At 43.8% G+C, this 277,105-nt stretch overlaps 4 protein-coding genes and 1 long non-coding RNA gene across 22 annotated transcripts; 2 read left to right on the top strand and 3 right to left on the bottom strand.

Moving 5' to 3' along the window:
• Positions 1-133,473: 133,473 nt before the first annotated feature.
• Positions 133,474-198,003, bottom strand: brf1a (BRF1 general transcription factor IIIB subunit a). The gene is made up of 19 exons (XM_029713339.1): positions 197,732-198,003; positions 196,868-197,077; positions 191,298-191,378; positions 185,313-185,486; positions 181,435-181,466; positions 180,207-180,279; positions 174,966-175,115; positions 174,001-174,094; positions 173,757-173,883; positions 173,585-173,624; positions 173,374-173,466; positions 172,365-172,628; positions 161,098-161,159; positions 160,869-160,950; positions 156,085-156,140; positions 154,876-155,144; positions 140,288-140,339; positions 134,006-134,156; positions 133,474-133,832 (listed from the first exon to the last, which is right to left on the bottom strand). Exons 2-19 carry the CDS (start codon positions 197,049-197,051, stop codon positions 133,801-133,803), a joined length of 2,016 nt encoding a protein of 671 aa, XP_029569199.1. The 5' UTR covers positions 197,052-197,077; positions 197,732-198,003; the 3' UTR covers positions 133,474-133,800.
• LOC115162229 (uncharacterized) lies at positions 137,667-138,383 on the top strand. Its single transcript, XR_003869503.1, has 2 exons — positions 137,667-137,803; positions 138,326-138,383. It is a non-coding gene; the product is annotated as an uncharacterized LOC115162229 (long non-coding RNA).
• On the top strand, positions 176,559-179,916 carry LOC115162228 (BTB/POZ domain-containing protein 6-B-like). Of its 3 annotated transcripts, none has more exons than XM_029713343.1 (5): positions 176,560-177,089; positions 177,337-177,610; positions 177,791-177,881; positions 177,975-178,093; positions 178,522-179,916. In XM_029713343.1, the coding sequence occupies exons 2-5, from the start codon at positions 177,426-177,428 to the stop codon at positions 179,552-179,554; spliced, it is 1,428 nt and encodes a 475-aa protein (XP_029569203.1). In that variant the 5' UTR covers positions 176,560-177,089; positions 177,337-177,425; the 3' UTR covers positions 179,555-179,916. The 3 variants fall into 3 exon arrangements, with proteins under 3 accessions (XP_029569201.1, XP_029569203.1, XP_029569202.1); XM_029713342.1 differs by having other exon boundaries at positions 176,560-177,116; XM_029713341.1 differs by having other exon boundaries at positions 176,559-177,610.
• A 6,603-nt stretch (positions 198,004-204,606) lies between the features above and the next one.
• Positions 204,607-213,473, bottom strand: LOC115162225 (zinc finger FYVE domain-containing protein 21). 3 transcript variants are annotated; one of them, XM_029713336.1, is made up of 8 exons: positions 213,278-213,471; positions 209,409-209,459; positions 207,901-208,066; positions 207,196-207,271; positions 206,900-206,991; positions 206,463-206,516; positions 205,208-205,338; positions 204,607-205,031 (listed from the first exon to the last, which is right to left on the bottom strand). In XM_029713336.1, the coding sequence occupies exons 1-8, from the start codon at positions 213,443-213,445 to the stop codon at positions 204,996-204,998; spliced, it is 774 nt and encodes a 257-aa protein (XP_029569196.1). In that variant the 5' UTR covers positions 213,446-213,471; the 3' UTR covers positions 204,607-204,995. The 3 variants fall into 3 exon arrangements, with proteins under 3 accessions (XP_029569196.1, XP_029569197.1, XP_029569198.1); XM_029713337.1 differs by lacking the exon at positions 209,409-209,459 and having other exon boundaries at positions 213,278-213,473; XM_029713338.1 differs by lacking the exon at positions 206,463-206,516 and having other exon boundaries at positions 213,278-213,469.
• Positions 213,474-225,010: 11,537 nt separating this feature from the next.
• Positions 225,011-264,252, bottom strand: LOC115162224 (kinesin light chain 1). 14 transcript variants are annotated; one of them, XM_029713329.1, is made up of 17 exons: positions 263,768-264,196; positions 250,866-251,133; positions 250,375-250,605; positions 250,163-250,241; positions 246,919-247,147; positions 246,675-246,762; positions 246,074-246,175; positions 239,602-239,775; positions 239,368-239,467; positions 238,668-238,720; positions 238,334-238,401; positions 238,139-238,247; positions 237,654-237,818; positions 233,630-233,760; positions 232,089-232,155; positions 231,457-231,551; positions 227,796-227,883 (listed from the first exon to the last, which is right to left on the bottom strand). In XM_029713329.1, the coding sequence occupies exons 2-16, from the start codon at positions 251,130-251,132 to the stop codon at positions 231,459-231,461; spliced, it is 1,956 nt and encodes a 651-aa protein (XP_029569189.1). In that variant the 5' UTR covers position 251,133; positions 263,768-264,196; the 3' UTR covers positions 227,796-227,883; positions 231,457-231,458. The 14 variants fall into 14 exon arrangements, 12 of the variants coding, with proteins under 12 accessions (XP_029569190.1, XP_029569191.1, XP_029569192.1 ...); XM_029713328.1 differs by having other exon boundaries at positions 227,817-227,883; positions 231,433-231,551; XM_029713330.1 differs by lacking the exon at positions 231,457-231,551 and having other exon boundaries at positions 225,011-227,883.
• Between the last annotated feature and the right edge of the window lie 12,853 nt (positions 264,253-277,105).

Genomic DNA, 277,105 nt, shown 5'->3' with positions numbered 1-277,105 from the left:
CAGCCACGACTCGGTGAAACATAAGATCCCCCACAGTTTTTAATGTCCCGATGGTAGGAAAGTCTTGAACGGAGCTCATCCAGTTTATTCTCCAATGATTGCAGTTTGGCCAATAGGATGGATGGTAGAAGCGGGTTACCCACTCGCCGATGAATTCTCACAAGGTACCTGGACCAGCGTCCCCTGTATCAACGTCTTCTCTTCATGCAAATGACGGGGATTTGGGCCTGGTCTGGTATCTGGAGTAAATCCTTCGCCTCCAACTTGTTAAAGAAAAATCTTTGTCCAGTTCGAAGTGAGTAATCGCTGTTCTGATATCCAGAAGCTCTTTTGGTCATAAGAGATGGTGGTAGAAACATTATGTCCAAAATAAGTTACAAACAATGCGAAAAAACACACAAAATAGCACAATTGGTTGGGCGCCCGTAAAATGGCAACCATCTCCTCCAGCACCATGCTTTATGTTTCCTCCCTTCCGGCCAGGGAAGCAGGTGCAGACAGCTGTCTTGTGTCTCCTCTCTTCTTCCCACACCCCTATACTCTCCCCATACCCCTCTCCTCTCCCTACACCCCTCTCCTCCCCTTGGCTCTCCCATGTTCAGCCCTTTATAATGGCTCTTATCACACATGATAAAGAACCATGGGAAACACTGGTGGTCCTGATAAACTGGGTAAAGGAATGAGGTCCATTTGTTTGACAAAGTTACACAACTTTACTCCTCTTGTAGGATTTGTGGGTTATGGTAAATTACAACTTTAAGTAACACTTATGGTATGCACAACTACAGCTATCCTGACAATCCATGTGCAGTGCTTTTTGTTATACAGACAAGTATCTGTCTTAGTTGCTAAAGAAACCTGGGGAGAGTGTCCTCAAAACCTACCCTTCATGACCAACTGTTGAAATCTTGTTTTGTGGAGCTGAATGTCTGAGGGATCAAGAAATATAGAACAATATAAAGTCCCCTTTACATTTCTGGCCTGCTCTAATGCGGAACAAAGACAAAACAACATATATATCTGTCCACTGAAGTCTGCACAGATAGGCCCAGTAATGTGCTGCTCTTTCAGTGTTAAAGATCTGAGATGTTGTGCAATGCAGACACAATACTATCTATTTGTTCAAGCAGTGAAATAGTACTAATTTGTCATCAATGTGAAACACTTTGTGTTTACTGCATTGCTCAAGGGTGAGTGGCCGTCTCTGACCACTTTGGTCAGTTTTGCAAATCCCTAAATCAGATATCTGAGTATACACTGCTACACACACCTGGCGTGTATGTACCTGCACAGGAGGAGTCACCTTTCTCCTTCTCTCTCTCCCTCCCTCTTTTCTTTTTTCTATTGCCATGTTGATTTCTTCATGCATCCGGTCATTAAAGGTCCAATGTAAAAAAAAAAATGATGTCAATATCAAGTCATTTCTGGGTAACAATTAACTATCTTACTGTGATTGTTTTAAATTAAAATGGCAAAAAAGAAACAAAAATAGCTTCTTAGCAAAGTTTAATTTCTCAAGCAAGAATTTTGTTAGGACTGTCTGGGTGGTCTGAGTGGGGAGTGGAAAACTGAAAACTAGCTGTTATCTCTTTCTTATTGGTCTATTGATGTCACCAGGCAGGTCAAAACTCAATCCCATCAAAATGCATTATTTTCAAACAGCTCTTACACTTAAAGGACATTATCATAATTTTCACAATTTCACAGTATTATTCCAACCTCATACTGTGGAAATATAAGGCACAGGAAAATCACATTTTTTGACTGCACGTGCCTGTATCACACCTGTTTTCTTATGATCTACCCTTTCACTGGTGTTTTGTGTCCCTCTCCCTGTGTGTTCATATCTTGCATAGCCTTACAGATGTAGGATCTTAATTTCCTTACTCTTTTGTTGTGTTTTTGAGGTTTAAAAAGGCTTCTAAAGTTTAATTTCCACTTTGATTTGCCATACCAAAAAATGTATAAACCCCTACAAAAATGTATGTTCATTATTATCAACATAATCATTTATATTTCCTGTTGCTGCAGGATTATTTTTCCTGCATTAGCAAACTAGCTCAAATTAAGATCCTACATCTGTATAGTGGCTTGAAGAAAATTAGAAAAAAAGAGTGCCTGCAAATATACAGTACTGTACACAGTCACCTTTAACGTATGCACACCATACAGCACATGGACACACACATAGAGTGGTGCCATATGAACATTTACAAATCCTACAGACATATGATCTTTATTTGATCAGGAGAACTTTACTGCAATGCAGGAAATGTAAAACTTGTATTGTATTTTATGTTTAAAAAAGCTTCTGAAGTTTCCACTTTGAAATTTCAGACTTCATTTTCCCTTATGAAAAATGTATCAACCCCTACAAAAATGTAAATTAATAATAATTCACCTTTCCTGTTGGTGCACAATTATTTTCCTGCTGTAGGAAACTGGCTTAAATCCTGAAGAATACAAGCCAAGGTCTCATCTTTAATAAATAGTAAACTTTAGTCAGTCTTGTTATGGCTTGCCTTTGTTGTCTTTCCTACAGGTGGTGTGGAGATCATATAAAGTAGCCATCCATAAAAACAGTGACTGGAGCCTGACAATAACAGACCATTCCCCCATGGGTCAGAGGAGAGGAGAAGGAGGAGAGAGGGAGCATTTTTCTCACTGGCATCTTTATCTCACCTCTGCTCAAGAGGGCAGAAGCCTTTGGAGGACCTGAGTGTTTGATCACCTGACAGCCCGCTGACCAAACTGAGCCATGCCACCTAAACTACCTGACCTCAACCTCACCCCACACGTCTGATAAATAGGAGCACTCAAAACACTTTACACACAAACACACACCCACGCACACACACACATACACACAGCAGGTGATCAGTGGCTGGCAGACCACCGGCAGTCCTACAGGTTCAGTGTGTGAACAGCAGCAGGTGCACCTGCACAAAGGTGTGTGAAATAGCCCATTATGGCTTTATATCCGTTATAGCCCCACAACATAGTTTAGGACTGATAAGAGCAGCGTTTGCACCTGTCTCTCTTGCTATGCTGGAATCTATCTTTCTCTAGTCTACTGGAATCTGGGCTGAACCTAATCTGCGACACTGAGGATGATTATTATCATGGTGATTGTTGTATTAATGTTTGTTTGGACTGGTATGTAAATGTAGTGTGACCATCAAAGACTTCCAGGACTCCAATATGCACTGCTCTCATTCAAACCTACTTTTTCTTTTGAAACTTCCATCATGTAATCCATAGAATACATACTCATAATGGTGACATTTGGTGAACTGGAGTGAAACAGAGTTCCACCATCTAGGATGGAAAAGACAGATAATTTTATAAATATGTACAACAAATTCAAAGGCGACCCAAAGGGATCAGTTACCCCATACATTTCAATATATTTAACGCCACGTAAAATGTATTTTAAATACATGAATGTAGATAGATTTGCATCTTTGCTCAAATGCATGTAATACCTGACAATATTCCAGAAATGCATGGCTATGTCATCTACTCTAGTGTGACCAAAGTGGTTCCTAATTTGACATAAATTACTCTTTACGCATTGATCAATGTAGAAAAATGTTTTGTCTACCAAGCCAAATCTTTGGCAGTGACATCATTTAAATTTTGATGGTGAGTAAAAATATTGACCACATTTTTTGTCATAAAGAGTACATGTTCAACTTTATGAAAAACATGTTTTCCCATTTCAATACTTTTATTTTGCATAATAAGTGCCTCTCTTCAGCTAAATTAAATAATGAAACAAATAAAGTGTCCGAGATCAGTTTAAACAAAAACTGTACATCGTACAACGCTCCACAACTATGTCAAAGTGAAGGTCTAGGTCTTGTGTATTAACCAAGTGCGAAGTGGGAAAAATTCACTTGGAACGGCCCTCCAACTGGTAATTAGTATTTAAATCAGCCATGAATCCCAGGGGAAATTCAAGCTTTTTGTGTTTAACAGGGAGGGGCAATTGAATGCAAGATTTACAAAAAATATATAATTGTTAAAAGATTTCTAGCCTGTCTATCTATGGGTAATAGTTTTTCACCACAAAACACCAGAAAATTGCTAAAAAGAGTAGAATCAGCTCACCTGCTTTTACACTATGATTTGACTATTAGATGTTCAATGTTTCTTTTGAGATAAATGTTTTAAAATGAATAGTTTCATCATATTAAAACAAGAGTTAAGTTCACGTAACAGGGTTGACCTTAAAATGAGGGACAGGCATAAATGAATCACTAATCACATGAAATAAATAATAATCTTCAGGAATAACTTTGTCAAAGCAACTAAATAACTAGGGCTTTTCAATGATGGTGAAAACTTGGTGTCACGAATCCCACCGAAGGTGGCTCCCCTGCCTGCTCGGGCGGCGCTCAGCGGTCGTCGTCACCGGCCTACTAGCCACCGCTGATCCCTTTTTCCTTTTCGTTTGGTATGTCTTATTGTTTGCACCTGTTCCTCATTTGGGTCTTTTGATTTTGGTTATTTAAGCCTGGTTAGCCCGCCCAGGTTTGTGCGGGATTATTTAGCGTCAGGTTGTGTTTTGATGTGCTGGCGATCTACGACTGTTATATTTTATGCATGCTGTGCACCTGTTCTGGGCACTTTGCATTTTTTCCACGCCGGTTGTGTTGGCGTCGATCGTGTTGTGTTTTATTTAATAAACACAACGTTCCTTACCTCTGCTCTCTGCGCCTGACTCCTACCACCACTCCTAGCAACTACTGACAGAATCCCGCACCACTATGGAGTCAGCAGGAGCAGCCTCCCCTCCTCTCCCATCGATGGAGGAACGGGTCCTCCACCATACCGCCATCCTCCACCGAATCGGCTCAGCGATGGAGCAGGTGATGGAGAGGATGGACCGATGGGAGAGGAGTGGCCTCCCTACCACATCCCCAGCACCTATTCCCCCTCCACCATCTACCCCTCCACCGACGTCCGGACCCGGAGCCCTACGCCTGGCTCTCCCCAGGGAGTACGATGGAGCGGCGGCTGGGTGCCAGGGGTTCCTGCTACAGTTGGAGTTGTACCTGGCTACCGTTCGTCCGAGTCCCTCGGGAGAGGAGAGCGTAAGCGTCCTCGTCTCCTGCTTAACGGGACGTGCCCTGGAGTGGGCCAACGCAGTGTGGTATGGCCCAGACTCGGCAAGGGATCACTACCCCGAGTTCACCCGCCGTTTCCGGGCCGTGTTCGACCACCCAGCAGAAGGGCCATGTTCTTTACCCGTTTCCGGTTCACGATCTCTTATCGGCCAGGTTCACTGAACACGAAGGCCGACGCACTGTCCCGCCTATATGACACCGAGGAGAGGGCCATCGATCCGGCTCCCATTCTTCCAGCGTCGTGCTTGGTAGCTCCGGTGGTATGGGAGTTGGACGCGGAGATCGAGCGGGCGTTACAGTCGGAACCTGCACCATCGCAGTGTCCGGCAGGTGTTCAGTACGTACCGCTTGGTCTCCGTGATCGATTGATTCGATGGGCCCATAATCTCCCCTCCTCGGGTCACCCTGGGATCGAGAGGACAGTGCGGAACCTGAGGGGGAAGTACTGGTGGCCCACCTTGGGTAAGGACGTGCGTTTTTATGTTTCCTCCTGCTCGGTGTGCGCTCAGAGCAAGGCTCCTCGACACCTGCCTAGAGGGAAATTACACCCCCTCCCCGTTCCACAGCGGCCGTGGTCACACTTGTCAGTGGACTTCCTCACTGACCTTCCCGTATCTCAGGGGAACACCACTATCCTGGTCGTTGTGGATCGGTTCTCGAAGTCCTGTCGTCTCATCCCGTTGCCCGGTCTCCCTACGGCTCTGCAGACTGCGGAGGCCCTGTTTACCCATGTCTTCCGGCACTACGGGGTGCCCGAGGACATCGTTTCTGATCGGGGTCCCCAGTTCACGTCCAGAGTTTGGAGGGCGTTCATGGAACGTTTGGGGGTCTCGGTCAGCCTGACCTCGGGTTTCCACCCCGAGAGTAATGGGCAGGTGGAGAGGGTGAACCAAGAGGTGGGTAGGTTTCTAAGGACGTATTGCCAGGACCGGCCCAGGGAATGGGCGAGATACGTGCCATGGGCAGAAATAGCCCAAAATTCTCTACGTCACTCATCAACCAACATGTCACCATTCCAGTGCGTTGGGCTACCAGCCGGTCCTGGCTCCATGGCACCAGAGCCAGACCGAGGCTCCTGCGGTGGAGGATTGGGTGCAGCGCTCGAAGGACACTTGGAGAGCCGTCCAAGACGCACTCACAAAGGCGAGTGGACGGCAGAAGAAGAGCGCTGACCAGCACCGCAGTGAGACCCCTGTGTTTGCACCAGGGGATCGAGTCTGGCTCTCGGCTAGAAATCTGCCCCTCCGCTTGCCCTGCCGGAAGCTGGGCCCGCAGTGTGTAGGGCCGTTTAAAGTCCTGAGGAGGATAAACGAGGTGTGTTACCGGTTACAACTTCCATCTTACTACCGTATTAACACCTCGTTTCATGTGTCTCTCCTCAGGCCGGTGGTGGCTGGTCCCATGCAGGAAGGTGAGGTGCCGGAGGTTCCCCCCCCCCGCTGGACATTGGGGGGTCCCCGGCGTATAAGATACGTGCCATTCTGGACTCCAGACTTCGGGGGGGGGGGGGGCCTACAGTACCTCGTCGACTGGGAGGGGTACGGCGCGGAGGAGAGGTGCTGGGTACCCAGGAAGGACATTTTGGACCCCCCACTACTGAGGGAGTTCCACCGCCTTCATGGGGATCGCCCTGCGCCTCGTCCTCCGGGTCGCCCTCGAGTTCGGTGGCGGCGCGCTGCGGGAGCCGCGCATCAGGAGGGGGGTACTGTCACAAATCCCACCGAAGGTGGCTCCCCTGCCTGCTCGGGCGGCGCTCGGCGGTCGTCGTCACCGGCCTAGTAGCCGCCGCTGATCCCTTTTTCCTTTTCGTTTGGTATGTCTTATTGTTTGCACCTGTTCCTCATTTGGGTCTTTTGATTTTGGTTATTTAAGCCTGGTTAGCCCGCCCAGGTTTGTGCGGGATTATTTAGCGTCAGGTTGTGTTTTGATGTGCTGGCGATCTACGACTGTTATATTTTATGCATGCTGTGCACCTGTTCTGGGCACTTTGCATTTTTTCCACGCCGGTTGTGTTGGCGTCGATCGTGTTGTGTTTTATTTAATAAACACAACGTTCCTTACGTCTGCTCTCTGCGCCTGACTCCTACCACCACTCCTAGCGACTACTGACACTTGGAGTATTTTTGGGGGGGTTAGTGGGTAAAAATCTTCCTAGAAGTCACAGAGGGTGCACCAAGGGACATGTCGAAATGCTGAATTTCTGCACTTTAGCAAGACTTTATTCATATTGAAAATCAGATTAATTTAATTCTCCATGTGGTCTATATTAAAGGGCACTCGATTCCATATAACAGGCTTTTAAATAATAAGCATAATTTCTACTTAACATATCAAAGGGACGCAAAATACCCAGTACATGTTAAGTTCTACACGTTGGACGTTGGTTGCAATGCTCTTGTCAAGTTTATTTGTTTATTTGTTATATTCCCATGAAACTGTATCACCGTAATGTATCATGTTTGCAGTCATTTTAGTAGTCATTTAAATGCATTTAAATACATGTTAGTGCTTTTGGTATGCTTTTGGTATGTGTTAAGTACAATAAAATGCATTCTGACAAAATATATCGTAGCAGCAGGAGCCGATAAAAAGACTTGGATAAATGGCTTATTGGGGGCGTGGCTTTGTCTCAGTTAGTGCTTTTTGGCCTCCCATGAGATTGATTATCATGCCAGTTGTGTTATATTGTGTTCTATAATTTAAAGATTAAACTTCTACACTGCCAGTTCTGCAGTCTTAAAAGACACTGACAAAACTGCATGTGATATTGAAGTGTACTAAAGTTTTATTGATTAGACAGTTACCATTTTGTTACAATTTGTTTTGTCCAATTTGTTTTGGACAAAACACATTTAAATGCATGTTGAAATATATTTTATGAAGCGTTTCCAAATACTTAAAAAAATACCAAATACATTGATAAGTCAATGTGACAATATATTCTAAAATACATTATTTTCCCATGTATTTAACATATATTGTAATATACATTTTACATGCATTACGTAATATCAAATCAAATGTTATTAGTCACATACAAGTGTTTAGCAGATGTTATTGCGGGTGTAACAAAATGCTTGTGTTTCTTGCTCTAACAGTACAGTAATATCTAACAGTAATATCTAACAATTTCACAACAATACACACAAATCTAAGTAAAGGAATGGAATTAAGAATATATAAATATTTGGGCGAGCAATGTCAGAGCTGCATAGACAAAGAGACAGTAGAATAGGATAGAATACAGTATATACATATGAGATGAGTAATGCAAAATATGTAAACATTATTAAAGTGACTAGTGTTCCATTATTAAAGTGGCCAGTGATTCCAAGTCAATGTATATAAGGCAGCATTCTCTAATGTGCTAGTGATGACTATTTAACAGAATTTAACAGTCTGGTGGCCCTGAGATAGAAGCTGTATTTCAGTCTCTCGGTCCCAGCTTTGATGCATCTGCACTCACCTCGCTTTCGGGATGATAGACGTTGTTGTCCTTGATGATCTATTTGGCCTTCCTATGACATCGGGTGCTGTAGGTGTCCTGGAGGGCAGGTAGTTTGCCCCCTGTGATGCGTTGGGCAGACTGCACCACCCTCTGGAGAGCCCTGCAGTTGCGGCCGGTGCATTTTCCGTACCAGGTGGTGATACAGCCTGACAAGATGCTCTCAATTGTGCATCTATAAAGATTTGTGAGGGTTTTAGGTGCCAAGCCACATTTCTTCAGCCTCCTGAGGTTGAATAGGCGCTGTTGCACCTTCTTCACCACACTGTCTGTGTGGGTGGACCATTTCAGTTTGTCAGTGATGTGTACGATGAGGAACTTGAAGCTTTCCACCTTCTCCACTGCGGTCCAGTTGATGTGGATAGGGGGTGCTCCCTCTGCTGTTTCCTGAAGTCCACGATCAGCTCCGTTGTTTTGTTGACATTGGGTTAGAGGTTATTTTCCTGGCACCACACTCCCAGGGCCCTCGCCTCCTCCCTGTAGACTGTCTCGTCATTGTTGGTAATCAGGCCTACTACTGTTGTGTCATCTGCAAACTTGATTAGTGAGTTGAGAAGTGCGTGGCCACGCAGTCATGGGTGAACAGGGAGTACAGGAGGGGGCTGAGCATGCATCCTTGTGTAGCCCCAGTGTTGAGTATCAGCGAAGTGGAGGTGTTTTTTCCTACCTTCACCACCTGGGGGTGGCCCGTCAGGAAGTCCAGGACACAGTTGCACAGGGCAGGGTTCAGACCCAGGGCCTCAAGCTTAATGATGAGCTTGGAGGGTACGATGGTGTTGAATGCTGAGCTATAGTCAATGAACAGCATTCTTACATAGGTATTCCTCTTGTCCAGATGGGATAGGGCAGTGTGCAGTGTGATGGCGATTGCAACATCTGTGGACCTATTGGGGCGTAATGCAAATTGCAGTGGGTCTACGGTGACAGGTAAGGTGGAGGTGATATGACCCTTGACCATTCTCTCAAAGCACTTCATGATGACAGAAGTGAGTGCTACAGGGTGATAGTCATTCAGTTCAGTTACCTTTGCTTTCTTGGGTACAGTAACAATGGTGGCCATCTTGAAGCATGTGGGGACAGCAGACTGGGATAAGGAGAGATTGAATATGGGCAAGGGATGGTTCTCTGTGATGTGGTGTATGCTAGCGCACTGATTGCTTCAAACCTGGCATTGGGAACAAACAAATACAATAGCCTACTCCCGAGACCAATCCTACTTAGCTAGCTAGCTAGTTTGTAGCTGTCTATTGCCTGACAAAAGTAGAGCAGCAACATGGTTAATCCTCACAATCAATGACATCCCCACAGCAGACAAACATTGCAACATGAGCATCTGAAATGACTCGAGCAAGGTTCAAACAACTAGTGAATATTCGCAAAGAAAATTCTTAGCAGAAACATCAAGCATAGCGAGTAACAGCTAGTTACAGCAGCAACACAGCAAGAAACACCAGCGCATGCATGTGCTTGAAATCCGGCATTGAGGAAGCATGTGTAGAACTGGTCAGTTGCACAGGGCGGGATTCAGACCCAGGGCCTCAAGCTTAATGATGTGCTTGGAGGGTACGATGGTGTTGAATGCTGAGCTATAGTCAATGAACAGCATTCTTACATAGGTATTCCTCTTGTCCAGATGGGATAGGGCAGTGTGCAGTGCGGTGGCGATTGCATCGTCTGTGGATCTATTGGGGTGGTAAGCAAATTGAAGTGTGTCTAGGGTGTCAGGTAAGGTGGAGGTGATATAGAGCTCAGTTTTTATGAAATGGTCTGAATATCCATGTGAGAGTTGCAGACTCGGTCTCGACCTTTAAGTCTTTATTGAAGAGTCATCACTTCAGTAGGTCCTATGATTGAGTGTAGTCTGGCCCAAGGGTGTGAAGGTGAACGGAAAGGTACTGGAGCGAAAACCCGCCCTTGCTGTCACTGCCTGACCGGTTCCCCTCTTTCCACCGGGATTCTCTGCCTCTAACCCTATTCCGGGGGCTGAATCACTGACTTACTTGTGCTCTTCCATCCCATCCCTAGGAGGGGTGCGTCACTTTAGTGGGTTGAGTAACTGACGTGATCTTCCTGTATGGGTTTGTGCCGTGGGGGAGATCTTTGTGGGCTATACTCAGCCTTGTCTCAGGGTATTATGTTGGTGGTTGAAGATATCCCTCTAGTGGTGTGGGCCTGTGCTTTGGCGTAGTGGGTGGGGTTATATCCTGCCTGGTTGGCCCTGTCCGGGGCTATCGTCGGACAGGGCCACAGTGTCTCCTGACACCTTCTGTCTCAGCCTCCAGTATTTATGCTGCAATAGTTTATATGTCGGGGGGCTAGGGTCAGTCTATTATATCTAGAGTTTTCTCCTGTCTTATCCGGTGTCCTGTTTGAATTTAAATATGCTCCCTCTAATTCTCTCTCTCTCCCTCTCCCTCCCCTCCCGGAGGACCTGAGCCCTGGGACCATGCCTCAGGACTTCCTGCCCTGATGACTCCTTGCTGTCCCCAGTCCACCTGGTTGTGCTGCTGCAGTTTCAACTGTTCTGCCTGCGGCTATGAAACCCTGACCTGTTCACCGGACGTGCTACCTTGTCCCGGACCTGCTTTTTTCGACTCTCTCTCTCTAGGTTTCTTCCTTCTTTCTTCTTTCTTTCTATGGAGTTTTTCCTAGTCACCGTACTTCTACATCTGCATTGCTTGCGGTTTGGGGTTTTAGTCTGGGTTTATGTATAGCACTTTGTGACATCGGTTGATGTAAAAAGGGCTTTTTAAATACATTTGATTGATTGATGATCCTTGACTAGTCTCTCAAAGCACTTCATGATGACAGAAGTGACTGCTATGGGCGATAGTCATTTAGTTCAGTTACCTTTGCTTTCTTACCTTTGCTTTCCAACTCACGTCGGCCATGGAGAAAGAGAGCCCACAGTCCTTGGTAGCGGGCCTCGTCGGTGGCACTGTGTTATCCTCAAAGCATTTCCCCTATTTTCCCTTTGTAGACCCTGCCACATACGTCTTGTGTCTGAGCCGTTGAATTGCGACTCCACTTTGTCTCTATACTGACGTTTTGCCTGTTTGATTGCCTTATGGAGGGAATAACTACACTGTTTGTATTCGTCCATATTCCCAGTCACCTTGCCATGGTTGAATGCAATGGTTCGCACTTTCAGTTTTGTGCGGATGCTGCCATCTATCAACAGTTTCTAGGTAAGGTAGGTTTTAATAGTCACAGTGGGTACAACATCTCCTATACACTTCCTGATAAACTCAGTCACTGTATCAGTGTATTTGTCGATATTATTCTCAGAGGCTACCAGGAACATATCCCAGTCCGTGTGATTAAAACAATCTTGAAGCATGGATTGGTCAGACCAGTGTTTAATAGTGCTTAGCATGGGTACGTCCTGTTTGAGTTTCTGCCTATAGGAAGGGAGGAGCCAAATGGAGTCATGATCAGATTTGCAGAAAGGAGGGCGTGGGAGAGCCTTGTAGGCATCCCGGAAGTTGGAGTAGCAGTGGTCGAGTGTTTTAGCAGCGCAAGTACTACAGTCAATGTGTTGATAAAACTTTGGCAGCCTTTTTCTCAAATTTGCTTTGTTAAAATCCCCAGCTAGAATAAATGCAGCCTCAGGATATGTGGTTTCCAGTTTGCATAAAGTCCAGTGAAGTTCTTTGAGGGCTGTCGTGGTGTTAGCTTGTGGGGGGATATACACGGCTGTTACTATAACCAAAGAGAATTGTCTTGGGAGATAATACGGTCGGCATTTGATTGTGAGGTATTCTAGGTTGGGTGAACAAAAGGACTTGAGTTCCTGTATGTTATCCCAATCACACCATGAGTCGTTAATCATGAAACATACACCCCCGCCCTTCTTCTCCCAGAGAAATACACTGCTCAAAAAAATAAAGGGAAAACTTAAACAACACAATGTAACTCCAAGTCAATCACACTTCTGTGAAATCAAACTGTCCACTTAGGAAGCAACACTGTGTAACGCCCTGGCCATAGAGAGGGGTTCTATGCTCATTTTCTATGTTGTCTGTTTCATTGATTTTGGCCGTGTGGCTTCCAATCAGGCACAGCTGTTGTTGGTTGTTGCTGATTGGGAGTCACACATAAGGGCCTGTTTTTCCGTTGGGGTTTTGTGGGTAATTGTTTCTGTTAGATTATTTCCTAACAGGACTGTTTTGCTGTCGTGTTTTTGTTCAGTTTTGTATAGTGTTCTTACGTTAATTAAAATCAAGATGAACACTAACTCCGCTGCACCTTGGTCTACTCTCTCTCCCGACAGCCGTTACACACTGATTGACAATAAATTTCACATGCTGTTGTGCAAATGGAATAGACAACAGGTGGAAATTATAGGCAATTAGCAAGACACCCCCAATAAAGGAGTGGTTCTGCAGGTGGGGACCACAGACCACTTCTCAGTTCCTATGCTTCCTGGCTGATGTTTTGGTCACTTTGAATGCTGGCGGTGCTTTCACTCTAGTGGTAGCATGAGACGGAGTCTACAACCCACACAAGTGGCTCAGGTAGTGCAGCTCATCCAGGATGGCACATCAATGCGAGCTGTGGCAAGAAGGTTTGCTGTGTCTGTCAGCGTAGTGTCCAGAGCATGGAGGCGCTACCAGGAGACAGGCCAGTACATCAGGAGACGTGGAGGAGGCCGTAGGAGGGCAACAACCCAGCAGCAGGACCGCTACCTCCGCCTTTGTGCAAGGAGGAGCACTGCCAGAGCCCTGCAAAATGACCTCCAGCAGGCCACAAATGTATATGTGTCTGCTCAAACGGTCAGAAACAGACTCCATGAGGGTGGTATGAGGGCCCAACGTCCACAGGTGGGGGTTGTGCTTACAGCCCAACACTGTGCAGGACGTTTGGCATATGCCAGAGAACACCAAGATTGGCAAATTCGCCACTGGCGCCCTGTGCTCTTCACAGATGAAAGCAGGTTCACACTGAGCACATGTGACAGACGTGACAGAGTCTGGAGACGCCGTGGAGTACGTTCTGCCGACTGCAACATCCTCCAGCATGACCGGTTTGGCGTTGGGTCAGTCATGGTGTGGGGTGGCATTTCTTTGGGGGGCCGCACAGCCCTCCATGTGCTCGCCAGAGGTAGCCTGACTGCCATTAGGTACCGAGATGAGATCCTCAGACCCCTTGTGAGACCATATGCTGGTGCGGTTGGCCCTGGGTTCCTCCTAATGCAAGACAATGCAAGACCTCATGTGGCTGGAGTGTGTCAGCAGTTCCTGCAAGAGGAAGGCATTGATGCTATGGACTGGCCCGCCCGTTCCCCAGACCTGAATCCAATTGAGCACATCTGGGACATCATGTCTCGCTCCATCCACCAACGCCACGTTGCACCACAGACTGTCCAGGAGTTGGCGGATGCTTTAGTCCAGGTCTGGGAGGAGATCCCTCAGGAGACCATCCGCCACCTCATCAGGAGCATGCCCAGGCATTGTAGGGAGGTCATACAGGCACGTGGAGGCCAGACACACTACTGAGCCTCATTTTGACTTGTTTTAAAGACATTACATCAAAGTTGGATCAGCCTGTAGTATGGTTTTCCACTTTAATTTTGAGTGTGACTCCAAATCCAGACCTCCATGGGCTGATAAATTGGATTTCCATTGATTATTTTTGTGTGATTTTGTTGTCAGCACATTCAACTATGTAAAGAAAAAAGTATTTAATAAGATTATTTATTTCATTCAGATCTAGGATGTGTTGTTTAAGTGTTCCCTTTATTTTTTTGAGCAGTATATTTATTCCTGTCTGCGCGATGAACTGAGAACCCAACTGGCTGGTGTCGTGTCTTTGGCTATGCCGGATTAAGTGATGTGACATGCTATTCTATAAAATCATTAATATTACCTGATTGAGCTAATCATGTAAATGTCATTAACTAGAAAGTCGGGGCACCACGAAAGAGTGTTTATAGAGCTGTTATCTTCCGAATAAACTCTGAAAGACCTAGTAATATTTTACATCAATAGCAATCAATATTAATCGTCACCTTATTTCAGTCTCATCTGAAAGTTGTAAATTCTTGGTTATCTTCACAAACCCTGGCTAACAAGTTTAATCAGCAATACAAAATTGGGTTTAATTATTTATTTACTAAGTACCTAACTAATCACACAGAATTACATATACACAGAATGCAAATTATGTCATACAGAAACGTCCCTGGTGGACGGAACTTGTATGATGGCTTGTTACACAAAGAGAGGGGGTTGGGCTTGAATGAAAGAGCGGGAAGACTGAGGAACAAAGGGAGAAGCTGTGCTATCGTAAATACAGTATCTTATGCATTCTAAATTACCGCCCATTTGGAAAAGGAAAATGCAATAAATATTTACTCTGAGGTGCGCTTCCGTAGGTTGGTCGTAGATGCTGGCCGTGTTAGCCAACAGAGATCTTCCTGTCCTCGGAAGAATGTCTCTGGTGGTAAATTGGATACGTTGTAGTATCTTCGTTGTGTGTTAGACTGGATACGTCGTCCGTCCTTTCCTAGCCCACGATTATAGCTGCTGTTGCTAACTCAACGGCTAGGAGGTCTCACTTCTTCAGTGAATAAGAGTTCAAAGTTCATACCATTCACAACCAAAGCTCACGCTGAGGTTGGCTTAGTTCTGTAGTTGACATGTTAGTCCTTTTTAACGTATGGACTGTCATCCTATCGTCCTCGGAACAGGAGGTTACATTTTCGTCAAGGGCTTATATAGTGGAGGGAAAGAAGGGTGTGTTTCATAGTTTATAACCCATGTCTCTTCACAGGGGCGGGCCACTGATTGAGCAGGGCTCTAAACTTATGAAAACCCAATTCTCTCATTTGGAAGCTAAAATTACATTTCATCTTTTCACAAATAGTGTCAAATTTAAACATTTAAATTACACAACAGTTCCATGTGAATCTGATAACTAGAATGTGTAGACTTTCCCAGATACAGTTTATGTCGTCCTGTCATCAGTCATAATGTCTCAGATGACAACCGAACAGACATCATATTCATTAAGTACCAACGCATATTTTCAACTGGTTCTATTACCGAAATATGGTTCCTTTCCCCCCACTTGTTTGATGTTCCCAGACTCTATGTTTAACAAAGGCTATTCAAGAGTCCTTCAGTAGAGTCAGAGAGAGAGGGAAGGGAGAAAGGTATTTATGGGGGGGGGGTCACAAACCTTACCCACAGGCCAACATCATGACACTGGACAGACTCAGACAGTATAGAGAGCCATGTTTCCGTGAAACAGAGTATGGAAAGAAATCCTCGCCCTGAGCTCATTAACTTTATTATCCAGAGACTGAACATTAGTGAGTAATATACTCAGAAGCTGTGGGTGGTGTGCGCGCCTCCTAAGTCGGACCAGAAGACCACTCCGAGTATTTCACCTCTGCCGGCGGTGTTTTGGGTTGGCCTCTGGAATAAGTTAAATTGCCCTGGGGGGTGTGAACAAAGGAACCGATTCGGGAAAGTCGTATTCCTGGTCATAATGCTGGTAGTGCTGGTGAGTTACCACCGCTCTGATATCCAATGGTTCTTCCCGGCTGTATGTAATAACACAAAAACAATTCTGGGCAAATAATGTAAGAAATAATACAGAAAAAAACGAAATACTGCTAAGTTTCCTAAGAGCTAGAAGCACGGCAGCCCTCTCTGTAGGTGCCATTATTTCCGTAATTTAGGTTGGAATGTATTTCAAATGTATGAAATATTTTTTTATACATTATTTTACTTTTTTTATTTTATATGTATCCTAAAATATGCAGCAAAACATTTATTTTAAATGAACTACAAAATCCCAATTTAATCCACAGAATACACAATGAATACTAAAAACATTTTTAGACCACAATAAGTCTACATAAAACAATTCTTGAAATTAGGTGTGGCTGAACCCAAAACAAATGAAACATTTACATTTACATTTAAATCATTTAGCAGACGCTCTTATCCATGAAACCACCAACAACGTTGAATACCATTGTTTTATATGAAAGGCAGAAGGTCATACATAGGGGGTCCAAAAAGGCAACAATACAGACAGGGAAAAGGCTAGTAATGTAGTCCAGGAGATCAGGCAAGGAAATCCAATAGGCAAAAGTACAGGCAGTGAATAGGCAAAAAGGCATCGTTAGTAATGGCCAAAACTATGATACACATGAGGACTAATACGGGAAAAACAGAGCTCCGAATAGAAATCTGTATCAAAACAAACAATACCTCACATTGATGGGGTGCAAAGAACTAAACTAAATAGTGTGTGTAAATGACATACAGGTGTGTGAACAGGTGATCAGAATTCAGGAGGTTGGGATCTGGAGAGTGAGCTGCCTTTCAGGGGATCTACATGTTTGAGAGTGTGAGTTGGAAGCAGACGTTACAACTTTAGCATGGTGAATCCTAGGAGAGGGGAGAATAAGAGTATATGGAAGCTCCAGGGCTATGATGAGTACAGAAAAGGTGGCTTTCTAACTAGTTCTAAAGAGTGTCACCAGTACGGACGGAAGGCTTTGATTTGACTCCTCAAACCCCTTAACACAAAGCCAGTCCCTGTCATCTAACGCTGGAGCATATGGGCCCCGTTCCCACACCCTACTCTATGTAAACATCTCATGAAGCACTGGGGTGGAGAGGCTACGCTGTCATAAAACACAGCCAGGAACAAAACAGCAGCATCCCCCCACAGACAGACAGTGTCAATTAAGCTTCAGGCAGTGATTGCTGCCAAGCAGCTGCTGCTCCACCACAGAGGCCCTGCGAAGGTAAAGTAAGGTAATCACCTCAAATTAATACCCACACAGCACACAAAGGCTCAGGGGCTTCTTGTACACCATGAAAAGCTTTTAAAGATAAGACCAAAGTTCTTGCTGCGTCTCCAGCACATACTGTGCCTTCGGAAAGTATTCAGACCCCTTGACTTTTTCCACATTTTGTTACTTTACAGCCTTATTCTAAAATTGATTATATAAAAATAAATCCTCAGCAATCTACACACAATACCCCATAATGACAAAACGATAACAGGTTTGTAGAAATTTTACATAAGTATTCAGACCCTTTGCTATGAGACTCGAAATTGAGCTCAGGTGCATCCTGTTTCCACTGAAAATCCTTGAGATGTTTCTACAACTTGATTGGAGTCCAACTGTGGTAAATTCAATTAATTGGACATGATTTGGAAAGGCACACACCTGTCTATATAAGGTCCCACAGTTGACAGTGCCAAGCCATGCCATGAGGTCGAAGGAATTGTCCATAGAGCTCCGAGACAGGATTGTGTCGAGGCACATATCTGGGGAAGGGTACCAAAAAATGTCTGCAACATTGAAGGTCCCCAAGAACACAGTGGCCTCCATCATTCTTAAATGGAAGATGTTTGGAACCACCAAGACTCTTCCTAAAGCTGGATACCTGGCCAAACTGAGCAATCAGGGGAGAAGGGCCTTGATCAGGGAGGTGACAGAGCTCTAGAGTTCCTTTGTGGAGATGGGAGAACCTTCCAGAAGAACAGCCATCTCTGCAGCACTCCACCAATCAGGCCTTTATGGTAGAGTGGCCAGACGGAAGCTACTCCTCTGTAAAAGGCACATGACAGCCGGCTTGGAGATTACCAAAAGTCACTTAAAGACTCTCAGACCATGAGAAACAAGATTCTCTGGTCTGATGAAACCAAGATTTAACTCTTTGGCCTGAATGCCAAGTGTCACATCTGGAGGAAACCTGTTACAATCCCTACTGTGAAGTATGGTTGTGGCAGCATCATGCTGTGGGGATGTTTTTCAGTGGCAGGGACTGAGAGACTAGTCAGGATCAAGGCAAAGATGAACGGAGCATAGTACAGAGAGATCCTTGATGAAAACCTGCTCAGGACCTCAGACTGGGGTGAAGGTTCACCTTCCAACAGGACAACGACCCTAAGCACACAGCCAACAGGTTTTGTCATCATGGGGTATTGTGTGTAGATTGATGAGGAAAAAAACTATTTAACCTGTTGAGGATCTTATCCCGATCTTATCCCGGTATTGGGATTTATTGTCATGTGACCATGGCGGGGAATTCAAAACTGCAAGAGTAATCATTTCAAAAAATCAAATAATCAACTATTTTCCTCCATTTGAAAGATATATCTCCTAAATCTAACCACGCTGTCCGATTTTCAGAGGCATTACGGAGAATGCATAAAGTTAGGTTATGTGAGGAGAGTACATTGACAATAGCTGCGTGTAATGTTTAGCCAATTCAAAGAAGGGCATCAACAGACAGAAAACTAGCTAGAATTATGCACTTACCTTTGACAATCTGCATCAGATGACACTCATAGGACATTATGTTATACAATACATGCATTTTTAGTTCCATCAAGTTCATATTTATATCCAAAAACAGCATTTACAGTCGCGGTGAAATTCAGAATTTTTTTCGGCTCGAATGCACCCAGTGAATCCAGCATTACAAATCACGGAATTACTATTCGAAAACATTGGTATTATAATATTGTCATTCAAAGAATAATATATTATCATCTCGTAATTGCTACCGAAGGGCCAGATCTCAAAATAACTTTACTGGGAAATCACATTTTGTATAAACTGGGTACTATGCTAACAACAATAAGCTATATGCTAAGCTAAGCTAAGCTATACCGTTAGCATTAGCATCATCTAATATCGATAATAACATTCTAAATATCCCCTTACCTTTGATTATCTCCATCAGAAGGCGCTGCCAGAGATCCCAGGTCCAGAACAAATGTGGTTTCTTTTGACAAAGTTCATAATTTATGTCCAAATAGTTAGCGTTCAGTAGGCTCCCACAAAATGAGGTGGGCAGTGTAAAGTCACGTCGAAAAACTAAAGAAAACCTAGTAAATAATCTATTTACGTTTGTTTAAACATGTCAACGTTGTTTAGCACTAATCTTTTGTTCCATTTTTAACGTGAAACATCAGTAAACATCAGTAATATTTTCACACAACCTATCAAGTGTCTAGAATAAACGATAATGACAAAGGCACTCTTCTCAGATTCATGCGCAGGCGCAAAAAATGAAGTGATGACGTGTCAACTTGTAAGCTTTCTAATTCGGTGTGTATTTATCACAGATGCTTCAAACAACTTTCTAAAGATCGTTGACATCTAGTGGAAGCAGTAGGAGTTGCGAACTGAATCCTTTCTCACTGTGGTATCTTTAAAACAATGACACTAAATAGTACAGTCACAAAATTCTCTTTTTTTTAATCTATTTTTCACAGGTTTTTGCCTGCAATATGAGTTTTGTTATACTTACAGACACCATTCAAACTGTTTTAGAAAATTCAGAGTGTTTTCTATCCGAATGTGTTAATAATATGCATATCCTAGCTTCTGAGTTGGTGTAGGAGGCAGTTAAAAATGGGCACATATTTCTTTCAAAATTCTCAATACTGCCCCCGTGGCCCGTAGAGGTTAATACATTTTAGAATAACGCTAAAATTTGAAAAAAACGTAACAAAATGTGGAAGAAGTCAAGGGGTCTGAACACTTTCCTAAGGCACTGTACGTGCACGCACACATCCACCCACACACCGCCATACACAACCTCAACTCTTTGAAAGACAGGTTTGCAGTGCAGCACTGTTGATAATTGGTGGTTGGGAGTTGTCACAGGGGCAACATAGGGGGTTGCCAGATTACTTTCTCCAGCCTTTGTGACTGTGCACCAAAGAGTCTCACTATGATGGGATTCCAGTGGGGAGAGGACACTGGACACAATGACCAAGAGGGAAGTAAAGGATGCATGAGTTTGGAGGGGCTTTAAGCGCCAGCTAGCATTGTGCTAAGTGGGTCAAAGGCATTGGAGGTGACCACTCCACTCAACAACCTCTCCCAGCTGGTTTATTCCCTCTAGAAGAGAGAGCTCCTAAACTATCCCACCACTAACCCAAACCCCAGAGCAAGAGCCCTGGCCTGAACCCTGACCTCATCCAAGGTCCTACCTATGAGAGCCCAGTTTCACTGGTGTGCTGCCCACAACACTACCCTGCCTGATCACATACTTCAGTTTTAAGGGAACACCCCAAAGGGTGCTGGGGGATCCAAAGGTCTGGAGCCACAAAGAGCTGCAGTCACGTGATCCAAACAAATGCAGGTCTAAAGGATCCAGGAGCTCCTCCTGGTGTATTGTGTTAGCAGGTGGTAGATGAGGGGGTGGCAGATAAGAGGATCAATGGGACACAGCCTTGGTCTGGGTGATGATGTGTCTACAGCCAAAGAATGCACTACAATGAACCTATTAAACAATGTAATTACCCTCCAGTAGCCAACGTTCACATGTCCCCTCCATCCATCCCCTCTTTTCTGTTCCTTTGTCATGCATTTTATGTCATTCAGAGCAGACTATTCTGTCTGAACTCTCTCACATACTAGCTAGGAGCCAGCTAGTATGGCTCCTAGCCATACTAGGAGCCATACTAGCTGGCTCCTAGCTAGTATGTGAGGGATTTGGATAGTTTGGTGTCTTTAAGCATTACTCTGCTATTCCCACTTCAATAGAGAGGATAACGACTTCATTCTACATTAAATGATGAATCAATTGTCAAAACAATGGATCAATCAATGTTATAAAGTGTAGCCAATTCAGAATGGAAACGTCCATAAATATGGCTGAATTCAGATACGGCCTAATTGTTTTAGCACCATCCACTAAGTTTGTAAACTATGGCGCGCAATATACTTCAATGTGCCAATAGATCAGCGTAATCTACTTTTTTATTTATTTCATTGCCGGCATCTAGAAGCTAAAATTGGGATCATGCATACTGTGATAATGACCATGCAAAAAAGAGTAAAGGAGAGCAATGTACAATAGAGCGAACTTAGCTAAACAAAGAATTTATGGTAAGTGCATGGGAGCTGCCATCTTTATGCACCGCTTGTATTGGATTTACACTCTATATACATGCGGTCTATTTACGTTTACCAGTTCTACACATGATTCCTCAATGCCAGATTTCAAGCACATGCATGCGCTGGTGTTTCTTGCTGTGTTGCTGCTGTTACTAGCTGTTACTTGCTATGCTTGCTGTTTCTGCTAAGAACTTTCTTTGCGAATATTCACTAGTTGTTTGAACCTCGCTCGAGTCATTTGAGATGCTCATGTTGCAATGTTTGTCTGCTGTGGGGATGTCATTGATTGTGAGGATTAACCATGTTGCTGCTCTACTTTTGTCAGGCAATAGCTGGCTACAAACTAGATAGCTAGCTAAGTAGAATTGGTCTCGGGAGTAGGCTGTTTGTTCCCAATGCCAGGTTTGAGGCAATCTGTGCGTTAGCATACACCCCATCACAGAGAACCATCCCTTGCCCATATTCAATCTCTCCTTATCCCAGTCTGCTGTCCCCACATGCTTCAAGATGGTCACCATTGTTACTGTACCCAAGAAAGCAAAGGTAACTGAACTGAATGACTATCACCCTGTAGCACTCACTTCTGTCATCATGAAGTGCTTTGAGAGAATGGTCAAGGGTCATATCACCTCCACCTTACCTGTCACCGTAGACGCACTGCAATTTGCATTACGCCCCAATAGGTCCACAGATGTTGCAATCGCCATCACACTGCCCTATCCCATTTGGACAAGAGGAATACCTATGTAAGAATGCTGTTCATTGACTATAGCTCAGCATTCAACACCATCGTACCCTCTAAGCTCATCATTAAGCTTGAGGCCCTGGGTCTGAACCCTGCCCTGTGCGATTGTGGTGAAGGTAGGAAACAACATCTCCACTTCGCTGATCCTCAACACTTGGGTCCCACAAGGATGCATGCTCAGCCCCCTCCTGTACTCCCTGTTCACCCATGACTGTGTGGCCATGCACGCCTCCAACTCGATCAAGTTTGCAGATGAAACAACAGTTGTAGGCCTGATCACCAACAACTACGAGACACCCTATAGATAGGAGGTGAGGGCCCTCGGAGTGTGGTGTCAGGAAAACAACCTCTCACTCAACGTCAACAAAACAAAGGAGATTATCGTGGACTTCAGGAAACCGCAAACGGAGCCCCCCCCTATCCACATCAACGGGACAGCAGTGGAGAAGGTGGAAAGTTTTAAGTTCCTCATCGTACACATCACGGACAAACTAAAATGGTCCACCCACACAGACAGTGTGGTGAGGAAGGCGCAATAACGGCTCTTCAACCTCAGGAGGCTGAAGGAATGTGTTTTGTCGCCTAAAACCCTCACAAACCTTTACAGATGCACAATTGAGAGCATCCTGTCGGGCTGTAACACCGTCTGGTACGGCAACTGCACCGCCCACAACCACAGGGCTCTCCAGAGGGTGGTACGGTCTGCACAATGCATCACCGGGGGCAAACTACCTGCTCTCCAGGACACCAACAGCACAGGAAGGCCAAATAGATCATTAAAGACAACAACCACCCAAGCCACTGCCTGTCTACCCCCTACCATCCAGAAGGTGAGGTCAGTTCAGGTGCATCAAAGCTGGGGCCGAGAGACTGAAAAATAGCTTCTATCTCAAGGCCATCAGACTGTTAAACAGCCATCACTAACACAAAGAGGCTGCTGCCTACATACGGACTTGAAATCATTAATGGCACTTTAATAATTATGTTTTACATATCTTGCATTACTCATCCCATATGTATATACCGTATTTTATACCATCTATTGCATCTTGCCTATGCCGCTCGGTCATTGCTCATCCATATATTTATATGTACATATTCTTATTCCATCCATTTACTTAGATTTGTGTATATTAGGTAGTTGTTGTGGAACTGTTAGATTACTTGTTGATATTGCTGTACTGTGGTCCAAGCACACCAAGACAGTTGTGAAGAGGGCACGACAAAACCTATTCCCCCTCAGGAGACTGAAAAGATTTGGCATGGGTCCTCAGATCCTCAAAATGTTTTACAGCTGCACCAAGACTCCTGAACATCTAATCAATTGGCTACCCAGACCATTTGCATTACCCCCCCTCTTCTACGCTGCTGCTACTCTCTGTTATTTTCTATGCATGTTCACTTTAACAACTCTACCTACATGTACATATAACCTCAATTATCACGACACCGGTGCCCCCACACATTGACTCTGTACCGGTACCTCCTGTAGATAACCCCGCTATTGTTATTTTACTGCAGCTCTTTTATTATTTGTTATTTTTATCTCTTACTTTTTTTAGGTATTTTCTTAAAACTGCATTGTTGGTTAAGGGCTTGTAAGTAACCAATTCACTGTAAGGTTGTATTCGGCGCATGTGACAAATACAATTTGATTTGAACTAGAAGCACAAGCATTTCGCTATAAGCAATAGCATCTGCTTACCATGTGTATGTGAGCAATACATTTGATTTGACAAGGAGGAAGTAGCCTAGCGATACAGTAGCTTAGAAGGCTAGCGATACAGGTCTATGTTTTCTTAATGACATGAGCAGGTAGATGGTGCTTATCATGGTGAATCGATAGTATTTCAGTCTCTATGCAGCAATCTTTATCAATAGTAGCTGTCACTGTGTGTTGCGCAGCTCACGAGACCGCTGCAAGGCACACTATCAGTGATAGAGTTTATGGTTTCATCTCAGTCACATTAGTGAATGTGACTTATGCTGGCAGTTACACTTTACATTTTGCACAATTATCTGATTTATGTTCATTATCTTCAAACCCTATTCCCTTACACAGTTTAAGCTAGAACGCATTCAACGTACAGACTGGTCTGGATTAGTGTACCAGAGGATTTACAAGCTCATTAGTATATACTGTTGCAATGAGTCACACTATTACATACATTAAGGTATAATTTCAATCAATGTAGTTAGATTACTTAATTGTTATCTGCAGCAGTAAATTTAGGCTGATTTGTGACTCATTTCAGGAAGCTAGGCATATGTCGCACGTCACTACTTTACAGAGTCATTTGAACTTTTTTTTTTATCAAAATGTGTTTTTGGGCAGAAATGCCTTCTAGAACATGTGAACTTTCATGTGCCTGCTATCGCTCAATACAAATTAAATTGTTAAATTACGAACCTAGTTGGTTTAGCCAGGGAAAAACTCAGGAACCTTCCCGTTATCCATGATTGGCTGAGATAATGGATTGGCTGAGATAATGGATGGGCTGGACATGCCGAGAGATGAGTTTGAAATGGTCTGCCATGTAGCATGCTTCTGTCTATAACATGAGCTGCTCAGTATGTGTTGATAATCCTTGCTATGGTGGCTTTTTGAAAGATATAACGTTAGCCATGTGGAACTACAAAAGTGTTGCTACTGCTCTCAACAAAATTGCTGCCCTGAATGTAACAGGCGGTATCGACAAAGATCATTGGGAAAAAGTTTTGATGATCTACTTTCTGCACACGGTCAGTGTGAACCGGAGAGACTTGACACAATGTGGGTGTAACATGTACGCTGGGAGTCGGGAAGGAGTGAATTTAATAATAAATTAAACAAAACAAGAAACACAAGTCATGTACAGACACGAAACAAAGAAACAGAGTCAATAAAGCCTGGAAAAGAACCAAAGGGGAGGTAATCAGGAAGGTGATGGAGTCCAGGTGAGTCTCATGAAGCGCAGGTGCGCATAACGATGGTGGCAGGTGTGCGTAATAATGAATAAACTGGTGACGTCGCGTGCCGGAGAGGGGGAGCGGGAGTAGACGTGACGGCGGGCCAAACAAGCTGTACAAACAAAACGGCGTTAAACCTCTGTGAGCGGACCAAGTAATTTGGTGTCACTCTAAAGCGGAAAGGTGGAATAAACGAGTCAAGAGTAGAATTTCTTGATTGAACACAGTTCTCTATTGAGAGACTTCTGACAATACAAACACTCCGACACAGTCAATGAGAATCTCCAAAGGAACAACATACATCTTCTTTAGATGACACAGGATCACATTACTATTATCTTCAAACTATAACAACAATCACATATTCGTCACCGTCTTAATGGATCTTCTTGGATAGCACCTCTCTCCTGTAGCCATTCTCCAGAGATAGTTTATCTTCCCCCCTTCTTGCTGGTTCCATCCTCCCTCTTGTAGGGGAAAGAGAATATCTCATTAGTACCGTCAGCTGTGCTTAATTGCCTCTGGTTACCTTGTCTCACATGCCTTGTTGGGCTACTATCTGTGAGCCCAGCCTGCCCTCTGGTGGTCCTTCCACACCTCTTAAATGTAAAGTCCCCATATTTGGGGACCCTATTGTATTTGTTTTATTAAATTGAATCTGGTATAAGAACGGTAGCCCTTATCTGCAAAAGCAGGGTGTTTGCAGAAAGCTGAGTATCTTGGCTATCGATCAGTGCTTTCAAATCTTTGGTGTGACTTACGAATTTATAAGGGCAGGCCGAGCCGATGACATCATTTCAAGATGGCTGCTACCTACATTCCGGCTAGCGAGGACCAAGGACCAGGAGCGGGACGGTCACTTCTGCTGAGGCGGGAGCCTGAGAGCCGGGCAGAGGCGCGGGAGCCTGTAGAGCCGGGTAGAGGCGCAGGAGCCTGACGAGCCGACTGAGGCGCGGGAGCCTTGATGTGAGCCATGACCAGCCTTTCAAAGCACTCCATGACTACAGACATAAGTGGTATGGGTCGGTAGTCATTTAGGCAGGTTACCTTAGTGTTCTTGGGCACAGGGACTATGGTGGTCTGCTTGAAACATGTTGGTATTATAATCTCAGATAGGGAGAGGTTGAAAATGTCAGTGAAGACACTTGCCAGTTGGTCAGCGCATGCTCGGTGTACACGTCCTGGTAATCCGTCTGGCCCTGCGGCCTTGTGAATGTTGACTTGTTTAAAGGTCTTACTCACATCGGCTGCGGAGAGCGTGATCACACAGTCATCCGGAAAAGCTGATGCTCTCATGCATGTTTCAGTGCTACTTGCCTCGAAGCGAGCATAGAAGTAATTTAGCTTGTCTGGTAAGCTCGTGTCACGGGGCAGTTCTCGCCTTCCCTTTGTAGTCTATAATATTTTGCAAGCCCTGTCACATCCGAAACGCTTTGCCTGTTTGATGGTTTGTTGGAGGCTATAGTGGGATATTTTATAAACTTCCGGGTTAGAGTCCTGCTCCTTGAAAGCGACAGCTCTACCCTTTAGCTCAGTGCGGATGTTGCCTGTAATCCATGGCTTCTGGTTGGGGTATGTACGTACGGTCACTGTGGGGATGACGTCATCGATACACTTACTGATGAAGCCAATGACTGATGTGGTGTATTCCTCAATGCCATAGGATGAATCCCGGAACATATTCCAATCTGTGCTAGCAAAACAGTCCTGTAGCTTAGCATCTGCTTCATCTGACCGCTTTTATATTGACCGAGTCACTGGTGCTTCCTGCTTGAATTTTTGCTTGTAAGCAGGAATCAGGAGGATAGAATTATGGTCTGATTTGCTAAATGGAGGACGAGGGAGAGCTTTGTACGCATCTCTGTGTATACCGCCATAAAGGGGTTCTAGAGTTTTTTTCCCTCTGGTTGCACATTTAACATGCTGGTGGAAATCTGGTCAAATGGATTTAAGTTTCCCTTTATTAAAGTCCACAGCCACTAGGAGCGTCGCCTCTGGATGAGTGTTTTCCTGTTTGCTTTTGGCGGTATACAGTTCATTGAGTGTGGTCTACAGCTTATCATGAGGTACTCTACCTCAGGCGAGCAAAACCTCAAGACTTCCTTAGATATCGTGCACCAGCTGTTTACAAATATACACAGACCGCCACACCTTGTCTTACCAGAGACTGCTGTTCTATCCTGCCGATACAGTGTAAAACCCGGCAGCTGTATATTGTTCACGTCGTCGTTCAGCCACGACTCTGTGGAACATAAGATATTAACATTTTTAATGTCCCATTGGTAGTTTAATCTTCCTCATCAATTTTATTTTCCAATTATTGCACGTTGGCCAGTGTTCTGCCATGGCCTAGCGAAGAGCCCGGATCTCAATCCCATTGAGCACGTCTTGGACCTGTTGGATCGGAGGGTGAGGGCTAGGGCCATTCCCCCCACAAATGTCTGGGAACTTGCAGGTGCCTTGGTGGAAGAGTGGGGTAACATCTCACAGCAAGTACTGGCAAATCTGGTGCAGTCTATGAGGAGGAGATTCACTGCAGTACTTAATGCAGCTGGTGGGCACACCAGATAATGAATGTTACTTTTGATTTTGACCCCCCATTTGTTCAGGGACACATTATTCAATTTCTGTTAGTCACATGTCTGTGGAACTTGTTCAGTTTATGTCTCAGTTGTTGAATCTTGTTATGTTCATACAAATATTTACACATGTTAAGTTACCTGAAAATAAACACAGTTGACAGTGAAAGGACGTTTATTTTTTTCCTGAGTTTACATCCAAGGGCCAGCCGTTGTTCTGATCCAATTGCAATTGCAAAGTCCCTTTTTGTGGCACCTGACCACACGACTGAACAGTAGTCCACGTTCGAAAAAACTAAAGCCTGTAGGACCTGTCTTGTTGATAGTGCTGTTAACAAGGTAGAGAAGCAACAAATATGGACAGACTTCTCACCATCTTTGCAGCTGTTGTGTCAATATGTTTTGACCATGACAGGTTTAGGGTTTAGTGAATGATTTAACCCAAATACAAAACTTTTATTCCTAACTTAATCCTTGCCACCCATTCTGAAACTAACTGCAACTCTTTGTTAAGTGTTGCAGTCATTTCAGTCGCTGTAGTAGCTGACGTGTATAGTATTGAGACATCCGCATACATAGACACACTGGCTTTACTCATTAGTAAAGATTTAAAAGTTGAAAAAAGTAAGGGGCCTAGACAGCTCCCCCGGGGAATTTCTGATTCTATCTGGATTATGGTGGAGAGGCTTCCATTAAAGAACACTCTCTGTGTTCTGTTAGACAGGTTACTCTTTATCCACAATATACAATTGAAGTCGGAAGTTTACATACACTTAGGTTGGAGTCATTAAAACTCGTTTTTCAACCACTCCAAAAAATGTATTGTTAACAAACTATAGTTTTGGCAAGTCGGTTAGGACATGTACTTTGTGCATGACACAAGTCATTTTTCCAACAATTGTTTACAGACAGATTATTTCACTTATAATTTACTGTATCACAATTCCAGTGGGTCAAAAGTTTACATACACTAAGTTGACTGTGCCTTTAAACAGCTTGGAAAATTCCAGAAAATTATGTCACGGCTTTAGAAGCTTCTGACAGGCTAATTTACATCATTTTAGTCAATTGGAGGTGTACCTGTGGATGTATTTCAAGGCCTGCCTTCAAACTCAGTGCCTCTTTGCTTGACATCATGGGGAAATCAAAAGAAATCAGCCAAGACCTCAGAAAAAAAGTGTAGACCTCCACAAGTCTGGTTCATCCTTGGGAGCAATTTCCAAACGCCTGAAGGTACCACATTCATCTGTACAAACAATAGTAGGCAAGTATAAGCACCATGAGACCACGCAGCCGTTCAGGAAGGAGACGCATTCTGTTTCCTGGAGATGAACGTACTTTGGTGCGAAAAGTGCAAATCAATCCCAGAACAAAATACTGGAGGAAACAGGTACAAAAGTATCTATATCCACAGTAAAACGAGTCCTATACCAACTTAACCTGAAAGGCCGCTCAGCAAGGAAGAAGCCACTGCTCCAAAACCGCCAGAAAAAAAACAGACTACGGTTTGCAACTGCACATGGGAACAAAGATCATACTTTTTGGAGAAATGTCCTCTGGTCTGATGAAACAAAAATAGAACTGTTTGGCCATAATGACCATCATTATGTTTGGAGGAAAAAGGGGGTGCTTGCAAGCTGAAGAACACCATCCCAACCGTGAAGCACATGGGTGGCAGCATCATGTTGTGGGGGTGCTTTGCTGCAGGAGGGACTGTTGCACTTCACAAAATAGATGGCATCATGAGGTAAGAAAATTATGTGGCTATATTGAAGCAACATCTCAAGACATCAGTCAGGAAGTTAAAACGTGTTCCTGAGGTAGTCACCTGGAATGCATTTCAATTAACAGGTGTGCCTTGTTAAAAGTTCATTTCTGTCATTTCTTTCCTTCTTAATGCGTTTGAGCCAATCAGTTGTGTTGTGATAAGCTAGAGTTAGCATGCAGAAGATGGCCATATTTGGTAAAAGAACAAATCCATATTATGGCAAGAACAGCTCAAATAAGCAAAGAAAATGACAGTCCATCATTACTTTAAGACATGAAGGTCAATCAATCCGGAACATTTCAAGAGCTTTGAAAGTTTCTTCAAGTGCAGTCGCAAAAACCATCAAGCGCTATGATGAAACTGCCTCTCATGAGGACCGCCACAGGAAAGTAAGACCCAGAGTTACCTCTGCTGCAGAGGATAAGTTCATTAGAGTTAACTGCACCTCAGATTGCAGGCCAAATAAATGCTTCACAGAGTTCAAATAACAGACACATCTCAATGTCAACTGTTTAGAGGAGACTGCGTGAATCAGGCCTTCATGGTCGAATTGCTGCAAAGAAACCACTTCTAAAGGACACCAATAAGAAGAAGAGACTTGCTTGGAGCAGTGCACATTAGACTGGTGGAAATCTGTCCTTTGGTCTGATGAGTCCAAATTTGAGATTTTTGGTTCCAACCGCCGTGTAGGTGAATGGATGATCTCCTCATCTGTTGTTCCCACCATGAAGCATGGAGGAGAAGGTGGGATGGCGTGGGGGTGCTTTGCTGGTGACACTGTCTGTGATTTATTTCGAATTCAAGGCACACTTAACCAGCATGGCTACCATAGCATTCTGCAGCGATATGCCATCCCATTTCAACAGGACAATGACCCAACACACCTCCAGGCAGTGTAAGGGCTATTTGACCAAGAAGGAGAGTTCTAGAATGCTGCATCAGTTGACCTGGCCTCCATAATCACCCATCCTCAACCCAAATGAGATGGTTTGGGATAAGTTGGACTGCAGAGTGAAGAAAAAGCAGCCAACATGTCACCCTGTCCTGTCTCTAGTGGTCCATGTCACTGCAACGCCCCAGCCCAACACGCCCCACTCAGCTTTAGGATCGTAGTGAAACATTCCTTATTGGTTTCAGGTGTGTTAGGCTAAGGCCAGAGTGACACCAACAGTATGGCAGACCCCCAGGGCCAGGACTGAGCAGCCCAGCATCTAGGGATTGCCTAAATAGGTATCTCCCCTGACATGGGCATGTTTGCAATACAGACGCCTTCTGTCATAGAATATTCCATATAAGGCGTCCAGACCATATGAAAGTTGCACAGTATACCATTCATCTTGTAATAAATCAAATCTAGTGATACATAACTTGACATTTCTTCCATCCATTGTGGGATGATAACCAACCTTCCAATTAAAGGCAATGCATTTCTTATCCGCTATAAATGCTAGGTTACACAGTTTTTTCTGATAACAGTCTCCAGTATCAACATTTACAAGCAAACAAAAACAAGGAGAAGGGAGAATCTGTAGACATCCTGAGATAAAAGAACATACTGTTTGCCAGAATTCAGCCAGCCTTCACAAGACCATAACATATGCAAGTATGTCCCCTTTTGGGTTTTACACCTCCAGCAGAAAAATTACATTTCTGAGTGCATTATACACTGCTCAAAAAAATAAAGGGAACACTAAAATAACACATCCTAGATCTGAAAGAATGAAATAATCTTATTAAATACTTTTTTCTTTACATAGTTGAATGTGCTGACTACAAAATCACACAAAAATAATCAATGGAAACCCAATTTATCAACCCATGGAGGTCTGGATTTGGAGTCACACTCAAAATTATAGTGGAAAACCACACTACAGGCTGATCCAACTTTGTCCTTAAAACAAGTCAAAATGAGGCTCAGTAGTGTGTGTGGCCTCCAGGTGCCTGTATGACCTCCCTACAACGCCTGGGCATGCTCCTGATGAGATGGGTCTCCCGAGGGATCTCCTCCCAGACCTGGACTAAAGCATCCGCCAACTCCTGGACAGTCTGTGGTGCAACGTGGCGTTGGTGGATGGAGCGAGACATGATGTCCCAGATGTGCTCAATTGGATTCAGGTCTGGGGAACGGGCGGGCCAGTCCATAGCATCAATGCCTTCCTCTTGCAGGAACTGCTGACACACTCCAGCCACATGAGGTCTTGCATTGTCTTGCATTAGGAGGAACCCAGGGCCAACTGCACCAGCATAGGGTCTCACAAGGGGTCTGAGAATCTCATCTCGGTACCTAATGGCAGTCAGGCTACCTCTGGCGAGCACATGGAGGGCTGTGCGGCCCCCCAAAGAAATGCCACCCCACACCATGACTGACCCAACGCCAAACCGGTCATGCTGGAGGATGTTGCAGGCAGCAGAACGTTCTCCACGGCGTCTCCAGACTGTCACGTCTGTCATATGTGCTCAGTGTGAACCTGCTTTCATCTGTGAAGAGCACAGGGCGCCAGTGGCGAATTTGCCAATCTTGGTGTTCTCTGGCAAATGCCAAACGTCCTGCACGGTGTTGGGCTGTAAGCACAACCCCCACCTGTGGACGTCGGGCCCTCATACCACCCTCATGGAGTCTGTTTCTGACCGTTTGAGCAGACACATGCACATTTGTGGCCTGCTGGAGGTCGTTTTGCAGGGCTCTGGCAGTGCTCCTCCTGCTCCTCCTTGCACAAAGGCGGAGGTAGCGGTCCTGCTGCTGGGTTGTTGCCCTCCTACAGCCTCCTCCACGTCTCCTGATGTACTGGCCTGTCTCCTGGTAGCGCCTCCATGCTCTGGACACTACGCTGACAGACACAGCAAACCTTCTTGCCACAGCTCGCATTGATGTGCCATCCTGGATGTGCCATCCTGGATGAGCTGCACTACCTGAGCCACTTGTGTGGGTTGTAGACTCCGTCTCATGCTACCACTAGAGTGAAAGCACCGCCAGCATTCAAAAGTGACCAAAACATCAGCCAGGAAGCATTGGAACTGAGAAGGGGTCTGTGGTCCCCACCTGCAGAACCACTCCTTTATTGGGGGTGTCTTGCTAATTGCCTATAATTTCCACCTGTTGTCTATTCCATTTGCACAACAGCATGTGAAATGTATTGTCAATCAGTGTTGCTTCCTAAGTGGACAGTTTGATTTCACAGAAGTGTGATTGACTTGGAGTTACATTGTGTTGTTTAAGTGTTCCCTTTATTTTTTTGAGCAGTGTATTTAGTTTCACTGGCATATAGTATGTTCTATGGATGGTCTTAACCTGCAGTAATTTATGTCTGAGATTATATGAACTTGACTGGGCATTCTAACATCTGTATCCATTCATGATCATCAATAGCATCTCTCTGGTCTTCTTCACATTTTTTTGACATGTTTTGTGTCATCAACCCTTGGTACAGTTTGGAAATCAACTTTAGGGGTTTGTCAGACTGCCTTAAAATAGTTTCAATCTTTGAAGCTTCTTGCTTGTCCAGTGCAATTGCCGGCTAACGGAAACCCTAACGTACTGTACACGTGGTGTTTCCTTTCTGAAATAAAGTGGAGCCAGTTCAAAAGGGAACCCCCGAGTAGGGTGGCATCAGCTGATCGCATCAGCGGATATTGCACCAATTCGATTTACACTCTACTTACATGCAGTGTATTTAAGTTGACCAGTTAAACACATGCTTCCTTAATGCCGGATGTCACACACGCATGCGCTGGTGTCTCTTGCTGCATTTCTTCTATAACTAGCTGTTACTCACTATGCTTGCTGTTTCTGATATCCCACATCCACCCCAGCATTGACCTGTCTGGGTTCTGTGTTTCTTCCTTGAGGGGATTTGATATAGCATATTGTGCTCATTGCCTGTAGTTATATTATCATATTCATATGATGCTTCGGTCTGGCAGTGAGCTACCCTGAAGAAGCAGTGCCCTAATGCCAAACTGCATTGTAATATTTTCTAATAAATGGTTAAACATACAAGTGGTGTTTCCTTTCTGATTACATTTACATTTAATTAAGACCATAAAGTAATCATTGCCATTTCATTGCTTCTCTTGTTACCTACACAGGGACTGTTAAGATGTACATGTGAGTATGTTTAATGTGTTAAGAAATGGTGGGAGGACAGCCAGCACTATACCTCTGTTTTGCCCATTCCAATGGTTTTTAGTGTTGGTGGGAAATACATAACATTCTGTTTAAAGGGGGAGGGGGTTACTGCGAGAGCAACAAGTGTGTGCTTGACTGCATAGTTGTGGAGGTGGGTATGTTTGTGTTGGCAGGAGGGAGCAGCTAAGGTAGTGTAGCCTAGCGTAGGTAGGTGTTGCTTCAGAGGATTGGGTTCTCTACAGAATACCCTTTGTGACTATGACACATTTCTACCAAAGAACAAAAAAATAGCTTTTTCAAGTACTAATCGTCAGGAGGACAATCTGATGTTGGGAAATGTTATCTGCCAAAACTAGATTTTTTCCCCCCACATACTGTACTTGATGAAATACTTGGCAGAGTGAGTTAAGGTAGCTGCAATCAAAAACTTAAACCCACGTCTTAATCGATACTATCTAGATGTAAGTCATTGCAAATTGTGACCCACAACCTGGATTCGGTCCTATGTAGCTAAATTTTAAATTCAGTTTTTTTACATTGGATAAAAGTAGAGACTCAAGAGTTAGAAATTGGTATATTATACACTGCAGTTGAGGAACAATGGGAAAGTAATTCTGCTTTGAAAGTTCATCAACTTGTAACCCCACCTTTAAGAAAATGTTCCTTAAATGTTTTGGTAAACCTACTGGAGAGCTATTCTTTGTCTACACCCATTCAGAATTGTTCACGCTCTCTTACGCCGTAGCCCCACCCTTCGCTTTAAGGATTCACATGAGGCCATGTGTTAAACAGAGTGAGTACTGTAGTAAACAACCAAAGAATTCAAGACTAAAAGTGGTGAATGTAGTAGCCTACAATAAGGAAAAACTCCATGTAAAAATACACTTTATCTAGTACTTGATCTACAGTACCAGCCAAACGTTTGGACACACATACTCATTCAAGGGTTTTTCTTTATTTTTACTATTTTCTACATTGTAGAGTAATAGAGAAGACATCACAAGTATGAAATAACACATATGGAATCATGTAGTAACCAAAAAAGTGTTAAACAAATCAAAATAATTCAAATTTGTAAGGACTGACATCGGGGATGAGAAGCAGGTACGGGGAGTCAAATATTTAAACGTGAACAGACATGAAACAAGACAGGAACAGCGTCAGCACACAGGTAAACAGGGACATAAGACAATCAATGCTGAAGCAAGGAACAGAGCAGGGAACCAGACATATATAGTGAAGGTAATGATAGAGGTGACTGAGTCCAGGTGAGTCCAATAATCGCTGAAGCGCATGATGGGGGAAGGCAGGTGTGCGTAATGATGGTGGCAGGGGTGCACAATGCTGGGGAGCCTGGCGCCCTCGAGCGCCGGGGGGGAAGAGAGGGAGCAGACGTGACAATATTTGAGATTCTTCAAAGTAGCCACCCTTTGCCTTGAAGACAGCTTTGCACACTCTTGTTATTCTCTCAACCTGTTTCATGATGTAGTCACCTGGAATGCAAATTAACAGGTGTGCCCTGTTAAAAGTTAATTTGTGGAATTTCTTTCCTTCTTAATGCGTTTGAGCCAATCAGTTGTGTTGTGACAAGGTAGTGGTGGTATACAGAAGATAGCTCTATTTGGTAAAAGGAAAGTCCACATTATGGCAACAGCTCAAATTAGCGAAGAGAAATGACAGTATATCAATACTTTAAGACACAAAGGTTAGTCAATTTGGAACATTTCAAGAACTTTGAAAGCTTCTTCAAGTGCAGTCGCAAAAAACATCAAGAGCTATGATGAAACTAGCTCTCATAAGGACCGCCACAGGAAAGGAAGACCCAGCGTTACCTCTGCTGCAGAGGATAAGTTCATTAGAGTTACCAGCCTCAAATTGCAGCCCAAATAAATGCTTCAGAGTTCAAGTAACAGACACATCTCAACATAAACTGTTCAGAGGAGACTGTGTGAATCAGGCCTTCATGATCGAATTGCTGAAAAGAAACCACTTCTAAAGGACACCAATAATAAGAAGAGACTTGCTTGGGCCAAGAAACACGAGCAATGGACATTAGACCGGTGGAAATCTGTACTTTGGTCTGATGAGTCTAAATTTGAGATTTTTTCTCCATCTGTCCTGTCTTTGTGAGACGCAGAGTAGGTGAACGGATGATCTCCGCATGTGTGGTTCCCACCGTGAAGCATGGAGGGGGAGGTGTGATGGTGCTTTGCTGGTGACACTGTCTATGATTTATTTAGAATTCAAACCACACTTAGCCAGCATGGCTACTACAGCATTCTGCAGCAATACGCTATCCCATCTTGTTTGCGCTTTGTGGGACTATCATTTGTTTTTCAACAGGACAATGACCCAACACACTTCCATGCTTGTGTAAGGGCTATTTGACCAATAAGGAGAGTGATGGAATACTGCATCAGTTTGACCTGGCCTCCACAATCACCTGACCTAAACTCAGTTGAGATGGTTTGGGATGAGTTGGACCGCAGAGTGAAGGAAAAGCAACCAACAATTGCTCAGCATATGTGGGAACTCCTTCAAGACTGTTGGAAAAGCATTCCAGGTGAAGCTGGTTGAGATTGTGCAAAGCTGTCATCAAGGCAAAGGGTGGCTACTTTGTATGATCTAAACTATAAAATATATTTTGATTTGTTTAACACTTTTTTGGTTACTACATGATTCCATATGTGTTATTTCATAGTTTTGATGTCTTCACTATTATTCTACAATGTAGAAAATAGTACAATAAAGAAAAACCCTTGAATGAGTAGGTGTGTCCAAACTTTTGACTGGTACTGTATATCCTAATATCACTTTGGCGCAGGTCATGTTGTTCTTCACATTACCATCTCTGGTAAACACACACTATATAAAGTGTTGAACATGTGTACATGTCAAATAAAATCTAAGTTATTTGTCACATGCACAGGATTCAGAAGGTGTAGGAGTGCACAATGCTGGGGATGGTTACTTGCATACAGTATTCGCATGGTAGCAATATCAAAAACAGATATTGTCCAGGTAAAAAATATTTTCTAAATAAATATTTTATAATTATTAGATTACGCTTAACCAGACACACTTGTCTAAATTGATGGGTCATGTGAAAGAAATGATATAACCACCCCCCAGTGTCACAGCTGTTCAAAGGATCAAACCAAAATGCAGCGTGTGTTTCGTTCCACAAATTTATTAGACCGTGAAACTAAATGCAATACACTAAATACTTGAAACACAAAAAACAACAAATCGTAACGCAGAGAGGAAAACACTACACAAAAGATAATCACCCACAAAAACAGGTGGGACAAACATCAACATAAATATGACCTCCAATTAGAGGTAACGAGGATCAGCTGCCTCCAATTGGAGATCAACCCAAACAACCCCAACATAGAAAGACAAACTAGAACTAAAACATAGATATAGACAACATAGAAAAACCACCCAAAACACCCCCTGTCACGCCCTGACCACTCTACTATAGAAAATTACCTCTTACAAGGGTCAGGACATGACAGTACCCCCCCAAATGTGCAGACCCCGACTGCACACAAACAAAACCCAACAAGACAACCACAAAAGACAAAGGGAGGGTAGGGAGGGTGACAAAAGTCTATGGCGGCTCTAGTGCTACACCCAGAACCCTCCTCTCCCTCCGATCCTCCAGCAACGGATGTGGCTCCGGCTCAGGGCGTAACCCCCGTTCTGCCCGCAGATCCCTCCACTTCTGTAACACCGGCCTGTGGATCATTATCAGAGGAATCGGACTGTAGATCATTACCGGAAGCTCTGTGCTGCAGGCCGTCGCTGGAGACTCCGGGCTGCAGGCCGTCGCTGGAGGCTCCGGACTGAGGAGCGTCGCTGGAGGCTCCGGACTGAGGAGCGTCGCTGGAGGCTCCGGACTGAGGAGCGTCGCTGGAGGCTCCGGACTGAGGAGCGTCGCTGGAGGCTCCAGACTGAGGAGCGTCGCTGGAGGCTCCGGACTGAGGAGCGTCGCTGGAGGCTCCGGACTGAGGAGCGTCGCTGGAGGCTCCGGACTGAGGAGCGTCGCTGGAGGCTCCGGACTGGTGAGCGTCGCTGGAGGCTCCGGACTGGTGAGCGTCGCTGGAGGCTCCGGACTGGTGAGCGTCGCTGGAGGCTCCGGACTGGTGAGAGTCGCTGGAGGCTCCGGACTGGTGAGAGTCGCTGGAGGCTCCGGACTGGTGAGCGTCGCTGGAGGCTCCGTACTGGTGAGTGTCGCTGGAGGCTCTGGACTGAGGATGCGCACTGGGGGCCTGATGCGTGGGGCTGGCATAGGAGGCGCCAGACTAGTAATACGCACCTCAGGGCGAGTGCGGGGAGCAGGAACAGGACACCCCGGACTGGGCAGGCGCACTGGAGCTTCCAGCCTGCCTCCAGGGTCCTTTCCCATCCAAAATCTCCTCCCAAGTCCATTCCTCCAGTTGCTCCTTACCACGCTGCTTGGTCCTTTTTGGTGGGTGATTCTGTCACGGCTGTTCAAAGGATCGGACCAAAGTGCAGCGTGTGTTTCGTTCCACATATTTATTAGACTGTGAAACTAAATGCAATACACTAAATATTTTAAACACAAAAAACAACAAACCGTAACGCAGAGAGGAAAACACACTACACAAAAGATAATCACCCACAAAAACAGGTGGGACAAACATCAACATAAATATGACCTCCAATTAGAGGTAACGAGGATCAGCTGCCTCCAATTGGAGATCAACCCAAACAACCCCAACATAGAAATAGACAAACTAGAACTAAAACATAGATATAGACAACATAGAAAAACCACCCAAAACACCCCCTGTCACGCCCTGACCACTCTACTATAGAAAATTACCTCTTACAAGGGTCAGGAAGTGACACCCAGCCACATCTAGCTAAGTGGATGGGTCACTATTGTCTAGACATGTACACATGTTCATGAATTACAATAGATGGCCATAATCACCCCCAGACACACCTAGCTAACTTGATGGGTCATGTAATCATCTGGCGAAATGGAGTCATTTGTTTAGACCGGCATAATCCCAACTCATACTACTGCCACCAATACAAACTGATTGTCATAGCAGTAGTATGAATCTGCAGCCAGCTAAAGCTAACCAATTAGGTTCTAGCTAGCTAACATTAGGCTATAACTAGCAATGCAAATGGATTTCTGATTCGAATAATATTACTACACAGATCATACACGTAACTTTAGTTAGTGAGCCAGCAAGCTAATGTTCGCTAGCAAGGGAACAGTATGCTCTAACTTGCAATGAAAACTAAAATGTAAAGCGTACAATATCTGAAAATGTAGCTAGACTCTTACCTGTGCACATGCATGAACGCATCATGTTTTGTTTGCAGCTACATCTTGTTTGGCCTGCATTGCGTAAAATCATGCTGGTTCACACTTACCGTGGCGTGTGCAGAAAGTAGCCCATCACAACTTTTCCATCTGATCTGTCAATAGCTCCTGCTAAATTAAGAGCATCAATGTTGTTGAGAAAAGGTAGCAAAACTTTTGTCGTTTTTGATCGCTAACAATATATCTTTCAAAAAGGCCACAATAGAAAGGATTATCAACGCATACTGAGCAGCTCACATTATAGACAGAAGCATGTTACATGGTAGACCAATCCAAATTCATCTACCGGCATGTCCAGCCCAACCATTATCTCAGCCAAACATGGCTAGTGGGAAGAATCCTGTCTTTTTACGTCGCTAAACCAACTAGGCTCGTAATTTATCAATTTTATTTGTATTCACAGAAGGAATGCACATTTCTTACTAAGGCACATGAAAGTTCACATGTTCCAGAAGGCATTCTTGCCAAAAAACGCATTTTGATAAAAAAGCTATTACAAAAAGTTGAAATGCCTCTCCAGTGAAGTAGTGACATGCGACATAGGCTTAGCTTCCTGAAACAGGTCACAATTATGACTACTAATTGTTCGGTAACATCCAAATCTATATATATTACATATATACACTATGATTAATTTTTTATGATTGTTGTATGAGCTGCATTGAAATGATAACAGTGGGAAAAGTACTTTTTGTATCAGAACAGCTGTATACTTCTGGTTTATAGCATAGTGAGTGATTGAAGTGTCCTTTCAAGGCGAAACACACAATTGTTCCCCTAACAATCCACAATCTCACTAAGGAAGTGATACACAGGACACAAATACAATGCCCAACGTGGCTGCCCAACCCAGACAACCTAACTGTGGCTCCACAAGCAGTGGGACATTTTTATTATGTGCTCTGAAACACCCAGTGTGCTCTGAAACTCCCCCACCGCAGTCCCCATGACCACACACACATACACCTCATGTACGCACACACATACAAACACACACTTCAAAATGTCTGTTACTACTGTGGTGGAAAGTAACACAGGCCCAATTAAAGAAGTATTAACCCATAACCGTCATATGAAGACAACGGTTAAAGGGAAGATGATCTAAGGCTCCACAGACAATGGCTAAAACCAGGCACCTTTACAGATCTAAGGCAGGGATGGTAATTCGACTACGATGATTATAAATGTAGTTCTAAATGACTTTTTCCACATTTTGTTACGGTAAAGCCTTATTCTAAATGTATTAATTCATTTTTTCCCCTCATCAATCTACACACAATAATGACATAAAGAAGTTTTTAGACACTTTTGCTAATTTATAAAAAATGTAAAAAATTAAATACCACATAAGCATTTACATAAGCATTCAGACCCTTTACTCAGTACTTTGTTGAAGCACCTTAGGAAACAATTACAGCCTCAAGTCTTCTTGGGTATGACACTGCAAGCTTGGCACACCTGTATTTTGGGAGTTTCTCCCATTCGTCTCTGCAGATACTCTCAAGCTTTGTCAGGTTGGATGGGGGGCGTCGCTGCACAGCTATTTTCAGCTCTCCAGAGATGTTCGATCGGGTTCAAGTTCTGGCTCTGGCTGGGCCACTCAAGGACATTCAGAGACTTGTCCCGAAGCCACTCCTGCGTTGTCTTGGCTGTCTGCTTATGGTTGTTGTCCTGTTGGAAGGTGAACCTTCGCCCCCAGTCTGAGATCCTGTGCGCTCTGAAGCAGGTTTTCATTAAGGATCTCGCAGTACTTTGCTCCATTCATCTTTCCCTCAATCCTGACAAGTCTTCCAGTCCCTGCCGCTGAAAAACATCCCCACAGCATGATGCTGCCACCAACATCCTTCACCATAGGGATGGTATTGGCCAGGTGATGAGCGGTGCCTGGTTTCCTCCAGACGTGACGCTTGAATACTTACGTAAATAAGGTAAAAACTTCTAAAAACCTGTGTTCGCTTTGTCATTATGGGGTATTGTGTGTAGCTTGATGAGAGAAAAAAATATTTAATACATTTTCAAATAAGGCTGTAACGTAACAAAATGTGGAAAAAGTCAAGGGGTCTGAATACTTTCTGAATGCGCTTTGTATACACAGTACCAGTCAAAAGTTTGGACACACGTACTCATTCCAGGGTTTTTCTTTATTTTTACTATTTTCCACATTGTATAATAATACTGAAGACATCAAAACTATGAAACAACACATATGGAATCATGTAGTAACCAAAAAAAGTGTTAAACAAATCAAAATATATTTTATATTTGAGATTCTTCTTTGCCTTGATGATGGCTTTGCACACTCTTGGCATTCTCTCAACCAGCTTCACGAGGAATGCTTTTCCAACAGTCTTGAAGGAGTTCCCACATATGCTGAGCACTTGTTGGCTGCTTTTCCTTCACACTGCGGTCCAACTCATCCCAAACCATCTCAATTGTGTTGAGGTCAGGTGATTGTGGAGGCGAGGTCATCTGATGCAGCACTCCATCACTCTCCTTGGTCAAATAGCCCTTACACAGCCTGGAGGGGTGTTGGGTCATTGTCCTGTTGAAAAACATATGATAGTCTTACTAAGCGCAAAGCAGATGGGATGGCTGATACTGTACATATATATACACCAGTATACAAAATACTAAGAACACCTCTACTTTCAATGACATAGACTGACCAGGTAAATCCAAGTGAAAGCCATGATCGCTTATTAATGTCACTTGATAAATCCACTTCAATCATTGTAGATGCAGGGGAGATGACAGGCTAAATGTTTTTTAAGCCTTGAGACATGGATTGTTTATGTGTGCCATTCAGAGGGTGAATGGGGAAGACAAGATTTAAGTGCCTTTGAACGGGGTATGGTAGTAGGTGCCAGGCACACCAGTTTGTGTCAAGAACAGCAACGCTGCTGGGTTTTTCACACTCAACAGTTTCCCGTGTGTATCAAAAATGGTCCACCACCCAAAGGACATCCAGCCAACTTGACACAACTGTGGGAAGCATTGGAGTCAAAATGGCTCAGCACCCCTGTGGAATGCTTTCGACACCTTGTAGAGCTCCTGGAGCTCCTTAGCTGTTCCACTCTGCTCTCTCAGTTTTCTGTAACTATAAACACAGATAAGAGGCATTTTAGCCCACATCGGTTTATTTGTCTTTTTTTTCTTTGTCAATAAGATCACGAGGAGCACTACTTTTTGGCACTTTTCTGAGATTCTTTCCTCAACGTGCTGAAACCAAATCCATCAGGTCCCCTCGCTCTTCATTATGGCTTTTCTTCAGGAGAGGCAAAAAGGGAAAGTGTTCATTGTTGAGAGTGAAAGAATATAAAAATGAATTGCAGGACTATTTTTACAAGTTGCCGAAGGCTCTGAGATTGTGTTTCTCTGGGGACTCTTCCTATAGAACATCAGCTGTTCCTCTGAACAGTAAACACATAGAGAAATTAAAAGCTTTACAACTGGTAATGTAAACATGGCGGTGAGGAGTACAATCACTTGACTCCATGGCACTGAACTTTTCCTACACTGATTACTAATAGTCAAACTCGGAAGACAATCGGAATGCTACAGGAATTCCCCGGAATTCCCCTCCTCCTGTCGTGGTCCGGTCTTCTCTCTTATGATTCCATGTGGAGCTAACATTGAGCACAATGGACAGGCGGCTATTTACCCTATCAAAGCAAGGAAACATTACCTCGGCACAAAAATGTCAAGACCATAGGGAGAGGCCCTGGAAACAATTGCTACGGAAAATAAAGCAGGTGCCACCCTCCAGAGAAAATATCATAGTGCACATGCAGCGGGTGTGTTGCTGTTGACAGCAGGGGTACACAAAACAGTAAAAGTTAGAATAATAAAGCAATAAAATAATGACACAAACTACAGTATACAGAATAGTAGGCCTTATCTGTAATCCAATGAAACTCTACTGTATACAGTTACATTGTAAAATGAATGTGTCAGATATCGAACTTGATCCTGGGCATGTTGATTAATGATTGTTTGCATTTTATGGCTAGGCCTGACTACAAAGCACTAATACTATACTTTATTTTACATTACAGTTTCTTTTTTCACTTTCTCTCTAACCTACATTACTGGAGATGTTCTGATCAGCATTGGTGCGTGGGTAAAAAAGCCATATTAAACCTATGTGTTGTGATGATTGTGTTGTTTGCTCTATAACCTGTTATGCCTTGACACCGTGATATATAGGCCTAAGGCAGAGACAATAAGAAGACACAATGGCAGAATAAATTCAGCCGCACATTTGTTTCATTACAAAACCAGAGAGCAACATCTGTCCAGTAAAGTCCACTTAACATGTTGCATGTAACATACAGTTACATGACCTACAGCATGGTAAAACAATGTTTACAACACTTTCGGACTACTAAACTAAACAACTATTGATTTAGATCCACGGAGAGTTACTGCAAGTCATAAAGAAAACAGGATCTGCCTCCACTATTCCAGCACCATTTCAACTTCAACATTTCAACATCATCTAATCACCTATGCTTAGTTTAATACAGTGGGACATGAAAGATACCAAAAAATGATTTAGTCCAATCAACGTAAGCTAAATATGATGTGGCTGTCCGTGATTTCTGTGTGTGTGTGTGTGTGTGTGTGTGTGTGTGTGTGTGTGTGTGTGTGTGTGTGTGTGTGTGTGTGTGCACGTGTGTGCAAGTACAAAAAACATGTTGACTTACCCTACTTGTAGAGAAATGCCAATACCATCCGCCTCTTTCATGTTTCCTAAACGGTCTATGGCTCTGTCATACAGTACACGCTTTTAGTCTTTGCTGTCCTAGGCTACCTTGTTAAAATACTTGCTCGCTAGCCTAACTTCCTTTCATGTTAACATTCACATACTACATCTAGCAACATGTTGAACTTCCATCCTCTCAGGCCAGGGGCACAATGAATGAATTTATGCTTGGATCAGAATCGCCGTTATAATAATTGGTGAGTATAGAGAATTAAGTAAAACCACAAGTAATAGACAGGTGAACAACAGATGACTGTGTTATATCAGTAGACGACACAGCACAGCTTCCATACATCAGTCAGTCAGGTTTTACCCCAGACTTTGCTATAGAGGGCATAATGACTGTGGGTCCCATGGGGGGCAGTGGGGATCAGAAATCCCTGCCCTCCTAAAGCATGTCTTTAATGTCTTTGTGTGGAAGGATTTGATACCCCTCAAGCCTTTAAATTAGACTACATTACATCCATTAGTCACATGAACCAGAAATATCTCCACAATGGGAGAGGGTATCCAGACACTGGTCAATTCTACTGATGACATATGAACTCACTGCCACCCAGTATCCTCCCAACAAACCGTACAGTATAGCAAACACTTAATAGGATATGGGAATACTTTCTGAGGCCTGAAGGTCAAAAAGGCAAGGCCCAGTGTTATCGTGTTTTGAGATCTCATCAGAAATAGCATTGTTAATACATGGACATTTATGTTGCATTGAGTGATGGGGTAGAAATGTACACTGTGAACTAGGAGGTGGTGGTAGAGGCTGAAGTGGCTTAAGGAAATGACACTTTCTATTGCAGATCTCAATCTGACAGAACACTGCCAGACATAACAATGTGGTGTTGAAACGAACCGGGACCGGTGCTGGGCTGGGTAGGTTCTCCTCCTGGGGCTGGTTCTGAGTAAAGGAGTGGTCTGGAGGCTCTGATAAGCACCTGCCATGATGCAGCACAGGAGGGACCACAACATAACCATTGTTCTGGGTAACACCCAGCCACCCACCCTGGATGATATCACTGAAGCCTATATCCTCCAGGGAGTCAGGGACTGTACTGGAGGTGCTGAAACACTCATTGGATTACTGTTCAAATCTAAAAAAGATAGTTAAGATGGAAAGAGTATGAGTCACCGTCAGTGGTGGACCACTCTCTTCAAGGCCACTGTGTAAGACCTGGCTACAGTACCCACCCAGGATGCAGATATGAGAGGTGGGAGGGTGGGGGACGGGGGCAGAGGGGAGTTGCTACCTATGAGCTATATGGAGGTCCAGCACCACGGTCATTACCCTTACAGATACAAATTGCAGAGGCCACCTGTTGGACAACACACACAAACAGAGATGGGACAGCAACATGCCTGGACAGGACACTAGCATGAGACAGGGAGTACTCCACTGTCCTTCATACACACGTATGCACACACGCACATGCACAAACACCAATTTTGAGACCAATCTTGTTGCTTAGAAGAATGTTGTTATTGTAGTGCATACACTATATATACAGTTGAAGTCGGAAGTTTACATACACTTAGGTTGGAGTCATTAAAACTCGTTTTTCAACCACTCCTAAAATGTCTTGTAAACAAACTATAGTTTTGGCAAGTCGGTTAGGACATCTACTTTGTGCATGACACAAGTCATTTTTCCAACAATTGTTTACAGACAGATTATTTCACTTATAATTGACTGTATCACAATTCCAGTTGGTCAGAAGTTTACATATACTAAGTTGACTGTGCCTTTAAACAGCTTGGAAAATTCCAGAAAATGATGTCATGGCTTTAGAAGCTTCTGATAGGCTAATTTACATCATTTGAGTCAATTGGAGGTGTACATGTGGATGTATTTCAAGGCCTACCTTTAAACTCAGCTTGACATCGTGGGAAAATCAAAAGAAATCAGCCAAGACCTTAGGAAAACAATTGTAGACCTCCACAAGTCTGGTTCATCCTTAGAAACAATTTCCAAATGCCTGAAGGTACCACGTTCATCTGTACAAACAATAGTACGCAAGTATAAACACCATGGGACCACGCAGCCATCATACTGCTCAGGAAGGAGATGCGTTCTGTCTCCTAGAGATGAACGTACTTTGGTGCGAAAAGTGCAAATCAATCCCAGAACAACAGCAAAGGACCTTGTGAAGATGCTGGAGGAAACAGGTACAAAAGTATCTATATCCACAGTAAAACGAGTCCTATATCAACATAACCTGAAAGGCCGCTCAGCAAGGAAGAAGCCACTGCTCCAAAACCGCCATAAAAAAGCCATACTACGGTTTGCAACTGCACATGGGGACAAAGATCATACTTTTTGGAGAAATGTCCTCTGGTCTGATGAAACTGATGAAAAATAGAACTGTTTGGCCATAATGACCATCGTTATGTTTGGAGGAAAAAGGGGGGGGCTTGCAAGCTGAAGAACACCATCCCAACCGTGAAGCACAAGGGTGGCAGCATCATGTTGTGGGGGTGCTTTGCTGCAGGAGGGACTGGTACACTTCACATATATTGAAGCAACATCTCAAGACATCAGTCAGGAAGTTAAAGCTTGGTCACAAATGGGTCTTCCAAATGGACAATGACCCCAAGCATACTTCCAAAGTTGTGGCAAAATGGCTTATGGACAACAAAGTCAAGATATTGGAGTGGCCATCACAAAGCCCTGACCTCAATCCTATAGAACATTTTTGGACAGAACTGAAAAAGCGTGTGCGAACACGGAGGCCTACAAACCTGACTCAGTTATACCAGCTTTGTCAGGAGGAATGGGCCAAAATTCACCCAACTTATTGTGGGATGCTTGTGGAATGCTACCCGACACGTTTGACTCAAGTTAAACAATTTAAAGGCAATGATACCAAATACTAATTGAGCGTATGGAAATTTCTGACCCACTGGGAATGTGATGAAAGAAATAAATGCTGAAATAAATCATTCTCTCTACTATTATTCTGACATTTCCCATTCTTAAAATTAAGCTGTGATCCTAACTGACCTAATTTTTACAAGGATTAAATGTCAGGAATTGTGAAAAACTGAGTTTAAATGTATTTGGCTAAGGTGTATGTAAACTTCCGACTTCAACTGTATATACTATTAGTGCATTCAGCTATTTCAGCCACACCCGTTGCTGACAGGTGTATAAAATCGAGCTCACAGCTATGCAATCTCCATAGACAAACATAGGCAGTAGAATGGCTGAACTGAGGAGCTCAGTGACTTTCACCGTGGCACCATCATAGGATGTCACCTTTCCAACAAGTCAGTTTGTCAAATTTTTACCCTGCTAGAGCTGCCCGGTCAACGGTAAGTGCTGTTGTTGTGAAGTGGAAATGTCTAGGAGCAACAATGGCTCAGCCGCGAAGAGGTAGGCCACACAAGCTCACAGAATGGGAATGCTGAGTTCTGAAACGCATAGCTTGTAAAAACTGCCTGTCCTCGGTTGCAACACTCACTACTGAGTTCCAAACTGCCTCTGGAAGCAACTTCAACACAATAACTATTTGTCAGGAGCTTCATGAAATGGGTTTGCATGGCCGAGCAGCCGCACACAAGCCTAAATTCCCCATGCACAATGCCAAGCATTGGCTGGAGTGGTGTACAGCTTGCCGCCATTGGACTCTGGAGCAGTAGAAACGCTTCACCATCTGGCAGTCCGATGGACAAATCTGGGTTTGGCAGATGCCAGGAGAACGCTAATTGCCCGAATGCATAGTGCCAACTGTAAAGTTTGGTCTAGGGCTGTTTTTCATGGTTCGGGCTAGGCCCCTTAGTTCCAGTGAACTAAGTGGCTGAATGGAAGCAAGTCCCTGCAACAATGTTCCAACATCTAGTGGAAAGCCTTCCCAGAAGAGTGGAGGCTGTTATAGCAGCAAATGAATGCCCATGGTTTTGGAATGAGATGTTCGACGAGCAGGTTTCCACATACTTTTGGTCATGTTGCGTATCTGCCTAAGGAATCTGCCTAAGGAATGGTGTGTGTGTGTTTCATGCTGCATACTGCTGGGATGGGTCGAACAGGCACTTCAAACCCCTCCTGCCATCTCTACCGTGTGGCCTGTGAATAATGGGAACCTAATCAGAGAGGGGGGATGTGGTCGTCTTTTGTGAGTGCTCTTCAAAGCGCTGGCCCTCCTATTTGTCCAAAGGAGCTCTTTGTAATGGAATCCTCAACTGTCATTTTGCCCCTTTTATTTTTAGGCAGGGCTATTGCTCTCATAACCCTCACATACCCCTAGGCTTTGTGTGTATAGACAGGGTCATTCTGAAACCCCCTGTCCCCCTCCTACACATGCTGTGGTATAAAGTGATGTCTCACGCACAGACTCATGGCTAATTTCAGGCCTCACGGGGTCTGAACACTGCTTGGGCCCCCTTTACTTCAGATGGATTCTCAACTTCTGCTGCATGCTGTTAATCCAATGGAATGGCCATGGTAGCTCTTGTGGTGCCTATGAGATACAACAGGGAGGCACAGATTCATATTATGTTATGTTAAACAAGTATTTAAGGCAGGTTAGACTATGTGAGTGAGAAAGCTGTGACAAGTGCACCGCCAAGGATAAAGTCACTCCCTGATCTTATGTAACCATTTTGTGTGTGTGCGTACATGCCTGTCTTCGTGCTTATGCGTGTGTGCATGGACACGCATGCTTGTGTCGAGTGAACACTTACTGACCCCAGTGCAGTCATGCGTAAGGTCACCCCACCCCACCCTGTGTCTCTGTTATATTTGACATGAGTAGATGAATTATAGATCAGACGCTTTAGCAGGTCTGTAACTCAATCTGTGGTACAGGAGGCAGGGCCAGGGGTACCAGCCAGAGGATCACGTGACCAAGAGGGAGAATAGCCATTGAGACAGCAGGACCCCTGAGGAGTGAAGACCAAAGACATATACATAACCTCAATCTAAGAAACAACTGATGACATGGTGTGTAATAATCAAGCATTTATATCTAAAAATTTGATATTTTGATCTAATCCAAAGCACTGCTCAATGCCTCAAAGGCAGGAGCAGACATGTACTGAGGGGTTGTTGAACAAATATACTAGGACATGATTGGATTTGACTGAATACACAACCTACATTAAGCCTTCATTTCCTGTATAGGTCACAGAGAGTACTAAACTGGGATTAACAAGTTAACTAGAGAGATACCTGACAGGGTCTGTGAAAGTACATCAAATATTTTCACATTTCTCATACAGACACATGGCTTTGGAGCTTGGAGTTTGCACTTTTGGAATTATTCCAATGGTTCCATTGTACCGATCAAGTTAAACCAAACACAACTAAATTTGACAGTATTCAATCCATGTATTTGTCCCAGGTCGGATATTTGCATTCACTGCTATATGATAAATCATCTTAACACCTCTGAGAGACAGGAGGAGCAGCAGTAATGAATAATCTGAAAAGATGTGTCAAACTACCGCTGAAGAGGTAACATTCATTATCACTTTCCCCTTCTCAGAGACCGTGTGGTGGAGGGACTCAATGACTTGAAAGCCAGGGCTGTATAGGAGCAGCTAATCAACGGTGTATCTGATTTGCACCTGCCATAGAATCATATACATGCATGCATTCACACATAAGAAACACACACAGAGAAACACATACCATTTGTCTCCTAAGAGGATCTAGTCACCCTGGCTCTGTGACCAGTAGCTAATTAAACATTAAGCTGAACAGGTTCCCTACAGGAGTACAGCCCCCCTTCCCCCCTCTACTACTCTCTCCTCTACCTCCTCCCCTTCTCTTCAGTTCCCTCCTTTTCTCTTCTATTCCCTCCTTTCCTTTAATTTCCATTTAGCTGTGCAGGTAGTATATTAAAAACTCAAATTAAGAAAGTTAGAGCCTATAATCGGGTCAGTGCAGCACTCCATTTGATCACTATCGCAGACAGGAAGTAAAATCCAGGACTATATAGTATTTACCCAGAGAAGCTCTGAGATGAATGGCTGCTGTGTTGTGACAGACTGAACTGGATCTCTGATGACATGGATGCAGAGTGCCTGGTGGTCCAGCCTGGTCTCATAGACTAGACGGAACAAAGTAAATGTAAATTCTAAACTTTCAAATTAGTATGTTATGTTACGTTTGGGATGGTTAACCTGTTATGGATAGGGGGCAGTATTTTCACGGCCGGATAAAAAACGTACCGATTTAATCTGATTATTACTCCTGCCCAGAAATGATTTGGATAGAAAACACCCTAAAGTTTCTAAAACTGTTTGAATGGTGTCTGTGAGTATAACAGAACTCATTTGGCAGGCCAAAACCTGAGAAGATTCCTTACAGGAAGTGCCGTCTCTGACCATTTCTTGGCCTTCTACACTCTCTTTATTGAAAACTGAGGATCTCTGCTGTAACGTGACACTTCCTACGGCTCCCATAGGCTCTCAGAAGGCGGCAAAACGCTGAATGATGTCTTTGCAGGCCCTGGCTGAAAAACAGTAGCGCATTTGGATAGTGGTTGATCAGAGAACAGAGACTGGAGGCGCGTGCACGAGAAGACACCATGTTTTTATTCTTTCGTCTTTGAATGAAAACAACAACTCCCGGTCGGAATATTATCGCTTTTTTACGAGAAAAATCGCATAAAAATTTATTTTAAACAGCGGTTGACATGCTTCGAAGTACGGTAATGGAATATTTAGAATTTTTTTGTCATGAAACGCGTCGGGCGCGTAACCCTTCGTCACCCTTCGGATAGTGTCTTGAACGCACGAACAAAACGCCGCTATTTGGATATAACTATGGATTATTTTGAACCTAACCAACATTTGTTATTGAAGTAGAAGTGGGAGTGCATTCTGACGAAGAACAGCAAAGGTAATCCAATTTTTCTTATAGTAAATCTGAGTTTGGTGAGGGTCAAACTTGGTGGGTGTCAAAATAGCTAGCCTGTGATGGCGAGCTATCTACTCAGAATATTGCAAAATGTGCTTTCACCGAAAAGCTATTTTAAAATCGGACACCTCGATTGCATAAAGGAGTTCTGTATCTATAATTCTTAAAATAATTGTTATGTTTTTTGTGAACGTTTATCGTGAGTAATTTAGTAAATTCACCGGAAGCGTTCGGTGGGAATGCTAGTTCTGAACGTCACATGCTAATGTAAAAAGCTGGTTTTTGATATAAATATGAACTTCATTGAACAAAACATGCATGTGTTGTATAACATAATGTCCTAGGCGTGTCATCTGATGAAGATCATCAAAGGTTAGTGCTGCATTTAGCTGTGGTTTTGTTTTTTGTGACATTATATGCTAGCTTGAAAAATGGGTGTCTGATTCTTTCTGGCTGGGTACTCTGCTGACATAATCTAATGTTTTGCTTTTGCTGTAAAGCCTTTTTGAAATCAGACAGTGTGGTTAGATAAAGGAGAGTCTTGTCTTTAAAATGGTGTAAAATAGTCATATGTTTGAAAAATTGAAGTTTTTGGATTTTTGAGGAATTTGTAATTCGCGCCACGCTTATCATTGGATATTGGAGCAGGTGTTCCACTAGCGGAACGTCTAGATGTAAGAGGTTAAATAGGACAGATGGTTACTTTTAACTTCTTTGGGATAAGGAGTGGTATTTTGACGTCCGGATGAAAAGCGTGCCCAAAGTAAACTGTCTGCTACTCAGGCCCAGAAGATAGGATATGCATATAATTGGAGATTTGGATGGAAAACACTCTAAAGTTTCTAAAACTGTTACAATAAAGTCTGTGAGTATAACAGAACTGAAATGGCAGGCGAAACCCCGAGGACAAACCATCCCCCCACAAAAGAAATTCCTCCTATCACTGATTTCAATGGCTGGCACTTTTATAATAGGGAGAAATCCTTGCAGTTCCTAGGGCTTCTACTAGATGTCAACAGTCTTTAGAAAGAGTTTCAGGCTGGTTTTTGGAAAAATGAGGGAGAAGTTGTAGTGTTTCCAAGCGCGTGAATGAGAACGCGTTCTTTGGTATTTTTTCTCCGGTAAAGACAATAACGATTCTCCGTCATAAATATTATCGTTTATTTGCATATTAGGGTGCCTAACGTTTGATTATAAACATTGATTGACTTGTTTGGATAAGTTTATTGGTAACGTTTGGGATTCATTTTGTATGCATTTTGAAGGAGGGAAACCGAGTGGATTATTGACTGAAGCGCGCCAGCTAAACTGAGTTTTTATGGATATAAAGAAGGACTTTATCGAACAAAAGGACCATTTGTAATGTAACTGGGACCTTTTGGAGAGCCAACAGAAGAAGATCTTCAAAGGTAAGGCATATATTATATCGCTATTTCTGACTTGCGTGTCGCAACTCCCTGGTTCAAAATTATTTGTTATGCATTTGTGGGCTGGGCTCTGTCCTCAGATAATCGCATGGTTTGCTTTCGCAGTAAAGCCTTTTTGAAATCTGACACGGCGGCTGGATTAACAACAAGTTAAGCTTTATTTTGATGTATTGCACTTGTGATTTCATGAAAGTTTAATATTTATAGTAATTTAATTTGAATTTGGCGCACTGCCATTTCACCGGATGTTGTCGAGGTGTCCCGCTAGTGGCACGCCTATCCCAAACAGGTTTTTTAAGGTAAAAACGAAAGTAAGGTGGTTGGGTAGGCGTATAATGCGAATGTCTAGCAATCCAAAGGTTGCAAGTTTGAATCTCATCACGGACAGCTTTAGAATTCTAACTAATTAGCAACTTTTCAACTACTTACTACTTTCTACCCCTTCAAGTACTTAGCATGTTAGCTAACCCATCCCCTAACCTTAACCCTTTTAGCTAACCCTTCCCCTAACCCTTTAACCTAACTCCTAAACTTAACCCTAACCCCTAATCCAAAGTCCTAGCCTAACTAACGTTAGCCACCTAGCCACCTAGCTAGAAATCGTAAGATATCATATGTTTAGCAAATCGTAACATATTGTACGTTTTGGAAATTCGTAACACATAATACGAATTGTAATTCATAACATATCATACGAAATGGGTGATGGACATCCACAAATGAATACATAACTTACAAAACGTTGCCGATAAATGCACTGTCACCGATTTACGTACAGAATAATACCAAATGCTCCGAGACCAGGTTGGGTGGTCTGACTTGGGAACGAATGAATGGTGGTGGATAAAAACATTGACTTTGGTCAATGTGGTACCACAGTACCACCTGATGGAGATATTGCAAAAGAGAGAAAAGAATAACAAATGGATAACATTGTGACAATGTGTAAAAGTAGAAGTCTGCACCTAGATGAAGTGCTGACTACATGCTTTGGTTCAGTAAACCATCATCAGTGCTCCCACTGTGAACATACGATATCACCCGACATAGAATGAATGTACCCACTCCTCTCCATATCCCGGTAAAAATCTGTCATTCTGCCCCTGAGCAAGGCAGTTAACCCGCTGTTCCCCGGGCGCAGAAGACTTGGATGTCGATTAAGGCAGCCCCCTACACCTCTCTGATTCAGAGGGGTTGGGTTAAATGCGAAAGACACATTTCAGTTGAATACATTCAGTTGGACAACTGACTAGGTATCCTCCTTTCCCTTTCCCTTTCCTGTAGAATCTTAAGGCACCACACTCATAATCTCCTATAATCTCATTCATTGACAGCTCTAATTGTGGAAGACCCCTCGTTTGCTTTGAGGCAGCAGCATGTGACTCTGATCTCCTCCCTATGTATGTGCTCTCTTCATCTCCTTCCTGGAACTCCTGTCTTCTTCTTCTATCAGGTCTGTGAAGGTCATGTCAATCCCTCGTGTCCCGTCCCGTCACAGAGCCTCCCCTTCATCCTCACAACCCCAGTCAGGAGGCCCATTAGCAGCCTGCAGACAGCAAGACAGTAGTCTGGCAGACACTTTACTGATCAGATTATGGCTAAAATTGCATTAGTCTGGGTAGGAGTGTTGCGAGTGTTTACTGACCACCATACTTCCCCAGAATCTTCATCTGCAGAGGGGAGGTATTGATTGAATATCTACAATAAAGAAGGGAAAAGTAAGCTATTAATTTCTCAGCTCAGTACCACTTTTTACCACTGGAAGGGATAGATAACTTGTTTTGATTATACAAATAACCGAATTCTTCACATTATGAGGTTAGCAGAGGACATCGAGCAAAACATTGTTGTTTTTTTTCAGAGTTTCCTGGGTGTCTCTGCCTGGCATGAGCTCCCTGGCATGGCAAGGTTCCCTGAATCAACTGAACCGGTGTAGGTGTGACTAATCGGATAAAGCCTAGATTACATCCTAGATCAGATGGGCCCTGTTGGTTGTTGTTCTGGGCAGCATTGTACACAGAGAAACACTGGAGACACTGGAGTTGGGGAGTGGACAGGATACGGATGTGTGTGGTTTGCCCATCCTCTTCACCTCTTCATAGTGACCTCAGTCAAACCAATATGGTTAGAAGGAGGGCCTACTGTACAGGCTTGGCATTGGGATCCCTTCTTTGGCACCGTGACTTCCTGCTGGGGAGGAGTGTAAAGCTACAATGTTTTCAGTGTCAATTGTCATGAATTCAAAAGGAGATTTCACAAGAAAAATGTAGCTGCTGGCTCAGAAAGAACACTCTTGCACTCACACATAAACCCATTTACTGTAACTGTTCAGTATGGCAGGCAGTGAAATACAACGCCATTACATTAGAGGTACACTATATATACAAAGTATGTGGGCACTCCTTCAAATTAGTGGATTCGGCTATTCAGACCCCTTGACTTTTTTCACATTTTGTTACGTCACAACCTTATTCTAAAATGGATTCAATTGTTTTTTCCCCCTCGTCAATCTACACACAATACCACATGACAAAGCAAAACTGTTTAAAAAAAACCTGAAATACCACATTTACATAAGTATTCAGACCCTTTACTCAGTACTTTACTCAGCACCTTTGGCAGCGATTAGAGCCTCGAGTCTCCTAGGGTATGACGTTACAAGCTTGGCACACCTGTATTTGGGGAGTTTCTCCCATTCTTCTCTGCAAATCCACTCAAACTCTGTCAGGTTGGATGGAGAGCGTCGCTCACCACTATTTTCAGATCTCTCCAGAGATGTTCGATCAGGTTCAAGTCCGGGCTCTGGCTAGGAAACTCGAAGACATTCAGTGACTTATCCCGAAGCCACTACTGCGTTGTCTTGGCTGTGTGCTTAGCGTCATTGTCTTGTTGGAAGGTGAACCTTCGCCACCAGTCTGAGGTCCTGAGCGCTCTGGAGCAGTTTTTCATCAAGGATCTCTCTCTACTTTGCTCCGTTCATCTTTCCCTCGATCCTGACTAGTCTCCCAGTCCCTGATGCTGAAAAACATCCCCACAGCATGACGCCACCACCATACTTCACCGTAGGGATGGTGCCAGGTTTCCTTCAGACGTGATGCTTGGCATTCAGGCCAGAGTTCAATCTTGGTTTCATCAGACCAGAGAATCTTGTTTCTAATGGTCTGAGAGTCCTTTAGGGTCCTTTTGGAAAACTCCAAGCAGACTGTCATGTACCTTTTACTGAGGAGTAGCTTCCTTCTGGCCACTCAACCATAAAGGCCTGATTGGTGGAGGGCTGCAGAGATGGTTGTCTTTCAGGAAGGTTCTCCCATCTCCACAGAGGAACTATGGAGCTCTGTCAGAGTGACCATCAGGTTCTTGGTCACCTCCCTGACCAAGGCCCTTCTCCCTCGATTGCTCAGTTTGGCTGGGCGGCCATCTCTAGGAAGAGTCTTGGTGGTTCGAAACTTCTTCCATTTAAGAATGATGGAGGCCACTGTGTTCTTGGGGACCTTCAATGTTGCAGAAATGTTTTGATACCCTTCCCCAGATCTATGCCTCGACACAATCCTGACTCGGTGCTCTACGGACAATTAATTATACCTCATGGCTTGTGTTTTACTCTGACATGCACTGTCAACTGTGGGACCTTATATAGACAGGTCTTACCAAATCATGTCCAATCAATTTAATTTACCACAGGTGGACTCCAATCAAGTTGTAGAAACATCTCAAGGATGATCAATGGAAACAGGATGCACCTGAGATCAATTTCAAGTCTTATAGCAAAGGGTCTGAATACGTATGGGGTATTGTGTGTAGAATGATAAGGATTTTTTTTAAATCCATTTTAGAATAAGGCTGTAACGTAACAAAATGTGGAAAAAGTCAAGGGGTTTGAATACTTTCCGAATGCACTGTATAAAATCAAGCACACAGCCATGCAATCTTCATTGACAAACATTGGCAGTAGAATGGCCTGACTAAAGAGCTAAGTGACTTTCAACGTGGTACAGTCATAGGATGCCACATTTCCAACAAGTCAGTTGATCAAATTCCTGCCCTGCTAGAGCTGCCCCGGTCAACTGTACGGGCTGTTATTGTGAAGTGGAAACATCTAGGAGCAACAAAAGGCCCTGCCACGAAGTGGTAGGCCACACAAGCTCACAGAATGGGACCGCCGAGTGCTAAAGTGCATAGCATCTGTCCTCAGTTGCAACACTCACTACCAGGTTCCAAACTGCCTCTGGAAGCAACGTCAGCAAAAAAACTGTTTGTCGGGAGGTTCATGAAATGGGTTTCCATGACCAAGCAGCCGCACACAAGTCTAAAATCACCATGCGCAACGCCAAGCTTTGGCTGGAGTGGTGTTAAGCTCACCGCTATTGGACTCTGGAGCAGTGTTAAATGAATAGTGCCAACTGTAAAGTTTGGTGGAGGAGGAATAATGGTCTGGGGTTGTTTTTCATGGTTCAGGCTAGGCCCCTTGTTTCCAGTGAAGGGAAAACTACAGCATACAATTGACTTCTTGACGATTCTGTGCTTCCAACTTTGTGGCAACAGTTTGGGGAAGGCCCTTTCCTGTTTCAGCATGACGATGCCCCACCCCGCCCCATGCACGAAGCAAAGTGCATACTGAAATGTTTTGTCGAGATCGTTGTGGAAGAACTTGACTGGCCTGCACAAAGCTCTGACCTCAACCCCATTAAACATTTTTGGGAGGAATTGGAACGCAGACTGCAAACCAGGCCTAATCGCCCAACATCAGTACCCGACCTCACTAACGCTCTTGTGGCTGAATGGAACCAAGTCCCTGCATCAGTGTTCCAACATCTAGTGGAAAGCCTTCCCAGAAGAGTGGAGGCTAATATAGCAGCAAAGAATGCCCATGATTTTGGAATGAGATTTTCAACGAGCAGGTGTCCACATACATTTGTAGTGTGTGACTATAGAGGAAGTTCAACCAGACACTCAGGGAGGGATGCAGTGATCATTTGCAAGCCCTGTAAAGAGCATCTGTTTCCACCAGCTCTCTGAAACAGAGATCTAACATACTGTCCTCTATTTTCATCAGGCTGATTGCTCATGGTGATTTTCAGGCAGAGCTCTATGAGGGCATGGGTAATACAATAACACCATCTTTTAACTACAGTCAGTAAAGCATTTCAAATTGGATGAGGGTGTCTGCTTGGAATATTCTAGCAGAATCTGCATATAGAGATAAAGGAGGAGAAATCTAAAGGTTTAGAGATGGGGGAAAGGCAGCAACAGAAAATTAGGAACACACTGGGAAGAAACATCTGCATGAATATGAAGTTTAATGACAATGAAGTTACACAAAAGAAAGGTAAGGAAAAACAAAATCCATTGAAGACTTAATATGGAGATGAAAACAGTGATAAATGGAGTATCTGGTGGGGGAAACTCAGCACTGTCAATCTACCCAGCATGCACTCTGAGAGAGACAGCGCTGGGAGTGCTCAAAAAACACGTTTTCTAAACTCTATGTAAACTCCTCAAGTCCCTTCATCCCCCAGCCCAGCCTGCACCACATTGCTGGAGTTGGAGGTTAACCTGTCTGGGCTAGGGGGCAGTATTTTCACGGCCAGATGAAAAACGTACCCAATTTAAACAGGTTACTACTCTAGCCCAGAAACTAGAATATGCATAGTATTAGTATATTTGGATAGAAAACACTCTGAAGTTTCTAAAACTGTTTGAATGGTGTCTGTGAGTATAACAGAACTCATATGGCAGGCAAAAACCTGAGAAAAAGTAAACCAGGAAGTGGAGGATCTGAGAATTGTAGTTCTTCTTTCTAGTCCCTTTCGAAACTAGAGTATCTCTGGGGTTACGTTGCACTTCCTAAGGCTTCCATTGGCTATCAAAAGCCTTCAGAAAGATGTTTCAGCCTTCTCCTGTTACTGGGCAGATAATAGGAGCTCAGTTACTGCGTGGACTGCCTGTGGACAAAGGGATTGGATATGCGCGGTCACGCGAGCGCGCCGTTCCTTCTTTTTCTCCTTGAATGAATATGCTATTGTCCGGTTGGACTATTATCAAAATTTTACGTTAAAAATACCATAAAGATTGATTTTAAACAGCGTTTGACATGCTTCTAAGTCCGGTAATGGAACATTTTGACTTTTCGTCTCTGGTACCGCACTCGCGCATTATGCCTTTGGATAGTGCTCTGAACGCACGAACAAAACGGAGGTATTTGAACATAAATATGTATTATTTCAAACAAAAACCACCTTTCTTGTGGAAGTAGCAGTCCTGGGAGTGCATTCTGACGAAGATCAGCAAAGGTAAGAGAATATTTCTAATACTAATTCTGAGTTTAGGTTGCCCCGAACTTGGCGGGTGTCTGTATAGCTCGCTGTGATGGCTGAGCTATGTACTCAGAATATTGAAAAATGTGCTTTCTCCGTAAAGCTATTTTAAAATCTGACAAAGCGGTTACATCCAGGAGTAGTCTATCTATAATTCTTTAAATAATTGTTATATATTTTGTCAATGTTTATGATGAGTATTTTTGTAAATTGATGTGCACATTCACCGGACGTTTTGGTGGGAATACATTTTCTGAACATCATGCGCTAATGTAAAATGCTGTTTTTGGATATAAATATGAACTTTATCGAACAAAACATACATGTATTGTGTAACATAATGTCCTAGGAGTGTCATCTGATGAAGATCGTCAAAGGTTAGTGCTTCATTTAGCTGTGTTTTGGGTTTTATTGACACATGTCCTTGCTTGGAAAATGGCTGTGTGATTATTTTTGTCTATGTACTCTCCTAACATAATCTAATGTTTTGCTTTCGCTGTAAAGCCTTTTTGAAATCGGACAATGTGGTTACATCAAGGAAAAGTGTATCTTTAAAATGGTGTAAAATAGTTGTATGTTTGAGAAAGCTGAATTATGACATTTTGTTGTTTTTGAATTTGCCGCCCCACGTAGCCCATAGAAGTTAAGGAAGTAAAATGCTACTTCTCTGAAAATTGTACAAACAAACATGCATAATGCAACCTTACGGGTTTACCACAGCACCATGTGAAATCCTGTATATTCAAACAGAACTGACCCATACTGTTTATACAGTGGCAGGTTCACCAACTGCTACCTGAGGAAACAGGGAGGACTCAATAACCCTTATAATGGCCCTCCTCTCTCTCCGAGAGCTCCCCAGAGCCTAGTCAACCGTCTCTTAATAAGCACCACCAATAGAGTGATCCCGTCCTCACCTGACTAACGATCTAATGGACCACGTTTCTTTATGCATGAGCTCTCCACCCAGCTTTCAGGAGCTGAGACAAATATTGTCTATTATACTGACAAGATAGACGTGACCACTCTAACGATAGAAATACATGTCCTCAAAGATGGAAGGCAGGTGGGAGGAGGCGAGATCAGGTGGGGCCATTCTAGCCAATGAGAGGACAGATATCTGCGTGAACAACACGTCATAGAGATAGATAGAGGACTCATATTTGTATCAAATCAAATTTTATTGGTCACGTACACATATTTAGCAGACGTTATTGCGGGTGTAGCGAAATGCTTGTCTGTGCCATTATAGCATCTGTGACAGTGTTGGCAACACCATTGAGGCTATCTCAATTTTAAAGTAGTCCATTTTCTTCTTCTTTATGGGCTGATTGCTCCCAACTCATAGGGCCCCCACCTAGTTGACTATTTTAAAATGATGGAAGCCCTCAATGGCAATGTCCATGCTAAAACAAGTTATATCCATGATGAGTCCTCTATCTCTCTCTATGACAATAGGCACAACTTCAATATCAAGTAGTTTTTTTTCAGTTGCCGAAATGCCACATGCGTCCACTTATAGCAAGCAGTACATTGGTAACAACCTAACCATTACGAAACTTCTATTAGATCAAATTAGCCTCATGTAGCAAATTAGCAATTACATTTTATGTTGACCAAATTGAACACTCTCATTGACCTCCATACAAACATTCCTCACTTCGTGGGCTTATTAAAGTGAACAACTTTTGGCCTAAGTAAAACCTCTCGCTTCGCCTCTTGCTCTCTGGCTGAGAGTTGGGACTTTCTTCCCCAACTTGTTGGTGTTTTTAATGAATTTTTAGCTTTTTCATTGTACTGTGCTTTGGTTGTAGCCCGCAGTGCTCCTAATGAATTCATGAACAAATTGAATGGTGGGGCTGGATGGTAACGGGTCAGGAAAGTCAAGTAGTGAAGAAAGCATTTTAGATTAGAACACTATCACTCACTTCTCAGGATGAGAGAGAAAGAAAAAAGAGAGAAAGAAATGGACAAAGAGAAAAAAATTATTGGTAGAGAAAGAAAGTGAAATTATGTCCAGCAGGTGTCACTACTTGACTACTACTGTAACCGTTTGCCCTAAACTATGCTCAGTTGTTGTCCTGCCCTGCTCACACCCACGGTACCACCACCACCTCATTAACAATATGTTAATCAGATGTTATTTGTTAACTATTATGTGTCATTTTGGTATACCTACAGTAAAACTCTTTAAATATGTGAAGATTATTCTATATCTCTAGGATGTCACCAACACCGCTCCCTTTATGCAGCCATGTTATCTCGTTTACACACTCAGACCACATGTGATCAACCACCACCACAGCATCAACATGGGCATGAATCAAACATGAGTAGAGTTCAGTCTGCTACCATGTACATGTATCTATGTAACTGACGACTAAGGACCCGTTGCTGTCTATCGGGCTGCCCTGTGAAGTGCCAGATGAAATATTAATCGTTCTTTATTTATAATGGAGATGGTGCTGCTGCTTCACTAACTCAGTCTGACTGTATAACCAAGGTACTGTACAATTATATCACCTCTCCTTTCTGCAGGTGTTCATCTCTGTTGGACCCTGACCCCTGCTTCTACCCCCCTCTCTACGTCCCTGGTGCTCAAAACAGCTGACTCTCACAGCCCCCCACAGACACACCCCTCTGGGGCACTGCTAGGAGGCGGGTCACTCAACATTTATTTGCTTGGTATCACTGACACATTAATCACCCATTCATGATATATTGTATATACAGGACACTGGCGTGGCACTGAACATCTATTCATCCAGAAAATCATTTTTGCTTGTTCATTTTCTCTTTATTCCCTAAGCTGTCATTTTGTGTTGCCTGATAGCATGGAAGAGATAGATTTGAATTTGTCCTCGTAGTACAGGCTTCGGTTTCTGCCAGGCAGCCAGAGACAACTAGTAGTGGCATTAATGGATTCAACGTGGCATTTCTGTGGCCTGGGGGGCTCTTGTCTTACTAGAGATAACCCACTCATAAGACTCCTGAACAGCTAACCAAAGGGCTAGCCAGACCCCTCTTTTACATTGCTGCTACTCTCTGTTTATTATCTATGCATGGTCACTTTATCTCTACTTACATGTACACATTACCTCAATTACCTTCACTAACCTGTACCCCCCGCACGTTGACTCAGGACCGGTGCCCCCTGTATATAGCTTCGTTATTGTTATTTTATTATTACTCTTCTTTTTTTTACTTTAGTTTATTCAGTAAATATTTTCTTAACTCTTTTTGTTCTTAAAACTGCATTGTTGGTTAATTAAGGGCTTATAAGTAAGCATTTCACAGTAAGGTTGTATCCGCATGTGACAAATAAAATTTGATTTGACACACACACACACACACACACACACACACACACACACACACACTGCAATGGGGAATGCCTGAATAACATATTGTGCATTATAACTATTGCAGTGTCATGTTTACCAACAGTCAAAGTACATATTGTAAAAATGTAGAGCTCAGTACCAGTTTGGCTTCCTTTGGACTTTGCTATACAGTATGAGCCTATTGAGACAATGTTGCAGCTCCAGCTTTTCTACATGGGAGAGTTGATTGCTTTATGGAGAAATGAGGCCCATTTATCCAGCCAAAGAGAGCAGATGGAAACAAAATAATTCCATGTCCATTCCGTTGATGCCAATGTGGTCATACCAATGGGGGAATAAGGGGGAAGGAGGGAGCCCCAGAGGCATGTGGGGTGCTGGGAGGTGACAAAAGGACAGACTGTCCACCCACTGGGGGCTCATTGGAACCCCGGACACGCTTGTTACCAGTGGAGCCCTGGATGGGCCAGCAGGGGGATGAGGAGGGAGAGGAGCAGGATGGGGGACCGTTGATGTCCCCTCGCTGGCCCCCTTTCAGGAGTCTGAGCAAAACACACACATGCAAATACAAACACACAAAAATGCATATGTATACACAATCACACTAGCAAACAGAGACACACACACTCACACAAACAAACACAGCTCACAGAGGGAGGAGGTGTTAGACAACAGCTGTCTCCTTTGAGAGAGGCTACAATAGGAGAACCCTGCAGGAGGGGGGCAGCACCTGCCTCTCCCTCCCTCTTTCCCTCCCTCACCCCTGACATATTCCCCGTCAACAGGACAAGGTGGGGCGGGGGTTGGGATTGGGGGTGTAAAGTGTGGACGGAGGTACGCCCAGCTCCTTCCGAGTATAATATGATCCTCTGATCTGCATGTGTATAATGTTTGACTAACTCGTTCTAATTTCAGAGCCTGTCCCTTTAAAGACGGATGGATGTAAACAATGTCTCCTTTCATCTTAAGGAGGATTAGAAGATGGTGGATGTTAGATCATTAACCCCCAGAAGGGCTACTTCAACAAAGAGTACCACAATGGTCCTCTCGAACGTATAACAACTACAACCACAATCAATCAAGAACGCGTAACAACCACAACCACTCTGTACTCTGTGCACAGAACAGGTACAGAAATCCCGTAGCCACATTATCAAACGCTCCCTGTTCTCCTGCTGTAGTGTAGTCAGTGTATATGAGGATATATGCCCTCACAACAATGTGAGCGGTTAGCACATCTGCCTCACACATCACCGTCTATGCTGTAATCCATGCGTATTCCCCGCGGCAGTGTGTGTGCACTTTGTGTAAGTGCATATTTTTGTGGAACACTTAAATGTGTGTTTTCTAATGTACTATTCGTGTGTGTGTGTGTGTGTGCGCGCGCGTGTGTGTGTTGTGGCTACGCGAGGCTACACAGGTGAGTCATAAAGATTACAATACCAATAGCCATCAGCAGTTCTGTGTGCATAGAAGATGACAGTAGAAAATAAATAGTCACATGGAGAATATAAACAGTGCAAGAGAGAGGCTGCAGGTACAGTACATATAGGGTACAACACATCACTAGTACTAAGACTAGAATATTAGGTAAAGCAGAACAGAACAGAAATAATAATCATAATCCCACCAAAATCAAAAAGCCAGAGCTAAACGGTAAAAGGAGCAGCTTGCCCACAGAATTATCCCTGAAAAGAAATGTGCATAAAGCATTCCTTGCAGTTTTGTGTGCGTGTCAGTGGGGTGAGGAGGTTATGCCTAGCTAAGTGTGTGTTTGCGGGATGTGTGTATGTGAGGGGGGGGGGGGCCTCATCCCAGATTGCTCCTTCAAAGGCAGGAACCTCCTCCTCCAGATATCTGCAGCCTGGTCCCCTCTCCCGTCATCTGGTGGGCCCCCTGCACAAAGTGTGTGTGGGTGCGTGCGTGTGTGTGCAGTGTGTCCACAGATGCAAGGGGGATGGGGGGGCTTTGGGTCCTGAATTTATAGCTCATTGTGAGAGGAACAGGGTGCTCTTAAACCCCTTTCCCACACACACCCACACAGTAGTCTATCAGATCCTGCTGTTTCCATGTTCCCCTTCACTGTGTATGTGCAGAAGGCTGATAGAGCAGGGCTATGCAGTGATGATGGCAGGCAGGCTGGTCCAGACTAAAGCCACACCCTGTGGAGAGGTAGCTATAGTCCCTGTGATTTACGCCTGCCTGCCTGTCTGGCTCCCATAGAGAAGCCCCACTCACACAGGCCTCACACTGGGCCCAAACACACTAACAATTTTCTCAGGAGCAGTCAACCGCCCAGCATCTATACCCCTGGAAAACTCTATATTCTACGATCGAGGTCAACTATACAGAGTGAAACTGTAGTTCTTTAGATCAATTTTGAAGCTGCTTTCAGAGTTTCTAATCTGTCCCAGAATAAAGGGAGAGATGTGATTGTGTCTTCTGCTCAGCCGTTACTGTGTGTCAGCATGAATTTCTCCATTGTCACACTCAGTTCTTCGGATAAGGAGATAGAGGAGAAGAAAGCAAAGTACTACCAATTCATTCCACCTTCTGCGTAGATCTGAATAGGAGACTAAATGAACATTGGCCAAATAATTTTTTGAAATGTTTAATATAATTTATTCAGTGCCCCCCATCTCTGCAGGTATAGTGCCAGCACTGAGCTGATTAAATGTTTTAGACAATAAGATGTGAGAAATGCGTCAGAGAATGACTCAGCAGCAGAATCCCTGTTCAGAGTTCATCACTAGTTACCACAGGCACAAAGTCAATTATGGCTAAACCCTGCCTATTTCTACAATTTATCCTTTTAAAATCTGATTTTAAACCTAAATTTAACCCTAACCTTAACCACACTTCTAACCGTATGCCTAACCTTAAATTAAAACCCCCAAAAAACTCCCCAAAATTATGAACGTTTACAATATAGCCAATTTCGACTTTGTGGATGTGGTAACTAGTAACAACCCTGTTCAGAACTACTGCTGCCTGCAACTATGTTTCACACTCCACTCAAACTTTCAAGGGCTCCTGCATTTTAATGCTCAGCACGTAACTCCCCTGCTACAGCAGCTAATGTACTCACAGTCAAAAAAAGGATACGTCGTCGCATTTACTCACAGTCACTCACTCACACAAACATGCTGGCATAAAACTTGCACTCAAAACCACACACGTAAAAGCCACAGTGAGTGTGTGTGTGTGTGCCGGAATGCTACGGAAAGTGTGTGTGGACACAATGGTTAGGCACGTCCCTGGGGCCTAGTTGTGCAAGGTGCCTTTTGTTAGTCTTTGATAATGCCTGCAGAAGGGGAGAGGGGGGCACAGTCGAGAGGCAGGGGGCATTTTTTGGGGGGGGACAGACTGAATAGGTTTAATTGCTTTACTTGGCTGGCGAGGAAGGGACTGATTGACTTATGGAGGTATGAAAGGGAGTGGCCTGCTGCCATGGGAGTGTGAGGGTGTGTGTCTGTTGGGGGGCAACAGGACTCTATAGGAGCATCTGTTGAGGCACGAGTCAGATGGAGGGTGTGTGGAGGCACGAGCTCCATTCCCTCTCTCTTTCTCTCCCTCGTTCTCTCAATCATACCTCATACCTTCTGCTCCAATAGAGAGGCTCCAAAGCCCTGACCCTATGTGTCACTACAACACTGAACCCCGTGGAGGGAACAAAGGAGGAGAGACCATTCAGTCCAACTGACCAGGCCTGCTCAACCCCTGACCAAACACAACCCAGTCAGACAGGTAACTGCCAAATAAAATAAACATTTGGGTAAATGACGGATACAAAGTATATTGAAAGCAGGTGCTTCCATACAGGTCTGGTTCCTGAGTTAATTAAGCAATTAATATCCTATCATGCTTAGGGTCATGTATAAAAATGCCAGTTGCCCATTATTTTGGTTACCATGGCTAGAAGAGATCTCAGTCTTTGAAAGAGGGTCTCAAAGGAGCACGTGTGTGTGTGTGTGTGTGTGTGTGTGTGTGTGTGTGTGTGTGTGTGTGTCAGTCACCAGATCTCAACCCAATTGAACACTTATGGGAGATTCTGGAGCAGCTCCTAAGACAGCGTTTTCCACCACTAAAACACTAAAACACCAAATTATCGAATTTCTCGTGGAAGAATCTTGTCATATCCCTCCAATAGAGTTCCAGACACTTGTAGAATCTATGACATGGTGCATTGAAGCTGTTCTGACAGCTCGTAGTGTCCCAATGCCCTATTAAGACACTTTGTTTCCTTTATTTTGGCAGTTACCTATACATAGAGTCCGAATGACACATACTAACACCCCCTCCTAGAGCCCCACTGACACTGCTTTGCCCTACAATGACATTGTAATGGAGGCTGGTTGGTATAGAGTAGACTAACTGATAACATGAAATTACGTCAGGTTGGTTTTGTACTCATGATCTCTCCCTCCGACTCACCCTCTAGAGCACATCTGTGTGTAGGTGGAAGAGAGCTTGTACGCATCACATGGTGTGTGCTGTGTAACTTCTGTTTACCATAAACACTGGAGACAGACGCACTGAGCTCTCTCCGTGTTGTGGGCGGCGCGTGAGTTTCAAGTTTAGGGAAGCAAATTTTCACCATAAACATACACCTTTATAATAAAGCATTCCATGCATCATCGCATTTGCAGATTAATGTAAGAGCCTATATTCAGAATGTGATGAGTAGATTGGATAGTCATAATTTAGGCTAATAATATAACTCAATCACTGTTAGCAAAAAAGACCGTTCAATGCATGGCTGAGCATATATAGCGTAGAGTAGGTGTCACGTCCTGACCAGTAAAGGGGTTATTTGTTATTGTAGTTTGGTCAGGACGTGGCAGGGGGGTGTTTGTTTTATGTGGTTCGGGGTTTGTTCGGATTTGTGTTTATGTAGAGGGGTGTTTGTTTAGAGTATTCCGGGGTTTTTGGTTATGTTCTATGTTTTGTATTTCTGTGCTCTGTCTATGTTGTGTATTTCTTTGTGTTGGCCTGGTATGGCTCTCAATCAGGAACAGCTGTACATCGTTGTTGCTGATTGGGAGTCATACTTAGGTAGCCCTGTTTTCACCTGTCATTTGTGGGAAGTTGTTTTTGCACTGCTAGGGTTAGCCTGCATTACTGTTCGTTTGTTGTCTTGTTTTGTTTCATTAAGTGTTCTAATAAAAGTTAACATGAGCACTCAACCCGCTGCGCCTTGGTTCACTATATACGACAACCGTTACAGAACTTCCCACCAACAATGGACCAAGCAGCGGGGTAAGGAGCTGGAGCAAAGCTATCGGGAGTCGTGGACCTGGGAGGAGATTTTAGCTGGGGCTGGACCATGGAGGAAGGCTGGAATGGACCGGGACTGTTATATTGGTACACGGTTGGCATTTAAGCCTGAGAGGCAGCCCCAATAAAAACATTTGGGGGGTCACACGGGTAGTTTGGCTGGGCCAGGGTTAAGCCCCAAGCCAACTCCCCGTGCTTACCGGAGGCAGCATGTTACTGGTCAGGCCCCGTGCTATGGGGTGATGCGCACGGCGTCGAGGCCGAGCATTCACAGGCCGGTGTGCGCGGTGCCAGAGTCCCGCATTTGCCTGGGGGAATCGGGCATCCAGCCAGTAAGGGTGGTGCCAGTTCTGCGCTCGAGACCGCCAGTGCGCCTTCACGGCCCAGTGTATCCTGTTCCCGCTCCTCGCACTAGCCCTGAGGTGCGTGTATCCAGTCTCCAAAGCCAGCACCACGCACCAGGCCTTCAGTGCGTCAGCCCAGTCCAGTTCGTCCTACTCCTGCTCCTCACACTAGCCTTGGGGTGCGTGTCTCCAGTCTGGTACCTCCACTACCAGCCCCACGCACCAGGCCTCCAGTGCTTCAGCCCATTCCAACTCGTCCTGTTCCTGCTCCTCGCACTAGCCTTGGGGTGCATGTCTCCAGTCTGGTGCCTCCACTACCAGTCCCATGCATCAGGCTTTCAGTGCGCAGTCCCCGTCCAGAGCTTCCGACGACAGTACCCCATCCAGAGCGTCCGGCAACAGTGCCCCGTCCAGAGCGTCCGGCAACAGTGCCCCGTCCAGAGTGTCCGGCGACAGTGCCCCGTCCAGACTGTCCGGCGACAGTGCCCCGTCTAGAGATGGCCCACAGTCCGGAACCGAGAGAGACGGCCCACAGTCCGGAACCGAGTGAGACGGCCCACAGTCCGGAAAAGAGAGAGTCGCCCTACAGTCCGGAGCTCCCAGGGTAGGTTTTAATAGTCACAGTGGGTACAACATCTCCAATGCACTTCTTTATAAACGCACTCACCAAGTCAGTGTATAGGTCAATGTTGTTCTCTGAGGCTGACCGGAACATATTCCAGTCCGCATGATCAAAACAATCTTGAGTGGCTTCTGATTGGTCAGACCCGTGTTGAATGGTTCTCGTCACTGGTACATCCTGTTTGAGTTTCTGCCTATAAGATGGAATGAGCAAGATGGTGTCGTGGTCGGATTTGCCAAAGGGAGGGCGGGGGAGGGCTTTGTATGCATCGCGGAAGTTAGTAGCAGTGGTCGAGAATATTAGCCCTGCGTGTTGTGCAATCAATATGCTGATAGAATTTATGTAGCCTTGTTCTCAAATTTGCTTTGTTAAAATCCCCAGCTACAATAAATGCAGCCTCTGGATATATAGTTTCCAGTTTACATAGAGTCCAGTGAAATGTACACAGCTGTGACTATAACTGACAAGAATTCTCTTGGTAGGTAAAATGGCCGGCATTTGATTGTAAGGAATTCTACGTCGGGTGAGCAGAAGGACTTCAGTTCCTGTATGTCAAATCAAATCAAATTGTATTGGTCACATACACATGGTTAGCAGATGTTAATGCGAGTGTAGCAAAATGCTTGTACTTCTAGTACCTTATACACACACAAATACACACAAATGTAAAGGGATGAATAAGAATATGTACATATAAATATATGGATGAGCGATGGCGTGCGACATAGGCAAGATGCAGTAGATGGTGTAGAATACAGTATATACATATGAGATAAGTAATGTAGGATATGTAAACATTTTTAAAGTGGCATTACTTAAAGTGACTAGTGATACCTTTATTAAGTCTGTTTATTTAAGTGGCCAGAGATTTGAGTCTGTATGTTGGCCTCTCTATGTTAGTGATGGCTGTTTAACAGTTTGATGGCCTTGAGATAGAAGCTGTTTTTCAGTCTCTCGGTCCCAGCTTTGATGCACCTGTACTGACCTCGCCTTCTGGATGATGGCGGGGTGAACAGGCAGTGACTCGGGTGGTTGTTGTCCTTGATTTTCTTTTTGGCCTTCCTGTGACATCGGGCGCTGCAGACCGCACTACCCTCTGGAGAGCCTTGCAGTTGAGGGCGGTGAAATTACCATACCAGGCGGTGATACATCCGACAGGATGCTCTCGATTGTGCATCTGTAAAAGTTTGAGTGTTTTAGATGACAAGCCACATTTCTTCAGCCTCCTGAGGTTGAAGAGGCGTTGTTGTGCCTTCTTCCCCACGCTGTCTGTGTGGGTGGACCATTTCAGTTAGTCCGTGATGTGTACGCCGAGTAACTTAAAACTTTCCACCTTCTCCACTACTGTCCCGTCGATGGGGATGGGGGAGTGCTCCCTCTGCTGTTTCCGGAAGTCCATGATCATCTCCTTTGTTTTGCTGACGTTCAGTGAGAGAATTTTCCTGACACCACACTCCGAGGGCCCTCACCTCCTCCCTGTAGGCCGTCTCGTCATTGTTGGTAATCAGGCCTACCACTGTAGTGTCGTCTGCAAACTTGATGATTGAGTTGGAAGCGTGCATGGCCACGCAGTCTTTGGTGAACAGGGAGTACAGGAGAGGTTTGAGAACGCACCCTTGTGGGGCCCCAGTGTTGAGGATCAGCGGGGTGGAGAGATTGTTTCCTACCTTCACCACGTGGGGGCTGCCCGTCAGAAAGTCCAGGACCCAGTTGCACAAGGTGGGGTCGAGACCCAGGGTCTCGAGCTTAATGACGAGTTTGGAGGGCACTATGGTGTTAAATGCTGAGTTGTAGTCAATGAACAGCACCCCCACATAGGTATTCCTCCCGTCCAGATGGGATATGGCAGTGTGCAGTGCGACAGCGATTGCATCGTCAGTGGACCTATTTGGGCGGTAAGCAAACTGGAGTGGGTCTAGGGCATCAGGTGGAGGTGATATGGTCCTTGACCAGTCTCTCAAAGCACCTCATGATGACAGAAGTGAGTGCAATGGTGCGATAGTCATTTAGTTCAGTTACCTTAGCATTCTTGTGAACAGGAACAATGGTGGCCAACTTGAAGCATGTGGAGACAACAGACTGGGATAGGGATTGGTTGAATATGTCCGTAAACACTCCAGTCAGCTGGTCTGAGCATGTTCTGAGGACGCGGCTAGGGATGCCGTCTGGACCGGCAGCCTTGCGAGGGTTAACACGTTTAAATGTTTTACTCAAGTTGGCCACGGAGAAGGAGAGCCCACAGGTTTTGGTAGCGGGGTGTGTCAGTTGCACTGTATTGTCCTCAAAGCGAGCAAAGAAGTGGTTTAATTTGTCTGGGAGCAAGACGTTGGTGTCCCCGACAGGGCTGGTTTTCTTTTTGTAATCTGTGATTGACTGTAGACCCTGACACATACGTCTCTTGTTTGAGCCGTTGAATTGAGACTCTACTTTGTCTCTATCTCTATGTTGTTATGATTACACCATGAGTCGTTAATCAATCATAAAGCATACACCACCTACCTTCCTCTTCCCAGAGAGGTGTTTATCTCTGTCGGTGCGATGCATGGAGAAGCCCGGTGGCTGAACCGATTCTGACAACATATCCCAAGAGAGCCATGTTTCCGTGAAACAGAGAATGTTACAATCTCTGATGTCTCTCTGGAAGGCAACCCCTGTCGAATTTCATCTACCTTGTTGTCAAGAGACTGGACATTGGCGAGTTGTATACTCGGGAGTGGTGAGCGATGTGCACATCTACGGAGCCTGACCAGGAGGCCGTTTGGTCTGCCCTTTCTGCGGCACCATTGTTTTGGGTCGGCTACTGGGATTAGATCCATTGTCCTGGGTGGTGGTCCGAACAGAGGATTCGCTTCGGGAAAGTCGTATTCCTGGTCATAATGTTGGTAAGTTGACGTTGCTCTTATATCCAATAGATCTTCCTGGCTGTATGTAATTAGACTTAAGATTTCCTGGGGTAACAATGTAAGAAATAACACAGAAAAAATACAAAATACTGCATAGTTTCCTAAGAACTCGAAGCGAGGACACCATCTCTGTCGGTGCCATTTTGAGCTAGAAAAGATTACGCCATCTCTCAAGCATGGTAGAGGCAATGTGATGGTCTGGGGGTTATTTGGTGGTGGTAAAGTGGGAGATTTGTACAGGGTAAAAGGAATCTTGAAGAAGGAAGGCTATCACTCCATTTTGCAATGCCATGCCATACCCTGTGGACAGCGCTTAATTGGAGCCAATTTCCTCCTACAACAGGACAATGACCCAAAGCACAGCTCCAAACTATGCAATAACTATTTAGGGAACAAGCAGTCAGCTGGTATTCTGTCTATAATGGAGTGGCCAGCACAGTCACCGGATCTCAACCCTATTGAGCTGTTGTGGGAGCAGCTTGACTGTATGGTATGTAAGAAGTGCCCATCAAGCCAATCCAACTTGTGGGAGGTGCTTCAGGAAGCATGGGGTGAAATCTCTTCAGATTACCTCAACAAATTGACAACTAGAATGCCAAAGGTCTGCAAGGCTGTAATTGCTGCAAATGGAGGATTCTGTGATGAAAGCAAAGTTTGAAGGACACAATTATTATTTCAATAAAAAAATAATTATTTATAACCTTGTCAACGTCTTGACTATATTTCCTATTTATTTTGCAACTCATTTAATGTATGTTTTCATGGAAAACAAGGACATTTCTAAGTGACCCCAAACTTTTGAACGGTAGTGTATATAAGTACAGTAGCTAGAAAAACAGTTTCAATTATTTACTCCTATTCAACAATATGTACTATATTTAACAAAAGACAAATACATGGTAAAGAAAGTGTTCTCTTTCCAGTCTTTTCGGTCCTCTGAAACAGCAGGTAGTCAGCAGGTTGTCACCGTCAAAAACACAGTCCTTGGAGAGCAATTCTGAGGTAATAAGTTTGTGCGGACTGAGTGAGAGTTTATGCGGTGAAATAGAACTAGAACAGAACAAGTTCACAAATAAAAGACACAAAAATGGGGAGATATGCGGTAAAGAGGTCAATGGAATGCAGACCGTGGAGGATAGGTATTTGGTATTTTATTAGGATCCCCATTAGCTGTTGCAAATACAGCTGCTGCTCTTCCTGGGTCCACACAAAACATGAAACATAATACAGAATGACATAATACAGAACATCAATAGACAAGAACAGCTTTAGGACAGAACTACATAAAAACATTTAAAGGCACATGTAGCCTACATATCAATGCATACACACAAACTATCTAGGTCAAATAGGGGAGAGGCGTTGTGTCGTGAGGTGTTGCTTTATCTGTTTTTTGAAACCAGGTGTGCTGTTTATTTGAGCAATATGAGATGGAAGGAAGTTCCATGCAATAAGGGCTCTATAAAATACTGTACGCTTTCTTGAATTTGTTCTGGATTTGGGGACTGCGAAAAGACCCCTGGTGGCATGTCTGGTGGGATAAGTGTGTGTGTCAGAGCTGTGTGTAAGTTGACTATGAAAACAATTTGGGATTTTCAACACAATGTTTCTTATGAAAATAAGTGATGCAGTCAGTCTCTCCTCAACTTTTAGCCAAGAGAGATTGGCATGCATAGTATTTATATCAGCACTCTGATTACAATGAAGAGCAAAACGTGCCGCTCTGTTCTGGGCCAGCTGCAGCTGGGTCTTTCCTTGCAGCACTGGACCACACGCCTGGACAATAATCAAGATTAGACTAAACTAGAGCCTGCAAAACTTGCTTTTTGGAGTGTGGTGTCAAAAAAGCAGAGCATCTCTTTATTACGGCCAGACCTCTCCCCATCTTTACAATCATTGAATCTATATGTTTTGACCATGATAGTTTACAATCCAAGGTAACGCCAAGTAAGTTAGTCTCCTCAACTTGTTCAACAGCCACACCATTCATTACCAGTTTCAGCTGAGGTCTAGAACTTAAGGAATGATTTGTACCAAATACAATGCTCTTAGTTTTAGAGATGTCCAGGACCAGTTTATTACTGGCTACCCTTTCCAAAACAAACTGCAAATCTTTGTTAAGTGTTTCAGTGACGCTGGATTGGCACACATTCAACCATTTAAAAAAAAAAAATTCACCTCAACACAGTGTGAAATACACAAATAAACAATAGCCTTAATGGAGGCAAATTTAGCTGGCATGTGGGAAAATGGTGCAGCCTTTTTACTTCATGCTATCTTGGCTGAGCTCCTATGTCAAGCACCAGGAAATGGACTCCAACATCTCAGAAGAGGTATGGTCTTTTCGTTTAGCCAGTTGCTTGTAATCAGCTGGATGGCTATAGTAATTAGCCTTGAATCACTACAAGTGGTGTGGTGCAGACCAATTTATTGGATGCATATGACAGCTTCCCGAAGCACAAGAAGTATGATTGCTCTGACTTCTGAGGAGGCTGAATTACAGTAAATGCAGTACGGGCCACTGCAGATGTCGGATTGACCACGCAGAGGCTTTTACTCAATGCAGATGTCAGTGGGTGCATGGCATGGAGGAGCAGGCAGGGTTTGGGGGTTATGGAGTTTGCGGGGTTAGGGAGGCCCAGCAGCTAACAGCAGCTCCACTTATCCAGAGCACTGTGTATTTTATGAGGCATGGCCTTGTCATTATCAGGCAGGTTTCCATTGCATATACTTAATGTTGGGGGTTCCACTCCAGAGGGAAGCTTTCATGGTTAAGTAGCAGTCCCTCCCTCCCGCTCAGTCTGCATGATGAGGCAGGCCTCGCCCCTGGAGGAGAAATTAAAGGCACTGGTTTTTATTGTTTTTATAAGGTGAGTGATTGGTTTTCATCTAGAGAGGATTACATGCTGTCACCAAACTGGCCTCATAAGTATTTCAGTAGCTGTAAGAATAGTACTGCTAATACAGTATTTATTCAGTTGACATTGAGCTTCAACCACATCATACATCCCAATAACAGAGTTATGGTGAATGGTTTTATACCATTAGTCATTTCACTAGATGTCTCTAGTTAGTCTGTCTCTCGTTGGAGATTTCAGGCGTAGTTGAAACTCTTCAGTGCATTACTTCGACTCACAAAACAATTATTTCAGAACTTCCCTGGATATAGGACCGTCCACAAAATGTATGTCAGAGGTGTGTTTTCGAGACTACCTTCTCTCCTTAAAGCAATTATATCACAATTTGATTATGATGTGAGAATAAAATGGGACAGGGGAATCTACAGCACACGCCCTTTCACTGCTCACACAGCTCATTTTGGTTCCAGAACTGTCTGAACAGAGCAATGTTACATGCATCCCTCGCCTGTTAACCGTGAATCTCATTGGGGCCTATAGAGACGTAGTGAAGATTTACCATCTCAGACAGGGGAGTGGGTGGAGGAGAAGGCAGCCGTGTGCCAGGTCTCTGTGTGCTGTCACGAGCCATCCATGTCAGTACATGCCCCCTCGCCTCCCTCACACACCCTCCACACACACAACTCCTCTCCAAACACAGTGCCAGGCGAGTCACACACTTCAAACACAGCCCAAAAACAGGACAGGACAGGAGCCTTCTCAGTCACGCTCAAATAGTCTTAGTCCAGGACAGACTACATTCACCACAATATGACATCTCTACTGCTTTGCCTAGGCGCTAGAGGAACAAAGTGTTGTTGAATTTAAATTGAATCCGTCTCTCTCTCTTCCCCTCTTCACTGATGAAGCACTGTTTATCAAATCAGGATGTCCTCATTCTCAACTGGTAAATCAAATCAGGATATACACTCCTCAGGAAAACTGAAACAATGAAGGTGGAACAGCATCTAGTCTAATGCTGAACACTTTAGTGTGTGATGTAGAATGTGGAGTAATGTAGAAACTATGGTAGAGTATGTTCATGAACGATGGATCACTACTTTGGAGAGAGAGTATTCATAGGGGAGAGCCATGTCATTCGAGATCCAATGCGATATTCAACGTTTGTCCAGGTCGAAAAGACGTCGGGAGATGACTTCAAAAACACCACACTATATATACAAAGGTATGTGGACAACCCTTCAGATTAGTGGATTCAGCTATTTCAGCCACACCCGTTGCTGACAGGTGTATACAATTGAGCACACCGCCATGCAATCTCCATAGACAAACATTGACAGTAGAATGGCCTTACTAAAGAGCACAGTGACTTTCAACGTGTCACCGTCATGGGATGCCACCTTTCCAACAAGCCAGTTAATCAAATGTCTGCCCCGGTCAACTGTAAGTGATGTTATTGTGAAGTGGAAACATTTAGGAGCAACAACAGCTCAGCCGCGAAGTGGTAGGCTACACAAGCTCACAGAGCAGGACCGCCGAGTGCTGAAGCGCATAGCACGTAAAAATCATCTGTCCTCGGTTGTAACACTCACCACAGAGTTCCATACTGCCTCTGGAAGCAACGTCAGCACAAGAACTGTTCGTCGGGAGCTTCATGAAATGGGTTTCCATGGCCAAGCAGCCACACACAAGCCTAAGATCACCATGTGCAATGCCAAGCGTCGGCTGGAGTGGTGTAAAGCTCGCCACCATCTGGAGTGATGAATTACACTTCAGCATCTGGCAGTCCAACGGACCAATCTGGCTTTGACGGATGCCAGGAGAGTGCTACCTGCCCCAATGCGTAGTGCCAACTGTAAAGTTTGGTGGAGGAAGAATAATGGTCTGCGGCTGATTTTCATGGTTCGGGCTAGGCCCTTCAGTTCCATTGAAGGAAAAACGCTACAGCGTACAACGACATTATAGACGATTCTGTGCTTCCAACTTTGTGGCAACAGTTTGAGGAAGGCCCTATCCTGTATTAGCATGACAATGCCCCCGTGCACAAAGTGAGGTCTGTACAGAAATGGTTTGTCGAGATCAGTGTGGAAAAACTTGACTGGCCTGCACAGAGCCCTGACTTCAACCCCATCGAACACCTTTGGGATGAATTGGAACACCGACTGTGAGCCAGGCCAAAAAAAAAAAAGTAGGATCAGAAAACCAGTCAATATCTGGTGTGACCACCATTTGCCTCATGCAGTTCGACACATTTCCTTCGCATAGAATTGATCAGGCTGTCGATGTGGCCTGTGGAATGTTGTCCCACTCCTCTTAAATGGTTGTGTGAAGTTGCTGGATATTGGCGGGAGCTGGAACACGCTGTTGTACACGTTGATCCACAGCATCCCAAACATGCTCAATTGGTCTGGTGAGTATGCAGGCCATGGAAAAACTGGGACATTTTCAGCTTCAAGGAATTGTGTACAGATCCTTGCGACATGGGGCCATGCATTATCATGCTGAAACATGAGGTGATGGCGGCGGATGAATAGCACGACAGTGCTAGGATCTTGTCACGGTATCTCTGTGCACTCAAATTGCCATCGATAAAATGCAATTGTGTTCATTGTCCATAGCTTATGCTTGCCCATACCATAACACCACCGCCACAATGTGGCACTCTGTTCACAACGTTGACATCAGCAAACCACTCACCCACACGACGCCATACACATGGTCTGCAGTTGAGGCCGGTTGGATGTACTGCCAAATTCTCTAAAACAAAGTTGGAGTCGGCTTATGGTAGAGAAATCAACATTAAATTATCTGGCAATAGCTCTTGTGGACATTCCTGTAGGCAGCATGCCAATTGCACGCTCCCTCAAAACTTCCGACATATGTGGCATTGTGTTGTGTGACAAAACGGCACATTTTAGAATGGCCTTTTATTGTCCCCAGCACAAGGTACACCTGTGTAATGAGCATGCCGTTTCATCAGCTTCTTGATATGCCACACCTGTCAGGTGGATTGATTGTCTTGGCAAAGGAGAAACACTAACAATCAGGGATGTAAACAAATTTGGGCAAAAATTTGGGAGAAATAAGCTTTTGTGCATATGGAACATTTCTGGGATCTATTATTTCACCCCATGAAACATAGGACTAACACTTCACATGTTGCATTTATATTTTTGTTCAGTATACAGTATAAGAATACCATTGCTAATGCCTTCAACAATCACTTAATTGCAGCAGGCAATCTTTTTGAGAAAATGTTGACCACAAATGAAGGAAGAAAAGATACATATGAAGGGATTATGCATGAGAATGCTGATGGTCAGGGTTTCTCACAAAGCCTCTTCACAGAGGAGAAAGTTATTGATGCCTTGCTCGGCATAGACACTAAGAAAGCAACAGAGGCTGACAAACTTGACCCAGGGTTGCTGGCTAGAGCTGTACCACTTATCTCTGGTATTATTAATATTTTTAACCTCACGTTGACCTCTGGGGTCATACCTAAGATTTGGATAACTGCCTATGTGCTGCCTCTGCACAAAGGTGGGGATACTAGTGACCTTGATAATTATCGACCAATCTCTGAGATGTCTTGTCTTGCAAAAATGTACAGCTGCGCTCTTGTCTGACAACTGCATACTGAACAAATTTCAGTCCGGTTTTAGACCGGAGCACAGTACTATCACAGCCACCACACTCGTTGTAAATGATATTGTAAGAGCCTTGGATAAGAAGTTGAACTGTGTTGGTTTGTTTGTTAACCTGTAAGGCTTTCGATGCAGTTGACCATTCTCTTCTGCTGAAGAGACCTCATTGGGGTTGGCCTCAGATACATGTTCGTGGTTTCAGAATTATCTCAGTGATAGATCTCAGGCTATTATTGCAGATGGGGTAAAATCTGATTATGTCACTGTTCACAAAGGAGTTCCACAAGGTTCGATTTTAGGTCCTTTATTATTCACTATATACATAAATGATATCTGTAACTCAGTGAAAAAATGCAACATTCATTTTAGTGCTGATGACAGTACTATATGCCACAGCCCCATCACTCGCTCAAGCATTTACGTTCCTGCAGTTTGACTTTCAATTGAGTCAAGATGCACTTGTAGATCTAAGGCTGGTGCTTAATTCAAGTAAAACTAAGTATATGGTATTTTCACAATTGAAAAGTATACAATTTGAAAATCTGAACATTGCTACCCATGATGGCGCTCTTTTGGAACGTGTTCCCACCAATAATACCTTGGCCAACTTCAAAATACTCTCCTGCAACCCGCCTCACCCAATGTGGTGTGGATCTGTTTTTTCTAAAGTATTTTTATTTACCTCGGAACCGGAATCCCCCAACAGAAGCTAGCCAGCTCACTAGCTACTAGCTAGTAGTCAGCTAACCACTGCTAGCAGTCATCAGCTAACCTTTAGCTCGGAAAGCTCTCGCCAGTTTGTACAACGCGATTCAAACCAGAGCATACCGGACATATTTTCTCTCCATATCCCCAGATTCCTACCGCAAGCTCTGAACCTTTTCACCTGGATCATCGCAGCTAGCTAGCTGAAATCCGAGTGACTACTCCTGGCTAACGTCTGTCCCGAAGCTATCACCAATTAGCCTGGAGCTAGCCCATGCTAGGCCCACCTCCCGGCTAGCTGAAGAGGCCCATCAGCCACTCCTGGGCTACAATACCCGGATCCCTTCTACTGCCACTACGGGGCACGGACTCCCGCCGATCCTTCACGACTGGATTACCGAAGTAATCTGCTCGAGGGGGTACACAACTGACCCCTACGTTGCGACGTCCCCTGAATGCCCATCTGCTAGCCGCGGCCCGCTAGCTGTCTAGAGAATATCGGACTGTTAGCTAATTGGCCCATCGGCCAATTTCTTGGGACACTATACCTATTTTTCCAATTGGCCTGGGCCCCTTTCACTCAACGAAGCCCTGCTTATCCATCCCAACTGGACTACCGACGTAATCTGCCCAAGGGTTTTTTTCCCAACAGACCCCTCCGTCGCAACGTCCCCTGAATGCCCATCTGCTAGCCGCGGCCCGCTAGCTGTCTAGAGCATATTGGACTGTTAGCTGAATAGATCCATCGGCCAATTTCTTGGGCCACTATACCTATTTTGCCAATTGGACTTGGACCCCTCTGCTACTCGGAACCCTACTAATCCATCACGACTGGTCTATCGACGTCACCGCACGAGGAGGCTAAAACAGACTTTCTTCCGTCACGACGTCCCTCTAAGGCCCTTCTGCTAGCTTGCTAGCCCCGGCCTGCTAGCTGTCTGAATCGCCGTGTCTCCAGCCAGCCCAACCACTCACTGGACCCCTATGATCACTCGGCTATACATGCCTCTACCTAATATCAATATGCCTTGTCCATTACTGTCCTGGTTAGTGATTATTGTCTTATTTCACTGTAGAGCCTCTAGCCCTGATCAATATACATTAACCAACCATTTAGTTCCACCTCCCACATATGCGGTGACATCACCTGGTTTAAACGTCTCTAGAAACAATATCTCTCTCATCATTACTCAATGCCTAGGTTTACCTCCAATGTACTCAGATCCTACCATACCTTTGTCTGTACATTATGCCGTGAATCTATTCTATCGTGCCCAGAAACCTGCTCCTTTTACTCTCGTTAATGGTACTAGCCGACCAGTTCTGATAGCCTTTAGCCGCACCCTTATCCTACTCCTCCTCTGTTCCTCTGGTGATGTAAAGGTTAATCCAGGCCCTGCAGTGCCTAGCTCCACTCCAACTCCCCAGGTGCTCTCATTTGTTGACTTCTGTAACCGTAAAAGCCTTGGTTTCATGCATGTTAACATTAGAAACCTCCTCCCTAAGTTTGTTTTACTCACTGCTTTAGCACACTCTGCCAACCCAGATGTCCCAGTCGTGTCTGAATCCTGGCTTAGGAAGATCACCAAAAACCTTGAAATTTCCATCCCTAACTATAACATTTTCCGACAAGAGAGAACTGCCAAAGGGGGACGGTGTTGCAATCTACTGCAGAGATAGCCTGCAGAGTTCTGTCTTACTATCCAGGTCTGTACCCAAACAATTTGAGCTTCTATTTTTAAAAATCCACTTTTCCAGAAACAAGTCTCTCACCATTGCCGCTTGCTATAGACCACCCTCTGCCCCCAGCTGTGCCCTGGACACCATATGTGAATTGATTGCCCCATCTATCTTCAGAGCTCGTGCTACTAAGTGACCTAAACTGGGACATACTTAACACCCCTGCCATCCTACAATCTAAGCTTGATGCCCTCAATCTCACACAAATTATCAATGAACCCACCAGGTACAACCCCAAATCCATAAACACGGGCACCCTCATAGATATCATCCTAACCAACTTGCCCTCCAAATACACCGTAATGGGTCTGCGGTCAAACGACCAACCCTAATCACTGTCAAACGCTCCCTAAAACACTTCAGCGAGCAGGCCTTTCTAATTGACCTGGCCTGGGTATCCTGGGAGGATATTGACCTCATCTGGTCAGTAGAGGATGCCTGGTTGTTCTTTAAAAGTGTCTTCCTCACCATCTTAAATAAGCATGCCCCGTTCAAAAAATTTAGAACCAGGTTCTTTCCAGACCTGACTGCCCTTGACCAGCACAAAAACATCCTGTGGCGTTCTGCATTAGCAACAAATAGCACCCGTGATAAGCAACTTTTCAGGGAAGTTAGGAACCAATATACACAGGCAGTTAGGAAAGCGAAGGCTAGCTTTTTCAAGCTGAAATTGTTGCAACCCCTATTACTAGCCTGTTCAACCTCTCTTTCGTATCGTCTGAGATTCCCAAAGTTTGGAAAGCTGCGGCAGTCATCCCCCTCTTCAAAGGGGGAGACACTCTAGACCCAAACTGCTACAGACCTATATCTATCCTACCCTGCCTTTCTAAGGTCTTCGAAAGCCAAGTTAACAAACAGATTACCAACCATTTCGAATCCCACCGTACCTTCTCCGCTATGCAATCTGGTTTCAGAGCTGGTCATGGGTGCACCTCAGCTACGCTCAAGGTCCTAAAAGATATCATAACCGCCATCGATAAGAGACATTACTGTGCAGCCGTATTCATCGACCTGGCCAAGGCTTTCGAATCTGTCAATCACCACATTCTTATCGGCAGACTCAACAGCCTTGGTTTCTCAAATGATTGCCTCGCCTGGTTCACCAACTACTTCTCTGATAGAGTTCAGTGTGTCAAATCGAAGGGCCTGTTGTCCGGACTTCTGGCAGTCTCTATGGGGGTGCCACAGGGTTCAATTCTCGGGCCGACTCTCTTCTCTGTATACATCAATGATGTCGCTCATGCTGCTGGTGATTCTCTGATCCACCTCTACGCAGACGACACCATTCTGTATACCTCTGGCCCTTCTTTGGATACTGTGCTAACTAACCTCCAGACGAGCTTCAATGCCATACAACTCTCCTTCCGTGGCCTCCAACTGCTCTTAAATGCAAGTAAAACGAAATGCATGCTCTTCAATCGATCACTGCCCGCACCTGCCCGCCTGCCCAGCATCACTACTCTGGACGGTTCTGACTTAGAGTATGTGGACAACTACAAATACCTAGGTGTTTGGTTAGACTGTAAACGCTCCTTCCAGACTCACATTAAGCATCTCCAATCCAAAATTAAATCTAGAATCGGCTTCCTATTTCGCAACAAAGCATCCTTCACTCATGCTGCCAAACATACCCTCGTAAAACTGACCATCCTACCGATCCTCAACGACATCATTTACAAAATAGCCTACAACACTCTACTCAACATATTGGATGCAGTCTATCACAGTGCCATCCGTTTTGTCACCAAAGCCCCATATACTACCCACCACTGCGACCTGTACGCTCTCGTTGCCTGGCCATCGCGTCATACTCGTCGCCAAACCCACTGGCTCCAGGTCATCTACAAGTCTCTGCTAGGTAAAGCTCAGCCTTATCTCAGCTCACTGGTCACCATAGCAGCACCCACCTATAGCACGCTCCCCAGCAGGTATATCTCACTGGTCACCCCCAAAGCCAATTCTTCCTTTGGCTGCCTTTCCTTCCAGTTCTCTGCTGCCAATGACTGGAACGAACTGCAAAAATCACTGAAGCTGGAGACTCATATCTCCCTCACTAGCTTTAAGCACCAGCTGTCAGAGCAGCTCACAGATCACTGCACCTGTACATAGCCCATCTGTAAATAGCCCATCCAACTACCTTATCCCCATACTATATTTATTTATTTATATTGCTCCTTTGCACCCCAGTATCTCTACTTGCTCATTCATATTCTGCACATCTACCATTCCAGTGTTTAATTTCTATATTGTAATTACTTCGCCACCATGGCCTATTTATTGCCTTACCTCCCTTATCCTACCTCATTTGCACACACTGTATATAGACTTTTCTACTGTATTATTGACTGTATGTTTGCTTATTCCATGTGTAACTCTGCGTTGTTGTATGTGTCGAACTGCTTTGCTTTATCTTGGCCAGGTCGCAGTTGTAAATGAGAGCTTGTTCTCAACTAGCCTACCTGGTTAAATAAAGGTGAAATAAATAAAATAAATACAATTTTGTACACTTCAGTTGGCTGGGACTCCCTGACTTTTACAATTGTTTTTATTTTTTTTATTTAACCATTATTTAGAAGGGCCCGACACTGGTTGATATTTGTTTATAAAGCTGTCTTACAGAAACTTCCTAATTATCTTAACTCAAAAATCCAGTGGTCAAACAGTATTTATCGGACTCGGTCACAGGACATGCTAGTGCTAGAGATACCCCGGATAGGCAAAACGGCATTTGAATATCATGCTCCACACTCATGGAATGAATTGCAGAGAGAACCCCAGTTAGATGTTTTGGTGCCTGTAAGACAGTTTAATGTACATTACATTAACTTTTTATTATAAACTGATTGCTTTTTGTAATGTGTGTTTTTCTTATAGAAGTTCATTTATTTTAATATTTTTTTATCTCCGCCTTGTACTTTTTACATGTTTTAATTTTGTTTGGTTTAAAATTCTTATTCATTGTTGTGTTGTTTTTATTGTTGTATCACAGGACACAACTGTAAAAGAGACTCTCAGCTTGTTTCCCCTGTTTAAATAAAGGTTAATAAATAAATCTACACTATCGTTCAAAAGTTCGGGGTCACTTAGAAATTTCCTTTTTTGTTTTTTAGAAAAGCACATTTTTTGTCAATTAAAATAATATCAAATTGATCATTAACAGTGTAGACATTGTTAATGTTGTAAATTACTATTGTAGCTGGAAAAGGCTGATTCTTTTTTAAATTGCTTTTTTTTCAAATACAAGGACATTTCTAAGTGGCCCCAAACTTTTGAACGGTAGTGTGTATATATAGATACCTTCCTAATAATGAGTTGTTTTAACCCATAAACGTATTAATGAATGCCTAAACTTAACCGTTGAAATTTGACATTTATCCCCCATATTAAAAGGAGGTGTGTGCAAAGCTGTTGGGAATGTTTGAGAAGACTTAAAAGGGGCGGGGAGTAGATTCATATCGGTACGGTTTGGGGGATACTAACTTGTCTAGTAATGCAACATTAAAAATGTTCATCTATTAAGAAACATTTAGATAAATGAGGTCCAGGGTGATATGTCAAATCATGGGGGTAAATAAAAGTTATGTATGAGTTTTAGTGACTTTAATTGAGTTTATTATTAGCTTTCTTGGTTTAGCCACAGAGTTTCTAATCCCAGATGCGCAACATCGCGAGACTTCCGGGAACGCTTGCAAAGCACACCAAGCAGACCAGGCCGGTGTTTGGAGTTTGAGAGGTCAATGAGAGAAGTGAGAAATTATTTTGTAGTTGTTAATTTTCTTAATCTAAAGGCACAGCCTAGATTCAAGCCAATGTCTTAAATAGTTAAACATATTATTACTCCAAACTTGTAAAAGTGACAAACTGACACATTTAAATCTTCGTCAAAAACTGCTTTATATTGAAGGAGAACATTTTAAGTTGACGGCCTGCACATGTGCAGTTCGGCGTGAGACGGCCGTTAGACCCGATGACTTATTTCTGGGGATGAGGTTAGCTAGCCAACATCGCCATTGATATCGCCTACAAGTGTGATCGGGGATTTCTATTGGAGAAGCAGTTTCTGTCTATCTTCATACTGTACTGCCTTTGGTTTAACGTTGTCTGTGTGTGTGACGAGATTGAAGCCCAGGCGATTCTGATGCACAATTTCCCACAAAGCACCTGTTTTTCCTCAGAAAATTCAATTTTCCGCTTCCTCAGTAGACCATGATGTTCTCAAATGTGCCCGCTGTTCCGTTTGTGACAAAGCTGTGCCATTTTCGCCGTTCCCATGGCAAGACTGAGGCCCAGGGTGTATTGCAGGCTCAGCGAAACAGACAGAGAGATAAAGAGGAAGAGAAACAAATTAAGAGGGAGGATTCAATTAGACAGAGGTGACTTTTCTCCAGAGGCAGGAGTGAATCATGCTGCCAGACCACTGGCCTCTGTGGGCCAGCTCAGAGTCTCAGACACCAAGGATCTATTTGTTTGGGGGATTATATGGTTATAAACTGGTTGACCTTATTTCATCAAATCACACTTGGTCAAGTCAACTCTGATACAAAAGTGAACTTGTCCAGCAGGACCCTGACTTCAAATTGCCCATCATGCATGTTGCCCAGCTTTTTGCCTGTTCCCTGCACTGCACTATACATTTCACATTATACACATTGAGATAACAGCACGGTAGCTTAGCCTACGTAGAACTTGCAACATATATTAGGCACGTGATATTGAGCATAAATGGAATCGTCTAAGTGTTTATGCAAAAATAAATCAAAAACAGACGGGAAAACACGTGCATTATCATGATTATGATTATTCTAAGTGTAAATAGTGTGACTGAGACAGATGACTCTAATCTCAACCACTCAATTACCCTCTTACCCCTTAACGGGGATTTTATACACTCTAACAACCACTTCTATTATCCCCTTTTAGTATTAGCACACAGAGAGAGAGAAATAGAGAGAGAAATAGAGAGAGAAATAGAGAGAGAAATAGAGAGATAATTAGAGAGAGAAAGCACAGGAGGTTTGTTTTAATGTTGGCCATTAAACCAAATGAGTCCTGTGAAAAGGGATCAGAAAACAAACAGGATGCTCTAGAGTGGTCCCAACATCAACACAGGGAATTACCATTATCATTATTATCATCATTATGTTTACCAGACCTCTCACTCTCACTTATTGCCTCAGTATGAGACTGCACATTTCTCTGTCAAGTTGCCATTTGGAAATTCATTTAAAAAGCCACATTTTAGATTGAGGGCAACTCGCTGCAACTCCACAACGGGCTCGGGAGAGGTGAAGGTGGAGTCATGCGTCCTCCGAAACATGACCCGTCTAACCACTTCCTCCTTATCACCCGCCAGCCAGCCGCACCAATGTGTCAGATGAAACATTGTTCAACAGGGGGAAAAGGGTCGCTAGAGTGCAATGAACCAAGTAAAGCCCCCCACGGCCAAACCCTCCCCTAACCCGGACGACGCTGGGCCAATGGACCCCAGGCCACGGCCAGTTGTGGCACAGCCCAGGAATGAACCCGGGTCTGTAGTAATGCCTCTAGCACTGCAATGCAGAGCCTTAGACTGCTGCGCCAATCGGAAGGCCCACAGCTTTGACCTTTCTGAAGGAGAAAATATTTTAATAAAGGTAATTAACTAATTAAGGAGAATAAACGACGTCAAGAGTCTCCATTGTACCCCAGGAACAGCTGCAGGTACACACACTCAGTTGCTATGGATACCTTATTTTGATAAGGTATCCATAGCAGGGATAACCCCCTCTATTCCCTCTGTGTGTAAGATGGATCTACTTTCATGTGTTGCTCTGATGTTACAAATTAGGTTCTTTACCCGCTGCCCCTAACAGACTAGCTGCATTGTCCCTTTATAAATACATACATTGAGCTGATTGTATTTAGATTATGTATGGGCAGGCTGAAATACATTGTGCTGTCAGTTTGTTCAGTCTTAATTACTTAATTAACCTTTCTCAACAGACCAATTAGAACAATCCTGGGACCCACCTTAGCCACCCCCTCCCCTACTCTTCACCCCTCCTCCTTTTCTAGAGAGGTCTGTACAGTTGAGTTGCTGGTAATCACTCACAGTCTGTTTCTACATAACTAATAGGCTCATTACTGGTGAAGAACAGGCATATGGTACCAGAGCAGACACAGTCATGATTTCCAATGTTTGCTCTTTGTCAGGGAGGGAGAGCGGGAGGGGTAACCCCTTTTCTGTCTGGTAACCCCTTTTCATTTCTTGCATCTCTCAATTCCAATAACAGATTGTAATTGCTGTCCTACTCCTACAAGTGTAAGTCACCCCCCACAAATATGTGTGTGCGTGTGTTAGTGCCCATACATGCATGTGTGTATGTATGTCTGTATTAACACAAGCTGCCTCTCCTCAGCCTCAGAGGGGGCTAGGCTGAGCAGCATGGCGGTCTAAACACTTCCGCATGCATCACATCACTGACTGCACAAACAGGTTACATAACACTCACTCTAGGGAACAACCCTCTCCTCTCCCTCCACACCTCTCGCCTCATCCTGACCCCAGTGCACGGAAGCAGGCAGGGTGATGACCAGGCTCTGCCACAGGGGTTAAAGCTCTCATCCCACTCCCCACTAGGGGAGAAACCTCTGCTTAGAGGCTAACCCCAGCTCAGCTATCACTGTCAGTACTGATCACAGCTATGGTGGGGTGAGAGGGGGAGAGGGAGAGAGGATACTGCCCTAAAAAAAGGGGAGAAAGAGAGGGGGAGAGAGAGAAGCTCAGTCATATTTATGTCAGTGATTTCTGTTGCAGTGCACAGAGGGATAGATATGGATATCCAGAGGGGGAATAGAGAGCTCAATGAGGCCAAACTGAGGCCAAGCGTCGCCAATATTTTTTCCATATGTATCTGTTTTACATTTGCACATCCCCTTTGCAGCAATGCTGTCCATGGAGGACTGCAGTCTTTTCCAAATGCATGTAGACTCAAGTCTACAGAGAAGGTGGCCAGGTTTGTTTCCCAGCACAGTGTCCCACATAAACCCAGCAAATAAACCTCAATTACTGAATAATTTATTCAGCCTTTAAAAGCAGACTGTTATCAATGGGAACCGAAGATAAAGAGGATGGGCTGGATGGAGGCAGATCAGAGCAGAGCAGATGGGAGGATTTCAACATAACTGTGTGTGATGCACTCACAAGTCACTAATGATCTGGGGACATGAAATGTTACCTGCAGCGATGTTGTTGTCTGTGTTGTTGTTGTAGTCGATGTTGTTCTCTCTGTGTGTGTGTTTGTGTGTTTACGCATCTGTGTTTGTCTGTCTGTATCTGTGTCTGTGGGAGACATTAGGAAGTTTTGAAAAAGTGTGGGCTAGAGATTGACATGGGAACAGGACTCCTGCCAGAGTGATTAATATTGGGATAGGACAGGAAAGTTGTCAGGGTTATAGAACTGTTGCGGGATTGGGACAGTACACAAAAAAAATTAACAGGACAAGACAGGACAGGAATTAATTCATTTTTACTCACGTGTCAACCTCTTGTGTGGGCTGTGGACATGGACCAGGACAATACAGAATGCTGTTACAGTTACAACTCTTCCATCTCACCCCACAACACAACACCTCTCCCCAGCCTAACCCAAACATAGACAACAACATGACCAAGCCCTCACCTCTGGATGCAGAATGCTAATTTAGAGGAGAAGAAAGGAGAAGAGGAGTTGCCCGAAGGAGATAAGAGAAGGGTTACATGGGGAGGAAGTGTCCTTCTCCTCCAGGCTGAGATAGCCACTCTGGGATGTTGGGGCGGGGGTTTCCAGCGTGGTTCTGCAGATAACAACAGTCTGGTCATTACTGAAGGTGTCAGGTGAAGAGTGGGTGAGGAGGAACATGGTGTGTCAGACACATTTCCCTGTGTGGATCTGCTCGTTAATCTTCACACGACCTTCATGGATGGGAGGATGAGAGAGAGAGAAAAAGAAAGAGGTGTAATATCAGGATGTGCTGATGAGTGTTTTTGTGGACAGGTTTGAAGGATGAGGGTGTTGTATGGAGATTACATTTCCTCCCTGTTGACAGTGATGGGAGACAGCTGTTTCATAGCGCCAGCAGCATTCAACACTGCATCCCACTGCTGGCTTGCTTCTGATGCTAAACAGGGTCGGTCCTGGTCAGTCCCTGGATGGGAAACCAGATTCTGCTGGAAGTGCTGCTGGAGGGGGCATTCTTCCCTCTGGTCTAAGGAGATCCCAATGCCCCAGGGCAGTGAAGGGGACATTGCCCTGTGTATGGTGCTGTCTTGCGGATGGACGTTAAACAGTTGGCCTAACTCTCTGTGATCATTAAAAAACCCATGGCACTTCTTGTAAGAGTAGGGGTGTTAACCCCGGTGTCATGGCTAAATTCCCAACCTGGCCCCATTCCATCATGGCCACCTAATCATCCCCCTAATTGTGTGGTGAGTGTTATGGCACAATATTGGGTGACGTGCATCACCTTGGGGTGGCAGGTAGCCTAGTGGTTAGAGCGTTGGGCCAGTAACCGAAAGGTTGCTGGATCTAATTCCTGAGCTGACAAGGTAAAATCTGTTGTTCTGCTGAACAAGGTAGTTAACTCACTGTTCCCTGGTAGGCCGTCATTGTAAATAAGAATTTGTTCTTAACTGACTTGCCTAGTTAAATAAAGGTTAAATAAAAAAATGAAAATAAAAAACAACCTGGTGGGTGCTACACATTGGTGGTGGATGAGGTGGGTTTCCCCCTGTCACGTCCTGGCCAGTATAAGGGTTAATTGGTATTGTAGTTTGGTCAGGACGTGGCAGAGGGTATTTGTTTTATGTGGTCCGGGTTGGTGTTTTGGTAAAAGGGTGTTTGATTTAGTATTTCCGGGTTTTTGGTTTATGGTCTATGTTTATGTATTTCTATGTGTAGTCTAGTAAGTGTGTTTCTATGTAGAATTAATTGGGATGGACTTCCAATTGAAGGCAGTTGTGTGGTGTTGCCTTTGATTGGAAGTCCTATATTCGTTGGGTGTGTTTGTCTGTGTGTTTGTGGGAGATTGTTCTGAGTTTAGCCTTGTGCCTTGCCAGACTGTCTGTAGTTCGTTTCGTTTTGTTGTTTTGGAGTGTTCGTTTTGATTTAATAAATGTTCAAAATGAACAACCGCATGCCTGCTGCGTTTTGGTCCTCCTTCACCGACGACAACCGTGACAGAACCACCCACCTCACCAGGACCAAGCAGCAGAGGAACGAGGAGGAAGGATGGACGTGGGCAGAGCTAAGGAGGAGCGTTTCCAGGGCGATGGAAGAGTTGAGGAAACTCGAGAGGCCGCCCCAATAATTTTTTTGGGGGGGACAAGAATGGAGCCCCAGGCCAGCTTCCCGCACTAGTATGGAGGTACGTGTTACCAGTCTGGTACGTCCAGTACCAGCACCACGCATCAGGAGTCTAGTGTGTCAGCCCAGCCTCGCCAGTCAACAGTCACCAGAGCTGCCCGCCAGTCAACAGTCACCAGAGCTGCCCGCCAGTCAACAGTCACCAGAGCTGCCCGCCAGTCAACAGTCACCAGAGCCGCCCGCCAGTGAGGAATCGCCAGAGCCGCCCGCCAGTGAGGAATCGCCAGAGCCGCCCGTCAGTGAAGAGTCGCCAGAGCCACCCACTAGTCAGGAGCTGCCAGAGTGGCCAGACTGCCCCGAGCTGCCAGAGTGGCCAGACTGCCCCGAGCTGCCAGAGTGGCCAGACTGCCCCGAGCTGCCAGACTACCCCGAGCTGCCAGACTGCCCCGAGCTGCCAGACTGCCCCGAGCTGCCAGAGTGGCCAGACTTCCCCGAGCTGCCAGAGTGGCCAGACTGCCCCGAGCTGCCAGACTGCCCCGACTGCCCCGAGCTGCCAGTGGCCAGACTGCCCCGACTGCCCCGAGCTGCCAGAGCTGCCAGACTGCCCCGAGCTGCCAGACTGCCCCGAGCTGTCAGACTGCCCCGAGCTGCCAGACTGCCCAGACTGCCCCGAGCTGCCAGACTGCCCCGACTGCCTGGAACGGCCAGAGCCGGAGCCACCTCCAGATATAGGTGGGTTGGGGAGGGGGGGTGTAGCACAGTGCCGTCGTTGACGGCAGCCACCCTCCCTTCCCTCTCTTTAGTAGGGGGGAAATTTTATTTTGTTGTTGTTTGGGGTTATTTTTGTTAAGGTGCTTCTGGGGTTAGCACCTTTTAAGGGGGGGGGGGGGGGGGGTACTGTCACGTCCTGGCCAGTATAAGGGTTAATTGGTATTGTAGTTTGGTCAGGACGTGGCAGAGGGTATTTGTTTTATGTGGTCCGGGGTGGTGTTTTGGTAAAAGGGTGTTTGATTTAGTATTTCTGGGTTTTTGGTTTATGGTCTATGTGTAGTCTAGTAAGTGTGTTTCTATGTAGAGTTAATTGGGGTGGACTTCGTATTGAAGGCAGCTGTGTGGTGTTGCCATTGATTGGAAGTCCTATATTAGTTGGGTGTGTTTGTCTGTGTGTTTGTGGGAGATTGTTCTGAGTTTAGCCTTGTGCCTTGCCAGACTGTCTGTAGTTCGTTTTGTTGTTTTGGAGTGTTCGTTTTGATTTAATAAATGTTCAAAATGAACAACCGCATGCCTGCTGCGTTTTGGTCCTCCTTCACTGACGACAACCGTGACACCCCCATACTATGTAAAGCGCTTTGAGTACCTCAGTTGGTAGAAAAGCGCTACATATACCGAACAAAAATATAAAACGCAACACCATTATCCTCATGGAGAGCGAAACATCTCCTTTGCATAGAGTTGATCAGGCTGTTGATTGTGACCTGTGGAATGTTGTCCCACTCCTCTTCAATGGCTGTACAAAGTTTCTGGATATTGGCAAGAACTGGAACACGCCGTCGTACACATTGATCCAGAGCATCCCAAATGGTCTGGTGAGTATGCAGGCCATGGAAGAACTGGGACCATTTCAGCTTGGGGCCGTGTATTTATCATGCTGAAACATGAGGTGATGGCAATGGATGAATGGCACGATGTAACGGATCTTCTTAGAGAAGTGGAGGAGTCAGGCGCAGGACACAGGGATGAAGGTAAACCAAAACGTGTTTACTAAAATTATTAAATCCATCTTCTCTTAAAAATACATAGTCTGGAGAAAACACCTCCAACTACACTAAACGGACAAACAATCACCGACAAGACAAACAGGAAATGTAGAGGTTTAAATAATGAACATAATTAGGGAAACTCAAAACAGGTGTACACAATAAAGACAAAACCAAACGAACAGTGAAACATCGATCGGTGGCAACTAGTAAGCCGGTGACGTCGACCGCCGAACACCGGGAGTCGTGACAGTACCCCCCTGATGCGCGGCTGCAGCAGCGCGCCGACACCGGCCTCGCGGACGACCCGGAGGACGGGGAGCAGGGCGATCCGGACGGAGGCGATGAAAATCCTGGATTAGCGATGGATCCAGGATGTCTTCCGCCGGTACCCAGCTTCGCTCCTCCGGGCCATACCCCTCCCACTCCACGAGGTACTGAAGGCCTCTCGCCCGACGTCTGGAGTCCATAATGGCTCGTACGGTATATGCCGGGGCCCCCTCGATGTCCAGAGGGGGCAGAGGAACCTCCCGTACCTCCGACTGCTGGAGCGGACCAGTTACCACCGGCCTGAGGAGACACATGGAACGAGGGGTTAATATGATAATCAGGGGGAAGTTGTAACCTATAACAAACCTCGTTCAATCTCCTCAGGACTTTAAATGGCCCCACAAACCGCGGACCCAGCTTCCGGCAGGGCAGGTGAAGGGGCAGGTTTCGGGTCGAGAGCCAGACCCGATCCCCCGGTGCATAAACCGGGGCCTCACTGCGGTGGCTGTCGGCACTCGCCTTTTGCCGCCTGATGGCTCGTTGCAGATGTACATGGGCAGTGTTCCATGTCTCCTCCGAGTGCCGAAACCATTCATCCACCGCAGGAGCCTCGATCTGGCTCTGATGCCATGGTGCCAGGACCGGCTGATACCCTAGCACACACTGAAAAGGAGTAAGGTTAGTGGAAGAGTGGCGTAAGGAATTTTGGGCCATCTCCGCCCAAGGGATAAATGATGCCCACTCTCCCGGCCGGTCCTGGCAATAGGACCGCAGAAACCTACCCACCTCTTGGTTGACTCTTTCCACCTGCCCATTACTCTCGGGGTGGAACCCTGAGGTAAGACTGACCGAGACCCCCAGGCGTTCCATAAACGCCCTCCAGACTCTAGACGTAAATTGGGGACCCCGATCAGAGAGTATATCCTCAGGCACCCCGTAGTGCCGGAATACATGGGTAAATAGGGCCTCCGCAGTCTGTAGGGCCGTAGGGAGACCGGGCAAAGGAAGGAGACGGCAGGACTTAGAAAACCGATCCACAACGACCAGGATCGTGGTGTTCCCCCGTGATGGGGGAAGATCCGTCACGAAATCCACCGATAGGTGTGACCACGGTCGTTGCGGAACGGGAAGGGGGTGTAATTTCCCTCTGGGCAGATGTCTAGGTGCCTTGCACTGTGCGCATACCGAACAGGAGGAGACATAAACCCTCACGTCCTTGGCTAACGTGGGCCACCAGTACTTCCCCCAGGCAGCGCACCGTCCGACTTATACCAGGATGACCAGAGGAGGGTGATGTGTGGGCCCAACAGATCAAACGATCGCGAACATCAAACGGCACGTACACGCGCCCAACGGGACACTGGGAGGGAGTGGGTTCTGCACGTGACGCCCGTTCGATGTCCGCGTCCACCTCCCATACCACCGGTGCCACCAGGCATGAGGCTGGAATTATGGGAGTGGGCTCTGTGGACCGCTCCTCTGTATCATACAGCTGGGACAGTGCGTCTGCCTTGACGTTCTGGGAACCTGGTTTATAAGAAAGAGTGAAAGAAAAGCGTGTGAAAAACATAGCCCACCTAGCCTGGCGAGGGTTCAGTCTCCTCGCTGCCCGAATATACTCCAGATTTCGGTGGTCAGTCCAAATGAGGAAAGGGTGTCTAGCCCCCTCAAGCCAATGTCTCCACGCTTTCAGAGCCCCGACAACAGCTAACAACTCCCTATCCCCCACGTCATAGTTTCGCTCCGCCGGGCTGAGCTTCTTCGAAAAGAAAGCACAGGGGCGGAGTTTTGGTGGGTTACCCGAGCGCTGAGATAGCACAGCCCCTATTCCAGCCTCGGATGCATCCACCTCAACTATGAACGCTAAGGAGGGATCAGGATGCGCCAGCACTGGAGCCGTGGTAAACAGAGCCTTCAGGTTACCAAAAGCTCTGTCCGCCTCAGCCGACCACCGCAACCGCACCGGTCCCCCCTTCAGTAAGGAGGTAATGGGAGCCGCCACCTGGCCAAAGCCCCGGATAAACCTCCGGTAGTAGTTGGCAAACCCTAAAAACCGCTGCACCTCCTTTACCGTGGTTGGAGTCGGCCAATTACGCATGGCTGAAATGCGGTCAGTCTCCATCTCCACCCCTGACGCGGACAAACGGTACCCAAGGAAGGAGACGGACTGTTGAAAGAACAGACATTTCTCCGCCTTGACGTAAAGGTCATGCTCCAACAGTCGACCAAGCACCGTATGCACAAGGGACACATGCTCAGCGCGGGTGGTGGAGTATATGAGAATATCATCTATATACACCACTACACCCCGCCCGTGCAGGTCCCTGAAAATCTCATCCACAAATGATTGGAAGACGGATGGAGCATTCATTAACCCATACGGCATGACGAGGTACTCATAGGGCCCAGATGTAGTGCTAAATGCCGTCTTCCACTCATCCCCTCCCCTGATACGCACCAGATTGTACGCACTCCTGAGGTCCAATTTTGTGAAGAAGCGCGCGCCGAGCAATGACTCTGTCATACTGGCGATCAGAGGTAGCGGGTAACTGTATTTCACAGTAATCTGGTTCAAACCTCGATAGTCAATGCACGGGCGTAAACCTCCATCCTTCTTCTTCACAAAAAAGAAGCTTGAGGAGACAGGTGAAATGGAGGGCCGAATGTATCCCTGTCCCAGAGATTCAGCGACATATGTTTCCATAGCCGCCGTCTCCTCCTGTGACAGAGGATACACGTGACTCCTGGGAAGTGCAGCACCCTCCAGGAAATTTATCGCACAATCCCCTGGTCAATGGGGTGGTAATTGAGTCGCCTTCCTTTTACAGAAAGCGATTGCCAAATCGGCATATTCGGGGGGAATGTGCATGGTGGAAACCTGGTTTGGACTTTCCACCGTAGTGGCACCTAAGGAAACACCTAAACACCTCCCTGAACACTGACAGGACCATCCCTTGAGAACCCTCTGTTGCCACGAAATAATAGGATCATGAGAAGCCAACCAGGGTAGCCCCAATACAACGGGAAACGCAGGAGCGTCAATCAGAAAGAGACTAATACTCTCTTCATGACTCTCCTGCGTCACCATAGCAATGGGAACTGTGACCTCCCTAATCAGCCCAGACCCCAAAGGACGACTATCTAGGGCATGTATAGGGAAGGGAACATCAACGGGAACAATAGGAATCCCTAATCTATTGGCCAAAGACCGATCTATAAAGTTCCCAGCTGCGCCTGAATATACTAGCGCCTTATGCTGGGAATGCGGGGAAAACCCCGGAAATCTTATAGACAACCACATGTGAGCAACAGGGGGGTCTGGGTGAGTCGTGTGCCTACTCACCTGAGATGAACCAGCAGTGTTCCGCCTACGACCTGGAAAACCTCCCCAGCACCGACCAGCAGTGTGTCCTCTGCGGTCACCTCTGGTGCATGGAACGGTTTCCCCTCCGATCTCCCTAGTACCAGCCCCGCCCAACTCCATTGGTGTTGGGTCTAAGGGACTGGAGGATGGAACCAACGGACCCCGATCCGGACGTCCGCGGGAGGCCAGCAGGTTATCCAGCTGGATAGATAAGTCCATCAGCTGGTCCAGGTGGAGGGTGGTGTCCCTGCAGGCTAGCTCCCTACGAACGTCCTCTCGCAAACCCCACCTGTAGTGATCGATCAGGGCCCGCTCATTCCATCCTGCACCAGTCGCTAGAGTTCTAAAATCCAGTGCGAACTCCCGAGCGCTCCTCATCTCCTGCTTTAAATGGAACAAGCGCTCTCCAGCCGCTTTTCCTTCTGGTGGATGATCAAACACTGCCCGAAAGCGGCGGGAGAAATCTTCGTAGTTTTCCCGAGTCGGGTCTTCCACCTCACAGATGGCGTTGGCCCACTCTAGGGCTTTACCAGTCAAACAGGAGATGAGGGCGCTCACTCTCTCGCGTCCCGAGGGTGGCGGCCGTCCGGTAGAGCTCTAGCTGGAGTAGGAACCCCTGACACCCGGCAGCTGCTCCGTCATACGCTCCCAGGAGCGAGAGCCGAATCCCACCGGATCCAGACGGCGGTTGGATAGGATCCAGAGGTGTTCCGGGCGGTGGTGTGGCTGGGTCGACGGGACATCCTTTCCTCTCCAATCTCTCCATGGTCAGCAGCACACCCTCCATGGCCGTCAGTAGATCCTGGATCATTTTAGCCTGCTGCTGAACGTGCTCCTCTAGCTGATTAGGAGAACTGGCTGCTCCTGCTGACTCCATTTCTGGTCGGTGATTCTGTAACGGATCTTCTTAGAGAAGTGGAGGAGTCAGGTGCAGGACACAGGGATGAAGGTAAACCAAAACGTGTTTACTAAAATTATTAAATCCATCTTCTCTTAAAAATACATAGTCTGGAGAAAACACCTCCAACTACACTAAACGGACAAACAATCACCGACAAGACAAACAGGAAATGTAGAGGTTTAAATAATGAACATAATTAGGGAAACTCAAAACAGGTGTACACAATAAAGACAAAACCAAACGAACAGTGAAACATCGATCGGTGGCAACTAGTAAGCCGGTGACGTTGACCGCCGAACACCGCCCGAACAAGGAGAGGGGTCGACTTCGGCGGGAGTCGTGACACACGACAATGGGCCTCAGGATCTCATCACAGTATCTTTTTGCATTCAAATTGCCATCGATAAAATGCAATTGTGTTCGTTGTCCATTTTTTTTTTTTTTTACTTTTTTTTCATAGCTTTTGCCTGCCGATACCATAAGTCAACCGCCACCATGGGGCACTCTGTTCACAACGTTGACAGATAATTGCTCGCCCACACAACGCCATACGCCATCGAAGGTGAGCATTTGCCCACTGAAGTCGGTTACGAAGACCCTGGTGAGGACGACAAGCATACACATGGGCTTCCCCGAGACTAATTCTGACAGTTTGTGCAGAAATGTTCCTACTGTGCAAACCCACAGTTTCATCAGCTGTCCAGGTGGCTGGTCTCAGACGTAAAGAAGCCGGATGTGGAGGTCCTGGGCTGGCATGGTAACACGTGGTCTGCAGTTTTGAGGCCGGTAAGACATACTGCAAAATTCTCTTAAATGACGTTGGAGGCAGCTTATGGTAGAGAATTGATTGTTAATTTCTCTACCATAAGCCGCAAATTTGGTAACAGCTCTGGTGGACATTCCTACAGTTAGCATGCCAATTACACGTTCCCTCAACTTGAAACATCTGTGGCAGTGTGTTGTGTGACAAAACTGTACATTTTAGAGTGCCCTTTTATTGTCCCCAGCACAAGGTGCATGGATTATCTTGGCAAAGGAGAAATTCTCACTAATAGGGATGTAACATTTCTGGGATCTTTTATTTCAGCTCATGAAACATGGGACCAACACTTTTACATCTTCCATTTATATTTTTGTTTATTTAGTATGATATGAATTACAATTCGTAAGATATTATGACCAGGCTGGGTATTTTGGTTTGGGGGTTAGGGATTAGTATGGGGGCTGTTGGAAGGGGGGTAGAATATTTATGATATGGGCATGTGCAATCAAAAGAAGGGTGAAATTCCCACTAAACTTCTGATTTAACTGAGTGGGATGTTCCACTGTCAAAATTAGATTTCAACCTTCCAAATCCTAAACCCACACTAGCCCAGACACTCACTTTGGGATTTAGTCATCCGATTAGAGATAATTGTCTGAAGCAACATCATAACGCTCTTGCATGCATATTTGCAATGCTCAACACCTACTCATTTAATATCAGACATGTCTGATCATCCGACCTTTGGCCCACCAGTTCTGTGGTGTGTGTCCTAAAACACAGGATTGTGTATGAGTGGGCTATAGACAGTGTCTCTGTGTTTTATCTAACCTCTATTTAGTCAGGTAGATCATTGAGAACACAATTTACAATGACAATAACGTGTAATATACAGTAGGCCTACACTCATCCAGCCTGATCACCTGTACTCTCCACACCCATTGAATTATTTATCCAGCCTAGTGAAGTAACACACATTAATAATTAATTCCGTCTCTCTTGCATGATATCACCCACCCTGTAGCACATTTAGTGTAGAACCTGACAGGGGCGTGTATTTGCTTGCTGCCCGTCTACTGTATCTGTCTTGTTTCTGTACAGGAAACATTTGCACACAGAATAAGAATGAAAACATTTTCAGAGTTCTCAATTTCCCCAGTGCCAATGTCTTAATTATTTGGGGCAAATATTGTTTGTTTCTGAAAGGGGAGACCGTCATTGAGAGAGTGTATGCTGTATCACAACCGGCCATGATTGGGTGTCCCATAGGGCGGCGCACAATTGGCTCAGCATCGTCCGGGTTTGGCCGGTGTAGGCCATCATTGTAAATAAAAATGTGTTCTTAATTGACTTGCCTAGTTAAATAAAAAAATATCTATTTTTAAAAAGCATTACAAAAAAAATAATTGTTAGCTATTAGGCAGTAGTGTCACTTCTCTGATCTACAGGAGCATACTGCACTGATCCAAGGCAAGTACAGGGAGGATGCCCAGCTCTCATCGGCCGGAAGCACTGCACTGAAAGACTTCAACACACACATTCCGTAACATGGGTTATTTTATCCAATTTCAATGTGTTATTCAGCAGCAATATCACATCTCAGAATAATGCTGCAACCCCCATGAGAGCAGACAACCTCAGATCACATTAACATTAGAATTGCTTCTATGACAGCCATGGGACAGAAACAGGTTGTGTTATTATAGAGAAATCAATCAAACACAATGACTGTGTCCCAGGTGGCTGTGAAATCTGTGACCTATATCCCCCCTGTATTCATCATGGTTCTCCTGGAGACTTCCTCACTTCCTGTAACTGGGATGAGGGGGAAACAAGCATGATGATGGAGAAGACATCAACACAGTGTTGGCACAACATCAGATAGTCCAATGTGCCATCCCCTGGGGGAGCGAGACAATGCAGATATATGTGCAGCAGTTTACCTAGTGTGTCTCCAGAGACATCACTCCCTCTCACAGAGACACTGGACCCACAGGAAGTCGCTCAATGTGTTTTTCAGAGTGGTTGTTGTTGTTTGTGTGAGTCATGACATCCACAGGAAGTTTTGTATGCAACTTCCTGTAGTGAACCAGCATGAGGGCACCTCCAATTTAGTGGAAAGTTTACAATGCGGAAAGAGGGAGAAATTAACATCCGCCATCCTTAATTGTTCACACATTCTGAGTGTGAACTTTTGGATCGTTGTGCACTGTCTGCAGACATGCTGCAGCTGCATCATCACACAGAGACTCAGAACCTCAGGGCACTACTGCACACAGGGAATGGGGCGTACTGAGTCCTCCTCGGGTGTGAGAGTGAGCGGGCCAAGACAAATGAACATGTCAGAAACATCATCCTGAAACTGTTTTGCAGCATAACTCAGACGTTTGCTACATTGCAACATGGGCCCGGATTGGTAGTTTGTCACCCATAACAGACAGGAAAAAGACAAGATGGATATTGAATCCCATCAAGGTATTCATGAAAACAGCACACAGGGGAGAGTCTGAATCTGCTTGGCAATTGGCAAAATTCAGCAGGAACCTTTACTGAATATATTCTTTGTCTTATGTGAACCGGGGGAGGGGGGGGGTGGAGGAGAACTTTGGAGTTAAGCAGTCTGGTTTGGGTGGTTAAATTAGCTTTTTGCCAGCGATCTTCCCAAACAGACAATGTTCTCACTCTCCTGCTGTGGGATAGATTTTGGTATTTTATTAAGATCCCCATTAGCTGTTGCGAAAGCAGCAGCTTATCATGACACTAGGCGAGACCCAAATGCAGACACAGGATGCAGATGGTTGGAGTTTAAGATGTTTAATAAATCCAAAGGGAATAGGCAAGAGAATGGTCGTGGACAGGCAAAAGGTCATAACCAGATCAGAGTCCAGGAGGTACAGAGTGGCAGGCAGGCTCGAGGTCAGGCAGGCGGGTACAGAGTCCAGAACAGGCAAGGGTCAAAACTGGGAGGACTAGAAAAAGGAGAAAAGGCAAAGCAGGAAAAATGGGAAAAACCGCTGGTAGGCTTGGACATACAAGACGAACTGGCACAGAGAGACAGGAAACACAGGGATAAATACACTGGGGAAAACAAGCAACACCTGAAGGGGGTGGAGACAATAACGAGGACAGGTGAAACAGATCAGGGTGTGACACAGCTACTCTTCCTGGGGTCCACAAAAAACATGACATAATACAGAACATTAATAGACAAGAACAGCTCAAGGATAGAACAACATACATTTAAAAAAGGCACACGTAGCCTACATAATACATACACACAAACGATCTAGGTCAAATACGGGAGAAGCGTTGTGCCATAAGGTGTTGCTTTATCTGTTTTTTGAAACCAGCTTTGCTATTCATTTCAGCATATCAGATGGAAAGGAGTTCCATGCAATAATGGCTCTTTATAATACTGTATGCTTTCTTGAATTTGGGGACTGTGAAAATACCCCTTGTGGAATGTCTGGTGGGATAAGTGTGTGTGTCAGAGCCGTGTGTAAGTTGACTACGTAAACAATTTGGAATTTTCAACACAATGTTTCTTATAAAAAGAACAAGTGATACAGTCTGTCTCTCCTCAAGTAGTATTTATATCAGCCCTCTGATTACAATGAAGAGCAAGACGTGCCAATCTGTTCTGGGCCAGCTGCAGCTTAACTAGGTCTTTCTTTACAACACTTGACCACACGACTGGACAATAATTAAGATAAAAAACAAAACTAGAGCTTCCAGGATTTGCTTTTTGGAGTGTGGTGTCAAAAAAGTAGAGCATCTCTTTATTACGGCCAGACCTCTCCCCATCTTTACAACCATTGCATCTATATGTTTTGACCATAACAGTTAACAATCTAAGGTAACACCAAGTCATTTTATCTCCTCAACTTGTTCAACAGCCACACCATTCATTACCAGATTCAGCTGAGATCTAGAACTTAGGGAATGATTTGTACCAAAAACAATGCTCTTAGTTTTAGAGATGTTCAGGACCAGTGTATTACTGGCCACCAATTCCAAAACAGACCGCAACTCTTTGTTAAGGGTTTCAGTGACTTCATTTGCTGTAGCATGTTTTGTTGAATCATCAGCATACATTTACATTTTAGTCATTTAGCAAATGCTCTTATCCAGAGCGACTTACAGTAGTGAATGCATACATTTCATTTCATGCATTATTTATTTATTTATTTTTCTTATTTTGTACTGGCCCCCCATGGGAATCGAACCCACAACCCTGGCGTTGCAAACACCATGCTCTACCAACTGAGCCACAGGGAAGAACCAATACATGGACACACATGCTTTGTTTAATGCCAGTGGTAGGTCATTGATTAAAATAGAAAAGAGTAGAGGGCCTAGAGAGCTGCCCTGCAGTACACCACACTTTGCGTTTGACATTAGAGAAGCTTCTGTTAAAGAAAACCCTCTGAGTTCTATTAGATAGATAACTCTGAATCCACGTTATGGCATAGGTTGAAAAGCCCTAACACATACAGTAAATTCTTAACAACAGGTCATGGTCAATAATATCAAAGGCTGCACTGGGATAAGTTATTTCCTCTTCTGGTGCATATCTTCAGGATAGTCTTCATTAAAGAAAATATACGTTCCTCTCAAGTTCTTGGCTCGTTCCAGAAGAGCTAACTTGTCCTTGAACCTCAGGAACTTGACCACTATTGGCCTGGGCCTGTCACCTGGGCCGGAGGTGCGTTTTCCAGTTCTGTGGGCGCACTCAACCTCATCTTCCTGTGGTCCATCTTCAGTTTCTCCGAGAATATTTCACTCACTTTTTCCTCAGTCTCATGTGGAGATTCTGCAATTCCATCCACAACCATCTTGTTCTGCCTTGTCTGCCTTCCGGATCTCCGGTGGAAGGTGGCCGAGCTACAGCGGTGTTTGTCAGACCATGAGACATCCTGAAAATCGGTCTTCTTACAAAAACTTCTGTAGCGTCCGAACGGTTTGACCAACAAACTAATATGAGCACTGTATAGAAAGTTTTGCTCGCCCCAACAGCTTAGACTTCTAGAGGTTATGTAACCTCTGTCTTATGTAACCATACCAAACATATACAAATTTGAGTGGGCGGATTAATGTTAACCTCTTACATCTAGATGTTCCGCTAGCGGAACGTCTGCTCCAATATCCAATGATGGGCGTGGCGCGAAATACAAACTCCTCTAAAATCCGAAAACTTCCATTTTTCAAACATATGACTATTTTACAGCTATTTAAAGACAAGACTCTCGTTAATCTAACCACACTGTCCGATTTCAAAAAGGCTTTACAGCGAAAGCAAAACATTAGATTATGTCAGCAGAGTACCCAGCCAGAAATAATCAGACACCCATTTTTCAAGCTAGCATATAATGTCACAAAAAACAAAACCACAGCTAAATGCAGCACTAACCTTTGATTATCTTCATCAGATGACACACCTAGGACATTATGTTATACAATACATGCATGTCTGTTCAATCAAGTTCATATTTATATCAAAAACCAGCTTTTTACATTAGCATGTGACGTTCAGAACTAGCATACCCCCGCAAACTTCCGGGGAATTTACTAACAATTTACTAAATTACTCACGATAAACGTTCACAAAAAGCATAACAATTATTTTAAGAATTATAGATACAGAACTCCTCTATGCACTCGATATGTCCGATTTTAAAATAGCTTTTCGGATGAAGCACATTTTGCAATATTCTAAGTACATAGCCCAGCCATCACGGGCTAGCTATTTAGACACCCACCCAGTTTAGCCTTCACCAAAATCACATTTCCTATAAGAAAAATGGTCTTACCTTTCCTATTCTTCGTCAGAATGCACTCCCAGGACTTCTACTTCAATAACAAATGTTGGTTTGGTCCCAAATAATCCATCGTTATATCCAAACAGCGGCATTTTGTTCGTGCGTTCTAGACACTATCAGAATGGTAAATCACGGTCGTGCGCATGGCGTAGAACGTGACAAAAAAATTCTAAATATTCCATTACCATACTTCGAAGCATGTCAACCGCTGTTTAAAATAAATTTTTATGCAATTTATTTCGTAGAAAAGCGATAATATTCCGACCGGGAATCTACATGTCTGTAAACTGAGGGAAAAACAGAAAGACGGGGGCGGGGCAGGTCACGAGCCTTTCTCCTCTGATAGACCACTCAGCAAAAGCGCTCGTGTGTTTCAGCCAGGGCTTTGAATTACGTCATTCCTGTTTTTCCCGGGCTCTGAGAGCCCATTAGAGACGTGGGAAGTGTCACGTAACAGCAGAGATCCCTTGTAATAGATAGAGAATCAACAAGGGCAAGAAATGTTCAGACAGGGTACTTCCTGAACAGAACCTTCTCAGGTTTTTGCCTGCCATAGGAGTTCTGTTATACTCACAGACACCATTCAAACAGTTTTAGAAACTGTGGAGTGTTTTCTATCCAAAGCTAATAATTATATGCATATTCTAGTTTCTGGGCAGGACTAATAATCAGATAAATAGGGTACGTTTTTTATCCAGCCGTGAAAATACTGCCCCCTAGCCATAAGAGGTTAACTATGTTACGTATAGTCTATGAGACCAGGTTACTGTGGTATTTTGTATTTGTATTTTGTATTTATTATGGATTCCCATTAGCTGCTGCCAAAACAGCACCTACTCTTCCTGGGGTCCAGCAAAATAAAGGCAGTTTAAACAATTTAAAAAAACCATTACAATACATTCACAGATTTTGCAACACACTGTCTGTCCTCAGGCCCCTACTCCACCACTACCACATATCTACATGTAATACCCTTGTTTGAACCAGGTATTGAGTTTATTTGTTATAATTAATTGGTTATATATTTAAAAGATAATTGAATTGCTCCTAACCTGTAATGTTGTTAATGCATTATGCTTTTGAAGAAATATTTATTTAATGTATAAGTGAATAGTTTGTTTTACTTTGAATTGTAAGTTTTGACCAATAAGGTCGCTCGTTAAGTTGTGGCCAATGGGAGTTGACCTGGTTAACGGGAGGCCTGGGAAAAAAAAAGACGTTGATGAAAAGGATGGACGTTTTTACCTTAGGACGGTTGGTAAATTAATTATAAAAGAAGACGACAGAACTAGAACAAAACCCATACCTACTAGGATATGAAGGGAAATACATGTTTTATTTTATAAAAGAGTTGTTATAATTTTGTTAAAACTCAGTAAAGACTGAAGCTACCGTCTCGTCGTGGAGGTATTTGTCAGCATTGAGGTTAGCCTAGCATCGTGTGACACTGGGAGATAATTGCTTGGGAAGCTTAACGAGTTCGTGTTCCCATGGGATATCGGTTACGGCTAAGGAGTACTGTCTGCATGGGTAGCTGTGCTTGCCTTGGACTTTGTGAGGAAACCTGCATGGAATTGCCATACTTCGCTGAGGGAATATCTACCAAGCAGTGAGTAACCACCACGTGAGGTGCTTCAGGATATTTTTGGGTGTCATCATTTTTTGAGCTCCAACGCGCGCCAACGGTTTATTTAAGCGAACTTGAAATAATTTGGACTCATTGGGGTTTATTATTTTCTATTTCTTTTGTTGTGTCTGAAAATGTATTTGTGTTTGACAATGTTCTAATACACATATGGAACGTTATGTATATTGAGTTGGTGGAGTCATTGATTGTCTCAATTTAATTTAATGCATGGGATGGTCTATCCTGATTCAATAACAAAAACCTATAATCATTTATTCTGAAGTTAATACCCTATTGTCATAACCCTAGATAGTTTACAATAGGAATTCTTATTGGAGATGTCCTTCTCACCTAACATCCCATGCTGCTGAGATACTCTGCATAAGTTAATATTGTGAGAGTCATATTCGAGCCTGGTGAGAGGGTTACATACAGTACTAGATCCATGTGTATGTATAGTGCGTATGTTATCGTGCATGTGTCTGTGCCAATGTTTGTGTTGCTTCACAGTCCCCGCTGTTCCATAAGGTGTTTTGTTATCTTTTTTTTAAATCTAATTTTACTGCTTGCGTCAGATACTTGATATGGAATAGAGTTCCATGTAGTCATGGCTCTATGTAGTACTGTGTGCCTCCCATAGTCTGTTCTGGACTTGGGGACTGTGAAGAGGCCTCTTGTGGGGTATGCATGGGTGTCCGAGCAGTGTGTCAGTAGTTTAGACAGACAGCTCGGTGCATTCAACATTTCAATACCTCTCACAAATAAAAGTAGTGATGAAGTCAATCTCTCCTCCACTTTCAGCTAGGAGAGACTGACATGCATATTATTAATATTAGCTCTCTGTGTACATCCAAGGGCCAGCCATGCATCTTAAATTGAAGATGTGGCAAATAGGAGTGGCAATATCGCCTGCTATTATCCTTTTTGTGGCACCTGACCACACGAGTGAACAGTAGTCAAGGTGCGACAAAACTAGGGCCTGTAGGACCTGCCTTGTTGATAGTGTTGTTAAGAAGGCAGAGCATCGCTTTATTATAGACAGACTTCTCCCCATCTTAGCTACTACTGCATCAATATGTTTTGACCATGACAGTTTACAATCTAGGGTTACTCCATGCAGTTTAGTCATCTCAACTTGCTCAATTTCCACATTATTTATTACAAGATGTAGTTCAGGTTTAGGGTTTAGTGAGTGTTTTTTTCCAAATACAATGCTTTTAGTTTTAGAAATATTTAGGGCTAACTTATTCCTTGCCACCCACTCTGAAACTAACTTCAGCTCTTTGTTGAGTGTTGCAGTCATTTCAGTCACTGTAGTAGCTGACATGTATAGTGTTGAGTCATCCACATACACTCTGGCTTTACTCAAAGTCAGTGGCATGTCGTTAGTAAAAATAGAAAAAAGCAAGGGGCCTAAACAGCTACCCTGGGGAGTTCCTGATTCTAACTGGATTATATTGAGAGGCTTCCATTAAAGAACACCCTCTGTGTTCTGTTAGACAAGTAACTCTTTATCCACATTATAGCAGGGGGTGTAAAGCCATAACAAATACGTGTTTCCAGCAGCAAACTATGATCGACAATGTCAAACGCTGCACTGAAGTCTAACAAGACAGCCCCCACAATCATTTTATCATCAATTTCTCTCAGCCAATCAGTCATTTGTGTAAGTGCTGTGCTTGTTGAGTATCCTTCCCTATAAGGATGCTGAAATTCTGTTGTCAATTTGTTTACTGTGAAATAGCATTGTATCTGGTCAAACCCAATTTTTCCAGAAGTTTACTAAGGGTTGGTAACAGGCTGATTGGTCAGCTATTTGAGCCAGTAAAGGGGGCTTTACTATTCTTGGGTAGCAGAATGACTTTAGCTTCCATCCAGGCCTGAGAGCACACGCTCTCTAGTAGGCTTACATTGAAGATGTGGCAAATAGGAGTGGCAATATCGGCTGCTATTATCCTCAGTAATTTTCCATCCAGATTGCCCTGTTCTGAGCCAATTGCAATTTTCCTAAGTCCTTTTTTGTGGCACCTGACCACACGAGTGAACAGTAGTCAAGGTGCGACCTTGGCTTGTCATGGTTGATAGACAACTGTCACGATTGTCGTTGGGTAGAGACGACCAAAACGCAGCAGGAATGTGGATGCTCATCTTGATTATTTATTAAATAAAGTGAACACCAAAAACAACAAAAACGAAGAATGACAGAAGACAGTTTAACAGGCTAAAGTAACAGCAGTGCTAAAGATAACTACCCACAAAACCCCCAGGTGAAAACAAGCATCTAATATATGACTCCCAATCAGGAACAACGACGTACAGCTGTTCCTGATCGGGAGCCACACAAACCACACAGAAATAGACAGACTAGAAAACCATAGAAAACCAACACTAGAACATAAACTCAAACCCCAGACTACATAAACCAAACACCCCTTTAATAACACACACTACCCCAACCATGCAAAACAAATACCCTTCTGCCACGTCCTGACCAAATTTTAATACAATTACTCCCTCTGCTGGTCAGGACGTGACAACAACAATTTTTTCACCTCTTCCACAATGACTTTATGGAATTCAAAAGTAAAATTCTTGTCTTTCATAATTTGGTCCGATATACTTGGCTGTGTAGTGTCAGCGTTTGTTGCTGGCATGTCTTCCCTAAGTTTGCTTATCTTACCAATGAAAAAGTAATTAAAGTAGTTTGCAATATCAGTGGGCTTTGTGATGACTGAGCCATCTGATTCAATGAATGAAGGAGCCGAGTTGGCTTTTCTGAGCAAAATTTTATTTAAGGTGCCCCAAAGATTTTTACTATAATTTTTTATGTAATGTATCTTTGTTTCATAGAGTAGTTTATTTTTATTTAGTTTAGTCACATGATTTCTTAATTTGCAGTACATTTGCCAATCAGTTGGGCTGCCAGACTTAATTGCCATACCTTTTGCCTCATCCCCCTCAACCATACAATTTTTCAATTCCTCATCAATCCAAGGGGATTTAACAGTTCTTACAGTAATTTTCTTAATGTGTGCGTGCTTATTAGTAACTTGAATAAGTAGTTTCATAAATACATCAAGTGCAGCTTCTGGTTGCTCCTCATTACACACCACAGACCAGCAAATGGTCATTGATCCAAGACGGCGTAGCAGTCAAACGTCTTTGTCCTTCGTCTTGCCGTGTCCCATGTATATATCTTTTTATATATTTTTCTTCGCATACCTTTTTTATATTTTTCTAAACCTCAACTTCAAAATCCTCTCCTGCAACCTGCCTCACCCAATGTGGTGTGGATCTGTTTTTTCTATAGTATTTTTATTTACCTCGGAACCGGAATCCCCCAACAGAAGCTAGCCAGCTCACTAGCTACTAGCTAGTAGTCAGCTAACCACTGCTAGCGGTCATCAGCTAACCTTTAGCTCGGAAAGCTCTCACCAGTTTATACAACACAACTCAAACCAGAGCATACCGGACCTATTTTCTCTCCATATCCCCGGATTCCTACCACAAGCTCTGAACCTTTTCACCGGATCATCGCAGCTAGCTAGCTGCAACTCGAGTGACTACTCCTGGCAAACGTCTGTCCCGAAGCAAGCACCAATTAGCCAGGAGCTAGCCCATGCTAGGCCCATTTTCCCGGGTAGCTGAAGAGGCCCATCAGCCACTCCTAGGCTACAATACCCGGACCCCTTCTACTGCCGGTACGGGGAACGGAACCCCACCAATCATTCACGACTGGACTACCGACGTAACCTGCTCGAGGGGGTACTGAACTGGCCTCTACGCCGCGGCCCGCTAGCAGCGGACCGCTAGCTGTCTAGAGCATATTGGACTGTTAGCTGAATAGATCCATCGGCCAATTTCTATTTTGCCAATTGGACTTGGACCCCTCTGCTACTCGGAACCCTACTAATCCATCACGACTGGACTATCGACGTCACCGCACGCGGAGTCTAAAACAGACTTTCTTCCGTCGCGACGTCCCTTCTGCTAGCTTGCTAGCCCCAGCCTGCTAGCTTACATTACATTTTAGTCATTTAGCAGACGCTCTTATCCAGAGCGACTTACAGTAGTGAATGCATACATTTCATTTCATGCATTTTTTATTTTTTTTATACTGGCCCCCCGTGGGAATCGAACCCACAACCCTGGCGTTACACACACCATGCTGGCGTTGCAAACACCATGCTCTACCAACTGAGCCACAGGGAAGGCCGTAGCTGTCTGAATTGCCGTGTCTCCAGCCAGCTCAACCACTCACTGGACCCCTATGATCACTCGGCTACGCATGCCTCTCCCTAATATCAATATGCCTTGTCCATTACTGTCCTGGTTAGTGATTCTTGTTTTATTTCACTGTAGAGCCTCTAGCCCTGATCAATATGCCTTAACCAACCATTTAGTTCCACCTCCCACATATGCGGTGACATCACCTGGTTTAAACATCTCTAGAGACAATAGCTCTCTCATCATTACTCAATGCCTAGGCTTACCTCCAATGTACTCACATTCTACCATATCCTTATCTGTACATTATGCCTTGAACCTATTCAATTGCACCCAGAAACCTGCTACTTTTACTCTTTCTAATCGACCTGGCCTGGGTATCCTGGGAGGATATTGACCACATCCCATCAGTAGAGGATGCCTGGTTAATCTTTAAAAGTGCCTTCCTCGCCATCTTAAATAAGCATGCCCCATTCAAAAAATTTTGATCCAGGAACAAATATAGCCCTTGGTTCTCTCCAGACCTGACTGCCCTTGACCAGCACAAAAACATCCTGTGGTGTTCTGCATTAGCATCGAATAGCCCCCGTGATATGCAACCTTTCAGGGAAGTTGGGAACCAATACACACAGGCAGTTAGGAAAGCTAAGTCTAGCTTTTTCAAGCAGAAATTTGCATCCTGTAGCACAAACTCAAAAAAGTTCTGGGACACTGTAAAGTCCATGGAGAATAAGAGCACCTCCTCCCAGCTGCCCACTTCACTGAGGATAGGAAACACTGTCACCACCGATAAATCCACTATAATTGAGAATTTCAATAAGCATTTTTCTATGGCTGGCCATGTTTTCCACCTGGCTACCCCTACCCCGATCAACAGCCCTGCACCCCCCACAGCAACTCGCCCAAGCCTCCTCCATTTCTCCTTCACCCAAATCCAGATAGCTGATGTTCTGAAAGAGCTGCAATATCTGGACCCCTACAAATTAGCCGGGCTAGACAATCTCGACCCTCTCTTTCTAAAATGATTTGCCAAAATTGTTGCAACCCCTATTACTAGCCTGTTCAACCTCTCATATCGTCTGAGATTCCCAAAGATTGGAAAGGTGCCACGGTCATCCCCCTCTTCAAAGGGGGAGACACTCTAGACCCAAACTGCTACAGACCTATATCTATCCTACCCTGCCTTTCTAAGGTCTTCGAAAGCCAAGTTAACAAACAGATTTCTGACCATTTCGAATCCCACCGTACCTTCTCCGCTATGTAATCTGGTTTCAGAGCTGGTCATGGGTGCACCTCAGCCACGCTCAAGGTCCTAAAAGATATCATAACTGCCATCGATAAGAGACATTACTGTGCAGCCGTATTCATCGACCTGGCCAAGGCTTTCGAATCTGTCAATCACCACATTCTTATCGGCAGACTCAACAGTCTTGGTTTCTCAAATGATTGCCTCGCCTGGTTCACCAACTACTTCTCTGATGGAGTTCAGTGTGTCAAATCGGAGGGCCGTTGTCCGGACCTCTGGCAGTTTCTATGGGGGTGCCACAGGGTTCAATTCTTGGGCCGACTCTCTTCTCTGTATACATCAATGATGTCGCTCTTGCTGCTGGTGATTCTCTGATCCACCTCTACGCAGACAACACCATTCTGTATACTTCTGGCCCTTCTTTGGACACTGTGTTAACTAACCTCCAGACGAGCTTCAATGCCATACAACTCTCCTTCCATGGCCTCCAACTGCTCTTAAATGCAAGTGAAACTAAATGCATGCTATTCAGCCGATCGCTGCCCGCACCTGCCCGCCCATCCAGCATCACTACTCTGGACGGTTCTGACTCAGAATATGTGGACAGCTACAAATACCTAGGTGTCTGGTTAGACTTTAAACTCTCCTTCCAGACTCATATTAAGCATCTCCAATCCAAAATGAAATCTAGAATCGGCTTCCTATTTCGCAACAAAGCATCCTTCACTCATGCTACCAACCAAACATGCCCTCGTAAAACTGACCATATTACCAATCCTCGACTTGGCGATGTCATTTACAAAATAGCCTCCAACACTCTACTCAACAAATTGGATGCAGTCTATCACAGTGCCATCCGATTTGTCATCAAAGCCCCATATACTACCCACCACTGCGACCTGTACGCTCTCTTTGGCTGGCTCTTACTTCATACTCGCCGCCAAACCCACTGGCTCCAGGTCATCTACAACTCTCTGCTATGTAATGCCCCGCTTTATCTCAAGTCACTGATCACCATAGCAGCACCCACCTATAGCACGCGCTCCAGCAGGTATATCTCACTGGTCACCCTCAAAGCCAATTCTTCCTTCAGGCGCCTTTCCTTCCAGTTCTCTGCTGCCAATGACTGGAACGAACTGCAAAAATCACTGAAGCTGGAGACTCATATCTCCCTCACTAGCTTTAAGCACCAGCTGTCAGAGCAGCTCACAGATCACTGCACCTGTACATATCCCATCTGTAAATAGCCCATCCAACTACCTCATCCCCATACTGTATTTATTTATTTATTTATTTATTTATCTTGCTCCTTTGCACCCCAGTATCTCTACTTGCACATTCATCTTCAGCACATCTACCATTCCAGTGTTTAATTGCTATATTGTAATTACTTCGCCACCATGGCCTATTTATTGCCTTACCTCCCTTATCCTACCTCATTTGCACACACTGTATATAGACTTTTTCTACTGTATTATTGACTGTATGTTTGCTTATTGTTGTATGTGTCGAACTGCTTTGCTTTATATTTGCCAGGTCGCAGTTGTAAATGAGAACTTGTTCTCAACTAGCCTACCTGGTTAAATAAAGGTGAAATAAATAAAAAAATTAATTCTTTACATCATCAAAATATGAATCACTACAAAATTTCTTGTATGACCGCTTATACACTATATTAGGCCCAGCCTTTAGAACTTTGGTTTTCCTAGATATGGCTATTATATTGTGATCACTACATGGTAGATAGTCATCTAGTTGAAAGAGCTGTCCTAAATGTCTACATTAAGTAAAATCCTCACATAAATCGCTTACAGAGTCTTAAAACATTTATGCGTACGCACAGCAGTGTTCTAGAATATCGGACCGTTGGCTTTCAATTTCTCCAACTGTCAAGTACAGTCAAATGAAAAGAGGTCGGTACGAGGAGACGCATTGGTTGGGAATTTTGGTGAAGTACACATTCAGGCTGTGCTTCCCCCTCAGATGGTGGTCTCAGAGCAGCATAGCTTAGTCACAATGGGACACCGGACTATCGTGTCGCTGCATCTGTGGACTGAATTACGCCTAATACTTAACACACTGAATTCACTTTTTGTCACTTATTATATTTCACTCTCTGTTCTATAAGAGATCAGAGGTCATGGGCATTAGAGGTGGGTGGATTTAACATATCGTCTTGTGTTCATGGGAAAGCTTGTGAGCCTATGCATGCAGCCCCATGGCTGGTATGGCATGCCAACACTGATCATAGTACTGGAGGAAAGTGTGACTGTGACACAGATGCTTTTGAAGACGCCATTTAACAGCTGACAACACTGACAGCCTGCGCCAGGTAATATCAAGTGATCACTTTCCCACACATCCACACAGGCTGACACATTGATCCACCTGTTGAGAAAGTAACAAGCTTCATTTAGCAGCGCTGTAACTGGCAATTTGGCCACCAGAGAATACCTCCACATGCTATTAACATGGATAACAATGGCATTCTATTGTAGGTGGCTGAGTAGCACCACAAAAGCATCCCTCTCACCGAAGCCTGGCTGTGTGTATTCACAGTCAACCTGCTCCTGTCTGCTCTGATAGCAGCTTAGACTACAGAGCTAGAACACTGTAGGAATCATGGCTAATTAGTACAAAGGTAAATCCCCCGCAGAAACAGCTAAAATCAATTAGCCCACACTCTGGATGGGTGAGCTCAAGCCACGCCACCTTTCTCACGATCCCTGGGAGCTCTGGGAAGCCGGGCTGATCGGTATGGAGCGCAGCCCCACTCCCAGATGTCCCCCTGAGGCTGGATCACCCCCCCTTACACCCCTCCCTTACATCCCTCTCTCCAAACTGTACCAGACAGACTGGCCATCACATTACTGTTACAGAGGCAACTTCCATCATGCTCCCTGCCTGCGAGTACAAACCATTCATCCAACCAAACATAACTGAAGAGAATACCACCTATCCTACATTATACAGTTAAATGTGAGGGTAGGAACCAGTGGAGGCTCCTCAGAGGAGGAAGGGGAGGACCATCCTCAGTGAATTTTCATAAAAATTAAAATAATGAAACATGAAAAAAGTTAGCCTTTTTAGATAAAACTGTATTAAATATATTCATATGTCACCAAATAATTGATTAAAATATACTGTTTTGCAATGAAGGTCTACAGTAACTTCAAAAGCACTGTCTGGGGTAGCACCATGGTAAAGCCGGAGAACAGCTAGCTTCCGTCCTCCTCTGGACACATTGACTTCAATACAAAACCTACATGGTAATTATGACCACTTCCGGAGGACGTCCTCCAACCAATCAAAACGTTTGCAGTATGAACTGACATGTTGTCCATCCAATCATAGAATTAGGATCAGAAAATGAACCTAGTGATTTGTATTGTGATTGTGCCACAGAACATTGTGAGGGTTCTATGTGTTGAGAAGCTTGGTGACATTGTTGGATAGAGATTAAGAGTGAAAAGTGATAGTTGAGCATTTTTTTTTATAATAGTCAATTCAAATGAGTTATTTCAATTAACAGGAGACAGAGGAAGTATATCATAAATAGTTTTCTTGGTTGTAGAACTTTATTTTTGTGTCCAGTTAGTGCAATGTATTTACATTTGCCTTGCTAACTTCAGTAGCTAGCTACCAGCGCGAGTGTGCAGTTTTCTCCACCAGAATGGTAGAATGGCCAACGCTGCCGAAAACGTTGTGGATTTTTTGTTGAAGAACCCCTTTCATTCTCTGGAGTACATGGTGTGAATTAAAAGTGAGGGTCGACCTCTGCCTGAGATCAGCTTCATGAAGAAGGACGAAAAGGTGAGGGCGTTCAATACCAACTGGTATCAAAAGTATAGATGGTTAACAGGAGCCTTTCATCAAGCCGCCTGTATTGCTGGCCTTGCCTGCTTTTTGGAAAGTCTGAGCCTTGGTCGAAAGGTGGGTACAGTGACTCGAAGAACATCGATCGTTCAGCAGGCAGCATATAATCTAGTCTAAATATAATTAATATGAACAAGTATAAGGTAGCTGCAGTTTGACAGGGTTTTCATCCCCCCCAGGGTCAGGAGTTTTTTTCATTTTTTAAAAACCATGTGACCTGATTAGGAAAAACTGGTCCCATCATAGCCCCTATAAAACCTTTTTACAACTGATTAATTGTCACGGTTGTCGTCTGGAATGGAGGACCAAAACACAGCAGGAATGTGGATGCTCATCTTGATTTATTTATAAAATAAAGTCAACACCAAAATAATAAACAACGAAGAACTCACGAACAACAAACAGTCTTGTAAGGCTCACACAGGCAAAACAATAAACAATCTCCCACAACACTACACCAAACAATTACCCATATATAGGACTCTCAATCAGAGGCAACGAGAAAGCACCTGCCTCCAATTGAGAGTCCAACCCCCCATCAAACTAAACATAGAAGTACAACTAACTGGAAAGAACATAGAAATACCAACATAGAACATTAACCCAAAAACCCAGAAATAATACATCAAACACCCTACAAAAATCACCACCCCAAACCACATAAACAAAATACCCTCTGCCACGTCCTGACCAAACTACAATAACAAATAACCCTTTTACTGGTCAGGACGTGACATTAATCACTGTCATACCTTATAGGGTCCAGAGTTTTCATGGGTAGGTTAACAGATAAGGAAAAACTCTGGGCCCCAGGGGGTAAAAATTGCCCCCCGCTCTGGGACCTATGGTGTCACCAGTCTGCTTGCAGTTGTCAGTTATCATCAGGAATGTGGATGATCAGGGCGTTATTCAAGAATGTTTCTTGGACTGCTTTGTCCAAGAAAGATGTGAACTCTGTGTTTAACTTGACGGAGAAATTTGTTCAAACCTACAATGGCGCAGCTGTAATGGAATGTATCTGCTATTTGTATTTCCAGCTAAGTCCCCTCCTGTTCCCTCTTAAGGATCGAACGCTTTTTTAAATTTTCGCCTAAAATGACATACCCAAATCTAACTGCCTGTAGCTCAGGCCCTTTAGCAAGGATATGCATTTTCTTGGTACCATTTGAAAGGAAACACTTTGAAGTTTGTAGAAATGTGAAAGGAATATAGCACATTAGATCTGGTAAAAGATAAAACAAAGAAAAAAATAAGTATTTTTTTTGTACCATCATCTTTGAAATGCAAGAGAAAGGCCATAATGTATTATTCCAGCCCAGGTGCAATTTAGATTGTGGCCACTAGATGGCAGCAGTGTATGTGCAAAGTGTAGGACTGATCCAATGAACCACTGCATTTCTGTTCAAAATTGTGTATAAAGACTATCCAAATGTGCCTAATTTGTTTATTAATAACTTTTCATGTTCAAAAATGTGCACTCTCCTCAAACAATAGAATGGTATTTTTACACTGTAATAGCTACTGTAAATTGGACAGTGCAGTTAGATTAACAAGAATATGAGCTTTCTGCCCATATCAGATGTCGTCCTGGGAAATATTCTTGTTACTTACATCCTCATGCTATTCGCATTAGCCTACGTTAGCTCAACCGTCCCGAAAGGGACCCACCGATACTAAAGAAGTTTTTAAGAGGTGATGACCAGTCCACTCTACTACCATTGTCAACTCTGTCCTGACATGAACTGAAGCCACGTCTCATGTGCCCGCTCATCCACTGGCACATTGAATGTTTCCTCTCCAAGCACAATGAGTACCCCTATCAATTTTATCTCATTACTCTATGTAGAATCAATCACATACACAATTACATTATTACACATCAATGATTTTACTCCTTGCTTGGACTAACTCATTCTTAGCTCTTTGATCTAACTGTGTAGTGTGTTGTGTTACGTTTTTTTTGTCTTCCCAGACAAATCCTGTCCTGCACTGAAGACAAGCCTCTGAACACCTCAACTCATGCCCTCATTCAATAACTGCTGTGATCCCTTCCAAACACTGTAAGTAATCCTCTCATTCCCCATAATATTGTACTTTAGGTTAAAATAATGACTATTTTGACGATTTTTGAAACATCTCCCATCCTCCACAATTTTTAAAGTCACCAGCCTCCACTGGTAGGAACCAATGTTCCAACCAGCAATAAATATTGTCAAATTTGAATAAACAAACCTTGATACAGTGAAACAAACATACCTTCTGAACAGATTTGACCACACCCCAAACAATTGCTCAAGACAGCTTGTTCCCTATAATGGTTGTCTTCAAACAAACACGAGTGCACAGAAAAATCTCTACACGTACAAAGCTCTCACCTGAAGAGAATTGAGGGGTGCTTAATACCAGAAATACTCTTTGTAATGACAGGTATTGTCTCCGCACTAACAATGGGAGTCATTGTCATAAAGGCAGGCAGGAGGAAACGAGATCAGGTGGGAACATTCAGCCAATGAGAGGGCAGATACGCACATGAATGACAGACACAACTCCGATATGAAATGGCAACATCGAGAAAAACTAAGATGCAACGAGCTTTCACTTATATCAATATATTCATAACAACCTAAACATTACGGAACTTATTTTAGATCAAATAAGCCTATATTAGCAAATTAGCAATAATAGAGTGTTGACCAAATTCAACACTCTCTCATAGACCTCCATACAAAAAATACCCACTTGGTCTGCTTGGACAGATTTTGACAGGAGTGGAGCCTTTGCCTCTTTCTCTCTGTTTATACTTTCTACATGTCCGACTATTTAGGGTTCCCTGGGAAACACTGATCAAAACATTGGATCCTACCTTGTCACATAAACATAACTGAAGAGAATACATCCTACCTGCCTTATAACCGTGTAATACAATGAGATAATGACCAGTAAGGTACAGTAAGATACTGTGTCCAGGGCATAACTGATTGTTGACCCTAATGGAGCTGTACCGTTAGTTAGCTGGGAAAACACTTAGTAGAGGGAATGTTGATGAAAGTAGCTTCCAGCTGAATTTAATCCACATTAAGGAAACAAACATATTTCCAGCCGTCCCCAGCTCCCAGGATGCTGTGTGTGAGGATGAAGGATGTTGAGATTCCCTGAACAGTCATAGAAGCTGACTATAAAGAGTAGTTGGAGGGGAGGATTTCACTTGGAAATAGAACAAGACAACGATCTCTTTCCAAAACAGCAAAGCAGAGATACTGTATCACATTTGGTGAGGCTTGTGTAAGGTTTTCATTCTGCTGTGACATACATAAGTGGTTGTGAGGTGTTGGGTTGACTGGTACTGAAGATGTGAGCCTGACAGAGACCCGACCAAGCAGACAGATTCAGAAATCAGACGTTCTATCTCAGAGGAGTAGCGTGTGCAGACACCCACCCTCCCAGTTCCAGCAGCTGTGCACACAGAGAATAACATTTACCCAGCCAAATGTTCTAATTAATTACTGCCTCTTCCAATGAAGAGAAAAAAAGAGTACCTGAGTATTTACAAGAGGAGACTCTTAGAGCAGCTGGTTGTGCATGCCCCTCCCGTGGTAAAACATGGTGCTGCAGGCTACTGTGGATTCACTGAGGAGAACTACAGCTGGGGCTGGGACTACTGAGTTTGATCCAACCACAGAGAGACCATGATTCAGCTCAGACTCACATCCTCACATGCCAGCGCATGGCTAGACCGAACAAATTAACAATCACATAAGCAAGTATGCAGACAGACAGACAGATTATATAAACAGACAACTACTAGGTAATATACAGCCCTGGCAGACATTGTGTTGGACAGGCTCTGTGTGTCTCGCCCAGTTCCCATTATTCTCTCCCGTCTCGGTCTTTCCTCTTTTTGTTTATCTATCCCTCTGCTTTCTGTCTTCCTCTTTCTCTCTTACTTTCTCTCTGCAATGTTATGTATGCCAGCTCCCATGCAGATCTGAGCTTGGACAGATGGTCACAAGCAAATGTGTTTACTTCCACACGGTTCCCAACAAAATTAACAGATGCCTGCATGTCTGTCTCCACAATAATGGTGTTAATAATGAAACAGAGCTGAGCTGATGGGAGAACAGCAGAAAGTGGATGGCAGTGAAGTTAAGACAGTATTGACCCTTACCTAATCCCTCACTGCAGAGATTGAACAGGCTTTCCCACAAGCATACCCACACACCATACACACACCCTTCTCACAGGCCTACAGTGCCTTCAGAAAGTATTCACACCCCTTGACTTTTTCCACATTTTGTTGTGTTACCAAGTGGGATTAAAATTGATTTCTTTTATTTTTATTTGATCTACACAAAATACTCTGCAATGTCATAGTTTTATTAATTAAAGCTGTCTTTCTAAAAGCCTCTCTAAAAGTCTCTAAAAGCTATGCACACCTGGATTGTACAGTGTTATTCTTAAAAAAATTATTCAAGCTCTGTGAAGTTGGTTGTTGATCATTGCTGGACTGCCATTTTCAAGTCTTGCCATACATTTTCAAACTGATTTAAGTCAAAACTATAACTAGGCCACTCTGGAACATTCAATGTTGTCTTGGTGTGCAACTCCAGTGTATATTTGGCCTTGTGTTTTAGATAATTGTCCTGCTGAAAGGTGAATTTATCTCCCAGTGTCTGTTGGAAAGCAGACTGAACCAAGTTTTCCTCTAGGATTTGGCCTGTGCTTAGCTTTATTCCGTTTCTTTTTATCCCCAAAGTCCTTACAGAGCATACCCATAACATGATGCAGCCACCACCATGCTTGAAAATATGAAGGGGAGACCTAGTCAGTTGTACAACTGCATGCATTAAAGTGAAATGTGTCTTCTCGCATTTAACCCAACCCTTCTGAATCAGAGAGGTGCGGAGGGCTGTCTTAATCGACATCCACGTCTTCAGCGCCCGGGGAACAGTGGGTTAACTGCAGATTTTTACCTTGTCAGCTCAGGGATTCGATTCAACAACCTTTCGGTTACTGGCCCAACGCTCCTACCCTGCCGCCTCTAAGAGTGGTACTTAGTGATGTGGTGTGCTTGATTTGCCCCAAACATAACGTTTGTATTCAGGACAAAAAGTACATTTTTTGGTCACATTTTGCATTATTACTTCTGTGCCTTATTGCAAACAGGAATATGGAATATTTGTATTCTGTACGAGCTTCCTTCTTTTCACTGTGTCATTTATGTTAGTATTGTGGAGTAACTACAATGTTGTTGATCCATCCTCAGTCATCTATCACAGCCATTAAACTCTGTTTTAAAAATCACTGTTGGTTTCATGTTTTTCTACCCATCTACCAATAGGTGCCCTTCTTTGCGAGGCATTTGAAAACCTCCCTGGTCTTTGTTGTTGAATCTGTGCTTGAAATTCACTGCTCGACTGTGGGACCTTACAGATAATTGTAAACACAGCAACAAACAAAAAAACTTCCCATTTTCAGGACCCTGTCTTTCAAAGATAATTCGTAAAAATCCAAATAACTTCACAGATCTTCATTGTAAAGGGTTTAAATAATGTTTTCCATGCTTGTTCAATGAGCCATAAACAATTAATGAACATGCTCCTGTGGAACGATTGTTAAGACACTAACAGCTTGAAGACGGTAGAGAATTAAGGTCACAGTAATGAAAACTTAGGACACTAAAGAGGCCTTTCTACTGACTCTGAAAAACACCAAAAGAAAGATGCCCAGGGTACCTGCTCATCTGCGTGAACGTGCCTTAGGCATGCTGCAAGGAGGCATGAGGACTGCAGATGTGGCCAGGGCAATAATTTGCAATGTCCGTACTGTGAGACGCCTAAGACAGCGCTACAGTGAGACACGACGGACAGCTGATCGTCCTCGCAATGGCAGACCACGTGTAACAACACCTGCACAGGATCGGTACATCCGAACATCACACCTGCGGGACAGGTACAGGATGGCAACAACAACTGCCCGAGTTACACCAGGAATGCACAATCCCCCCATCAGTGCTCAAACTGTCCGCAATAGGCTGAGAGAGGCTGGACTGAGGGCTTGTAGGCCTGTTGTAAGGCAGGTCCTCACCAGACATCACCGGCAACAATGTCGCCTATGGGCACAAACCCACCGCCGCTGGACCAGACAGGACTGGCAAAATTGCTATTCTTTGACGAGTCGCGGTTTTGTCTCACCAGGGGTGATGGTCGGATTCATGTGTATCGTTGAAGGAATGAGTGTTACACTGGGGTCTGTACTCTGGAGCGGGATCGATTTGGAGGTGGAGGGTTCGTCATGGTCTGGGGCGGTGTGTCACAGCATCAACGGACTGAGCCTGTTGTCATTGTAGGCAAACTCAAGGCTGTGCGCTACAGGGAAGACATCCTCCTCCCTCATGTGGTACCCTTCCTGCAGGCTCATCCTGACACGACCCTCCAGAATGACAATGCCACCAGCCATACTGCTCGTTCTGTGCGTGATTTCCTGCAAGACAGGAATGTCAGTGTTCTGCCATGGCCAGCAAAGAGCCCGGATCTCAATCCCATTGAGCACGTCTGGGACCTGTTGGATCTGAGTGTGAGGGCTAGGGCTATTCCCCCCATAAATGTCCGGGAACTTGCAGGTGCCTTGGTGGAAGAGTGGGGTAAACTGGCAAATCTGGTGCAGTCCATGAGGAGATGCACTGCCGTACTTAATGCAGCTGGTGGCCACACCAGATACAGACTGTTACTTTTGATTTTGACCCCCCCTTTGTTTAGGGACACATTATTCAATTTCTGTTAGTCACCTTGTCTGTGGAACTTGTTCAGTTTATCTCAGTTGTTGAATCTTATGTTCATACAAATATATACACATGTTAAGTTTGCTGAAAATAAACGCAGTTGACAGTGAGATGGCATTTCTTTTTTTGCTGAGTTTATGTGTGGGGTACAGAGATGAGGTAGTAATTAGAAAATCATGTAAATTACTATTATTACACACAGAGTGAGTCCATGCAACTCATGTGCCATTTTTTCTCCTGAACTTATTTAGGTTTGCCAAAAAAAAGGGTTGAATACATATTGACTCAAGACATTTCTAAAAACATAATTACACTTTGACATTATGGGGTACTGTGTGTAGATCAGTGACACAAAATCTAAATTGAATCCATTTAAATGCAGGCTGTAACACAAAATGTGGAAAAAGTCAAGTGGTGTGAATACTTTCTGAAGGCACTGTAAACATATCCACACTTAGATGATTTGAACCCATTTGATTGGCCCCTACTAAAGAGCTTGATTAATGGTATGAAATGCAATAAGCGACACTGTGACTGCGTATACAGTATGCAAACATTCAAATAGGGCGTGTGGTATTATCCCTAATAAGTCTTATTTAAATATTACCATCATTCTAGCAGTGTGTGGGACCAACTTGGGGTACCTGCTAATTAGATGCTATAAATAGAGATCATTATTTATTATGGCTGATATGGATTAATGTGATGTTGAGCTGAGTGTGGGTTTATGAGCACGTCCTTGAGGAAAAGCCCATCCTACAAGAAGATGAAAATGATTACTGTAGCCTTTCAAACTAACTGGATTCCAGTAGACACCAATAGCAGAGGAATGATTGGTTTATCTGATTTTAATTGAACCTTTATTTAACTAGGCAAGTCAGTTAAGAACAAATTCTTATTTTACAATGACGACCTACCCTGGCGAAACCCTCCCCTAACCCGGACGACGCTGGGCCAATTGTGCGCCGCCCTATGGGACTTCCGATCACGGCTGGTTGTGATACAGCCCAGGATCGAACCATGGTCTGTAGTGACGCCTCTAGCACTGAGATGCAGTGCCTTAGACCGCTGCGCCACTCAGGTGCCTCTGCTACAGTATTTCCAGGCTGTCAATATTGAAATATTCAGAATCTGGATCACTGACTAGAAAAAAGTTATTTAGGCAGTTTTGCAACCAGAGTGAACAGGATGATTTGGAATAACAATAGAGAACAGTATATCATTATATTAGTCCTTCAGAATCAGCACAGCGTGTTGATTTAGCTGATATTCAGTCTCCCTGAGAAACACTTCATGGTGTTCTGATTACCTTGCGTTCTTTAAATTTCAAAGCAGAACATGGAGGATTTAGAAGATTGTCTTACATGCTACATTCCTCTGAAGGAGGTTTCTATTGTTATCTTGGCTGGTCTTGTTGTGAGTGTATAGATGAGTGTGTGAGTAGGAAATATCTGTGCAGGGAATGGGAATTCATTTAGAGTGTCTTGCTGTGGTGTTTTTTCACTGAAAGGTGCCATAATCAACAAAGTGCTGTCTGTAGGTCTGTAAAGTCTGTAGGTGGAAGATATAAAAACACCAGTGCAATGCTATATCGTTCTCCATGGCTAATCAGTACACTCCCTGGATGGATATCATTATCATGTCAACTGGAGCATGGGTGTTCTTCTGGTTCATTCTGGGCCCTTAGTGTCTCCAGTGAAAGTCCTTTTCTCATTGTTTCACAGATGACTCATCTTCCCTGATTGCCACTTAGAGGTGTGTTTTGGGGGGGGTGAGGTTTTGTGGAAGGCTAATCGTTACTCTCTCCTCTGACTCCTCTCTTCTTCTGTACTGGCTATTACAGCATAAGTCCATCCCAGTGCCTGCCCGTCTGTAGGATAACACTTAATAAACCCACACCCAAATAGGCAATTAGAGTAAAGTCCACAGGCACAAACGTCCTCCTACAACCATCTCATCTCCTCTTCCTCCCTCCTCTCAGGGACATGCCGTGACAAGGCAGGGGCGTATGGAGCAGAGAATCAGAGGGCTGAATAGGCACCTGATCTCCACTGCAGGGTAGCAAAACAACAACAGAGAGCTACACTAAACACACCACTATAAACCCATAGATACATTACATATAGTAAGTCCACAGTAGCACTGAGGAATGTGAGGACCAATTCAGTGAGCGAGATTTAGAACAAAGAAGACGAAATGGTGTGTCGAGTTATGGAGTTAGGGCATCTACTCTTACACACACACCCCCCCCCACTCTTACACACACACACACACACACACACACACACACACACACACACACACCCCCCCCCCCGAGCCTGCTGAGAGAGATGACACTCCAGCATGGACACCCCAGGGTGCCATGGACACCCCAGGGTTTTCACAGTGGTTCCTCAGCTTGGGTCACTGGAGCAGGGTATCAGTGTGCTTGGTAAAGCTCTGTTGCTCTCCCAGTCAGGCAGTGGCTGTCAGAGCTCATATAGCAGCCAGCCTGTTCATCTCTACTTCAGCTCCCATCTTGGAATAGCCAGGCTGTGGAGCCATCACCATGCACCATGTCACTCCAGGATGGAGCACAGTGGTGGGTGATCCTAGGAGAGGACTGGAGACTGGTGGGAGAGGTGGTTAGATGGTGGATGGAGATGAGGCTGGTTAGACACAGACACAGGACACTGGGCAGGAGGTACACTGGCCAGAGAGACCAGCCAAGGCAGAGCAGAGCTGGCTGAGAGACAAGACCACAGCTGGTTGGCTAATGTCCACTTTCTCACTGTGCGCCTGTAGGCACCATGCCAGAGGACAAATCCCAGTACTTCACATAACAGGTGGCCCAGATGACAAGATATTATCCAGGGAACTGAGATCCTCGTTGGATGTCAAAGTAACAGAACATCAGGTATCATCATAGCAATAGACATGCAGTGACATGATGTTATCCATGTAGCCATTCAGACTGAAAAAACTAAATGCTCCACAAAAGACAGGAAAAATAAGATAATATGGATACATTCATACATAGTCAGTGAATGTGTATGTAATATAATGCTTTGTGTGAACAGTCATACAAATTATAGATTGTTGTTGTTCACTGCCTGGTCTGGGATAAATTATGAATCTGCTGTGGATGTCGGGGATGGGCAGGCACGTGTCTGATGCAGCTGTGATGAGAACCTGTGGTCTGGCAGGGACCAGGGCTCTCAGCTCCTATCCTCTTCCGAGGTCTCAGGGCCTGTCTGTCTGGGTGGCTCTCAGCCCAGATCCACCAGACAATGTGTGTGTGCGCTTGTATTAGAGTGTGTGGACACGCAGCTGTGTGAGGCTGGATGTTTCCTGGCTTGGTTCCCAAGGGCACCCTGATGAAGCCTGGTCTGGCCTGGATGGAGGGAGGAGAGGAGAAGGGAGGAGAGGGTGGGCTGGAGTCTGGCAGCTGTACAGAGGTCGGTCTATCTCTAGCCTTCACACTGCAGTCTCATGAGCCAAACCCTGCTGAATGATCCACAGTCAACACCTGCCCATGTACCAGTGTCCGGGACACTGCACACAAATAAATGAGGATGCTCTGTAGACAAGAGGCGACACTACCTCTGGAAATAACTGGGTTATATAGACCCCTCCGCGCCCACGAGCGGGCGAGAGAGAGATTGATGAAACTCCTACTGAGAGAGGACAGAGCCCACATGGTCTGTTTAATCAGAATCATCCCTCTCGCTCTCCCTCCCTCTGTTCCAACCCGCTAATCAAGAGCCAGGTGTTCAACATGCGCTAGTCAGTTCCCTCGCCCTCTCTCTGTCTACCCCTCTGTCTCTTTCAATCTGTCTCAGCATCTTTTTTTCTCTCCTCCTCCCCCCATCCCTCCCTCTCACAGGTGGGTTTGTGCATGGCTCTAACCCTGTAATTAAACAGTATCATCCACCTGCGCCATCGAATAATGATCTCAAGTCAGATCTGATAAGGCTGCTAGGCTAGCTGCAACACAACAGAACAGAGGAGCACAGGGGAGTCAAGGCCAAGGGCACCAGGCTCTGACCCCACAGTGAGACCCTGTTGTGTGGGTGCACTCAGGGGGAGGTGGAGAGGGCAGAGGAGGCATTAGTGGGCTCACAGATCAGAGGGAGCTGTATGTTGGAACAGACAGGTACACACACTCATACAGTATATGCACGTACACACACAGCTGGAGGTCTGGGGAGAGAGTTAGATCTAATTTCTCTCTGTGATGGGGGGTTTCTGACAGAGGGAGTTTGGTGTGTGTGTGTGTGTGTGTGATAGCGAGGGGCTGCCATGGGAGTGGTCTCCACAGATGGGGTTCAGTAATCCCTTAATGAATTAAATTACAGAGATGGGACCATAAATCAAAACTGAGCCTAGAGCTGAAGGCAAACTCATCTGTTGCCACAGAGAAACAATTTAGCCCTCCTCCTCCAGCTCCACATGTTGTTTACAGAGATGAGGCCAAAGGATTTATGTCTGTGAATTAGAAGCGCTTGCTGTAGCTGTTCCTTGGACTCTGCTATACCTCCCAAAACTAAGTTAGGCTGAATGCCTCGAGAGCCAAGCAGCAGTTCTCTACTCCCTTAACTATGCCACTGGTATTACAGAAGTGAAACAAGACATGTAACTGTGTTATGTAAATATAAAACATAACTTGGTGTTAAACTCCTTACATAATGTAAGGCTACTCTTAACACTTTCCTGTCCTTCAAAGGTCACTCCCATTCAATGTCAGTCATACCTGTATGAAGATGTCAGCAAAAATCGGACAAAAGATGACAGCATCTGTCTATGACAATCTTTATCTTCTCAGATGATAATGCCTATAATAGGTATTCAGAGCAACAGAATACACCCACATCTATATTCCACAGTGGACAGCATAGCCTACAGCAGGGAGGTTGGTGTACAATGAGATTACAAAGAGAGAGGGTAAAGGAATTCCTTTAAGCTAAGGTCCTAGGAAATAATTGGGGTGAGGGAGCCAGGAGGGAGAATCAAAGTGCTGATGCAGAGAAAGGCAGAGTGAAGTGGAGGGAGTTCAAGGCAGGTGGGATTATTAGGGAAATTATTCTGGCAGAGCAGCAGCAGAGTCTGAGCAGGCAGGCAGGGGAGGGATGGGGAGGGCCGAGCCCAGCAAGGTGCCTTTGAGCTGGCTGCCATTGGGTAAAGTTAGCGCTGCCGCTAAACTGCAGCTGTCAGTGAGGGAACCAACCAGTAAGGAGGAGAGGGGGTCATGCTGCGGCTGCCTTCATGTACTGTATGTTCATCTGCCTGGGCTATGAGTGTGGAAAGCAGGAAACAAGGGGGTAAAGGGGGAGGAAAGGAGGAGTGGGCTTTCTCTCTTCACCTCTCTGAATCTACCATCAATGCCAGAGGTCCTCTCCAAAAGTCTCATCGGCATTAGGAAAATTGCAGTTTAGTCAACTAGCATAAAAACATGCTGAAGAATGAATCCACCCGGCCTTCTTGTCTGTTAGCACTGTGAAAGCGCATTAAGGTCACATAATACCACAAAACTACACAACCAACACATTTTTCCTTCAACAGATATTAAAGGTGACTGGTGTTACCAGACTGAAAGAATGAACTTCTCTACAGTAACATACAGAAAAATACTAATGTCAAACTTTTGTGTAGAAGATGAAGATTTAGATGACATGAGAAAATGTACGACGGCCCTAAGGGGCAAATTAGCTTGGTAAATTGGTTAAAAAAAACAGCAACATATTTAAAAGGCCATCAACAAAAATACTTGAAAGGCCTGCAGATATGTCAAAGACCTGCAAAATATTTCAGGTTACAAAGTTAGTTAAAAAGCGAATAAATATTTTTGCCTTCGAAGTTTGGTAAAATGCTATGTCGTTAGCAGCCCAAGCTAGCTAAGTCATTAGCAGCGATAACATGTTAGCTACGATGTTACCATTGCTAGCTACATCATTATCAGCGCTATCTAGTTAGCAATGACAACAAGTTCGCTATGATGTTATTAACGGTAGCTAGTTAGCTACATCATTAGCAATGCTAGCTAACAACGCTAGCTAGTTAGCTTCATCGTTAGCAGTGCTAACAAGTTAGTGCTGCTAACATCGTAGCTATCTAGTTAGCTAGGTAATTAGCAATGCTAGCTAGTTACGGCGTTAGCGAGTTTGGTACAGCATTACTAACTGCTAACAAAATTGGGGGGCAAATGTGTTAATGTCATATACATTATGAAGAAGGAATAATTGCAAACTTGTGGAGCACAATCGTTAGCGCGCTGGACTTTGGGCTAGAAGGCCGAGGGTTCGAGACCTGCTCCCTGCCTGTTTCATTACACTGGTGTCAGAAGTGATTGGACCTTGCGTCCACAAACGTGCGTTGCTCTACGTTGAGTCGTAAGCTAGCGCGAGGATGCGCGAGGATGCGCTCTTTGAAAGGATGGAGTTGTAACGACCCTGGTTCTATAACGAGGAGCTCCATAGGGGAGCTATGCTCCTAGTGGTTTACCACGCTGCCTAGGCAGCGAACAGCCTGAGAGAAATTTATGCACACACCTGCAGCCAATAGATTACAGGTGTCCCTATATAAGGGGATCCTTCCCCACAATCAGCCTCCAATTAGAAGCCTAGAAGAGAAAAGACTGAACCCGCTGTCGATATCCTGGTCTCGACGTTGTCCTTCATGGGCATTCCTTTTCCACCCCCAAAAGCGGGCTATATTCACCCTACTTCCTAGTGCCAAAAAAGACTGGGGGGAACGAGGGCAAACGGCCCTTTCTAATGCTTACGACAAAACATCTGTTGGACGTATCCACAACAAAGACTTTTGTATAAGCATAGACCTAAAGGACGCATACTTTTATGTGCCGGTGCATTCGCGTCACAGGAAGTTTCTGCGTTTCGCCTTCCAAGGGGTGGCGTACGAGTATGCAAGGATGTCATTAGAGGTACGCCCCGGAACCTCACACCTTTTCCAAATGCATGGAGGCGGCATTGGAACCGTTGCGTCGTCAAGGGATAAGGCTACTAGCCTACCTTGATGACCTACTGGTTCTCGCCCCGTCAGCCGAGCTGGCGATCGCACACACGACACAGACAGTGATTCATCTCACACGTCTGGGGTTCGCTGTGAATTGGAAAAGGAGCATGCCTTGGCCCAGTCATCAGATTGTCTACCTGGGATTACAGCTAGACACTGACTATGAAGGGTCAAATTTCAGATCCTCTACGGGATGTCTTGTTGCAAGCCCTACGAAGGTTTTATCCGAATCACATGGTGACGGCGCATTCCGTCATGATACTCTTGGGTCTCATGTCGTCTGCCCACTCCGTGGTTCCGCTGGGACTTCTGCACATGCTCAGAGCACAGCGATGGTTTGCCCAACTACGACTGGACCCAGTGAAGCACTTTCATCGTGCGTCCTGACGCAAGGGGTCCTAATAGGCAGTGTCCTCCTACATTCCAGTGTTTACAGAAGCTTGTCTGACTGGATGGGGAGGGACATGTCAGGCTCGGGCGCTCAGGAGGTGTGGCCTCATTCGGGATGCCACATCAACCTCCTGGAGTTGGAGACAGTTTTACTGGTTCTGACCCACTTCGTGTCTACCCTATGGGGTCACGACATGCTGGTCTGGTCGGACAATCGAAACACAGTAGCCTACATAAATCGCTGAGGAGTCAGGTCTCCTGCACTAAACCGGCTGGCAGAGGAATTGTGGCTGTGGGCTCACGAGTACCTTCATTCGTTGACAGCAGCACACATTCAGAACGTCGGAGCAGACCTTATGTCTTGAGGGAGTCCCCGAGACGGCGAGTGACAGCTGCGCCCCGACATTGTTCTCCAAATATGGGAACGGCTCGGGAGAGCCGAGGTGAACCTGTTCGCGTCACGTGTGAACGCGCAGTGTCCCCTATGGTTTTCCCTATGAGCCCAGGACGAACCGCCACTAAGGATAGACGCTTTTGTGCACCAACCATGGCCAGATGTTCTCCTGTACGCATTTCCACCGCTGTCCTGCATTCTCCCACTGCTAGCCCGCGTGAGAACAGCAGGGCTGTCAATCCTATTGATAGCTCTCGATCGCCCAGGAGCTCCGTGGTACGCGGAGATGACTCAAATGTTGATTGCGCCGTCATAGCCAATTCCACAGAGAGGACGCATGATAAATCGGCCAACCACTGAGGCTCTGGCCCCTGAGAGAGACAGGTTAGAGCGCCGTGGGTTATCTGATTCAGTAATCAGAACCATACAGGGCTCAGATGCCAGTTCCACATCCAGGATGTATGCCAGCAGATGGAACGCGTTTTCACAATGGTGTGCCACAGAGAATGTAGACCCCGTGTGCTGTCAGGTCGAGAGCGTGTTCTCTTTCCTACAGTTCATGTTTGACAAGCAGCGCTCACCACCACCATTAAGGTGTTCATGCCAGCGATTTCAGCTTGTCATGAGGGGTTTGGCAGAGACAGTCTTCAGCCACCCTCTAGCGAAACGGTTTCTATTGGGAACGCGGCGGCTTAGGCCAGCGGCTAGAGCCACGCTGCCCCAGTGGGATTTAATTTTGGTACTCCACGAGATGCCGTTCGAGCCATTGAATCAAATCCCCCTCATGATGTTGTCTCTGAAGACGGCACTGTTGCTTGCCTTGACTACAGCCAAGGGTGTCAGGGATTTGTGTGCTCTTTTGACGAGACCAGACTGCCTTGCCATCAATGGCGACTTGAGCAGAGCGGTGTCACATCCTAACCCGGCATTTATGCTGAAGGTTATTAAGAGCCCATATAGGTCACAGACCGTTGAGTTATGGGCCTTCTCCCCCCCTCCCCATGCGGAGCAGAGAGAGGAGAGGCTTCATCGCCTGTGCCCGGTGCGCGCCTTCGCGTGCTAAGTGCAGCGCACAGCGATAATTAGGTCATCGCCTCAGCTGTTTGTGTCACGGTGCTAGTACACTTGGTAGACCACTTTCTAAACAGTGGTTGTCTCATTGGCTTTGCGACGGCATTGAGGTGGCTTATGAGGCGACAGGGCAGCCACTGCCTCAGGGCGTCCAAGCCCACTCCACTCATGGAGTGGCCCTTTTCAGTGGCCCTTTTCACTACGGCCCTTTTCAGAGGAACAGCGGTAGAGGGTATTTGAGCAGTGGCGTCGGGGTCGTCACCGTCTCCTTTTATCTAACTTTACCGGTTAGACGTCATTTAGCTTTCTAGCTCTTTCTGTACTCAGCATGGCTGAAGGGAGAACTTGAGTTAAGAAAAGATGCAGGACGATTGGGCAGGGTTCCCATTAGATCCGCTCTTTTTTGTTAGGGAGTGAGACATGTGCGACATGACCTTTGTCTGACACTGTCAGTACAGCAGGGAATGTTTAGACTGCCCACCAATGTATCACTGTGTAGGGGCGGAGTGATGAGGGAAATAGTGCTGTAACTAGTATTACTTCACTATTAGACTGGTCACTGAAACGTATGGAATATCGAGGTATCATCTATCTGCTGAGGCAGAGTAGTTGGCCCATATTCTATTATCGGCCCACAAATCATTGGCTTTGCCTATGGATTGAGTGTGGCGGGTTACACTGAGAAATCAGTGAGTAGGTCTTCTAAATTGGTTCAGCCTGTACTCATCTTTTCTGATGGGAAGGCTAGAACTAAGGTGGGAAACGTAGGATCAATGGACAGGGTTTCCATCAGGTCTGCTTTCTCTTATTAGAATGACTACATGACATGACTCCTGGCTGGGGGTTCATGTGTTGTATCTTTACCCACAAGTCTATGACTGTGTTTGGGCGGAAGGATTAGGGATATAGTTTCTGTAACTGGTGTTACAGTACTATTAGACCAATCTTTAATACGGACAGTTTGAGTTTATCGATCTGCTTGTACAGATTAGTATAGCTCATATTCTGTTTTATCTGCCCACTAGTCATTGGCGGTGTCTCTGGACTGAGTAGGGTGGATTAGACCTATTCGTTCTATGAGTGGAGCGGAGCCCCATAGGTCTTAAGGCCCCGCCAACCCCCATTCTCACTGAAGATAATTTTTCGGGAGGCTGTTTGTGGGGAAGCATCCCCTTATATAGGGACACCTGTACTCCTATTGGCTGCAGGTGTGTGCATCATTTCTCAGGCTGTTCGCTGCCTAGGCAGCGGGGGAATCCAATAGGAGAGCTCCCCTATGGGGCTCCGCTCCACTCATAGAACTGGAGCTACAACACTGGTAACTATCGGTTTATAAGTGCGGATATCTACTCTGCCTCTTGAGCATGCTGTTGGGGCACAGTCGATAGCACTCTGGACTTCGGGCTAGAAGGCCGAGGGTTCGAGACCTGCTCCCTGCCTGTTTTCAGCAAAGTGTTTGCGTGAAACTTTATCAAATAGGGGGAAAAAAACAACCATATCAATTTAAAAAACAATGACCTGAACTTGGGCTAATTCAGACCAAACTTCAGACCCTGACATATTTTGAAGCCTTTTACCAAACTTCGCAGCCTATTATTTTGAAAGCTGGTTTGCCCCTTAGGGCCACTGTAAGAAGGGGAGTGGGTGATATTAATCCTAAACCTGTTTCACAAATATTATTTGACAGGGTGGCCATTTTACATATCATAAAACAGTATATCAGATAAGGTCATAAAATTTTACTGAAAAAAGCTGAAAAATAGCCTACGCTCCAGGCTTTGATGGCTCTGGAGGAGTAAAATGTGATATCTACATACAATGGTGCTGTAAAGCCCCCATCTGAGTGGGAGGTTGGGTTCAGCTGGCAATGAAGAGAGAAGAGGATGACGTGCCTCTGAGGTGAAGTTCTAACATGTCAGCCCAGCCAGACCCTCTCAGTGACAGGGTTTGATGTGCGGGGGCGAGGAGACCCAGACCTCTCCATAAAGTTAACTCTACACCTCTGCCAAGGGTGATATCTGATAGCCTTGAAAACCAACACCACTATAAAAGCACAGAAAAAAAATGTAATATGACACCTTACCTTCTCTAAACCTTGCTTTATCCAATTGGAGATGATAGGTTGAGGATGCCTTTCAGCCAGCAGGCAAGTTACTGTAACATTTAACTCTGTTGATGTGACCATTCTCCTCTAATTGTGACTAAACCCTGTTGTTTCATGTATGCATATCAAAAGCAGTTCTAACACTTATCAAGACACGACGAAAAGATGATAGTAGACAAATTAGAAAAGAGAATAAGAACAAAAGTTTCCTGTTGGTAGGAGCTTTACTTAGATGCAAAACAAGTAACCTTCAACACAGATGGGTTAGTTGACGTCACAAATGATGCACACACTTCAAAATGGGGCAGAAGTCTGTGTGTTGTGATTCTGGATGGCCAGATAGCTAGCAACAATGACAAGAAACTGCCATGTGGGGAAATGTCGGTGGCTTGTTCAGCTAGTTTTATTTCGTTCTTGATACCATGTCTTGTTTTTAGGTGTTTTCACTGATATCATGTCTATGCTAATATGGTCAAACGTGCTAGCTAGCTAACCAACAACTGTAACGATGTAGTTCTCATTGTGCAAATGTATTTATGTTTTTAATAACACTAAACAAAATATAGTTTGTCAACAATCTAAGCCAACCTTGTTTTTCCCCATAGTTTTGCACGCGTCGGTTTTGTTGCTAATCAACCAATCCGTCTATATACAGTAGCAGCAAAGTGGAAGGAGAGGCTGTGAACATTAGCCACATCCTAACATCTCCTTAAATACAGTTGTTTCAACACAGTGAACAAACCACCAGTAATCCTCCCAGTCAACAATTTCCAAATAAAATCATAAAAGCTCATTTACAAAATAAATCCATAACGCAATGTCATTCATTTGGAATGGATAACATTGCATAGTTCATCATCAACAATTAATATATTTGCCAGCTTTATGTACAATTAATTAAAGCTGAGATGTGCGGTAGGCGCAACAAGCAATCCTGCATCATGGTAAAAAAATGTATAAATCGTAGTACATACTATGCTGTTCTATCGCACGTGCAATGATTTACGAGAAGAAAAAAAAAATGTTGTTTGACGTAATGTCGTTGTTGTAATACCCCAAACGGACGTGGCAGTATCACCGCTACGGATTCCAGCTTTAACACTTTAGTGAATATCCAGTCCAAAATAGTTTGCAGAATTCTTCTCCATAAAACAAACAATGAGAAATCATACCACATTAAATAAATAGCAGCTGTTGAAAAAGAAACCCAAAACCAAATCAAAACGCTACCAGTTCAAATTTACCTAATCCGATAATACAGGTTTCAAGACTTAATGTCATTGGCTGAACTTCATCACCTCGATTAACATGAGCATTTCAACTGAAACATACTCCATATGATTTTATATATTCAAGGCATGAATATAGCAATACTTCGACTTCAGACGCAAGCTCGCATACAGTTGCTTTCATACTTTGTTCATGTGTAGCCATGATTTTTGAAATACTGATTGGACTAATACCTGTCTGTTATGACTGTTCCCAACACATTCGGTAGTGTACTTCACTTTCATGTAATTATAGACATACTTAGCCATGATTGGGGGGGGGGGGTAATAAGCTAAGGCAAAGACAACATACACTACCGTTCAAAAGTTTGGGGCCACTAAGAAATATCCTTGTTTTTGAAAAGGAAAGCACATTTTTCGTCCATTAAAGTATCAAATTAATCAGAAATATAGTGTAGACATTGTTAATGTTATGAATGACTATTGTAGCTGGAAACGGCAGATTTTTTATGGAATATCTACATAGGCGTACAGAGGCCCATTACCAGCAACCATCCCTCCTGTGTTCCAATGGCACGTTGTGTTAGCTAATCCAAGTTTATCATTTTAAAAAGGCTAATTGATCATTAGAAAACGATTTTGCAATTATGTTAGCACAGCTGAAAACTGTCGTTCTGATTAAAGAAGCAATAAAACTGGCCTTCTTTAGACTAGTTGAGTATCTGAAGCATCAGCATTTGTGGGTTCGATTACAGGCTCAAAATGGCCAGAAACAAATAACTTTCTTCTCAAACTCAGTCTACTCTTGTTCTGAGAAATGAAGGCTATTCCATGCGAGACATTGCCAAGAAACTGAAGATCTCGTACAACGCTGTGTACTACTCCCTTCACAGAACAGCGCAAACTGGCACTAACCAGAATAGAAAGAGGAGTGGGAGGTCCCGATGCACAACTGAGCAAGAGGACAAGTACATTAGAGTGTGTAGTTGGAGAAACAGACGCCTCACAAGTCCTCAACTGGCAGCTTCATTAAATAGTACCCGCAAAACACCAGTCTCAACGTCAACAGTGAAGAGGCGACGCCGGGATGCTTGCCATTTTGAGCCTGTAATCGAACCCACAAATGCTGATGCTCCAGATACTCAACTAGTCTAAAGGAGGCCAGTTTTATTGCTTCTTTAATCAGAACTAAAGTTTTTAGCTGTGCTAACAATTGCAAAAGGGTTTTCTAATGATCGATTAGCCTTTTAAAATGATAAACTTGGATTAGCTAACAACGTGCCATTGGAACACAGGAGTGATGGTTGCTGATAATGGGCCTCTGTACCCATACGTAGATATTCCATAAAAAAAAAGATCTGCCGTTTCCAGCTACAATAGTAATTTACAACAATAATGTCTACACTATATTTCTGATCAATTTGATGTTATTTTAATGGGGGGCGGGGGGGGGGGGAAAATCACTTTTCTTTCAAAAACAAGGACATTTCGAAGTGACCCCAAACTTTTGAATGGTAGTGTATACTTGAGTGACGTGAAATGTACGATATGAGACATTACGGTTGGTCTCTTTGTTCGATCCAGCTCAATACTACCCATAACCTCTTTCCTAGATAAAGGAGATATCCTGAGAAGAAATGGATCCTGTCTTCATCTCCATCCTCTTCACCATTCTGCAAGCATGAAAGCTGTCTCCGCCATCTCAATCAATGAGTCAATCTCCAAATGGGACAGGGGGTTGGAGTAGCACAATGGTCCAGACAAACAGGCCAAACCCAGTAGTGCTAGAAACCATCATCATCATCACATCCATACTCTGGAGTAAAACAAGACAGAATGATTACTCAACTGCTCTCAAAATACATGTTTTCAAACATATGTAGACACCCTGATAGCCAGACAACATGGCAAGACAACCAATGCAAGAGGAGTTGGATAATGCCGATCAAGAGATCTGGCTACCAAGCTAGTTTGAAGTATCTTACTGACCGTTGCCTCCCAGCAGCTCCATGGCGCTGACGCAGGGCTCCTCCTCATCCTCCTCTTCCTCATCTGCCACATCATCATAGACCACAGGCCCACTCTCGACCAGCACAGAGTGGGGCGACACTTCAGAGGCCACTGGCAGGGGGCTGGCTATCTAAGAAAACAATAAGGAAAAATCCACGAAATCAGTCGAAATCAGTGGTAATCTGATTCTGCACACTATCTGCAACCTGAGCCTGAAAGCCTGAACACATGTTCAATACAGAGGTTATAGCTAGCCTGATCCCCCATCCGAGTCCTACTGCATGTGGGTATGGGCAAGGCAGGTGGGGGGATCCACAGTGTGATGAGACCCATTTCAGCTCCCTCTGCAGCAGCATGTTAAAGCGCCTGCTGGGCTCTCTCTTCCCTCCCTCTCTCCATGGACACCCTGCTGGGCCCAGCCTCTCAGTACAGAAAATGTCTCATAATATGAGCTGGAAGTCTCATTAATTATCATCAAAAGGAGGGAGAAAAAAATTATATTAATTATTCTCCAGACTAATTAGTGGGTGGGTGGCCACTGTGGTGAGGAAGGGTCTGAGCAGGGGCGAAAATCTGATATCAACTTTGGAGGGGACAATTAAATGAAATTTTCTCAAGAGCAATTCCTGAGGGGGACACCAAAAGTAGTGCTGTAACACATAGCCTACATTGTAATATGGTAAATGTATACTGCTCAAAAAAATAAAGGGAACACTTAAACAACACAATGTAACTCCAAGTCAATCACACTTCTGTGAAATCAAACTGTCCACTTAGGAAGCAACACTGATTGAAAATAAATGTCACATGCTGTTGTGCAAATGGAATAGACAACAGGTGGAAATTATAGGCAATAAGCAAGACACCCCCAATAAAAGAGTGGTTCAGCAGGTGGTGACCACAGACCACTTCTCAGTACTTATGCTTCCTGGCTGATGTTTTGGTCACTTTTGAATGCTGGCGGTGCTTTCACTCTAGTGGTAGCATGAGACAGAGTCTACAACCCACACAAGTGGCTCAGGTAGTGCAGCTCATCCAGGATGGCACATCAATGCGAGCTGTGGCAAGAAGGTTTGCTGTGTCTGTCAGCGTAGTGTCCAGAGCATGGAGGCGCTACCAGGAGACAGGCCAGTACATCAGGAGACGTGGAGGAGGCCGTAGGAGGGCAACAACCCAGCAGCAGGACCGCTACCTCCGCCTTTGTGCAAGGAGGAGCAGGAGGAGCACTGCCAGAGCCCTGCAAAATGACCTCCAGCAGGCCACAAATGTGCATGTGTCTGCTCAAACGGTCAGAAACAGACTCCATGAGGGTGGTATGAGGGCCCGACGTCCACAGGTGGGGGCTGTGCTTACAGCCCAACACCATGCAGGACGTTTGGCATTTTCCAGAGAACACCAAGATTGGCAAATTCGCCACTGGCGCCCTGTGCTCTTCACAGATGAAAGCAGGTTCACACTGAGCACGTGACAGACGTGACAGAGTCTGGAGACGCTGTGGAGAACGTTCTGCTGCCTGCAACATCCTCCAGCATGTCCGGTTTGGCGGTGGGTCAGTCATGGTGAGGGGTGACATTTCTTTGGGGGGCCACACAGCCCTCCATGTGCTCGCCAGAGGTAGCCTGACTGCCATTAGGTACTGAGATGAGATCCTCAGACCCCTTGTGAGACCATATGCTGGTGCGGTTGGCCCTGGGTTCCTCCTAATGCAAGACAATGCTAGACCTCATGTGGCTGGAGTGTGTCAGCAGTTCCTGCAAGAGGAAGGCATTGATGCTACGGACTGACCCGCCCGTTCCCCAGACCTGAATCCAATTGAGCACATCTGGGACATCATGTCTTGCTCCATCCACCAACGCCACGTTGCACCACAGACTGTCCAGGAGTTGGCGGATGCTTTAGTCCAGGTCTGGGAGGAGATCCCTCAGGAGACCATCCGCCACCTCATCAGGAGCATGCCCAGGCGTTGTAGGGAGGTCATACAGGCACGTGGAGGCCACACACACTACTGAGCCTCATTTTGACTTGTTTTAAGGACATTACATCAAAGTTGGATCAGCCTGTAGTGTGGTTTTCCACTTTAATTTTGAGTGTGACTCCAAATCCAGACCTCCATGATTTGATAAATTGGATTTCCATTGATTATTTTTGTGTGATTTTGTTGTCAGCACATTCCACTATGTAAAGAAGAAAGTATTTAATAAGATTACTTCTTTCATTCAGATCTAGGATGTGTTGTTTAAGTGTTCCCTTTATTTTTTTGAGCAGTGTATATTGAGGAACCAAAGAAATAAGGTGTTTGCCGTACTCCTAACTACCGGTACCCAAAACTACACAACTAATCACAACAGCAATACCATTGCCTTTAACAAATCTTAGTTCAGTCACCAGTTTAAGTTGAGAGTGGTGGTATCCATGGCATTTTCCAATTATGTTTCTATTTTACAAGTCAAAACATTTTAGAACCTTTCATAATGTTGCCAAACAAAGACTCAACAAACTTACCTGAGACTCCCTGTCTCTGCCAGTCTGTCCCTGCATATCTGTCCCCAACTCTGCTGTCTGTGTGCCATCTGTTGCCTGCTCTGCCTAATGACATCATTGTGAAACATTTCCATTAGCATTTCACTTCTTTCTTATGAACATTTTATCAACTAGTCTTTGAGATATTAGGCTACTAGGGTTCTTACTTTGCATTTTGGAGTATTGAAAAATACTCTGATGTCCGTCTTTTATTTTTCTGCCATTTTTCTACCTGGCTGGCTGGCTACACACACAGTGTGTAGGTTATTTACAGTAGGAGATGGGCTTCTATCATCTTCAATCATTCTATTTGGGCTTCGATCTAAAAGGTAGCTAGCAAATGTGAAACGGATTAAAATGACAAGAGTTGACAGCTGTATGAGTTCACCATTTACACAACATATGCTGCAACCTTTTGTAATTTTAATAGTTTGTTTCATATTGGCTGGCTTCCAACAATAGCTGAATTTGCAAAGCTAGCAAGCACCAATTCAGTTTCAGTGGTGTTTGCTATAATCTTTGCTACCCGGGTTAAATAAAGGTTAAATAAAATAAATAAATAAAAGTTCACTTGCGACAATTTAGCTTTTGCAACGAGACCATTAAATATATTTAAGACAATGGTAGAAGAGAGTGTAGTTCTGTTCAGTTTGGATTTCAGTTTATCGCTAACCTTATCACAGGGACTTTGAAGCACTAACTTACATCATCTGCATGCTGATTCCATCTTTGACCACGCCACATAAATGGAATAGGTACTAGCTAGCTTAATAGTTAATATTTGCGCGCTAGCTCTGCATATTCAGCTAGTGTGTGTGCGCGATTGACTGGATTAACCTCACGTCAGTTACGTGCATTGAGTGCCTTTCAGACAGTAGATACAACCTCTCTGTTACCTAGCAAGCTAAGGAACTGGCAGTGGATCAAACCATTGTGAGGCAAAGGGTGGGGGGGTTGCAATCTTTTGAAACTTAAAAACGTGCTATTAAGTGTCTATAATCAGCACAATTGCTTTCATTGCGAATTATTAATATTATTTACATTACATAGTTATGTTTCAGTGATATATTGGGGGGACAAATCATATTTTTCCCAGGATGGGGGGGGTCATGTCCCCCCCGGCCCCCCGGGATTTCCGCCCCTGGGTCTGAGTCCTGGGAAGGATCGATGGGAGAGGCAGGGAGTGTTGAAAGACCCTTTCAGAGGGAATGAGAAGACATACTGATTCAACAATCTTGACCCCGGACAATTTTAAAGGTGAGAGAACTGGGTGACCTTGGTGGAATCAGGTCAGTCATAACAGTGTGATGAGTCAGTGGTTCTCTGCCATAGCTTACACTGGGGGAAGAGCTGGATGAACTTGAATAGTCTCTCAGCTTTAAAGCCTGGAACAGTGAAATTAGGCTAGTCTCTATTCTATTGCAGAGGTTTATCACAGGAGCCTGCCAGTTTCTCTGAGCTTGACGTTTAAACAGACATTTATTGCGAAGACTGTCAGGCAGAAGCACTGCACTGGGTAACTCAAAGTGCCATTTACTCCTAGAACATTTCTTTTGGAAATACAAAGAGAACCAGAAAAACTGCCAGGCAACAGCAAAGCACACATCTCCTTTCTCTCTCCTGTGCTCCTTTTCCTTTCCTTACATAACATGAATTCCAAGCAAACCCGGCCCCAACCAATCAGAGAAGCCATTTGATGCCAGTTCCCAGGGGTTGCTTAGTAACAAGCTTTGTTGACCCGGCCCCTCGTGGCAAATGTTTTCTTCCTGGTTGCTGTAGCCTGCACTGGGAGATTCTATTCATGGCTGCCAACACCACATGAGTGAGAGAGAGCGAGCAAAAGAAGGGAATGGAGCGAGACACAGCAGCAGAGGGATGAAGAGTGGGTGCAGGAGAAAGTGAGGCTCCCTCCTGTACGTTCCAGCCCACACCGCTTGAGTGCATGTGAACAACTCAGCAGGACATGGCCGCAGTCCTCTCCCATTAGTGAGCCTGCTGCTGAAGAAACACTCTCCCCCATCTGGTCCATAGGAGACTAAAGGGTTGGTTAAAGAAAAGACTCACCCAATTTGAATATTATATCGTATTTGGGCATCTCTGAGTGATGTTCTATCGATTCCCGGGGTCATTTCATGTTTTCATGTGTATCTGAGCCATCATCGTGCAAGCAGGCAGAAATATAGCCCGTATGATGAGTTTTGCATCTTATGAGGATATAACATTCAAAATGGGTGAAAACCATTGGTAGAGACAAAGAATCATGATTCCTTTTTTTCTTATTTTCTCAAGATATAGTGTTATCGATAGTAGGCTTGGGCGGTATACCGTATATACCCTATACTGGGGTATTTTGAAAAAGCCACGGGATGGTTTTTCAGTAAAGCCAAAACTATTTATTTTTATACAATTGAATATTTGTAGCTTCTTTTTAAGTGAATACCTGCAGTCAACTAGTGCAATACGTTAGGAGATAAAGAACATTGCGTTCTTCACTTCACTTGTCACATTATGTAGCTTACGGTAGTCCCCAGTCACGTGGGGTTTGTTTACAAGCACACGATGAGAGACCGGAGCCTTGTGAGTCAGTCACTGTCGTGCAACATGCGCCAGGTGATAAGTATGGAATTCACAACTAAATGTTTGCCAGCTAGATATCTTATAACTATTAAGTTGTCTAAAATGTGCTAAATGCTCTGCAGTTGTGCATTTGGTTTGCTAACTTAGTAGATTGTTGGCATTTAGCTAAGTGGTTAGCTTCTTCCAAAATCAAGCATCCACTTGGTAACAGCAGAGAATCCCCTCCTGGATCAAGAGCTTTGCTGGCTAATAATAATTTTGTGTGTGCAACAAACTGAGTAGCATTTGAGTTACTTGTATAGTTTTGGTCAGAAACCGTACAAAATGTTCATAATTCACTTGTAAGCATTTAGTTAGCATTCTCTATGAGGATCACTTAGTACTTGTTAGCATTCTGGTAAGTGACGTTTTTGGGCTTTGAATATTAGTACTTAAGTCAAATTGAGCACTAGGTAATAGATAAAGCAGATTGTGTTCATCATTCAGCCCATTAGATCATTTTTCCATTATGAAGCTTACCAGTACTAGTTTCCCAAAAAAGCATTTTGAGCCAGTCACGTTTGTTTACAAAAAAGCACAATGAGCAAAATGGGAGCTTCGCAAGGTGAGTCACTCCTGCAACACAATTTAAGTGAGGTGATCAAGTTACACTTGTATTAAATTCACTAATATTTGTCAGCTATATAACTTATAAAATAAGTGATCTAAGATGTGTCAAATAAATGATCTCTAGCTGGGTTTTGCTAACTTGCTAATGTTGCTAACTTGCTAAAGCTTGCAAGATCAAGCTTCTTGGTAACAGCAGCAGAGGCAATCCCCTCCTGGATTAAGATCCCTGCTGCCTAATATTTGTTTTGTGTGTGCTGCGTTTTGAGAAACTTGCATAACTTTATGAGCTGGGTTGTCTGTCCTAGTAGTAAATGTTTGCAAGCGTTCGTTACCATTTACCTAGCATCTGCTATGAGAATTTCTTAGTACTTCTTAGCATTCTGGTAAGTGACTTTTTTACGTTTATATATTTTTCAAAAGCGCCCCTTGTGTGCACTACCGGTAATACCGCATATCCCGGGATGGCACAGGCACGGTATGAAGGTATGGAAATCTGTATACCTTTAGCGATAGTAAAAGTGTGTGTAAGAGACAAAAGCATGTGTAACATCTTACCTGGTCTAGAGCCAGCTTCTTAGAGGGGTGTGCTGATATGAAGGGCCGTAACCTGAGAGAAAAAAAAAAACTTTGAAGAATAGACCACGTGGCTGCAATGAATGGCAGAGATGACCGTTGAGAAAAAGGACAAAGGCTGGAGCGACAGACAGACACAGAGGGAAAGAGATATTCTAACAGACAGAACACAGAGAGAGATGCAGCTGAAGTCGGAAGTTTACATACACTTAGGTTGGAGTCATTAAAACTTGTTTTTCAACCACTCCACAAATTTCTTGTTAAACTATAGTTTTGGCAAGTCGGTTAGGACATCTACTTTGTGCATGACAAATAATTTTTCCAACAAATGTTTACAGAGAGATTATTTCACTGTATCAAAATCCCATTGGGTCAGAAGTTTACATGCACTAAGTTGACTGTGCCTTTAAACAGGTTGGGAAAATCCAGAAAAAGATGTCATGGCTTTAGAAGCTTCTGATAGGCTATTTGACATCATTTGAGTCAATTGGAGGTGTACCTGTGGATGTATTTCAAGGCCTACCTTCAAACTCAGTGCCTCTTTGCTTGACATCATGAGACAATCAAAAGAAAAATCAGCCAAGACCGCAGAAAAAAAAAAAAAAAATTGTGGACCTACACAAGTCTGGTTCATCCTTGGGAGCAATTTCCAAACGCCTGAAGGTACCACGTTCATCTGTGCAAACAATAGTACGCAAGTATAAACACTATGGGACCACGCAGCCGTCATACCGCTCAGGAAGGAGACGCGTCCTGTTGCCTAGAGATTAACGTACTTTGGTGCGAAAAGTGCAAATCCATCCCAGAACAGCAAAGGACCTTGTGAAGATGCTGGAGGAAACAGGTACAAAAGTAGGGGCGGCAGGTAGCCTAGTGGTTAGAGCGTTGGACTTGTAACGGAAAGGTTGCAAGATCGAGTCCCCGAGCTGACAAGGTAAACAAATCTGTCGTTCTGCCCCTGAACAAGGCAGTTAACCCACTGTTCCTAGGCCGTCATTGAAAATAAGAATTTGTTCTTAACCGACTTGCCTAGTTAAATCAAGGTAAAATATCTACATCCACAGTAAAACAAGTCCTATATCGACATAACCTGAAGGAAGCCACTGCTCCAAAACCGCCATAAAAGCCAGACAACGGTTTGCAACTGCACATGGGGACAAAGGTGGCAGCATCATGTTGTGGGGGTGCTTTGCTGCAGGAGGGACTGGTGCACTTCACAAAATAGATTGCATCATGACGAAGGAAAATTATGTGAATATATTGAAGCAACATCAAGACATCAGTCAGGAAGTTAAAGCTTGATCGCAAATGGGTCTTCCAAATGGACAATGACCCCAAGCATACTTCCAAAGTTGTGGCAAAATGGCTTAAGGACAACAAAGTCAAGATATTGTAGCGGCCATCACAAAGCCCTGACCGCAATCCTATAGAAAATTGGTGGGCAGAACTGAAAAAGCGTGTGCGAGCACAAACCTGACTCAGTTACACCAGCTCTGTCAGGAGGAATGGGCCAAAATTCACCCAACTTATTGTGGGAAGCTTGTGGATGGCTACCTGAAACATTTGACCCAAGTTAAACAATTTAAAGGCAATGCTACCAAATACTAATTGAGTGTATATGAATGCTGAAATAAATCATTCTATTATTCTGACATTTCACATTCTTAAAATAAAGTGGTGATCCTAACTGACCTAAAACAGGGAATTTTTACTAGGATTAAATGTCAGGAATTGTGAAAAACTGAGTTTAAATGTATTTGGCTAAGGTGTATGTAAACTTCAACTGTATATTCTAACAGACAGGCAGACACACAGAGAAAAAAATATATAATTACTTAACACATTGGAAAGAATGTTTTTTGTTCAGAGAAAATTAGAATGCTATTTGGCCCTAAACCGAGAGTACAGAGGCAGAATACCTGACCACCGTGACAAACCCAAAATTAAGGAAAGCTTTGACTATGTACAGACTCCGTGACCATAGCCTTGCTATTAAGAGAGGCCACCGTAGGCAGACCTGGCTCTCAAGACAGGCTATGTGCACACCGCCCACAAAATTTGGTGGAAACTGAGCTGCACTTCGTACACATTTCCCTATGAATTGACTTGAATTCTAAGAGCGCAAGAGCGCAAGAGACTAACAGACAGAAGGGTGCCAACAGCAGCAGTAATTCCTGGGGAAGAATATCTCCAGTGGATGAAATTAGAATCTCTCCTGGAGGCTCTCTGCCCCCCCTGCCCGCCCGCCCACCCTTGTGAGACATACTCCCCTGGGGGCTTACTGTAAGTGCCTTACTCACACTGATAAGAGTGGAGAGAGAGCACTTTTAATTAATCTGCTTTACAAGGAGAAGGGTGGAGGAGAGGGTGTGTGTGTGTGTTCACTGTTCAGCAAGCATGGCATCTTCACTCCCTTTGTCAGAGCTTATTAGAAAAGCATCCAGCAGCACCAGCCTATTCTGGGCTTAGTGGGGCTAGCCCACAGACCTTGTACTAGACAGGACTGGGTGAGCAGGGTTCCCCAATGGGTCCCTTTCACTTTAGTTTCCAATCACAAACACAGGATCTTAGAGGCACCAGCACATACACATAAGGTAATCTATTCACTGTTGTGAGATGGAAAATGCATTAGTTAAATTAGTAGTATGAGGAAGCTATGGTATAAATATATGGACTATGATAATAAATCAGGGCTTCAAACTACATTTTCCAGGCTGGGCCTGAAGTCTGAGGCAAAGTTCCTCCCTCCTCACAATCAAACTATGCATAAAGAAACTGCCCACAAAAAACTGTGGTGCCCACTCGCTCTTTTCCAGTATACACACACTTATTCTCCCAGATACTACTTTGGCAGGGCTGGCTGAGCGCGGTCCATTCACCCTAAAGTGGATTCTGGGACAGACAGAGCAGAGCTTGGCAGCATGAGACACTGATAGGGCCAAAAGAAGCTCCACATGGCACTGACACCATTCATACTCTACTATAGCATCTCACTACAACACACTCAAACAGAAACATCTCCCACACACCAAAATACCTGCTTGAATAAGAACAAACTCATACAGTGTATGAAGGTCCAAAGTTTATGATTGTTTAGGCTAGAGGACCAGCCTTGTTTGTTACAAAACAGACATGGCATTTATGAAAGGGAGATCATGCTGCGTGGCCCTGGGGAATTCTGACCTCTAAAGAGGATGTTTGAGACATATTGGGTCATATGTGGCCTTTTTTTTAAGTCATGTGTGGCCTGTGATTGGCTCTGCATTCCCATGTGCATCTGGGTCTGGGCTAGATACACATACATCAGAGGGATGGGGTCGGGGCTCAGGATGGTGGCATTAGCCGGTAGAGGGACAGCATCTGTCTGACCATGCCCACCAGGGGGAGGATCACAGGCTGATCACACAGACAGGATCAAACTGCTACTACAGGTTCACTACTACCATCCTGGCTTGGAGTATGACAGGCTCAGTATGATCACAGACAGCCTGGGAGGATCAGACACACACACACACACACACACACACACACACACTACTACCGCATTAATATCATACTAACAACACACTACAGGGACGCTACTACCACCCTGACAAGGAGGATCACAAACACAGACAATGCGGTCAAAAAAGATGAGCAGACTCACACCAAAAGGCAGGCAGAGACAATCTCAGAAATACCAAACAGTCCATGCTCTCATTACTAGTGACGAAGGGTATACCGAAACGTCGGTACTTTTTAAATACTACAACATAAAAAACGATTTGATACTAGAATTTTTGTTGCTTTCGGTACATCAAATGTGTCCCACGGATCAAAAGTCTGTATCAGTGAAGGTGATGTCCCCCGAATAATGCCAGCCCACTACTCCACTTAGCCGGCACTGGGAGTCTGGGCTGCATCATGTTAGCGCCCCACGGCATGTAGAAATGTTGAAACCATTACTGTTGCAAAACAATGTCCATACAAGCTAGAACACTTTACAACGCAAGAAGATACCGGTAGCTTCAAGCTTTATAGGCAAACTTTCCTTGCTAGATTACAGCTAAAGCTGACATCAGTTCACCTCCCTAGTACTTCGTTTGTGATAATGTGCCAACCATAACATAATGCTGATTTTATAGATAATTGCCACCAAAACTTAATTAATTCACTTTATTGGCCTCTCACGTTTTTACCCAAAAATTATTTATTGACTCAAACAAATAGGGTCTATCTGCAGACCGTGATTACTACATGCCTCGGCACTACACTACAATTAAATTGATTGGACATGATATATTAGGTTTCACAGTTGCCAGTGGATGTCAGAGTGAAAAACAAGCCATGAGGTCAAAGGAATTGTCCGTAGAGCTCCGAGACAGAATTGTGTCGAGGCACAGATCTGGGGAAGGCTAATACAATTTCTGCAGCATTGAAGGTCCCCAAGAACACAGTGGCCTCCATGATTCTTCAATGGAAGAAGTTAGGAAGCACCATGACTCTTTCTAGAGCTGGCCGCCTGGCCAAACTGAGCAATCTGGGGAGAAGGGCCTTGGTCAGGGAGGTGACCAAGAGCCCGATGGTCACTAACAGAGCTCCAGAGTTCCTGTGGAGATAGGAGAAACTTCCAGAAGAACAACCATCTCTGCAGCACTCCACCAATCAGGCATTTATGGCAGAGGGGCCAGACGGAAGCCACTCAGTAAGTTGCACGACAGTCCACTTGGAGTTTGCCAAAAGGCACAAAGACTCTCAGACCATGAGAAACAAGATTCTCTGGTCTAATAAAACCAAGATCGAACTCTTTGGCCTGAATGCCAAACGTCATGTCTGGAGGAAACGGGAGAGATTAATGGAGCAAAGTACAGAGATCCTTGATGAAAACCTGCTCCAGAGTGCTCAGGACCTCAGACTGGGGCAAAGGTTCACCTTCCAACAGGACAATTTAACCTTTTATTTAACTAGGCAAGTCAGTTATGAACAAATTCTTATTTACAATGACGGCCTAGGAACAATGGGTTAACTGCCTTGTTCAGGGGCAGAACGACAGATTCTTACCTCGTCAGCTCGGGGATTCGATCTAGCAATCTTTTCGGTTACTAGTCCAATGCTCTAACCAACTGGCTACCTGCCCAATGATCCTAAGCACACAGACAAGACAACGCAGGAGTGGCTTCGGGACAAGTCGATGAATGTCCTCGACTAGCCCAGCCACAGCCCGGACTTGAACCCGATCTAACATTTCTGGAGAGACCTGAAAATACCTGTGCAGCAACGCTCCCCATCCAACCTGACAGAGCTTGAGAGGATCTGCAGAGAAGAACAGGAGAAACACCCCAAATACAGGTGTGCTAAGCTTGTAGCATCATACCCAAGAAGAATCAAGGCTGTAATCACTGCCAAAGGTGCTTCAACAAAGTACTGAGTAAAGGGTCTGAATACTTATAGTACCAGTCAAAAGTTCAGACCCACCAACTCATTCCAAGATTGTTCTTTATTTTTACCATTTTCTACATTGTAGAATATAGTGGAGACATCAAAACTATGAAAAAACATATGGTATCGTGTAGTAACCAACAACAACAAAAAGGGTTAAACAAACCTAAATATATTTTGACAGCTTTGCACTCTTGGCATTCTCTCAACTAGCTTCATGAGGTAGTCACCTGGAATGCATTTCAATTAACAGGTGAGCCTTGTTTAAAGTTAATTTGTGGAATTTCTTTCCTTCTTAATGCATTTGAGCCAATCAGTTGTGTTGTGACAAGGTAGGGGTGGTATACAGAAGATGGCCTTTTACCAAATAGGGCTAAGTCCATACTATGGCAAGAACAGCTCAAATAAGCAAAGAGAAATGACAGTCCATCATTACTTTAAGACATGAAGGTCAGTCAATCTGGAAAATGTCAAGAACTTTGAAAGTTTCTTCAAATGCAGTCACAAACATCAAGCGCTATGATGAAACTGGCTCTCATAAAGGACCGCCACAGGAAAGGAAGACCCAGAGTTACCTCTGCTGCAGAGGATAAGTTCATTAGAGTTACCAGCCTCAGAAATTGGAGCCCAAATAAATGCTTCAGACTTCAAGTAACAGACACATCTCAACTGTTCAGAGGAGACTGCGTGAATCAGGCCTTCATGGTTGAATTGCTGCAAAGAAACCACTACTAAAGGACACCAATAAGAAGAAGAGACTTGCTTGGGCCAAGAAACACAAGCAAAAGACAGTCCAAATTTGAGATTTTTGGTTCCAACCGCGTGTCTTTGTGACGCAGAGTAGACGAACGGATGATCTCCGCATGTGTGGTTCCCACCGTAAAGCATGGAGGATGAGGTGTGATGGTGCGTTGCTGGTGACACTGTCAGTGATTTATTTAGAATTCAAGGCACACTTAACCAGCATGGCTACCACAGCATTCTGCAGCGATATGCCATCCCATCTGGTTTGTGCTTAGTGGGACTATCATTTGTTTTTCAACAGGACAATGACCCAACACACCTCCAGGCTGTGTAAGGGCTATTTGACCAAGAAGGAGAGTGATGGAGTGCTGCATCAGATGACCTGGCCACCACAATCACCTGACCTCAACCCAATTGAAATGGTTTGGGATGATTTGGACCGCGGAGTGAAGAAAAAGCAGCCAACAAGTGTTCAGCATATGTGGGAACTCCTTCAAGACTGTTGGAAAAGCATTCCAGGCGAAGCTGGTTGAGAGAATTCCAAGAATGTGCAAAGCTGTCAAAGGTTGGCTTCTTTGAACCTAAAATATATTTTGATTTGTTTAACACCTTTTTGGTTACTACATGATTCCATATGTGTTAGTTCATATTTTGATGTCTTCACTATTATTCTACAACGTAGAAAATACTAAAAATAAAGAAAAATCTTTGAATGAGTAGGTGTCCCAACTTTTGACTGGTACTGTGTGTAAGTGATATTTCAGTTACATTTTTTATAGATTTGCTAAAATTTAGAAAAACCTGTTTTTGCATTGTCATTATGGGGTATTGTGTGTAGATCGATGAGGAAAAATAAATGTAATCAATTTTAGAATAAGGCTAACCTAACAAAATGTGGAAAAAGTCAAGGGGTCTGAATACTATCCGAATGCACTGCAAGTCCCAAATATAAGGGAAACAGATTTTCATGGGGATACAGATGACATCAGCCAAATAAGCTCAATAACTCAACACATGCACACTGTTGAATATACATCAACCTGTATTGTGAATAGACCTTGGCTACATCTAGATTTACCATTCAAATGTAGTTAGATTGTTTTTACCAAAGTCAAATTGATTGTATAATTGATTAATTAATGTATACATGTTTGTCGCTGAAAATGTTTGAGGTAAAACAATTATAATGTAATAATATTGAACTCAAAAGATGCCCAACGATTGAACAGAGCAGTAGCTGAGTCTCTCTGTCTGGATCAAGAGCCATTCTGTGACTATGGCTAATATGCCATTTTTTTGCCGTGGGATTGTTTTGTTATTGAGTATCATCATTCTGGTATCGTGACAACACTACTCATTATTGCGACACCACTTCACCTAGAACAGTGAATGTGTTCTAAAAATCTACTTCTCCCTCAGAGAAAAGAAAACATGTCTGACGTCTCCTCTCTAATGAGGGCAGGGGTGGTGTAGGTGTGACAGGAGTGACAGAGATGCCTGCCCAGACCCGCTCCATCCTTCCTCCCATGGCATGTCCCCTCTCACACCTCATCCCCCATGAGCTCACACCTTGGACTGGAGTAAGCGTGGACACAGCTCAGCTCATTATTGGGGAGACACACAGTAACACTGCTCATTCATTAGGGAGCTGTAACACACCACCACCACACACCTCCATACTGTCAGCTGTCACAGTGACAAACTATACATAGCCTTTGAGAAAGCCCAGAGGACATCAACATTAGTCGTGGCTTCTAAACCTCCCAGAAAAATACATCTGTCTGGCTAAAATCTAAGGCTACAGATGTTCCATAAAAGCTTACATCCAAAGACAAACTACTTATCAACTTGTTGGTCCCCAGTGTGTCAATATTTCCATAGAAACAGTCTGTAGTTATTCTACATCCCAAATAAAGCAGCTTCATTCTGGTTAAGCAGTGATCACTTTTAAGCCTTACTAACCCAAAATATGCAAGCACTATCCTAGATCCTAGCTACTCGTCCTGCAAGGGGACAGATCTTGCCTTAAGTTCAGAGGTCAAACTGGTGTTCAAAATTGAGCTGGCTGCCAATGACGACAGCCTCCTAGGGAGCCCTTTCCCTCTGAACATTGATATCAGCAGTGGGGAGTGGCTCCTTGGACAGAGGAGATGTGACATGTATAAATCACCTCTCCAAAGACAATGGGACATATGAAGCACTCCTCTATTGGCGTGACGCCCCCCTCCACCTCTCTAAAAGGTCAGACAGGAGACACTTGGGGAGACCCAACACTCTCCCACTTTCACTCCCCCTCTTTCTTACTGCCTCAGTCTTTCCCCCACCACTGCTGTCCATCTCCGACTCTCTCTCTGCTAGACTATTAGTCTCTGCTGGGCTTAACACATTTCTAATCAGCTTACTGCCAATGAGACTAAGCCGGAGTTGAAAAGGCGATTGACGGAGAGCGTTTAGCCAGTGGCTGGCAACTGGTTAGAGCTGGGGGATGGCAACTACACTGCTCAAAAAAATAAAGGGAACACTTAAACAACACAATGTAACTCCAAGTCAATCACACTTTTGTGAAATCAAACTGTCCACTTAGGAAGCAACACTGATTGACAATAAGTTTCACATGCTGTTGTGCAAATGGAATAGACAACAGGTGGAAATTATAGGCAATTAGCAAGACACCCCCAAATAAGGAGTGGTTCGGCAGGTGGTGACCATAGACCACTTCTCAGTTCTTATGCTTCCTGGCTGAGGTTTTGGTCACTTTTGAATGCTGGCGGTGCTTTCACTCTAGTGGTAGCATGAGACGGAGTCTACAACCCACACAAGTGGCTCAGGTAGTGCAGCTCATCCAGGATGGCACATCAATGCGAGCTGTGGCAAGAAGATTTGCTGTGTCTGTCAGCGTAGTGTCCAGAGCATGGAGGCGCTACCAGGAGATAGGCCAGTACATCAGGAGATGTGGAGGAGGCCGTAGGAGGGCAACAACCCAGCAGCAGGACCGCTACCTCCGCCTTTCTGCAAGGAGGAGCAGGAGGAGCACTGCCAGAGCCCTGCAAAATGACCTCCAGCAGGCCACAAATGTGCATTTGTCTGCTCAAACGGTCAGAAACAGACTCCATGAGGGTGGTATGAGGGCCCGACGTCCACAGGTGGGGGTTGTGCTTACAGCCCAAGACCGTGCAGGACGTTTGGCATTTCCCACAGAACACCAAGATTGGCAAATTCGCCACTGGCGCCCTGTGCTCTTCACAGATGAAAGCAGGTTCACACTGAGCACATGTGACAGACGTGACAGAGTCTGGAGACGCCGTGGAGAACGTTCTGCTGCCTGCAACATCCTCCAGCATGACCGGTTTGGTGGTGGGTCAGTCATGGTGTGGGGTGGCATTTCTTTGGGGGGCCACACAGCCCTCCATGTGCTCGCCAGAGGTTGCCTGACTGCCATTAGGTACCGAGATGAGATCCTCAGACCCCTTGTGAGACCATATGCTGGTGCGGTTGGCCCTGGGTTCCTCCTAATGCAAGACAATGCTAGACCTCATGTGGCTGGAGTGTGTCAGCAGTTCCTGCAAGAGGAAGGCATTGATGCTATGGACTGGCCCGCCCGTTCCCCAGACCTGAATCCAATTGAGCACATCTGGGACATCATGTCTCGCTCCATCCACCAACGCCACGTTGCACCACAGACTGTCCAGGAGTTGGCGGATGCTTTAGTCCAGGTCTGGCAGGAGATCCCTCAGGAGACCATCCACCACCTCATCAGGAGCATGCCCAGGCGTTGTAGGGAGGTCATACAGGCACGTGGAGGCCACACATACTACTGAGCCTCATTTTGACTTGTTTTAAGGACATTACATCAAAGTTGGATCAGCCTGTAGTGTGGTTTTCCACTTTAATTTTGAGTGTGACTCCAAATCCAGACCTCCATGGGTTGATAAATTGGATTTCCATTGATTATTTTTGTTTGATTTTGTTGTCAGCACATTCAACTATGTAAAGAAAAAAGTATTAAATAAGATTATTTCATTCATTCAGATCTAGGATGTGTTATTTAAGTGTTTCCTTTATTTTTTTGAGCAGTATATATAATTAGAAGAAAATCGTTAAAGCCAAGAATGAGAGGAGCGAGACTAAAAGAGATGGAACCCTTGAGGATAATGTTAAGGTTACATTAAATCAGTAATATAACAAATTAAAATGGGGAAATGATTGCAGTGAATGAGAAACAAAGAGAAAGCATTTACCCTACATATGAAAGTATAATCTGAGATTTTTGTGTACGGCCCAGTACATCATTGGGGCCAAGCTTCCTGCCATCCAGGACCTCAATACCAGGCGGTTTCAAAGTGATTTTCAACTTTCCCTTACGGTACTTGTCGACTATTGGTCTTGTGCCGGTATTTAGCCTTAGATGGAGTTTACCACGCCCTTTGGGCTGCATTCCCAAACAACAAAGACTCCAGCCACCCTAGTCATAGACTGTTCTCTCTGCTACTGCACAGCAAGCGGTACCGGAGTGCCAAGTCTAGGTCCAAAAGGCTTCTGAACAGCTTCTACCCCCCCACCGTTTATTTTTTTTAACACTGTTGCTACTTGCCGTTTATCTATGCATAGTCACTTTACCCCTACCTACATGTACATATTTCCTCAATTACCTTGACTAACCTGTACCCCCGCACATTGACTCAGGACCGGTACCACCTGTATATAGCCTTGTTATTTTATTGTTGCCCTTTTTTTCTTCTTCTTAGCACTGCATTGTTGGTTAAGGGTTTGTAAGTAAGCATTTCACGTTAAGGTCTACGCCGGTTGTATTCGGCGCATGTGACAAATAACATTTGATTACGTCACTATGTGATGATGAGCACTTCACACTGGCAGAGGGTGAGAAACCAGCAGTAGTGAGAAAAGGATTTAGCTGGTGCCAACAGTCAGTCCTTCTCCTCTGGGATCTCCAGACAGACCACTCTGGTTCAGACACTTTCACTGTGTAGTATGCCCCTGGGCTCACAGAACTGAAAGAATAATTGTCTGAGTGCTTTGATACAAGATGGCTCCCTTTGTCACCAAGGCAGGTGCTAATACATGAGTGGTGAGTATAAAACAATGTATAGTGAGAAAGGCACTAAGTGCATCCGCCAGTCCATGTGTTACTACTCAAGAGAGACTATTTGACTGGTTCAGGCTGTGGAACAATGAACTATGACCGTAATATCAACTCTGCCCATCTCAACAGTCACCGTGGTGCTTCTTGGGCTGTGGATGGATATACTGCCCACTTTGGAGCTCTAGTACGAAAAATTCCAACTTTCATTGGACCATTAGTTGTGGTAAAGCGTTAGTAGAACAAAGGTTTGGCTGTAGACAACTGTTTGAAAATCGAGAAGAGAGAAAGCTGCTGCTAGCGGAGCCGGATGTCCAACAGAGAAAAATATGCAGTTTCCCAGCAGTCTATAGTCCTCCTGTCCAGCCCAACATATGCCTCACATAGGATGGGATGCCCTCTGGTCTGTAGCATTGTAACGGATGGAGCCTGCCTGGCAGTGGCACCCAAAGAGTTGGTTCCTGTGAGAAGCAAATCCAGAGGCGTCCCATGGAAATACTTAGTGGTCTCAGTCAGTCAGGTGTTGCAGGGCAGTGGGGGAGATCAGAGAGAGGCCAGGGAAGGGCTGGAAACCAGAGGGAGATTATACTCTCCCAATACAGCTGCTACTATTAGTAGAAAAACACTTCTTTAGAGTGGACTGAAAATAAAGTGTGATGCATATTGGTCCATGTGGGGATGATCTGATGTCACTACTCTGCTGATGACACCTGTTCTGAGAGGCTGAATAGAAATGCAGAGAAAGTTGTTAATTCTTCACAGGCAGCAGAAAGAAAATCGATGGTCAAAAACTCTTGCCACAACCCTCTCCATTAGACCAGACTGTGGATCAGAGCTTCCACTAGACCTTTAGGGTTAGATTTACACTTCTGAGACACAGACCGAAACCATACAACCCCCCTCCCCTTGGTGAAATATGCAGTCAAGTATTCCTCCCAAAAAGGTTGAATGGGGAAAAGGGCTTTAAAAAGAGAGAAGAAAGAAAAACAGCTTTGAATGGGAACAGATTAAGGAGGGAGAAGAGGGAAGAAAAAAAGCACTGGAGGGAAATTATCTGGGCTATTTCTGGAAGAGTGCTTTTCCATCCTCCAGTCGGAATGAAGGGGACAGGGAGGCCCTGTTTGGCAGCTAGCTGGAGAGGCGTGGAGCAATATGGAGGGAGAGGGATGGCGGGTGGGAGTCCTGTAAAGTACAGGCCTGTGACCGGGTGAAGGGCTGGGGAAAGGGGGAGCTCAGAGGCCTTCCCTAGAGGCCAGGCTGGCCATGACCGAGGATGGGAGACCCTGTATAAAGCAGGCTTGAGACTGTGCAGAACCAGATCCTACAGGGGAGAGCCTTTAAAAGTGGAGTGGAGTGTGGGGGAGCCAAGCAGTGGTTGGAGGAAAGTGAGAAGGAGCACAATGCTTCAGTGTAGCAGTCAGTAAGTTCTGGAAGCAGGCAGCACAATGGACTTACTGTCAGCCACCGCTCTCCTCCACTTTTCTAGTTCTCCCTGACTTGCCTTTTAAATAACCACACAGCAACCCTTTCAGAGCTCCAGTAATGGTGTACTCGTCAAACAACCAGTGAAGGGACTCTTTCTGCAGTCAATGGGCAAGTCATGTTTTCATTTGAATGTCACTATTTCTGGAGGTACAATGTCAGCAAAGATGCCAAATGATCAACATAGTGATATAGAAAAAGTAACTGTTTGGATAAACCATGGTGTGATCCCGTCCTGTGGTTAAAACTATTTTTGTTGAGCAAGCAGAACTAAAGTGCAAAGTTCAGATTTTTCTCAGCAAGTGGATGTGAGTCTTAAAAGCTACCTGCTAGCAAAAGCACTGTTCCATTCAGGAAAAACAAGTGTTGAAAGTGTACAATGAATGATTCAATAACCATAATGTAGATGAATCATTTATTGACATGAATGCATTTTTTTTTTTAAATGTACGGGTGGACAGTTGGAGGGAAAATTGTAATTCTTAAAGGGGGAAAAGGTTCATCCATGAAGCCCTCTTCAACAGCAGAAAAAAAACACGTAACTGGAGATGTCTTGAGTGTGTAGGCCTACAGTAAACGTCAGCTTTCTAAAGAAGTGCTAGGCTACTCTGACTGGCGCAACTACACTGAACAAAAATATAAAAACGCAACATGCTATATTTCAACGATTCTACTGAGTTACAGTTCATAAAGGCCCACCCACTGAGGAGCCAGGCCCAGCCAATCAGAATGTGTTTTCCCCCACAAAAGGGCTTTATTACAGACAGAAATACAAATCAGCTGTCCGGGTTGCTGGTCTCAGATGATTCCGCAGGTGAAGAAGCAAGATGTGGATGTCCTGGACTGGTGTGGTTACATGTGATCTGCGGTTGTGAGACCGGTTGGACGGACTGACAAATTCTCAAAAATGATGGAGGTGGCTTATGGTAGAGAAATGAAGATTAAATTCTCTGGAAACAGCTCTTGACACAGGAGAATTATTCACTAACAGGGATGTAAACACATTTGTGCACAACTTTTGAGAAATAAGCTTTTTGTGTGTATGGAATATTTCTACAATCTTTTATTTCAGCTCATGAAAAATGGGTTGAGAGGGTTGGGGCTGGTCAGATGGAGGGAGGAGCTGCAACCAGATGACCCCAGTAACACTTACTGCACTAGGAAGGGGGGGGGCTCCCCTGGATGTCACTAAAAGGCTGGCTCTAGGCTGAGCTGGGTCTAAGACTTGTACACCTGCAAGACGGTTCCACACAAATTTGATTTGAGGTTTTTTTAAACAACAAACAACTCAAAACTGAAGAAACTGATTAACTTCAGAAGAAAGCCTCACAGTGGATCATAACATACTGAATGTGTGTGTTGAGAAAGCGGGAGAGAAAGAGAGAATGAGATCAAGCAAATCCTGGCAGAGAGAGAAGGTAAATCTCAGGGAAGCACATGGGAGTGAGTGGCGGGCTGAGTGAGTCCACAGCCTTCCAGAAAAGAAAAAAAAAAGGAACGCGAGCATCTGTTTGGTTGTCACTGGTGATTATTCCAGGCTAGAGGAAAAGTGCAGCCTCATCATTATTGAGAAGAGCAGCAACATCGCTTCAACAGGCTGGGAAGTGGGCATGTTGCCCCTAGTGACAGACAGGAGGCTCGGAGAAGGACAAAAATACTGTTGCATCACTCACATTTCCATTCATCTCCAATTTATTCAACACTGCTGCCGTCAGTCAGTCTTGAAGCTTAAATCAGCCAATATTGAATATATTGAACAATATATGACAGTGAACAGCAGTGGTATTATTAGATAGACTGAGTCACACTGTGGTTCTGCTTCACCCACCTCTTGCCCAGGCTGCTGAGTGGTGTGCCCAGGCTCAGAGGGACATTGGTGGGTTTGCGGTATCGTCCAGTCAGCCTCTGGGCTCCAGGGGTGGCTCCTTTCGGAGACTCTGCTGTCTGGCGGGCTGGACTGGCACATGGCTTGACATTCAGCTCCTTCAGGATATCGTAGTTGATCTTAGTGGAGATCTTCTTCTGCTCCAGCATCTTCTCTATGGCCTCGTCGGCTGTGCTGGCATGGATCGGAGCCCGCTTCTTGGAGCTCTTGGGCTGCAGGGCACATAGTGGGGTTTCAAATCATTCTATATCCAGTCAAATGCAATTAGTTATGCAAATTGGTGCTTTAGCTTAATGTACATTTGTAACTATACTTTGCACAACAAAGGGATGCTCTAGCTATGCGGTAGTATTACGGGAGGGGGCTGATTGTGAAGTTGGACAACATGGCATAAGGTGGTTGGATCAGTGCTGTCAAAGACTCCACACCTCATTAAGTATCTATTGCGCTGCAGTTAATCCAGCTAGTTAAAACCAGAGAGCAGATGTTGGACCTAACAAGGAGCCTGGGCCTTGCCAAATACTGACATGAAATGAGAAACCCACTAGAGTGGAAAACATGCACACACATTGACACACCACAGCTTAGCATATATCCAGGCCACCCCAAGCTCACTGCTTCTTTATACCAGTGGTTCTCAACTGGTTTAGTCTCGGGACCCAAATTGAACCAGGTTGTCTGTCGCGATCCAATAATCGTGTCACGATTTTTTGTTGTTGCCAAAATGCAATCTGGAAAATGTTTAATGATATATTGATAGTAAATGCACCAATTATATGACAAAGGAACAACAGTCCCACCTTTTTCCATTGTCAATAATTCCACTTTGCCCATATTCTTGATGAAGAATGTAAACTCACTGGTGTGACACCAAAAAAAATATTAAAATATCTACCAAATCCACTAAAGGCTCCGCTAATAATTCTAAATTGAAAACTGATTGAAGAAAAAAATTGGTTCATTATCATTTATACACACTTTCTACCTGATTTTAGTAGTTTAAGTTCAGACTGGTGTATTTTGACAAAAAAAATAAAGAAGCATTTATTTGTATTATTCAGACACTCGCAACACATTCAAAACCTCCCAAGACCCAAATTTGGTTTGCAACCCACCAGTTGAGAATCGCTGCTTTAGATTGTCAGGATTTACCTTCTTGTCCTTGTAAATCCCCAGCTCCTTCTCTTTGGCTATCCGCGCTTCCTTTTCTGAAAGTATAAATGGATTGGGGGGAATTCAATTGGAAATATAGTTATTTGTAGAGTCAACTTGGGGGGGGGGTTAGTCTCTAAATAAATGCTAATTTAACCATTCTTCTATTTGTTTAAAATGCAGTGGTAAATATGAAAATAAAAGCTGAAATGAACATCCCCACCTCTCTGTCATGGTTTATTTTTATGTGGCGGCGCTGTCCACTCAGTTGTGCTGAAATTTGACCTCAGCTGAGCTCCTTCATGCATAGATTTTTCTTTGCATTTCCTCATTTTCACCATGCGTTTGTGATTAAAATATGCATTGGAATAAAGGTTTTCATTTATCATTGTTTGCTTTTGTCAGTCAGCTGTTCAGAGCGCACATTGCTTTGTTTTTCAGGTGCGTGCAGATACTGATGTTCTCCGTACCAGCCGGGGCCAGAAGTAGTACATTTATTTCACTTAATTATTGTCTATCAATATTTGTTTTCTTTCCTGGATCAGCTGACGGTCGACAATATCACTAGCCTAGAGCTAGACACCAATGTGCATCCAATAAGTATACGTTAATGACACTATGCCTATAGTTTCAATAGAAGCATTCGATTTTGCAATGACATAAGATTACATTGTCTGGGATTTCTGTGCCCATGAGAACTGTTTTCACGGCGAAACAAATCCAATCTTATTGGTCACATACATGTGTTTAGCAGATGTTATTGCGGGCGTGCTTCTAGTTCTGACAGTGCAGCAATATCTAACAAGTAATAAATAAACAATTTCACAACAAATACCTAATACACATCAAAGTAACTTAATAAAATCAAGAATATATAAATATATGGATGAGCCATGTCAGAGCGGCATAGACTAAGAAACAGTAGATAGTGTAAAATACAGTATATACATTTGAAGTCAGAAGTTTACATACACCTTGGCCAAATACATTTAAACTCAGTTTCACAATTCCTGACATTTAATCCTAGTAAAAATTCCCTGTCAGTTAGGTTCACCACTATATTTTAAGAATGTGAAATGTCAGAATAATAGTAGAGAGAATTATTTATTTCATCACATTCCCAGTGGGTCAGAAGTTTACATACACTCAATTAGTATTTGGTAGCGTTGCCTTTAAATTGTTTAACTTGAGTCAAACATGTCAGGTAGCCTTCCACAAGCTTCCCACAATAAATTGGGTGAATTTTGGCCCATTCCTCCTGACAGAGCTGGTGTAACTAAGTCAGGTTTGTAGGCCTCCTTGCTCGCACACGCTTTTTGAGTTCTGCCCACCAATTTTCTATAGGATTGAGGTCAGGGCTTTGTGATGGCCACTCCAATACCTTGACTTTGTTGTCCTTAAGCCATTTTGCCACAACTTTGGAAGTATGCTTGGGGTCATTGTCCATTTGGAAGACCCATTTGCGACCAAGCTTTAACTTCCTGACTGACGTCTTGAGATGTTGCTTCAATATATCCATGTCATTTTCACCACAAAGTGCAAAAGTCCCTCCTGCAGCAAAGGACCCCCACAACATGATGCTGCCACCCCCATGCGTCATGGTTGGGATGTGTTCTTCGGCTTGCAAGCGTCCCCGTTTTTCCTCCAAACATAATGGTCATCACGGCCAAACAGTTATATTTTTGTATCATCAGACCAGAGGACATTTCTCCAAAAAGTACGATCTTTGTCCCCATGTACAGTTGCAAACCATAGTCTGGCTTTTTTATGGCGGTTTTGGCGCAGTGGCTTCTTCCTTACTGAGCGGCCTTTCAGGTTGTGTCGTTATAGGACTCGTTTTACTGTGGATACTTTTGTACCTGTTTCCTCCAGCATCTTCACAAGGTACTTTACTGTTCTGGGATGGATTTGCACTTTTCGCACCAAAGTACGTTAATCTCTAGGCAACGGGACGCGTCTCCTTCCTGAGTGGTATGACGGCTGTGTGGTCCCATAGTGTTTATACTTGCGTACTATTGTTTGCACAGATGAACGTGGTACCTTCAGGAATTTGGAAATTGCTCCCAAGGATGAACCAGACTTGTGTAGGTCCACAATTCTTTTTTTTCCTGAGGTCTTGGCTGATTTTCTTTTGATTTTCCCATGTCGTCAAGCAAAGAGGCACTGAGTTTGAAGGTAGGCCTTGAAATACATCCACAGGTACACCTCCAATTGACTCAAATGATGTCAATTAGCCTATCAGAAGCTTCTAAAGCCATGACATTTTCTGGAATTTTCCAAGCTGTTTAAAGGCACTTAGTGTATGTATGTAAACTTCTGACACACTGGAATTGTGATACAGTGAATTATAAGTGAAATAATCTGTCTGTAAACAATTGTTGGAAAAATTACTTGTGTCATTCACAAAGTAGATGTCCTAACCGACTTGCTAAAACTACAGTTTGTTATCAAGAAATTTGTGGAGTGGTTGAAAAACAAGTTAATGACTCCAACCTAAGTGTATGTAAACTTCCAACTTCAACTGTACATATGAGATGAGTAATTCAAGATACGTAAACATTATTAAAGTGACTAGTGTTCCATTTATTAAAGTGGCCAATGATTTCAAGTCTGTGTGTAGGCAGGAGCCTCTCTGTGCTAGTGATGGCCATTTAACAGTCTGATGGCCCTGAGATAGAGACTGAAAAACAGCTTCTCGGTCCCAGCTTTGATGCACCTGTACTGACCTCGCCGTCTTGATGATAGCAGGGTGAACAGGCAGTGGCTCGGGTGGTTGTTGTCCTTGATGATCTTTTTGGCCTTCCTGTGACATCGGGTGGTGTAGGTGTCCTGGAGGGCAGGTAGTTTGCCCCCAGTGACGCGTTGTGTAGACCGCACCACCCTCTGGAGAGCCCTGCGGTTGTAGGCGGTGCAGTTGCCGTACCAGGCGGTGATACAGCCCGACAGGATACTCTCAATTGTGCATCGGTAAAAGTTTGAGGGTTTTAGGTGACAAGCCAAATTTCTTCAGCCTCCTGAGGTTGAAGAGGCGCTGTTGTGCCTTCACCACACTGTGTGGCTGGACCATTTCATTTTGTCAGTATTATGTACCAGAGGAACTTAAAACTTTCTACCTTCTCCACTGCTGTCCTGTTGATGTGGATAGGGGGGTGCTCTCTCTGGTGTTTCCTGAAGTCCACGATCATGTCCTTTGTTTTGTTGACCTTGAGAGAGGTTATTTTCCTGACACCAGACTCCCAGAGCTCTCACCTCCTCATGTAGGCTGTCTCGTCGTTGTTGGTAATCAAGCCTACTACTGTGTCGTCTGCAAACTTGATGAGTGAGTTGGAGGCGTGAATGGCCACGCAGTCATGGGTGAACAGGGAGTACAGGAGGGGGCTGAGCACACACACACACCTTTGTGGGGTCCCAGTGATAAGGATCAGGGAAGTGGAGATGTTTCCTACCTTCACCACCTTGGGGCGGCCCTTCAGGAAGTCCACGACTCAGTGGCACAGAGCAGGGTTCAGAAACAGAGCCCAGAGCTTAATGATGAGCTTGGAGGGTGCTATGGTGTTGAATGCTAAGTTATAGTCAATGAACAGCATTCTTACATAGGTATTGCTCTTGTCCAGATGGGATTGGGCAGTGTGATGGCGATTGCATCGTATGTGGACCTATTGGGGTGGTAAGCAAATTGAAGTGGGTCTACGGTGACAGGTAAGTTGGAGGTAATATGACCCTTGACTAGTCTCTCAAAGCACTTCATGATGACAGAAGCGAATACTATGGGGAAATAGTCATTTAGTTCAGTGACCTTTGGATTCTTGGGTACAGGAACAATGGTGGCCATCAATTTCACATAATGAAAAATTACGTCGACAGTTACACTTACAGCGCATTTTCCAAGATCAATGATTTCTACAGGGTTTAAGTTCATTGTTCAAATTCAATTGTTAAATGCTTAATAATGACAAATAACTCATGTCATTGATGTAAGAATAGGTCGTGTTATGTCACACGATCTGTGAAGACTCCAAGCATTAACTCATGAATTATGGACAACTCACAAACTAGGGTGTAAAACATTTTTTCATTCAGCTCATGTATTATATTGAATGTAATATTATATTGAATGCTACCTATTCTGCGCGTGTTCATGAGTTTAAAATTGCCTTGACAGAGGGTAGGCTACCGGCAGTAGTGTAGGCCTAGTGGAGGGTAAACTCCAGTAAATGCTGTTTACCCACCTTTTTTCAGAAAAATGCATTGAAAGTACCGGGAGCGTTCCTTTTTTCACCGTTTACGACCTATATTTTTTACTACTACACACTGGCTACCGGTAAGGCCTATTTGAAATGTATGGTAATACACATTGTAGCCTAGTCTAGTAAGTTGACCGTGGGTGACGGTTCCATTTTTCCCGGGACAGTTTCAGCCCCATTTCAGCTGTCCCGAAATTTCAGGCTACAAAAAAGGTCAATTTGTCAGCAAGACACATCAATTAATTTAGGCCTAATCAATGGCAATCGCTGAATGTCATTAGGCACACATTTTGGTGTTTTGTAACAGATGTTTATTTCCATTAATCAAATAGTGTGAGTAGGCTGTACATGCAGTTTGGATGCTGGAATTATTTGAGTGGGCGAACAAGCACAGGTAGCCTACTTTTTGAAGTGATTTGTTTGACAGATGAAAATATGATGACTGGTTGTATTCCTGCCACATTAAAAGGTAATGTACATGACGTCTATTATTAGGCACATGAATTTTACAATACAGAGACCCACTGGGTGTGGCTATACCTTTCTGCTCTTTCAAGTAGTCTTCATTCTGTTTCAGCCAAAGCTCAGTCTTGATTTTCACCTCTCTGTCATTCAGGAGATACTGCAGAGAAGGGTACATAAATTACATAAAGTACATAAATTACCTTAGTTATGCATTCACAGGCTTTATTTGCTGGCAATCCTGTAAAGTCAGAATTAATAGATGGTTCAATATTAGGTGCAACGTAAATTAAAATACAGTACATACCAGCTCAATCTCATCATCATCAATACCACTCAAGTCCAGCTCTCCATTTTCAGCATCCTCATCTGAAAAATAAATTGGAACATTATTATTATAAATGTTAAGTATTGTAGGTTCTCAGGTACCCCAACTCACTCTGGGAGAAAGATATCAATTCCACAGCAGATAACACTTTACAAAATTCATCCAGTGTGTTTCTGCAAAAACAATTGTGCCTGGAGTTTATCAGTAAATAATAAGCACCACAAATTCTAAAAACAAGAAATAATAGGTTTAAGCCATATTTAAGCAGATCTGCCTGTACAGATTGTCTTTTCAATTACAATACGCTTTCAAGATTGTGGTATGCTTTATTTTCATGGAGTTGCTGAAACGTCAATTTGCATTTTGATACGAGACAATGGATTCCTGAGCCTCATTTCCATTTTTACCCTCCTTCCTCTGGTGATTGCTCAGGTTGTCAAGAGAAGAAACAACAGCCACCTTTATGCCGAGACAAGACAGGAGTGTTCTCAAATCCCAGGGAACTCAACACTTCAATGATGGACTGGGAAAAAAACGTTCCTCACAAAAGGAAAAGTCTGATTACCTTTGATAACAGAGACAAAAGGATTGTGGGATTGACTTCGGCAAAAAATAAAGAAATAGAACAGCTTTCACACACAGATGAATCTCCTTGATAAGCCATTTTCTAATAAAGTGAGACTCCTTCGCCTGCCTACACACAGACACAGTCTCAGTCAAAGGGAAGAGGAGAGTCACGTCTTAAGAGGCAACATGTGACAGGTTTATGGGAGTCGTTTAACTTCTGTCACCTCTCTGTCTGACATGTTCAGAGAGCCGTGCTTCCCTAGGTTAACACACTCACCACAGAAGCACACTTCAAAGCCGTGCCACACACATCCAGACAGGCTTCCCAGTTAATTAAGGAGAGACGGGTGCACAGGACACACCACACACAATATTCCAGAAGGTGCAATCCAGTCAGTCGTGTTCAGTAGGTCCCAATCGGTCTGGCCCAGCCCTCTCAAAACTTCCCTTCAGTGAAGTGTGAGGGGAATTTTTTTATTTAACTCGGCAAGTCAGTTAAGAACAAATTCTTATTTACAATGACGGCCTACACCGGCCAAACCCGGACAACGCTGGGCCAATTATGAGCCACCCTATGGGACTTCCAATCACAGCTGGTTGTGATACAGCCTGGATTCGAACCATGGTGTCTGTAGTGACACCTCAAGCACTGAGATGCAGTGCCTTAGACCGCTGCGCCACAGACAGGAGACGGACAGAGAACACACTATTCATCCAGAGGAGCAAGGAGGAGCAGGAGAACAGGGGTGGTGACAAGTTCAATTCATTTCCTTAAACTATGAGAATTACATTGCTTTTATCAAAACAAATTATTCAAGTAAATAATGATACTGTATGTGATGTGGAAAAAACTAAGAGAATAATAATGTACCGAGTATAAAAAAAAAAAGGCAGTAAATCGAGACTAGCTGCAAATTAATTAAAGTGTTGATTGCAGCAGGATAAAAGGCAGTGCAATTTACATTCTATTCTCCTTTGATAAAACCCTCTTAAAATGACATCATGGTGGGAGATGGGCTTCTACAGTTTTTGTTCACACACGCTTACACAGCACACCCTACGCATCAATGCCATGAGCCCCAGGATTCCTTAGGGCTTTCCTTTCCCAATGAACATTTCTTTACCAGTAGATCCCCCCCTCCCCCTGGAGCACTCTAGAACACACTCCAAATCCGCCACGGAGGGGAGGAATGAAGGGTAGACCACTGTCAGATCATCAACTGTGGGGGCTGTCCACAAGCTAAAAACGCCCAATTCTGATGTGATGTTGTCAGAGATTAGATACTACACCGCAGAGCTTCACTTTTGTGTGTGTGTGTGTGTGTGTGTGTGTGTGTGTGTGTGAGAGAGAGTGAGAGAGTGAGTGAGTGAGTGAGTGAGTGAGTGAGTGAGTGAGTGAGTGAGTGAGTGAGTGAGTGAGTGAGAGCAGCTGATCTCCTTGAGCCCATATTTCAGAGAGAGAAAAAGACAGGGGAGAAAGAAAAAAAGTATGGTCCAGCAAATTAGAAGGGAGCATCGGTGCTTCGAACCTGCGTGGTCCTCCCCTCTCCGCTCTCTTCCCAGAAAACACTCTCCAGAGTTCATGATCGTCAGGATGAATCAGCTAGTGGCATGGTGCTGCTCACGGTGGATCACTATTACCTAAACTTCAAGACTCCCTTGAGGTCCCCAACAACACCGCTGCTCCAAACAAGGCTTTCCCTTAACCTGAGAACATGACAAGTCTCATCATCATGCAAAACCAGCCCAGTGGTCAAGTCAAGCAGACTACATGGCAGCTCCGTGCTGAAAACAACCAAACAGAGCAGAGGAAAAAAATAATGTGTAATATTCTCAGACTGAGATGGGCAGGCCAGGCCAGGCTGAGGCAAGAAGAGCCCATTAAAATATGACCTCCCTAACGTTGACTGAGCCCAGACAGACACTACTCCCACTCAGCCACCTGCCTGGGCCCCTGCCCTGAGCCAGAGGGAGGGAAGGAAAGCGAGAAAGAGAGAGATGGATAGAACGAGAGTGAGCAAGCGAGAGATTGATGGTTAAAGATTTCATAATGCTGCTGGTGGCAGAGCTGTGTGCTGGTTCACCATGTTGAGCACATCTCTAGCACTAACCTTGGGACAGGGACCCACCAGGCATTACAGCCCACTTCATTATCTGTTCCAACCCTTTAACATAACCACATACATCAAACAGCATTCAGATATGTTATCATAGTGCCTTGACAGTCCTTATGACATAATCCTGTGTTTGTGCTCCCTGGTTTCCACCATGCTAAATCAATAAACAGGTTTTAGCCCTGATGCACGCAGTGAGTTAAAACCCTGTGTGTGTGAGAGAGAGAGGGAGAAGTAACAGCCTGAGGCACAGGACTTTCTGCTCCTCCGTGGTAAACGGCAGCTGTCATCTCCACTCAGGCTGGGAGCTACAGACAGAGCATCTCCTTTTCCTCCCCAGTCCACGGAGACGGATCATGTCCAGTCACGACTCGCTCATATGATATGTGTCACAGACTATGATGCAGCATCTCACCAAGCCTAGGAGACACTACTGCAGCTCTTGAGAAACACATAATCAGCCTGGTTTTACATTCGAAATCACAAAGGGGCTTTGTGAGACTTCCTGACAAAGTGTAATAGGCCGGTAGAGATGGGCTTAAAATACATACTAGAATGTTTTTATCCTAATCTTCCCGCTTTTGGCATATGCATATTAGAGGTCGACCGATTATGATTTTTCAACGCCGATACGAGGACCAAAAAAGGCTGATGCCGATTAATCGGCCGATTTTTAGCTTTTTTTTTTATTTGTAATAATGACAATTACAATAATACTGAATGAACACTTATTTTAACTTAATATAATACATCAATAAAATCAATTTAGCCTCAAATAAATAATGAAACATGTTCAATTTGGTTTAAATAATGCAAAAACAAAGTGTTGGAGAAGAAAGTAAAAGGGCATTATGTGCCATGGTAGAAAGCTAACGTTTAAGTTCCTTGCTCAGAACATGAGAACATATGAAAGCTGGTGGTTCCTTTTAAAACATGAGTCTTCAATATTCCCAGGTAAGAAGTTTTAGGTTGTAGTTTTTATAGGAATTATAGGACTATTTCTCTCTATACGATTTGTATTTCATATACCTTTGACTATTGGATGTTCTTATAGGCACTTTAGTATTGCCAGTGTAACAGTATAGCTTCCGTCCCTCTCCTCGCTCCTACCTGGGCTCAAACCAGGAACACATCGACAACAGCCACCCTCGAAGCAGCGTTACCCATGTAGAGCAAGGGAAACAACTACTCCAAGTCTCAGAGCGAGTGACGTTTGAAACGCTATTAGCGCGCACCCGCTAACTAGCTAGCCATTTCACATCGGTTACACCAACCTAATCTTGGAAGTTGACATGCTTGAAGTCATAAACAGCGCAATGCATTGGGAAAGGCTGCTGGCAAAACGCACGAAAGTGCTGTTTTGAATGAATGCTTACGAGCCTGCTGGTGCCTACCACCGCTCAGTCAGACTGCTCTATCAAATCATAGACTTAATTATAACATAATAAACACACAGAAACACGAGCCTTAGGTCATTAATATGGTCGAATCCAGAAACTATCACGTTTATTCTTTCAGTGAAATATGGAACCGTTCCGTATTTTATCTAACGGGTGGCATCCATAAGTCTAAATATTCCTGTTACATTACACAACCTTCAATGTTATGTCATAATTACGTAAAATTCTGGCAAATTAGTTCGCAACGAGCCAGGAGGCCCAAACTGTTGCATATACCCTGACTCTGCGTGCAATGAACGGAAGAGAAGTGACAATTTCACCTGGTTAATATTGCCTGCTAACCTGGATTTCTTGTAGCTAAATATGCAGGTTTAAAAATATATACTTCTGTGTATTGATTTTAAGAAAGGCGTTGATGTTTATGGTTAGGTACAGTCGTGCAACGATTGTGCTTTTTTTCGCAAATGCGCTTTTGTTAAATCATCCCCCATTTGGCGAAGTCAGCTGTCTTTGTTAGGAAGAAAGTCTTCACAGTTCGCAACGAGCCAGGCGGCCCAAACTGCTGCATATACCCTGACTCTGTTGCAGAGGTGACACATTTTCCCTAGTTAAAAGAAATTCATGTTAGCAGGCAATATTAACTAAATATGCAGGTTTAAAAATATATACTTGTGTATAGATTTTAAGAAAGACATTGATGTTTATGATTAGGTACAAGTTGGAGCAACGACCGTCCTTTTTCGCGAATGGGCACCGCATCGATTATATGCAATGCAGAACAGGCTAGATAAACTAGTAATATCAACCATGTGTAGTTAACTAGTGATTATGATTGATTGTTTTTTATAAGATAAGTTTAAATGCTAGCTAGCAACTTACCTTGGCTTCTTACTGCATTCGCGTAACAGGCAGGCTCCTCGTGGAGTGCAATGTAAAGCAGGTGGTTAGAGCGCTGGACTAGTTAACCGTAAGGTTGCAAGATTGAATCCCCGAGCTGACAAGGTAAAAATCGGTCGTTCTGCCCCTGAACAAGGCAGTTAACCCACCGTTCCTAGGCCGTCATTGAAAATAAGAATGTGTTCTTAACTGACTTGCCTAGTTAAAAAATATTGATATAAAAATAATAATAATAATAATAATTAAAAATACATTTTAAAAAAATTGCCGGCCAAAATACTGATTGTTATGAAAACTTGAAAAATCGGCCCTAATTTCAATCGGTCGACCTCTAATGCATATCTCTATGATGTCAACAGTAGTCACCTTACCCCACCTTCCTCCGAGGGGCTGGCCATCCGGCCATCTGTCATGCTGGCCCTGGCCCTACAGACTGTACTGCCCCTAGGCATTGTAAAACACCCCACATCTCCGCCTTCTCACTGTGGAACTGAGGCATCTCCAGATGTCAGGCAGAGAATGTAAATGACAGAGCGGAGGACCTTTGTGTGTGTGTAGCTTCATCTGACCTCTCTATGATTGCCTTTTTGTTAAATGGGAAGGAAAATAAACACCACAGTTTTTCTAATAGCTTACATTTTTAAAGGCTAGCCCAGGTAGGTAGGTCGTGGTGCTGCTGCTGCTGACACAGTGAAGATTTGATTCTATTCCACCTTGAATAGCTTCTAAATAGACCTTTTAACAGCCCAAAATTAGCAACTAGAGATCTTCTCACTTCACTTGGATCTGCCTTAAGATATTCACACACCAGAGGTCGTTCCGCTCTCTGAATTATATTGTTATGTTTAGCTGTAAGTTACAGAGTAGTAACTGTAGTCTTAGAATTGGAGAGTCAGGAGCCCTGCTTAGGTAAGCAGGAGTCTACTTATTTACCAATGGCTTTAAGCACTGGCAGTGGACAACTCCAGTCCTTGAGCGCTTCGTTGTCCAATGATTGATTGACTTTCAAATCAAAACCTGGTATGTGGGGGAAAATGAGGCACAAGTTTGTTTTCTGCGCAAACATCTGAAATGGTTCAGGGAAGTGCCAAGATTCACCTAAATCCAGAGGCCCAACACCTTTAAATGGCCCTTGCGGAGTGCTGACATTATCAGCCCATAAAAGCAGAGCCGTTTAAAAAGTGCCAGAGGCTGACTGTGCTCAGTGATGCTGTTAAGGTCAGGCCCAAAGTCATTGATTGGACTAAGTACCTGGATGAAAACACAGGCCTTCAATCAATGCCTGCTCTAATGGTAAAGGACAGTGCTCCCTGAAGACAAAACTATATAGACTTTTTGCGACAGAGTTATCATGTGGTTGCCGAGTCGCAAAGCTTTGCCAAGACTGGTTGCTCTCTCCCTGACTCAAGTGTAAATGAATATGCCATTACTCAGAGACTAAAGCATCTAAACTTCAGCACACCTATTGTAACAATCACTAGTCATGCCTCTGGTTTCCACCCTTCAATTAGAGGTCATCTGTACCAGAGACCGGAACTGGGACCAGAGCGGGTCCCGATCGAGAATTCTAAATAACACCACGGGTCTGGGTCGGATCCGATATGATTGTCACGGGTCTCAGGTATGTGCAATTTTAACTGACTTGTCCGGAAGGGTCCATACAGATCCAAACGCAACTGCTGCAGTATAGCGAAAGAGACATTTTATCATTTATGCTGCTGCTCTTGCTTTTCATGAGTGGAGCAGGGCACATGTAGCTTGTTAGCCAATCATGAATCAAAGTGGCACAAGGCGACAGGTATAAAACCTGTGTGTGTGGCAAAAGTTAGGAGATATTTAATCAATGGAAGATGGAATAAAAATGACAGAATTAAAAAGTTAAAAGGAGAAGGATTGGATACAATGACCAAGAACCACAACAGGTAGGCTGCTACTTAATATTCTGAATGGAGGTAACTGTAGGATGAGAAGGCATATTCACTGCGGCCTCAATTAGCCTAGCTAGTTAACTCCCGGTTTGATGCAGTCAAGACAGGTACTACATAATCATATTGGATGATAAATAACTTAACTATGGCAACTATTAGTCTACTAAAGCGCGAGTCTGCTTGTTTGGTTGCGGTCTCGTCTCTCCGTGTCATCTGCTCACAGTATGGCCCCTCCCTGCCTGCTAGAGCAGCACCCCGCCCTCCCTTTATCAGCTCCAGTTAATAAAGTACCATAAATTACTTTCCCCACACTCTAGTTGTTCTCAGGTCCATTCGGAACAGGTCTCTATGTTTTAAGAATGAATTTATGCATATCAGGTCCGGGTGGGAAAGCCCCAGGTCCATTTCGAAACGGGTCCAACATTTTGGACTCATGAAGACCTCTACCTTCAATACAGGCGTTAGGGATGGATGACAGATTGGTTTAGTCTACTCAATTCCATCTTTAGTGTCTTAAACACATGAACAGACTCTCAAAAGGACCCCTCCTCCCCTTCCTCTTAAGCCGTGCCCAAACCAACAGTGCACGGAAACATAACTGATCACACACACACACACACACACACACACACACACACACACACAGATGAAAGACACCGTACTAATGACAAGGTCCTACTCTGTCCACTTAATGCTTCAAACGTTGAGCTGGGGACCCTTGAACTTCCGCCCCTCCCAAACCCAACATAATTAGCCAGTTTTGGGGAAGCTACTCTGAAAATATAGTTTACCAAGCTACCAATTACTTCACACTGGAAGAAGTTAAGCTACCCTTACGAAAAATATAGTTTACTTAAGTAAAGTTAGAAAAATAGTTCACCACTTCCAAACTACATTGTGAATTTTTTTAATCTAAATCTGAAATGTCAGACTTCAAAGAACCATCGCTCTGTAGTCAGATGTCAACAGAATGTGTGATTTAGCCAATTAAAACACAAAGCGAGAATTAGGTTTCAAGTGTGAATTGGGCAGGTCTGATGCCAAAAAAGGGAATTATTGCCTATGTCACACATTTTTTTTTCTTCTTTTTTTTTGTTGATAAAAATAAAAGGTGATTGTAGTTTTATTTAATTTAACCTTTAACTAGGCAAGTCAGTTAAGAACAAATTCTTGTTTACAATGACGGCCTACACCGGCCAAACCCGGACAACGCTGGGCCAATTGTGCGCCGCCCTATGGGACTCCCAATCACGGCCGGATGTGATACAGCCTGGATACGAACAAGGGACTGCAGTGACGCCTCTTGCACTGAGATGCAGTGCCTTAGACCGCTGCGCCACTCGGCAGCCCAAACACCACTGTGGCATTAAATAAATGATTAACTACTGAAAAAACTACCAAGATTTGAATTAATTTCAACTACCACCAAGATACTGCAATATGTAATTCAATTATTAGTTGAACTACAGGTAGTTCACTACTCCAACACTGCAATTAGCCAGGCCTGAGACACCACTGGCAGACTGCATCCATGACACAACCATTGCAGACACACAGATCCATGAAAGCAGCCCCAAGAGGTACACACAACAACACCGACTTGCTTAAATCATCCTCTCTCACTAGATCAGCCACATATTAAAAAGTATTCTATTAGAATGAGTCAAAAGGTCAGCCAATGTACAGTACCAGTCAAAAGTTGACATACCTACACAATTCAAGGGTTCACTATTATTTCTACATTGTAGAATAATATTGAAGACAAAAACTAACATGTAATCATACAGTAACCAAAAAAAGTGTTAAACAAATCAAAATATATTTTATATTTGAGATTTTCAAAGTAGGCACCCTTTGACTTTATGACAACTTTGCACACTATAGGTATTCTCTCAACCAGCTTCACCAGGAATGCTTTTCCAACAGTCTTGAAGGAGTTCCCACATATGCTGAGCACTTGTTGGCTGCTTTTCCTTCACTCTGCGGTCCAACTCATCCCAAACCATCTCAGTTGGGTTGAGGTTGGGTGATTGTGGAGGACAGGTCATATGATGCAGCACTCCATCGCTCTCCTTCTTGGTCAAATAGCCATTACACAGCAATGACAGTGTTGGGTCATTGTCATGAAGAAAAATAAATGTCAGTGGGACTAAGCGCAACCCAGATAGGATGGCATATCGCTGCAGAATGCTGTGGTAGCCATGCTGGTTAAGTGTGCCTTGAATTCTAAATAAAAGTCACCTTCAGTGTCACCAGCAAAGCACCATCACACCTCCTCCAAGATTCATGGTGAGAACCACACATTCGAAGATCATCCGTTCACCAACTCTGCGTCTCACAAAGACAAAGCGGTTGGAACAAAAAATCTCAAATTCAGACTCATCAGATCAAAGGACAGATTTCCACCGGTCCATTGCTCATGTTTCTTGGCCCAAGCAAGTCTCTTCTCTTATTGGTGGTTTATTTGCTTATTTGAGCTGTTCTTGCCATAATATGGACTTGGTCTTTTACCAAATAGGGCTATCTTCTATATACCACCCCTACCTTGTCACAACACAACTGATTGTCTCAAACGCAAAAAGGAAAGAAATTCCACAAATTAACTTTTAACAAGGCACACCTGTTAATTGAAATGCATTCCAGGTGACTACCTCATGAAGCTGGTTGAGAGAATGCCAAGAGTGTGCAAAGCTGTCAAAGGCAAAGGGTGGCTACTTTGAAGAATCTAAAATATATATTCATTCAACACTTTTTTGGTTACTAGATGATTCTATATGTGTTATTTCATAGTTTTGATGTCTTCACTAATATTCTACAACGTAGGAAATAGCAAAAATAAAGAAAAACCCTTGAATGAGTAGGCGTGTCCTAACTTTTGAATGGTACTCTATTTTCCCCTTTCACGGACATGGAGGATGAGATCCACATGACAAATGTACATAGAGATAACTCAAACTCACGTCAGTCAATAAAAACTTTTGATACATTATTTTGAGAAGCATTATAAACTCAGCAAAAAAAGAAACGGCCCTTTTTCAGGACCCATCTTTCAAAGATAATTCGTAAAAATCTAAATAACTTCACAGATCTTCATTGTAAAGGGTTTAAACACCGTTTCCCATGTTTGTTCAATGAACCATAAACAATTAATGAACATGGAACGGTCGTTAAGACACTAACAGCTTACAGACGTTAGGCAATTAAGGTCACAGTTATGAAAACTTAGGACACTAAAGAGGCCTTTCTACGGACTCTGAAAAACACCAGAAGAAAGATGCCCAGGGTCCCTGCTCATCTGCGTGAATGTGCCTTAGGCATGCTGCAAGGAGGCATGAGGACTGCAGATGTGGCCAGGGCAATAAATTGCAATGTCCGTACTGTGAGACGCCTAAGACGGCACTACAGGACGGACAGCTGATCGTCCTCGCAGTGGCAGACCACGTGTAATAACACCTGCACAGGATCGGTACATCCGAACATTTTTGTATTTATTTTTATTTCACCTTTATTTAACCAGGTAGGCTAGTTGAGAACAAGTTATCATTTGCAACTGCTACCTGGCCAAGATAAAGCAAAGCAGTTCGACACATGGAATAAACAAACATACAATCAATAATACAGTAGAAAAATCTATATACAGCATGTGCAAATGAGGTAGGATAAGAGAGGTAAGGCAATAAATAGGCCATGGTGGCGAAGTAATTACTGACTGTTACTTTTGATTTTAACCCCCCCGCCTTTGTTCAGGGACACATTATTCCATTTCTGTTAGTCACATGTCTGTGGAACTTGTTCAGTTTGTCTCAGTTGTTGAATCTTGTTATGTTCATACAAATATTTACACGTTAAGTTTGCTGAAAATAAACGCAGTTGACAGTGAGAGGACATTTCTTTTTTTGCTGAGTTTATGATTCAAGCCGATGACTCATTTTAAATCACAGAATGGTGGGTCTTTTAAAACCAAACCCATCTAACAATATATTCTTCTGACAATAGATTATGTTTTGTCCTTAGTGGCTACAGTGATCCTTCCATAGAGATTGACTCTGTTTGTTTTGAAACTCATTCCCTTCTATGACTAGATTTTGGTCACCTTCTCTCTACACTCCCCAGATGCCCACTACCATGAAAACCAAATCTGCTTCACCACATCAGGACAGACAGTCAACATCCTCCTACACCTTTGAAATCCCCCACACCTTGACATTTCTAGATATGGATTAGAGGGAGAAGTGAGAGACAGTGGAATATCAAAATTAGGAAGGAGCAGTAAGGAATATTTCCGATGCAACTAACAGCAGGGGAAAAAAGCATCTAGAGCAAGCAAAAGGTTTGCCAACCGTTCTCCTTCTCCTCTCCGATGCACTTGCTGATAGACTCTGGGAGGCCAAGGCTGGCTGCGGTGGGCATGGGCCCCAGGAGGGAGGCCAGTGATGGGCCTCTGCGTGGAGGTCTCTCCTCCTGCCCCTCTCCATCCTCCTCTCCAGAGATCACCTGGTCACACAGCTCCTTATTGAGGTGCTGGGCCACCGCCTTTAGCTCCTCGTCCTCCCTCTCCTCCCCATCAGGAAGAGATATTTCATCATCCTCTTCCTCCTGGGGGCCTAGGAGGTGGAGAGAAAGAGCAAGACATCCAAATAAAATCCTATAAATCCTACATGCAATTACATTTCCTAATTAAACTTATAAAAACTAAATGATGCAGAGAACAAGTAGAGAGACTGACATTGCATTTCAAGGCAGATTGATTTAGTCGTCGTTGTGGCTGATTATGAGAATAATTCAAACTGTATGACATCTGTGTTTTCAATCAAGTCAAGAGTCCTTCATGTAGTTATGGGTGAATCTATCAACCCGGCTAATGAGACAAGGTACCTTATAAAAGAAGCACCTGGTTTAATTCTACGGTACCATCAAGCTGTCAAAGTATCATGATGACAGCCCTCTTAGTGTTGATAAAAGCCCAGTGTGTGTGTTATAATTGTGCTTCCCAGCCCAGGCAGAAGAGCAACAGGCCTACATCACGCTGCCAGCCAGTGGCCCCGCTACAGAGGCCGTGCAGAGATTAAGAATGAAATGCAACACAACCAGCTAGGGGGGCACAGATGGTTGGAGGGGGTTTAGCTCATCACAGTTAAATGGCAAATGTGCGTCATCATAACATTCTCATTTGCACTGAGTGAACAATTGTTTTGTTTTTTCTGAGTATTTAGATAAATGGAAGTATCAGGCTCTAGCGACAGACTGGTAGCATAGTGAGATACAAACACCCCCCCACCCCACCCCAGGGGGTCCTAACTAGAGAACTTGCATGGCTGCTGAGCGCAGCAGGACCCCTCAGTGTCGTACCGGCTTTTGCACAGGAGGCGTACATCCCTCTCAACTTGGGCCGGCTCTGCTCCAGCTCCATCTCAATCTCATCTTGGTACTCATGGATTTCACCTGTTGAGATAAAACCCAGACAACGCTGTAAAGTCAGAGTGGAGTCGGCAATCTTTGTATATTTATTTTTTAAGAATTGTTTGGTTGGCATTTGACTAGACATTTTTCATAACCGTACCTTGAACATCGTCAATCTTCTTCTCCAATTCTTCTTCAAGCTAGAAGGAAAAAACACAAGATCGGGGTGTGAATGTAAAAACAGCAGTGCCATATTGAGACAAAACACCAGTTAAAACATAGGACAAGATAAATAAGGGTGGTACGGTTGTATCCTTCCTGCAGTTCCTCACCAGCTTCATTCTTTTCTTTCTCTGGCCGGCGATGAAAGAGGGCGGGTCACACTCCTGGTCAAGATCCACTTTCATGAATTCCTCAATGGTCAGCTGGCTGGTGGGCGTGTCCTCAAACTCATTCAATCTGAACCATGAGAAGGAAAAGCGTCAGCATACTCTTCATAGAGATGACTGAGAACATGCAAGGCTAATCCTACTTCATTTGGAAGATGCTGTAATGTGCTTTTCAAGCAGCGCTCACCTCTTTCTTAGTGTGGCCTCGCACACCTTCACTACACTAATGATTTCTTTGATGGTACGGCGGAACTCGTGCATGCGAGCAGCGACCAACAGGGCTGAGAACAAAAACACACACAGGTGAAATACTCCATCACAGAAACAAACCTTGCCGACAACTTTAATATCCACATATATTTTCCAATTTACCCACCAATTGTTGTAATATTCACGTTCTAATAATCTATTAATGTTGGTAGAACATGTAGCGCTTGCAATGCAAGCTCTGGATACGAGTGTCTTCTAAATGACTAAAATGTAAATAATCTAAGCCATTAGATAAATCATCAACTCAGTAGTACAGTAACCCAGGCTACTGTCAGTTACATAAAACAAGGTCTGTTTAAAGATGGATGAAAGGTTCTGTTCTTACGCGAGTAGTTTGAATCGTCTTTGTTGTTCTAGTAGCCTGCTTTTAGAAATCCCATGGTCTATCGCACACATTCACTTCATATTGAGTAACAAGCTCTTCTAAACTTCTATTTCCTCTATGTAAGTGAATCCTCTACATGATTAATGATAAGCAATTCATTAATCTGATATTGCAGCTGAGGAAAAGTGAGAAAGGCAGAAAAGTGGAACCAGGAGCATAAATGTCCACATGCCTGGAGAAGTTGGTTCTTCAGTTTCAGGATGTCTTGCCAGTAATACATCTAAGCAGGGAGTGTTCTGTTCAGGTCCAGTAAGTAGGGAACAGACTGTAGTACATTGTCACTGATTGGAGCCTCTGTGGTTACTTATGAGTGTTACCTGTGATTAGGGGTCACCTATGATCGAAGGTCGCATGATCTGAGCTATGATTACAGATCCCTGTGGTGAGCGATACCAGTGGACATGGTTACCCTGTCGTTTCTGTTATTCATGAAAGGACTAGCCTACCTGTGATTGTGGTGGTAACCTGTGGTGTGGTTTACCTGAGCTCATTGTTACCTGCGCCACACAGTCCTGAGGGTCTCCGTCCCGTGTGCATCCAGTCCCTTTTCATCCTCTGCAGCAGTCGCAGTGCTGTCATGGACACCTCGTGGTTCTTCTCTCCAAACTCCAGCATGTGGGCAAAGCGAGGGATGTACAGGCAGGGGTCTGGAATGGGAGATTGAGAAACTGAGATCCAACCCAGATAAGCAACATTATTATGCTAATATATGAATTGCAGATGTCTCAATGGTGTACAGCAGGGTACTGTTTACAACTCTGTAGACATTGATCAGAAAGTGTTATGTCTTCTTTAATGAAAAAGTCAATAATATTGGATATATTCATATTATTCCCAGTGGAACACATTGTGACCAATAAGGACGAATACTTCTACACTGCATTTTCAATCCAAACTACCTTAACTCCTGCCTTTCCATCATCCAAAGCAAACTAGTGACATTCAATCTCCATCATGTCAATTTAAATGTGTTGTTTGTCTCCTTTTTATGCGCTTTGTGATTATTTTCTGTAATGAAAAGCACTATACAAGTTAAGATTACTATTAAGTTATGACTGTAGAATCAAATGACCCATTTGGCAGTGGCAGAGCCTTCTGTTGGAAAGCTGGAAAACATTCAGTTGCCAAACGTTGCATATAAAAATGCCATGAATAGAGCTGACATGATTCCTTATTCTACATGTCAGAGGGATAAGCCTGTTTCTTTGTAGAAAAAAATATATGAACGTTCCAAAACGTTGCATCCTGCTGAATGCACCCCAGGTAGAGCAGGCTGCTGGTAGTAGGATATGGTAGGAGCCCAACCCCCATCTCCAAATCTAACATGTCTCCTGGGCTGGCTCTAGTCAAGTCTCTACAAAGCAAACTTCAGGAACAGTCCCCTCTGTAATCTGACGCGCCAACATTCAGCGGAGGGAAACAGAAGTGCGGTCTTCTGCTGTCAACGCTTTTGCGAGTGGCTTGCATCCTGTGGAAATAAAGTGGCGCGGCTGATGTTACTTAAACAATGCAAAACAGGATCAAACAAAGCTCAAATAATTCTGCATCAAACTTTCTCATTTCTGACGAGTGGAGATATTACACAAGTAAACCAATCGGACATTAAATTATGAATGGTTTAAATCCAAATGAAGCCGTGATTACGCATAGGCTATAATCGGTCATTTAAATACATGTATCATTTACATAAGAAACAAGGACGTGGATATATATTTTTTGAGTTGGAAATGGAAACAATATTTTCACTAAGAGTTTGTGCGATCTCAGTCCGATGCCTAATGTCCATATTTGGACGTCACATTGAATTAATGCGGCATTCGTAACCAAGTAGGAATTGACCAAATATGACATGGAAAATTTCACTAGAAAGATCGACCAACTGGTAATTACTAGTTGGGAACTGGTCTATCATCCTGAGCTCCCACTTTTCCTACATGCTAACATCACCTACTAAGGAAATTAGCTTGATAACAGCATTTTCGGCAGTTAAATACAACAATTATAAAAAGCAATCTATTAATATGGTATTTTAACTCTAATTTGTTTACAAACATGATAGGTGTACTTTTAGTTCATGGTTTATATTGCTTGTTGGCCATTAGCCAATTGGTACGTGAATGCATCCCAACTGGTATTTACGACTTCACAACTGGTAAATTACCACCTCCCACTTAGATACAAACGCAGCATTAGCGAGAGCTGGTCAGAGGCTTGGAGGAGGCGCTTCTGACGTTGACAGTATGGGTAAATCTGATTTGTTGTTGGCAGCGAGCTGGGCGTCCGAGAGGATTATATCAAATAAAAAATATTTTAAAAAAATCACTGCAACTAAAACGCCAGACCCGACAAATTACAATTCACATCGTATCCACACATCAGCTAAGGAGGAACCCGCGCCTTTTCCTCGTTGATCAGTAGCTTTTCGAGAAAAACATCTGCCAGGATTTGCGCAGGAAAACAGCGGACTCCAAGCGAGCAACGATTATCTGTATTTACCATCCGCACAAAAAAGGGAAACACAATACGTTTCGGGGAGAGCTCAGTGGCAAGAGAGGATGACATGAGAAAGGAGTATTCTGCTTGAACTTGTTATACAACCTCAATCACAGGACGGATATTTTGTATGTTTCTCTTACAATTGATTCGGGGTTCGTAGACTTCTTAATCGCTGAATTTATGCAACACTTGCATCTAAAGGTCACGATTTGTGTATCAATTGTCAACGCAGATTAATAGTAGATCCTGGAGTTCGTGGTTTATTTTTAGGGAAAGGGCCAACGCTTTGTGTGCCGATGCCAACGGCAGATTGCAGGTTGCTCCAACATGGTCGGATCATGAAGTGTCTGACTTTTTTACTCTTACTTCCAGAAACACTGAAAAAGTCTAAAACGACTGGGAAACACACAAGCAGGTTACCAGTATGCTATGATATTCTAACCCTGTCCTTGAAGAAGAAGATGGCTGCAGAACTGTACCCTGCGACCAACAACGGTACTACGGTGACCGGCACTGACAAGAAAAGCAATGTGCAGGTCACCCAGTCAACAACCACTGCAACAACACCGACCACCCAGCAAAACATAAACAACAACAACGTCGAACCTCCGAGCTGGCAGTCCTCTCACCCCACGCTACGGGAGAGGTAGTCTCAGCTTCTTACTTATATTATTTCGATTTAGTTCAAAGATGGCTATTGTAAACCAAGTCAATGTCCATAATAGGATTCACAATTTATAATGCTCCATTGTGTAGGGCAGGCTATAATATAGTCTTGCAAAAGCCCAAGTTGTCATATCTAATTGACAAATTTCCTCCCTTCTAGGAACGCGGTGATGTTCAACAATGAACTCATGGCCGATATCCATTTCATTGTTGGTCCCTTCGGTGAATCTAAGAAAGTGCCAGCGCACAAGGTAAGCTCCCTCTCCATTTGGAGAAGTTGACTTTTCTGAACCATCACGCCTATGATGAGTGACTAATCATGTGTCCGTTTTATTTCCCTCCAGTATGTGCTGGCAGTGGGTAGCTCGGTCTTCTGTGCCATGTTTTACGGGGATCTTGCAGAGGAGTCGTCCGAAATCCATATCCCAGATGTCGAACCTGCTGCTTTTCTAATTCTGCTGAAGTAAGCCACTCACTCATATTAAACATGACCAGCACAATGTCACTTCAAAATAAATTACACATCCAAAGCAAGACAAGTGCCAAAATGCTTGCTCAAAGGGCACGGGGAGCACTGTAGAGAACTGTAATTGCTGGTTTCTTTGCTCTTTGTTCATCTTGAAACATTTCTCATTCAAAGCCAATGATTTACCCAGAGGGAATAAGCAGTCTAGAGGATAATGACTTTGTTGATACTATAACAATTCGTCATACAACGCCAATGCAATGAAACGTTGCTGCTTTTTATCCACTTGGGAGAATAGTGGAAGCTGTGCCAAGTCCACATCTTAATTTCCTAGAAGGAATAGCCATCATGAATTCTCCACGTGCTGATCTGCCTTCTTTACTAAACTAGAATCTCATTCTATTCCTCCATTTTGTCCCCTTCAGGTACATGTACAGTGATGCGATAGACCTGGAGGCCGACACCGTGCTGGCCACCCTGTACGCTGCCAAGAAGTACATTGTACCCGCCCTGGCCAAGGCCTGCGTCACCTTCCTGGAGACCAGCCTGGAGGCCAAGAACGCCTGTGTGCTGCTGTCCCAGAGCCGTCTGTTTGAGGAGCCTGAGCTGACACGGCGCTGCTGGGAGGTGATTGATGCGCAGGCCGAGCTGGCCCTGGGTGCAGAGGGCTTCTGTGAGATTGACCTGCAGACCCTGGAGATCATCCTGCAGAGAGAGACCCTCAACACCAAGGAGGTGGTGGTCTTTGATGCTGTCATGAGTTGGGCCACAGCAGAGTGTAAGAGGCAAGGACTGGGAGAAACCACCCGCAACAAGAGATCTGTCCTGGGCAAGGCACTCTACCTGGTGCGCATACCCACTATGACCCTGGAAGAGTTCGCTGATGGGGCAGCCCAGTCAGACATCCTGACACTGGAGGAGACGCATGACGTCTTCCTGTGGTACACAGCGGCCACTAAGCCCAATCTGGACTTCCCACTGGCACAGAGGCAGGGCCTGGCACCCCAGAAGTGCCACCGCTTCCAGTCGTCAGCCTACCGGAGCAACCAGTGGCGCTACAGGGGCCGCTGTGACAGCATCCAGTTTGCAGTGGACAAGCGGATCTTTATTGCTGGACTGGGCCTGTACGGGTCAAGTGGTGGGAAGGCAGAGTACAGCGTCAAGATTGAACTGAAGCGTCAACGGGTGACCCTAGCACAGAACCTGACCAAGTTTGTATCGGACGGATCAAGCAGTACATTTTCTGTATGGTTTGAAAACCCGGTTCAGGTGGAGCAGGATGTCTTCTATACGGTGAGTGCCGTGCTGGACGGGAATGAGCTGAGCTATTTCGGCCAGGAGGGCATGACAGAGGTACAGTGTGGAAAAGTGACATTTCAGTTCCAGTGCTCCTCGGACAGTACCAACGGGACTGGGGTGCAGGGGGGACAGATCCCAGAGCTGGTATTCTATGCATAAACTGGTCATAACGGACAAGTAGAGGACATATGGACTGTACATCCATATGTTTAAGCCTTCTAAATAATGTAGCATTAAGACACTACGGTATGTCACTAAACAAAATACTATTTTTAAGTGAAGGAATGCTGTTATTTATTTTAAACTTATTTGAATTATTAACTGCAAAAAGCAGTCCCTTGTAAAAAGTCGTATTGCACTTGTGGACAGCCTTTGCAATGTTTTTTTTTGTACATAAAGTACGGTTATATGGTTTGTGGCTTGATGCTGATCAATCCTGATCTGTGCGAGAGCTTATGAACCTGCAGAAAATCATAAAAGTTATGCGAGATAAGCCACAGATGTTGCTGCTCATCATTATATAACTCGCTTGCATGTGTGAAATTTGTTTGAGGGATTATTTTGTTGTTAGAGCACCCTCTAGGTACACAGATGAGTCCTACAGGCAGGTTGGTAGAAGTGATGTGGTCAAACCTTCATGACGCCTTTGTTGGCGCAAAGTCACTAATTTGACCACTTTTAATAAGTGGTAAATAGGTTTGGTTCTCAGTAGCAAGACAAAACTTAAACCAACAGCATTTCTCCAAAAAAGACATTCAACAGTATGGTTCGTTTACAATAACACAGAGTATTGCAGGGAGACGGTAGGTACCTATGGCGGGGGCATTGATGCAGAGCTCTCTGGCCAGGATCAGGAAGGTTCTACCCAGGACGTAAACATTTACCTGAGGGAGGGAAAAGAGAATTAAGAGCAGAAATACAGGAGGGTAGTGCAACTTCCACTGAAACCCACCCTGTCAAGTCCACAATGTCCTCATAGCATGATCCAGAGTTACTTAACAATTGAGTAGCTTGTGATCAAATCTGTTCTAGTAAGTAACTCAATGCTAAACTGGTGTACTATCTAGAAAGCCCATCGATTCTCCAGAACAGGGGCAGACTAAAGCTCTAGTTTCTAGCCCCTGATCTCCGACCATCTCATTCTTTCCGGCTAACGCTCCAGACCTTAGGGCAGCGTTTCCCAAACAAGTCCCGGGGCCCACCCTGGGTGCATGTTTTGGTTCTTAACCCTAGCACTACATTGCTGATTCAAAGCTTGATGGGAGGTGGGTCACAATGCCTTCCCATTCCCATGGGAGAGGAGGGCAGTGATCACTGGCCTGGGTGGGGCACCACAAACTGGGGATTTGTGGAATATCTACTCATAGCACACTGATCCTTGACTGGATAGCACACTCCTACCCTTCAAATACCAGGGGGTAGGGTCAGCTCTTCCAAGGACAGCTGAGAGCATAAAAATACAACTGACCAGCTGTGTCTGAGAAATGTCCCTCCACCCTAACACTGACTTTATACGTAGAACAAAAATGTGGGCGTATATTTATACAGTCCTTGGCTTTAGTTAAAGCTCAACATACTGCATAAGCCAACTTCCATCTTGTTGGATGTTATAGCTAACCACTAGGCAGCGTAGCCTAGTGGTTAGAGCGTTGGACTAGTAACCGAAAGGTTGGTTGCAAGTTCAAATCCCCGAGCTGACAAGGTACAAATCTGTCGTTCTGCCCCTGAACAAGGCAGTTAACCTACTGTTCCTAGGCCTTCATTGAAAATAAGAATTTGTTCTTAACTGACTTGCCTAGTTAAATGAAGGTTAAAAAAAATAATATAATGGTCAGTGTGGGAATGGGATCATTTATACTTAAAATATAGAAAGAAGCATCCTTGATGTATCTGACTGTTCAATTATATTTCAGAAGAGGTTTTTATTTCTCAAAAAATAAAAATAAAGGGCTAAATGTCAATGTCGAAGTGCAAACACTCGATCAGAGTTGAAGAAAGATGGAGAAACATTTATGTAGGCCTACTCATTGGAAACTCACCTGCAGGAGGTCACTGAGGTCAAGAAGCATGTCTGTAAAGGGGTGGGTTAAATCAATAAAACCACAAGATAATACACTACACAATTACATCAATTGGGTTTCCATTCTTTGCAAATGGTACAGCCAAGTATGTTTGTTATTTTAAATAAAAAGTATTTCACACTTCCTAACCAGCATTCATTAATACAATATTACAGATGTTAGAATATGAAATACATTTTCAGGATAATTTCTGGTGCAGCCAACAGTGTACATTAATTGAAAGTGTCACCTCAGGCCAGCAGCATTTCTATATATACTGAGCAACAGCTTCTGGAGAATCCTCTCCCCCCCCCCTCCCCAATCAGCCTCTGGAGACACTCGTCTCCTGGTGACCAACACAGCCCCTGCATCAGTCTCTGTGGTGACAGGTGCACGTGTCCAGGGGCGGACAAAGTGGTTTAGTGACAAACCTTTTTAAAAAGCCTCACAATGGGATTATGGTCACCACTGAAATGGAAAAGATAATCATACAGTCTCGATATGAGATTACAGACAAGTCATTATAATAATGAAAACAAGTCCCTCTGTGCAGCTGATTTTCTCAGATAACAGTTGCTACAAGCATCCTGTTTTACCATTTCAGTAGTATGGGGAAGGAGGGAGGGAGCTTACTTCCAAGCCCTGCCTATAAAACATGTGGAGGTTTCATTTTGACGTGAATACTTGGCTGTCATTCATCAAGGTCATGAATGTGACCATAACCTGGCCCTTCCCAACAACACAGCACCTGTGGGAATGATCCCATTAAATGTATTAACTAGCATTAAATTGAGGGCCCACTGAGCAATCATTGCAAATATCCAGATGTCCCTTCACTGAGCGCCATGCCATTTCAGCTGCTAGACACTGAACAATGTTTGCCTCTTGATTCCTTGTTCTCTACTCATCATTCCAGTCCTCTGTCAAAGTTCTACAGATTGTTTTCCCCAACTGTGGAAAAGTGCATTTTTACTTTATCCAACCCTCACCCACGTAAACAATGTAATGGGAAAGGCTTTGCTCTGCTCCCTCCATCCTCTTGTTCTAGCAGATAAAACTGTCCCCTGCCCTTCCTGTGAAACCACTGGCTGTTACATAACCATATCATACTCAGTCAATGACAGGAAACGATAAACCAACAGCCGTATAATGGGATATAAAAGCTGATCTGCTTAATATTAGGACAGTACAGAAATGGGTACTGAGTGAAACACATTACCACAAGTCATGTCCCCGACAAAAAAAAAAATCTTGGTCGACCAAGAGTCATCTGTTCTTTCAACCAATTGATTGGTTGACATTTTTAAATGTGTATTTTTCCATATATTGACACATCCTATGTGTTTTAATCAAATCAACTGTATTCACTGAGTTTGTCTGATGCTTTAAGCACACGGTTTGATTAATTGATTTGATTGTGCTGGGCCGGGCTCAGACTTGCTGCGTTGTTTAATAATTTTTTTTTAATTAAGTGACTGACTAGCGTCCGTTGTCTCGCTCTCCTCCCTGCTGCAGCGACCACCAAAGACCAAAGTGTTTATCGCTCTGTCCATGTTTCTGAAGACGCAATATTATAACAGCCATTTCTGACTAAAAAGTTCTGTTACCGAAATACCTAATTTGTTTAGGAAAAACTATATTCTCTCAACCCTTGCTCTCTTTATGTGACAGTATGCATCACATGCACGTGTCCAAAGACCTGTTCACACAGGACTAGTATTACTAGAACGTTGGTTATGTCATTATTACTCAAACATGTCAGTTATTCCAGAGGATGATTCGGATGGGATTTGTTTTCTCTCAAACTGCCCCCTGTAATTATTATCTTCCCAATAAATTGACAGTTATGCCTGGAGGTTTTTATTCTAGGCGTGAAGATACAATATTTCAACATGTCAAGGTGATAGGGCCGCATTGATAACTCAAGCTTGGTTCCCAAGTTTCTAAATCATCTCCTCATTCTGCAGCTGCCTCCGGCATTGTTCTCAACACCAATATGCTGGTTAACTTTGCTATTACGCACAAAGCAACATGGTCTAGGCGCCAACAGTGCACTGATATGTTTCAGAACCACTGACAGCGGCCTCTATCCAACGAAAGGAAAACGCATGTTATAAAATATTATTTTTATGAGTGTTGCGCCATTGTTCTTATGTAATATAACCATATACAATTTCAGTAGCCCGTCTTAGACTGGACTGTTCCATTCCCACGACCTCCACAATGGATCAGTCCACAACGCGAATCAGACATATCTTGTACACCATGAGAGAATATATATTTATTTTTGCTCCTGGGGTCAGCCCTAGTGCATTCAGACCCCTTCCCTTTTTCCACATTTTGTTACGTTACAGCCTGATTCTAAAATGGATGCAATTGTTTTTCCCCCCTCAATCTACACACAACACCCCATAATGACAAAGCAAAAACAGGTTAATTTATTAAAATAAAAACCTATTTTAGAATAAGGCTGTAACGTAACAAAACTGTGGAAAAAGGGAAGTGGTCTGAATACTTTTCAAATGCACTGTAGATACACAAAAGTATGTGGACACCCCTTCAAATAAGTGGATTTGGCTATTTCAGCCACACCATTTGCTGACAGGTGTATAAAATTGAGCAAACAGCCATGCAATCTCCAAAGACAAACATTGGCAGTAGAATGGCCTCACTGAAGAGCTCAGTGACTTTCAACGTGGCACTGTCATAGGTTGCCCCTTATCCAACAAGTCAGTTCGTCAAATTTCTGCCCCGGTCAACTGTAAGTGCTGTTATTGTGAAGTGGAAACATCTAGGAGCAACGGCACAGCCGCTAAGTGGTAGGCCACACAAGCTCACAAAACTGGACCGCTGAGTGCTGAAACACGTATCGCGTAAAAATTGTCTGTCCTCGGTTGCAACACTCACCACCGAGTTCCAAACAGCCTCTGGAAGCAACGTCAGCAAAATAACTCTTCGTCGGGAGCTTAATGAAATGGATTTCCATGACTGAGAAGCTGCACACAAGCCTAAGATCACCATGCGCAATGCCAAGCGTTGGCTGGAGTAGTGTAAAGCTCGACGACATTGGAGCAGTGGAAACGCGTTCTCTGGAGTGATGAATCACGCTTAACTATCTGGCAGTCCGACGGATGATTCTGGGTTTGGCGGATGCCAGGAGAACGCTACCTGCTCGAATGCATAGTGACAACTGTAAAGGTTGGTGGAGGAGGAATAGTAGTCTGGGGCTGTTTTTCATGGTTCGAGCTAAGCCCCTTAGTTCCAGTGAAGGGAAATCTTAATGCTACAGCATACAATGACATTCTAGACAACTCTGTGCTTCCAACTTTGTGGCAACAGTTTGGGAACGGCCCTTTCCTGTATCATCATGATGATGCCCCGCCCCATGCACAAAGCAAGGTGCATACAGAAATGGTTTGTCGAGATTGGTGTGGAAGAACTTGACTGGCCTGCACAGAGCCCTGACCTCAACCCCATCGAACACCTTTGGGATGAATTGGAACGCCAACTGCGAGCCAGGCCTAATCAACAAACATCAGTGCCCGACCTCACTAATTGTCTTGTGGCTGAATGGAAGCAAGTCTCCACAGCACTGTTCCAACATCTAGTGGAAAGCCCTCCAAGAAGAGTGGAAGCTGTTATACCAGCAAAGGGGGGACCAACTCCATATTAATGCCCATGAGTTTGGAATGAGATGTTCGACGAGCAGGTGTCCACATACTTTTGGTCGTGTAGTGTATAATGGTAGCAACTATTTGGTTGTAGCATAAACCTTTTCCATTCCCCTTTTTTCAAATCAACCCCTTCCCTCCTTCCTCTGTTACTCCCCCACCCCTCTCTGCAGTGTGTAAGGATACGAGGTGTCCCTTCCGTCCTGCAGACCAGGTAGAGGCATGCGGCCACCACGTGGGCCACCCTTCGGCCCCGTGTCAGGCGTTTACACACGGCCATCTTGTAGAAGTTGAAGGCCGTGTCCAGGCAGTGCTGGTTCAGCTGCAGCTGGTGACCCAGCGTGTTGATCTGACGTCTCCCTGGAGACAAACACAGACATGTTATGACACACAGTTTGAAGTCGTACACTCAGACGCACCCTCATATGCACTTAAGGCATATAATAAACAGAGTAGACAAAGATCCACACACGACAGGGATTGTAATTACCCTGACGTTCAGTTCAGGTGTTTCGAAATCAGTGTGCCCTTCGCTCTCCTGATTAACTTTTCATGAAAACACTCAGACATTATACACAATCAGATGTCCCAGTGAATACACACAGGTACTCGTGAGATGGGTGTGGCAAACTACTGCTGCTGAGGTAATGCAACATCTTACAGTGATTAAATATTCCCCCTGCTTTGCTTCAGATTATAGGGCATCCGCACATCACCAGCATGACTCATACCTAGGGTTGCACATTTTGGGGAATTTTCAGAGGTTTATTTTTATTTATTTTTATTTTATTTATTTCACCTTTATTTAACCAGGTAGGCAAGTTGAGAACAAGTTCTCATTTACAATTGCGACCTGGCCAAGATAAAGCAAAGCAGTTCGACAACATACAACAACACAGAGTTACACATGGAGTAAACAACATACAGTCAATAATACAGTAGAAAAAAATAAGACTATATACAATGTGAGCAAATGATGTGAGATAAGGGAGGTAAAGGCAAAAAAATGCCATGGTGGCAAAGTAAATAAAGTATAGCAAGAAAAACACTGGAATGGTAGATTTGTAGTTTGAAGAAAGTTCAAAGTTCAAATCTAAATAATATGGTGCAAAGGAGCAAAATAAATAAAATAAATAAATACAGTAGGGGAAGAGGTAGTAGTTTGGGCTAAATTATAGATGGGCTATGTACAGGTGCAGTGATCTGTGAGCTGCTCTGACAGCTGGTGTTTAAAGCTAGTGAGGGAGATAAGTGTTTCCAGTTTCAGAGATTTTTGTAGTTCGTTCCAGTCATTGGCAGCAGAGAACTGGAAGGAGAGACGACCAAAGTAGGAGTTGGCTTTAGGGGTGACCAGAGAGATAAACCTGCTGGAGCGCGTGCTACAGGTGGGTGCTGCTATGGTGACCAGTGAGCGGAGATAAGGGGGGACTTTACCTAGCAGGGTCTTGTAGATGACCTGGAGCCAATGTGTTTGGCGACGATTATGAAGTGAAGGCCAGCCAACGAGAGCATACAGGTCGCAGTGGTGGGTTGTATATGGGGCTTTGGTGACAAAACGGATGGCACTGTGATAGACTGCATCCAGCTTGTTGAGTAGGGTATTGGAGGCTAATTTGTAAATGACAATCGCCGAAGTCGAGGATTGGTAGGATGGTCAGTTTTACGAGGGTATGTTTGGCAGCATGAGTGAAGGATGCTTTGTTGCGAAATAGGAAGCCAATTCTAGATTTCACTTTGGATTGTAGATGATTGATGTGAGTCTGGAAGGAGAGTTTACAGAGGTGGAAACTTTCTGTAGGAATATATGCAAATTAATATTACTACCATTTAAAATGTAATGTTTTTTTTGCATTGGAGACAGAAACAAACCTTTTACCTAATAAGTAGACAAAATTGCAAATTATTAAATCCTGCCAATAGAAATAAAAAACTATTTAGTTAAGAATTGAACTTAAATTAAATGAGTTGACTTCACATGGGATGATTTCACTGAACAACAAAAGGGAATATTGAATGATCCCCAATGACCCATCGCATCTCCCAAAAACCTTTTCAACATACAATGATAATCTAGAAACTAAAGCTTTGGTTGTCTTCCTCTCAGGCTTCCATGTCTTCTCCCTGGACCTCCTCAATGTCCACCTCTTGAACATCTGAGGCCTCATCTTCACTGTCACTTTCCAACCTTGAGGATGGCTCGTTGTCAGGCTCAAAAAGCCTCGAATTTGCCTGGATGGCCACCAATTGTTCAACCCTTGTATTGGTCAGCCTGTTGCTTGCTTTGGTGTCCGTGTTCCCAAACAAGGACCAGTTGCGCTCTGAGGGGGTGGGATTTTGAGGATGATGGAGGAAACAACGGAAAGAGCCTCAGATGCACAAAGTCCCTTCCACCAGGTGGCTGATGAGATATGTTGGCACGACTGTCATCTTGCATCTCCATCCCAAAGCCCTTGCTTGGAAGTGTACTTCGCCAGACTGCCAAGAACCTTGCCCTTATCCAGGCCAAGGTGGCGAGACATGGTAGTGATGACACAATAGGCCTTGTTGATCGCTGCACCAGACAGGATGCATACTTGGGGTCCAACATGTACGCTGCGGCGTGTATGGGCTTCAAGCAGAAGTCTTCACGCTTTTTGATGCATTTCAGAACTGCAGTTTCCTCTGCTTGGAGCAACAGTGAAGTGGGCAGGGCAGTAAAGATCTCCTCTCTTACATCTGCAAGCAGAGTCTGAACATCAGACAGGATGGCATTGTCTCCCTCAATCTGTGCAATGGCTACTGCTATAGGTTTCAGGAGTTTCAGACTGCTTACTACCACTCTCTCCCAAAATACATCATCCAGGAGGATCCTCTTGATGGGGTTGTCCATATCGGCAGACTGTGATATGACCATTTCTTGGAGAGACTCCTTCCCCTCCAGGAGACTGTCAAACATGATGACAACACCACCCCAACGGGTGTTGATGGGCAGCTTCAATGTGGTGCTCTTATTCTTCTCACTTTGCTTGGTGAGGTAGATTGCTGCTATAACTTGATGACTCTTCACATACCTAACCATTTCCTTGGCTCTCTTGTAGAGTGTATCCACTGTTTTCAATGCCCTGATGTCCTTGAAGAACAGATTCAATGCATGAGCAGCACAGCCAATGGGTGTGATGTGAGGGTAGGACTCCACTTTAGACCAAGCAGCCTTCATGTTCGCAGCATTGTCTGTCACCAGTGCAAATACCTTCTGTGATCCAAGGTCATTGACTGCCTTCAGCTCATCTGCAATGTAGAGACCAGTGTGTCTGTTGTCCCTTGCGTCTGTGCTCTTGTAGAATACTGGTTGAAGGGTGGAGATGTAGTTAATTATTCCTTGCCCACGAACATTCGACCACCCATCAGAGATGATTGCAATTCAGTCTGCTTTCTCTATGATTTGCTTGACCTTCACTTGAACTCTGTTGAACTCAGCATCCAGCAAATGAGTAGATCAAGCATGTCTGGTTGGAGGGGTGTATGCTGGGTGAATAATATTCAGAAATCTCTTCCAATACACATTGCCTGTGAGCATCAGAGGTGAACAAGTTGCATACACAGCTCGAGCAAGACATTCATCAGCATTTCTCTGACTTCGTTCCTCCATTGAGTAAAAAAAACTCGGATTCCAGGAGGACCATGAGCTGTTGCTATGGATAAGGTGTCTGATTCATCATTTTCACCTCGAATAGAAGTAGGGGGACTTTTGTCAGAGGTTGCTTGTTGTGAGCGCTGAGGGAACTTTATGCACTTGGCCAGATGATTCTGCATCTTTGTTGCATTCTTCACATATGATTTGGCACAGTATTTGCAAATGTACACAGCTTTTCCTTCTACATTAGCTGCAGTGAAATGTATCCACACATCAGATAGTGCCTGTGGCATTTTCCTGTAAAGACTAGGGGGAAAGTAAAAAAAAAAAAAAAAAAATCCATGTACAGATAAATAGTTAAGCAGTTAGATTAAACAACTCCTTTGTAAGATAAATGTTTTAAAATGAAACATGTATGGAAACAGGTGAATTAACACTCAGTTAGCAGGCTCAAGCAAGCTAAAACCCACATGGTAGTAAAAACTAACTAGCAGAAATAGTTAAGTTAGAAATGATTTAAACACACTTTGCTGTAGGCTACTATTTACTAGTTAACAAAAAATAACGTATGTCATAAAATATATTCACCCCACACAGTATTGTAATCAAAACTTACCAGAAAGCATGTAGTCCTTGGCTCAGACAGTGTAATAGTGTGGGCTCAATAACATCTCATTTGTGTGCAAGATCTTGAGAATCAGCTGTACATGTGATGGAAGAATGCACTGTACATGCAAAGGGTTGGAATTCCATTGAATTAGGGATAGTTTAACCAAAATATGCCACAAGACCTAGAATTGCCTCGTGTATCCCACAAAGGTTCACTGTTATAAGCTATCTTTTTTGATGAATTTAAGCAAAATTCCCCAAATTCCAGGGCTTAACTTCCCATGGCAAATTTCCAGAAAAATTCCAGAAATTTACCGGAAAGTTACCGACCCTTTGCAACCCTACTCATACCACTCCCTCCTCATTCCCCTCAAGTTGTGACAAACTCTAAAATTCCTGATTTCTATACAGCTTTGTCTATCCATTTTCCAAACCCCAACCAGCATCATCCGGTACATTTATTGTGACAGCTGGATAAAACTGGAAAGCCCCACACTAGCGATATATTGAGGTAGTTTGGGTCAAACGCAGGACATATGAGATGTTCTCCAGTAATGGGAAAAGGAACCTGTTGGTCATTGTGAGGAGACGTGATGAGTTAGGGCGGGGGGAGGCGGGAGCCGTGCCAGTGGGGAAGATGATTGCATTAATCAGAGTGTGGGTGGGTGGGTGGGAGAGCAGAGGGTGGCCTGGCCAGACACTTGGGATGTTTATGGAGGAGAGCATTCCCTCACAGCACCACAGACACTATAAATCTCCCCGCAGCATGACAGACCTATTACCCCATACAAACTCATACCCGGCTGTAACTATATGTCTCTCTGCTCCTCTCACACACACATATATTAGTCATCGTCCACAAAATCTGACTAACGTCTGTCTCATGCCTACAGACACACTGACAGTGCTATGTTTGCAAACCCCCCCCACACACACACACACACACTCTCTCTCTCTCTTGCTTAGCAGTTAGCCAGCACTATATTGATCATCAGTACCATGGGAGCAGCAGGAGCCGCAGACGACTACTCACATTAGGTTACTGGGAGATAACTGACATTTTATGGCCGAGTAAAAGTAACTTCCAAATAAACGTGACTAAACAAACAGGAAATCATCAAAACTAGGCAACACAGACTGACTGAATGTGTCCGACCAGACAAAGGAAACGTATGACATCAGCCCTTTCCTGAGGCATTCAAGCATGCGATGGATGTTTGCTTGTGCCAACCAAGCTCTGCTGTAGACACACCCTGTTAATCTGTCATTGGACATTAAAAGGAAATGGGTTGTCCCTACCAAGTTTGTTGTGCTTCTGAAATAAGGTGCCTATACAGATGCCACTTTAAGAGGGGAAGAGGACCATGTAAAGCAGATGGCATCAGTTTAGTCTGTCTAGTATAAGACAAAATGCTTTATTTTCAAGACATCATGAAAGACAGCATTAAAAACAAAGGTTAATATCCTAGTGCACCCACATTTGAGGATTAGGCCTGCTGTAAGTGTAATGAGTTACGACGATGCATGCTGTAAGTGTAATGAGTTACGACGATGCATGCTGTAAGTGTAATGAGTTACGACGATGCATGCTGTAAGTGTAATGAGTTACGACGATGCATGCTGTAAGTGTAATGAGTTACGACGATGCATGCTGTAAGTGTAATGAGTTACGACGATGCATGCTGTAAGTGTATTGAGTTACGACGATGCATGCTGTAAGTGTAATGAGTTACGACGATGCATGCTGTAAGTGTAATGAGTTACGACGATGCATGCTGTAAGTGTAATGAGTTACGACGATGCATGCTGTAAGTGTAATGAGCTCTTATGATGCATGCTGTAAGTGTAATGAGCTCTTATGATGCATGCTGTAAGTGTAATGAGTTACTATGATGCATGCACACCAATGCTTTAGGAATGCAAGTGGTGACCCCTAATTGTTAACTCACCGTTCTGCAGGGTCTGGGCCCGGGACTCCCTTCCAACGCCCGTATAGAGCCCTTCCCCAAAAGTGGGGTTCCTTCCAGAGGCTATAAATAGGAGAAAGAGAGAAGCGTTACATCACGACACCCCAAGAGCGCAATCTTTAACATTTACAAAACAGTAGGGCTGTGACGATACTTCCAACCTTTTCTCCTTAACAAAAATGAAAACACAAAGCAGACTAAACTCTTTGGTCCTTTAAAAACCTGCTGTATGTGAGATATTGTGTGCTATAGCTTGGAAAACAAATACATATGAGACTGGATGATAACAATGACATTAGGGCTGTTTTCCTGAGTAAAGTTAAATCTGCTTCATGTTTTGTTTCTTTTCCACAGTACTAGCGAGTATCACGATACTGGTATCACACAATTTAGCAGATGTTATAGCGGGTCCAGCAAAATGCTTACAGTGCCTTCAGAAAGTATTCACAACCCTTTACCTTTTCCACATTTTGTTGTGTTACAAAGTGGGATTAAAATGGATAAGTCATTTTTTTGTCATCGATTTATAGAAAACAAAATCTAACATTTGTTAAAAATGTATGAAAAAAGAAACACTAATATCTTGATTAGATAACTATTCAACCCTCTGAGTCAATACATGTTAGAATCACCTTTTGCAGCGATTACAGCTGTGTCTTTCTGGGTAAATCTCGAAGAGCTCTTCACTCCTGGATTGTGCAACATTTGCCCATTATTCTATTCAACATTTTTCAAGCTCTGTCAAATTGGTTGTTGATCCTTGCTAAACAACTACTTTCAGGTCTTGCCATAGATTTTCAACCAGATTTAAGTCAAAATTGTCACTCGGCCACTCAGGAACATTCACTGTCTTCTTGGTAAGCTTCTCCAGTGTAGATTTGGCCTTGTATTTTAGGTTATTGTCCTGCTGAAAGCTGAATTTCCTCTCCCAATGACTGGTGGAAAGCAGACAACCAGTCATTCCTCTAGGATTTTGCCAGTGCTTAGCTCCATTCAGTTTCTTTCTTATCATGAAAAACTCCCCAATAGTCAACAATTACAAGCACACCAATAACATGATGCAGCCACCACAATGCTTGAAAATATGGAGAATGGTACTCAGTAATGTGTTGTATTGGATTTGCCCCAAACATAACACATTGTATTCAGGACAAAAAGTTAATTGCTTTGCCACAATTTTTGCAGTATTACTTTTGTGCCTTGTTGCAAACAAGATGCAGGTTTTTGAATATCTTCCTTCTGTACAGGCTTCCTTCTGTTAATTGGGTTAGTATTGTGGAGTAACTATAATGCTGTTGACCCATACTCAGTTCTCTATCGAAGCCATTAAAACGCTGTTTTAAAGTCACCATTGGCCTCATGGTGAAATTCCTGAGCAGTTTCCTTCCTCTCCGGCAACTGAGTAAGGAAGTACGCCTGCATCTATGTAGTGACTGGGTGTACTGATACACCATCCAAAGTGTAATTAATAACCTCATTATTTATATTTATTTAACTAGGCAAGTCAGTTAAGAACAAATTCTTATTTACAAGAACGGCCTAAAATACTCAAAGGGATATTCAATGACTGCTTTTTATTTTTATTATCCCCCCAATCTACCAATAGGTGCCTTCTTCGTGAAACATTTGAAAACCTCCCTGGTCTTTGTGGTTGAATCTGTGCTTGAAATTCACTGAGGGACCTTACAAATAAGGGGACCTTACAGATAATTGTGTGTGTGAGGTACAGAGATGAGGTGGTCATTAAAAAAATAATAATCACATTAAACACTATTATTGCACACAGAGCGAGTCCATGGAACTTGTGACTCAAGCACATATTTACTCCTGAACTTTTAGGTTTACCATAACAAAGGGGTTGAATACTTATTGACTAAAGACATTAAATCTTTTCATTTTTAATTAATAAAAAAAGAAATGCAAACCATAATTCCACTTTGACATTATGGGGTAGTAAGTAGACTTGCACGAGCCTTGGCTTGCGAAAGCCAGAACAGCTCATAGGGCAGGATGCCTGTTTCTGTAGTGCGAGGCAGATTGATGTACAAGTACACCACCTGGAGAGGACGCTAGTCTATCGCAGGGCCTTACCACCAATCTAACTAAAAAATACAAAATAAAAAATCTATTTAACTTTTTTAGGATAGGGGGCAGCATTCGGAATTTTGGATGAAAAGCGTGCCCAAAGTAAACTGCCTGCTACTCAGGCCCAGAAGCTAGGATATGCATATAATTGGTAGATTTGGATAGAAACCACTCTAAAGTTTCTAAAACTGTTAAAATAATGTCTGTGAGTATAACAGAATTTATTTGGCAGGCGAAACCCCGAGGACAAACCAGCCAGGATTTTTGTTGTTGTTGAGGTGACAGTGTTTTCAAATGGGTTTTCTATGTGGATCTAGATTTCTAAGGCACTTGCTTGCAGTTCCTATCGCTTCCACTGGATGTCAACAATCTTTAGAAACTGGTTGATGTTTTTCTTTTGAGTAATGAAGAAGTACGGCTGTTCAGAGCGAGGGTCGAGTAGTGTACTGTTGTGGTTGGGGCGAGCGACCTAAAAGCTCGCTCCACTTTGTTTTCGCCGGTATTGAACACAGTTTATCCCGTCTTAAATTTTAGCGATTATTTACGTTAAAAAATACCTAAAGTTGTTTGAAATGTTTGGATCAACATTACAGGTAACTTTTTACGGTGTTTTGCGGAATCAAACGTGCCAAATAAATGGACATTCTGGAGATATAACGACAGAATTTATCGAACAAAAGGACCATTTATGATGTTTATGGGACATATTGGAGTGCCAACAGAAGAAGATCTTCAAAGGTAAGGCATGAATTATATCGTTATTTCTGAGTTTTGTGTCGCGCCTGGCGGGTTGAATTATGATTGTCATGTGTTTGTTTGATGGGGTGCTGTCCTCAGATAATCGCATGGTTTGCTTTCGCCGTAAAGCCTTTTTGACACGGTGGCTAGATTAAGAAGAAGTTAAGCTTTAATTTGGTGTATTGCACTTGTGAATGTATGAAAGTAAAAAAAAAAAGATATATATATATATATATATATATATATATTTCACACTCTGCCATTTCACCGGATGTTGTCGAAACATTCCGCTAGCGGAACCCCTAGCCGTAAAAGGTTAATCCATTTTAAATTCAGGCTGTAACAATAAAATGTGGAAAAAGTCAAGTCATGGATGGAGATTGGACTTCTGGTTTTTACTTAATTCTCTGTACAGGCCAATGATTATGACAACGATTCTGATCTAACCATAAATTCATATATTGCGGCACTGGCCTGAGAAGATTGAAGTTCAATATCTAGCCTAGAATTAGTCTAGTAGGCTCACGTTAACAATACTGAACAAAAATATAAATCTAACGCGCAACAATTTCAAAGATTTTTCTGAGTTACAGTTCATGGAAGGAAATCAGTCAATTGAAATAAATTAGGCCCTAATTTATGGATTTCACATGACTGGGCAGGGGCACTGCCATGGGTAGGTCTGGGAGGGCAAGCCCACCCACTGGGGAGGCAGGCCCAGCCAATCAGAATGAGTTTTTCCCCACAAAAATGGCTTTATTACAGACAGAAATAAACCCCCCTCCACCTCAGACAATCCCGCAGGTGAAGAATGCCAGATGTGCAGGTCCCGGGCTGGCGTGGTCACATGTGGTCTGGGGTTGTGAGGCCGGTTGGACGTACTGCCAAATTCTCTAAAAGGACATTGGAGGCAGCTTATGGGAGAGAAATGAACATTCAATTCTCTGGCAAAAGCTCTGTTAGACATTCCTGCAGTCAGCATGTCAATTGCACGCTCCTTCAAAACTTGAGACAACTTTGGCATTGTTTTGTGTGACAAAACTGCACAATTTAGAGTGGCTTTATATTGTCCCAGCACAAGATGCACCTGTAATATCAGCTTCTTGATATGCTACACCTGTCAGGTGGATGGATTATCTTGGCAAATAAGAATTGCTCACTAACAGGGATGTAGACACATTTGTACACTAAATTTGAGAGAAATAATCTGTGTATGGAACATTTCTGGGATCTTTTATTTCAGCTCATGAGACCAACATGACATGTTTCGTTTATGTTTTTGTTCAGTATAGCTAGCTAACTCAGCTGGTCCATTGTTGCCCATGCGAGGAAGTAAGGCTAGAAAGCATTTTAGTGTATTGTATGAGAGCCATAGACCGTTTAGCCAACATGAAAGAGGAGGATGGCATTGGCGTAGGGTGAGTCCAAAAAAATTTTTTACTTGCGCACGCACACAGAAATAAGTACCATGGACAGCCACATGATATTTAGCTAAATTGATTGGAATAAATAGTTTTTGGTAATTGGCATCTTTAAGTTTGTTTTCAGTGTATTAAACTAAGTATATATAGCCTTGTTTTCATGATGTTTAAATGTTTAAGTTGAAATGGTGGTGGAATAGCGGCTGCAGTGCTCCTGTTGTCTTTGTGCCGACTTGCGGTAGCCAACTCAGTGGTTCTAAATCAGTAGTTGTTTAGTAAACTGTCAAAAACATTAACTTGCTTGAACATGCTGCAGGTCATATAACTGTTTGTAACATGCAATATTTGCTTTGTGGACTTCACATGACAGATGTCGCTATTCGGTTTTGTGATGAAACAAACATGTAGTTGAATTTATTCCACCATGTGACTGTCTTTTTGTCATCACATCCGTATTGTATATCACGGTGGCGTATGAACGTATGGGTTAGAGAGCAAACAATGCAAATATCACAACAACGGTTGTAATATGGCTTTCTTACTGGCTTAGCTTCCTCAGAAATATCACCCATGCACAGCTACTGGAAAGACTAGCCAGGGCCATGCACTCTGCAAAAATACCATTCTGCAATCCAAGTGACTAACTTAATGTCATGAAAAACTGCAGGAATAAAGGGATATAAATGTTTTTTATACTTCTAATAAGTAATGTCTCTTAGCTCTCGAAATCCCTTCTCTCCATAAGGTTCCACGGCTGGCTCTGTGTGAACTACAATTCCAACGCTGTGTTTTAACGTTTAGAAACTTCAATAATCAGTGCTTGCTAAACACTTTGAAACATAACCCTTCTTTCATATCAGCAAGAAATAATATTTAAAATAAAAAAAAGACATGCTTACTGTATCTGATTTGCACAGATCCATACGCTGTGTGTGCTTCCAGTTGACAAACTACACTTCCTCTAGAGTTAAGCTAACACACAGGGTTTCAGAGCATTAGCACAGGTGGTCACTGGCTGTTTTCTGTAAACAAGTGCTGTAACATGGAGATCTGGCCATGTGGGAACCCAAACCCTATAAAAGGTGTGTAGTCATTTTTGTGTGCTGATTTGAAAGACATGTTCCTTATGTTTCCAAAACGTACCGCGAGCGATGCGTGTTAACGTTTAGAGCAAGCATCAGGGCTCTTAAAAAAGAAGATACCGTCATCAGTAGGCACTAAAAGGTAGTTGTCATCTATGAATGGGCTACCTCTCAGAATAATGTAGCTCTTGTCATTATAACCGAACTACAATCCATCTGCACATACCATCTCCAGCTACAAACTGTCCCACAGCAGAGGCACCGCCCCCTCCTGTCTCCATGAACTGGACCTCTGACACGATAATGTTGTCCTCCAGGACCGAGCCACAGCCCACGCACACTGCATCGCCTCTGGCCTGGTCCACATCGATGTCTGTGCCCCCACAGTTCTTACACACTCTTGAACTCATGGTGAAGTCTGCTCACACTGCTCAGCCTGGGGAACAGAAGAAATTGGACACATTTTTGTGAAAATCCCATTTTGTAACAGTTGCATTTATTGGCTACATAAAAATCTACACAGCATGTCATGTATTCTTCCAGCCAAAAGGTGGTGGCCTAGCAATCATAACCTTCTGCCACAACAATTAAATAAACTGAAACGGCATGAGTGACTGCATATCACGTTTGGAAATAATTACTATCACAATAATATGATACCGGTGAAGCTAGCCTAACGAACACTTTCATAAATCTTCTGTAACCTGACCCTGGACGCTTGCGGTATAAATGCGCCACTACACCCCTAGCTAACGTTACGTGGCAAAGCCTGGTGATCATTTATCTGACTAGTTTGCTGTACATTTAAGTGTAATTTCTGTCAAATGCGCTTGTAATGGTCCAATGAGCTTGACATTTCCGTCAATGATTGTTCCGCATGTTTAATCTCGTACCTAGATGCTGAATGAAATTACGACCCCGTCTTAAATCTTCACTAGCCGTGAGGGTTGGAACCACTGACCCCAAACCTTCTACAATCCACTAGGTTAGGTTTTGGTATTCAAAATATTTCTGTGTAGCCTAATGGGTAACATGGTTTCCAAAAGGTGGTGATGAATTGTTGAGAAAATACTTGATAATGAATACGCACCAGCCAATTCAAAGGCGATGCTGCTGACAGCGATGTGGCTAGCAAACTTTAGCTGATAGCAAGTCTCCGTGTAGATTTCCAAGCCAGCACGTCAGCTAAATCTATTTAAATGTGTTGTAGTGACTAGACAATGTATATAGCTTACATGTACTGTTATTTGGATTCTAAACCACACATTATTTACTGTAATGAGGTAACAAGCTAAAGACTACCATGCATGCAATCCTTCTTGTAACCTCATTGCCAAGCCCACATGTGCGTTTTCATGCTTGGGAAATGGATTGGTCCAAACTGATTTTCGAGGGTGATTCGCCCAGTAGTGATTATTCTCTATCCCTTTCTTACATAAATGTGTCACCAGAGAATGTTCCTGCCTTGTACGTGACTTGTAATGATATTTGTTGATCCAGTATATGAAGAAAAAAAGACTCAAACCTAAAAAATATCAAACTGCTACTACAAACACCCCCTTTAGCGCCACATGATAGCGACCCATGTACACAGTTATATCACTGAACGCTATGGACTGACATTTTTAAAGAGACACTACCCTAAATCCTTGTCTTTTCAGTGGCATCATAACCTCATTCTAAACATAAGATATACTTTTTAGACACCACACTCCACAAATCAAGTCTTGCAGGCTCCAGCTTTATATATTTTTTATTGATTATTATCCAGTCATAGGGACAAGTGCTGCAAAGAAAGATCTAGTATTTAAATTAATAAAAAATGTAACCTTTCTTTAATTAGGCAAGTCAGTTAAAAACAAATTCTTATTTAGAATTCCGCCCACCCTGGTCAAACCCGGACAACGCTGGGCCAATTGTGCGCCTCCCTATGGGACTCCCAATAACAGCCGGTTGTGATACAGCCTGGATTCGAAACAAGTTGTCTGACGCCTCTAGCACTGAGATGCAGTGCCTTAGACCCCTTCGCCACTCGGGAGCCCAGAACTGCAGCTGGCCCATAGCAGAGCAACAAGTCTTGCTCTTCATTGTAATCAGAGGGCTAATTTTAATACTATGCATGCGAGTCTGTCTTTGCTAAGAGCTGAGGAAAGACTGACTGCGTCACTTCTTGTTTTAATAAGAAACATTCATGTGTTGGAAATTCCAAATTGTTTGCAGTCAACTTGCACACAGCACTGACACACACACACTTACCCCACCAGACATGCCACCAGGGGTCTTTTCACAGTCCCCAGGTCCAGAACAAATTCAAGGAAACGTACAGTATTATACAGAGCCATGAGTGCATGGAACTCCCATCTTATAACACAAGTGAACAGCAAACCTAGTTTCAAAAAACAAATAAAGCAACACCTCACGACACAACGCCTCTCCCCCATGTGACCTACTTGTGTGTATGTACTGACATGTATGTGTAACTGATAGATGCACACTCACTACATGTTCATGTTTTTAAATGTATGTCAATTGTAAAGTCTTTTGTCTGTAGTCTTTTTCATTATGTGTCGACCCCAGTACGACTTGCTGTCGGCATTGGCTAATGGGATCCCAAAAAATCAAATATGTATTTGAGGGTAGTTTACATTTCTCTATTGCTCTGACCTTTCAACCTGTAGTCCAAATTACCTGTGGGCTGTTTAAATTGGTGTTTTAACCCTAGGATGCATATGCTGTATTGCCCCCCCCCCCCCCAAAAAAAATGTCATCATCTAATATTCCAGGAATTCCTTAAATAACGTGTCTTTAATGTTCTAACATCCTAGTTTTGTTTTTTAATGTATTATTTTTGAAGTAATTTTTTTTTTGCATCATTACCCCAAGTTTTCATATGTGGGCCAAATATGACCCGTATGAATTTCCTATGGAATTCACTCCATTGCAATCGTCAAACTGACCTTTCTTTTTGCAAGTAGACTGGGTAACCATTTGATTTGATGTTCAGTAGTCTTATGGCTTGGGGGTAGAAGCTTGGGGGTAGAAGCCTCTTGGACCTAGACTTGGCGCTCCGGTACCGCTTGCCTTGCGGTAGCAGAGAGAACAATCTATGACGAGGGTGACTGGAGCCTCTGACAATTTTTAGGACCTTCCTCTGACACCACCTGGTATAGAGGTCCTAGATGGCAGGAAGCTTGGCCCCAGTGATGTACTAGTGGAAGTGGGTCTAGGGTTTCTGGGATAATGGTGTTGATGTGAGCTATGACCAGCCTTTCAAAGCACTTCATGGCTACAGACGTGAGTGCTACGGGTCGGTAGGCAGGTTACTTTAGTGTTCTTGGGCACAGGGACTATGGTGGTCTGCTTGAAACATGATGGTATTACAGACTCAGACAGGGAGAGGTTGAAAATGTCAGTGAAGCCACTTGCCAGTTGGTCAGCACAAGCTCAGAGTACACGTCCTGGTAATCCGTCTGGCCCTGCGGCCTTGTGAATGTTGGCCTGTTTAAAAGGTCTTACTCGCATCAGCTGCGGAGAGCGTGAATACACAGTCGCCCGGAACAGCTGGTGCTCTCATGCATGTTTCAGTGTTACTTGCCTCGAAGCGAGCATAGAAGTAATTTAGCTCGTCTGGTAGGCTCATGTCAGTGGGCAGCTCTCGGCTGTGCTTCCCTTTGCAGTCTATAATAGTTTGCAAGCCCTGCCACATCCGACGAGCATCGGCGCCGGTGTAGTACGATTTGATCTTAGTTCTATATTGATGCTTTGCCTGTTTGATGGTTCGTTGGAGGGCATAGCGGGATTTCTTATAAGCTTCCGGGTTAGAGTCCCACTCCTTGAAAGCGGCAGCTCTACCCTTTAGCTCAGTGTGGATGTTCAAATAAAATCAAAGCACTTATTGATGAAGCCAGTGACTAATGTGGTGTATTCCTCAATGCCATCGGAAGAATCGCGGAACATATTCCTTGTCTGTGCTAGCATAACAGTCCTGTAGCTTAGCATCTGCTTCATCTGACCACTTTATTGACACTGGTGCTTCCTGCTTTAGTTTTTGCTTGTAAGCAGGAATCAGAAGGATCAAATTAGTCAGATTTGCCAAAAAAGGGGGAAGGGAGAGCTTTGTACGCATATGTGTGTGGAGTAAAGTTGGTCTCAAGTTTTTTTTCCCTCTGGTTGCACATTTAACATACTGATAGAAATTAGGTAAAACAGATTGAAGTTTCCCTGCATTAAAGTCCCGGCCACTAGGAGAGCTGTCTCTGAACAAGCGTTTTCCCGTTTGCTTATGGTGGTATACAGCTCATTGAATGCAGTCTTAGTGCCATGTCGTGGTATGTAGACAGCTATGAAAAATACAGATGAAAACTCTCTAGATAGAGTATCTCTCTTGATGACAAGAGGACCAGTGTTCAGAAAGGCAACAGACCACCTGGCAGCCTTCCGGTATTTGTGGGACCTTTTCCTAGCAAACTGTAGAGGAAGGTTCACCCCCAGCGACTGTGTCACAGTGGATGAGCAGCTTTCCTACAGACGTGACGCTTGGCATTCAGACCAAGGAGTTCAATCTTGGTTTCATCAGACCAGAAAATCTTGTTTCTCATGGTCTGAGTCCTTTAGGTACGTTTTGGCAAACTCCAAGAGGGCTGTCATGTGCCTTTTACTGAGGAGTGGCTTCCGTCTGGCCAATCTACCATAAAGGCCTGATTGTTGGGAGTGCTGCAGAGATGGGACAACCTTCCAGAAGGACAACCATCTCCACAGAAGAACTGAGGCAATGGAAAGATGTGAGGTGACAAGAGAGCCATGCCACCACCACTCAGAGCAGCCAGGGCCAGAAGAGGTGCCAGCTTGCGCAAAGGATAAGAAAGTCAGCTGCTGGTGTTCTCAGTGCAATACATCTGTCTGCAAAGAGCACAGTCATATGCTTGTGGTTTGTAACAAATGCATGGACTAAGAAAGCATAAGTAAGCATCACACACACAGTTCCTGTTAGTGTTCATGTTTTCTAAATTCACAATTGTTAGCGTTGTCATTTATATTGATGAACTTTGGATTTTCAAAAATGTTTTTAAATATTATAAAACATGCTTAAGGTGGTTATATTTTGTTCTTCACACAAAGGTTTAATGTGAAACTCTGTAAAATTGATTGTAAGAAAAATGCTATTATTTTCAATAGCCGTTATGAATTTATGTTATCATTCGTGCGAGTGTAGTATTTCACTACACTCGTATTAACATCTGCTAACCATGTATATGTAACCAATAAATTTGATCGAAATGTGTATCAAACCCTTGAGCGACTAAAAACATTTCAAACAAAATTATTATTGAAAAGGTCCAAATCACTCAAAATAATGTCTCACAAAATGTATAATATTTTAGACCCATATAAATAAAATAGATCTTACAGTAGCGGGTCATTTTGACCCAGCCTATGCATTATTGGGGCGCCATGTTTACTATGCATCCTAGGGTTAAAATTATTGACCTTTCATTTAATAATGCAACAATCATTGTCATGATTTGTAAATACAATTTATGAGAAGAGTTACAATTTAATTTTAGTTAAAATAATGGACATTTCTTGACACATACTATTAGAGATTGTAATAGGATTACTATTAGGAGTGACTGTAAAAAGGGAGACCATAAAGAGCAGTGATACTTACCATAACTGCTAAATGTGTCAATGCCATCTAGTGCCAAACTACCAATTTCAACTTGAGTGAACACTGAATGTAGATAACAGAAATAATTGAGGCTGGCCATCTCAAATACTGCTGCATCATGCAGAAAACAGTTTATATGGCATTAAAATAAGCCTGAACCGTAGGGCAAGGATAAATACAAAATTGAGTGAATTCAGATAGTAATACGCCTCATGTCCACTGAGTTCCGGCAGAAGTAAATATTTTCAACTCGTTCGTTCGTACAGTGCGGTGGTACAAACAGAAGTACAACTAGATAAAAGCTAGCTAGTTGGGAGTCTGTGAAAAGCAAAGTACATGTGTGTCTAGTATGGTAAATGCAAGCTAGACTTCCGGAAAAACAAAACGCATATGCATTTGGTGGACATCGGGCATTAGACAACAAACATTCTTGTGAACTAAGCAAGGACTATCAAAGGACCTCAAAGTGAATAGCCATAGCATGTTTTTTTTTTTTTACACAATGCATCATACAAACACATCCAGCAAACACCATGTCAACATGCCTGTTACCATATTAATACAATTGATTAGAGTGCAGCCTACTTGGGAGCAGTCCTGATAAAAAACGTTTTAAAAACAATGAATATCAGCAACCTTCAAGATTCCGGCTAAATGTCCACAATTCTCTGGTTTGATAATACAAATAATATTTGGTCAAAAATGAAAACCTGTCTTAAGTATTTTATTTGGTATGTGAAGCATAATACGTTGGATATAAGCCAACAAAACAGAAGAGTAAAAGTGTTACATTAAACAGCATATTGTACCCTTAGATTAAGGGTTAGATTGTTGGTGTTGTGGCTGTGTAATTAATGTATAAAAAGTAAAGCAACCCAACATGAAAACAAAATGTTTAAGTCATCTTGTAGTGTAGGAATACACTTTTTTTTTTATATACAAGTGCTACAAAAACTATACTAAATATTTTAGCTGTAAAAAGTACATACACCGCATTTTGTGATAAAATAGGAATATTTAACAAAATAGTTTATACAAAATGTCTATGTATGGGACTACATTTAAAGAATTTAATAAACTCTGTGTGTGTATACACACACACACACACACACACACACACACGTATTTGGAAACCTGCTCGTCGAACATCTCATTCCAAAATCAGGCATTAATATGGAGTTGGTCCCCCCTTTGCTTCTATAACAGCCTCTAATCTTCTGGGAGGGCTTTCCACTAGATGTTGGAACAGTGCTGTGGAGACTTGCTTCCATTCAGCCACAAGCATTAGTGATGTCAGGCACTGATGTTTGGCGATTAGACCTGGCTCGCAGTCGGCGTTCCAATTCATCCCAAAGGTGTTCGATGGGGTTGAGGTCAGGGCTCTCTGCAGGTCAGTCAAGTTCTTCCACACCAATCTCAACAAACCATTTCTGTATGGACCTCACTTTGTGCATGAGGGCATTGTCATGCTGAAACAGGAAAGGACCTTCCCCCAAACTGTTGCCACAAAGTCAGAAGCACAGAATAGTCTAGAATGTCATTGTATGCTGTAGTGTTAAGATTTCCCTTCACTGGAACTAAGGGGCCCGAACCATGAAAAACAGCCCCAGACCATTATTCCTCCTCAACCAAACTTCACAGCTGGCACTATGCATTGGGGAAGGTAGAGTTCTCCTGGCATTTGCCGAACCCAGATTCGTCCAACGGACTGCCAGATGGTAAAGCGTGATTCATCATTCCAGACAACACTTTCCACTGCTCCAGAGTTCAATGTCAGCAAGCTTTACACCACTCCAGCCGACGCTTGGCATTGCGCATGGTGATCTGTACGGAAACCCATTTCATGAAGCTCCCGGTGAACAGTTCTTGTTCTGACGTTGCTTCCAGAGGCAGTTTGGAACTCGATAGTGAGTGTTGCAACTGAGGACAGATGATTTTTATGCGCTTCAGCACTCAGCGGTCCAGTTCTGTGAGCTTGTGTGGCCTACCACTTTGCGGCTGAGCCGTTGTTGCTCCTAGACGTTTCACAACAGCACTTACAGTTGACTAGGGCCGCTCTAGCAGGACAGAAATTTGACGAACTGACTTGTTGGAAAGGTGGCAATCCTATGACAGTGCCACGTTGAAAGTCACTGGGCTCTTTAGTAAGGCCATTCTACTGCCAATGTTTGTCTATGGAGATTGTATGGCTGTGCGCTCGATTTTATACACCTGTCAGCAATGGGTGTGGATGTAATAGCCGAATCCACTTATTTGAAGGGGTGTCCACATACGTGTGTGTGTGTGTGTGTGTGTGTGTGTGTGTGTGTGTGTGTGTGTATATATATACACCACTAGAATCAGTGAATAATCTGTGGATCCCTAAGGAAGGGATAAGGATCCAAATCTGCCAGCACTGAAAGTAGAGTATAGACAGCATGTACAAAGAAACTTAACTTGAACTATGTCACAGATCACATAACAAATGACCTTAAAAGCGTTACGTGAAGGGAAATGGTTATGCCAAATGGCTTATGTCTATGATAGCATTAAGAATAGCAGCATTAGATGGGTGGTTGGCCAAATAGTTCAATGGATTGTGACTGAAATGCACTGTCAGCATCTAGAGAATGTGAGACGGAAGGGTAGGAAAGAAAACACTTGGTCTGTGCCATCACTCTCAGGCTCTGGGCATCTTAGCAATGAGTCACCGGTCCCGAGCTTCATACAGCAGTTTGGCAGCCTGTCAGGGAACAGAGACATAGTACAGGCAGAACTATTCAAAATAACTATTCAACCACATACACACACACAGTACGTAATGGCAGGTCTGAAGTTTGGATATCACAACATAAATTCCAGTAGTATCAAATATAATCTTCCTTTTAAAACACAAGCCAGCCTGTTAATGTGGTGTACCTTGTGCATAGCAGCCAGCCATGAGGAGGCAGCCTTCTTGTCGTCTGCTGCCTCCATGCGTGACTGCTGGGGGTCCTGAGAGCCAGTGGGTTTGTAGTGGAGCAACATGCCACTGGCCCTGGAGTTTCCCCCTGGACACAACACACAGTTAAGCACAGCCTGGTCTCAGACCAGACGTAACATAGTACATGTAAATATGTTACATAAGACAGATGGTTACTTAGGGTGGTTGGTCAGGGTGGGTGAATATATAACAGAAACATCTACCAACCCAAATCTCATCACGTACAACTTTAGCAACTTTAAATACTTTTTAGCTACTTAGCATGTTGGCTAACCCTTTAACCTATCTCCTAAACTTAACCCCAACCCCAAGCTAACATTTGCCACCTAGCTAGAATTCGTAACATATTGTACATTTTGCAACTTCGTAAGATATTTCACGTTTTGCAAATTTGTAAAATATAATACAAATTATAATTCAGAACATATCATACGAAATGGGTCTCGGATTTTCGTACAGAATAATACAAAATGCTATAAGACCAGGTTGTTAAGTAAGGTACAGTAACAACACTCACTATCTTGGGATGTACTCTAAAAGCTTCAGCTCAGACTTTGTAAACCAAAACTGCTACCTGGCTGGTGTTCAAACTAATGACCTTGGTGAGAAAAAAAAAGTAACCTTACAACATATCTCAAAAGGACACAATAACAAACATTGATTAGACAAAACATGCAAGCTCTTATTTGTTAAAAGACCGGCATGTGCAATAAATCCCTAAGAAATCTATAGACTTGAGAAAATAAACAACATATCAGACGTTCACAGAAGAAGTTGATAGGAATGAGGGAATATGTTTGGATGTCTTGAGCTGTGAACTGGGTTGTGTTCAGTAGGCACAAAGCGGAAGAAAACAGCCCAAACAGAGTGAAATAGGAAGGTGCCACATGGAAACTGTCAAATAAAGTATTTTGATATGGTGTTGCCTAATGAACACCAGCCTGGTCACAGTTAGAGGGGCAATGAGACTCATTCTGGGTGTTTAGTTACACACAATCCCCCCCATGGAAGCATGCACGGGACATGGATTTTAAGGACGTCGCCTTTGTTCTACCACTGATATAAAATGCATGTACAATGATAACAAAGGCATCCTTATCAAAAGCAGGGCCACAAACTCTGGGGGCATGTGAACTTAAGATGGGGAGGAATAAGGGCGAGTGGGGGACGAGGGAGTATAACAGCGCTAACCTTCAGAGATATACTGACTGTCCAGCAGACTTGTGTAAGTGTGAATGTCATTCTCTAAGGTCATAAGGAGAAAGGCCAGGCCGCCCAGAGGGAGAGAGGGAGAGAGTGTTTTAAAATTAAAGCAGAGGAAACAGTCAGGCACAACCACCACCTCAGTATACTTACCATGCTGTTAGATCAGTTAAGGGGTTTCAAATCAATACAATGAAAATACACAGTCAACAGAATTTTACTGTGGATTTATGATTATACATCCGGTCATAAAGAGGAGATGGAGCTAGTTCCTCCACCCACAGGAATCCATGTCTCTTAAATCAATAAGCATTCAACGAGCTACATAGTATCGCTGCTGTACTGTCATCATACTGCCCTCTGTACTGAGAGCAATCAAGCCAGGCTGAGCAAACAACCAGAGAACATCTGATCCAGAGCTTTACCTTCAGGAGTGGACTCCTCCGTCAACACCTGCATACTGGAGATCCGAGACAGTTCCACCTCAAAATGGCTCTCCCCATCAAAGAAAAGATACCTGAGTGGAGAGGGAGATAAATAAAAAAGAGAGCAAGAGAGGTGAGACAGTGATGTACTGAAAGTCTTTCAACTGGAAAATGTACATTTTCTAAAGTGGTTCTATCAAAGCACAGATACAGTATATGTCCTTCCAGGATTAACCTAAATAACTCCAGTCTAGATACTTTCTCTTTGTGTAAAATGTAAAAAACACTCACGATACCTGTGGTTGTTGGAGAGACGACACATCATGGTCTCAGACGTCTTTGAGGTGCCCAAAGTGACAATAAAAGAACCACCTGAGTATGACAGACGAGTCATTATCAGTGAGTCAAATTAAAAAAGCATGCCAATCAAAAATCCCTCTATAAGAATCCATCCAACTGTAGATATCTCCCAGTCCACTGGTGATGTTGTACTAATGATAATCTTGGTTAACCCAGAACTAAAATCTATCTTAATTTGATTGTTTACATAGTATAATCTCTCGTGGACAGACAAAGGATACAGCATTATTTGACCATGCTATCTGGCTAACATGACCCCATTAGTCCAAAATGCTACAAGGCTTTCTCTCCAGGTCCCTGCCACTGCAGCAGGCCCTTGCCCTAGAGCTCACCATGCTGCAAATGGATATTTAATTACAGGCCTGGCTGAGTGAAGCAGAGTGGAAGGGGCCTATTTATAACCACACTGGTCTGCACCAACACTTCACTAGCCAGGAGGGGGTAGAGCAGGGCAGCATCACCTCAGACCTAGCCCTGCTCACTAACAGAGATATATATACACACACACACACACACACACACACACATATAATATATATATATATATACACACCCACACACACACACACACACACACACACACACATCCCTGTGAGTTTGGGTGTCCTCCTTACACAATTGATTCATTCCTTTGAACTCACCTCCCATAAGGACTTTGAGCTGTTTGTCGTAGAACTCCATTTCCTTCTGGGAGACCAGGCTGCACTCGCCACACTGCCGGACTGGGTCGACGAAGCACATCCTGGGCAGAGCCACCTTACTGCAGCACTTATCACAGAAACACCGGCCACACCGCCGACAGTGGTGCTGAACATCAACAGAACAAGAGGAAGGGAAGCAGAGGTCATAACAGGCAAAACTACGTATCCTATTGGCAAAAGCAACAGTTTAGCTCAAAGTCAGGTTAAACATTTAAATACAGTTATATGATACACTGCATGACCAAAAGTATGTGGACACCTGCTCGTCGAACATCTCATTCCGAAATTACGAGCATTAATATGGAGTTGGTCCCCCTTTGCTTCTATAACAGCCTCCACTCTTCTGTGAAGACTTTCAACTAGATGTTGGAAGATTGGAAGCAAGTCCCTGCAGCATTCAGCCACAACGGCATTAATGAGGTGGGGCACTGATGTTGGGCGATTAGGCCTGGCTCGCAGTCAGTGTTCAAATTAATCCCAAAGGTGTTCGATGGGGTTGAGGTCAGGGCTCTGTGCAGGCCAGTCAAGTTCTTCCACACCAATCTCAGAAAACCATTTCTGTATGTACCTCGCTTTGTGCACAAGGGCATTGTCATGCTGAAACAGGAAAGGGCCTTTACCAAACTGTTGCCACAAAGTTGGAAGCACATAGTTGTCTAGAATGTCATTGTATGCTGTAGCGTTAAGATTTCCCTTTACTGGAACTAAGGGGCCTAGACCGAACCACGAAAAACAGCCCTATAGCATTATTCCTCCTCCACCAAACTTTACAGTTGGCACTATACAGTCGGGCAGGTAGCGTTCTCCTGGTATCCACCAAACCCATATTTGTTCGTCGGACTTGATTCATCACTCCAGAGAATGCTTTCCACTGCTCCAGAGTCCAGTGGCGGCAAGCTTTACACCACTCCAGCCGACGCTTGGCATTGTGACCTTAGGCTTGTTTGCGGCTGCTTGGCAAACCCATTTCATGACGCTCCCGATGAACAGTTATTGCGCTAACGTTGCTTCAAGAGGCAGTTTAGAACTCCGTAGTGAGTGTTGCAACAGAGGACAGACTATTTTTATGCGCTACGCGCTTCAGCACTCGATGGTCCCATTCTGTGAACTTGTGTGGCCTACCACTTCACGACTGAGCCGTTGTTGCTCCTAGACGTTCCTCTTCACAATAACAGCACTTACAGTTGAACGGGGCAGCTCTAGCAGGCCAGAAATTTCACAAACTGACTTGTTGGAAAGGTGGCAATCCTATGACCGTGCCACTTTGAAAGTCACTGAGCTCTTCAGTAAGGCCATATTACTGCCAATGTTTGTCTATGGAGTTTGCATGGCTGTGTGCTCGATTTTATACACCTGTCAGCAACAGGTGTGTCTGAACTAGCCGAATACACTAATTTGAAGGAGTGTCCACATACTTATGTATATTACGGGATCATAGTAAATCAAACCTTTCTTGTAAGGAAGTCATATTTTTTGTCACACTGCATACAGCTTGGGCACTGAAAGAGGAGAAGGACATACTTTTGGTTCACTCAAGTTCAAACATGGACACAACAATTTGATAAACAGTTTAGATGGATTACCAAAAGACCTCGCCTTTACACTAAGATGATCACAAACCTAAGGCTTACAGTAACATACCCAGACTTTATTTATTTAACTAGGAAAGTCAGTTAAGAACAAATTCTTATTTACAATGACGGCCTACCAGAAGGCAAAAGACCACTTGCGGGGACAGGGACTGGGATTAAAAATAAAACAAAAAATATAGGACAGCACAAGAGAGACAATACATAAAGAGAGACCTAAGTAAAAGTTAGCCGAACACTGACTGTTTTAATGCAACCACGTCACAGCATCTTAAAGATCAGTGTACCATTCAAACACATGGGTGAAGAGGCAGTGAGGTGTGACAAGCTGCTAGACAGGTTTACTATAAGGTTCACACACAGCTATGACTCATGGCCATCCCCCACTCAAGTGTTTTCCAAAGTGGACCCATGTCATAATCATGATTAGCCGCTAGTGGGCTTTATGGATCTCCACTATCATCTGGGCTTGATGTGCACAGCAGGTAATATCCTGTCCCCAGCGACAGGTTTGTACATAAAACATTCTCCATTTAGGCAGCAAAGGCTTTGATTACCTCAACTTGATTTAAATGGGGAGAATGTGGGTTAGGAAACAAACAAAAAAAAGTGTACTTTCTTTATGAAACACATTTTTCCACCACCATACCAGAGTGGCTATTTAATAACTGGAATTCTAGGAATGATACTTTCTGATGTTGCATTAACTAGGCAAGTCAGGTTGCATCAGACCAGTGGAGGCTGCTTGGGGGAGGACAGCTCATAATAAATGGCTGGAGTGGAGCATTTCATTAATTCCGCTCCAGCCATTACCATGAGCCCTTCCTCCCCTATTAAGGTGCCATCAGTCTGTTGTTTACCCCTGGCTGAATGCGGGGCGCAACATCAAGAAGTAGAATTCGTACGCATTAGACACTAGCATGGTAGTAGATAATCAAATCCCCCCCCAAAAATGTATTGGTCACATACACATATTTCTCAAGTGTGACAAAATGCTTATGTTCCTAGCTCCAAAAGTGCAGTAATACCTAACAATACACGCAAATCCCAAATATTAAAAGGAAATATGTACACCGAACAAAAATAGTAACATCTTTGAAAATGTTGCATTTCATGGAGTTAAATACAGTTCATATAAGGAAAATCTATGGATTTCATGACTCAGAATATAGATATACATCTGTTGGTCACAGATAACTTAAAAAAGAAAGGTAGGGGTGTGGATAAGAAAACCAGTCAGTATCTGGTGTGACTACTATTTGCCTAACGCAGCACAACATCTCCTTCGCATAGAGTTGATCAGGCTGTTGATTGTGGCCTGTGGAGGTCCTGGGCTGGCATGGTTACACCTGGTCTGTGGTGGTGAGGCCGGTTGGAAGTACTGACAAATTCTCTAAAATTACATAGGAGGCAGCTTATGATAGCAAAATTAACATTTAATTATCTGGAAACAGCTATTTAGGACATTCCTGCAGTCAGCATGCCAATTGCATGCTCTTTCAAAACTTGACACATCTGTGGCATTGTGTTGTGTGAAAAAAAACCGACACATTTTAGTGACCTTTTATTGTCCCCTGCACAAGCTGCACTTGTGTAATATCAGCTTGATGATATGCCACACATGTCAGGTGGATGGATTATCTTGGAAATGGAGACATGCTCACTAACAGAGTTGTAAACAAATGTGTGCACAACATTTTAGAGAATAAGCTCTTTGTGCGTTTGGAACATTTCTGGGATCTTTTATTTCAGCTCATGAAACCAACACTTTACATATTGCGTTTACATTTTTTGTTCAGTGTATATCGCATGTATAAACATTATGGATATTATATGAATAGAAACATTTGTATACTATATAGAAAATAAGTAGTTATATAGGATGAGCCTTGACAATAATACAATATATACATATGAAGTGGGTAAAACAGTATTGCTCAGGTGGCGGAGGTCCTTTTTAGTTATTTATTTTTAAATTTTATTTCACTTTTATTTAACCAGGCAGGCTAGTTGAGAACAAGTTCTCATTTGCAACTGCGACCTGGCCAAGATAACAAAAAGCAGTTCGACACATACAACAACAGAGTTACACATGGAATAAACAATCAATAATACAGTAGAAAAATCTATATACAGCATGTGCAAATGAGGTAGGATAAGGGAGGTAAGGCAATCGGCGATCGGTTGAAGAGAATCCATTTAGTTTCACTTGCATTTAAGAGCAGTTGGAGGCCAAGGATGGAGAGTTGTATGGCATTGAAGCTCATCTGGAGGTTAGTTAACACAGTGTCCAAAGAAGGGCCAGAGGTATACAAAATGGTGTCGTCCTTGATGATATTCTTGGCCTTCCTGTGACACCGGGTGCTGTAGATGTCCTGGAGGACAGGCAGTCAGCCCCCGGTGATGTGTTGGGCTGACCGCACCACCCTCTAGAGAGCCCTGTGGTTGCGGACGGTGCAGTTGCCGTACCAGGCGGTGATACAGCCCGACAGAATGCTCTCAATGGTGCATCCGTAGAAGTTTGTGAGGGTCTTAGGGGCCAAGCCAAATTTCTTCAGCCTCCTGAAGTTGAAGAGGCGATGATTGACGGTGTGGATGGACCATTTCACATTGTCAGTGATGTGCGTGCCAAGGAACTTTTCCCCTTCTCCACTACGGCCCCTTCAATGTGGATGGGGGGTGCTCCCTCTGCTGTCTCCTGAAGTCCACGATCAGCTCCTTCGTTTTGTTTACATTGAGGGAGAGGTTATTTTCCTGGCACCACTCCGCCAGGGCCCTCACCTCCTCCCTGTTTGCAGTCTTGTCAGTAACTGTTGTCAGTAACAGACACTGTTGTGTCATCTGCAAACTTCATGATTGAGTAGGAGATGTGCATAATCACACAGTCATGGGTGAACGTCAATAAAGTGTGCATATTTTCCCCTTCTCTTCATTAAATCTAGTTAAGGAGGAAATCGAAGCCTTTGGAGCCTGATTTTTTTTTATTTTTATGTATGAACCGGATGCCGGTGGGAACAAGTGTTTCATCCGGCTGTACACATCGAGCCCAATGGTGGCTGCCCAGGCTAGATCATGATGCATGTGGACATCTCGTAGAGACGGCGAGAAAAAAAACTTCTAATTAACTTGCAGTCTTATGAATTGCAATGACTTGCTGAGGCATCTTTGGTTCTGTATTTTGGTGGCACCTGATGCAAAGCAGCTAGCTAATTGACAACGTAGCTAACTAACTACTGTAGTGACGGCTCCATGTTGTCTAACTTACGAGCTAGCTAGAACACTACAGGCAGCTCTTTGGTATTTATAGCTGAACACGCCACTTCGATACAACTACGACCCGAAGGGATTTTTTGGTAACATGTTAGGAGAATTAACCTAGTACGTTAGCAAAAGGGTTAGTGAAAATGCTCTCCTAACCTAGTTAACTTACCTACGAAAAGTCACTTCGCGACGTAGTTGTATCGAAGGAAGAGGCGTGTTTTTAGGGCATCACATTTACAGCTAGCAAACTGCTTAACATTGTTAAAAACCAACACATGCCAAATGAAGTAGCTAGGCAGTTATAATTTTTTTTTTAAAAACACGTATATTTTTTAATAATAATAATCATTCGCCTTTTGGCATTCAATCGTGGGATAAGTAACGTTAGCTGGCTACTGTCCCGTACAGACAGTGTCAAGTCCGAGCGGCGTTGCTATCTTGTTATTTCCTCTCCAATAGTCTCTTACCTCTTTGTCTGGGACCCACTGGGGTTCATCTAAGTAAAAAGGGCTGTTAAACGCTCCATTCTCCGGGACCATTCGTAGTCCACCTGGGCTTCGGACCAATTTCTTGCAATCAGGCACTGTAGACATTTTTCCAGAACCTCTTTTTAGATCATACTGAAAAACACTCATCGTATTTGATGGACAGAGCCGTTGTCCAATATAAATGCGTGGAGTATATTCACTGGTGTCATGTGATGAACCAGAGCAAACGAAAAGCAATGTTGTTTTGGTTTTCTGATCCCACCCACATTTTTTCATTACATTTTAGGAAAAACATCTACACAAACTCGAGCTGTGTTCGAATACCCATACGAACATACTGTATAGTACATACTTAATGAGTGTATACTACATACTATTAGTTCAGCCGTGCGAGAGAGGCAGGTTGAGGTTTCCAGGGTTAGAGTAGTGCAGAAGATGTCATATGCTGAGGCAGTGAAGAAAGTAGAGGAAGATGGGTTATTTTGTTTATTTTTATTTCACCTTTATTTAACCAGGTAGGCTAGTTGAGAACAAGTTCTCATTTGCAACTGCGACCTGGCCAAGATAAAGCATAGCAATTCGACACATACAACAACACAGAGTTACACATGGAATAAACAAAACATACAGTCAATAATACAGTAGAACAAAACAAAACAAAAAGTCTATATACAGTGAGTGCAAATGAGGTAAGTTAAGGCAATAAATAGGCCATGGTAGCGAAGTAATTACAATATAGCAATTAAACACTGGAATGGTAGATGTGCAGAAGATGAATGTGCAAGTAGAGATACTGGGGTGCAAAGGAGCAAGATAAATAAATAAATACAGTATGGGGATGAGGTAGGTAGATAGATGGGCTGTTTAGAGATGGGCTATGTACAGGTGCAGTGATCTGTGAGCTGCTCTGACAGCTGGTGCTTAAAGCTAGTGAGGGAGATATGAGTCTCCAGCTTCAGTGATTTTTGCAGTTCGTTCCAGTCATTGGCAGCAGAGAACTGGAAGGAAAGATGACCAAAGGAGGAATTGGCTTTGGGGGTGACTGGAGAGATATACCTGCTGGAGCGCGTGCTACGAGTGGGTGCTGCTATGGTGACCAGTGAGCTGAGATAAGGCGGGGCTTTACCTAGCAGAGACTTCAAATCAAATCAAATTTATTTATATAGCCCTTCGTACATCAGCTGAAATCTCAAAGTGCTGTACAGAAACCCAGCCTAAAACCCCAAACAGCAAGCAATGCATGTGAAAGAAGCACGGTGGCTGGGAAAAACTCCCTAGGAAAAACTCCTGAGAAAGGCCAAAAACCTAGGAAGAAACCTAGAGAGGAACCAGGCTATGAGGGGTGGCCAGTCCTCTTCTGGCTGTGCCGGGTGGATAATTATAACAGAACATGGTCAAGATGTTAAAATGTTCGTAAATGACCAGCATGGTCAAATAATAATAATCATAGTAGTTGTCGAGGGTGCAACAAGCACGCCCGGTGAACAGGTCAGGGTTCCGTAGCCGCAGGCAGAACAGTTGAAACTGGAGCAGCAGCATGGCCAGGTGGACTGGGGACAGCAAGGAGTCATCATGCCAGGTAGTCCTGAGGCATGGTCCTAGGGCTCAGGTCCTCCGAGAGAAAGAAAGAAAGAGAGAATTAGAGAGAGCATATTTACATTCACACAGGACACCGGATAAGACAAGAGAATACTCCAGATGTAACAGACTGACCCTAGCCCCCCGACACATAAACTACTGCAGCATAAATACTGGAGGCTGAGACAGGAGGGATCAGAAGACACTGTGGCCCCATCCGATGATACCCCCGGACAGGGCCAAACAGGCAGGATATAACCCCACCCACTTTGCCAAAGCACAGCCCCCACACCACTAGAGGGATATCTACAACCACCAACTTACCGTCCGAAGACAAGGCCGAGTATAGCCCACAAAGATCTCCGCCACGGCACAACCCAAGGGGGGGGCGCCAACCCAGACAGGAAGACCACGTCAGTGGCTCAACCTACTCAAGTGACGCACCCCTCCCATGGACGGCATGGAAGAACACCAGTAAGTCAGTGACTCAGCCCCTGTAAAAGGGTTAGAGGCAGAGAATCCCAGTGGGAAGAGGGGAACCGACAAGGCAGAGACAGCAAGGGCGGTTCGTTGCTCCAGCCTTTCCGTTCACCTTCACACTCCTGGGCCAGACTATACTTAATCATAGGACCTACTGAAGAGATAAGTCTTCAGTAAAGACTTAAAGGTTGAGACTGAGTCTGCGTCTCTCACATGGGTAGGCAGACCATTCCATAAAAATGGAGCTCTATAGGAGAAAGCCCTACCTCCAGCCGTTTGCTTAGAAATTCTAGGGACAATTAGGAGGCCTGCGTCTTGTGACCGTAGCGTACGTGTAGGTATGTACGGCAGGACCAAATCGGAAAGATAGGTAAGAGCAAGCCCATGTAATGCTTTGTAGGTTAGCAGTAAAACCTTGAAATCAGCCCTTGCCTTAACAGGAAGCCAGTGTAGGGAGGCTAACACTGGAGTAATATGATCACATTTTTTGGTTCTAGTCAGGATTCTAGCAGCCGTATTTAGCACTAACTGAAGTTTGTTTAGTGCTTTATCCGGGTAGCCGGAAAGTAGAGCATTGCAGTAGTCGAGCCTAGAAGTAACAAAAGCATGGATTAATTTTTCTGCATCATTTTTGGACAGAAAGTTTCTGATTTGTAGATAACCTGTAGCCAGTGGGTTTGGCGACGAGTATGAAGCGAGGGCCAACCAACGAGAGCGTACAGGTCGCAATGTTGGGTAGTGTATGGGGCTTTGGTGACAAAACGGATGGCACTGTGATAGACTGCATCCAATTTGTTGAGTAGAGTGTTGGAGGCTATTTTATAGATGACATCGCCGAAGTCGAGGATCGGTAGGATGGTCAGTTTTACGAAGGTATGTTTGGCAGCATGAGTGAAGGATGCTTTGTTGCGATATAGGAAGCCGATTCTAGATTTAATTTTGGATTGGAGATGCTTAAAGTGAGTCTGGAAGGAGAGTTTACAGTCTAACCAGACACCCAGGTATTTGTAGCTGTCCACGTATTCTAAGTCAGAGCCGTCCAGAGTAGTGATGCTGGACGGGCGAGCAGGTGCAGGCAGTGATCGTTTGAAGAGCATGCATTTAGTTTTACTTGCGTTTAAGAGCAGTTGGAGGCCACGGAAGGAAAGTTGTATGACATTGAAGCTCGTCTGGAGGTTAGTTATCACAGTGTCCAAAGAGGGACCAGAAGTATACAGAATGGTGTCACCTGCGTAGAGGTGGATCAGAGAATCACCAGCAGCAAGAGCAACATCATTGATGTATACAGAGAAGAGAGTCGGCCTGAGAATTGAACCCTGTGGCACACCCATAGAGACTGCCAGAGGTCCGGACAACAGGCCCTCCGATTTGACACAATGAAGTCAGAGAAGTAATTGGTAAACCGGGCGAGGCAATCATTTGAGAATCCAAGGCTGTCGAGTCTGCCAATAAGAATGTGGTGATTGACAGAGTCGAAAGCCTTGGCCAGGTCGATATATACGTTTGCACAGTAATGTTTCTTATCGATGGCGGTTATGATGTCGTTTAGGACCTTGAGCGTGGCTGAGGTGCACCCATGACCAGCTCTGAAACCAGATTGCATAGCGGAGAAGGTACGGTGGGATTTGAAATGGTCGGTAATCTGTTTGTTAACTTGGCTTTCGAAGACCTTAGAAAGACAGGGTAGGATAGATATAGGTCTGTAGCAGTTTGGGTCTAGAGTGTCACCCCCTTTGAAGAGGGGGATGACCGCGGCAGCTTTCCAATCTTTGGGAATCTCAGACGATACGAAAGAGGTTGAACAGGCTAGTAATAGGGGTTGCAACAATTTCGGCAGATAATTTTAGAAAGAGAGGGTCCAGATTGTCTAGCCCGGCTGATTTGTATGGGTCCAGATTTTGCAGCTCTTTCAGAACATCAGCTATCTGGATTTGGGTGAGGGAGACATGGTGGGGGCTTTCGTGGGTTGCTGTGGAGGGTGCTGGGCAGTTGACCGGGGTAGGGGTAGGAGTGGTGAGAGTAGTAGAGATATACCCGTACAGAAGGATAGGCCAAAAAGTAATATGTTTCAGTAAAATTGGATTTTTAGCATTCATAGCAGTGGTTATCAGCTGTAATGCAGGGATGAGACGGAAGTCGCAGAAAATTGAGGTTGTGGTGGCAGCTGCAGAGAGGTATTTGGGTGTGCGAGACTTGACATCAGAAGTTAAAGTGTGTGTTAAGTGGTGATGTCCCATCCTTTCAGGATGATGGCATGAGGTAGAAATAAATACATTTAATTAGTGGAGTAGGGTTGTGTTAATTTTATATAGTTTTGAAATTAGCGAGTGTAGTGTTAGACGGTAGGGTATTTATTTAGTACATTTTTATTTTTCAAGCAAAGTATAAGGGAGTTGTACTCCAGTCTAGTAGGTGGCGGTAATGCAACAATTTGGATGCCAACCGCCATTAAACCTCATAGAAGAAGAAGACTATTAGTTCATTTTAGTATACTGTAAACGAATCAGTGATGCCAACTTAGCAATTTTGTTGCTAGATTTAGCAACTTTTCAGACTACCTGGCAATTTTTTTTCAAACAGCAGCTAGCAACAAATTTAGCTACTTTTAAACATCGATTTTGAACTTTTAGCAACTTTTGAAAAGTGACTCAAATGCATGCATTTTCCCTCTAAATGACACAAAAACGATTTTCTCTGTCACAACACAAGTGCCTGGCTGCAAAAGTGCATTGTGAGTGACGTCAGCAGCAGGCGCTCAGCTCGTGCACAGGCAGCAGCAGGCCTGCAGCAATTTCAGCAAATTGCAAATCATTGTTGGCTGACTGCAGCAGCAGTAGTACGGGTTCGACGAGCCAAACCCAATGAATATAGTTGGTCACGCATGTTTGATCTTGAACAGAACTTACAACATCAATCAACATGTCTCAATCAAAATTGTACAGCCAGAAGAACAGAAAAGAGTGGGAGTCTGTACCTAAACAAATGTCATATCATATTTTTCGCTGTATTGGCCAGTCAATTTGAGTTACGTTATTGTGTATTCTACGTAATAACGCAGTTTTACGTTATCACGCAATGACATCACAACGTCATTTAGCAACTTTTAGCAACAAATTGTCATGACGTTGCCCTCTCTCTGGGTACAGAGAACACAGTTGAACCCCCTCCCTCTGCACCAGGCTTTTTCTATGCACCATTCCCCTACCTACCTCCCCCTACCCAGGCTGCTGTGGTGAGAGGGGTCGTAAAAATTCCAAAGGAGAATGTCCTGCCTCATGGCCCAGTTTTGAGACAGAGAGTGGTTTCATAGAAGAGACCAAAGGATTCTTCCACCTCACAGGACGGGGTAACCAAACTATATTTATGTTCTGGAGAAGGTATAAATGATCGGTGAAGAATCCAGCTACGAACTGGTCCGTTGGGTACAATTTTATGAAACTCACGAGAGACAATATTGCCATATTACCATACTAAGGTTTATATACTAGCCTCAGCGATGAGACTTACATCTAATGGTTGTATAAAATGTATGAATAAGGATAAAGCTATTTGGAATATGTTGATGCTATGTACTGATGTTAATGTGATAGAATTGTATTTCTGTTCAAAGCTTAACTCAGTCATCGGCACGCCCCCAGGGACACAGACAGGACAAGGCGTCATGTGACAACTTTGCTATTTCCAGTATAAAACCCCCACCCAGAATTTCTATCAGGAGACCAGGCCTCCACTCCATTACGAGTTGGCCAATAGGTTTGACCCTGCATCGCTCTACTTAACTTTAACCATACCACATGGTTAAACTTTTAGACTATCGATACCGACAGAATACTAACAAGTCTTTGATATTAATTAATAGTCTGCAGCTAGAAATTCTATCATTGAACTCGAAGACCGACGAAACATCCATTCTATAACGACATTAATGAATGTTACTTTGAAAGATCCATTCTAACCGAGAGAGAGAACGCGGACAAAACTCTCCAACAGAACAGAACTCTCCATAAGGATCCCGACACACACTGAGCGTAAATATATATTGATTGCAATTGTTCCCGAATGAGTGAGCGTTCATGTGCAAAGGATTAGCATATCAATTGTTAATATTTATCAACTCTGTAGTGTCTTCTCAGCTGCCCATTATGACCCTTTGTTTTAACAAAACACCAGCCATGCCGGTTTAGCCCACTAGGGCACATTACTCTACCAATTCTTTGTGACGATAATTACTGTTTGTATGCTTTCTGTGAATTACTTAGTTTAGTAAATAAATTATTTTAAGACAATTGATGTATGGATGACTTTTAGTAAAGGCTGGGTTCGTGCAGATACAACAATTTACGACGTTTGGAATGAGACTGGACGCGAGGTAAAATACACCATTTAAACCAGTAGATAATCGGCCTATACTATAATATAATATATAATGTTATAATATAGGAAAGTTATATTAGGAAAATTATAACTTTGTAATCTGAATATTTTCCTTGGTGCCCCGATCTCCTAGTTAATTACAGTTAAACGATTAATCAGTATAATCGCGTGATAATAATTACAGGGAGTTATTTTGATAAACATGTCTTCAGTTAATGGTGCCCAAAGACACGACAAAAATCAACCTGCCTCTAGCAACTTACCCTGAAAATTAGTTGGCAACACTGGGTATCCTTTCATGTGTTTCATTTTTATTTAACCTTTATTTAACCAGGTAGGCAAGTTGAGAACAAGTTCTCATTTACAACTGCGACCTGGCCAAGAATAAAGCAAAGCAGTTCGACACACACAACAACACAGAGTTACACGTGGAATAAACAAAACATACAGTCAATAATACAGTTGAAGAAAATCTATATACAGTGTGCAAATGAGGTAAGAAAAGGGAGGTAAGGCAATAAATAGGCCATGGTGGCAAAGTAATTACAATATACCAATTAGACACTAGAGTGATTGATGTGTAGAAGATGAATGTGCAAGTAGAGATACAGGGGTGCAAAGGAGCAAGATAAATAAATACAGTATGGAGATGAGGTAGTTGGATAGGCTATTTACAGATTGGCTATGTACAGGTGCAATGATCTGTGAGCTGCTCAGACAGCTGGTGCTTAAAGCTAGTGAGGGAGGTAAGAGTCTCCAGCTTCAGTGATTTTTGCAATTCATTCCAGTCATTGGCAGCAGAGAACTGAAAGGAAAGGCGGCCAAAGGAGGAATTGGCTTTGAGGGTGACTAAAGAGATATACCTGCTGGAGCGCATGCTACGGGTGGGTGCTGCTATGGTGACCAGTGAGCTGAGATAAGGCGGGGCTTTACCTAGCAGAGACTTGAAGATGACCTGAAGCCAGTGGGTTTGGCGACGAGTGTGAAGCGAGGGCCAGCCAATGAGAGCGTACAGGTCGTAGTGGTGGGTAGTATATGGAGCTTTGGTGACAAAACGGATGGCACTGTGATAGACTGCATCCAATTTGTTGAGTAGAGTGTTGGGGGGCTATTTTGTAAATGACATCGCCGAAGTCGAGGATCGGTAGGATGGTCAGTTTTACGAGGGTATGTTTGGCAGCATGAGAAAAGGATGCTTTGTTGCGAGATAGGAAGCCGATTCTAGATTTAATTTTGGGTTGGAGATGCTTAATGTGAGTCTGGAAGGAGAGTTTACAGTCTAACCAGACACCTAGGTATTTGTAGTTGTCCACATATTCTAAGTCAGAACCGTCCAGAGTAGTGATGCTGGGCAGGCGGGCAGGTGTGGGCAGCGATCGGTTGAAGAGCATGCATTTAGTTTTACTTGCATTTAAGAGCAGTTGGAGGCCACGGAAGGAGAGTTGTATGGCATTGAAGCTCGTCTGGAGGTTAGTTATCACAGTGTCCAAAGAGGAACCAGAAGTATACAGAATGGTGTCACCTGCGTAGAGGTGGATCAGAGAATCACCAGCAGCAAGAGCAACATCATTGATGTTTACAGAGAAGAGAGTCGGCCTGAGAATTTAACCCTGTGGTACCCCCATAGAGACTGCCAGAGGTCCGGACAACAGTCCCTCCGATTGGACACACTGAACTCTGTCAGAGAAGTAGTTGGTGAACCAGGCGAGGCAGTCATTTGAGAAACCAAGGCTGTTGAGTCTGCCGATAGGAATGTGGTGACTGACAGAGTCGAAAGCCTTGGCCAGGTCGATGAATACGGCTGCACAGTAATGTCTCTTATCGATGGCAGTTATGATATCGTTTAGGACCTTGAGCGTGGCTGAGGTGCACCCATGACCAGCTCTGAAACCAGATTGCATAGCGGAGACAGTACGGTGGGATTTGAAATGGTCGGTAATCTGTTTGTTAACTTGGCTTTCGAAGACCGTCGAAAGGCAGGGTAGGATCGATATAGGTCTGTAGCAGTTTGGGTCTAGAGTGTCTCCCCCTTTGAAGAGGGGGATGACCGCGGCAGCTTTCCAATCTTTGGGAATCTCAGACAATAGGAAAGAGAGGTTGAACAGGCTAGTAATAGGGGTTGCAACAATTTCGGAAGATAATTTTAGAAAGAGAGGGTCCAGATTGTCTAGCCCGGCTGTTGAGCGCTTCACCTGTCTACCGGAAGTTGATGCTGTTTATATGCAACCTCTTGCTAGATTGTTAGCATAACAAATTACTAGCTAGACATTTTACGACTTTGGGTGTGTTCTTCAATTCAATCTGGAGTGCCAGAGTGCACTCTGGGCGTTCGTAAATTAAAAATGTTGTCAGATTCAGAGCGCACGCTGGACACTCTGGCCAAGGAGTAGGGTTGATTCAAGCGTTCTGACCTTAAAACCAGTCACACACCCAAGCTAACTGGCTTGCTACTTCCAGAAGACACAAATGAGAACACCTCACTCTGAATATTTTACTCGCCCTAGCAGAGTTGGTTAGGCAGTTTTCATGTTATCCAGAGTGTTTGTAACTGTAACTACTACTGGCAACAACTTAATTACGCATTTTGCCGAGGTTTACTGACACTGGCCATATTCAACAGGTGTTGAACGTTTGTAAATTCATCAGTTTTTCTGCGCTCTGGTACATTCAGACTAGAGTGATCTGAAATCGGAGTAGATAGCCAGAGCGAATTAACGAAAGCCCATTGACAACGCAGAAGGCACTTAGTTAAGAATGACGGGAATAATAAAGTCAATAAACGTTGGATAGTTAGTAGCATATAGTTAATATACTGGCAAGTTTGATGTATTAGTAGCCAGGTAACATTAGCTAGTTAACATACCGGTACATACTTCTGTAATAAGGTATGTGGTTCGTAAGGATAGCGTCGCTAACAAATTGTCAGCCAACTTAACATGTAAGGTAACTTATTTGAAAAGTCATGACTTTTTACATTGCTTAACATTTGTCATAAATAGTTCAAGCAATGAATTTGTATCCGCTTTCGTTGGACTTCGGCTGCATATTTTCCGCCAGTTTCTTCAAATCTGAAAAAGCTGTGAAGCCATGCCCATTTCCCGAAATAATCGCATTATCGGCCCTAAAAGCACGGAAAAAGTCTCCACTTTTATACCTCATATTTTGGCTTTTAATCGGCAGGTTTTCTTGTCATGGTCCTTCAAATATAAGCATATTTTTTTCTCCACACAGATATTATATTTGGAATAATCTAGACACTTTTTTTAAAATATATTGGTTCTGAAATAATATCCTATTGGTAAGCCAACTTCTTTTACTTATAAGGAATTCTTATCACTTTACACCTAAAGATTTTGCAATTGTTTTAGATGCCATTCCCTCAGGTGTTGCTTTATTATTCATGAACGTGTCAAGACCTGACCCTCAGAAAATACCTACTATTAATCTTGTTGACTCATCAGTAGGAAAGATTGGTTTTTCTTTTGGTCCATTCAACAACAATAGAGCTATAGAGCCTTGTTTCAGCAGGATGTTGTATCTATCTATACCTTATGTCATGCCTTACTGGAACTGTTTTATTGATAATATCTGTTGGAAAAAAGTTGGGATGTTGCCACACACATACCTACTTATTAACAAAATTAAGGAAATGTCTTTTTAAATTATTCATAAATATTATCCTGCCAACCACTATATGAAGAAGTTTAAGAAAAACATCAATTCAAATTGTACCTTTTGTAATGACCACCCAGAAACAGTGTTGCATCTTTTTTGTCATTGTATTCATGTAAGGAATCTGTGGCAAGACATCAGTAGATTTATAATTGAACACGTTCATGAAGGTTTTACACTATTGTGGAAAGATGTACTGCTTGGATTCTTTACCTATGATAGAAATAAGTTGAAACAATATTATGAAATTAATTTCATTATTTTGGCCAAGTTTCATATTCAAAAATGTACATTTACAAACAAAACACCATATTTTCTTACCTTACAAAAATAAATTGAACTATATTTTAAGACAATTAAATACTCTACCAACAACAAAGATGTTAGAATCTTTGGCATAATAACTATATCCATACTATGACCAATAAGCAAACTATATACTCAATTTACGTCACAAATAGTGCGGTTAGTATGAGTATTCGAACACAGTTTAGGTTTCCATCTAATTAGCAACAGATTTTCATGCGAAATTGCGAATATTAAAAAATCCGAATAAAAACGATATGCGCATTTCCCCACCAGAGATGTTTACATCACATTGTTGCAATTAAAAGGCTATGAGTAATGACATAGTGCACATAAACATACATTTTGATGTTAAATTCTCATGTACCGAATAACAAAAATACTAGTTAAATGGGTTTCCATAGCATTTTCAACTCAGCTGATGGTTCTCTCACCATATAGCACGTGCCCACTCTGGTATTCGCACGTGCCCACTCTGGTATTCGCACGTGCCCACTCTGGTATTCGCACGTGCCCACTCTGGTATTCGCACGTGCCCACTCTGGTATTCGCACGTGCCCACTCTGGTATTCGCACGTGCGCTCTAACCAAGAGCGCGATCTCCTGTTAAATTCATCATCATTTATTTCATCTGTAGCCTAATAACTGCATGTTTTCCCGGCGAAGTAGTAGTGGGAGGACCACACAACATGTCATCGCGTGACTCCACGTTTACTTCGATATGGTTATTATATCAATATTTGCGCATAAAAGCGTTTCCACCGATATTTCCCGCATAATTCATTATACCGACACAAAAAAGATCCACATTGTCTATCTAGCGTATTTTGTTTTGTCGACATTTTTAACGTTTATCTAAACATTTGTTTCCATTCGGCCTGTCATTACATTTTTTATCCGACATGTACTCGCATAAAAAGTTTGGATGGAAACCTGCTTTTACATTTAGGAAAAAGTAGGTCTAATAACATTTATTTGCAACGGATAACACTACAGATTATTTTGATATGACATAGCAACAAGCAAACAATAATTGCTCCACCTATATGATTTCTAATCTTGTATTTAAAAAAAAAAATGTCAAGACTCATTAAAGATTTTAGATTCACTAAACAAGATCAGTTTTTGAAAGTTTAATAAATGATGGATTACAGATACAGTATGTATAGTCTACTTAATAAAATCCAGTAGGGGGCGCTGAGAGAAAGACATACAGGATAATGATCAATCTCCCCTGTCATGCTCTGCTCCATGATCCAATGCTCCTTTATCAGACCCAAAAATTATAGAGGGACTAAGAAAAACATTTGTATTATTTTATTCATACAATTTATACCATACAATATATTTTTGAAGGGCAAGCACTTCACCACAGTTTATGGGCTGATCCAGCCAGCACAGAAGGCAGCCTAAAGAAGAGAGGCTGGGAGTTTGGGCAGTTACCAATTGTTGATCCTATCACCAGTGCAGCCTAGGACATCCCCACACATACACACTCCAGGCCAACCCCAAACAAACAAAAATTGCACTTTCAAAAACAAAGGTATAGATGGACAGTAGAGAGGCTGGTGCATTGACTGTTAAGACCCACTAACAATTTGGTGATGTCATCATGAAGATTTCCCAGCAGTGTTTCACTGGTGGAGTTCGTTTTGCATGGCCTGTTGCACCAGGTGGGTTGAGATTTCCCTTAAGAACCAATGGAATGGTCTAAAAGGAGCAACCGGGGGCACCTGGCCATGCAAAACAAATTTGACCATTAGTTCAGGGCTTGTTGCCCTTCTCCATAGGAAGATGTGCATCACCTCAACAGTGACTACTGCTCACAGGATTACTAATTTCAAATAATTAACCACAACGGTCTTTGAGTTTAAGAATAGGATTCATACATTCACTTTATCATTACTGTTTTGCCTGTAAAGCAAAATACTTCAATACATTGAAGAACAAAGAATAACTGGCCAGGTATTTGTGGGATTTCATGATCATTTAAGTTTGTAAACATCTGGTCATAAACACAGGGGCAGGGGGTGATTACCTTTCAGAAATAGGGTCCTATTCTCTCTCAACACAGTATACTTGAATTAATGCTTCTGATATAAAAGCATACATTTTGTCCTCAATAATTCAATGTCTAGCCCTATGAATTGATGTGCCTTTCTAATCAGTTGGACACTGTAGTACCTTACCAGTAACTCTGAGCGAACACAGAATGGAGAAAACACAAATAAAGCAGGTTGTCGATTGACAGACAAACTGATCAACAGTCAAATGGGAGCATCCAACACATACTTAGCTTACAGGTTTGTGCTTATATCAAAGTTCCTTGCATTTGTATATTCTATCCTGACAAGCACAATGTTACCACAATGTTATAAGAGTATGATCTAATATATACATAACAAGGTAAGGCTAAAAGCTTGCACAAGTTAATCACAAGCGTCGCTGTGTGTTACACAAGTAAAAGTTACGTTTTTCGAATTACCAACTGCATTCTGCATAGAAAAGCCTATGCCCGTTACTGTATGAGCTACAAAATAATATATATATATATTTTTTTTACAAACTGCAGTATACAGTTAACAATACCACAAACCTCTGCTTGAAATGCTCAAACAATATCTGGTATTTACTAAGCAAATTACTCACTACTCCATGGTTCACTCTGCTCATGATAGCTAGCTTGTTCATCATTAAAATAAGTCCTCTTCCTTGGACAGTCTAACCGGTGTTTTCCCTTTAACCCTAACTAGTGCTGTTCCTGGTGAGGGACTGGGGGCGACCCTGGTTCTATGCTTTCTAAAGTCAAATGTAAGAGAACGCTATCACACATCCCCATCAACAGCCCACATTAACACAGTCCACCAAACAAGCAATCCAAACCCATGTCAGGGGTCAGTAGAGAGATGTCTGAACCAAAAATAAAGCATGCTCCACAAACGAAAAACCACTAATTTGTAAGTTTTGAGAACAAAGTAAAACGATGCAAATGTGGTGGTGACAGACCTGCAATAGATCTATTAAAAATGATGTTCACTTTTTGGTTGGATATTCATAAAGTACAAGTCCTTTAAGATTAATTTCACTCTTTATACACAGTCTTACTCTTAATTCATCATTCAACATCCAGAAACAGACTGGTACAAATTGTTAACAATGTTTCTACTCTAGATTGTAACAATGTTATTCACCTATTACTGGAAATTGCATTTGACCGTAACAGGTTGGTGTTAAATATCTTGTGCAGTCAGTGTATAATATCAAAACTAGCCTGGCTAGCGATCTTCTGTTCTGTGACAATCCTGAGAAATCGACAAGATATACTTCATGTGCCAACAACGCTCCTGCCTCATAACTTCATATACATGGAGCAGTTTCTTCAATTGCAATAAGTAATATCACTATAAAAAGAGGCAGAACTATCAGTTTCAAGAACTCTGATGCCAAGAAACAAAATATTCCCCCAGAGCAGCGTAGGAAATACAATAAAACAATTTACACAAGCCAAATGTAAACATTAAACTTCATAAAAATACACAGGACATCAATTTGGACGTAAAGGGGGAATGAGATACTCTATTGCGACCTCCTGAACTGCTCACCTATTCCATTAAAGTGATAACCAAATGATCTAAGTTATTCTTTAGATCTGTGGAGGAAAGGTAGGAAAAAGCAACCACAGAAAATAAAAATGAATGTTCTCTCTCATGAGCACTGAATCACAAAAATATAGGTGCACACTTACATCCACTCAGACTTAGCATTATACACCTGTCCTTCATTAAAACTAATCTCATGTTGCAAAATATATTTTGATATTAAGAGAAAACATTTCAATAAAAACACCCTCTAAGAAAAACAGCGACTAGATCAAAGTAGTACAATGAGATTGTTAAACCTACGTGCTGTAGTGAGCAGATGGACGGTTGTGTATGGTTTAGGAAGGGTTTGTTTGGTTTAACCTGGGGGGGGGGTGTAACAGTTAGTCAGCTATGTGCATGATTATATTGGAGAGGGACAGCTCATAGGCGGAGGCAGGATCTGAAGGTTGGGGGGGTTCAGGAGACTGATCCCATGACCTCTTTGACCTCTCCACTCAGTTCTAACCTTCAATGTGCCAGGTCATTGTGGCTGGCACTCAGGTCACGACTCTTTGTCAGATGATTATTTTGCTCCTAGAGAAGGCAGAGGGAATAGGGTTCAGAATAGGATGAAGAAATACCAAAAAACCTATTCATGTAGAGGGTCCAACATCACAGATAAAACATCCTTCACATTTCCATGAAAAAAATGTCTGTTTTTCTTGAATATGGAATATTTACCTTTTATTTAACTAGACAAGTCAGTTAAGAACAAATTCTTATTTTCAATGACAGCCTAGGAACAGATTCAATATATATTGATTCCGTGCCTTGAAAAAGTATTTATACCCCTTGACATTGAGGTGTTACAGCCAGAATTCAAAACCTATTAAATTAGTTTTTTTCCTCAACCATCTACATACAATACCCCATGATGGCAAAGTAAAAACATGTTTTTAGAATATCTGCAAATGTATTGGAAATGAAATACAGAAATCTCTCATATACACAAGTATTCACACCCCTGAGTCAATACATGCTAGAATCACCTTTGGTAGCGATTACAGCCGAGTCTTTCTGGGTACCGGTAAGTCTAAGAGCTTTGCACACCTAGATTATACAATATTTGCACATTATTCTTTTAAATATTCTTCAACCTCTGTCAAATTGGTTGTGGATCATTGCTAGACAACCATTTTCAAGTGTTGCTATAGATTTAAGCAGATTTAAGTAAAACTTTAACCTCGGCCACTCATGAACATTTAGTCTTCTTCGTAAGAAACCTCAGCGTAGATTTGGCCTTGTGTTTTAGATTATTGTCCTGCTGAAAGGCGAATTCATCTCCCAGTGTCTGGTGGAAAGCAGACTGAACCAGGTTTCCTCTAGGATTTTGCCTGTGCTTAGCTCCATTCCATTTCTTTTTTATCCTGAAAAACTGCCCAGTCCTTAACGATTACAAGCCTATCCATAACATGATGCAGCCACCAATATGCTTGAAAATATGGAGCGTGGTAACTCAGTAATGTATTGGATTTGCCCCAAACATAACACTTTGTATTCAGGAAAAAAAAGTTAATTGCTTTGCTAAAGTTTTTGAAGTATTATTTTAGTGCCTTGTTGCAAACAGGATGCATGTTTTGGAATACTTTGATGTACAGGCTTCCTTTTCACTCTGTCATTTAGGTTAGTATTGAGGAGTAACTATAATGTTGATCCATCTTCAGTTTTTTCCTATTATAGCCATTAAACTCCAACTGTTTTAAAGTCACCATTGGCCTCATGGTGAAATCCCTGAGCGGTTTCCTTCCTCTCCGGCAACCGTGTTAGGAAGGACGCCTGTATCTTTGTAGTAACTGGTGTATTGACACACAACCAAAAGTGTAATTAATAACTTCACCATGCTGAAAGTGATATTCAGCATCTGTTTTTATTGTATTTTTACCAATCTACCAATAGGTGGCCTTCTTTGCGAGGCATTGGAAAACCTCCCTGGTCTTTGTGGTTGAATCGTTTTTTGAAATTCACTGCTCGACTGAGGGGCCTTACAGATCATTGTATGTGTGGGGTAGAGATGAAGTAGTCATTAAAAAATCATGTTAACACCATTATTGCACACAGAGTGAGTCCATGCAACTTGTTAAGCACATTTTTACTCCTGAATATATTTCGGTTTACCATAACAAAGGGGTTGAATACTTATTGACTCAAGACATTTCAGCTATTAATTTTTAATGAATTAGTCAAAAAATAAAAAATAAACAATTCCACTTTGACATTAGGGGGTATTATACACTGCTCAAAAAAATAAAGGGAACACTTAAAAAACACAATCACACTTATGTGAAATCAAACTGTCCACTTAGGAAACAACACTGATTGACAATAAATTTCACATGCTGTTGTGCAAATGGAATAGACAACAGGTTCCACTGGATATCATAAGGTGAATGCACCAATTTGTAAGTCGCTCTGGATAAGAGCGTCTGCTAAATGACTTAAATGTTAAATGTAAAAATGGAAATTATAGGCAATTAGCAAGACACCCCAATAAAGGAGTAGTTCTGCAGGTGGGGACCACAGACCACTTCTCAGTTCCTATGCTTCCTGGCTGATGTTTTGGTCACTTTTGAATGCTGGCGGTGCTTTCACTCTAGTGGTAGCATGAGACGGAGTCTACAACCCACACAAGTGGCTCAGGTAGTGCAGCTCATCCAGGATGGCACATCAATGCGAGCTGTGGCAAGAAGGTTTGCTGTGTCTGTCAGCGTAGTGTCCAGAGCATGGAGGCGCTACCAGGAGACAGGCCAGTAGATCAGGAGACGTGGAGGAGGCCATAGGGGGGCAACAACCCAGCAGCAGGACCGCTACCTCCGCCTTTGTGCAAGGAGGAGCAGGAGAAGCACTGCCAGAGCCCTGCAAAATGACCTCCAGCAGGCCACAAATGTGCATGTGTCTGCTCAAACAGTCAGAAACAGACTCCATGAGGGTGGTATGAGGGCCCGACGTCCACAGGTGGGGGTTGTGCTTACAGCCCAACACCGTGCAGGACGTTTGGCATTTGCCAGAGAACACCAAGATTGGCAAATTCGCCACTGGCGCCCTGTGCTCTTCACAGATGAAAGCAGGTTCACACTGAGCACATGTGACAGACGTGACAGAGTCTGGAGACGCCGTGGAGAACGTTCTGCTGCCCGCAACATCCTCCAGCATGACCGGTTTGGCGGTGGGTCAGTCATGGTGTGGGGTGGCATTTCTTTGGGGGGCCGCACAGCCCTCCATGTGCTCGCCAGAGGTAGCCTGACTGCCATTAGGTACTGAGATGAGATCCTCAGACCCTTTGTGAGACCATATGCTGGTGCGGTTGGCCCTGGGTTCCTCCTAATGCAAGACAATGCTAGACCTCATGTGGCTGGAGTGTGTCAGCAGTTCCTGCAAGAGGAAGGCATTGATGCTATGGACTGGCCCGCCCGTTCCCCAGACCTGAATCCAATTGAGCACATCTGGGACTACATGTCTCGCTCCATCCACCAACGCCACGTTGCACCACAGACTGTCCAGGAGTTGGCGGATGCTTTAGTCCAGGTCTGGGAGGAGATCCCTCAGGAGACCATCCGCCACCTCATCAGGAGCATGCCCAGGCGTTGTAGGGAGGTCATACAGGCACGTGGAGGCCACACACTACTGAGCCTCATTTTGACTTGTTTTAAGGACATTACATCAAAGTTGGATCAGCCTGTAGTGTGGTTTTCCACTTTAATTTTGTGTGTGACTCCAAATCCAGACCTCCAATCCATAAATTGGATTTCCATTGATTATTTTTGTGTGATTTTGTTGTCAGCACATTCAACTATGTAAAGAAAAAAGTATTTAATAAGATTATTTCTTTCATTCAGATCTAGGATGTGTTGTTTGTGTTCACTTTATTTTTTTGAGCAGTATATTTAGGCCAGTGACCAAAAATCGTCATCAATTTTAAATTCAGGCTGTAATACATAACGTGGAAAAAGTCAAGGGGTGTGAATACTTTCTGAAGGCACTGTTGAGTATTGCTATTGAGTATTTGGGGAATGTGGTATATAATATGAGATGTGACGCCAATGTCAAAATCTGGAGCTCAGTGACAGTGATGAGTGGTGCGCAGACCGGCACTGTATTCTGGAGTCACACCCTTATCGTATGGTGGGTTGGCAGAACCAGTATATCACCATGTAGAAAGGTCCAGTGATGCAGATTCTCAAATCAATCCATTCAGATGAATCTTTCTGAACAATTGATACAAGTCAGTTAATAACAGGAGTAAAACTTTAAAAAGGTTGCTGTTGATCTAGTTGCAAACTATTATCCCTGGTTCATCTTTGATCTCATTTCCTCACTCATCATACAGCCACAGAAATCAACTGTCAAAAGGTGTTATTTCCCACATCTACCTTGCACATCATTCATTATTGCGAGTTGTGACTAAGGGGTTATAAAGTAGAGAGAACACCATGAAAAACATGTTAGTCTGTGAACCACTGATGTTACCACACACACATGTACGCCATTTCATTAGTGACCAATTTCTGAGATGACTGCCCAGGTGAAGAGGGGCAAGGTCCAGTTTGATCACAGATCACAACCAAGAGGACCATTGGGAATTTTAATTTCATAAAGTGAGGTCTCAGAGAGTAGTGTAAGAAAATGAGGGAGGTAGATAAACAAAGGGGAGGATGAGCGAGGAGACCCAGAAAACAATGGGGCAAGATTGGGTGATGTGAAAAACGGAGAGAGGGGGAGAAAGAGACAGTTGGGCTCCTTACTTGGTAGAGGTCTCCGGCAGCATTGTCCACCACGTTTAGAACACCTAGTGAACTGGCTCGCTTCATGCTGCATCCAGAACAGTGACATGCAAGGAGATGTCGGTGAGGGGTCGAGGGTCAGGGGTGAGAAGGACATGTGGCCAATGGAGATGGTATGTGGGTTAATAACTATAATGAGACCCACTCACATGTTAGTTTCCCCAGACAATGCCCCCACACAAATACATAAAATCATACTCTTTAACCCTGTTTAAATTGGGGGCACCACACCTGTACATTTGTAAGTAGAATCTTTGAAGCCGAATGTGCTGGAAAGCACAGCAAACTTTAAGTGTGCCCCTCTCACACCAGAGATACAAAATATCCAAATCAGTAGTTCAGTCAAATGCCATTTTTGGGCTTTTCTTTACCCTATAACATATGGGTTGAAGGACATACTTAACAAAAGTTCATGTGTGACAAAACAATTGATTTAAAGGGAGAATTTTGAGCCAAATTCATTTGTGCCTGTTGCAATAGGAAGAATATTGTTTTGTATTGATCAATACAGAGTTCTCTACTGTCTCCTGGATTAGACAGAAGTCATCATAAATGGGGTTAATTCAACATCGAAGAATTAGAAGCAAAAAGAGGAAAATTAATCAAAGAATACAGAATTCCAGCAAACAGATGAGGCATGCTGTAGCCATTCGCTTGGAAAAGTTTATTTGTCAATAAAAGCACAACACAGCACAGACAGATGTATTAGAATATTAAAATAAAAGATGCCCATGCAGAAAAAAATAAGTTATGACAAAAATTCACTAAGAAACTATTGAAAATAAACATTAATATTTGCACCTTCTTCAAATGTAGACAATTTTGGCAAGAAAATGAACAAAATACGCATTTCATAGGCAGAAATGCAGGCATTTCAAAGCAGACAATGAGTAGTAGTGTGGTTATCTAAAGCGCTCAGCCATTCTCTTTAGTCTCCAGATTGTCCATCACAGCTGATTGAGAGTACTCTGTGTACAACAGAATAAACTAGGCAGAGCAACAGATGTGACTTTTTATACAAATTATAAGGACATTAAATAGAGACGCTGCTGACTGAGACACTCTGTGTCCTAGTACTCTGCCCGACTCCCTGCCAGTCAGCTCGAAGCACTTCCTATACTGGACATATCCACACAGGCAACATAGTCGGGAATACTACCCTGCTTCTAGAGTGATATTGTGCCAGTGAGAGTCAGTACCAGTCACAATATGTGGCATTCATAGTGTATGCCAGTGAAAGTGCACAAGTATCAGCCACTTGAATGTGTTAGTTAGTGCAACCCCCAGTGATTCATGACTTGTGCCAAACAGGACTCAGAGATACACAGAGTTAACCCACAGCAGAGTAGAGATCCCTCCAGAAGCAGGGTGGCTTAGTCTTTTCTAGGCAGATCTAGTGGCAGCACACCAATCCAGTGGAGCGAGGTGGAGAGGAGGGGCCTCACCCATGGGGCCATATGTGCATTAGGGGTCAAGGGTTCAAAGGTGAGGGGGATAGTTACCCAGGGTTTTTGGGCTCGCTCTCCCGTGAGCCACCGCCCTTCAGCTTGCGGACCAGTTTCTCGCTGCTGCGGCGAATAGAGGCACGGAGTTTACTGAAGGAGCCGCTCCGCTTCAGAGAACCAGAACCGTCCTGATGAGAGAGGCCAGAGGGTTACACTCTCACGCACACACACACTCTCACACACACACACACACACACACACACACACACACAGAGATCTGGTTCAGCAAATTATTTCCATAGACATCTGTCTGCATATGTGATGGACTGTGCATATGAGGGTGTGCTTGTCATGTGTATCTGATTAGACTCTCTGTTCAGACAAAATGTCGACCTCAGTGTGCTATTCAGAAATGATGCTATAAAGAAATCAGAGAAGCCCTCCAAAAACCTCTTATGAGGTCAGGCTGTCACAATAGTTATCTTGGGTCAACAGAGCACAGCAATTCAATTCCTTCAGTAATCTACTTTTGTCCCAAGGCAGGCATGTTGCTTTGCCTGCCTTATCTTCGAGAGGGAACAAACAAAGAGGCTACAGGCAAAGATCTGGGTGAGCAAAGAGTTAAGTTTTATTAGAAGTTAAGAAAGACAGTGTAAGATCTGATGCACAAACAGACACGACAGAGTAGATTAGTAGGAGCCATGAAGAGAAGTGTCCAGATTCTGCACTGTAGAGCCAGGCTTGTCCCACCCCTCTGTCCTTTACCATCCCACCCATTCCCCATTTGTCTACGTATATACAGTAATATACAGGAGCTGCCGTGTCTTCTGATGTCATGATCACAAGGGGGCATCACAACACAAGTTAGACATCAATAGGACCATATGGAGCACGGGATCTAACACTAAAGAAAGTACACAGTATCCTGCTGCCACCATGGTGCACTGACGGAGCATACAGTATGATTATCATGCCACCAGCTTAGTATTTCCACTGTTAGTTAAATCACTACGAGCAAGAGCAGTCCGGTATGCATCGGTCAGTACTAGTAAATGCTAAACACTCAACACCACCACACAGAGATAGTTAGAAACTCCTCAAGTGAGAGAGCGAGGAGACAGAGTATTTAAGTACAGTAAGAGTAAGATAAGGTAATGGCAGGAGTGGCTTGGAATGGTTCTGGGACAGAGCCCAGAACCCCTGTCCCAATGACATTGGATAGAGCTGGGGTCAGCTTGGCCCAATGTGTCCCTGTAGAGTAACCAGACAGACAGCCCAGAGGAGAGCAGGGGACCAGAGTCTGAAGAGAGGACAACTGCAAAGCTGGAGGGGTGGCAGGCGTCCATCATGCAGAAGACAAGTTTTTAGAACCACAACAAGGCATCTGGAGTTATGCCTGCCAGTCAGACAGGGATGGAGAGAGAGAGAGGTAGACAGAATGAAAGAGACAGAGGGTATTGAAAAATAGAGATGAAAAGGTAGAATAAAGTGAGATGGGGAGAGAAAAATGTGAAGTTGGTAAGAGGAAACGAGAGGAAGTCAGACAGACAGAAGCAGTAAGCCAAAGGGTTTCCCCGTCAGAGACATTTCTCCACGTAGAGTTGTGGATGTGCTTTACTACTGCAGAAGGCATCAACACTCAACAGTTGCATCAACTAAGGAGCATAACAGGAGAAAGGAAGCTTAAAGCAACAAAATAAAATGTAAAAATAGACCTAGGGAAAAGGAAGAGTAAAAAATCATGGATGAATGAATTAAAGAAGCCTTAATACATCAACTGATCATAAACATCCAACCGCCTCAAATATAGGCTTAGTGCATCCTGAAGCAAAGGTAGCATGGAGCTGGGGTTTTAACTGCTGTTCCAACTGCTGTTCCCTGTCTTTGACCTCAGAGCCTTAATGGCCAGTTAAAGCATCTCTCATAATACATACAACACGGAGTTAACCAGTACGAGCTGTATAGTCCCGTGTAGCTCAGTTGGTAGAGCATGGTGTTTGCAACGCCAGGGTTGTGGGTTCGATTCCCACGGGGGACCAGTACGGAGAAAGAATTTATGAAATGTATGCATTCACTACTGTAAGTCGCTCTGGACAAGAGCGTCTGCTAAATGACTAAAATGTAAATGTAAAAAAAATGAGCTGGCCAGTATGAGTTAACCAGTATGAGCTGGCCAGTATGAGATAACCAGTATGAGCTGGCCAGTATGAGATAACCAGTATGAGCTGGCCAGTATGAGTTAACCAGTATGAGCTGGCCAGTATGAGTTAACCAGTATGAGCTGGCCAGTATGAGATAACCAGTATGAGCTGGCCAGTATGAGATAACCAGTATGAGCTGGCCAGTATGAGTTAGCCAGTATGAGTTAGCCAGTATGAGTTAGCCAGTATGAGTTAACCAGTATGAGCTGGCCAGTATGAGTTAACCAGTATGAGCTGGCCAGTATACTGCTCAATTTGGTAGTTATGTCATTTTGAAAGCAAATGAATATAACAGTTAACTCATACTGGCCAACTCAATTCAGTATATTAAATATTATCCACAAAATGGTCAACATGACTATAAACCCAAATAAAAACCATTTAGATTCTCCAACACTATCCAGCTTGTGTATTCTAACCCAGTTTGGTTTCTATAACACTGTACAAAGCCATCGGCCATTTTCCACAGCCAAGTTCAGAAGGCCTGAGGCTCAACCACAGGCAAATCAAATCACCGGAAAAAATGGAAAAGAGGAGAGATACTGTGTCTGGAGAACAGTCTGTCTTCACACAGTTATATCATAGTTGCACACACAATAGCACAGGTTTTACTCAGACAGGAGACAAGTTAGCCCACCACAGAATGCACAGACAAGGGGATGCAGACAGTAGACACTCAGAATCACATCTGCCCATGGGACAGGCCCAGGGCGGATGCTGCCCCACCTCTACCTGGTAACAAGCTGCCACTGGATGCAGAGGAAAAGACAGCAGGAGTACTGTATCACGATCAACATACATGTATACGTCTGTCCATCCAGTATGTATTATGCCTCTGACAGAGGAAACAGCTGTACAGGTCACACAAACACATACTGTAGATGCTTGAGCATGCACACACACACACACCTAAGCAGACACCAATTGGCAGGTAAGTACAGACAACAATAATGACATCCCACACTCAAAACACACACATGATGAAAGTGTCAGAGGGACTCTGAAGATGTACAGTACAGAGCCCACATGCATCAGTAGTGATGAGAACATGAATAAGTCATCATGGCAACATTAGAGGTGTGGTTTAACACACAGGTTAACATACTGACTGGATAGTGTGAGTGTCTGACAGACCCAGTCCAATAGGTGTGCAGTACAGTAGAGAACACAGGTTAGGAATGTGTCTGAGCCCAGTCACCCCGGAGCCTTGAGGTGCAGACCAGGCAGGCAAGGGACTCCCAGGATGAGATGCTGATTGGTTGTCTTGGACACTACGGTTATGTTGCTAGGGGAGCAGGAAAGTTCTGAATAGCAGACTACAGCAGTGAGTGTTGTGTAGTTCGCAAACATACACTGTGACCAAGTGGACTTTACTGCAGTACTCAGATAAAGACAGAGGGAATAGCATACAGCTGTAAGACTACTGCAAGGAGAGGACGTGTTAGTTGTGAGCAAAATACTGCTTGCTGCAAGCATAATAGAAGCATAAAAACATATTGCTTCTATAATAGGCACATTAACTTGCTGGCACAGAGGTCTGGGAAGAAATACGTTTTCCGTAAGCAGCTGGAGTGTTCACTCCGTTAGTTGAGGATTATAAGCATCGGTGTAGACTAGAAGCATTAATGTAGAGCTGAGGTGATTATTACCACATTCAATCAGCATTATAACTTATAACTAGCTTTCACACCAACAATAGGGAGTCAGAGAATCTAGGAGAGTTACCATCAATGTTACCACTGGCAACTCATCAAATAATTTACAAGTTGTAGGGGATATGCACTTTAAGAATAGGTAAGAAATAACTTTCTCTCTAAGGGGTGTGTGTCTGTACCCCCCTCCCTATACCGTGTGTGGCCTGGGCTGTGTACTGTACTTACCCCATTCCACTCCACGCTCATACTCACTTCCTCACCCCCGTCCGGGCCGCTCTCGTACTTAACCGTGGTGTCGGAGGTCAGACTCTCACGGCTCCGCTGCTTCTCCCGCGCCTCCGGCTCGCTCAGAACATCCGCCACACGCTGCTTGTGCACTGTGTCCAGACCCTGGCCACATGGACAGGAGACACACACATTAACAAACACATTCAGACACATTATGAACCAAATAAACACGTACAAAGATAAAGACAGACAAATTTAAAAATCTGGAGCATTTTCATGAGCCATCTACAGTGATCAACATCATGTGTTGGATGTTGATATGGATTTGTTTACAATAGTTGAAAGGCAGGACCTGCTAATATTTCAGTTAAGCTGCTGGACCAATGATACTCCAACAGTGCGTTCACCTTGACTTTCATATGACCCTGGCCTGGCAAATATTATTCAAGCATGTGAGTGTCAGAAGAGGAAAGTGGTCACACCTGTTTTCTGGAGCGCTTTGCTGCCTCCTCCAGTGTCTCTGCCGCCTCAAATTTCCCCTGCCGCCTGTAGAGGGCGCCCAGATTCTTCAGGGTGGTGGTTACTGTGGGGCTGGGGGCAGACATTATAAACACATCATGAACTAATGATGTAATCACATACAGAACAGTCCATGAGTTTCCAGACTCAACACAGACCTGTCAACTTTACAGGCCTTGTACCAGCCACCATACTCTCCGAACAGAGAGCCGTCCTGCTGCTTTCCCTGGAAGAGAGAAGAACCGCCACATCCATCAGTTGTCAGGATTTAAGGACTTCAAACGCTAATGACAAACATCCAAATTGAGAGATTACAGTTCATCACAATTTCTTCAGCAGTCTAAATTGATGACCCTTTCATACCGTGACTGAAACACTTTTCCCTGTCAGTTGTGAAAGTTCAGCCACAACAGTCAGTAGTGACACATGCCACGGCCCTTAGTGAAAGTGGACCCTCTATCATCCCTCTCACATAAACACCCTCTCTCTCACCTTGCTCTGTTCCTCTCTCTCCTCAGCATGCATCCAAATGGGTTTGTTCTCATCTGCAGAGCCAGAGACCAAAAACAACAATCATACAAATGCAGGTCCAAAAATATATTGACAGACATTCAGGCAGTCTGGTCTGGCTCAAAGTATTAGAACATTCAACTGAAAGGTCACTGTTGTTTTCAGAAGCGCATTTCCACTAAAATGATGACAGCAGCCTGAAAACAAACTTTTACATGTATTTATTATTTAACTAGGCGAGTCAGTTAAGAACAAATTCTTATTTACAATGAAGGCCTATCCCGACCAAACCGGGACGACGCTGGGCCAATTGTGCACCGCCCTACGGGACTCCCAATCACAGCTGGATGTGATGCAGCCTGGATTCGAACCAGGTACTGTGTTGCCTCTTGCACTGAGATGCAGTGCCTTAGACCACTGAACCACTCGGGAGCCCATCAAATGACAGATTGTGTGTGTGTGTCTCTCTCCGTGGGTACCAGAAATCACCACAAATATAGTAAAACAAGGAAAATTCTCGCTCGTGGAGACATTTCCCAGGTCCCCACAAGGACAAAGGCTATTTTAGGTTTAGGGGTTAGGTTTAGGAGTTAGGTTTTAGGGAAATAGGATTTTGAATAGAAATCAATTTAATGGCCCCACAAGGATAGTAAAACATATGCTGCGTGAGAGTGTGTCTTACCGTCTACAGAGCCAAACTCCCTCTCATGTGCGCGGGTAAGGATCTCTTTGTACAGAGTTTCAGCTTGCTTGAACTTCCCCTGCTTCAGGTAACAGGACGCCTTGGAGAGGAAGAGAGAGAATGTAAGAATATGATCTTCAAAAAGCAAGAAAATCTTCTTCTCATACCTCATTAGAAAATGTGCAGTCATTTTTCAAAGCCAGTGATCTCTTAACCCCTATGTGACCCTCTCACCAGGTTGTTCTTGGTCTTAGCCACGTTGGGGTCGTCAGGGCCCAGTTTGGTCTGGTAGATCTCCAGGGCCCGCTGGTAGTAGTACTCCACCTCCTCGTACTTGCCCTGGTTCTGACACAGCAGGGCCAGGTTGTTCAGCTGCTTGGCAACGTCTGGGTGGTCCTTACCCAGAACCTGGACAGGAGGCGGCGATGGGGAGGCCATGTAAATATAAAACGGTGAGCAGTAAAAGCAATAATGGGTCAGCTTCTCAAAGTAAGGTGGCAAGAAAGGAGTTTATCACAACAAAAGGAGACGGCCTGTGTTTTCCACAAGTACATAGAGTAGCCAAATAGAACAAGTAGCCAGCCAGGCTTTTTTTTTCTTTACCCCCTGGGTAAATTTATTTTTTGCAGAAGGAGCTCTATTTTGGTGGCCCCTGGTACATTCAAATGCTTTAATTCCATCAAAACATTAATGCCTCGATTCCATTTATTTTTTTATTTTTTTTACATTTTAGTCATTTAGCATAGTTAGTGCATTCATCTTAAGATGAACACATATCACAGGCATAGAAAGTTCTATTTATTTTGAGGTGGCAGAACGAAGTGCTCCCGTTGGGGTGTAGGAAGGTAGGGAGGGGCAGTTCCTCTTGTGTTCCATAGGTAAACACCATGGTCTTGCAAGCTTCAAATGGAAGCCAGGGAAATGTGCAGAAGAGCGGGGTGACAGAACTCGGGAAGGTTGAAAACCAGGCAGGCTGCAGCATTCTGGATAAGTTGCAGGGGGTTGACGGCACAAGCGGGGTGCCCAGCCAACAGCGAGTTGCAGTAGTCCAGACGGGAGAGGACAAGTGCCCGTATTAGGACCTGCGCCGCTTCCTGTGTGTGAGGTAGGGTTGTACTCTACGGATGTTGTAGAGCATGAACCTGCAGGAGCGAGTCACTGCTAGAACTGAGCCCTGTGGGACACCAGTAGTGAGAGTATGTGGCGCAGACACAGATCCTCTCCACATCCCCTTGTAGGAGGGCCCGCCAGGTAGGATGTAATCCAAGAGTGTGCAGCGCCTGAGCCGCCCAGCCCTGAGAGGGTGGAGAGGAGGATCTAATGGTTCACAGTGTCGAAGGCAGCGGATAGATCTAGGAGGATGAGAACAGAAGAGAGTCAGCTTAGGCAGTGCGGAGAGCCTCCGTGACACAGAGAAGAGCAGCCTTGGTTGAGGGACCAGTCTTGAAACTTGACTGGTTAGGGTCAAGAAGATCGTTCTGAGAGAGATACGGAGAAAGTTGATCAGAGACGGAACGCTCAAGTGTTTTGGAAAGAAAAGAAAGGGATAGTGCATTTCAGATTCCATTTTCCATCTGAAATACAAAAGCTAAATTGTTTACCTCTCATATCGGAAACATTTGTTGTGGCATTTTGTAGAAATACATGACTAACATTTTAACTACTGGAATATTATATTATCTAAGTCTATATGACCAGGACTATTTTTAAATAAGACAACAAACCTTTAACAGTCTTCTCTTGAGATGAAAGGCTTATTTACAGTTTTAATGCAAGATATGAATTGCCACAATGTTTGTTCTTCATATTATGTACAGTACCAGGTTTGGACACACCTACTCATTCAAGGACTTCTTTATTTTTTACAATTTTCTACATTGTAGAATAATAGTGAAGACAAAAACTATGAAATAACATATGGAATCATGTAGTAACCAAAAAAAAATTAAACAAATGAAAATATTGTCACCCTTTGCCTTGACAGCATTGCACACTCTTAGCATTCTCTCAACCAGCTTCATGAGGTAGTCACCTGGAATGCATTTCAATTAACAGGTGTACCTTTGGGGCGGTAGGTAGCCTAGTGGTTAGAGCGTTGGGCCAGTAACCGAAAGGTTTCTGAATCGAATCACCGAGCTGACAAGGTAAAAATCTGTCGTTTTGCCTCTCCCCGGTAGGCCGTCATTGTAAATAAGAATTTGTTCTTAACTGACATGCCGAGTTGAAGGTTAAATGTAAAAAAAACTATGTTTTAAGTTAATTTGTGAAATGTCTTTCCTTCTTAATGCGTTTGAGACAATCAAAAAGACCAAGTCCATATTATGGCAAGAACAGCTCAAATAAGGAAAGAGAAACAACAGTCCATTACTTTAAGACATGAAGGTCAGTCAATCCGGAACATTTCAAGAACTTTGAAAGTTTCTTCAAGTGCAGTCACAAAAACAATCAGGTGGTATGATGAAACTGGCTCTCAGGAAGACCACCACAGGAAAGGAAGACCCAGAGTTACCTCTGCTGCAGAGGATAAGTTCATTAGAGTTACCAGCCTCAGAATGCAGCCCCCAAAAAATGTTCAGACGACATCAGCAACAAATGTTTAGAGGAGACTGCGTGAATCAGGCCTTCATGGTCGAAATGCTACAAAGAAAGCACTACTAAAAGGACACCAATAAGAAGAAGAGACTTTATTGGGAAAGAAACAAGAGCAATGGACATTAGAAATCTGTCCTTTGGTCTGATGAGTCCAAATGAGATGTGGTGGTGTGATGGTGCTTTGCTGACACTATCAGTGATTTATTTAGAATTCAAGAAACACTTAACCAGCATGGCTACCACAGCAATCTGAAGCGATATGCCATCCCATCTGGTTTGCGCTTAGTGGAACTATCATTTGTTTTTCAACAGGACAAATGACCCAAAACACACCTCCAGGCTGTGTAAGGGCTATTTGACCAAGGAGGAGAGTGATGGAGTGCTGCATCAGATGACCTGACCTAAACAATCACCCAACTTCACTCCAATTGAGATGGTTTGGGATGAGTTGGACTGCAGAGTGAAAGCAAAGCAGCCAACAAGTGCTCAGCATATGTGCAACTCCTTCAAGACGGTTGGAAAAGCATTGCTCATGAAGCTGGTTGAGAGAATGCCAAGAGCGTGCAAAGCTACTTTCAAGAATATAAAATCTAAAATGTATTTTGATTTGTTTAACACTTCTTTGGTTACTACATGATTCCATGTGTTATTTCATAGTTTTGACGTCTTCACTATTATTCTTCAATGTAGACAATAGTAAAAATAAAGAAAAACTCTTGAATGAGTAGAAGTCCAAACTTTTGACTGGTACTGTAATTTTTTAAAACAGAAAAATGACGTAACAGCCCACAATATTTTGAAAACAAATTAAAGGATTTAGTTTTACAGGTTTCCGTTTTTACACATTTTGTTACGTTACAGCCTTATTCTAACATGGATTTTTTTTTAAAGTTCCTCAACCCACCCACCCACCCACCCACACACACACACACACACACACACACACACACACACACACACACACACACAATGCAAAAATAGGTTTAGACATTTTTGCTAATGTATTAAAAATAAAAAACAGATGCCTCATTTACATAAGTATTCAGACCCTTCGCTATGAAAGTCAAAATTAAGCTCAGGTGCATCCTGTTTCCATTGATCATCATTGAGATGTTTCTACAACTTGATTGGAGTCCACCTGTTGTAAATTCAATTGATTGGACATGATCTAGAAAATCACACACACCTGTCTATATAAGGTCCCACAGTTGACAGTGCACATCAGAGCAAAAACCAAGCCATGAGGTAGAAGGAATTGTCCGTAGAGCTTCGAGACAGGAATGTGTCGAGGCACAAATATGGGGAAGGGTACCAAAATATTTCTGCAGCATTGAAGGTCCCCAAGAACAGTGGCCTCCATCATTCTTAAATGGAAGAAGTTTGGAACCACCATGAGTCTTCCTAGAGCGCCAGGGTTCCTCTGAGATGGACAACCATCTCTGCAGCACTCCACCAATCAGGCCTTTACAGTAGAGTGGCCAGACAGAGGCCACTCTTCAGTAAAAGGCACATGACAGCCCGCTTGGAGTTTGCCAAAAGGAACCTAAAGGACTCTCAGACCATGAGAAACAAGATTCTCTGGTCTGATGAAACCAAGATTGAACTATTTGGCCTGAATGCCAAGCATCACGTCTGGAGTAAACCTGGCACCATCCCTACGGTGAAGCATGGTGGTGGCAGCATCATGCTGTGGGGATGTTTTTCAGCAGCAGGGACTGGGACACTGGTCAGGATCGAGGGGAAAATGAAAGGCTTAAAGTACAGAGCGATCCTTGATGAAAACCTGCTCCAGAGCGCTCAGTATCTCAGACTGGAACAGGACAACAACCCTAAGCACACAGCCAAGACAACGCAGGAATGGCTTCGGGACAAGTCTCTGAATGTCCCTGAGTGGCCCAGCCAGAGCCCGGACTTGAACCCGATCGAACATCTCTGGAGTGACTTGAAAATAGCTGAGCAGCAACGCTCCCCATCCAACCGGACAGAGCTTGAGGATCTGCAGAGAATAATGGGAGAAACTCCCCAAATACAGGTGTGCCAAGCTTGTAGTGTCATACCCAAGAAGACTCAAGGCTGTAATAACTGCCAAATGTGCTTCAACAAAGTACTGAATAAAGGGTCTGAATACTTACGTAACTGTGATTGTTTGCAAATGTATTAAAATAAAATAAACTATTCTAAAAACTTGTTTTTGCTTTGTCATTATGGGGTATTGTGTGTAGATTGATGAGGGGGGGATATTTAATCCATTTTAGGCTGTAATGTAACAAAATGTGAAAAGTCAAGGGGTCTGAATACTTTCCAAATGCACTGTACATTACATGGGACGTGCATATTCACGAGCTTCATGCTTTCTCTCCCTCCTCCATGTAAAGGAATTTGACTGCAACCAGAGATCTTGATATAATGACAAGATACTCATGTCTCCGCCATAATAATGGGAGTCGTTGTCCCAAAAGCGGGAAGGCAGGCGACAAGCTTAGGTCCACCATAAGCCCATAGAAACGTACTGGGCTTATTTCGGATATATTTTGGCGCGATTGAAACCTCTCGCTTCGCCACTTCCTCTCTGCTGCGTTTCCCTGTCATTGCTTGCTTTGTGACCGACAGGCGCCTGTCCCATCAATAGATCGCTAGAAGATGCATATAGTTCATTTTAGCGGGAGAGAGCTCGACGGACTAGTGAATTGAAACTTTTAAATGAAAAGTAGCCTAGATCATATGAAGTGGAAAATGTAGCTGGCTGACAATGGGTCTAAGCTGGTGCTTATGGAAAACACTGGACGCCATCCCCATTACTTTGGATTGAAGAATAATCTCAGTTCTGTCCTTTATGTTTGCTGGCTAGGCTAAATATCATAAGAGAATAAGAGGGTGAAGTCCGAGCAGAGCTGGAGGAGAGGCGCGATATCACTAATGGGTTGGGTGATGACAGAGGATGGAGCAGAGGACTAACGCCGTCTCCCTGTCTGGCTCACAGAAAGAGACACAGAGACTGGGAGTTAGGAGTGAGAGACTCACTGCTCATTAGCAGGGAAAGAGTGCCCTTCCCTCCCTTCTATGCAGTGACTGACAGAGGCTTACTGATGAGGTAGACTAGAGTCTCTCTGATTGATGGTTTCTGTCTGAATGATCAATAGTAAGAGGTTTTCAAAGCAACCTGTGCTGCTGGATGTGTACAAATCTCACTCCTCCTCTCTCCTGTGAAGTTTCTAGGTACATTTGAAGAGTTTACTGTAAACATCATTAAAAGTATAGGATTTCAACAGGGAATACAAGACAGCAAGGTCTGGGTGATATATTGATTGAGTTTTATTGAGGAGAGTGATGCCTTTGAACTCGAGCCAGGGTTAGTGCCTGTTACTGGGGTACTCTGTAGAGAGAGACCCTCTGTCCACCTCCTCCTCCTAGTCTTCACCCATAGGGATAAACCAAGGACTCAAGCGGCTCACACAGTGGGAAAAGCAATAGCTATAAAAATAAAGAACTGCCAGGAAAATTCCTCCTGCATCAGCAAAGCTGTCTTCCTTCCTCTGTTGCGAAAGCTGGGTGGCAAATCTCTAACCTTGAGAGAGAGCTTTATCAGAGTTGAAGTGGATAATATAAATAAAATGTCTCAGCTGTTCTTAAGCTCTGTGCTCTCCAGCACAGGAGTCGACAAGTCATTCTTAGCACAGAGTGAGCATGAGGGGAAAAGGCACAGGGCGAGAGAGAGAGAACGCGAAACAGAAAGGGAGATGGATAAATAGACAGCACTTTGCATCTCCAGGACTGCTGAGCTTCTCCTTTATAAACATCCAATTTTGCACAGCCAAACATCATGAACCCCTTACAGGACTTAAACTCTCTCCAAAGTCACAGTTCCTCTGAACAACACAAAACTATAGGGAGGCTTGGGAGAGGAGGGGGTGATTACAGGGGGGAACATATACACAGAAGATAAGTATTTTTTTTTTTTAAATGTTTGACAAAGAAGAAAACTTTCCAAAGAACTGAAAAGTCCACTGAAACTTGAGCAAGATTTACTTGGAGAGGAGCAGGAATCCAGATCATTCTGCAGTATTAGCACTCCATACCCACAATGCCTTGTGGTGACATATGCCCTCTGACCCACCTTCTCCCGGATCTCCAGAGCCCGCTTGCAAAGGGGCTCCGCTTCCTTGTACTTCCCCCGTTTCCCGTAGAGTACAGCCAGGTTGTTGAGTGTAGCAGCCACCTGAGACAGACACACACACACACACACAGTAATATAAAAATACCACGCTTGAGACAGCCTCAATCATCTGTGCCCGTGTGTAGTAGTGAGTGACCGCAAGACTCAACCATGGCAGCAGAGTGCAATTGATTTGGTGAGTTAGAGGTGTGACCGACCGACGAGAGGAAGACAAAACAGGGGAAACAGGAAGTGATTACTGCTCTGTAATTATATCCCAATCAGCAGGATGAATCTCCACCACGTGCACATCACTCAGCCCACCAGACCACAGAGGGGCCCACAGTGACCTTTGACTGGAGTGGTCTGGTGCCCACATGGAGGCAGAAAGGGGATAGAGAGCCTAACCTCTGCTGCTCTGAGTCTGCACTGAGGGAACTGGATGTCCAGGTAGAGTCAGAGACGCAAGCCTGTTGGGGTCGACACAGTTAGTGGACCTGCCTGCCTGGCTGGTTACAGACATACTGCTGAGACACAGAGATTGATGAGAAACATCACTCACCGCTGGATGGTCCCTGCCCAGAGTCTTCTCCCTGATGGCCAGAGCGTCGTTTAGCAGGTTGGCTGCCTCTTTGTATTTATTCTGGTCCCTGAAAGAGGAGAGCGAGAAAGAGAGAGAGAAGCCATGGAGCATATTACCGTGGTTCTCTGACAATGAGGTCAATTACCACGGTGTATTATATTGACTATAACTGATTCACACCCAATACCAACCACCCCCCCCAGAGCCCCTCCTCCAAGCTGACCTGTAGACCAGGGCCAGGATGTTGAGCATGGTGGCCACGTCTGGGTGGTTGTGTCCGGAGGTCTTCTCCAGGTCCTCCAGGGCCTGTTTGCAGAGGGGCACGGCCACCTCGTAGCGGCCCTGGGAGGCGTACTGGATCACCAGGTTGTGAAGGGTCCTGAGGCGGGCCGGGATCTCATAGCCTCCCTGCTGGGCTGCTGCTGCTGCTGCACTACCGTGGGGCTGCTGGACTGGAGACACAGAGCAGGGGGGCAAGGGGTTAACATAACATCAATTACTCACATGGACTATTCACTCAAACACATACTATTAATGTTGGACTGGAGAAACAGACACTGGACGTGTCCGAATACCCACACTAGCGTAGTAAATAGTAAGCGAAACATATGTTTTTATAGTATTGTTTCTCATTAGACGCCCACAGCGCTGTATCACCTCTGAAGGAGGGACAGTGGGCTGAAGAAAGAGTTGTCCTCTGCAGTAAGAACACTTTCCACCACACAGGAAAAGGGCCGGTACGATACCAGTATTGCGATACTCGTTAGTATCACCACAAGGAAACAAAACACCAAGTGGATTTAACTTCTTTAGGAAAACAGCCGTGATGTTGGAAACAAACATTATGTTGTCATCCAGAGTCACATTTACTTTCCAAGCTAAAGTACCAAATATTTTACATACAGCAGGTTTTTAAAGGACAAAAATGTTTGGTCTGGCTTTGTGTTTTCATTTTTGCCATGGAAAAAATATTTAGATACTGGTATCATCCACGCCCTACAAAGGAAGTACCAAAAATGTCTTGCGGGAACAAACTGATCCCAGGCGTTCAGTCGACTCGCACTAGAGTGACGAATCCTATCGACATGCATGGCCAAAACAAAGATATCCACTTGAAAGTGGCAGTGCAAATACAGCGCACTGCAACTACCTAAAAACATACAATCCACCTTTAGCCAGGGCCCATTGTACCAACTGCAGCACCGCACTGATAGGGACCTAAGAGCCTATCAAGGAGGTAGCAGTCAGGACAGTAGAGGAGTCTAACCCACTTCACTATAACAGTACCAGCCCAGGATCATGTCATACAGACACAGAAGGCTGTCTCAGTCAGCTCTGCTTCATGTGGCAGCAGGATTAACCTCTTGACGGTCGCCTAGGATAGGGGGCGCTACAGCGATTTTTGAAAACAATTTGTGCGCATTTTAAACGGCCTCCTACTCAAACTCAGAAGCTAGGATATGCATATAATTAATACTTGTGGATAGAAAACACCCTAAAGTTTCTAAAACTGTTTGAATGGTGTCTGTGAGTATATCAGAACTCATATGGCAGTCAAGACCCCAAGACCGATCGTAACAGGATGTGGAATTCTGAATTACGGACTCAACTTCATCACTTTGCCTATAAATCACACCGTGAGCAATGGTTCATTGAGCACTTCCTATTGCTTCCACTAGATGTCCCCAGTATTTACAAAGTGGTTTGAGTCTCCTACTGTGAAAACTGACAGAATGAGAGGCTGTGGAAAGTGGTCACATGAGGAGGGCCATCACCATTATGACGACGGCGCCCCTGGCTACCCTCCCCTTTCGAAACGTTTAGAAAGACAATGCAATCGTCCCCCTTGAATCTTATTGGAGCTCTGGTTGAAAAAGGCCCTAAAGATTTATGTTATACAACGTTTGACATGCTTGAACGAACCTAAATTTAAAAAAAATGCATTTTATCCCGCGGCCGACGGCACTTTTGGAGCAGCCTTCAGAACGCGCTAACAAGAACAAGCTATTGGGACGTAAAGGATTAACTTTTTCGAACGAAAATACATTTGTTGTGGACCTGGGATTCCTGGAAGTGCTTTCTGATGAAGATAATCAAAGGTAAGGGATTATTGACAATAGTATACAAGAGTAGATTTGATATGCGATTGTTCCAAGATGGCGCTGACCTGTAACGGTAGCCTATTTTTCTGAGTATCGCATCCCCTTTTATCGCAAAGTGTGATTACCCATTTAAGTTATTTTTAAATCTGGCATTACAGGTGCTTTCAAGAGATATTCATCTATAAATCTTAGAATGACAATATTAAATTTGAAAAATGTTTTCGAAAAGTAATTTAGTAAATTGTAGCGCTTTTCACCGGATGCATTTGAGGGAAAATAGTTAGTCAATGTCACGCGCCGATGTAAAATGCTGTTTTTATATATAAATATGAACTTTATCGAACAAAAGAATGCATGTATTGTGTAACATGATGTCCTAGGAGTGTCATCTGATGAAGATTGTCAAAGGTTAGTGCTGCATTTAGCTGTTTTTTGGTTATTTGTGATGCATGTGGTTGGTCGGAAAATGGCTATGTGGCTACTTTTACGATATACTCCTCTAACATAACCTAATGTTTTGCTTTTGCTGTAAAGCCTTTTTGAAATCGGACAACGTGGTTCGATTCAGGAGAGGTGTATCTATAAAACGATATAACATAGTCCTATATTTGAAAAAATATATATATTACATTTCGTTATGCTAATGGCGATAGGATTTTTCGCTGGATGTCCGTCCCGAGCGCGCCCAGAGGTTAATGTGAGCGTACTCAGGATCATTTGATGATGTGTTCCTCCCCCGCACTCTGGAGAGCTTCCTGGCACTACCCACCCCCCCCCCCCCCCCCAGAAACACAGATTAAAATAAAGTAATAATATCCCAATACAAACACAACAAAGGACTAGAGTCCCTGCTCCCCCCTCCCTCCTCCACAGCCCTATCTGCATCTCATTAGCTCTCTATGCGGTAGAGCAATTACTGGAGATGTACCACATTGCAGGGATTTAAAGTGTACTAATGTAGATTACCGATATGTCTTACTTCATTTGTTGGATGTGGTTCTGTGTAGGATCATTATACGATATTGTAATGTACGTAGGATCCCTTTTGTTTAATTCTGTCCATAATGATCCGCTTAAATGGGGAGTGGTTGTCTGTCTCTGCCTCAGATCCTCTCCTGTAAATGCTGGTTGCTGGAGTGAACCCAACCTGGTGCCTGTGTGATCTGGCTCACTGGGCCCATTTCCACACTCAACCAGCTGTCTAATAGCACTGTAAAGCTCACAGTGATCAGGCCTTTCAGACCAACAGGAGGAGAAAGTAGTTAGAGGGACCAGTCAATGGTAGTGGGGAGGGAAAGTGGGAACGAGGAAAGAGAATGGGAGGGGAGGAACGGAGAGACATGGGGATAGGAAGAAGACACTCACTGCCAGGAGGTTGGTCATCCTGGTCGTCTGGGAACAGATCATCCAGATTATTTTTACTGGAGTCAGAGTCCTTCTCCTCCTAACAGAGGAAAACAGAGAGGGCAGTGATTGTTATTGTCATTTAGAGTAAACCCGGCAGATGAAAAGCAGTGGGGTGTGTGTGTTTGCGTCAGCCTGCCTGCGCATGTTGTGTATGGTGTGGGTTAACTCACCGATGGCGACAGGTCCTCGTCGTACTTCTTGAGCTGGTTCATGAACTCCAGGTGTTTCTTCTCCTCCTCCAGCTGAGCCACGCTCTGCTCACTCTTCTGCAGCTTCTGCTGGGTGCCCGCCAGTTCGTCCCTCAGCCACTGGTTCTCCTGGCACAGCCGACGAACCTGTGCCCTCAGCTTCTGCTTCTCCGACTCCACAGAGGTCAGGTGGCCCGACAGCGCCATCATCACCTGGGACAAACACAGCAGGGGAACAGGGGTAGCGGTGAGGCAAGGGGTCGAGGAAGAACACTGAGAACACTGGTGGTAAATGAATGAATAATCCTCTGTTTCAGTCTAGTTTACTGACACTCAGACCATTGAAATAGTAGGTGGCTGTGGTTTCTCCATCTAGCTGTCTAATTTGCAGGTTAATTCGATCAGATCCCAGAGGGCTCTAGCTCCAGCTCCCCCAGGTCCAGAAGTGTGTAGCAGACAAACAGTGTACTGACCTGTGCCTCGCTCAGGCCCAGCTCCAGCATCTCCAGGGACTTGTGGATCATGAGGGACTTCTCCTCCACCAGGACACCCTGGTCTTCCCGCTTCAGGCAGCGCAGCGTGCCCAGCAAGCCCTCCAAGATAGAGTTGTGCTCCTGCTTCAGAGCCTCCAGGCCCTGGATCACCTGCTTGGTCCTGGAGATGATCTCATCCTGGGACAGCTTCTCCCCAGGGTCTTCCTCCTCCTTCAAACACACCATGGTGGACATGTTCTCACGCATCCTGTACCAGACACAAAGAAGAGGAATGGATTTAGTTGTCAGAAGTACAGATACCCTGGCCTAAGTACATTATAAATATACTGTCCCTTTAATTCACTGTTGCTAAATGCATTAGCCCTACACCATATTTGTTTACATTTGACCTGTATCCATTGTGTTAGAGACTCAGACACTTTTGCTTGATATAACTTCTGTCCCCGCGGCTGGGCGCGGTATTACATTTTATCATCAGACAGCCTTTCCAACATCCACTTTAATCTAGCCCATCTCAATCAATATGCTCCTCCGTGTGTCTGCGTCAGGGAAATAACTAGGTTTGTGCTTATCAACCAATGACACACATACAAGCAGGGCTTTTGTGCTGAAGACAGACCGTGATGTATGGTAAGTCGAGAAAGAAAGGTGTCTGGGCAATGTATTTGAAGACCTTCTGCTCTGACTTCTGCCTGTTCAAACACAGAGCCAAGCTGAGGTATTGATGACGTAAATAACCTTGGACAGAGGGGGCAGTGGAGCATTCTGGACCACAATGTTTGAGAAATGCGCTGGCACTGGCAAATCCAGGCCCTCCCAAATCTTTCTCCCACCTGGCGAATAAACCTTTATAACGCTCAATGAATAGATGTAAAGGTCCAACTCAAAGACTATCACCACATACATTGATTTACATTGTGCATTTTAGTCATTTTGCAGACGCGCCAAATGCAATTAGGGTTAAGTACCTTGCTCACGGGCATAGACAGATTTTTTACCTAGTCGGCTACGATTCGAACCAGAAACCTTATGCCCGATTCACACATCAGAAACCCGAATGAATACATCAAAAAATATATAAACACTAGGCCTATAGGCTATGCCTACGCTGCGTTGTATGCCACTGCCTCGTAAATATGAGCTGAAAAAAACATAGGCTATTCCGTTAAAACAACTACAGCCTATGTGCATGTTGTAATCAAAATTCTAATCTTAAGAGGCGGATTTCAAACTATCCTTTTGTGAGGCGAAGCCGGGAACTATGTAGATGGCGAGTGGTGGGATCGATAAACCAGAATTGGAGGATCCATCATCGTTTAAATTTTGGGAACATTTAATAGTACGTCAACAGTGAAGAGACGACTCCGGGATACTGGCCTTCAATGCAGAGTTGCAAAAAAAAAAAAAAGCCATCTCTCAGACTGGCAAATAAAAAGAAAAGATTAAGATGGGAAAAAGAACACCGACACAGGACAGAGGAACTCTGCCTAGAATGCCAGCATCCCGGAGTCGCCTCTTCACTGTTGAAGTTGAGACTGGTGTTTTGCGGGTACTATTTAGTGAAGCTGCCAGTTGAGGACTTGTGAGGCATCTGTTTCTCAAACTAGACACTAATGTCCTCTTGCTCAGTTGTGAACCGGGGCCTCTCACTCCTATTCTGGTTAGAGACAGTTTGCGCTGTTCTGTGAAGGGAGTAGTACACAGCATTGTACAAGATCTTCAGTTTCTTGGCAATTTTTCACATGGAATAGCCTTTATTTCTCAGAACAAGAAGACTGACGAGTTTCAGAAGAAAGGTCTTTGTTTCTGGCCATTTTGAGACTCTAATCAAACCCACAAATGCTGATGATCCAGATACACAACTAGTCTAAATAAGGCCAGTTGTATTGCTTCTTTAATAAGCACAACTGTTTTCAGCTGTGCTAACATAATTGCAAAAGGGTTTTCTCTCTTCTTTTAAAATTATAAACTTGGATTAGCTAAGACAACGTGCCATTGGAACACAGGAGTGATGGTTGCTGATAATGGGCCTCTGTACTAGAGGTTGGCCGATTAATTAGGGCCGATTTCAAGTTCTCAAGGCAATCTGTAATCGGCCTTCTTGGACACCGATTACATTGCAATCCATGAAGAAACTGTGTGGTATGCTGACCACCTGTTACGCGAGTGCAGCGTCAAAAGGACCTTGTGGCTGCAATGAGCCAAGGTAAGTTGCTAGCTAGCATTAAACTTATCTTGTAAAAAAAAAAAAATCAATCTTCACTAGTTAACTACACATAGTTGATATTACTAGGTTAACTAGCTTGTCCTGCGTTGCATATAATCAATGCGGTGCCTGTTAATTTATCGTCGAATCACAGCCTAATTCAACTTCGCCAAACGGGTGATGATTTAACAAAGCGCATTTGTGAAAAAAGCACAATCATAGCACAAATGTACCTAAACATAAACATCAATGCCTTTCTTAAAATCAATACAAATAAGTATATATTTTTAAACCTTTATATTTAGTTAAAATAAATGCATGTTAGCAGGCAATATTAACTAGGGAAATTGTGTCGCTTCTCTTGTGCTCAGCGCAAGCAGAGTCAGGGTTTATGCGGCAGTTTGGGCCGCCTGGCTCGTTGCGAACTGTGTTTCTTCCTAACAAAGATCGTAATTCATTTGCCCGAATTTTACATAATAGGGACATAACATTAAAGGTTGTGCAATGTAACAGCAATATTTAGACTTAGGGTTGCCACCCGTTCGACAAAATACGGAATGGTTCCGTATTTCACTGAAAGAATAAACTTTTTGTTTTCAAAATAATAGTTTCCAGATATGACCATATTAATGACCAAAGGCTCGTATTTGTGTGTTTATTATAATTAAGTCTATGGTTTGATATTTGATAGAGCAATCTGACAGCGGTGGTAGGCAGCAGCAGGTTCGTAAGCATTCATTCAAACAGCACTTTACTGTGTTTGCGAGCAGCTCTTAGCAATGCTTGAAGCACAGCGCTGTTAAGCACACCAACATCTAAGTTCACATTTCTAACATGTACTGCTTTAATTTTTGTAATAAAAGTAGAGATAAAATGTAAGATTAATCTCTCATTTGAATCTTTGACTTTTATATGACAAATATTTGATAAAATATGTGAAAAGTCCAAGCAGGGCTTAATGTGTGGTGAATGTACCCTTTCAGTCCATGCATATTCCAAATAAGCCCACTTCTTCAATACTACTAATTAATGAGGGAAATAAGTATTTGACCCCCTCTCAATCAGAAAGATTTCTGGCTCCCAGGTGTCTTTTATACAGGTAACGAGCTGAGATTAAGAGTGTGCTCCTAAAGGGAGTGCTCCTAACCGCAGCTTGTTACCTGTAAAAAAGACACCTGTCCACAGAAGCAATCAATCAGATTCCAAACTCTCCACCATGGCCAAGTCCAAAGAGCTCTCCAAGGATGTCAGGGACAAGATTGTAGACCTACACAAGGCTGGAATGGGCTACAAGACCGCCGCCAAGCAGCTTGGTGAGAAGGTGACAACATTTGGTGCGATTATTCGCACATGGAAGAAACACAAAAGAACTGTCAATATCCCTCGGCCTGGGGCTCCATGCAAGATCTCACCTTGTGGAGTTGCAATGATCATGAGAACGGTGAGGAATCAGCCCAGAACTACACGGGAGGATCTTGTCAATGATCTCAAGGCAGCTGGGACCATAGTCACCAAGAAAACAATTGATAACACACTACGCCGTGAAGGACTGAAATCCTGCAGCGCCCACAAGGTCCCCCTGCGCAAGAATACATATACATGCCCGTCTGAAGTTTGCCAATGAACATCTGAATGATTCAGAGGACAACTGGTGAAAGTGTTGTGGTCAGATGAGACCAAAATGGAGCTCTTTGGCATCAACTCAACTCGCCGTGTTTGGAGGAGGAGGAATGCTGCCTATGACCCAAGAACACCATCTCCACCGTCAAACATGGAGGTGGAAACATTATGCTTTGGGGGTGTTTTTCTGCTAAGGGGACAGGACAACTTCACCGCATCAAAGGGACGATGGACGGGGCCATGTACCGTCAAATCTTGGGTGAGAACCTCCTTCCCTCAGCCAGGGCATTGAAAATGGGTCGTGGATGGGTATTCCAGCATGACAATGACCCAAAACACACGGCCAAGGCAACAAAGGAGTGGCTCAAGAAGAAGCACATTAAGGTCCTCGAGTGGCCTAGCCAGTCTCCAGACCTTAATCCCATAGAAAATCTGTGGAGGGAGCTGAAGGTTCGAGTTGCCAAACGTCAGCCTTGAAACCTTAATGACTTGGAGAAGATCTGCAAAGAGGAGTGGGACAAAATCCCTCCTGAGATGTGGGCAAACCTGGTGGCCAACTACAAGAAACGTCTGACCTCTGATTGCCAACAAGGGTTTTGCCACCAAGTACTAAATCATGTTTTGCAGAGGGGTCAAATACTTATTTCCCTCATTAAAATGCAAATCATTTTATAACATTTTTGACATGCGTTTTTCTGGATTTTTTTGTTGTTATTCTGTCTCTCACTGTTCAAATAAACCTACCATTAAAATTATAGACTGATCATTTCTTTGTCAGTGGGCAAACGTACAAAATCAACAGGGGATCAAATACTTTTTTCCCCCACTGTAAATGTTTGCTTTTTTACATGGCACATATTGCACTTTTACTTTCTTCTCCAACACTTTGTTTTTGCATTATTTAAACCAAATTGAACATGTTTAATTATTTATTTGAGGCTAAATTGATTTTATTGATGCATTAAGTTACAAATAAGTGTTGATTCAGTATTGTTGTAATTGTCATTATTACAAATACATTTAAAAAATACAATTTATAAAAAAAAGTAATAATAAAAAAAATACAAAATATTAAATTCCAGCCGATTAATCGGTAGCGGCTTTTTTTTGGTCCTCCAATAATCAGTATCAGCGTTGAAAAATCATAATCAGTCGACCTCTAGTAATGATCATTTTGAAGCCCACCCAAGACAAATATAAAATTTACAAAAATGCCATGTATAACAATGCGAGGTTCATTTAACAGTAAAATAAGACAAAATGCAAACTGTGACTCCCTGAAATATATTATCTTGTAGTAGTTCACCATGTTATGTTGCTACTGTGTGACAAATGTCGACACGACAGCTAGCATGAAAAACTCATGTTTTCAATTGGCAAGAAATAGTAATGAGCCCCCATAAAATATATGTTACGTGCATATTTCAGCACATGAATCTCAAATCAAACTTTATTTGACACATGCGCCAAATACAAGTGCAGACTTTACCGTGAAATACTTACAAGCCCTTAACCAACAGTGCAGTTCAAGAAGAAGAAAATATTTACCAAGTAGGCTAACTTAAGAAGTAATAATAAAAAGTAACTAAGAATAACGAGGCACCGAGTCAGTGTGCAGGGGTACAGGCTAGTTGAAGTAATCTGTACATGTAGGTGGGGCCGAAGTGACTATGCATAGGTAACAAACAAACAGCGAGTAGCAGCAGTGTACAAGAGTGGGGCTGTCAATGTAAATTGTCCGGTGGCGATTTTTATGAATTATTCAGCAGTCTGTCTATTGGCTTGGGGGTGGAAGCTGTTGAGGAGCCTTTTGGTCCTAGACTTGGAGCTCCGGTACCACTTGCCGTGTGATGGCAGAGAAAAGTATATAACTTGGGTGACTGGAGTCTGACAATTGTATGGGCTTTCCTCTGACACCGCCTATTATATAGGTCCTGGATGGCAGGAAGCTTGACCCCGGTGATGTACTGGGCCATTTGCACTACCCATCGGCCTTACGGTCAGATGCCGATACGTTGCCATACTAGGCGGTGATGCAACCGGTCAGGATGCTCTCGATGGTGCAGCTGTAGAACATTTTGAGGATCTGGGGGCCCATTACAAATATTTTCAGTCTCCTGAGGGGGAAAAGGTTTTGTCGTCCATTCTTCATGACTGTCTTGATATGTTTGGACCATGATAGTTCGTTGGTGATGTGGACACCAAGGAACTTTAAACTCTCGACCCGTTCCACTACAGCCCCATTGACGTTAATGGGGGCCTGTTCGGCCCACCTTTTCCTGTAGTCCACGATCAGCTCCTTTGTCTTGCTCACAATGAGGGAGAAGTTGTTGTCCTGGCACCACACTGCCAGTTCTCTGACCTCCCTATAGGCCATCTCATTGTTGTCGGTGATCAGGCCTACCACGGTGTCATCAGCAAACTTAATGATGGTGTTGGAGTCATGTTTAACCATGCAGTCGTGGGTGAACAGGGAATACAGGAGGGGTACACACCCCTGAGGGGCCCCGGTGTTAAGGACCAGTGTGGCAGACGTGTTGTTGCCTACTCTTACCACCTGGGGGCGGCCCATCAGGAAGTCCAAGATCCAGTTGCAGAGGGAGGTGTTTAGTCCCAGAGTACTTTGCTTAGTGATGAGCTTCGTGGGCACTATGGTGTTGAACGCTGAGCTGTAGTCGATGAACAGCATTCTCACATAGGTGTTCCTTTTGTCCAGGTGAGAAAGAGCGGTGTGGAGTCATCTGTAGGTCTGTTGGTGCAGTATGCGAATTGGAGTGGGTCTAGGGTGTCCGGGAGGATGCAGATGTGAGCCATGACCAGCCTTTCAAAGCACTTCATGGGCTACTGACGTGAGTGCCACGGGGCGGTAATCATTTAGGCAGGTTACATTCGCTTCCTTGGGCACAGGGACTACGGTGGTCTGCTTGAAACATGTAGGTATTACAGACTTGGTCAGGGAGAGAATGTCAGTGAAGACACTTGACAGTTGGTCCGTGCATGCTTTGAGTACTTGTCCTGGTAATCCGTCTGGCCCAGTGGCTTTGTGAATGTTGACCTGTTTAAAAGGTTTTGTTCACGTCGGCTACCAAGAGCGTTATCACACAGTCATCCAGAACAGCTGGTGCTCTCGTGCATGCTTCAGTGTTGCTTGCCTCGAAGCGAGCATAAAAGGAATTTAGCTCGTCTGGTAGGCTCGCGTCACTGGACAGCTCGCTTCTGGATTTCCCTTTGTAGTCGGTAATAGTTTTCAAACCCTGCCACATCTGACGAGCGTCAGAGCCGGTGTAGTAGGATTCAATCTTAATCCTGCAATGACGCTTTGCTTGTTTGATGGTTAGTCTGAGGGCATAGGGGGATTTATTATAAGCGTCCGGGTTAGTCTCCCACTCCTTGAAAGCGGCAGCTCTAGCCTTTAGCTCGATGCGGGTGTTGCCTGTAAATCCATGGCTTCTGGTTGGGTTATGTACGTACAGTCACTGTGGGGACGACGTCGTCGATGCACTTATTGATGAAGCCGATGACTGAGGTGGGGTATTCCTCAATGGCATTGGATGAATCCCGGAACATATTCCAGTCTGTGCTAGCAAAACAGTCCTTTAGTGTAGCAGCCGTGTCATCTGACCACTTCCGTATTGAGCGAGTCACTGGTACATCCTACTTTAGTTTTTGCTTGTAAGATGGAATCAGGAGGATAGAATTGTGGTTAGATTTGCCAAATGGAGGGCGGGGAAGAGCTTTTAATGCATCTCTGTGTGTGGAGTAAAGGAGGTCTAGGATTTTTCCCCCCTGGTTGCACATGTGACATGCTGGTAAAAATGTGGTAAAACTGATTTAAGTTTGCCTGCATTAAAATCCCCGGCCACTAGGAGCGCCGCTTCCGGGTGAGCATTTTCTTCTTTGCTTATGGCCTTATAGAGTTGGTTGAGAGCGGTGTTAATGCCAGCTTCGCTTTGTGGTGGTAAATAGACGGCAACGAATAATACAGATGAGAACTTTTTTGGTAGATAGTGTGGTCTACAGCTTATCATTAGGTACTCTACCTCAGGCGAGCAATACCTAGACTTCTTTAATATTAGACATCGCGCACCAGCTGTATTTGACAAAAAGACACACCCTCACCCCTGGTCTTACCAGAGGAGCGTCTCTGTTCTGCTGGTGCATGGAAAATCCCGCCAGCTCTATGTTGTCAGTTTCTTTGTTACGTCTCGGAGAAACATAAGATGTTAGTTATTAATGTCCCATTTTCAACATCCTCTTAATTTTACATAAAGTATAAAATCACTTATCTGAGAAGGTACTAAAAATACCTGGGAAATACTTTTTTCTAGCATTGAAATTGGCCAAGAGTGGGAACTTACACATAACTAGTGATGCACCGATATGAAATTTTTGGCCGACACCAATATTGGCAAAAAATAAATAAACAATACCAATATTTACAATTTTAGCGGCCTTTTAAGCATTCTAGTACAGTTAAATAGTTCACACACACACAGAGGTCTAAGGCACTACATCTCAGTGCAAGAGGCATCACTAGAGTCCCTGGTTCGAATCCAGGCTGAATCACATTCGGCCATGATTGGGAGTCCCATAGGGCAACGCACAATTGGCCCAGCGCCGTCCGGGTTTGGCCGGGGTAGGCAGCCATTGTAAATAACAATTTGTTCTTAACCAACTTGCCTAGTTAAATAAAAAGGTTACACACACAGACACACACACACCAAAGTTATTTTGTTGGCATTTACGTATGTCCCCATTACCAGTAAAACATAATCAAAACCTATTTCACTTACTTGCTGTGCTGTTTCCTTGTTCAGTCGTTTCATTCAACCAGGATTTCATCATAAGTCAAGCTGTGAAGTTTCAGTTCTGTCTGTCCGTGGCCCCTCTTCCTCGGAGCGCATTGTCACTGTGTTCGTTTTTATCTTGTCCAGCTGTGTATGTAACACTTCACGTAAACCCTGTTTCTTGTCTGCATCGAAGTAGCGGTCCTTGTACATAGCATCGAGCATGGTGGCGACACTTGGGTCAAACGCTTCGGGTAGCCTTCCACAAGCTTCCCACAATAAGGTGGGTGAATTTTGGCCCATTCCTCCTGACAGAGCTGGTGTAACAGTCAGGTTTGTAGGCCTCCTTGCTCGCACACGCTTTTTCAGTTCTGCCCACAAATTGTCTATAGGATTGAGGTCAGGGCTTTGTGATGGCCACTCCAATACCTTGACTTTGTTGTCCTTAAGCCATTTTGCCACAACTTTGGAAGTATGCTTAGGTTCATTGTCCATTTGGAAGACCCATTTGCGACCAAGCTTTAACTTCATGACTGAAGTCTTGAGATGTTGCTACAATATATCCACATCATTTTCTTACCTGTTGCCATCTATTTTGTGAAGTGCACCAGTCCCTCCTGCAGCAAAGCACCCCAACAACATGATGTTGCCACCCCTGTGCTTCACGGTTGGGATGGTGTTCTTCGGCTTGCAAGTCTCCCCCTTTTTCCTCCAAACATAACGATGGTCATTATGGCCAAACAGTTCTATTTTTGTTTCATCAGACCAGAGGACATTTCTCCAAAAAGTATGATCTTTGTCCCCATGTGCAGTTGCAAACTGTAGTCTGGCTTTTTTATGGCGGTTTTGGAGCAGTGGCTTCTTCCTTGCTGAGCGGCCTTTCAGGTTATGGCGATATAGGACTTGTTTTAAAGGGATATAGATGCTTTTGTACCCGTTTACTCCAGCATCTTCAAAAGGTCCTTTGCTGTTGTTCTGGGATTGATTTTCACTTTTTGCACCAAAGTACGTTCATCTCTAGGAGATAGAACGCGTCTCCTTCCTGAGCGGTATGACGGCTGCGTGTTCCCATGGTGTTTATACTTGCATACTATTGTTTGTACAGATGAACGTGGTACCTTCAGGCATTTGGAAATTGCTCCCAAGGATAAATCAGACTTGTGGAGGTATACCATTTTTTTTGTGAGGTCTGGGCTGATTTCTTTTGATGTTCCCATGATGTCAAGCAAAGAGGCACGGAGTTTGAAGGTAGGCCTTGAAATACATCACACCTACAATTATGCCAATTAGCCTATCAGAAGCTTCTAAAGCAGTGGTTCTTAACCTTGTTGGAGGTACTGACCCCCACCAGTTTCATATGCGCATTCACCGAAACCTTCTTAATTGGAAAAATGGCTCTCTTCACCTTGAATTCAGCGAGCGTTGTGTTCTTGTATTGTCCATCTCCATGCAGCTTAAGGAAGTGTTCTCTTAGTTTTGCCGGTGCTAGACTAGAATTGCTCAACTTGGCTTTGCAAATCATGCAGTTAGGACGCTGACTCTCATCACGTTCCGTTATACATGTGAATCCATATTGTACATATTCGTCCGACCACTTTCTTTTTTTTGCTCGACATAGTATGAAGGGATTAAAATATTAAGAAAGAAATCACACGACGTACCACAATTCGACTACTGAGCGCGCCAAATTCCCTGCAGCACAGATAGGCCAAGCGATGTTGCGTGATCACCTGCAGCCAATGATGGCCAAGCGGGGCGTGTCATCACGAATCATATGAGTCGGGTGTGTGTCTTGACCTCCGCCGAACCCCTGAGACTGACTCACCGAACCCCTGGGGTTCGATCGAACCCAGGTTAAGAACCACTGTTCTAAAGCCATGACATCTTTTTCTGGAATTTTCCAAGATGTTTAAAGGCACAGTCAACTTAGTGTATGTAAACTTCTGACCCACTGGAATTGTGATACAGTGAATTATAAGTGAAATAATCTGTCTGTAAACAATTGTTGGAAAAATGACTAGTGTCATGCACAAAGTAGATGTCCTAACCGACTTGCCAAAACTGTAGTTTGTTAACAAGAAATTTGTGGCTGAAAAATAAGTTAATGACTCCAACGTAAGTGTATGTAAACTTCTGACTTCAACTGTAACTGTCAATAACTTAATAATAAAACATCTGATTGGCTCAGTATATGTTTAAGCAAAAGAACAAAGCATGAGCCATAGAAAAATGCATAGAACTGCAGGAAATTAGCTTTAAAACTGCAACAAAAAAATCAACTCCATTGAATAATGTATAGAATGGCAGAAAATATGCTTAAAATGCAAAAATGTCTCAATATCGCCAAGATGGGGGACTCTAAAATTAGCCGCGTTGATGGGCCGGTGACTTTTATCAATATATTTGACTGTATTTACACCCCAAAAAATAAATGCTAATTAGCTTCTAATGTGGCTATCATAAAGAACTACAAATGCCATGATCTGGACAAGACTGCCAAATCTCTGGATTAAACTAATGTTAGCTAAATGTAGTAATGAATAAATTGGCTACATTTCTTTAAAAGGACAATTCTGAGAACTGTCTTGTGCAAGTTTTAAATTGACACAATACCTGTTAGCAAAGGTGTCAGCTAGAGATGACGTGCAGGAGCTTGCAGGGATTTGTAGTTTTGCATGATGTCTACTTTGATGCTAATTAATATTTTCGAATCTGAGAGTAAATAGATCTGGATATATTGATAAATGTCCCCCTGTCCAAGAGAGGTTTACATGGTTATCAAAACATCACACCAGGATAAGCCTACACAAAAAACAGTCCTTATTTTAAGTGTTTCTAAAATCCACTATGGGAAATATTAATGGTGGAAAAACAATTGGAACCATTTCCCTGCTTGACGGCTAGGTTTTATAACACCTCCACTATAGCAGAGAAAGCAAAATCCAATCAGTGAAAAAGAGGAACCAACACAGTGCTTGTACTGGTGAACATTCTTGTATTAAGATGTAGAGATTATGTAAGACTACTCATAGGGTTAGTCAGCCTTGTGCAAGCTGATAATCATTAACTGTGACTCCGGAGCAAGGATACTGAGAGAAACGTTCCCACCCAACCAGCCACCCCACACTGACCACAACAGTGTCTAAAACAACAGGCAGGGCCTTCAGTGTGTGTGTGTGTCATTGTTCTATCCATGTACTATGCAGCATCCACAATTTATAGATGGCAGCTTCCCTTGGGCTCCAGTCTAAGGGATTTGCATGGTTACTTTGCCCTGGGCCATCTTCACACTCAGGCCAGGACATAATCAGCTTCAAAACAACCCTTCACTTATTTTTGCGAGTTCAGTAAACATGTGTGGACCCATGGATATTTTTGGTAATTCAATGCAGCTCGAGAAGCAATAAATGAAGGGTGGGTACTGGTGGTGTGGGGTAGGTACAGTGTGTGTGTGTATAGTATTACTTCAGCTGTACTATTAATCCAAAAATGAAGAAAAAAACTACACAAAACATCTGCCAGCTCTGAGACTCCACGATAGTGGCAAGTTCCTCAGTTCCACACAGCCTAGTAGAATTCACATTCACAGCCACCTGACTTTCAAACCCCCAGCTGCCAGCCAAAATACACTGGGTTCAGTATCCCTAGTCACCACAGCGTCTACATACTCCTGATCAACACACACACACTTTCAGAGGGCACAAGAGTCCTCCTACAGAACATCCATCCTGAATTTCAATGACAACCATCAACGCTAGGCAAGCAGTCACAGAAAAAAACAGTAGCTCAGAGGGTGAAGAGAACATATATCTAGCTACTGTAGACACATAGATACTTGGCCAACTGAACTGTTTTCATTAAGGTCCCCTTCTCGGTTATCTAATGAACTATTCATATGCTATAAATGGAGGAATCGGTAGTACCTGTTAAGTGTCCTCAAACCTAGCTAGCCGCAGTTTTAGTGCGTGGTTTGTGTTTATAACAGATAAATTACTGTAGCTAGCTAGCATAAACTTCCTGAATACTCCTAACAACCTAATCTCAGGATAAATCAATAACAAGTGTACTGTAGCTAGCTAGCCACATGCTGTACGCAACATGTTATCATTTCTCAGATTAAATGCATTTCTGTTAATTGAACAGAAAGAGATTGCTTTAACTAGATGCAATGATATCGGCAAAAGTCTGTTCGGCATCTAACTAGCTAACGCTAGCTGGTAGTCAACATTAGCTGCCACTGACAGACAATCCCAGCCAGTCAATCTTACCGTTCTATTGAACATCCGTTGCCCCCAAGTAAAGTGTTAGTCCGACTTCAATCTGATTCAAAACTGAAATGTTGTATACCTCAAAGACCAAGTTATTAACTGTTTATAAAAACTTAGCTCAGCTAACTATTTAATATCTTGCGCTTTTTTTCCTTACTGACTGGAGATACCCAAACCAATGCAGTTTAGCTAGCTAACCTTAACCTAGCTGTCACGCCGCGAATGTGATTGCTTATCGCTGCATCGTCGGTGACTACATACCAAAGTACGTCAAGAGATTGCGAAACAAAAATGACATATATTCGCCTGTGTTACATGATCTTTCAAGTTAGCTAAATACACGAGCTACTTTTCATTTAATGTAACTAACCAGCTAGGTCTAACGTCTTTAGAGACACATTTAGTCGGACTAACGCTGTGCGAAAATGGCGTTACCTTCCTCGCGACCCAGCTCCCTTCCTTGATCATGATGTCATCATATTTAGATTAAAGCGGCAATCAGGAGTAGAAACAATCACAAAGCGTATCCACTGTTCTTGTAAAAAAGATGAGTGATGGGGCTGGAGAAATGTACCACTCTCAAATTCATAAACAAAGCTATGGATGCAAGGACCGACAATCCATGATTTCAAAATTATAGTTTTAACCATGTTTTGAGGTTTTATAGTGTTCGTTTACTTTGTTTATAAAACGTGTAGTAAACACACTTATATTTTGGGTTCTGATTAGGTAGGACAGTTGAAATAAGCTCATGAGCCAGTCAAGACTCAATGGGTACATATCATTAATTTGTAAGTCCAAAAACGGATGTATAAACTGCTGATTGCTCCTTTAAAGGGGAAGCGACAATAACATTGCGACAATGCCATCGATTGTTTACTGTAGCATATATATATATATATATATATATATATATATATATATATAGATTAATAAAGTGTTGTCATTAACATGTTGAATTAATAAAATGTATATGCACAAAAGCTCTATCATACAACAATCAATCAATCAACTCCATAATTTTGATTAGATTCAGTACCAGTCAAAAGTTTGGACACACCTACTCATTCAAGGGTTTTTATTTATTTTTCCAATGTTCTACATTGTAGAATAATAGTGAAGACATCAAAACCATGAAATAGCACATATGGAATCATGTAGTAACCAAAAAAGTAAAAATATATTTTATATTTGAGATTCTTCAAAGCAGCCACCCTTTGCCTTGATGACAGCTTTGCACACTCTTGGCATTTTCTCAACCAGCTTCATGAAGTAGTCACCTGGAATGCATTTCAATTAACAGGTGTGCCTTGTTAAAAGTCAATTTGTGGAATTTCTTTCCTTCTTAATACATTTGAGCCAATCAGTTGTGTTGTGACAAGGTAAGGGTGGTAAACAGAAATAGCCCTATTTGGTAAAAGACCAAGTCCATTATTTGGCAAGAACAGCTCAAATAAACAAAGAGAAACGATAGTCCATCATTACTTTAAGACATGAAGGTCAGTCAATACAGAAAACTTCAAGAACTTTAAAAGTTTCTTCAAGTGCACTCGCAAAAACCATCAAGCCCTATGATGAAACTGGCTCTCATGAGGATCGCCACAGAAAAGGAAGACCCAGAGTTACCTCTGCTGCAATGTATAAGTTCATTAGAGTTACCAGCCTCAGAAATTGCAGCCCAAATTAATGCTTCACAGAGTTCAAGTAACAGATACATCTCAACATCAATTGTTCAGAGGAGACTGCGTGAATCAGGCCTTAATTTATTATTTTACTTTATTTAACATTTAACTAGGTGTAACCGATGTGAAATGGCTAGCTAGTTAGCGGGGTATGCGCTAATAGCGTTTCAATCGGTGATGTCACTCGCTCTGAGACCTTGAAGTAGTTGTTCCCCTTGCTCTGCAAGGGCCGTGGATTTTGTGGAGCGATGGGTAACGATGCTTCAAGGGTGGCTGTTGTCTATGTGTCCAGAGGGTCCCTGGTTCGGGGAGAGGAGAGGGACGGAAGCTAAATTGTTACATAGGCAAGTCAGTTAAGAACAAATTCTTATTTACAATGACGGCCTACCAAAAAGCAAACGGCCTCCTGCGGGGATGGGTTTTAAAAAAAAACTAAAAATAATAATAATAAAATATAGGACAAAACACACATCACGACAAGAAACACAACAAAACACTACATAAAGAGAGACCTAAGACAACAACATAGCAATGCAGCAACACAACATGACAACAACATGGTTGCAAAGCAACATGGCAGCAGCACAAAATGGTAGCAGCACAAAACATGGTACAAACATTATTGGGCACAGACAACAGCACAAAGGGCAAGAAGGTAGAGACAACAATACATCATGGAAAGCAGCCGCAGCTGTCAGTAAGAGTGCCCATGATTGAGTCTTTGAATGAAGAGATTGAGATAAAACTGTCCAGGTTGAGTTTTTGTTGCAGCTCGTTCCAGTCGCTAGCTGCAGCGAACTGAAAAGACGAGGGACCCAGGGATGTGTGTGCTTTGGGGACCTTTAAGAGAATGTGACTGGCAGAACGGGTGTTGTATGTGGAGGATGAGGGCTGCAGTCGATATCTCAGATAAGGGGGAGTGAGGCCTAAGAGGGTTTTATAAATAAGCATCAACCAGTGGGTCTTGCGACGGGTATACAGAGATGACCAGTTTACAGAGGAGTATAGAGTGCAGTGATGTGTCCTATAAGGAGCATTGGTGGCAAATCTGATGGCCGAATGGTAACGAACTAAAAAACATGGTTGAATTGCTGCAAAGAAACCACTACTAAAGGACACAAATAAGAAGAGACTAGCTTGGGCTAAGAAACATGAGCAATGGATATTAGACCGGTGGAAATCTGTCGTTTGGTCTGACGAGTCCAATTCTGAGATTTTTGGTTCCATCCGCTGTGTCTTTGTGAGACAGCAGTCTTCCTTGTGGCTCAGTTGGTAGAGCATGGTGTTTGCAACACCAGCATGGTGTGTGCAATGCCAGGGTTGTGGGTTCGATTCCCACGGAGGGCCAGTACAAAAAAAAAAAAATGCATGAAATGAAATGTATGCATTCACTACTGTAAGTTGCTCTGGATAAGAGCGTCTACTAAAAATGTACAAAAATACATTTAAAAAAATGGATGATCTCTGCATGTGTGGTTCTCAGCATGGAGGATGAGGTGTTATGGTGTAGGGGTGCTTTGCTGGTGACACTGTCAGTGATTTATTTTGAATTCAAGGCACACTTAACCAGCATGGCTACCACAGCATTCTCTAGCGATACACCATTCCATCTGGTTTGCGCTTAGTGGGACTATCATTTGTTTTTCAACAGGACAATGACCAAACACACCTCCAGGCTGTGTAAGGGCTATTTGACCAAGAAGGAGAGTGATGGAGTGCTGCATCAGATGACCTTGCCTCCACAATCACCCAACCTCAACACAATTGAGATGGCTTGGGATGAGTTGGCCCACAGAGTGAAGGAGAAGCTCAACATATGTGGGAACTCCTTCAAGACTGTTGGAAAAGCCTTCCACATGAAGCTGGTTGAGAGAATGCCAAGAGTGTGCAAAGCTGTCATCAAGGCAAAGGGTGGCTACTTTGAAGAATCTAAAATCTATTTTGATTTGTTTAACACTTTTTTGGTTACGACATGATTCCATATGTGTTATTTCATGTTTCATTCTACAATGTAGAAAATAGTATAAATAAAGAAAATCCCTTGAATAAGTAGGTGTGTCCAAACTTTTGACTGGTACTGTATGTCTAACACTACTCTGTTCTTTTATAAGCCCAGATCATAATAACTAGTGACTCGATATATCACTGTTGGTAAACGGATTATCATGACGTGTGGTGGGAGTGCTGTGTTCCTACCTATGGTTTCTACGCTCACTCAACTGTTACACCAAATAAAGACTGAATACTAAGGTGATCATGGAACAGAATAGACCATATTTATTGAGTATTTTGTATTTATGCCAAAGTAGCAGCTACTCTTCCTGGGGTCCAGCAAAATTAAGGCAGTTTATAAATTTTAAATCAAATCAACTGTATTTATATAGCCCTTCTTACATCCGCTGATATCTCAAAGTGCTGTACAGAAACCCAGCCTAAAACCTCAAACAGCAGGTGTAGGTGTAGAAGCACGGTGGCTAGGAAAAACTCCCTAGAAAGGTCAAAACCTAGGAAGAAACCTAGAGAGGAACCAGGCTATGAGGGGTGGCCAGTCCTCTTCTGGCTGTGCCGGGTGGAGATTATAACAGAACATGGCCAAGATTTTCAAATGTTCATAAATGACCAGCATGGTCAAATAATAATAATCACAGTTGTCGAGGGTGCAACAAGTCAGCACCTCAAGAGTAAATGTCAGTTGGCTTTTCATAGCCGATCATTGAGACTATCTCTACTGCTCCTGCTGTCTCTAGAGAGTTGAAAACAGCAGGTCTGGGACAGGTAGCACGTTCGGTGAACAGAGTGGAACTGTCACGTCCTGACCAGTATAAGGGGTTATTTGTTATTGTAGTTTGGTCAGGACGTGGCAGGGGGTGTTTGCTTAGAGTGTTTCGGGGTTTGTTGGGCAATGTTCTATGTTACTATATAGCTATGTTTATCTAGTATGTCTAGTTCTATGTTTAGTTAATGAGGATGACCTTCAATTGGAAGCAGCTGCTCCTAGTTGCTTCTAATTGAAGGTCCTATTTAAGAGGGGTGTTTTTCTGTGGGATTTTGTGGGTAGTTGTTCCTTGTGTAGTGTGTTCCTTAAAGGACTGTTTCTTGTCATTTGTTTTTTGTATTTAGTGTTTGTTTCCTTCTAATTTAATAAAGAAGATGAGCATTCACATTCACAGAACTACCCACCACAAACGGACCAAGCAGCGGAGGAAAGAGCAGCAGCAGAGCTCTGTGGAGTCATGGACATGGGAAGAGATTCTGGATGGGGCAGGACCTTGGCACCAGGCTGGGGAGTACTGGCGCCCTAAGGAGGAGCTGGAGGCAGCCAAGATGGAGCGGTGCTATTATGAGGCATTATACGCACCGAGAGGCAAGTGCGAGAGGCAGCCCCAAAAACTTTTTTTGGGGGGGGCACACGGGTAGTTTGGCTGGGCCAAGGGTGAGCCCTAAGGCAACTTCCTGTGTTTATTATGGGGAGTGTTTGGAGTGGAGAGCACCGGTGTATGCGGAAGTGCGCACGATCTCGCCCATGCGCACGCTCAGTCCGGTGCGAGCGATCCCAGCCCCTCGCAAGTGCCATGCTAGAGTGGGCATCCAGCCTGGGAGGAGGATGCCTGCGCAGCACATCTGGCCACCAGTGTGCCTCCTAGGCCCAGGCTACCCTACGCCTGCTCTACGCACGGCAGCCATCAGGCCTCTGCACAGCCCAGTTCGCCCTGTGCCAGCACTCCGCTCATACAGGGCTACTATTACCATCCAGCCAGGACGGGTTGTGCAGGAGGTGCGCTCCAGACCTCCAGTGCCTACTCATGGCCCGGTGTATCCTGTTCCCACTCCTCACACTAGCCTTGGTGTATGTCTCCAGTCTGGTACCTCCACTACCAGCCCCACGCACCAGGCCTCCAGTGCATCAGCCCAGTCCAGCTCATCCTGCTCCTGCTCCTCGCACTAGCCCTGTGGTGCGTGTCCCTAGTCTGGAGCTTCCTAAGCCTGCCCCTCGCATCAGGCCTTCAGTGCGCAGTCCTCGTCCAGACTGTCCGGCGACAGTGCCTCGTCCAGAGTGTCCGGAACCCAGAGTCGCCCTACAGTCCGGAATCGGCGCAGCCAGAGTCGCCCGAGGTCTCCAGCGACGCACATCAGCCCGAGGTCTTCAGCGATGCGCCATAGCCCAGAGACTTCGGGAGGGGTAAAATCTAATACGTTTTTAGCGGGGGTGGACAGGTTAGGTTGGGGAGTAAGGCCGGAGCCTGAGCCACCTCCGTGGTGGGAGGTTGGGGAGGGGGGGGGGTGTAGCACGGGAACCGTCGGTGACAGTGGCCACTCTCCCTCCCCTCCCTTTAGTTAGGATTATTATTATTATTATTATTTTTTGTGTGTATTTTTTGTGAGGTGCATCCGGGGTCTGCACCTTTGGGGGGGGGGGGGGGTGTACTACTGTCACGTCCTGACCAGTATAAGGGGTTATTTGTTATTGTAGTTTGGTCAGGACGTGGCAGGGGGTGTTTGTTTAGTGTTTCGGGGTTTGTTGGGCTATGTTCTGTTAGTATATTTCTATGTTTATCTAGTATGTCTAGTTCTATGTTTAGTTAATGGGGATGACCTTCAATTGAAAACAGCTGCTCCTAGTTGCTTCTAATTGAAGGTCCTATTTAAGAGGGGTGTTTTTCTGTGGGATTTTGTGGGTAGTTGTTCCTTGTGTCGTGTGTTCCTTACAGGACTGTTTCTCGGTTTTTTTTTGTATTTAGTGTTTGTTTCGTTATCTTCGAATTTAATAAAGAAGATGAGCATTCACATTCCCGCTGCACCTTGGTCCAACCCTTACGACGCCCGTGACAGGAACATTAAAAACATTACAATACATTCACAGATTTCACAACACAGTGTGCCCTCAGGCCCCTACTGCACCACTACCACATATCTACAGTACTAAATCCATGTGTATGTATGTTAGTGTGTATGCATGTTTGTTGCTTCACAGTCCCCGCTGTTCCATAAGGTGTTTTTTTTTTAATCTGTTTTTTAAATCTAATTTTACTGCTTGCATCAGTTACTTTATGTGGAATAGAGTTCCATGTAGTACTGTGTGCCTCCCATAGGCTGTTCTGGACTTGGGGACTGTGAAGAGACCTCTTGTGGGGTATGCATGGGTGTCCGAGCTGTGTGCCAGTAGTTTAGACAGACAGCTCGGTGCACTCAACATGTGCTAATACCTCTCATGTTTTTATTTCACCTTTATTTAACCAGGTAGGCCAGTTGAGAACAAGTTCTCATTTACAACTGCGACCTGGCCAAGATAAAGCAAAGCGACAACACATGAGAGAAACAAACGTACAGTCAATAACACAATAGAAAGTCTATGTACAGTGTGTGCAAATGTAGTAAGATTAGGGAGGTAAAGCAATAAATAGACCATAGAGGCAAAATAATTACTATTTAGCATTAACACTGGCGTGGCAGATGTGCAAAAAAATAATATGGGGATGAGGTTGTTGGGTGTGCTATTTACAGATGGACTGTGTACAGGTACTGTTCTGACAGATGCTTAAAGTTTGAGAGTGAGATTTAAGTCTCCAGCTTCAGTGATTTTTTTTAATTTTTTTTTTGCAATTCATTCCAGTCATTGGCAGCAGAGAACTGGAAGGAAAGGCAGCCAAAGAGGTGTTGGCTTTGGGGATCACCAGTGAAATATACCTGCTGGTGCGCGTGCTACGGGTGGGTGTTGCTATGGTGACACTTGAGCTGAGAAAGTGGGGTTTTACTAGCAAATACTTATAGATGACCTGGAGCCAGTGGGTTTGGCGACGAATATGTAGCGAGGGTCAGCCAACGAGCATTCAGGTTGCAGTAGTGAATCTCTCCTCCACTTTCAGCCAGGAGAGATTGACATGCATATTATTAATATTAGCTCTCTGTGTACATCCAAGGGCCAGCCGTGCTGCCCTGTTTTGAGCCAATTGCAATTTTCCTAAGTCCTTTTTTGTGGCACCTAACCACACGACTGAACAGTCAAGGTGCGACAAAACTAGGGCCTGTAGAACCTGCCTTGTTGAAAGTGTTAAGAAAGCAGAGCATCGCTTTATAGAGAGACTTCTTCCCATCTTAGCTACTGCTGCATCAATGTTTTGACCATGACAGTTTACAATCTAGGATTACTCCAAGCAGTTTAGTCATCTCAACTTGCTCAATTTCCACATTATTTATTACAAGATGTAGTTCAGGTTTAGGGTTAAGTTCCAAATACAATGCTTTTAGTTTTAGAAATATTTAGGGCTAACTTATTCTTTGCCACCCACTCTGAAACTAACTTCAGCTCTGAGTGTTGCAGTCATTTCAGTCGCTGTAGTAGCTGACATGCATAGTGTTGAGTCATCCGCATACATAAACACTCTGGCTTTACTCAAAGTCAGTGGCATGTCGTTGGTAGGAATGGGAAAAAAGCAAGGGGCCTAAACAGCTACCCTGGGGAATTCCGGATTCTAACTGGATTATATTTGAAAGGCTTCCATTAAAGAACACCCTGTGTGTTCTGTTAGACAAGTAACTCTATCCACATCATCGCAGGGGGTGTAAAGCCATAACAATTTGTTTACTGTAAAATAGCATTGTACATGGTCAAACACAATTTTTTCCAGCAGTTTACTAAGGGTTGGTAACAGGCTGATTGGTTGGCTATTTGAGCCAGTAAAGGGGGCTTTACTATTCTTGGGTAGCGGAATGACTTTAGCTTCCTTCCAGGCCTGAGGGCACACGTTCTCCAGTAGGCTCAAACTGAAGATGTGGCAAATAGGAGTATCATGTGGTAGGGCCTCCTTTCTTCCAGCCTCTTCTCTCTGTAAGCGTTATCCAGATGTCGTGGAAAGCCATTCTGCCGTAAGCTAGGTGATTTTGAAGTTACGTCTGTACCAATCCCTGTCAATGAGATGAGGGGAGGGATGAGGAAGACAACAATAAATAGGAGAGAACTCATTCACATTCCTTTTCACCTGTTTGATCATTTAAGTCATAGTTCCTAAATGTACTTATTGCAACTTAAAGTTTAGTAAGACGGCCTCTAAAGAGTGAAAAAAATGCATTTTCCTTCCTGACAAAATAAAAGGAACAACAAACATCAAGACACATTTCAGCCATCCCCCTGTCAATCAGTTTGATATCCTTCATACTTTCAGAGCACAATATCAGCTTACCTTTCTCATCTCTCTCAATCAAGCCTTTCTGTGTTGTGAGAGGATGAAGGTATCCTTTTCCTAAATGGAGAAACAGAAATAGCCTTGGAACACATCACACAGTAAAGGAAAAAAAGAATACACTACTACAGTACTGTATTACATAGTCACTTGAATATTTGAGAAACAGTGCAGTGCTGCCACCTGGTGGGTAAAATGTGTTGTCTATATTTATTATAGCTCACTCAAAACACACATTTTCTAATAGGTTCCTGCTTAGCTTGGCTGTTGCTACATAGGATATTTCATTTAGGGTCCAAGGAGGCTTATGCTAGCCAGATGCTGTGGAAATTAAGTAAAATAACCAGGAAACACAGTAAAAGTGTATCACAACACGATTGTTCCCTCCAAGCTCGCCACCAAGCTCAGAGCCCTACGTCTGGACACCACCCTCTGCAACTGGATCCTAGACTTCCTGACAGGCAGACCACAGGTTGTGAGGTCTGACAACAACACCTTCTCCACACTGACTGTTAATACAGGGGCCCCCCAGGGGTGTGTCCTCAGCCCTCTTCATTACTTCCTGTTCACCCACGATTGCGTGGCCACAGATAGATGAGACAGATATTTCACTGGATGTATAAATGTGAGACATCCGGTTGGCGTTTCCTCTCACTACCATATGGACTGTCACGGGTGTCGTAGGGTAGAGACCAAGACGCAGCGGGAAAATGTACACTCATCTCCTTTTAATTTCGTGAAGAAGGAAAACAAACACAAAAATACGTATACAAAACAAACTGGACAGTCTTGTCAGGCAAACAGCTAAACAAGAACAATCTCCCACAACATCCCATGAAAAACAAACTCCTAATTATAGGACCCTCAGAGGCAACAATAACCAGCTGCCTCCAATTGAAGGTCCAACCCCAATTAACTAAACATAGAACTACAAAAGACTAGATAGAACATAGAAATATACTAACATAGTCATTGTTCTAACAAACCCCGGACTAATAAATCAAATACCCTTCTACCTAAACACGTACACAAAACACACCCTGAACCACATAAAACAAACACCCCCTGCCATGTCCTGACCAAACTACAATAACAAATAACACCTATACTGATCAGGACGTGACAGTACCACCCCCCCCCCCCCCCCCCCCCACCCAAAAGGTGCAGACCCCGGATGCACCTCACACAAAAACCCCAAAACAAAAATAAATCCCAAAACTAAAGGGAGGGAAGGGAGAGTGGCTGCCGTCACGGACGGCTCCTGTGCTACACCCCCCCCTCCCCAAACCTCCTACAGTGGAGGTGGCTTAGGCTCAGGCCTTAATCCCCTACCTGGCCAAACCACCCCCACTGCATACCTTTGCCAGAGGCTAGTCACTGAAGACCCTGGACTGTCCTCTGGGAGCTCTGGACTGTAGGCAGACTCACTCGGTTCCAGACAGTGGGCCGTCTCTCCTGGTTCCGGACAGTCTGGACGAGGCACTGTCGCCGGACACTCTGGACGAGGCACTGTCGCCGGACACTCTGGACGAGGCACTGTCGCCGGACACTCTGGACGAGGCACTGTCGCCGGACACTCTGGAAGCCTGATGCGAGGGGCTGGTAGTGGAGGTACCAGACTGGGGACACGCACCTCAGGGCTAGTGCAAGGAGCAGGAACAGGACGAGTTGGACTGGGCTGAACCACTGGAAGCCTGGTGCGTGGTGCTGGTTTAGGAGACGCCAGACTACACACCTCAGGGTCAGCACGAGAAGCAGGAACTGGATATACCGGGCCATGGGTAAGTACTGGAGGTCTGGAGCGCACCTCTTGCACAACCCATCCTGGCTGGATGGAAATAGCAGCCCTGCACAAGTGGACTGCTGGTACAGGGCGAACTGGGCTGTGCAGAGGCCTGATGGTTGCCGTGCGTAGAGCAGGCGTAGGGTAGCCTGGGCCTTGGAGGCGCACTGGTGGCCAGATGTGCTGCGCTGTGCAGGCATCCTCCTTCCAGGCTGGATGCCTACTCTAGCACGGCACTTGCGAGGGGCTGGGATCGCTCGCACCGGACTGTGCGTGCGCACAGGCGAGATTGTGCGCACTTCCGCATACTCCGGCGCTCTCCACTCCAGTTGCTTCCCATAATAAGCACGGGGAGCTGGCTTGCAGCTCAATCCTGGCCTCGCCAAACTACCCGTGTGCCCCCCCCAAAAAAATATTGGGGGTGCCTCTCGTGCTTCCCCTGCGGCGCGTACAAGGCTTCATACCAGCGCCGCTCCGCCTTGGCTGCCTCTATCTCCTCCGGTGGGCGACGATATTCCCCAGCCTGGTGCCAAGGTCCAGCCCCGTCCAGAATTTCCTCCCATGTCCATGATTCTACTGGGCACTGTTGCTGCTCCCTTCTCCGCTGCTTGGTCCATGGGAGATTCTGTCACGGGTGTCGTAGGGTAGAGACCAAGACGCAGCGGGAAAATGTACACTCATCTCCTTTTTATTTTGTGAAGAAGGAAAACACGTATACAAAACAAACTGGACAGTCTTGTCAGGCAAACAGCTAAACAAGAACAATCTCCCACAACATCCCATGAAAAACAAACTCCTAATTATAGGACCCTCAATCAGAGGCAACAATAACCAGCTGCCTCCAATTGAAGGTCCAACCCCAATTAACTAAACATAGAACTACAAAAGACTAGATAGAACATAGAAATATACTAACATAGAACAATGACTAACAAACCCCGGACTAATAAATCAAATACCCTTCTGCCTAAACACATACACAAAACACACCCTGAACCACATAAAACAAACACCCCCTGCCACGTCCTGACCAAACTACAATAACAAATAACCCCTATACTGGTCAGGGCGTGACATGGACGGCAGTGGGAGAAAATTGAGCTAGATGGATTTTGGCCCACATTCTGCTAATTTTCTCATAAAGGAAACATTTGATCTCCATACAGTTTACTGTTTCCAAAACTAGAATCTACAACAAACAGAGTGCACTAAGTTTGGTAGACTTGACTTACCTAATTGTTTATAGAGATTACTTTGTTTAGGACGAGGGCACTAGATTGTGGCCGTTTTCCTAATGAACGTTATACATATTCAGTAAGGCACAAATGGTCTTCATCCTCTTCTTGGCGGTAGCTACTTTGTCCCAAGTAGATATCTAGCTGGCTAGCTAATTCACAAAAAAAAAGAAAAAAAAGTACTTGGCTTAAATAGCTAGAAATCAATTTCTTTGCAAGTTTTCCAACTACTAGTACTCCTTCTGTGAATCAGCTTGTTTACTGTAAAAAGGAAGGGAGGAAAATCCTTGTTCCAGTTTCCAACAGACGTTGAAAGGTATGTAAAAAATAATGAGAAAATGCATTTTGTCATGTCCTGATCCTAGCAAGATGTCCTTTTCTATAGTAGAGTAGGTCAGGGCGTGACAGGGGGTGTTTTGGGTTGTTCTATGTTTTCTATTTCTATGTTTAAGTTCTCGTTTTTTCTATTTCTATGTTGGGGTTGTTTGAGTTAATCTCCAATTGGAGGCAGCTGATCCTCGTTGCCTCTGATTGGAGATCGTATTTAAGTAGGGGATTTTCTTCCTGGGTTTTTGTGGGTAGTTGTTTTCCGTTTTGAATGTAGTACCTGACGGAACTGTTTGGTAGTTTTGTTGTTTTCTGTTTTAAGTGTATTCATTAAAGGAAATATGAGCACTTCACACACCGCGCCTTGGTCCCCTTTATACGACCCGCGTTACACATTTGGAGTAATTATTGCATGGTGAGGCACGTTGTTGACTGTGTAATCAGTAGTGTGCTGTATCCATGACTACCCATCAAATCAATCACCAAAGCAACGATCACTGATAGATAAAACATGCTAGCTACCAGTAATTAAACAAATCTATAGCTTGGTTTAACACAACTAGCATGAGGCAGCATGGCTAGCTAACGATAGTTTACCAATGTGCCCAGCCATATTACATCCAAGGCAATCCCAGGGTATGCTGCACAATCAATAGAAGCCATCATTTATGACACTGGGTCATTGCAAAGTAATTTATTGAGTTGTAGAACACCATTAAGTACCTCTTAAATTATGGTAGATGTCTGTAAAACATTGTATAGGCAACTAAGTATGTTCTGTTGCCCTATGATCAGATTAAGTCTGAATACCACAAAATATAGTCTACTATAATTATATGCATCTTCAGAAAATGCATCTCCATGAAAGTAGAGCATTTGATCACAACCTGGAAGAGCACATTGTGCATGCATCCCCTCAATAGGAAAATGGTCCAAAAAAAGAAAGACATACACCATGTGCAGCATTAGAGCAGAGCTTCAAAAGATCAATCAGGTTTAAGAGGGCAGCAACTGAAAATGTTTCATAGGACAAAGTGTGGGTCTTCATCCTTTTGTTTCATAGGATAGGATAAATTGTGGGTCTTTATTATTTTGTTTCATAAGACAGGATAAAGTCTGGGTCTTTATTCTAA

This window comes from Salmo trutta, chromosome 25 (assembly GCF_901001165.1).
Source record: "Salmo trutta chromosome 25, fSalTru1.1, whole genome shotgun sequence".
Lineage (NCBI taxonomy): Eukaryota > Metazoa > Chordata > Actinopteri > Salmoniformes > Salmonidae > Salmo > Salmo trutta.
The sequence above is the reverse complement of the archived record's forward strand: the minus strand, read 5'-3'. Positions and strand labels throughout refer to the sequence as shown.

What these genes read in the sequence shown, in the direction of transcription:
- LOC115162228 (XM_029713341.1), top strand. Translation starts at nt 177,261, where the DNA reads ATGCCAACGGCAGATTGCAGGTTGCTCCAACATGGTCGGATCATGAAG. An exon ending in CACCCCACGCTACGGGAGAG is followed by an intron (nt 177,611 to 177,790) that starts GTAGTCTCAGCT and finishes CCTCCCTTCTAG; the next exon opens with GAACGCGGTGATGTTCAACA. An exon ending in GCTTTTCTAATTCTGCTGAA is followed by an intron (nt 178,094 to 178,521) that starts GTAAGCCACTCA and finishes TGTCCCCTTCAG; the next exon opens with GTACATGTACAGTGATGCGA.
- brf1a (XM_029713339.1), bottom strand. Translation starts at nt 197,051, where the DNA reads ATGAGTTCAAGAGTGTGTAAGAACTGTGGGGGCACAGACATCGATGTG. An exon ending in ACAGTTTGTAGCTGGAGATG is followed by an intron (nt 191,379 to 196,867) that starts GTATGTGCAGAT and finishes TCCTATTTATAG; the next exon opens with CCTCTGGAAGGAACCCCACT. An exon ending in GAGGCCACACTAAGAAAGAG is followed by an intron (nt 173,884 to 174,000) that starts GTGAGCGCTGCT and finishes CTCATGGTTCAG; the next exon opens with ATTGAATGAGTTTGAGGACA.
- LOC115162225 (XM_029713336.1), bottom strand. Translation starts at nt 213,445, where the DNA reads ATGAGTGTTTTTCAGTATGATCTAAAAAGAGGTTCTGGAAAAATGTCT. An exon ending in GCTCAAAGTCCTTATGGGAG is followed by an intron (nt 207,272 to 207,900) that starts GTGAGTTCAAAG and finishes TGTCATACTCAG; the next exon opens with GTGGTTCTTTTATTGTCACT. An exon ending in CGTCTCTCCAACAACCACAG is followed by an intron (nt 206,992 to 207,195) that starts GTATCGTGAGTG and finishes CTCTCCACTCAG; the next exon opens with GTATCTTTTCTTTGATGGGG.
- LOC115162224 (XM_029713324.1), bottom strand. Translation starts at nt 251,132, where the DNA reads ATGCGTGAGAACATGTCCACCATGGTGTGTTTGAAGGAGGAGGAAGAC. An exon ending in CTAAGACCAAGAACAACCTG is followed by an intron (nt 239,468 to 239,601) that starts GTGAGAGGGTCA and finishes TTCCTCTCCAAG; the next exon opens with GCGTCCTGTTACCTGAAGCA. An exon ending in GGAGTTTGGCTCTGTAGACG is followed by an intron (nt 238,721 to 239,367) that starts GTAAGACACACT and finishes CTGGCTCTGCAG; the next exon opens with ATGAGAACAAACCCATTTGG.